General features: G+C 46.5%; 1 protein-coding gene and 1 pseudogene across 3 annotated transcripts; both read left to right on the forward strand.

The window, feature by feature from the left end:
* The first annotated feature begins 36,135 nt into the window (after positions 1–36,135).
* INTS14 (integrator complex subunit 14) lies at positions 36,136–193,226 on the forward strand. 3 transcript variants are annotated; one of them, XM_085644635.1, is made up of 12 exons: positions 36,136–36,244; positions 50,741–51,084; positions 52,151–52,258; positions 55,137–55,292; positions 76,057–76,175; positions 91,139–91,281; positions 99,332–99,424; positions 109,809–109,944; positions 129,117–129,250; positions 185,669–185,787; positions 186,420–186,485; positions 190,517–191,173. In XM_085644635.1, the coding sequence occupies exons 2-12, from the start codon at positions 50,863–50,865 to the stop codon at positions 190,766–190,768; spliced, it is 1,548 nt and encodes a 515-aa protein (XP_085500761.1). In that variant the 5' UTR covers positions 36,136–36,244; positions 50,741–50,862; the 3' UTR covers positions 190,769–191,173. The 3 variants fall into 3 exon arrangements, with proteins under 3 accessions (XP_085500761.1, XP_085500760.1, XP_085500759.1); XM_085644634.1 differs by having other exon boundaries at positions 36,153–36,477; positions 50,834–51,084; positions 190,517–193,226; XM_085644633.1 differs by lacking the exon at positions 36,136–36,244 and adding an exon at positions 36,265–36,477.
* Positions 193,227–195,638: 2,412 nt separating this feature from the next.
* Positions 195,639–195,992, forward strand: LOC146860710 (small ribosomal subunit protein eS26 pseudogene; annotated as a pseudogene).
* The last annotated feature ends 61,993 nt before the right edge of the window (positions 195,993–257,985 follow it).

The raw sequence follows: 257,985 nt of genomic DNA on the forward strand, positions 1-257,985 counted from the left end.
CAGGGATGAACTTCACATCTTCACTTTACACTGAGAGCATGCATTCCAGTAGGAATGCATGCTCCCAGTGTAAAGAATAGGCATCCTAATTCCTGGATCGGGACCGCCACTGGTTTTTCTTAAAGGAAAATAGGTGCATTTAAAAAAGAAAAAGAAAAAGTTTTATTTTCATTTTTTAAGAGGAGGCAAGATTTCGATAATTTTTCACGACATAATTTGCACACACTTTGTGTAGTAACTTGTACAAGTGAATACCGAGGATCATTTCTGATAGCTGGTTGGCAAGGGTGAAAATCTAAGATCACATAGGTTAGTGTGTTCAGGGCACAGCACAACTCTATTTATTACATATGATGATGTTTTACACATATAACTCTCACACGGGGGTCAAAAGGAAGGAAGCTCTACGAAATAGAGTAATCTATCCTATACTGCTTCCAAACAATTGTTACTCACACAAGATATAGGGTAGCAGGGTGCAACTAGGAAAAGGCTGTGACAGGGAGGGGCACAAAGCTTGTTTGGACGAAAACCCTCACTCACCCGAGGGTGACATGCTTCATCATTGGGTTCCTCCAACACACTGGGACCGCAAGGTACCCAGTGTGGGCTACAACTTCCCCGCAGGGAAGGGTCATGTGCATTGCCTACATTGGTTGGAAGCACATAGTGTTTCTTAAATACCCCTCACACACAAAAAGGGCCCTTGGTGTCATGCTTCATCTTAGGGGTCTTCGCGCCCCTCTACGGGACGCGGCGTGCTACTACCTGCGGGTACGCGGGAGCACTGATATTGTTCACTATGTGTGGTGTAGAAATGCGTGAGTGGAAGGGTCAGAAGTGAGTGAAAAGTGAATGTTAAATGTGAAATACTATGTGCTTCCAACCAATGTAGGCAATGCACATGACCCTGGATTTAAATAATCCTTTACTATAATCCCTCAAGGGTGGATCCTAGTGTTTATGATAAATTGCAAGGGGAGGTCTAATCCACCCCTGGTGTTCGGTTAGGACACCATCTCTTCACTCCCTCTTTTGTTATTTGTAGTAGGGAGATGGACCACCTCAACAGCTTTGGGTTCTCACCACTCATCTGCATCAACCATTTCAGGGGCCTGTGGTCGGTCTGAACCAAGAAGTGGGTCCCTCAGCTTCTTCAGCGCCCAGACCACAGCAAAAGCTTCCCTTTTAATTGCACTCCACCTCTGTTCCCTGGGAAGTAGCCTTCTGCTAATGAAAGCTACCGGTTGGTCCAAGCCCTCATTGTTCAATTGTGAGAGCACTGTTCCACTGAAGCATCTGTCTGCACTAAAAACTCTCTGGAGAAATTTGGCACCCGTAACACAGGTGCGGTGCACATGGCAGTCTTCAGGGCATCAAAGGTGGTCTGGCAGGCATCAATCCAGACCACCTTCTTGGGCTTCTTCTTGGACGTTAGTTCCATCAAGGGGCAACGAGGGTGCCATACCCCTTCACGAACCGTCTGTAATACCCAGTGAGTCTTAGAAAGGCCCTCACTCCTGTCTGGGTCTTGGGAGGTTCCCAAGCCAGGATGGTATCAATCTTTGCCTGTAGGGGCACCACCTGGCCGCTCCCCACCAGGTGTCCCAAGTACACCACCGACCCCTGCCCTATCCGGCACTTACTTGCCTTGATAGTTAGGCCCGCCTTTTGCAAGGCCTTCAAAACTTCACAGAGGTGTTGCAAATGTTCCTCTCACCTGGAGCTGAACACTGCAATGTCACCTAGGTAAGTGGCGCTGAATTCCTCTAGCCCATTCAGCACCTGGTTAACCAGTCTCTGGAAGGTGGCATAGGCGTACTTCTCAACTCAAAGGGCATAACCCTGAACTGGTAGTGCCCCTCTGGCATTGAGAACGCTGGCCTCTCCTTGGCCCCCTTGGTCAAGGCAATCTGTCAGTACCCTGAACTGGTAGTGCCCCTCTGGCGTTGAGAACGCTGACCTCTCCTTGGCCCCCTCGGTCAAGGCAATCTGTCAGTACCCAGATGCCAAATCAAATGCACTGAGGTACCGGGCAGCTCGTAGCCGATCCACGAGTTCATCAGCTCGGGGTATGGGGTGCGCGTCAGTCTTCGTGACTGCATTGAGCCCATGGTAGTCCACACAGAACCGAAGTTCGTGAGTGGCACCCAGCACAGCAGCTTTTGGTACAAGGACCACTGGGCTGGCCCTGGGGCTGCTGGATGGCTCAATCACCCCTAACGCCAGCATCTTGGAAACCTCGTCCTTGATGCTGGCCCTGACCTTATCAGCTACCCTGTAAAACTTTTGTTTCACAGGCAGACGGTCTCCAGTGTCCACATCATGGAAGCACCAATGGGTGACTCCTGGGGTCAGGGAGAACAGGGAGGCGAACTGACCCAATACCTCGCGACAGTCCCTCCGCAGTTCCGGGGTCAGGGTAGGTGAGTGGTACACCCCATCCACTGACCCATCCTTCTCCTTGGCTGACAAGAGGTCAGGAAGAGGTTCACTCTCCTCTTCCGCCCCGTCATCTGTAGCCAAGAGCGTGGTCACCTCAGACCTCTCAAAGTGTGGTTTGAGGTGGTTCACATGGAGGACCCGCAAAGGATTCCTAGGAGACTATATGTCCACCAGGTAGGTCACTTCGCTCCTGTGCTCCACCATCTCATAAGGCCCAGTCCACTTGTCCTGGAGCGCACACGGCTCCACTGGTGCCATCACCCACACTTTCTGACCAGGTTGAAACTCGACCAGAGTGGCATTCTGGTCGTACCACCTTTTTCATATCCTCCGGGCTCGCTTCTAGGTTCGCCTGAGCAAGCTGCCTGAAACGCCTAGTTTGGTTCCTGAAGGCCAGCATGTAGCTGTATACATCCTGGGGGGGTTTACAAGGAGCCTTCTCCCAGCCCTCCTTCACCAAACTCAAGGGTCCTCTGATCGGATGCCCATACAGGAGCTCAAAGGGAATAAACCCCAATGACTTCTGTGGCACCTCCCTGTAGACACACAGCAGGCATGGCAAGAGGACGTCCCACTTACGCCTCACGAGTTCCTCCAGACCCATAATCATGCCTTTCAAGGGCGGACGGACAGGACGTCTGAGCTCCCGGCTCCGCAGCCCGTCTGCTGTTTATATGACATCCTGATCTTTAATCCTGCCTACGGTGCGAGCAACTGTAACCACGAATGCGCTGATACTTTCCGCGTTCCTCCGATGTCCCCGCCGGCTTTTTTGGTCGAGGATTCATAGAGTTTGCCGACTTCGGACCTTGCCCACGCACCCTGGCCCGACCACCGTCACCGGACACCGCTTATCACGTACGGTGAGACGACCTGGGGCTGGACCGGCGCTTGGGGAAATGTGACCGGAGGTGGAGTGGGCGGCTTGGCGGAGCCATCTTCGCGACGGAGAGAATTCCTGTAGGATTGGGCCCGGGCTGGCGAACCTTCCTTTGTCCTGCTACCAGCGGTCAGAGCGGTATCCGTTTTAGAGCGCCCACCACCCGCATTGCAATACAGCCGAGGGCTCTCCCATCGAGTGAGCCTCGTATAGCAGCAGTAACTTTTCTTGCCTTAACTACTATTCCTCCGCCCTCTGGAGTCGCCCTCACCCCTCCGCTGTGGGCTAACTGCCAAAATGGTGGCGGTGCCGGTCTACCTCGCCGGAAAGACGGAAGCCTCCATACCCCTGACGCAAGCTTCCCTGCCTACTGTCGAGCTGGAGGGTGTCCTGGTGGCGCCTTTACATACTGCCGACATGCGGAAGCGAGGAGCTGACCTGACCTATGGTGATATCCTTCTAGCCCTGGAAGACTTGAGGGCGACATGGTGCCAACACACTCGAGAACTGGAGCGGAAGATCGATGCTGCTATGCCATCCAGGGAACTACTGCGGTTGTCTAACCCCCCAATGCCTCTCATTCCCTTCGAGGTGGATACAATGTGGCGACAGGGGGATACTGTGGAACGTCCTCTCCCTGGCTACAGTGTCGAGTGTTCTTTTAATGACAAAGTTGCAGATACAAAGCTCCCTTCCACTTTACAAGCTGAGACTCTGCCTCTGCAAGTGTTGCCACGGCTTCCTCAACATCGCCGGAGTGTGTGCCGTTCTGTGGGGAAAACTGTGTTGGTTACTATCGCTGTGGTGATGGTTTATGATTGGGAACTCTCGCTTCCTCTCCCTCTGCGTCTTCTAAGCCGGGAGCGGCCATCTTGCTCCTTTGTTCTGCCTGAGGTACACTCCCAGCGGTGGCCATGCTTGGTGGGGTCTCCGCGTTCTGGCCAGGGCTGATGTTGTCTCCCTTGATGATCCTGCCTGACCGCCTGGCATGACCCGGACTAGAATATTTGTCCATGTATTTGCTGTGCCGCATGTGTGTAATTTGCTATTGTTGATTGCGGGGGTGGATCGGTGGGGCCACTTAGGATCGGGCCAGGGCTGGGCGATTCCCTTTAGTTTGCTGTACGTATTGGCGGGCGGGTACTAGGACGGGACTGTTAATTATCGGATTTATTTGCACATTTGGAATGGAGTCTCCCCACCTGCTGCTTTGCTTGCTACTTCAGTTGTGCTGATGATACTCAGGGTGGGGGATGCTTATGGGGCTGTGGTGACCGGGAGTATGTAAAATTTCCTCCTCCTGCCTTCTCTGGGAGTCGGAGACTGGGATGCTCTTTCCCACTCTCCGGACTCTCTTCCTACTTGGGGTTCATTTGGGGCGACAGGCATGCCTATTGGGGGGGGGTGGGCCGTGGCCTTCCGCTGGTATGCAGGGTGGGGGGATGGGATGTGTTCCATGTCTTTTCTTTGTCTCTATGGCCCTCTTTCTCTTTCTTTCGCTCTTCTTCTTCGGTTTCCTTTTCTTTTATGTTTCTTTGTTTCTTCGGGGTCGGGGTTCAGTGTTAGTTGGGAGTTTATTGTGTTCTATCATTCTGTGGTATAGTGTTTGCTCTTAGTTCCCGGATGGTGGCTACCTGTTTCCTTGCAAATGCTTTCCTATGTAACGCCTCCTTCTGGGAGCTTCGTGAATGGTTATGTCTCTCCTGGTCAATGTTAGCTTCGACTCCTCTCGTAGTTCACTACATTGTACTCGACAAAATCATAAAATTAAACCTTTTCTTATCCTGACATTATTGTTCTATGTTCTACAATGTCATAGCGGCCGGCCCCGAGGGGTTGTAGGCAGACGCTGTGTAATGTGCATTTACCGCAATAAAGGTTTTAAAAAAAAAAAAAAAAAAAAAAAAAAAAAAAATCATGCCTTTCAAGGTCCGGTTAAACCTCTCAACCAGACAAGTACCCTGGTGTTGGTAAGGTGTGGTAAACTTATAAGATACACCGCACTCCTTCCACAAAGATTTCATATACCTCGATATGAAATTAGTACCCCTGTCGGACACCACCTTTCTGGGGAACCCCACACGGGAGAAAATCCCCATCAGTGCACGGCCCACCATGGGGGCTGTCACCGTCTGGAGAGGGATGGCTTCCGGGTACCAGGTGGCATGGTCCACCAAGGCCAGGATAAATCTGTTGCCCATGGCCGTCTTGGGATCCAGAGGCCCCACAATGTCAATGCCCACCCTCTCAAAGGGTGTGCTGACTACTGGGAAATGTTGGAGGGGAGCCTTCCGCTTCATTCCACTCTTACCACTCGCCTGACAAGTCTGACAGGTCCTGCAATGAGTATCAGAACTCTTGCGCATCTCGGGCCAGTAGAAGTGGGTGACAAGCTGCTCAAAGGTCTTGTCCTGCCCCAAATGTCCCGCCAAAGGTACAGCATGAGCCAACCCCAATAGGAAGGTTCTGAAGTGCTGGGGTACCACCAGCGCCCGGGCTGACCCAGACCCAGCCACCTTTGGCTCACTATACAGGAGATCGTTCTCCCAGTAAATCAAGTGTGATCCCGACTGATCACCTGCTGCCTGGTTTGCTGCCTGCTGCCGCAAACCTATAAGAGAAGGGCACTTTCATCTGCTCCTCGCAGAATTCCTCCCTGGAGGGCCCCTCTTCTTGCTGCCATTCAGTCAGCCCGTGGACCCCTGGTTCAGCCACTTGTTCCCCCATAGGCTCCATTGCATCCACCTCAAAGGGTGCCTCTTCCTGGACCGTGGGAACCGTGGGGGCTGGTTTCCCATGCCCCCTGCCTCTTCTCTTACTGGCAGGTACCTGGGCCACTGTTTCAGGCTCCAGGTTCTCTTGAACACCTTTACTGGCTACCATAGCCCGAGTGGTCACACAAACCCACTCAGGAAGACCCAACATCTCCAAATGCGCCTGGCGCTCCACCTCCTTCCAGAGGGAACTCTCCAGGTCATTACCTAGCAGACAGTCTACAGGCAAGGACGGACTTACAAAACAGCCTTCAAGGAACCTGAGACCCATCCCCATTCAAAGGGAACCAGCATCACCTTGCAGAGGCGCAATGAATTGTCTGCTGACATTACAGGGTGAAGCACATCGGGAATTACTTGCTCTTCAGACACCCACTGACACCGGACAGATGTCAAACTGGCACCGGTGTCCTTCAGAGCCTACACCCTCTGTCCATTGATGGTCACCCACTGCCTGTACTTTTTAGCGTTCTCAGGCAGAGTGATTTCCTGGACCATCTCTTGATCTCATAAGGAGACCAGAGTCATAACTGCTTGCTCTTCCCCATTCCAAGGGCTCAATTCCTCCCCCAACGCTGCAATCACTAAACCAGGTGTTGGAGCACCGGTGAGTGCAGCAGACTTTTGGGGGCATTTAGGGGAATATGACCCACTTCTTTACAGAAGTAACACGTAGGAGGACCTCGGGGCTCCTTCTTGCCCTTGAAGGCCCAGGCCCTCTTGGCCTTGGGAGACTGGGACCCTTTCTTGGGGGAACTACTTTGGGGCCCTTTAGGGGACTTCTTGTGATTACCCTTGTCCTCCCCACCTTCAGCGGGGGGCCCTGCATACTCTTGGCAGTGGTATTCCCAATCCCCTTGTGGACCCGGGTACTGGTCCAGCGGTCCGCCTCCTCAGCAAGCTTACTGGGATCAGTCAGCTTACTATCCAAGAGATGCTGGCGCAGCTCTGGAACACACAGGCTACTCAAGTGCTTCCAACTGATTAAATCGCATAGGCCTTTAAAATTATTGACCTTGCTGCCCAGCATCCAACCATCCAGTGCCCGGGTGTATTCTTTCACACATTCTACCCAAGTACGGGATTCTAGTTTCTTGGAGGTCCTGAACTTCTGCCGGTATTGTTCTGGAGTGAGCTCATACCGGAGACTTAAAGCCTCCCTCATGTTGGCATAGGTCAGGGTTCCCTCCGTCTCTAAAGGTGATAGAACGTCCCTCCGCCAAGGCCTCAAAGTGTTTCCATTGCCCACCCCTAATGCTTTTCAGGCACCTCATTCATTCTTAGTGCAATCTCATATGCCGTGAACCACGCATAAATGTCATCACCCCTCTGGTAATCTCGCACTAAATCCTTGGGAATGTACACCTTCCCTACTAGCACTGGTGGTTCGCTGCCACCAATCACACTGGACTCTGCTTGTCTACCCTTAATGTCCAGTTCCCTCATGCTTAACTCATGAGCGAAGAGAATCCGTTTCCCTTCCAACGCGAGAGCGTTCCTACTCTCCTCTGCTTGAGTTTTAAGTTTTAACACCTCCATGACCCTTTGACTTTCCTCCAACTCCTCTGGTGAAAAACTCCTCCCTGAATGGCTACTGCCAGGCCCTGTGGCTGGTCCCTCCACTGGAAAATCCTGTGGACCAAATCCATTCCCTGGGTCATCCTCATCCACCGCACCATCACCGGTCTCCTGAGCCTCTTTGGCTTCCCACCAGGCCCTCAAGGCCACCTGCAGCTCCTCCTTCTTGGCGCTACTCTTCATGGGACATCCCAAAGCTCTTGAGAATTTCCTCAACTGATCAAACTTGTTGGTAAACAGCGCCTCAATGTCAAACTCTAATTCTGCAGCCTCAGCCTCACCAGCTATCTGGTTCCTCCCCGAGACATGATGTGTGGATTAAAGGTTACTCAATAATAAAACCACCAAATCAAAAACAATATGTTGTTGTGCCGTGGTCTGCAATCAATTTATGATGAACACCAATTACTGTGAGTGATACACATACGCGTTTAATTTATATTAAGATCGAATCCTGCCGCTCTGCCGCCAAATGTTGGAAGTGGGGGTCCTTATCGCTTACCGCCGCCACCAAATACTGGAGGCGGGAGTCCCCGACCCCTCACTTCGAAGTTAGGCTAAGTAAGGATACCTTCTGAGATAGCCCTGCTCACCCCCTTAGTAGCTTGGCATGAGCAGCCAGCCGTATCTCCAAGGCACAAGTGGACAGCATGTGCAACCACACTCACAGCAACCCAATGATGTCACCACAAATAGACTCCACACGAGTTTTTATAAAATGAGTATAATCTTTATATAACAAGTTATACGATATGACCACACGATACAAAACCAACATAACAAGCACTGGCATAGCCAATAGGTCTCGCTTTTGGGACCTTATAAGTGATTAGCCATGCAACACTTGATGTTGTTTAATGAAGGATAGTGTGCTGGATAACTAAACACTTATAATGTACTAAAGGCGAGACCTATTGGCTATGAATTGGGGGGCCTTATAAGTGTTTAGGTAGAGCTATTGACTTCGCCAATGTTTCTAAGCTGTGCTGTAGAGAAGTGTGGCTGCTGTGCAGCATGTTGAGAAGTTGTAATTAAAAAGTGTAAGAAGCACTAAGTGATGCTGCGGTGGTTGAGTGATCCTGTGCTGGCCCTGAGTTATGCAGCGGTGGCGTTGAGTGATGCTGTGCTGGCCCTGAGTGATACTGTGGTGGCCCTGAGTGATGCTGTGGTGATGCTGACTGATGATGTGGTGATGTTTTTTGATGCTGTGGCACTGCAGAGTGATGCTGTGGTAGTGCATAGTGATGTTGTGGTGGTACTGAGTGATGCTGTGGTGTTCCTGTGGTTGTACTGAGTGATGCTGTGGTGAAGGTGAGTGATCCTGTGGTGGCCCTGAGTGATGCTGTGGTGTTTCTGAGTGATGATGTGGTGGTGGTGACTGATGCTGTGGTGGTGCTGCGTGATGCTGTGGTGGTGCTAAGTGACGCTGTGGTGGTACTGACTGATGCTGTGGTGGCATTGAGTGATCCTGTGCTGGCCCTGAGTGATGCTGTTGTGGCCCTGAGTGATGCTGTGGTGGTACTGACTGATGCTGTGGTGATGCTGACTGATGATGTGGAGCTGCTGAGTGATGTGGTGGTACTGAGTGATGCTGTGGTGTCCCTGAGTGATGCTGTGGTGGTGCTGAGTGATGTTGTGGTGAAGGTGAGTGATGCTGTGGTGGCCCTGATTGACGCTGTGGTGGTGCTGAATGATATTGTTGTGTCCTAGAGTGATGCTGTGGTGGTGTTGAGTGAAGCTGTGGTGGTGCTTAGTGATCCTGTGGTGGTCCTGAGTGATGCTATGGGGGTGCTGAGTGACGCTGTGGTGGTGCTGAGTGATGCTGCGGTGACATTGAGTGATCCTGTGCTGGCCCTGAGTGATGCTGTGGTGGACCTGAGTGATGTTGTGGTGATGCTGACTGATGCTGTGGTGATGCTGATTGATGATGTGACACTGCAAAGTGATGCTGTGGTGGTACTGAGTTATACTGTTGTGTTCCTGAGTGATGCTGTTGTGGTGCTGAGTGATGCTGTGGTGGTGCTGAGTGTTGCTGTGGTTGCGTAGAGGGATGCTGTTGTGGAGCTGAGTGATGCTGTTGTGGCCCTGAGTGATATTGTTGTGTGCTTGAGTGACGCTGTGGTGGTGCTGAGTGTTGCTGTAGTTGCACTGAGTGATGTTGTGGTGGCGCTGAGTGATGTTGTGGTGCCTCTGAGTGATGTTGTGGTGGTGCTGAGTGATGCGTGGTGGTGCTGAGTGATGCTGTGGTGGTGCTGAGTGATGCTGTGGTGGCGCTGAGTGATGCTGTGGTGGCGCTGAGTGATATTGTTGTGTCCCTGAGTGATGCTGTGGTGATGCTGAGTGATGCTGTGGTGGTGCTGAGTGATCCTGTGGTGTTGTTGAGTGATGTAGTGTTAGCCCTGAGTGATGATGTGGTGTCGCTGAGTGAAGCTGTGGTGGTGCTGATTGATGCTGTGGTGGCGCTGAGTGATATTGTTGTGTCCCTGAGTGATGCTGTGGTGATGCTGAGGGATCCTGTGGTGGTGCTGAGTGTTGCTGTGGTGGCGTAGAGTGATGCTGTGGTGGCGCTGAATGATGTTGTTGTGGCCCTGAGCGATATTGTTGTGGCCCTGAGCGATATTGTTGTGGCCTTGAGTGACGCTGTGGTGGTGCTGAGTGTTGCTGTTGTTGCGCTGAGTAATGTTGTGCTGGCGCTGAGTGATTCTGTGGTGGTGCTGAGTGATGCTGTGGTAGTGCTGAGTGATGCTGTGGTGGTGCTGAGTGATGCTGTGGTGGCGCTGAGTGATGCTGTGGTTGTGCTGAGTAATGCTGTGGTTACGCTGAGTGATGCTCTGGTGGCATTGAGTGATGCTGTTGTGGCGCTGAGTGATGCTGTGGTTGCGCTGAGTGATGCTGTGCTGGCTCTGATTGATGCAAGAGAACCTGATAGGCTGAACAGGTTTAGATTTTTACGGTGAAATGTATATGTCTGTAGCTAAAAGGCAATAGTTCCAGTGTCATGACATCTGTGTACCTGTTTTATTTCAGCATTAACTATTATGAGGCAGCATATGTAAGTGTAAAGTTAAAAATGTGCAGTCTGATCCAAGTAATTTGTAAACCCAGATATTAAAGTCATTAACGATAGTAGTTGGTTCTATTGACTCAAGTTTGTAAAGGGCTGTTGATAATGCCACTGACCCATCATCAAATATAGCTCAAGCTGCTAACTTGCATACAAGATTTATGCTTGTGAAAGGTCCAGTGGACTGTGGCTGAGCTAGTCATACACCTGAGACACCTGTATCTGTTCTAATGTGCCCCAACCTGAAGGTGTTTCAGATACATCAGTACGGCATGACATAATGCTATTATTTTCCAGCATGCCAGCACCTCTATGATCTCTAGTGTCCTCCAGCATCAGATAAGGACACAACTGGTGCACGTTCACATGCAGAATGTTCTACTCTGTAAAGAAGCTGTGCTGAAGGCACCTTTAGGATGCTTTAAAGCTGTATTAAAAGTACTATCATAATCATGGACTGTAAATAGAAGCAGGTTAATAAAATGATGAGAGCAAATTAGTTTATTTCTGCATTTTATGGTGTTACTGTGTGGCTCAGCATAAATTGTACACATACTATAAAACACTGTGTATTACTGACAGAGCGCGGACAGTAAGCTGGCTCTTCCCTAATTGTATGCTTTAGTGCCAGTTAAAAGGTATTTAGGGTACTTGAGGTAACAGTCCTTTGTGGCAATAGGAGCTCCTTGTGTGTGTCACAGATTTCTGCTTTGGAAAGAGTGCCCGGCCTGCAGTCTGCTAGGAGATGATAAGGGCTTTGCCGCAGGCAGTTAATTAGGGGGGATAGAAACATCAGAGTCGTGAGAGATGCTAGTCAGAGATGCATAAGCCATGATGAGAGAGTTAATGAGCCATGACGAGGCAATGAGGAAGAGATAGGAAAGGCAGATGGCGGCTGTGCCGTGCATGTGCTCGTAACCGCAAGCTTAAGGCCACAAGCAAAAGCTTGTGGTCGGATTTCTAAAGCCCCACTCACTAAATGTCTTGCCAGACCAGCGCATGCGCTGGCTCAGGCGAGACCTAAAAATGGGTAGTATTCTTTCAGGTGGGTTGGTAGGTACTAATCCTAACCACCGTTTCTAACCAACAGTTAAGCTCACTTCTAACCGTTTCCAAAAGGTTAGGCCAGTCGTATTGCTAGAATCACACACGTTGCAAAAGAAAACAAATACTGCAATGCGTAACGATATTCTTTTGTACTGAGCAACAGAGAAACAATGCCATATGTAGCGCCACAGTCATGTACTTTGTAAATGAAGGAATAATGCAATGCGTATAACTACCAGCATGCCCTGTACCAGGAAGAAACAAAGCAATGCGTCACGCTACAATCCTGTACGGTGCAATGAAGAAATAATGCACTGCGCCACGTTATAATCAGATACTGTGCAATGAAGAGATAATGCAATGCGCCACGTTACAATCAGGTAATCTGCAAGGGAAAAAAAACGCAGTGCATAGCGCACCAAGCATGGAGTTCGTCAGGCACAAATGAGGTCAGGCGTCATACGACAGTTCGATAGTTCATTAGCAGCAATAATGCAAAGTGTAATACAACAGTTTTAAGTGCTCCGTTTACAGTGCCCCCGTTATGGATCAAATGATGACACAAAAGTACTGCTTCTCACTCCAGCCCCAGTACTGACCCTCCTTGGGTCAGCAAGGGCCGAGATCCGAGCCGAAGCAACAGTCTCGCACAGCTGACAGAAGCGAGAGGCCGAGAAGTGTCCCTCCATGCCCGCACCCCACCCCAGGTGGTGATCCACGTTACCTGGGGTGGCGTGACACCACTCTCCTCTCTGACTTCAGCGAGTTGGGCCTTGATCCAGAATTCCGTCACGGGGTGCGGCGGACTCGTGCCGGTGGCTCAGCTCCTCCAGGGCTGCCGGTCCGGGCCGCTGCTGGTTTTACTCCGAGGGCCCAATGACTTACCACTCCTTCTGGCGGTCTCAGTGAACACCGAGACCCGCCCTCAGCACTGTGGAGACTTTACTTCAAATTTGGTGCACACCCTACCCAGGCACTCCTCACCAGTGCCTCAGGTTGCACCTCGACATGCACACCGCGCGTCCGAGACTCGCCTCTTCTCTGGTGCTCACGATGACCAGGCGCTCTTCACCAATGCCCCGGCTGCACTACGACACGCACTCTGTGCATCCGAGTCTCACCTCTTCTCCCGGTGCACACGATGACCAGGCGTTCCTCACCAATGCCCTGGCTGCACCACGACACGCATGCTGCGTGTCCAAGACTCACTTCTTCCTTCGGTGCACATGATGTCTAGGCGCTCTTCACCAATGCCCTGGCTGCACCGCGACACGCACTCTGCGCGTCCGAGTCTCACTTCTTCCTTTGGTGCACACGATGTCCAGGCGCTCCTCTCCAACGCCCTGGCTGCACTGAGACACGCACTCTGCGCGTCCTAGACTCACTTCTTCTTTTGGCACACATAACGACCAGGCGCTCCTCACCAACGCTTTGGCCTGCACCACGACACGCACCCAGCGCGTCCGAGTCTCACTTCGTCTCCCCGTGCACACAACGACCAGGCGCTCCTCACCAATGCCTTGGCCTGCACCACGACACACACCCAGCATGTCTGAGACTCAGCTTACTTCTGCGTGCCCACGATCACAAGGCACAACTTCTGAGGGTCTCAAGCTGCAAAAGCACGCGCACACCGCGTTGCTTGGGACTTCTCTGGAAACGTTTATGATCCTGTATTTCCAAACAGGGAGCCAGCTCACCTGGGGCCCTTGGGGTTACAAGACACAGCACAAAGCACAGTCTTCTTCAAGCAGGGGGACCCAGCGCCTCCAAGCACAGTCCCAACACACTCTCCCTTAGTTAGAACAGCAAACTGCAGACCAGCTCCAGATCACGAAGCAAGGATTGGTCTTTCCACCGCAGTCTCTTCAGTTGTTCCTTCTTTAGCAGAAGTTCCTCTTGACCATAGAATGGGTCCAAGTCTTTTCAGTCTCAATCCATTTCTGTTTCATTCCAACTTTAAGGGGTTTCAGCTCTCATAGTTATACCCCTTAATGTTTTTGAAGTTCTTTTGTGCTCAGGGGTCCCTGACCCCTCCCTTAATCAGTTCTGGGTGTCTCCCTCCCAGTGTCTTCTCTCTCCCTTTAAAACTGGGGGTCTGGATCCTTAATCACTCAGCAGGAGATGGCTCAATTGCTTTATAGCACCAGCCCAGGCCTTTTCACCTCCCGGGCTTCTCCTGCCCCTACTCTCCAGATGCAGGACAGCCTGTTGCCATCTCAACCCCTCCCTGGGTCAAGACCTCTCCCAGCTCCTCTCACCTTTCAGATCCAGACTGACAATCCACATTTCAGCAGAGACACACAGAAATGCCAAAGCACAAAACTCAGCCACTTTCTAAAAGAGTGGTTTCTTAACACACAGTGACAAAACCACCTTCACAGAAAGATGTGTTATGACACTGTGAGTTCATACATACTAAACTTCACCTCTCCATTATAAACTTACAGGAAACTAGGCTAACAAACACAATACCCAGCCTCCCCCATTCTGTCCTATTTGCAGGTTGGCCTATCAGCAGTGAAAAACAAAATGGAGTGTTTTTCACTTTCAGGACATAACTCACCTTAGTATATGTCCTGCCTTTTACCTGCACTGCACCCTGCACAGGGATTACCCGGGACCTACCACAGGGGTGTCCAATGTGTATGTAAAAGGGAAAGTCAGGCCTGACAAGTGGTTGCACTTGTCAGGACAACATGCTAACTTAGCAAACTGCACGCAGGCCCTACACTGCAGGCCTGAGTTCCCTTCTCAGCGCACCTTTGCATTACTAGCCCTGGCACACACTGTGCACATCACTAGGGACTTTACTAGTAAGGCAAACATACCAATCATGGCCAACCAATTACCTTTACATTTTACATAGGGAACACTTGTATTTATGTATTTATTTATTTGAAAAGTTTTATAAAGTGTGAACAAGACCCAGATGGGTATCAGAGCGCTGTACAAAGAGAAAACTAATGTTGAGGTGAAGAAAACAGTATAAGTACAGTACAATAAAGCAGCATGAGAAGAACCTAAGGCATAAGAATAAATGTGGGTGCTAGGGGAGGAAGAGGTAGCAAGTGAACAACATATAGAATCCCAACTGGATGGGCCGTACAGTTTCATCATCGAACTACATCCAGAGAGCGACGTCATACAGTTTAAATCCCAAGAACAATGATTATCCAGCACATATTCTAAACACAAAGTGAAAATAACTGTCAAGCATATGTTTCGACCCATAACGTAAAAATGATTGTGAGGCACGAAAGGGAAGTGTCTAGCAGATGACTATTGAGAGGCTATTGATGATTAAGTTCTTCCAACCATAGCCATTTGGCCTGTTTTTTGAAGGAAGCAGTCGAGGGGTTAGCTCTGATCTCCGTTGGGAGGGTATTCCAAATTCTTGAAGCCAGCCCTGAGAAGGTGCGATTGTAAGTTCTTTTTTTGTTGAACTTCGGTGGTTTCAGTAGTAGGGTATTGCCTGGATCCTGAGAGCTCGAGTTTTTTCGCCAGGTTAATGGGGCTATTGAAGTGTATAGCTTTATGTGTCAGGCAGGCTATCTTGAAACGGATCCTTGCTTCAATGGGAAGCCAATTAAGCTGGATTAAGTCAGGTGTAATGTGATCATGCTTTCTGGCGCCTGTGATAAGTCTGGCCGAGGCATTCAGAGTAGCTCTTAGCGGCGCTAGCCTAGATTTAGGAAGCTCCGCTAGGGTCACCAGACGGTATTCTACTTGTGAGATAACTAAGGACTGGACTGCTGACTGGATGTCCTCCGGAGGAAGGATGGGTTTGATTTTCCTAAGAGTGTTGAGCTGATGATTGGCACTCTTAACGGTGACACAGATGTGGCCTTGCATGTTTAGAAATTTGTCAAGGGTGACACCAAAAGAGCATGCGGAGTCCACCATATGCGGGGTGCAGTTGAGTGCGGAGATTTGTTTGATCCAGTTTTGCGTGGGGGCCTCATGGTTGCAGGGGGTAATCAGGAGAAATTCTGTTTTGAGGTAGTTAAGTAGCAGATGGTTATGTGTTAGCCATTGTTTAGTTTTTTTAAGCGCTCCATTAAGAGTTTTCATGTCATCTGGAGAAGAGATCTTCAGATACAGTTGAGTGTCATCCGCGTACATGTGGTACTGAATGTTTGAATTGTTCAGAGTGGTAGTTAGAGGCTTCATGAATAGGTTGAAGAGCATGGGCGAGAGTGCAGATCCTTGAGGCACCCCAATTGAGAACCCATTGCTGGCAGCCAAAGATTGGTTGACTTTGATTCTTTGTGTTCGGTTATGCAGGAAAGAGGAGAACCAGTGTAGGACAGGACCAGATAACCCCATCCTATACTGAAGAAGGTTAATCAGGTTATCATGTTTGATAGTGTCAAAAGCAGAGGACAAGTCCAAAAGAATAAGCAGACGTATCTTGGTCAAGAGCCCTCAAGGCATCATCAACAATGTGAGTTATAGCTGTTTCAGTGCTATGACCTGCTCTAAAGCCTGATTGGTGATGGTCTAGGAGCTGTAATTTCTCTATGTGTTCGCAGAGCTGAGTGTGAACGCATTTCTTGAGCAATTTCGCTAAGGACATGATGTTGGTGATTGGCCGGTAGTTATTGGGATCTGTTAGGTCTGCATTGGGCTTCTTGGGGATGGGGGTGACTTGCTCCATTTTAAGACAGTCGGGAATCCTCCCCTGAAGGAGAGATTGTTGGATGATCCTGCACCAGAGAGGCAGAATAGCCATGTTGAGGTCTTTGAGCAATTTGGCAGGATGTGGATCCTTGAACTGGTTGGATGGTTTAAGAGAGGCCAGGGAATGTGCCAGCTCCTCCCAATCCGGACGCCGGAACGTCTGCCAGCAGGCGCTGCTTTCGGGTGTGTACTCTGAGGGGTAAAGCGGAGCACACGCTATCGTGGGTACAGTCAGACCCAGCAAGTTCATAGCCAACTGGTTAGCAGCGGCACGTTTTAGCTCATGCTCAATACTTCTAGACTTTTCAGAAAAGTGCGTTCAGAAGTCCTCCCCACTGGGTCCAGCGGATTTGATTAGAGGAAGCGGATTAGCCTGTTGTGTGATGATATCAAACAGTTTCTTGGGACGGTTTTTAGCGCTGTCAAGCTAAACTCTGAAATGATTTTATTTAGCAAAGCGAATGAGTTTGTTATAAGCGCTTCTCATCTTCCTTAACAGTTTGAGACTAGAGGTGGATGGGGCATTTCTCCACCGTCTCTCAGAGAGCCTGAGTTTGCAACGTTCATCGTTAAGGGCACCATTGAACCAATGTTTGGATTGTTTGCAAGGAATCCTTTTGAGTTGCTTTGGAGCTACAGAATCCAGAATATTTGACATGGCGTTGCAGTAATGATCTGTCAACGGTTCCAGAAGATTCTTGCACAAGTTGGATACGTTAGAGATGTTGATGTCTCTCAGATTATGAGTCAGTTGCTTGTTTTTGAGCAGTTGTTCTTGTCTAAACAATACTTTTTCCTGAATGTCAAAGGAGATTTGGTGATGATCCGACCAGTCTCATGTTACTATGTCATCCAGTTGAATGATGAGATCTCCAGCAATGATGAGGTCAAGGGTGGCGCCCTTGCCGTGGGTGGGTCCGTTGCAGGCCTGTATATAGTTGAGGTCGGAGACGAAAGACTTTAAAGGAGCAAACTAATGGATCATTAGAGTCATTCCAGTGAAGGTTGAAGTCACTGAGGAAGATATGGGTAGGAAGGAGGGCTGAGCTGGCAGAGATGGATTCCATCAACTGTTCTATGAAAAGTAGGTTGTCCCCAGGTGGATGATAGATCGAGTGAAGTACACACACAATCTTGCCCTTGTTCCAAATTTAAGTGACTAGTAGCTCACAGGAGGACATCAGGTCCTTATGAGTCTGCTTCAAAATGAAGCTGGACTGATGGATGCAGGCAATGCCCCCCCCCCCCCAGTTTTAATTGCCCTATCGCATCTGATAATGTCATAACCAGGCGGAATTAAAATGTCAAGTATTGGGGAGGAGGAGCCATGTTTCAGTAAGAATCAGGAGGTCTAATTCTTGTGATATGATGAATTCGGAAATGTCTGCAGCGTGCTTCATTGCTGATCTGCAGTTTAGAAGCATCGATTTGATATGGGAGTTTGTAGTTGTTTCCACTAGGTTCGACGTTGCGATCTGAAGTAAGTTATCCTTATTCAAGGATCTTAAGTTAACGCTAGGTTCTCTATCCGGATCAGATGCGATAGTGGGAATGATGCTAGGAGAGACCGCATAGTCCTCATATGATAGTAAGAGTGTAAGCGTGTCTTCCTCCGACAACTGAGGTTGGAATCTCAGGGGTCTAGAATGGAGGTTGGGAAGAGGACAAGAGGGCCGGCGTGGGTTACTCGGGCAAGTATCAGAGTACCTTTTCTTTCCACCCCTTAAAGTAGTTGCTGGGAGCGTGGGAAGAACAGACCCAGGTGGAGGATGTGGATTGTACAACTTTTCCTTCATAAATGAGCATTGTAGGATGGTTTGGAGGTTATCCTTTACCGCAAGGAGGTCCAGCTTCAGTTCAGCCAGTTGTTTCTCAATCCGACGAAGGCTGTCACCGTCAGGTAACCGCCCAGAATAAGAAGCCGGGAGAGGCCTTTTCTCCACACATCGTTTGCACGGGGAGATGGACCCCTGCTTGAGCTCAGTTATGTGTTCCAAGGGTGGCGTGGGATTGGCACAGATGGAGTCAGGGAACTGAGCAGTAGGTTGAGGAGAAGACCTTTGAGAATGTACTTTGACACTGATCAGCAGTGGCAAAGTACCCAAAGCATCTAGATTGCAAAGGAGGCAAAGACAAAAAGTCAGGGGTAATGACGCCAAGATATGCTAGGTCTAACACACACTATTTCTGAAAAAGGCATATCTCTCAAGAAGAATTTATTAAAATCAATCCGAAGCATGCAAAAGCCTGGTTGTAAAGAATAACTCAAATCATTTGCTGATCTTGTGCTTCCTTTGCGAGCTTTACTTAAAAAAGGGGGTACATTTGAATGGGCAAAAGAACATACATGTTCTTTTAACATGCTCAAAGAGGCATATCATTGATTCTAAGCCACTGTCATCCTTTTCAAAAAGTGCTGCAAATGTGGTTACATTAAATGCCAGTGCTACTGGTTTAGGAGCTGTTTTTAGTCAAATTAAAGAAGAAAACACAACTGCTTTTGCATCTAGACCATTATCTGTGGCTGAGTCCAGGTATTCCACCATAGAATGGAAAGCACTGCGATATGCATGGTCTGTAGAACAGTTTAATATTTACTTTTGGAGCAAACGTTTCCACTTAAGGACTGATCACAAACCATTGATTTCTCTATTATCCAAACATGGTTTGGGTAAAGCCTCTTCTAGGTTGGCGAGGTTACTTGCCAAATTGTATGAGTACAATTTTATGGTGAGATATATACCAGGAATACAAAATGTGAGAGCTGACTGTTTATCTAAGTTGTAGGGTGACGTTCAGTGTTCTAATGGATCACAGTCCCAGTAAGAGTGTGTTGTGGCATGTTTTGAGGATGTTGTACTAGCTGTTGGGCAAGTTGTTTCAGTAGATGAGTAGTTCAATTCTGTCTCTGTAGATGAAGTACTGAAGGGACCTATAGAGTACATTTTGAACAGATGGCCATTGGAGAAGCATTTATCTAAAGAACTTCAGATATTTTGGAAAGCCAGGGATGAATTGTTTTTGGAAAATGATGTGCTTGTGAAGGGTGATTATTATGTTCCACCCACTGCTATTAGAAATAAACTTATTTCAATTGCTCATTTAGGTCATCTGGGGTAAACTAGTACCATTAAGAAAGTTGGAGAATAATTTAGATGGCCATACATAGATTCAAAGTCTTAAAATGGTTCCCTTTGGGTAAGTCACATCCCAAACATACGTATCTCCACATCCAATCTCAAACCGAATTACTCCTTAGCCTCAACCCTGATTATATTCAGAGTACCATAAAATAGCCTATATTTAAAAATCTTTTTACTGTTCATAAATAAACATAGGATCAGCGCTGTAATTTAAAAACAGATTCCATACAACAGAGACAAACAACAATTCATTGAACTCTATATTCGGCTGTAACACTGGATAAAAACACCACTAATATTCATTATTATAAAATCTGTTTATTGGCATTTAACAAGGTTTACAGCACACATTGAAGCCAGAGCAACTTACATCAATAGTGATATAATTGGTATTTACCCAGGCAGGTGTACATTAAAGTGGTAGAAGGTGGGCATATTTCCGGGTCTCATATCAGCATTAGAGGCGCCTCAACTGCGGGGGGACCATGAAGTCCCTGTCAATTTCTTGCCATTGAGAGCCCCCCCCACCCCCCCATGGAAACCTCTTAACAATCTGCCCACTTTTCCCATGCGCCTTTCCATAAACAGTTTGCAAACCAAGACATAATGGGGTAGAACGTCAGATACCCAATCGAAACAACAACCCCAGCAACACCCGGCTTGTGGTCTAGCGTCACCTAATTCTGTTCCCTGATCCGTCCCCCCCATCTCGATGCCCCTTATACAAACTGCTTTATTGGCATTGTCATATTTACTTTGCGCCCCACCTGGACATCTAGGCCCTCGCTGCAGTACTGCATACCTCACTCCTGGTTTGGCTAGTGCCTGGCCACTCTAGGGAGGTGCCCACACCGCGCTCGTGACAGATCCCCTCATGCTCCCCATCTAGTCGCATCTAGTCGCACCATGGCCTGCAATAGTGCCACCCACTGATTCGCTATGGGCGTCTTCCTGAGGCCTAGTGTGTCTTCCCTTGAAAGAGCCGTGCCCTCCGCCCTAGCCCACACCAGGAATGAGCCCCGCCATGCTCGCGCATGAGGTAGGTCAGCTGCTTCCCAGCGTTTAGTGAGCAGCCGCTTCTCACCACCAACCACAGATCAATAAACCGAAAGGTGACCGTCGTGGAGGGAGTTCTGTAGAAGAGATGCAGCAGGGAGACAGGCCATTCGAACGGGATGTTGTGGCCTGTGCATGTATGGAGTGCCTCTTGCACCACCCGCCAGTACGAGCACAGTGCGGGACAGCTCCATAACATATGAACCAGTCCGGCATCCAGCTCCGCACAGCGGGGGCAACCCGCGTCCTCACGATGGAAGTATCTGTTGATGGATTTGGGCGTGAGGTACGCTCTATGCAGAATAAAAAATTGTATTTGGCGGAAGCGCATGTTCCGGGGAATCTTCGTCGGGCCCGGCAGCACTCTGTCCCATTCTTTATCAGTCATGGGTCAGGCCAGATCCGCCTCCCATTTACGGTGCAGCGGGGCCAGGCTAATCCCTGCATGCATACGCAGAGAGGCCGCAAACCATCGAACCAAATGCCTCCCTCGTCCCATCACATGAAGGCATTGCATCATATGATGCTGCTCTGGTTCCTCCCGGAGATCTCCCCATCGGCTCACTAGTGTCGCCACCAGAGACCGGTGGCGAAGGAAGTGGCCATGTGATAGCCCTGTCTCCTCCGCGAGAGAGGCAAACGGGAGGAGAACACCTTCCCGGTAAAGGTCCCCCGACGTTTGTATATCTGCCGCGGTCCAGTCCGCCAGTTCCGAGGCACTAAGCACCCCCTGACCGCTAGGGGAGCCCTCAATCGGCATGGCCGGGGCATAAGGAGTCCGGGCCCGAGTGAGGTAGAGAGCACGACGGTAGCATTTGTAGGCCACCACCACAAGGAGGGGTACAGGTCTTGACACTTTCGCGGCCGGATGGAATAGTTTGCGGAGATCGGCTAGGGAGAGGGGGGGTGCCGCAGTCGCCGTATCATCCCGCCCTCTATCCGCTAACCACCGGGCTATCCACTGTAGCTGCGCAGCTAGGTAATAATGCTCAAAACACCGGCATCGCAAGGCCTCCCTGGTCAGTGGGGAGGTACGGCTTGGGCAGCACGACTCTGTGACGGGCATTACCCCATATGAAGTCTCGAAGGGACCGTGCAAGGGCTGCAAAGAAAGAGGCCGGGATATAGGTGGGCAAGTTAGCGAAGTAGTACAGGAGCCGGGGTAAAATCACCATTTTGGCTAAGGCAATTCGCCCCGTGACCGCCAGGGGGAGGATGTCCCAAAACCACATCTGAGTCCTGACCGCTGTCACGGCTCTGCCCAAATTGCCCTCCACGAGGTCTGCCGGTTGCGGGTATATCTGGATACCCAGATAACGGAAGGTGTCCAGCTGCCATTTGACCAGCACGCCCCCGAGATGGTAGGTTGGATCCTGTTTGTCGGCTCGGAACGCGTAGAGGCAGGACTTAGCAGCATTCACCCGGAGGCCTGAAAGGGCGGCAAAGTCGAACGGAATGCGCTCCAGTTCGACCGGGATGTGTGCCACGTCCCTGACGAAGACCAGTAGGTCGTCCGCATAAAGCGATACCTGGTGCGTCGCATCCCCCAGGGGGATTCCATCAGCCAGCACCTTGCGGAGCATGGCGGCAAGGGGCTCTATCGCCAGCGCAAACAGGAGGGGTGAGAGCGGGCACCCCTGCCTGGTGCCACGACAGATCGGAATAGCGTCGGAGATATATGGCCCAGTTCTCACCCTCACCATGGGGTCCTTGTACAGAAGGGCCGCCATCTGGAGAAACCCGAGGCCCAGCCCGTAGTGCGACAGCGCCGCTACTAAATACCCCCACTCTAGGCAATCGAAGGCCTTTTCAAGATCTAGGACCAGGCAGCCTACCCTAGGCCATTGCTGCACACTGTCATTGGCCACCCGGAAAAAACGCCGCAGATTGAGGGAGGTGCTACGCTTGGGCACAAAACCGTTTTGGTCCCCATGTACCAGCACCGACACCATTGGGGTCAGCCGCTCCGCCAGCACCTTAGCCAAGATTTTGTAATCAGCATTAAGTAGAGCAAGGGGGCGATATGACCCCAGATTGGTGGGGTCCCGTCCAGGCTTGAGCAGTGATACCAAGTAGGCTTCTCGCATGGAGACGGGCAAGGTGCACTCCTCAAGGGCCGCGATATAGAGAGCGTGCAACCTGGGCACAAGTGACTCCCGATAGGCCTTGTAGTACTCTGCTGGGAGCGCATCCAGCCCCGGCGCCCTCCCAGAAGCCAGAAAGGCCACCGCATCTCCAATCTCCTCCTCGGTGAGGGGGCACTCAAGCAATTCCTGATGTTCCTTTGGGACTGTGGGTAGACAGGCAGCCTCCAGAAACCTATCAAGGTCCTGCGCCTGCCGGCGCCCTGTCGAATGATGTAGGGCCGCGTAATGTTCCGTCATTACCTGATGTATCTCCCACTGTGTGTGCACGAGCGACCCGTCAGACCTACGAATAGCGTCTATCGGCATGTGAGCAGCTGCCCATCTGAGCAGCCAGGCCAGTAACCGCCCCGCCCTGTTGGACGTGGCGTGGAATCGAGCTGAATGAGCCGCATAATTATGACAGCGCAAGTGCTCTAGCAACTCAGCGTGGCGTGCCCGAAGCCGCACCAGTCGGACCGAGTCACGACCCCCACCTTCGCCATGACGCTCGCACGAGAGAAGGCGCGATTCCAGGCTGGCGAGCGACAGTGCGAGCCGCTTACGAATATTCCACGTCACGCCCAGACTGTGTCCCCTGATAGTGGATTTATGAGCGTCCCACTCCGCTAGCTTGCTGCTCGCCGTCCCCTCATTTAGGTCAAAGAATTGCTCGATCGCTGTGCCTAAAGAGGCGCGAAATTCAGCATCCTCCAAAGCCACCGGCTGGAGTCGCCACGGGGGGCCGACTGGGATCCCACGCGAAACGCAGCCTAAGAGGGTTGTGGTCGGAATGAGTCCGACCCAGATATTCTGCCTGGTCCAACAGGGGAGTCAAAGAGTGGTCGATACGAACGTGAAGGTCATGTACCACCGAATAATATGAGTAGAAGCGATCGTCGGGATGCAGGGTGCGCCACAGATCGTGACAACCAGTCGGTGAGGGTCTGCGCATTCGAGACCGCCTGCGTGCTGCGGAGGGGCGGAAAGGACCTATCTAGACGCGTATCAAGGACAGAGTTAAAGTCCCCACCCAGTAGCCAGGGAAGACCCGCATATGGTGCCAGCACCGTGGACAAGTGGGCCAAAAACGACGGCTGCTCGACATTCGGGGCATATACGGATCCTAGTAATATGTGTTGACCGTTAAGTCTCCCACGAGCCAATGTGTATCGCCCTGCCGTGTCAACTACTACCTCTGTGCATGTAAACGGAGTGCCCGCCCTCAGCCTGATCAGTGTGCCACGGGCATGCGCGGATTATGTGGTCCCGAAGAGCTGGCCCCTCCAGCGAGCACGCAGCCGGTCGAGCTCAGGCTGCGTCATGTGAGTCTCTTGTAGAAGGGCTATGGCCGCCCTATGCCGCTGCAGATAAGCAAAAATGGAGTATCGACGCACAGGCGTGTGCATGCCCCGTATATTCCATGTAATTACGTCAGTGGTAGCCATCTAGAGCGGTTGAGGTCTACAGTGGCCACGGGGCCAGGGTCGGGTCGGGTCGGTCGGAGGGGGGAACATAGACTCTGAGTGTCATGCCGGTGTGCTGCAACCAAAACCCCAACAAAGGAACACTTGCGTACTGCTGAGTACATGTAATGAAAAGCAATAACAATTTAACTTCCAGGGCAAACCCCCAAATGGGCATTCGTCCAAACTGTAAGCTAAGCGCTTATTGAGTTAAACTGGGCCAGGTAATGGCTAACGGGTGCGCGGTGTAGCTGCAGCTAACGCAAACTGCACTTTCCCTGCGTTTCTCCTACGTACGCCATGTGTGCCTCCTATGATGCAAATGGTGCTAAGCATGTGCGAGTAGTCCTACCGCGCCTACCTACACCGCCCGCCGCCGACCTCCCACAGTGCTTGAACCCTTCCCCCTTGAGCAGGGACTCTCCGTCACCCCATCCACCTAACTTGAGCCAGCAGACTTGTGCATGCCAGTATTCGGCACTGCACCACATCATACAGGGGAATAGGAAAAGACCCCCCCCAACAGTCATCACGACATCCTGTCCCAGTCATGTCGGCCCGCACTTCGGTGGATGCCGCCGTCTCAATGCACTGGGCTCACACAATGTGGTTGGCAGTCTGGGGTGTCACCAGTGGTAGAACTTGATCTTCTGAAAGCATGGTGGACGGGGAAGACGACCTACTAGTCTCAGGCTCACTATGCTCGTGGACAAACGCTGCACCTTGGCTGCTCGTGGACCCCAGGTTTGCCACCGCTTCCAGGGCTCCCTGATGCTCCAGCCGCATCCTTTCAGGACTGGGTGCCACGGCGGGGCTCGACCCCGTTGCCCTGCGGGCCTCCCTCCGTCGCCTCGGTCTCCTCTCCTGGCGTCCACCAACTCCCGGATCCGGGGGTCTCCGACCTCCGCTCAGCTCTGCTTCCTCCAGCCAGTCCCAGACATCAGATGGGGTGTCGAAGAATCGGGTCCCCTCCTTCGTGATCACCCTGAGGCGCGACGGGAACAGCAGGGAATATGGGATCTCCAGGTCGCGCAACTGGCGCTTCACTGCCAGGTAGTTGCTCCTCCGCTTTTGGATTGTAGCCGTGTAATCTGGGAAAAACATCACCTGTCTACCTCCCACTGTGATGGTGTCCAGCTTCCTGGCCTCACGAAGCACCACGTCCCTATCTCGATAGTTGAGGAGTATGAAGAGAAAAGGGCGCGGCCGTGCCCCGGGCTGAGGCCTCCGCACCGGGACCCTGTGTGCCCGCTCCACTACAAACTGCTGAGAGAGCACCCCAGGGGGGAGGATGTCGCGGAGCCACCCCTCAACAAACTGTTCCGGGTTCCGTCCCTCCTCACCCTCCGGCAGGCCCACCACTCGAACATTATTGCGCCGAGAGCGCCCTTCCGCGTCCTCGGCACGGTCCTCCAAGGCATGGACACGGTCGATCAGATCCTGCAGGGCCACGGTGTGATTACGCACCACAGTTTGGACATCCTGGAGCGCTTGGCGCTGCTGGGTAATAGAGTCCGCCAACTTACGATGGGCTGCGTGGAGGAGGGTGAAGTCCACCGTGACTTTGTCAATCCGGGACTCCAGGGAGGTCCTAGTCTGCTCTAATGTAGTTCCCAACCGTTCCACCGCCGCCAATACTGTGTCCATTTTCGCCTCAAGTGCTGTCGCCGGAAGCTCCATATCTCCATCATGACGCCCTGATGTGGGGCCAGCCTCTCTGCCTGTGACCGGCCCACGGACGGCTTATTCCGCAGCCGGCCCATGGCCAATTGCTGTGCTGAAGGCATTCGCCGGCAACCCCGGCCCCTGACGGACAGTCTAGACTCCCACTCCTGCCTCACCGGAGTGTGAGAGAGGGAACACCACGTTCTCCTCGTTGGCGCGGGGGAAGGAAAGGAGGGAGGGGGGCAAAGATCCTCTCGGGAACGGCATAGTCACCGTCTATCCGATGCCCGCTGCCCGGTATCCCTAGGCTCCGGGGGCCGCCGAGACCGCTTCACACTGTCCTCACAATATGTTAGTGCCCCCTATCTGGCATCGCTCCTCCACCACAGCGTCTGTGACCTGCGTCGACCAGGCCTGACGCTATGCCACCTCCGCTGCCGTCATCCGCTGCTCCTGGGCCACTAGCAAATGGGCCACCCTTCCGCTGCCACCGGTTTTGTATGTACAGTGGTGCAAACCGGACAGGACCCCAATTTTTCAGCTAAGGCCGAGCCCTCCACACTATTGTCGCCAGCCTGGACGCCCCCTGTGCGCATAGGATATGCTAGGGCATAAGTCCCTCCACAATATACCAGCGTCGCGGGAGCTCACACCGGGTCCAGTCCCTTTCCTCGTTGTGGAGTCGGAGCAGCCCCACTCCCCCTTCTCAGCCGTTCACCTCACAGACTAAGTTTAACAGCCGGGTCACCAGCTACAAGCCCTGCAGGTCCCGGACCTCAGCGTCGTGTCCACCAGGAGCGGGTCGACCCATTACTCCCTGATCATCCACATCAGCCACCGCCGGGTCCACCACTCTGCTACAGCCTTCAGAGAGGCCCACCTCGCTCCCAGGCCTCCCCGCCGCGCCCCTCGACCTCGTTAGCGTGCTGAGGTCAGGTCCGCACGACTCACCCGGGCAGCTCCAGTGGATGGTCAGTCAGGTCACATAGCGAAGTCCTCGAAGCCGGGATCTTGCACAGGACTCCGGGAACTGCACCACAGACTCACTCCGTAGCGGCGCCCTGTCAGCGCGGGTTCCACCAGGTCACCAGCAGGCTTTAGTCACCCTCATGCGTGCGCCGCCTTTGTCGCCTCACCAGCCCGGCAGGCTGAATCCCCGCTGCATCAGCCAGTCACCGGGTCTGCCGCTGTTCACCTTCCGTGCCCGAGCGGCCGGCCGACGTCCCGCCTCTTCTGCGTGAAGCACGGCCCGTGCGGCCCAGTTGCCTCGTGGGGAGCCACGGGCTAGAGTAGCCCCCGCGGCCGGCCGAGGTCTACAGCCCGCTCCGCTCCTCCCGCCGGCTCCAGACTCAGCACGGCTCAGCTGGGGCTGCGGGCTATCGCCGGCTCTGAATTCTTCCGTGAGGCTGCGGGAGGTCTGCTGTCCGCGGCTGGCGGCGTCAGCGATGTCCACTCGCACTGCAGGCAGGATATATCATAGGATGATGGCACCAGATGGCAGGAGCTTCACGCTCTGGCGTCCATCTTGCCAGCGCGCCACCTAGCGCCCCAAAACACCACTAATATTCACAACAGAATCTACAGTGTGGCACTTGGTATCCTGAAAGCTGATGCAAGACCCTTGTTTGTCTGTGTGACCGCCACATTTTTAAGCCATATGTGGGGAATCAGAAGGAAGGCACGACTGAAACCATCCACCTTGACAACCTGTCCTAATGCGATTCCCTAACTTTGATCAGGAATTGGTAATCTCTATTGATTTAAAGTACATAAGGCACAAACAGATAAAAGTTGAAAGCTTGGGGCACAACAATCTACTGTCTTATATGCAATTAGCATTATTTCTCTGTATATGCACGTTGGCACTTTCAAGGAGTGATGGGAAGTTATAGAAGGAAGTCATGAATGTCATTAGTTATCCTGATAAATTGTTTTATTCCGTCTTTTTTCAATCCTGGCTAGTGAACAGTTGTCTGGATTGTTCCTAGTATATTTTGTATTGCCTTATACCATTAGAAGGGCTGAGGTTCAAGAACACATTGCTTTCTTTTATTTTTTTAACCAAAGGCTTTTAAATGGATATAGTTTTCTATTTTTTTTATATAAACTGTACCTGTGTACCAATGAGATTTGTAATAATATATGTATGTCTTGGTATTTTATGTTCAGTGTGACCGAAATAAAGTTCATTATTATTATTATCACCACTAATTTTCATAACAGATTCATTAAAACATCATTTCAAATTCCCTATAACATAGTAAAACCCTTATCAGGAGAAAAAAATTAGATACAAAGAAGAAAAAGAGAGAGAAGAAGGGCATATACGACAATCAGTTTATATTTCTCGTTCATTGACCAATCGGTTATCCAGATCACAATTAGCAAATGTTTCCTAATTTGTTTCAACCATGCCAGTATGTCCACCCAATTTAGTTGTTCCAAGCGTCGACCTACAGTATTCCGCTTCCACATCAGAATAAAGAAATTCTTCTAAGAGAATATGCTGGCGTTCCCCTTTCTCCTCTATGAAAACCTTGGGAGTCCGCCTTAAATGGTCCGCCTATATTGGTCGTCCCTCTGCACAGTGATGTAGCCTATCGATAGTGATATATTCAACACGTTTTTCTATTATTGTCTCAGTTAGTTAGACCCACTGCAAAGTTCCAGGTATAATTAGCAGTTTTCGAGCAACAATAATAGTGTCAAGATAACTGTGGTGATTAATGTACCTGCTGGAGAGAGATGAGAGTTTTATCCAATGGCAGCTTTGACATATCTAATGTAGCACAGAGGGTTAATAGGCCTACTGCAAGGAACGTGTACCATGCATTTTAAAAAACAGTATTTTATGTGCATAGGTCAGTGGGTTATTGCTTTTGTCAGAGATTCTTTTGTTACTGTGCAGTTCATAAGTGACAATTGTAATCTAGCACAGTGACCTATTAACTGTCATCAAAGAGCTGCTTTCAAACTGCAAGGTACAAGTTAGTAACTTATCTTTTTTCCCAGTCTTTCGTTATCCTGATGCTGCTAAAAAGGTTTATTTGGGTGGAAATACACTTTTACTGTTAAAGTCAATGCTAACCACTGTGTTATGTTCTGAAACCTGAGTTTATTCTTCTCCAGATCAAGCACTCTACAAATTCCTACCAGTATGAATGACATGTGAATCCTGCACCTAATAGTCCCCTTTGCCTTATGTAACATTTTATATACACTGATTTACACGTATATTTCATTGTCTCTATATGTGTGTGATGTAAAGTGCTCTGACATCCTACAATGGTATGAGAGATGCTATATAACAAATTAAATTCACGTGACAGAGGGGCTCTGGAGAGATGAGAGATACTATTGGAGGTTGATAATAAGGTAATCATTAAGAACCCCAACAAAGATTGTCATATCCTGGTGCATAGTAAGGTCGTCATTTAAATTTACTTAAAAGCAAATACAATTCAATATATAATGATTAAGGCTGTTTTCCATTTTTACAGATTTTTGCAAATAAATACAAACAGCACACCATTTATTTTCATGTCTGTATTTATTTTTAAATGTGGATAAAAACAGAAATTGGGTGCTTTTTGAGTGATTCTAAATACAGTTTGCGATGACTGCCAGGCCAATAACTGTGGATTGATAGGTAAGGGGATTAAAAAAAGAAAAGAATTTTAGTAAAGAGGCTTAAACAGCAGTAGATATGCAGAAAGCTGATACAGAAATGAGTATATTTTCATATAAGTGCATTTATTTATCTTTAGCGGGTGTTCATATCACTGAAGCCTGACAGGCATTGAAACATGACTGCATATTTATTGGTTAAATAAATGTGGAAATATACCAGTTTCAGCTATATTTTTCTCACAAAATTGATAAAAGATATGGATAAATACAGATAAAGTTGCCAAAAAATAAATATGGATAAATACAGACGGAAATGTCCAAAAAATAAATACCATAAAACCGGAGGTCCTAATAATGATAAATGTGTTGTAGAATGCACTATTATTTCCTACATTTTCTTGGGGGGCGAGCCTCCCAAAGCCCGCTTTATAGTGGTCAGGCTCACTCTCTGCACTTGGTGTGCACTGTATGGGGCCTTGTCTGAAAACATTTGCCAGGGCTGCTTTGGGTTTCCAGCCTGGCCCCGGCAAGAGCAGGAGCCTCGTACTGCAATATAGAACCAACCATTTAAAAGCTAGTCACAGAGATGCAGCACCAACCTTCCCGTTAAAATTGTTTGTTTTTTGCAAATTCCTTCAATATAAAATACTAAAATCTTTAGTAAATTGAGTATTTGTTTTGTGTGCACCTGTGTTTATTTTTTTCAAATAACTGTTTTAATGTTTGAAATTTAAATCATACAAATTGCGTGGGGGTCCCCGGCTTCCAATGGTGACTCAATGGGGGTCCTTGGGAGTCAACAGTTTGGGAGCCACTGGGCTAAGGCATTGTGACGCAATATGGAACCCTGTAACTGTATTTATAACACGTCATGGAATGTTCATGCATTCCTCCACCAGCTGTGCCACTAGTCGGCTGTGTTTCTTGATATCTGCCTGTGGGCCTTAATACTTTATACTTAATTAAATATATATACTTTAATTCTGGAATCCTCATTTTTACACCGACACTTCATATTGGCGATGAGGGTAACAGCGTTTTGAAGAGTGCCAGAAGGCTTTGCAGGAGTCGTTTTCAAGAATTTCAAGACTTCATTCTTCGTTGATAAGGCGAGTTACTACACGTTGTATTTCATTGTGTATGTGTCTAATTTCGAACCATTTTCATGCTCTTTGCGTAATTTCTTTCGTTGTAGCTCACCTTGAAATGCCGTTGGCAGTTGGGTGCTTCAGTTAACGGCTGTACTTGCTTTCGAGCTGCAACTAACAAGGTGATGACATCCTCCTCCTCAGAGTCTGAGCACGTACGCGGGTAACGTGATGTGATGTGCGTGACTCCATTTTGAAATCAGGTAACTTTAATGTGAGTCTAACATAGTTTTGCCTGACGCGCTTTACCGATCGACTCTAGGATCGGTTAAGTGTTCAAGACTGAGGTACTGAGAAATTACTTTTCTAATTAAATTGCGTATTTATTCAATGCGATTTTCGTACGTTATACAGTTAATTCCTAGTGAAAACTTGAAAGTTTTGGATGTATTTTCATTCAACCTTACAGTAAACTTTCTTCAAAGTGGCAAATATATTTCATCAAATTTTGTAAGAATTCGTTTTAAACGTTCAAAATTGCTCTTTCAGTAAAACAGGAGGAGGGCGTTTGTACAGGAAGTACTATGTCTAATAATTCCAACATAAGTGCACCAACAACATTTTTACCAGAACCTGGCAAACCATCTATGAAATGGAAAAACTGGCTGCGCTCTTTTGAAAACTATCTTGTGGCCATAGATGGTAAAAAATATGAACCTGAAAGAAAGAAGGCGATTATATTTGGGTTACTGGGTGTTGCTGGACAAGAGATTTTCGATAGTTTACCTGAATATGAGGTACCTCCTGGGCAATTTATACCTATGGACGAATATCAGGAAGCTGTCAAAAGATTAGTAAAGCAATTTGGCAAAGAACCAAAATGTATGATTGGTAGACACTGTTTTGCTATGCGAAAGCAAATGGAGACTGAGACTGTAGAGGAGTACATTGCGTGTTTAAGAGTTTTAGCCACAAAATGCGATTTTAATGAAATGGTTGATGTTTATATTCGTGATCAGTTTGTGTTTTATTGTTATGAGAAGAAAATACAGGAAAGACTGTTAGCCTGCAGAAATCCTACTTTACAGGAGGTGATAGACATTGCAAAGGGTATAGAACGCTCTCTAGAAAGTTGAAAAGAGCTTTCAGCAGATAAAATTCAAAGGCTAATATTTTTTCTGTACAGGATAAAAAGAGATTTGTTACAACAAATGAGAAAAGAAACAAACCGAGTGGTTTTAAAGAATCTCAAACCTTTGTTTGTTTCAGGTGTGGATCCAAATTTCATAAGGCTGGCCATTCTGGATATCCTGCACTTGGTAAGAAATGCACTAAATGTTTTAAAATAGGGCATTTTGCAGGGGTCTGTAAAAACTTTAAACCAACTTGTTTCCAGAAAATTAATGTTAGTAATGTGGATGACTTTGATGTAAAGATGTGCTCTAATATTGTTTTGCCCATTGATGATCCATGTTCTACAATTAAAGGACCACTGGGAGTGGCATATATAGGTAAAGTGGAATTGAAAATAATGGCTGACTCTGGATCACCCATTACTATTGTATCTGATAAAAAGTATGAAGAAAACTGGTCACATATAAATTTATTAGCATCAGATGCCAACCCAAAAGCTTTTGGAGACTTCGATCTAAACATGTTAGGTTATTTTCAGGACATGTTGAATATCAAAGGAAGGTCCATCTCAACCAAACTTTCGTTGCAGAACGTGGAAGGAACATAGTAGGTTGGAAGGATTTGGCACGCTTAGGTACTATCTTGAAACCAGGCGCTGATGATCACTTGGTGATTTTGTCATTGCATCTGTCCATGCTTCTTCTTCTTCTTCCTCTCCTCTTAATAGTTTAGATTTAGTTCTTCAAAAGTATGATTCAATTTTTGAAGATCGTATTGGATGTGTGAAAGGATTTGAACATTCTATCAAATTGAAGAAAAATACCATTCAAGTAAAACACAAGGTAAGGGCAGTTCCGCTGTCTGTTAGGAGTGATTTGCAAAAATTACTCAACAAATTGGTTGAAGAAGAGGTGATCGAACAAACTAATTCTGCTGAATGAGTTTCTGAAATTGTCATTATTAAAAAGAAAAATGGCGATATTCGTTTGTGTGCCGACTTGAAGTAATTGAATAGAAATATTTTGGTGGATGCCATCCCTTACCGAAGATTCAGGAGATTCTAGCAGCTACCTCTGGAGCAAAGTATTTTTCTTTAATTGACCTGAAGTTGGCCTACCACCAAGTTAAACTTGCTGATGATTCAAAAGATTAAACCACTTTCATAACACCTTTAGGAGCGTATAGATTTGTCAGACTTCCATTTGGTTTAGCCTTATCAGATAGTGTTTTTCAGAAGTTGATGGAGCGTATTCTCAAAGGTGTTGAAGGTGTTGAGAAGTTTCAAGACAATATCCTTATACATGCAGGTAAAGTAGAGTAACATAATGCAATTCTTGATACTGTGCTCCAAAAATTAAGTGAGAGAGGTATGACTGTTGCTAAGGATAGATGTAAATTCCTTTTAAAAGAAATTCAGTATTTAGGTCACATTTTGAGTGGAGAAGGAATCAAACCTAAACTTGATTTAGTTAAAGCTATTGCAGGCGCACCAAGACCTGAAGACAAAGATTCTCTGAGGTCCTTCTTAGGTCTCAGTGAATATTATTCACGTTTCATTGAAAACTATGCAGATAAGGTTGAACCTTTGCGATTTTGTTACGTAAAGGTGAAAAATATACCTGGGCCAATGACCAAGATGCAGCATTTTCTGAGATTAAACTTGCAATCATTAATGCTCCTATGTTGAATCCATATGATGCTGAAGGTTTTAACATCATTACAGTTAATGTCAGCTCTGTTGGAATTGGTGCTATATTCACACAAAAAGTTAGAGGGTCTGTACATACTGTTGCTTTCATTTCCAGGTGATCGCATGATTCTGAGTTTCATTACAGCACCATAGAGAGGGAAGCATTGGACTGTGTGTGGGCCATGGAGAAACTTAAAATGTATCTTTGGGGCAAGAAATTTGAGTTAATAACGGATCACAAACCATTGACCTAAATGATGGATGGTTGTGGTAGAGGTAATGGTAAAGCCTCTGCAAGGTTAGTAAGGTTATTAGCAAGACTGCAGGAATACAATTTTGAAATTAATCATATATCAGGTAAAGATAATGTCCGAGCTGATTGTTTATCAAGATTACCATTGTTGTGTTCAGAGCCAAAAGTTTGAAGAAGATACAGAGTGTGTTGTTGCATCTGTTGATGTTTTCAAAAATACTGAACAAGTTTGCAGTCAATCAGAATGGTTGAATTTATGCAACAGTGACCCTATTCTTCACAAGGTTAAAGACTTTATCATGGGAAATGGGCCTCCTGTGAGAAATCTTACTTCTGATCTCAAAACTTATTTCCAAGTCGCTGACAAACTCAGTATTGTGAACTGTTTTCTTGTCCGCGGAGATCTGTTAATTCCACCTACCAAGTTGAGAAAATCTTTGATCGGATTGGCTCACAGAAGCCATCCCGGTTCTACCTTAACAAAACCAATGTTAAAAATGTACTATTGTTGGCCAGGATTGGATTCTGATGTTAATTTGTTTGTGGACAATTGTGTGCTTTGCTTAAAATCAGACAAGCATTGGAAACCTAGAGTAAATGAAATGCAATTGGTACCTATTCCTGATATATCCTGGAACAAAATTGCAATAGATTTTGCAGGTCCCTTCAATATTTTGGAAAGTGACTGTAGGTATATGATAGTAGTCAGTGATTACTATAGTAAATGGATATATTTTGCATGTGTACCATCCATAGACACCACTTATGTTATCGAATTTTTGGAGAAGTGTTTTTCTACAGAAGGACTACCTAACATTTTAGTTTCTGATAATGGTAAACAACTCACCTCTGAGAAGATGGTTTCCTTTTTGAAATGTAATGGCATCAAACAGGAGAAAACACCTCTTTATTCTCCTAAATTCAATGGACAGGTTGAGAGAGTCAACAGATTTTTAAAAGAAGGCGTTCAGCTGGCTATTACGTCTGGATTTCCAGTTAAAGAATTCATACAGGAAAGAGTGAACTCGTACAACAACACTACCAACAATGTGACAGGACATTCTCCATTTTTTCTGATGAGAGGGAGGAAAGAAAACACCTTACTTACCCCAAAGTTTGCCATTAACATGAAAGGAAAATCCAGTTTTATGGAGATTAATGATAATCATCTAAAAGTAAAAGAAAGAATCCAAGAGTATCAACTTCAGTCGAAGATTTACCATGATAAAGTACATAGGGCAACTATCAAGGAGGTTAACACAGGTGATTGGGTTATGTTAAGAAGCCCTACAAGGTTAAAAAAGGAGAGTCTAAGTTTTCAGAACCATGTGAAGTTATTGAAGTGGCTTGTGGTTCTGTTTGTTTAGGTAAGCATGGGTGGAGGAGTAAAAGTGAATTAATTAAGCTAAAACCTGGGCAAAAAGATCTCGTTGGTTATTCTAGGGAGAATGGTTTAGATTCTATGAAAAATTATTTGTGGTTTGAACCCGAGTATGAAGAGAACCATTAAAGTCACATATTTCTTCGCGTAATTTGGAATCTGTACCTTGTAACTTTTCTACTAATTGTGATACATTTGTTCCTAGTCATGCTGTAGTTGAGAATGAATTTGAGAATAGCACAAGCCACAATGTTGATGACTAAAGTTGAATCCATTTATCCAATTCAGAGTCAAATGTTGCCAGAGACAATGTTGAGTCTAATTGCAATTTGTATGATGGTACATGCACTAGTTCATGAAGGTTGTCTAGATTTCCCAATATGTACCGAGAATATGTTATCTATTAATATGCTTTTTGTGTTTGTAAAAAGGGAGATGTTGTACATGTCCTAGGACTCAGTAAAGCTTGACAGTTTGTATAGTTAGCTTGCACCTCAGTTACCACTTGTTGGCTAAGGTATTGTGACGCAATATAGAACCCTGTGTAACTGTATTTATAACATGTTATGGAATGTTCATGCATTCCTCCACCAGCTGTGTTTCTTGTTATCTGCCTGTGGGCCTTAATACTTTATACTTAATTAAATATATATACTTTAATTCTGTAATCCTCATTTTTACGCTGACACTTCACAACGGACCCCTTCTTTCTTAAATTATCCTGTATGTATGCTCCATTAAAGACTTACTTCACATCTACAACTGTGGTCATTTTCGACTTACCATAATATGTACAATGTACACAGTACATTAATTGCTCTAGGGGCTGTGCGAGGTGAAGGATATAGGTGAATGTTTCGGAAGTGCCCCGGACAGGTATTATAGGGGTATACTTGCAGCGAAGCACAGGCTGTCTCGTAGATTCCTGTTGAGCCTGTTTCAGCTGTAGCCAATAGAGGCAGTCGTTATTTCGACCAATCAGATCCCGTGCTGCTCTGCGGGCGCACGTGAAAGCAAAAACTGGAAACTCATTTAATTTTCCGAAAAGATTTACAATGTCGGCTCATTCTACAGCGCCGGTCCTGCAAAAATGTAAACATAGCTGTAGGCTCTCGTCGTTGTTCAGAGGATTTGCTTGTTTTAGGTGAGATTTTACGGGAGGTTGGGCTTCTTTTCCTGTCTGGCTCAACAGCTTTTACAATGCGCATGCTGTCGGCTTACTTGGGGCGGCAGGGAACCAGTGAGAAGGAGAGCGGACAGCCTGGAACATCAATGTCAGAGAGTGAAGATCGCGCTGGGGACCTGTCCACTATCCGCTTCCCGGGGACTGAGCAACTGCCGGAGACGGAGGAACCTGGCCCGCCGGCACTAGCCATAGTAAGGGCTTGGATGTTTACCCCCTTGAGAAAGAAATATATTACGTGCTCGAAATACACTGGGGAGTTTTATAAAAGATATCTATCTGATTGATGCTCAGGGAAATGGAACAGCTTATTGTACAGAAATGCGTTTGCCATACAAATTTAGAGAGCACTATAAAGGAACTTTGAATCGTACCTTTTAGTCTATAAAATCCTTTCAAAACAAAAATGAAAACCTTTGAGGCCAATAGCGTGATGCCAGGCCGTTCTATCCACCAGTGGGTTGCGTACATGGAAATAGGAAAGTGGCTTGTTTAAGACCAGTAGCATGTGACCAGTGGTAAGCTACATTAAAAAAAATGTTACATCGAATTGACTAAAATACAGGTAACCTGGGGCTTGCTACAAAGAAGTGAAGGGCTTTTACAAAATCATACTGCGCGCATTACAGAGACGCCAAGCACGAAATCAAGACGTTATGTGAACTCACATGCTATCCTTGATACTGTAAACTTATAACCCCTTCCTGCTTGTAACAGCCCTCTAATGTCTGTCTTAAAATGATTCCTCCTATCAAATGTCTTTTCTGTTTAGTTTACTCACCAGCCAGCTCTGCTGCTTACATACCTATTGCAAAACTTACATTATGCACCCTACCCACTCCTATAACATCGTGTTGCCTTACTACATTCAGTTCTACTAATTTAAAATTGTTCTTTTCTCTCTCGCTTAACACTAATCATTCACTCTCTATGTCCTACTTAACCAGCAGACTGAACAAATCCACGAACACCTTGACTAATGCAACTAATAGATCACATTAAGAAAACACGACTAACAAAGTATTAACTTCAAACACACGTGAACACATTAAACTAAAACAATTCGCTCACTGCAAATTTCTGGAATCCAAGAGTAGCGTTCTACTCACTGAGCCAATCTCTTCAACACCACATCAGGGCTTGTAAGAGCTATATAAATGCAAGCAAAATACAAAACAGAGTTTATAGAACGATAGCTAGCTTGAATAGCTGTGTGTTGAAGCCAGGGATATTGTTTAGAGGGTACGTGAAAATGATTAAAAAAAATTGAAAAGTGGTGCTGAGTAGTGCTATTAACGGACGGTGCGCTGGGAGGGGAATTCCTGTTCACATTGTAGAAAAAAATACAAAGTGATTTAAGGTATTAGTAAAGCACTTATAATATAGAGTATGGCATGCTTTACATGCTATGGTCAGTACCTGCAGTGTATTCACTAAGGGTTTGTTAAGCGCAGCTACTCATCAGAAAGGGTCTCAAGGCGCTGTGGGGTGCATAGCTCCTGGATGATCACGGAGATTCGTTGAAGAGCAGGGTCTTAAGGTCCTTCAAGAACTTTGGGAGTGTTGGTGTCTGTAGGAGGTGGAGAGGGAGGGTGTTCCATGCCTTGGCCGCGAGGAAGCAGAAGGAACAACCTCCTGTTCTGGTCTTCTTGGTGCACGGTAGCAAGGGAAAGCTAGGCTGAGCGGTGGGATCTTTGGGGTGCGTGGAACGAGAGGCGTTGGTTCAGGTAGGCAGGTCCGGTGTTGTGGAGGGCTTGTGGGGGGGCGGGGGGTGTGAGCAGCTTGAAGTTGATTCTCTTCTCGACGGGGAGCCAGTGTAGTGTCCGCAGGTGTTGGGTGATGTGGCAGTGGCGCGGTATGTTGAGGACTTGTCTGGTGGAGGTGTTCTGGAGTTTGCGGGTGAGGTTCTTGTTGACCTCGGCGTAGAGTTTGTTGCTGTAGTCCAGACTGCTGCTGATGAGGGCATGGGTGACGGTTTTCCTGTGTTCAAGGGGAATCCAGTTGAAGGTTGTTCGTAGGATACTGAGGGTGTGGAAACAAGGGGAAGTGGCAGCATGGATTTGGCGGTCCATTTCGACTTTGGAGTCCAGGATGATTCTGAGTTTGCATGCATGGTCAATGGGGGAGGGTGGGCTCCCGAGGGCGGGAGGCCCACCAGGTGTCGTTCCAGGCGTCAGGTGTAGGCCCATGATGAGTACTTCGGTTTTGTCTGAGTTTAGTTGTAGTTGGCTCTTCTTCATCCACCTGGCGACTGCTTCCATTCCTTCCTGGAAGTTATGTTTGGAGATGTTGAGTTTGTTGGATAGGGAGAGGATGAGTTGGGTGTCGTCTGCGGATGATACGACGTTGAGTCTGTGCTATCTGACGATGGGTGTGAGCGGGGCAATGTAAATGTTGAACAGGGTGGGTCTGATAGGATCCTTGGGGAACTCCGCAGGTGGTTGGTGTGGGGTCTGAGAGGAGGGGTGGGAGACTCACCTGCTGCGTTCTGCCGGATAGGAATGAGCGGATCCAGTCGAAGGCCTTGTTCCGGATCCCTGCGTCGTGAAGTCTGTGGGCTAGGGTGCGGTGTGAGACTGTGTCAAAGGCTGAGGAGAGGTCCAGGAGGATGAGGGCCACAGCATCTCCTATGTTGAGGAGGGAGTGGATGTTGTGTGTGGCAGCGAGAAGGGCGGTTTCAGTGCTGTGGTTTTGCCTGAAGCTTGATTGGGAGCAGTTGAGGATGTTGTTTTCTTCTATGAAGGAGGCGAGCTGACTGTTCAATGAGTTCGACATGTATGGGAGTAAGGAGATCGGTCTGAAGTTCTTGAGGTCTGTGGGTTCTGCCGAGGGTATTTTCAGGAGAGGGTTGATCTGGGTGTGTTTCCAGTCGTTTGGGAAGGAGGCGGTCTCGAAGGAGCGGTTGATGATTTGTCGAAGCTCGGGTGTGATGATGTCTGCGGCTCTGCGGTAGATGTGGAGCAAGTGGCCCGTGGTGGCCCCTGAGTGGGTTGAATTCATAGTCTTGAGGGTGTCTTCAATGGTGAGGGCAGTCCGGATATCAAGTGTCGGCTGTGTGGTGTATGGAACAGTGGGAGTGTAGGTTGTCGTCGTCAAAGTTGTCATATATGGTCTTGATTTTGTGATGGCAGAAGGCGCTGCGCTGTCGTAGAGATCCTGGGAGGGTGGGATGTCCGATGTCTCACTGTTGGGTTGGGCGAACTCTTTGATGATGCAAAAGAGTTTCTTGCTGTTGTGTGCGTGGGCAGAGATTCTGTCTTGGAGTGCTTTCTTCCTAGAGTATCTGATGAGCTTGTGGTGGGCGGTGGTGGCTGCTTTGAAGTTGTTGAGGTCTGCTGTGGTTTTGGAGCTCCACCATAACGTTTTGAGGTGTCTACAGTTTGGTCCAGATTCACAGTCGGTGGAGAAAAAGCTGTCTCTCTTGGTGTGTGGATTGGACATTATCTTGAGGAGGCGATGGTGTTGGCGCAGTCGGTGATCCAGTTGTGTAGGGTACGGGCGGCGGTGGTTGGGTCGTCGTTCGTGGCGGTGGTAGCGGAGCTGCTGAGGGGGCGGTGAGCTGGTCGTCGGAGATCTTGTTCCAATTCCTTCGCTGGAGCTGGTGTGGGCGTTTGGGGTGACGTTTATTTTGAAGGTGAAATGGATGCAGCGATGGTCCGTCCATGGGAGTTTGGAGGTCTGGCTGAAGGTGATGAAGTTTCCTGCTGTGAAGATGGGGTTGAGGGTGTGTCCTGCTGAGTGCGTGGGTTCTGGTACTATCTGTTTGAGTCTGATGTTGAGTAGGTTGTCCCGGAGGGAGGTGGAGTTGTGGTCTTGGAGGTTGTCGAGGTGGAAGTTGAGGTCTCCCATCAAGGTGTAGTTGGTGAAAGTGATAGCTTGCGGGGTGTTGATGTCAAAGAAAGGTGCATGAGGTATTTCCTATAACACAGAAAATCCCTTGCTCTCTCGAACAATTCCAGGCAATAAGTAAAAAGGCATTCCTGGACCTATTGTCCAAGGTAAAATCTGGATCACCCTGGGACTGCTGTCCACCTCACATTTTAAAAGAAGCTTTCACTGCCCTCCCTGGGCCATCCTTCTCCCTCTTGAATGAGTCACTATCTCAGGGATGTGTCCCAAGGGCCTTTAAAGAGGCAATTCTTATCCCCCTCTTGAAGAAACCAGGGGCTGATCCCCAGATTCGGACAAATTATCGTCCAATCTCCTTGCTCCCATACTTGGCCAAGGTATTGTAAGCTCACATGTCTAAATGCTTCTCCGCTTTCATTGAACAGTCCGAATATCTTGACCCTCATCAAGCATGGTTCCGCCCTGCACACTCAACAGAGGCTGTGATATTGACAGTGCTACACTCTCTCCAGGAGAAGGCCGACAGAGGCTCCCCGCAGGCTTTGGTACTGCTGGATCTCTCTGCAGCTTTTGACACGGTCGACCATGACATCTTGGTCGACCGTGTCAGGGATGCAGGTATCGGCTCTCAGCTGGATTAGTTCATTGCTGGAAGACCGCTCCCAGTCGGTCCGCTTAGCACAGTTCACGGCACCAAAGATAAGTACCACATGTGGAGTCCTGTAGTGCTCTTCACTATCCCCTCATCTGTTTAACCTCTACCTCCTCCCTTTGATCTGGTCCTTGAAAGAGAGAAAGGTGTGCACCTTCAACTATGCAGATGACCTTTAACTAATGTTCACCATCGGCAACTCTTCTGAATCAGTCTTCGAATTTCAGATTACTATGCTGTACATCTGCCGCTGTATGGACGGCAACCATCTAAAACTCAACCCAGACGAGACTGAACTGGTCCTAACGGGGGACACCCATAATCCAACTGAACTGAGGTCCTCCCCCACCCCATCCCCCCTTCTAAAAGTCTTGGGGTAACAATTAATAGTGACCTTAAAATGAAGGCTCAAATTGGTTCAGTAATTTCAATTTGCTTCTTCCAGTTAAGGAAGATAAGAAAGATCAGCAGATTTCTCACTCAGGAAGCACTGATAGATTGTTCTAGCAATGGTCATGTGAGACTATGCCAACACTCTATACTTTGGCATCCCACTATATTTAACCAAACAATTACAACTGGTGCAGAACCAGGCGGCTAGACTGATCTTTCAGCAAACTTGGTGGCAACATGTCGCCCCTCTCATGAGGAGGCTGAACTGGCTCCCCATCCTACAGCGATGTGCCTTTATGGTAGGCTGCTTTATTTTTAAATCCTTGAATGGCAGGAGCCCCAAATTCATCGATAGCCTTATTCAAAGGCACATACCCTCGCGCAACCTGTGCTCTGCCCATATGCACCTCCTGACAATACCCTCCTTCAAGCTGAGGCGTCATGGCGGCTGTAGGTTTGCAATACTGGCACCCAGATACTGGAATTCCCTTCCCTCCGAAATTAGATCCTGCACCGACCTCCTGAGCTTCAGGAAACGTCTCAAGACTTGGCTGTTTAGACAAGCATACGAGTAATTCAACAGGGTTTCGGCACCTCCTAGAGCAGCGCCATGAAACCGATTAGTGAACATGCGCTTTACAAGATTTTTTTTAACATAACCGGGTCCGGAGGGGGTCTGTAGATAAGGGTGCCTCGGAGGGGGGTGGTCGGGTTGGTCTGTATCTTGAAGTGGAGGAGTTCCATCAGTTCTGTGGGACCGTCGGTGTAGGTGTTCAGTTGGAGGTTGGGCTTGTGAGCGATGGCGATGCCTCCTCCGGGGCGGTTGAGGCGCTCCTTCCGGGTGATCTTGTAGCCTTCGGGGATGGCGATCGTAATGTCAAGTCCTGAGATGGCGTTCGTTCAGGTTTCTGTAATGAAGGTGACGTCCGGGGTGGTGCTGTTGAGGAGGTCCCAGATTTCCGCGGCGTGTCTGCGGAGGAAGCGGACGTTGGGGAGGATGCATTGCAGGGTTTGGGGTGCGGTGGAGTTGTTGCTGGAGGTGGGTCCTTGTATTCTCCGAAGGAGAACGTGTGACGGCAGGTGAAAGGTCCATGGGTGTCAATAGGTGAAGAAAGCTTGCAGTTGTTGTTCTTGCTGGTGTTGAGTGCGTAGAGATCCGAGAAGCAGTAGCACAGGCAGGTCGGAGGACCAGGGTCCCTGGTGCTGGTCGGGTCGCAACGGGTGCAGACGGGCTTACCTTTGGCGTGCCAGCGGTGCGACCGCATTGCGGCCGCTATTAAGCAGGGGTCGGGACAGCTGGGAGGCGGGAGCACGCAGGAGGGGGAGGGTCCGCAGGAGCAGCAGCGACGGGAGAAAACGGGGCAAAAATAAGGATAAGAGGCTAAAAAGGAGGAAAAATAAGGGAAACTGGCAACAGAGGGAGGGGGAAAAAATGGAAACAGGCAAACTGAGGAAGCAGGCAAAAAAGGAGACAGGAGCGGAGTGCGGCTCAGGGGCATCGAACAGCGGTCAGAGGTGGTGCAAGGGGCAGAGGCACTCATGACGGAGCTGCGCAAGGGGAGAGCAGTTTCCTGATCAGAAGGTCCGTATTGCTACTGTGTGCCCTGCTGTAGGGTATTTATATTCGACATAGAACAATAGGACATAAGAGCTGTATTCAGATCAGTAGTATTAAAAAGATACATAGTTCAGTCAGTTATGAAAAGTGTTTCATATTATATTGCTCTGTATGAACAATACAAGTTTTAAGTACTATGCGCAATATGTTGGTATCAGTACTGTGCAAGGTACTCCATGGTATTAGTACTGAATTCTGCTTTTGCGTATGCTTTTGTGTCTAGAATTGCAGTACACGACTACTGCTGTATGTGGTGTTGGTTATCAGTAATGTTTTTTTTTTTCTTTTCACAATAGATTTTTATTACGTTTTTTATGTACCAATAGGGCGAAGCCCAGCATGAATAAGACATACAAAATGCAAAAGGTATAGTACGTATGTAATAGCCACATGGCCTGCAAAATAAACAACCCAACAAAATACAAACTGCACCAAACACCTTTGTGCATTATTACACATACAATACATATCCTTGTCCAGTCACAGAAACCACACACTACACAGGGGAGTTGCGAACCACCTATCGTTCAATGGGGTCATGGGAGGCAGGTTATGATAATGGGGGAGATCTATACCTCTGTATGTGGCTCAACGGGCCCAATCATCCCGTGCTTCTGAGGGCACCCCCTACCTGAAACACCAACAGTTCAGCCGTCATACACCTGTCCAAGGCCTTTTTCCAATTGCACACACTGGGCGGAAAGGGGTCTTTCCAGTGCTGCGCTATGTCACGTTTGGCTACGGTAAGGCCAAGAAATAACAGGTGCTGTTCATAGCGGTTCCCGCCAGTGTCGTCTGTGCCATGTAAGAGTACCAGTCTAGGATCCAGTGGGACAGTCCACGCCAGGACCCGACCTAGACAGGACACCACACTGGTCCAGAACGACTGTATCTCCCTACAACTCCACACTGTATGCAAGAAGGAGCCCTCCTCTGAGCTACAGCAGAGGCACATAGGGGACTGAATCGCACCCATTTTCCACAGCCTATAGCGAGTGTAATACACCCGGTGGAGGTACTTGAACTGAATGAGCCTATATCTTGCAGACACCGCCGAGTAACGAGGACTAGCCAAGGCTTTGGCCCAGTTTTCATCTGTGAGGGCTGGTAGATCAGCCTCCCATGCTGTTCTAGTTTTAAGGATCGTTGTCCTAGTGTGAGTATTAAGTGTCTGATATGTTCGCCTAATTTTGTGGTCCCCAATGTCCCCCATCAGTAGGCGCCCCTCTAGCGGATGGAATTCAGGCATAGCCTCCAGACGACGTAGCTGGGGAGCAAGGGCATGCTGCAGTTGTAGATAACGATGAAACTGTGATTTATGAAGGCCAAAATCCGACTTCAACCCCTGAAATGATTTGAGGGTGGTGCCCCTCATGACATCCCCAAGCATGGAGATCCCGATGAGGTCCCATTTGCGGAAACCGCAGAGCACTGCGACAGGCGGAGAAAGGTGCCGTGCCATAGGGGAGTGGAGCGGGTAAGTACCCCACCAGCCCATGGATCAAACCGTCCGCCGCCAGATTCGTATGACCGTCTCGCATGCCGGTGGCAGGGTGGCCAGGAACGTATTACTATACAGGCGATGTATTAAAGGGGTTCCGGACAAAGCGATCCGTTCGACTGCGTAGGCAAAGGCCAACTGTGACCCATACCACCACTCGTTGATCACCAAGAGCTGTGAGGCGGAATAATATTCCTGGACATCTGCCGCAGCAATGCCCCCGCAGTAGGTAGATTGCTTACACGAGGATAGCACCACACGAATCGCTCCTCCCTGTCAGAGCAATCTGTTCAAAAGAGCGTTAATCTGTGTGAACCATGACGGAGGGATGGGGGTACGGAAAGTTTTGAAGCCGGTATAGAAGGCGCGGTAGGGACACCATCTTGAAATTAGCGGACCTACCATAAAGAGACAAAGGGAGCTGGGACCAGACCGTCTCCTCATTACGGATAGCTGGGAGCAACGGGGCAATATTATGCGTCCAAGAGACTATAGGACATGGCGAGATGAATACCCCCAAATATTTGAAGCCAGTATCTGCGATGCGCAGTTCCGAGGCCCAAGCCTGGTTCCGCTGGTCCCCGCAAATGGGAAAAAGAGTGGATTTGGATGGGTTGGTACACCGCCCAGTGGTTTCGCCAAAAACCCGAAGAATTTGAAGGACTCGTGGTCCCGAGAACCATGGATCAGTCATAAAAAAAAAAAAAAAAAAAAAAAAAAAAGGGCGCCATCCGCATACAGTGCTATTCTATCGCATTGCTCCTGTGTCCAGTCCATCCCCTGAATCGCCGGGTCCTGACACATCCATGCCGCCAGTTGCTCTATTGCAAGGGTAAACCGAAGAGGGGACAGAGGGCAGCCCTGCCTCGTGCCATGGCGGATGGGAAAGTGAGCAGAGCATTGTCCTGCGGCACGAACCGATACAGTGAGGTCCGTATACAGCAGCATCGTATAGGCTAAAACCGAGGGCCCAGATTCACGGCCTCCAATAGTTTGAAGGGGTAAGTCCAATCGGTAATGCTTTTTGTGCTTTATGTTGTTAATAATACACATGGTCCTGGCCTGAGTTCATGCTACATGCAGTGGTTCTTGGTTATCAATACGGCCTGCAGTACATTCAGTCCTGCTCAGTGCCCTTCAGGGTATGAACAATGAATACTCTTTGCGCCTCACAGCCCTGCTCTAGAGCCAGTAATCCTTGACACAGCTAATCAATACTGGCAATTTTTTGCCGCAAAGTAATTGACCATTTTTGATGGAGTTGTTTCAAAACTTCCATAACACATTTTTATTCCGTTACAAATTGCTTTGGGAGCTTGAGTGGTCTTCACTATCAGGGAAGTTACAGGGTGTTCCATAATAGTTGATTTCCCATTTAGACCTCTATGGGACTATATATGGCTCTTGTAATACAAAAATGGCAAAAGAGAACAACAACAAGTTTTCAACACCTTGACAGCTTTTTCCAATCCGTGTATGCATTTGGAATGGTAAAACTGTATTTTGCAAAAGTACACAAACGTAGCACTCTTGTCATATAAGGTTATTTACAGTGATTTACTTGACTTATAATTGTCACTACAGTACAGTAGCAGCACTCCTTAAAACAAACTGCATGTATATTTCCATTATAAAACCATGAAAATTCACAGAAAACTTCCAGGATGGGATGTTAAAATTAGAAAAGCACACAAGTCCTGAAACTCAAAGTCCATAATTTACTGGAATTCCTTTTTTACTTCAAATGTAGATTTATGAAAAGCATTTGAATTATGCTGTGTGGAGTTCACCCATTGGGGGCCTATCTGTATTTTTTTACTTTCTTTTGTAGAGTTAGAAAGACATATGAAACTTAATATTATGTATGTATGTATTGTTGTAGCATATAGACATATGCAGGTGCTTCATAGGGCTAGACAACTTAGATCTTTGAAAATAACCTATATGCTACCATGTAAACAACCAGATCCTTAACATGTTCCTAAATCTGAAATAATTGTTCTGTTAGCAAAGATTAAGAGGACGGGAATTCCAGAGGAGAGGTGCTTGAATTTGGATAACTCCTCTTCAAGTCAAGTTTTGTGTGTTTTTGAAGTGGGCAAATGTGCAGGAAGCAGTTGTCTGAACCAAGGTTTCAGATGGGCATAAAGTTGTGAAGTGTATTGATAACGAAATCTGGTCCAGTCAAGGGGCTGCTTGTTTACAGCGCACAAGCCTTTGATATGATAGGAATGCCTCATGTGAAGCTGCATGAGCATTAAACCTTTTTGTTTGTCAGTAGACTTAATGGAAGTATTCTCTAAGGACTGGCTCAGCATGGCCTTTTGAAGTCCAAGGTAATCTATATTATTTGGGATTATTGCTCCTCCTCCTACATTTGCTTTATTTTCAAGAAAGACAGAATACTTTGTAGGATTTATAGTTATGACCTCCCCAACTTGAGAGGTAAGGCACAGATTTTCATCAACCACAATGCCCAAATTCCTGGATCAGTGGAGGGCACAGCCCGAGGATTTCTGGTCGTAAATCTGGGGTTCACTGATCTTTGGTATGGCATATAGCAACCTCTATCGTAATGCCATTAACTTTCAGAAAGTTCAAAGAAATCTAATTGGCATTTGCATACATACAGGAGTTAAGCATGACTTATGTTGTAGCATTGTACATCAATGAGTTAAAAAAAAAAACACGATATATAATCTGCATATGTTAAAAAATGCAAATCAAAGTTCGAGAGAAGTTTAGCTAATTGAGTGACATCGAAGCTAAACAAATGGTGCAATATAGCCATGCTGAACCCATGGGAGCTACCACAGGATTCGGGGGACTGAGCAGAGTGTATTGAATGTGAATTGCTGGAGGCTATGATGTGTGAAAGGAGAGAGGCAGTTCAGAACTCTTGCGCTACCTCTTATGTCAGTCAAGTTGTTTAGCAGTACGAGACAACTGCCTCATCTGCTACCTGGTGAAGTCCTTTGTTCAAGGTTAGCAGAACAGGTTTTGGAAATCTGCCCAGACTAAAGCTTGCAATTAATCCTCCAGAAAGGCCTTCAGTTGTTGTTGACTCCAGCTGTTTGCCAAAGTACAGTAGCTTGCAAATTTGATGGACATTACATACCTCTGCCAGGATAAATGCACTTTTTAAAGTCTCGGCTCTAGACGGCATATGCGCTGTCTCAAATAGACCTGTATACTTTGTGAGCTTCAGCCTGCCCATAGGCCTCCATTTGCTGACTCCATTGTCGCTCTCCTATTCTTTCTCCTAGTTTATCAATGCATGTCATTGCAGGAGAGACAGAAACTTCACATAATGCCACTCCACGGTACATAATTCCACTCCAAACCATACAATTACACTCCACGCAACACATTTCTACTCCAGATAATTCCACTACACATAATTCCACTCCAACCTACATAATTACATTTCACGCCACATATTTACACTCCACATATATTCACTCAATGCCAAAACAGATCATTATACTCCACGAAATCCATCTTTGCAGCATGCCACAACTCCACACCATGCCAACAATTCCACACCTCACAATTCACCGCCACGTAATCCCACACCACGCAACATAATTGCACTCCACTTACCACTCATCGCCACATAATTCTACTCCACTTAATTACGCTCTACTCAATACCACATAAATGCATACCCGATAAATCTACTCTGCCACGTAACAATCCACATAAATACACTCCACATCATGCCACAAAATTCAGCACCACGCCACATAATTCCACTCCTCTACATGATACCCCACAAAACCCTATACCACTCCACATAATTACACTTCGTGACACAGCCCCACTCCACATAATTCCAGTACACTCTAGACTATATAATTGCTATGCACATAATTCCACTTCACATAACTCCACTCAACACCACACAATTACACGCCACACAATTCCACAAACAATTTTAATCCAACCCATATAATTCCACTGCACACCACATACATCTACTCCACCCCATAACACATGGCTAAAAGACATTGTAATTGACAACGCCAATAGCTCCCGGATTGCCAAAACCTAGTGGCTTTGCCAATGCTTGTGTCAAGTGTGGATGGATTACTTACTTATGTTATCCCAGAGCCTGGCTCAAACTCATTTATGTTATTTAGAAGAGTAACCGTGGAGCCAATAATTCCTGCAATTTCCAATACAATAAGCTAATGCCCAGGCATAGAAGTATCTACAGAATTTGTAATAGCATTGTATTGGTTTCAGAACAAGCTCTGGGTACCTGGTGGTGGGCCGAAGAGTTCTCTATCCACCAGGGACTCAAGCTTGAGATAGTGGGTGGCAAAACAGATTTTTTTTTTTGTAGAGCCCAAGGCATAGCATTTGGTGCAAGAGCGATGCGAGCTTCCTCATCTGGAAAAACAAAATATAAGGTTTATCTCCGTTTGTATGTAGGGTACCTTCTGGGTAAGCCCTAACACTGCTATAACATTTAATAATGCTTTAGAATCCAGGTTAATATCTAATTCCACGATAGTGCTAAAATCGCGTAGACTATCGGGCACGAAGAAGATGGCTAGCATTTAAAGAATTTCTCCATTTTACCCTGGAAAATGGGACACACTGGTAATTGTTATTAAGTTAGTTGGGGAGATCTCGTACTTAATTGTCATTACTTTAAAGGATCTACCCTCTAATACTAGCAGGGTTTGGACCTTAATGGAATCATTGGTGACTGAACCCCGACTGCCCCTCAGGCAGGGATAGTCTGTCCCGCCTGCCTTGCCAGTGCCATTGTAGGACCATTACCATCCTTTGGCCAGGACTCCTTTATTGCTAGAAAGTATAATTTATGTGAGTATAGTTCAAAATACACCTGAGGCGTGCTTGGATGGTGATCCTTAATGTGGAACCCCTCAGAAGACAATCAAACTTCTTGTTTTACTTATACTCCGATGACACCCAGCTATACATGAAAATGTCCTCTCCTCAAGCTAGAGCATCTCTTGCGAAAACTCTAGACTATCTATAGACGGTACCTCATCGCAGGGTGATTCCTCAAACAAATGTCATTCGATCTACTCTTGTGTCCCCTCCCCCCCCCCCCCCCCCCCCAACATACACTGTACCATCCAATTACAAGCTTGGCTGAATAAAAGGATGCGACTGGACCACAGAACGTCCGTTGTAAATGGTGCAAATCCTTGTGATTTACCCCAAATAAAAAACAGTCTGCTTGCATTCATATATGGATTAGCAAAAGGGGCACATTTCCAAATCAGACTATTCTGGGGCATTAAGCCCCTTCTCTAAATTGAACATTTTAAACCGTTGTTCAATTTCTGGTATTGCCAAGAATCTATTACGCCAACACCTTGCTGTCCGATGTATTTGAAATACACCTGACATGTTTTAACAGCTGCCATCAGTACTATACCCTGACCAGTATGTAACCATCTCAGGTGGATCCTGCACACTGAAGTGGTGAATTTCTTTGTCTGGAAACCCATTCGTTCAAAACTAGAACTATCAAACAAAATGTGCCTTCCTTCTAATCTTGTAATTCGTCATACAGCAACAGTAATATATTTTTTTTCTCCCCTCTGTAGCCATATTTTTCCCAATAAAGCAAACTTGAGTTATGTTTTAATTGTCATTGTGTTTACACTGTACAGTTAAACATTTTTGTTCACCCTTACCTGTTCTATGTAAATCGCTGTGCTACTCTAGTGAGCCTGATTCACACTACATTAGCAGGACAACTATAATAAATAAAGCTCCTTAAAGAAATGTATAAAGTTTCTCTTAGAAATGTTTGAGGGTAGGCGTAGTTCTCATGTCAGTAGGGTTGTTTGATGATGAAGAAAGCCTACTTTCTTATCTTGAACTTCTTGCATTCCGTTCAATATTTATCTTGTGCCATGGCTCCTTCAATGGTGCTGTCTACCTAGTTTAGATGGTTGTTTGGCCACGAAAGCTGATTCTGAAATTGATTTTAAAGATTATGATGGCCTGAAGAGGCAGCCAATGTAATTTCTTCAGTGTGTAGGTGACATGGTTATACTTCTTCAAGCCCTTAGTAAGATGAGCCACAGCATGTTGGATGCCCGGTATGTTAGAGTGGTGTTAGGATGACTGTCTCGCAGTGTTGCTTCCACTGAGACCCTTTCTTGCTTACTGGCACTTACGAATAAGCAATTCTCCCTAGTAAATATCTGTTGCTCTGAACAGTACAATATCAGGCCATGCTTAGGAATGTTTAATATTTGTAACCTTTAGTTTGTTCTTGTCATTTTTTTCTATACGATTCTTTAATATTTTAAAATAACTTCTATATAAAGTGCTCAGGGTTTTAGGTCTAAATTACAGAAATGTTGAAATTGAGAAAATTATTCATAGTCGAATAATTCTGTTCTTGGTCTCTTGTGACGATAACATTAAATAAATATTTATGTTGCATAGGTGGAGATGGACATGAAAATTGGACACAGCCATTTGGAGAGCTCTACATTGGAAGCATCAGACTAGCTTTAAAAATTGTTTTCTGTTGTGCAGCTTTAACACATCTTACCAAAGAACCCACGATGCCGACTGTTGTAGTGATGGACGTGTCCCTGTCGATGACCCGGCCAGTGTCCATTGAGGGTTCAGAGGAGTACCAGAGGAAACACCTGGCAGCCCACGGACTCACCATGCTCTTTGAGCACATGGCTACTAATTATAAACTTGAATTCACAGCTCTGGTAGTATTTTCCTCACTTTGGGAACTGATGATCCCTTTCACCAGAGATTACAACACCCTGCAGGTACGAAAAGCAAAGCACGCATTCAAACTGATTGTGCAGTCTCATTTCAAAGCCATTCGTTTGAGTGGAGACCAAAATAAGCTCTTGCTAAGTTCTGTTTTGCTAATCATACGTTAGTTTTTTGATTCCATGTTCCCGCCTTGTGTGTTTGTGTCTTGCTCTGTGCCTTCACTAGGTTTTAATAATAGGGCTAGCAAGTCAATGGCTCCAAAGTTTGTATTTGATTTTGTGCTAAATTCATTTGTTACTGTTAAAACAAATCCCGGAAAGATAGCACAGAAAGATCCACAGTGTACAGATTTGAGGAGGCTTTAACCCAATTGACAGTCCTCTTTTTAATAAAAGTCCTATAATTTATGTATGCAGCAGTGGTCGCCGTGGAGTTTGTGATCAGATTAACGGATGTGTGTGATAGCTGCAACGTTTGAGCTTCAGCACTCTAGATTAATAGAAGAATGAACTTTAATAAGATATATTTGCACATTTCTGTATCGGCATTGTCACTTTCAGCTTACTTTTCTGCAGGACAGTACTTCAGAGTAGTACCTTAGCGCTAGTGTTATGGTAGGGGGACTTCAACAAGTGCCCTTCCCAAGCTTTTTGAATTTTTTGAGGTGCCAGGGAAAAATAGGATATTAAAACGTTTTTGGAAATCCTCTGCATCAATACCGTGTTGATGTCACAGGTTGCCCTGTTGGTGCCAAGAGCGAGTAATCTGCAAGATGTGGTCACAGGTAGGTTTACCCCCGTGAGATTTACATGCCTGGCTGTGATAGCACTGAGCTGGCGTAAGAGTATCGGTGACATGTCATCATTGTTCTTTAATAAGTTGGCAGGAGCTTCCCCTCACTGTACATTCGAAATCAATATACTTCCTTGTGGAATGAGTATTACCCCTTGTCGGTGCATTGCTGTAATGGAACCCTTCTTATGTGTAAGTACAGGAATGATGTACAGATTACCAGGATGTCATCCAGTGGACTCGAGTACTATTTATATTGTATTTTGCAGCTTCATTGTAAACGTCTGGTTCATGCTAATGAGTACATCTGTTTTTAACATCCAGGAAGCCTTAAACAACATGGAAGACTATGATAAAACCTGCCTGGAGGCAGCCCTGGCAGGAGTCTGCAACGTGGTACAGCAGGAGTGGGGAGGCGTAGTCCCTTGTCAGGTAAAATTCCAGTAACTGCAGACGATTCATTTTTAGGTCGAGCCTAGCGTTGCAGCGCATGCGTTGCTCGCTCTGTGAGGCATGCTGTAGTAGGATATGTTTTAGAAGTGGAGTGGAAGCCCCGCCCATATTTTTCATTGGCTGGTGGCATTGTCTTTGGTAAACACTGACTTCCCATTTGTTATTAGGCTTGTTAGTCCCTCCCGAGTACCACCCTGTCTCCTGTTGTTACCTCCCATGAGGACTGGCTATTTTAGTAGTGCCCTAACTCTCGAGCTTTCATTATCAATCCTGAGAACTACTTACTTTATTATTGTACACCGCCCTTACAGGACAGCAATGGCGGCTGCTACCTAAGACACTTTGTACTCGGATTTCTCTGAGAAGCGACTTCAGCGTTACTGATGGCTGCTAGCATTTCTCCGAGATTCTGTTTCTTTATTTTTAATAAAGAGAACCAGGCAGGAGATAATAATTACTGCCTACAGCAAGGCTCAAACCCTGTTCTCCTGCTCCAAAGTCAGCAGCCTTGGATGATAAGCCACCTCCTCAGTTAAGAGTTTTTTTTTTTGGGTGGTGGGGGGGGGGGGTTTATTATGGTTTCCCTCACTGAGTCACAGGTGCAGATACTCGATTTGGACGCTAGGGCTCCGCTCCACCAATGTTTTTGCTCTATGTGCAATACACATGAATAATTAAATAATCACATTGCACACTGTGTATTATGATTATTTAATTATCAGTGAGGATGGCACCTACAGCATGAAAAAACTTTGAAGATCCAACTTCGTATTACACGTGCCTGTCCTTTCTGTTAGCTTCATATTCTGACTCTCGTGTTATGCGAGGGTCAGGCAGCCATGCAGGCACTATCACTAGCACATGGTGCGCTTGTGCCAGTCATTGTCGAGACCAAAGGGTTTATTTCATTTCAGCCCGGACTTGCTTCATCTGGGCACTTTGGGCTTCACCCCCAAATGACGCACAGGAGTGTCCCTTTTTTGAAGCCGCCCCGGGCAGCATGATTTTCAGCTCTGTAACTGCCTGGAGCTGCATGCTAATTTCCACTGCTTTACATCCCTCCCTTTCCCATGTCTTCACAGGGTGGTGGTGTGTTCCATATGATTCACAGACCAGACTTCACCCCACCATATGACGTTTTGGGAAAGGGTGGGTACATAGAAGCAGCTTGCTGTAATGTAAAAGGAGGTGATCAGGTTCGGGTAATCTGCTCTTGTTAGATCCCACCTGCAGGCGCCAGCATCAGCTCACTCCGGTAGACCCAGCTGGCCTCTTCTGCGCAGGATTCTTGCAGTCCACGCTCTTCGTTCTGTGACAGGAGGCTGTAAATGCCGTGTCCTCACACACACCAATCCCACTGTGCTTGAGTGGGATTCCGGTCTTCCCCTATCATTGCTGTGTGTCTGTAAATACAGATCACAGAGACTGTGCCACCCACAGATGCCTCCTGGCATTGCACTTCTCAAGCAGGCCCTTTCCAACTCCTGAGAAAGACGAGGGTCAGTCCAAAGATGCGAGCTTTAAAACTGGAGACACTGGTTCGAATTTTGGCATCTGCTGAACATCCTGTGATTCTGGGCAGATCAGTTAATTAAATTAAAACATTTAAATATATATATAAATCTGACCTTGTGCAACATAACAGGTGCTCAGGTAAAGCACGCCAGCACCCTTAGGCTAAGTGTGCACGATATAACTGCAAAAACGAAAATAAACAGGGGAATAATCAGCTTTTAAAAAAGACGTTGTATGTGAAAGCTACTTTACCATATCACTTGCAAAGACATTCATCAGCTCATCAGCTGCAGAGCGGTCACAAAAGCGTGGTTCTAAAGTTTAATGTTACAAATGAATGCAATAGCTACCGTGTTTAAGGAGGTCCGTGTAATGCCCATTGTCAGGGTTGCAAGAGACTGCCCTCAGTGCTATTGCTTGACTGGCCCAGGACCTGTCTCTCCTGAAAGGTAAGCTCCGAGACCTATTGCGTTGCAAATGCATGTTTAATACTTGAGTCAAGTACAACTTTAAAAGATGCAGCATTCGAGCATGTTTGTCAAGTACATTGTTCACTCTCTCACCTAATTCCGTACCCCCCATTTTGTCTGTTTTTTTGACACTTTTACAGCCAACCATTGTCGCTAGTTTTCGTGGTATTATAGCACACTTGGTAACCTGGATTTTGAGTTGGTTTGCAAAGATGTGCTGTCAGGCTAGGAGTGAGCCTTTGCTAGGTGAATGTGTCAGACTAAGTGATTAATAGGTGTGCATGGTGAGGTAATGTGGTGTGTGGTTGTGTGCTTTCAGTGGAATGTTGTGTACAGTTAGGTAATGGTGCTTATCTTTTTCCAAAAGATGTGTCTTATGGAAACCAGTTGTAGGAGTCTACATCTACAGGCATTATCCTATACTTAGGCAGTTGTCTGCACAGAGATTTGAGGAAGGGGGGAATATTTCTGACAATCCAGCTCACCAAACCATGTTTTTTGTGTCTATCAACCATTCTAAGTGGATAATCCTTTGGTTAAAATTGAAAAGGCTTGCCTTGGAAAAGCCATGTTAGGATTGATGGTCTGTGCTTCCGAGTTCTAAATTGATCACTACAATGAATCCCGAATTGATTGTTTTTTTCAGGTGACAGTTCATCTTTTTCCGGCGGAGGGTTGTGACTGACCTTGATAGCACTATAGAGATGATCTGCTTTCCTTCTTGTTATCCTGTGATCTTTGTCCTCTCTGGTCCGTTTCGGGTGGGTGAGGCAATAAAAACATTTTCTGCTGATTTCTTGGGCTGACTAGGCAAGTGTTCTATAACAAAGTACATATTTCTATGTACTCACTTATTTTTTATTTCTTTTTAGATTGTTCTTGTAACTGATGGCTGTCTGGGTATTGGACGAGGCTCCCTGCATCACTCTCTAGCCACACTCAGCCAAAGAACAGACAGCAACAGGTTCCCGCTGCCATTCCCTTTCCCATCCAAGTTGTACATCATGTGCATGGCCAACCTTGAAGAGGTGACATTGAAACACTACTTTGAATGTTACAAAAATCACTGACTCAACCAGGGGTTGTACATTTTCAATCGTTGCATTATATAATTAACTTGTAGAAATGTTCGCACCAGTATGTCATTAACTAGTTGATGTTCTTTTACAATCATGAGTTTCATGTTCGGTTTTGAGTATCAGGAAGTATTTTTGAGATTTAGCGCAGAGTGGGCATATGTCCTAGTCAGTGCCATTGTAAAAACTCATAAGAAAAAACAGAATAACCCTGAAGTTGTATTTGAAAGGCATTTACTTTATTCAAACGTTCATATATTGTTATGGATATAGCGGATTAACATTCTATTTTGTACTTGTTTTCAAAATGCAAAAATATTTTCCTTAGTGCAAAAGGAATGAGAATAATTTGGTTATTTTAATTGTAATCAATCTTATTAAGAAAGATCTCAATGTGATATGTTACATGCAGTATGGGAATTTTACAAAACTCTTTAGTGATATAGTATGATTCAATTAAACCAAACATGAAATAATACAATATTAAAATAGCTACTGTTCTAGAAGGCTCATCTGTTTCAGACATCAAATGGGGTTCAGTCTTTGGATTTGCTTGTTTTCCCCATTATTAAGCTAGGCAGATTAGTATTTAAGGAGTAAGTGGGGCAATTATAATAAGTCTAGTTTAAAAAAAAATTTTTTTTATTGTTTGAGAGAAACAGTACATGTCACAATTATTCTGTATTCAATTACATCATTCAACACAGAAGGAGATGAAGTACATTTCCTACAGGGGCTTTCACCCAGATGCAACCGCTTATAAGTGTCAGTTCCATTGCCGCTCTTTTAGCTCCATCTCAGCGGTGGGAGAGGTACACAGAACCCTCCGGTAAGTGTTCCATTTGCCCCACTTTTTGTCCCATTTCTTGGGACAACCTCTAGATTTGAAAACTTATTTTTCAGCGAGCATGCATTTATCCATCTCTTTAGCCCACCCACCTCGGTCGAAATAGTTGGATGAGGCCAAGTCTAAGAGGGATAGCTGCCTCCCGCGGGGACATTAGTGCGGTTTGCCAATCTTTGTCCTCCAGTGGTCCTACGTCATCTTGCCACTTTATGCGGAGGCTCTGGAGTGGGTCGGGTAGGTTGTTAACTTTCGATAAGTCAGCAATGTGGCTTTCTTAGGCAGGGGTTTAGAAAGTAGTCTGTCCTCAAGGGGGTATGACTCCGGTAGATCCCCAGTTCCAGGAAGTTCAGCCCTCAGGGGATGACGGTAGATCCCCAGTTCCAGGAAGTTCAGCCCTCAGGGGATGACTGATTTGTAGGTATCGGAAAACCTCCCCCTGGGCCAGATCATACTCCTTTTTCAGTTCTGAGAATTGTATCATTCTCCCTTTTTTCCATAGGTGACCAATGGTGGAGATACCTATGGTGTCCCATTTATCAAACCCCGGAGGATTACATAGTGTCCCGAGTCACTGAGCCGACCCCAACGGGGTGACCTGAGTCAGGGTGCCAAGCCAACCAAGTTTTTTTTTTATTAGCTTGGCGCCAGCTATCAATGGTTTGGGCTGTGGGGCCAAAATATCGGCCTCTCTTGACCATGGAATATAGAGCCCCTAGGTATCCCCCTCTCCCCATCTGGTACTTATCTAAGTGATAGGCTGGCTCTCGGGGGGCGATATATCCAATAGTTTACCACCACCAATTGTGAAGCCCAGTAATAAAGGCGCACATCGGGGAGTGCGATATTCCCATCATACCAACTTATGGTTAATTTATGCAGGGCGATGCGGGCTCCCTCCCATCCCACAGCAAAGTCCTGAATTCACTCTCAATGTGTCTGAATTATGATTCTGGTATTTTGTTTGTGCAGTTTTGGAGTATGTAGAGGAACCAGGGGAGCGCCAACATTTTGAAGAGAGCGGCTCGGCCCAGTAGGGAGAGTGGCATAGTCCTCCAATGCCTGACGACGTTCTGCAACCTGCTCAGGGGCACCACCAGATTTTTAGTCTAGAAGATATTGGGATCCGGGGTTACATAGATACCTATGTAGCAGAACCTCTCCTCCGCCACCTCCACCTCACATCCCGGTGGGAGCCTCGGGACTGGCCTATGAATTGCGAAGATCACTGATTTCGACCAATTAATAGAGTATCCTGAATATTTACTAAAGTTTGTGAAGATATTTAAAATTCTATGTAGTGACTGTTGGTGATGCAAGATAAAACAGGATATCGTCATCATAAAGGAATATCCTGTCCCTCTGCCCATTTCATCCCTCTTATTAGTTTATCCCCTCTGACCCACGTCGCCAGCGGCTCCAGCATGAATGAGAAAATCAATGGAGACAGAGGGCATCCCTGTCTGGTGCCCCTCTTCAATGGAAATATTCTTGATGTGCGGTTATTAACTTTAATTTGGCCTTTAAGATCTGTATATAGGAGCCTGATCCAGCCCAGGAATTTCGGGCCAAACCCTAGGCGCCTTAGCACCTCAAAGAGGTAGGGCCACTCGATCGAGTCAAACACCTTTTTGGCATCCAAGGACAGTATAATAGGGTCTTCTTCTATGACTTGTTTGCGGCCCAACACGTTATGGAGTCGGCGGATATTTAGGGCCGTATTTCGGCCAGGCATAAAGCCGTACTGAGCCGTGTGTACGAGTGAAGTAATAATAGGGGCGAGTCGGGAAACCAATAGTTTCGCTAGGATTTTAGCTTTGGCGTTAAGTCCAGTTTTGATACCGTTCATGTGTCCCACACATCATACTCCAAATGTTTTTTCTATTACTTTTTTACCCTACAATGGAATTGTCAGCACGTTTGACCCCAGAAATAATTCAGAAGAGCCGCATCAGGAAATTGACTGACTAAGCTGAAATGTTCTGCGCAAAAAGACAATTTAAAATCCTTTTGTGTGAGAATGAATAATAGTTTAGGGACAATGTTCCCAATGTTTTTTTACACTTGCACATACCTCACAGTTTTCCTTGAACTGTAAAATGTCATGCTACTGTTCTTTTCTTATAAACCTGAATTTCCTGCACTTCCTATATTCCATTATCCATCATTTAAAAAAAAAGAAATAATATATATATATTATTGTTTTATTACAAGTCACAACAGTGGTACACAGTAGGAATTTTCAAAGAAACATGTCCACCTCCAAAAGACCTCTGAGTAATAAAATGCACTGTTAGAAAACATACAAAACTGCAACTTTTACAGTGCAATCATCAAATCTTTTAATTATATTTCAACCGGCAATGGACGACCTAGGTGATAGATATTTGGAGAGTATTCATGGCATGGCAATGCCGAGACAATGGAACAGATCTATTTGCAAGGATGGCTGTAACATTTGCATCGAGGGTAGATTGTATTTATTCACCCTCACGGTGTCCCCCCAGGCCCCCACTTGGGGTGTCGAGCATGAGGGAGAAGGAAGCTAATTGTGTACTGGGAGGAACAAGGGGTCTCAATAGGATATGCAGAATCATGTGCCTGTTCACCCACACCAAAACCACTTTTTCCTCACATATGTCTGTTGCATAGGTCTTGAGGAGTCTCCCAGTCCAGGCAGCCCCGGAGCAACAAATAAACCTTGTTTATCCTTAATGCGCCAGTCCACACCATGCTGGGGAGCAGTCAGTGGGTGTATAAGTTGGACTCAAGGGGGTTGGTTATAATTTTCTGCTTCTATTTTCTGAATATAATCTTCCCAACATCCGCTGTCCGCTATGTCCCTGCCTCTAAGACACCCCAGTTAGCATTACTTACTCTGCACGTCAGGAGCATCCCCCGCCATCTTTTTGTGTCTGGGACTGTGGGTGTTTCAACATCCTAGCAATTTGGTGCTTAAAAAGCATGAAAGCGAGTCAACTGGCTTTTTCTTTATTTGTCTTCTTTCACTTTATGGTGAATCCTCAGCACACAATCTACACACGATCCACAATTGCAGCTGTGATTTCCGTTACCTCCTCCCAGGAGCACTGCAATGCTGTACACTCCCAGATCATATGATAAAAGCTGGCATCAAGTGTCCTGCATGTGTGACATTCTGAGGACGCGGCTGGGGAACATGTGCTTGATGCTGTGTATGGTGAGGTATGTTTGGAGTATAAAGTTAAACTGCGTGAAATGGAATCGCGAGTTGCGGGACTTCCCCTTATCATGTTGGAGTGCCTGGAACCATTGTTTGTCAGTGAGTGTGGCAGGGCTGTATTCCACTTGTCCCTAGCTCTATTCATCGCCTCTTGAGCAGTGGACTGTGCTGCATTGTAAAGGACAGCGATGGCATGCCTTGTGTCCCTATAGGATAGTAGGACATGCATCGACGATTACTGGGGCGGTTCCGCCCCACCTGTCCCCCAAGTATTATGTGCCACGTGTTGGATTGCATGTTAAGCTCCCCCCCCCCCCCCAATGATTTTTAGGTCTCGCCTACGCAGCGTGCATGCGCTGCATAGGAGACCTTAAGCCGTCGTGCAGCTCTTTTTCAAAGCACAAACTCGTGCTTGTGGCGGCATACGCTTTGCGGGAGTGCGCAGCTGTGCGTCACAAGCATGAGTATGTGCTTTTAAAAAAAGCAGACTGCTCTCCCTAGCACGCGCACGCACACCACTCGCAGGCTCACCTCCTGCTCCACCTCTCACAATTAACTTTAGCGGCCGCGGGCCGCGTTTGTATTTCAGTGCTTGTTGAAATCTCTCTCAATCTTTCCTTTTACTGCTTTTCCGAGAAAGGAACCTCTTCAGTGCAGCACACACGATTAGTCGATCCCGAGTTAAATCGCGTCCACAGACAAGATTCGGACAAACAAGTTGGGATTAGCGGGGCTGTGCGCGGATTTGGCGGGACGCCCCTTACTTGTCCATCTTTTCACATCCGCCATTGAGGGAAAAGAATAGCTGGCTGCCCTCACAAGCGCCCGTGTTAGCCTGCACTTGTGTTACCTTGCTGTACCAGCTCTGAAGTGTGTGAAGAAAGTGCACTGCGGCTGCACATTTTGCATCTGTTGTACTTGAGAAAACCGTTTTACCTATACAGACGCCTAAAATATAAGCTTCGTTCAATGTATGTTCTGTATGTTATTCAGTTCCTTGTCCAATACCCACCCCGTTCACTCTCGTTGTCCTTTTGCTTTTAACTTATGTGGTTAGATTTTAAACCTTATAAATCTTTTCTGTAAGGTAAACAATTGTTTTCTTTCTGTGCTATCTATCCTGACTTTTCCCGCACACCTTACCCCCTATGCCATCGAGACCTTGTTTTTCAACTTCCCATGTCAGTTCAGTACCGTGTCAGATCTTCCTCCCGCCTGTAAATAAGCAACAGTTATGCAAACAATTATCTTTCAGTTATTTGTGCCTCAATCTCTCTGCTCTAATCTGTTTCCAGCCTTTGCAGTGCATGTCGGAGACCCAGCCTGCCGTCGAGGTTGAGATTCCCTGTAAAGGTTATGGGCATAGATGGGAAACACTTTAATGTTCTTTAAGTGCAGCTACCTTGGCTTCTCCTACCTTCAGCTGATGAAAAAAGTCAAGCCAGGGCATAAATGTCCTACAGGGGCATCTTTTCTTCCTTGTGCATGTCTGCCTTGTGCACTTCTGTTTACTTAAGTTTCTTTCTTAGATTTCAAGTGCAACTTTGGAATTCTTTTAAGCCTATCTCTTTGTCCGAGTGCAAACAGTGTTTAAAAGAGAAAAATAGATGGTGTGATCACTGGATTCTTGTGCCCTCTGTGTAATACCACAGTCTCCACTTACAAGGTCTCCTTCCAGCTTCTTTATTTGTTGTCACAATTTCCATATTCAAAAGTTTGAGGTGAACCATCATGGAAAATGTGGAGTAAGCCATGCTGTTATCATTTTATGCTGCTCTTAAATAATATGAGAATGTGGGCCGTAATCAGAGGGCGTGTTATTGCTACAGATGTATACCTCAAATAACCTAACCAAACATGTAGCATCCTCATTTTGCTAGGTCTCATGAATAACATATTTTTAATATATATATATATATATAGGTTTCACCAGACCCGTCCGTTATTGTGACCATATTCTTCAAAATCCGGTTATTGACTACAAACATGTCACAAGAGTGAAAAGCAAAACCTGTTTGCCACTGCTGTGACATAACCATGTTCACATGCCAAGCTGCATTTAGCAGATCTGCAATAAAAAAGGAAAAGCAAAGACCTTTCTTAATTTAATGTGACAAACAAATAAAGTAGTACACCCTTGTGAGAAACCACATAGATCCAAATAGACGTGTCATTCCTTATTTACAAGAATTGTACTACGTTGAATTACAAAATGATAGTGTATGTGTATGGAACCGATATACATAACATTATAGATAGGAAGCTCTGAATAAATGGGATGTCTCATTGTGTAACAGATCTCATTCAGAACCCCTAGCAAAAACATCCCTGTCACCCTTCTATAATTGTCTTTTTTCTGTGCTTGCAATATTGGCACACCTGAAACAACTCGCTTTTTTAAAATATTTGTATATCTTCGTTTGATTGGAATTACTATGTTTTGTCAACGCCAGAGGCTTGTGATGTCACCTCAAAGTGCCTTCTATATTTTGTGTGTGTGTTTAGATTTAATGTGTGCACACATCCCATAACAGCGGTGAGATTGGGCTCTGGCCAGATGACACACTTTTTAGCTATGTGTCTAAAGATGGGACTCCACAGCTCTCCGATGCCTCCACCTCCTTGAGATTTTTTTCCCAACAGCAGGGGCCAGTGTCTTACTCGCATGCTGAGCAAGCACCCTTAGTTCAAGTTCTTTAATATACGCATTTTCAGTTGAATTTCCATGTTAAGTTATGATGGGAAGTTCGCCTAGTTAGGATTGAGCCTCCGCTCATTTATTCTGTTCAGAGTTTTTGAGCATTAACTTTTAAATCTGTAGCCAATCCACGAGGCATGGTGAATGGCCTTAAATGTTGCCATCCTAGCATCGTAGCTGAGCACAGTGCAGATTGCCTACAGCATTGTAGAATATCTCACTTACTTGGGCAGTCCCTGACCCTAGTATTACATACACAAAAGACATCATGGCCGCCTTATTGCGGCAGGACATGGAGGACCATCAGCAATGGAGGGATGCTACCACATGAACCAGAACAAGCATTGGCATAACCAATAAGTCTCACCTTTGGGACCTTATAAGTGTTTAGTTATCCAGCAGAATATCCTTGGTGCAACAACATCAAGTGTTGCATGGCTAAACACCTATAAGGTCCCAAAGGCAAGACCTATTGGCTATGCCAATGCTTATTATCTCAGCTGCCATCCATTGCGCCAAGTTGAAGTGGTGGGCCACTTCCTGGAGGTCCGGCATTTGCCATATCTGGATAAGTGGGGAATAGGGTGATTGAAGACCCTTCCCCCTCACATATCTGTTCTAACACAAGCGGGCGGCCTTCATTTGAAGCGACTCCCCTTTCATTCGGGCCCCGTATGTCAAGAACATCCATGTGTGTATATATATATACATATATATGGACCCCTCCAAGGATCCTGGTAATGGCCGCCTTCTCCAAACAGGCCTCCGTGCTCAGCCACCTCATGGCTATTGCAGCTGTGCTGCTGCATAATACCACTCAGTTGGGGGCACCAATTCCTCCCTCCAGTTGCGGTCACTGGAGCACCAAAAGCGACCCACGCCTTCTGCCCACCCCCATACGGATACCAGCAGGAGGATCTGGGGAGGTACAGTAGTAGGGCCGCAAAAAATACAACCACAGAGGCAGTCCCAGCATCTTAAAAATCCCCACATGCCTTATCGGGGACAGTGGCAGAGATGTTCAAAAAGGAAGTGACTTGCGAACCACGGCTAGAGCCTTACCCTTCCTGAGGTTGGCTAGATCATGATATATATATGCCCGCCCAGGTACTTAAATGTAGTGTAACCCCATTGCAGTCTGCAGCTCGTGATGGTTCCCTGTTCCGGTTCAGGGACTAGAGCCAGTAGGTACAGGCACAACTTGGCCCAATTCACCTTAAGGCCAGACACCTCACCAAATTCCTCTAGCAGTGACATCAATGCGGGGAGCGTAATGTGTATCCCGCAAATTTATCAGTGCATCATCTCATTAGAGGGATACAAAATGATTCACCCGCTGTTCCAATATCCCCCCATTGTTGTGCTTGCTGCCACACGCAACAGGCCATAGATTTAATGGCCAGGGTAAATATCAATGGTGACAGGGGGCATCCCTGCCTGGTGCCTCTTTGAATGTCAAAGCTATCGGAAATCGTGAGGCCTGTGCGTACCGTCGCTATCCGGTTTTTATACAGCTCTGCCCTTTACCCTTACCCTCCAAGGCAGCCAGTCGGTGATCCCACCCTGGGGTATCGAAGGCCTTCTTGATATCCAATGACGCCGCAGCCTGTCCCTGAGCCCCGGGTGGAGTGATCTCCATCATACACAGCAGCCTGCGAATATTTATTAAGGAGTATCCACAGGGTAAGAAGCCTGATTGATCCGCATGCACCAGCAGCCTAATGACAAGGAGCAGCATGTTAGACATTACCTTCTCCAGCAGTTTATAATCGAGACTTAGGAGAGACAACGGGCAATAAGAACAAACATTTAGGGGTCTCGTCCGGGCTTGAGAAGAACCACAGTCAGTGCTTCTCGATGGGAGCGCGGCAGCTGCCTCAACTGTTTGGCTTTATTAAAGATCTCCAGGAGTTTTGGGGAAAGGTGCGTGCTAAAAGCTGCATAATATTCGATCGGGAGCTGTAGGAAGCTTGCTCTGTGCACAATATACCTCATTTTGGTATAGTATATACAGAGTCCAATAGAACACCAGAGGTAGGCAGAGGTAAAAGTAGATAGCACCTTACTCTCTATTTGTGGTAGTGTGGGTGAGCAGTGAGCCTTTCAGAGGGTAGTGTTAAGGATTTGTTGTACACACTCAGGCAGCAAATGATGTCACACACTCTAAAAGACTGAACTCAGACCAATTTGTTTTTATAAAAAATATTTTTTAGTTATATTTATTTTCTAGAACCAAGCAAGCCTGGCACAGTTTAGTCTAAGTGATACTTTCCAAGGCAAATTGAACAATACAAGCAAGCTGAATGAAAAGGTATGTAATAGTTTTGAATACAGTGAAAACTTCTGTTCGAATACTTTTCAGATTACTTTATGGATTACTATTTCTACTCCGTGTGATATGCCTAGATATCACAATGGGACATTTCCTAGAGAAAAGGTAAGTAAAGCCGTGTTTAGATAATTGCAGTTTTTCCGGTGCTCACACAAAACCAGTTCCACACTTAGAACAATTTTCAAGGAAAAAAAAAGTCAAATGTATTCCCACCGAGAAAAATGAAGGTATCGGTTTGTAGGTAAGAACTTGTTTGTGGGAGTTGGTATTCTGGGGTTAGAACCAGGGTTCACCAAGGGTCAAGGATGCACACTTGAAACACTCTCAGCGGCACCAGGGCGGCCGGGTGCAGAGGCCCAATGTTATCCAGTGGGGGATAAGGGGCCCTCGGTTGGTGGCTGCTCACGAGCAGGCCACAAGGTTTGTGGGAGCAAAGCCCCTGGTGTTAGGCTTGGGGCAAAGGGGGATCCTAGTTAGCACCCAAAGTACACCTGCGGGGGCGGCTGTGTGCAGGTTGCTGTTTTGCCATCGGGTTCCCTGTTGTTTTCAATTGGGATTCTCCGGTTACAACAAAGACTGCAGGCTCGGGAATGAAGATCTTCTGGAGGTGACCACCAGTTGGAGAGGTAAGTTGGGATGCCTGGGGATGCTGGAACACCATCGGTATGGCCACCCAAGGCTGTGGGACGGCAGGTGCAGGGGCGTCTTTAGGCGTTGGGTTTTCTTACCAGCTCCGGTCGCGGTTCGGGGGGATCCTCCAGAAAGAGGCTTCTCTGGGAGAGTCGAGCCAGGACAGAAATCTCAGGTCAGGTGGTGTTGGGCCACTTGAACTCGGGCCGTGGGCGTCGGGTGCAGGCTTGCGATTTTGGCTGGGGCCAGATTCTGTTGGTGAGCAAATCCGGTCCTCACAGAAGACAAAGTCTTTGGCTTTGAAGGCAGGGCAGGTCCTTCGGATTCTTGAGGCTGCTGGCTGCAGGACACACCCGGATTTCACTGGAGCATGTTCGTGGTGGGGACCGGCAGTTAGGGCTGGGGCCAAGTCAGTGGGCGTCCTCTTAGTTTCAGCACCGCTTCTTTGGTCCTTCTTCTCTTCTTCTTGTCTGAGGAGGAAAGGTTCAGGCCTGCCCCTAAATACTAGGTTTAGGGGTGTTATAGGTAGGTAAAGGTTGGGACCAATGAGTTCCTTCCTTGGGGTGGGTACACCCCCTATTATGCCACCCTCTAGTGGGAGGAGGGCATATGCCTCACTCTGGTTGGCTGGGTCCCCCATCTGCAAGATGGTGGGGACTTAGAGATGTGCTTTACCTCGCCTTCCCCACCTGAGGGGTGGGGTTGGCAAAGGTGGACACACCTCCCTCCCTCACTTGAATTTCCCACCGATTCTCCCACCCAAAGTGGTGGTCAGAAGCGGTGAGGCCAGTTGCTGGAAGCAGCAAAGGTTTGGGGAAGCTAACAAAGGCGGCAAGCCTTTGAAACTTTGGCACCTTGTCCCAGGATGTGCATTGTTTCAGACCCCCGAGAGCAGCAGTCTCGCGACCCAGGGGTCCAGAAACATGTCTGTGGTGGCAGCTGGCGAGCATCCACTCAACCTGGACACTAGTGTTAGGTCATTTTTCAGGGGGCATCTCTAAGATGTCCTCTGAGTGCATTTTTCATTAAATCCCACAGTGATATCAATGTGGGTTTAATGTGATGAGAGATTTGATACCAAACTTCCCATGTTTCAGTAAAACCATCATGGTGCTGTGGAGTTCATAGTGACAAATCCCAGCACCAAATACGTTTAATGACAGTTCTGCACTTACAATGTCTAAGAATTGGCTTAGACACTGTAGGGGTACAGGGCTCATGCACCTGTACCCTCACCACTGGTATAGTGCACCTAGCTTGAGGGGTGGCTGACCTATGCCAGGGCAGTGAGTTGTAGGAATGGCATACAGGGATGTGTGCCATGTTGACTCTTCACTTTGTTCTTCACCAAAACACGCTGCCGGCGATGGCAGTGTGTGTGTGTAAAGGTACAGGGCCTCTAAGGGTGGCACAATAAGTGCTGCAGCCCTTACAGGTCTTCCCTGGCCACAGTGTCCTTGGTACCTGTGGTACCATTTATAAGGGACTGACATGTGGACAAAGAGTGCCAATTGGGTTTTGTTTTTAATGCAGTTTAGGTAAAGAACATAGTCCCTGGGTACCTGTTTGGCAGGAGCCCAGGGCACACTCAGTCAAAGTACATCAGCAGTTTAGCAAAAAAGTGGGGGCAACCATGCAAAAAGAGGGCACTTTCTTACAGGAGCCCATATATTCCCAGGGTTTTGTTCCTGACAATTTGGCCTATAGCCATCAGAATCTCCTCCGGCTGAAGGGGGCCTCAAATCAGCATGCAGCAGGGGCATTAAGTGGGGAAAAAGCAGATCTTTCAAAAAGCCCTGTATACATGCTAGAGCGGGAACATTCACTGCTGTATACAGAGAGCGATAATACTCCATACTAGCAGCATTAATGGCAGCTTGTGTATTTAACACCGCGCCATCTGTCAGTTGAATGGCCCCTATCGGTGGGCAATGTTGATCTTCCCATACCAGTTGTTCCCCTTCTGCATGCAAGAGGGCAAGGTGACGTCTATAGTCTGGTTTCCCCAATCGCAACTCCAATTCTCTGTTGTCCTTACGTAAAGAACCCAGGCGTTCTAAGACAGTAGGTCTGTGGGCCACTTCAGTTTCTAGTGTTTGCATCTCTTGTTCAAGTGTGAGCATCTCTTCGGTCAAAACCCTGCAGATCCCCCACGTCACTGTCATGCTCCAGTGCTCAAGTCAATACAGTATCCTAATTTGATTCAAAATAATCAGTGATCTGTGTCGACAGAGCCTTCCGATAGGGATAGTCTAAGAGGGCCTCCGTTTGGAGCCTCCAGGTGGGTGTCCTAGGGCTTGGTCTTCCCCCATTGGAGTGTCGCCAGCAGCAGGCAGTAATCACACAGTGTGCGTGCCAGATACTCCGCTTCCATAATCCGCCCGCCCAGTGAGTCATTGCAGAGGAAGAGGTCCAGTCTAGTATGGATGGCGTGGACCTGGGAATAAATGAAATACTCGCTTTCATTGGGGTGGTTCAGGTGTCACACGTCATGTAGGAGATTGCAAACCATTCATTTCTGAAAGTGCTGTGGTGCTCGAACACCAGTGGCCCAGCGGAGGGGAGGGACAGAACAGTCTCTTTCCACATCCGGTGCCAGAGTCAGGGTATCGAAGAAGGGCTACTGATTAAAGTTTGGGGCCTAAACGCCCACCACCGTGAGTGGCATACCATCTAGGTGACTTTCTAGAATCACATATATACCCTCATCATCAATCTTCTGGAAATCTACCATGTTCGGAAACCCTGGGGCTATCCATACCAGCACCCTGCCTTGCATAACTTGAGGAAAGAGTGCCATATTCTTGCCTCCTCTACTTCGCTTGCACTTTGCCTAATTCCTCTTGTGTGAGATTGTTTTTTTTAGTATTGTGTTGTGTGCATGGCAACGCTTCATATATGTATGTATTTTATATCGCTTGGCCGGGCCGGCCATATCTCTCACATTCCATGTCATTAGCTTATATCTGGGGATAGTTGAAGTGCCTATGTGTTATTGTGTGTGTAAGCAGCACCATCCTGTCCCCCGTGGCATCTATGCCTGGACCAGATATGGGGAGCAGTGAGCAGCCACCCAATGTACATGAGTAGGCCATGTCCAGCAGTGCCCGCCCACCCACCCTCCAAGTGCGAACAGGTGATTCCACATGTGAACAGGAAGTTAAAAGAAACAAACTTAAAGTGAGGGTGAAAGAAAAAGAAATATCATAATCCCATCCCCACCAACGCCAGTAAGACTGCGTGTCCCCCCCCCCCTGCATTATGTAAGCGATTGACTACAGCAAGAACAAGAAAATTAACCATACAACAAAGTCCGCATTGAAAGCCTCCGGGGCATGGCACACATAGGGCTGCAGTTCTCCGGGTGTGGTGCCTGCAGTATCCGGCCTAGACCCAAAAGGAGCAGCAGACAACTCAGGACGATTCAGCCACTAATAGGGGTCCCTAGAATCTCCTAGTTCTTCATAGTATCTCATCTGCCAGTCTGGGCATTAGTTCCGGACTCCTGATCGATGCCTCCTGGAGCTACTCTCATTTGAGTTTGTGTCCATTTGCTGCATTTGTCGCAGCAGTTCAAAGGGGTTTTTACCAAGATGGTATGCCTCCACCACTGCTCACGCCTGTTCCTTGGCGACCTGCTTCAAAGTGGGATATTTTCCAAGTCTCTTCCACCACTTGCATCGCGGTTGAGGTGTTAGTTATTAACCAGATGGTTGGTCGCCACTAGTGACTTTCACTAGTCCCTTGGCATGAAGCACATCCTCAGGTGAACAGAAAAAAGTGAGTGGAGCTATGGTAAACATATTTTAATCGACACATGGGGCCTGCACATTGATGCTCTCCCGCTCCCCCCCCCCCCAGTTGAGAATACCACGTGTTCCCAAATACTACGTACGATCCTTGGAGTCCCGCTATAACCGTGGACAGACTGCAATGGGATTCACCAGTTTTTAGGCGCTGTTACCCCATAACTGACCAATGTGTTGCATTGTTACCGGATCACTACACTGCCGCTCTGTTTGTTAATCAAGCTCATACTATAGCGAACAAACACAGTAAGCAATGCTTCACCACCAGTGCCAGTATTAGCCAGCATGCTTCTATATAATAAATCACAATACTTTTGTGCTCATAAGAATTCTTGCTTGCTAGTTTGTGGTGCAACTCTTGTGTACCATAGCCTCCTGACACACTGAGACAGGGTGTGTTCTGTGTTACCATACACAACGCCTACTTGATCCTACTTGATTCTGCACGTATCACTTCCCCTGTGACTTGGCCGTTGATAAAACATGTCCTTACAGTTGAGGTTTTTCCTGACCACACATGACCGGGAATAGGAGGTCGCCAGTGAGCATGTGGTTGTGTATACTCATGCATTTAATGTTGTGTCCATTGTTTCCTCTCCCTTGTTTTATCCTAGTACATGAGGAACCCCTCGTTTATTACCTACCGGGTACTGTGATGCCTGGCTAGTTCATAACCCTGGGTAAGTCCCTTTCTCTCTCTGCTACTTCCATGTGTGCCACATTAGGTGAAATTCAATGCTTGCTCACCTGATGTATTCACCGTGTGGCACCCTGGTTTTTAATGGTTTTTTAACTGTTCGATGTTCACCATGACTTGCTGAGAGACAGCTTTACACACAGAATATGAGAGAATTCACTTATTGCAACTGTACTACATTGACCCATGTGATGCATTCTCTCTCCACAGGTAGTTCCAGCACTACCAGGTATCAGACGATTTAGTCCTATGGTTGATGTGAGTGTGTAGCCACAACACCATTTGAGTTTTAGTTGTAGATAGTTCACCCCTCTTGGTCCTTACGAATCGCCTGCAGATTACTCATTTTGGCGAGAAACATGTTGACCTACCACTTATAAGCGCCCCACAATCTGAGACATTACCTCAGCCTTGCGCCTTATAGTTTTGTTTTTACGTAGGGTAGGAGACCCCTTGATTAAAGTTGTTTTCTTAGGTACTCCCAACCCTATTTTACATTCACTTCCAACATTAATACACATCTACACACACAAGGCCCCCCACCCGCACTTCACCTAACGGCTGTTGTAAAAAGATCTCCGATAAAGTGCCCCTACTATAGGGAGCCTGTCTGATATTGCACAGCCGACCCGACGAGGAGCAGCCCGATGATGAAGCATGACACCCAACAGGGTGTGTGAGGGCATTATAATCCAATACAATGGATTCCTAACTTTGAACCTCAGCGGTCAGGTTGGTTCATAATTCCCTGTATTTTGTCACTAATTTCAAATGAACAGCATAACCTTCTTGTTTAAATTGTTGTTGCACTGCCACTGTGAAGTCAGAGTAAGCTGGAATATTTTCACTCTTGTACCTCCCAGGGACTTTGGATCGAAACAGTTGCAGTATCAAATCTCCGTCCCTATAATTCAGAAAACCTGCAATAACAGGACATGGGCGAGCTCCTGGAGCTGGTGGTCTACCTGGTATACAATGTGCCCACTCTGCGGAGAAGAGTTTTGGGACTCTACAATCCAGTACAGTTTTAATAAGCCCCTCAACGAAAAATAGTTCCACATTCGGCCCTTCGGAGCGTTCGGGCAAACCAAGAAAGTGTACATTGTTCTGACTTGAGCAGCTCTCGCCGTTTTCTGGTAGTCGATGGAGAGAGTTGACCTCCATTGGCTTAACCGCGGTATAGGTGTTGCGTTGTTGTTGCACCTCCACTGTGAGGTCAGGGACTTTAGGGTCTGCAGCGTGAGTTGCATGGAGGTCAAAGACAATTCGGCCTCATCCACTCTCTCCGCTAGCTTTCAGTGATTCGCTCAGAGCAGGTTGACATCGAGTGAGATGGTGTCACTCTCTGCATCCATAATGGTTTTTGTGTTGAGGATGGTTGAAACCCCATTTCAAATTGAGTGGAATGGCTGCGGAGGGTTGCGCCTATGTGGCCCTGAGCACCCAGGTTCTGATCAGGGGAAATTGCTAGGCTCACTAGGATCTGACCCTTGGCAGTTTTGAGCCTTACCATCATGTCGCCCTCAGTGGTCAGAGTCTGCGCGGGGGTGGGCTATGATCTCTCTCGAAGTGGGTCTAGTAAGCCTCTGGTTATCCTCAAGTCACCCAGCAAGCACAGCTCGGCAATAAAGTGGAACGGACTGATTCAGAACCCCCCCTCCCCCCAAGGTCTCTAACCCGCTTGCAGGTCAACAGCACAAGCACGTGGCCTGGTTACACGGCAGTGAGAAAGCGGCCGGCCGTGCAGAGCAGGGATATAGTCCCAGATAATAAAGCTGGGCCTCACCAACAGGGCCCCAGGAGTCCATGGGCCAGTCCCTGTGTCCACTTATCTGGGGGAAGTGAGGATCGCACCAGATAAGGCCATCCTTGTCACCCCTCTAATGGTAATGCATGAAACAGCCTGTATGGGCTTACTTCCAGGTTCTCTTGGTGCAGCAGTCCACGGCTGGAGAAAGACAGGCCCGAGGACTTCCCTCCAAGGCCCCAACGATTGGGGGCAGTACTAGAAGGGCAGGCATGGTCAGGATGCTGTTGACGCCCTATCGTTGCAGGGCCCCTGTCACTGGGGTGTCCCCAGGGCAGTCAGTCGGAGTGCGAGTCTCTGACCGGCTCCTTCGTCCTCCCCACGGCCAATGCTACGTTGTCTGGTTTACTGGCTTCCATGCACCTCTCGGGTCATTGCAGTGCTGAAGCGGACCATCCCTCTGCTCGGAGGCAGCCCAGTACCACCATGGTCCAATCGCCCCTCGTCCCCACAGCACGCCGAAGGTTCAGGAGACTCATGAGTGGGGGCGCACGCGGCACTAGCCCCGGTTGTCACCCTTTCGACTTGAGGGCACGGCGGGGCTCCAGGGCAGCCAGTCACAATATGGGACTCTTCCACCCCACCCCCCCCCCCTCTCCGGCTCCTTCGTCCTCCTTGCGACCAATGCCGTGGCACAGTGCTTACTGTCTCCCCCGCACCACACAGGCCGCTGTAGTGCTCCAGGGAGCCTCCCCTCTGGAACAACCCAGCACTGTGGTGGTCCTATCGCTCTTTGGCCCCAAGCCACACTGAGGATTCAGGAGTCCCGCAGGGGGGAGCACCCGGCTCAAGTCCTTGACGCTGAAGCAGTGCAGCCTGGGGACCCACTTCAGCCCGCCTCCTCCCAGACAGGCCGCCTGTTCCAGCCACGAGGGCCCATGGCCCCTGGAGTCCGCTTACAGCCTTGTCCCTCGTTCCCTTTTTTAGGTCGTATGCTGTATTTGAGTATTGACTTGGAGGCCTACCCACTCTCCGCCCATTTTTTCCATTGGCTTGTGTCATGGTCCTTCGTAAATGCTGGCTTCTGATTCATTAATAGGCTTGTTAGTCCCTCCTTAGTAACCTCCCATGAGGACTGGCCCTTTTCCTTCTGTTACACGGTATGTTTTATTTGGTCTGTAAGTGCTATTTTCTTTAATGAGTTTCCCCTACTGCAGGCACAGCATGCTTTCCTGCAATGTTCAGCGGGCTTTCACTTCCCAAGCAGCTCGGGACAATGGCAGCCGCTTCTTTGAAATTAAATAGGTGTTGCATTTACAAGAGTTTGAGCTATTGGCATTGTTAAATGACAATGCCTTTTATTTATGTGTGAATTATCAAAACGGATAAATCAAAGGCATTGTCATTTACAATGTCAGTAGCTTAAACTCTCGCAAATGCGAGACCTATTGCATTGCAAATGCTTGCTTCCATTTGTTTTACTTTCCTCAACAGTATGCTCAGTATGGGGGCAACTCCAGGAACTTCCCCCAATTTGTGATGGGCGATTTCAGGCCAAATCAGACGGATGATGAAGGATGTTTGATTGGCCCTAGATGGAGCTCACAGGAGCACGTCTGATGCAGTTGCCATCTTGGCCACGCCCCCACCTAATCCATCATTTGATGCATGATTTGCAGATTTTATAACGCATTTGTCTGTAGCAGAACAAAATTAACATTTAAATGCAACACTGGGTGCTGTTCCTCAAGTGACACTTTTTAAAAGGTAACTGATCAGCTCTCAGTCTTCAATTGCTATATTCAGTCATTTAAAGAGGTGAACTTTTACTGAGGTTTATGGAAACATAAAAAATTGATGGACTAAGGGAAGTACCTTGTCTGCTTCAGGCAAAAAAAAATGCACTTCAATGTAATTGTTCCTTTCATGGTTTGAACAAATTCATGTTTATGTGAAGTTGCTGTTCCGAAGGCAGCAGTCACTGCAAGAGGACCCTCAAATTTAAGAAGAATACCAGAGATGTTGTATCCCATTATTTTTATGTGTGTCGTGACATCTAAAGTGTCTCATAGCTGAACAGGTGCATAATAAGTAATGTCTAATGTGGGAATCTTACTCCAGAATTTCTAGCAAGAACAAAAGTTGATTTTTCATTAAAAAGTAAACTGAGTAAACCATTTAAAATGCATGAATTGGATTTGCCTACTCCTATTGACGCCGATGCTATGCAACAGGTGTACACCTGAAATGTATGTAATTAGAATATATAGTTGCACGTAAGTTCCAAAACTAGTAGGATACATACACACACAGCTCGGAGATGTGCAAACATTAGTAAAATGTTGGAATGTGTTGGTGCACACCTGCACTAAATTAAATTTACTCTTATTTTGTGAATTCAGCCATACCCATTTGTATTATTTCGCTTAGTAATGCTTTAGTGTAAAACAATATTTTAATGCCACTTCTTTAATTGTTATACCTATTCTTTTGTGCATCCACTGGGATATTGTAGCACAAAATCCCATTTAGATTGTCTCTACAAGTCCTCCCAAAGCCAAATGATTTAGGTCCTTCTGACTGGTCTGGAGACTAATTGATAGATTTCAGAAAAACGAATCCTTGAGACATTTAGCATTGGGAAACCAAAAAGAATGTCTAGGCCTAATTATTCTACTGTACATGCATACGAACTGTTCTCTTCTTTTCTGCTTCCTGATGCAGCTCAATATTTCAAATCTTGTAATATTCCAAAATCTAAATAAAGCAAGCCAGACAAAAAGAGCAACTTGCAGGTTATGTCATGTCTAAGCATGCACGTTTGAACCAACGACTGTAGTGAAGATTTTTGATTCCAAATCAGCCTGCTTCCCCACTCTGTTTTTGGGATTTTTTTAAAAGCTAAAAACAAAAGTGTTCCTGGATTTTTGCTAGTAAGTCCACCAGTCTTTTAGACCTTGCAAAGATTTTTTTTTTAATGTTGTCTTGGTAATAGCCTGGTATAACACTCCTCCCTGAATATCACACTTCAGTGAGGTTAATAACCCCTCTGCCATTAAATCAACGGGACTTAGGTACATGTTGCTCGCAAACAGCTATAATTGGGGATATGCTCGAGTCCCAGTACTCTCTTCGAGCAACAACTTTTCATGCTCGAGTTCTGATTGGCACAATTGTATAATAAGCCTTGTGCAGGGCAAACAGTGGTAGAACTATTGTTTGTTCTTAATAGACAAAAGCAGCCAGCCTCTTCATTATAAACGTTGCCATAGGAACTGCTTTAACCATATGGACCCCAGGTACGGTCAGATGTTAAATATATATATATATTTATTTTCATGAACTATTTTGAGTTTAGTGTCTGCTGTAAGCCATATGATGTTAATGATATTTCATTAATGCAGTGGCTATTTTATCCTAATTTTACACTAATCTACTTCTAGAACTTCTCTTTTTGATCATAATCACATCAAAGAAGGTTAAGTCTAAGCCCAAGATCAAAAGCTTGCACCCGGGATTGTTCCTGTCTAATTTGTCAAACGTTACCTATTAGTCACTGAGCATCAAGACTACAGCCTGTCAACATTTGAAATTTCTGGGCAACGTGGGACTAATATAAAACTGTGATTAGGTCAGCGCCGGACTTGGGAACCCATGGCAAAAAATGCTCAAATCAGCTCGCCTTTCTGGAATCGCTCTTCATATCCATCCATCCATTCATTCTCCCTCTCTTTCTCTCTCCTCACTCTCAGATTGCCTCCCTATGCAAATAACCTCCGGGAGATGGGGAAAGTGACAGTGGCACCAGGAACCGCCTGGGGCTTTTAACGCTGGCCACAAAGGGCTCCAGCCTACCGGGAAAATACCAGGTGGAATAAAAGGCCCGTCCAGCCCTGGATTAGGTGTAATGAGGTAGACTTGACTAGCAGATTAAAATTTGCTTGTCCTGATTCACTGATCTGTCTGTACCAAGATTATTACTGCCAAGATTTTGCTCGTGACATTGGGCAGTGCAATAAAACTAGACAATGGAAAATCTCCCATGGCCATTTTAATTAATGTGTAAAAAAAAAAAAAAAAAATTCTGTGAAAAGGCATTTCCTGTGATGCCTTACATTTCACCATGCACAGGAGGCAAATGAATACGATTTGGATGTAGTAACATTCCTAGAATTAAAAAAATAAAATAAACACATACACATTTTATTATAGTATTGCAGTAGTTTATATATTGTAATAAGCTATGTGCACAGTGGCAAGCTGTAATTCATTTAAGTCTATGGAAATCCATGTGCTAAAACCCAAACTGATGCAATAATTATATCAACTCCACACCGTTGTCCTCAACTGATTTTTCAATGAGCAGTACTGTTCAATAAGCCATCTATTTACCCACTCACGGCTTGTAGGTCTGATCCACAGTTGAGATTGCAAAGAGAAGGTATAGAACAAGAATTGGCATTAATAGACTTCTCCTTTGATGCACTTTCTTCCTGTCTGTCTCTCTGTATCCCCTCCCCCTCTCTAGATTTCTCCTGGTCTTACTCGGCTCTTCCCACCCCCTGGCACTTTCAGCAAGCTGTCTTCTAGAAGGAGTTCTAAAGCAGTCATAAGCCAATAGTTTTTATTGAGTTGCTATCCAAGAATTCCAATTTGGGTATCTTACTTTCAACAGTGTTATGAATATGCTTTAAGTATTTTAATACCTCTTCTGTGTACTTTAAGGTTTGTAACCTGTGCTTTTGGTTCACCTGCAGCTCCAGAGCACTGATGCCTTGGACTGTCTGGAACGTCTCATAGACTTGAACAATGGGGAAGGTCAGATTTTCACCATCGATGGACCACTGTGTTTGAAAAATGTGCAGTCCATGTTTGGGTGAGTACCTTCCAGTGTTTCTGTTAGACGCTGTTTCAACGTGACTGTGAAGGATGGCCCTCACAAACTGCATTACTCGTGGAGTACTCTTTTAAAATGGCTACTCCGTGTTAAATCTCTTACTGTTGGTATTTTAACTATGCATGGCACTAAAACAGGGTTTGATTGTGAAATGAGAAATCTATTGATAAGTGCTGTTAAATGTTAGGCTGTGAACCTATGACTTGGCAAGATCTCCTGCTCCTCTGAGTCTTTTCTTAATAATTAAGCATACAGTTTGGGTTTGGTGTCTATTTTAATTTTCTGATTTTTGTAGATCCGTTAAGATGGGAATGAATATTGTTCTTTAGTCACGGCAGGTTAGGGTAAGGTTCTGCATTGCTAGCAACAGGATATGGCTTCCAAGCTGTTGGTGTTCACGTTTATGTTGCTTTTTTCCAACAATCCTGGATACATGCCCATCACTCCCTTGTGTTCAGAGGTATTTCCTATAGAAGAGGCATGATTTGCAGGTATAAGGAGTACTCTTCTGCTCCTGGATACATTTATTATTAGGGCTGTGGGAAGGATTGTAACAGGTTTTATCTCATCTAGAAAAGAGGATTTAATTCAGGTGTTATGTTATGCTACATACTCTTAGTATAGTGCAACGAATCACCCTCGAAGGGGTATCTTTGTGCTGCAGCGCAACCTAAGTAAAGGGAGGGAAGAAAGGTAAAATAAATTTTAAAAGAGCCAGGTTTTGAGAAGCGGTTTGAAGCGGGTGAAATTGGGACAAGCACGGATGTGTAAGGGTAATCTGTTCCAATGATGTGGGCCAAGATGGGAGAAATATTGACAGACATATTTTGGCTACACGAATACCGTGGGAGCAGAGCAATAGTTGGTCTTTTGATCTCAGATTTCTCGTGGGGAGATAGGGGGTGAAGTTTGTTTTAAAGATATACAGGGTCCTTGCCCGATAGGGATTTGTGTACCAGGCAGAGGAGCTTGAAGATGGCACGTTTCCTGATTGGTAGCCAATGAAGAGATTTTAAAGTGGACTCTGAGGGAGATCGGGGGGTACGTTTTGCAGACTAGGGGTACAGCAGTGTTTTGAATCACCTGAAGCTTTGATAATGACAAGAGCCTGGGTGAGAGTTCTTCTGGTGTGAAGAGGTTACCACTGAAATGCTTTTCGAAGTATGCGCATTATTCCAAAACAGGTGCCGCATGTAGAGCCTACCTGCTGTCTCATTGTGAGGTTATCGTCTATTAATATGCCTAGATTCTTTACCATCTTTTCAAGTTGTGGTGTGGTACTGAGTACGGACGACCACCAGTCGTCCGACCAGCGTGCATGGGCCTTGCCGAACAGTAGAATCTCAGTTTTGTTGCTGTTAAGTTGCAAGCAATTTTGGGACATTGAGGATGCCACTTTCTTCATACATTCTCTGAATTGGAATTTTGTGGATTCTGGGTTTGGCCCCATGGAGATGAATAATTGTGTGTCGTCTGCATATGAGATGACATCCAGGCTGCAGGGTCTTCCCACCTGAGCTAGTAGGGCAATATATATATTTAAAAGCCTGGGGTTCAGTGAAGAGCCCTGTGGTACCCCTTTGTCTATTGACATAACTGGGTACGATTGCTGAGGAAGTCCTGAAACATCTTGGGGCCTCCCCACCGACACCATTCTCTGAAAGTCTCTGGGCCGTGTGGAATGTGAGATGGTGTTGAAAGCTCCGGATATGTCGAATGACACCAGCATTGCTGGAAAACCATCATCAAGGCCATCAATGCGATTTCTGTACTGTGTGAGGCTCTGAAGCCTGAATGGGAGGGGTCTGGAATGGCATCTATTTCTAAGTAGTGGGAGAGTTGTTGGTTTACTAAGCTTTCTAATCTTTTGCTTAGATAGGGGAGAAGTGATATGGGCCTATAGTTTGAGTTTCAGACAGTCCGTGTTGGATGTTTTCAAGATGGGCATAACTTGTGCCGTTTTCCAAGCGAGAAAGTGATTAAAGGAAAGTTAACTGTGCTTTGATGGTAGGAAACCGCATGGGTGCAAGTGTCACCAAAATATGGACGGGGAGAGGTCAGAGGGGAAGCCTGATTTAATTTTGTTCATCGTATTCAGAGCTTTTTCCAATGTGATGGGTTCCAACGTGATTGGTTTGAAGTGCTCCAGAGAGATGGAGAGATTTATTAAGGGGGGTGTGAAATGGCGGATACGGTTAGTGAAGGGCTGTGAGAGCTTTTTATAGATGGTTGCAACTTTTGTCTTCAAAATGGTCTACCAGGATGTCGCAAAGTTCCTGGGAGGCGGGGATTGAAGATATACAGGTCGTGGACTCATTCAAGCATTTAAAACTTTAACTAGTTCTTTTGCTGAATTCCAGTCGTTGTCAATTCTATTGATAATACGTAACTTCCTGACTGCTATGAGCTTTTATGATCGCTGTGTAGTGCTGATTTATAGGTGGTTTTGTCAAAGAGGGATTTGTAGGTGTGCCACCTTCTCTCCAGTTTCCTATAGGCTATTTTCTCCTGTTTTAGATCTTCAGAAAACCAAGGGGAATGCTCTTGGTGGAGTTGAAGCAGTTAAGCTTGAAGGGAGCAACTGCGTTTCGTGTCTGAGAGATTGTCTCCTGGAAGTTTGTGATGGCATTATTTATGTCAGAGGATTTAATGACATAATGGGTTGGAAAGAGGGAAGGGAATTGTATTTTTAAAACAAGGAGCTCACCTGTTTAAGCGCTCACACCACGCGCTGACACAGCCCTCCTTCCTCTTCCCTGAGACAGCGGTCCGCGCTGAGACAGGGAACGCCCAAGGCCTAAGCCACGCCCACTGCGAGGCCACGCCCACCCCCAAGGACTACAAAAACGCTTGATTACGAAGCGCCCTTCATTATTTGTAATTATCCTCTGAGGCGGAAGCCGGAGGACTGTGCTCATGACATTGAATTTTAAAACTTGTCACTCTGTTTAATTTGTATTTTTAAAACAAGGAGCTCACCTGTTTAAGCGCTCACACCACGCGCTGACACAGCCCTCCTTCCTCTTCCCTGAGACAGCGGTCCGCGCTGAGACAGGGAACGCCCAAGGCCTAAGCCACGCCCACTGCGAGGCCACGCCCACCCCTAAGGACTACAAATGTGCCGGCCATACCAGCGCAGCAGACGAGCGCCGTTTGCGCGCCTAAGGCAAGCCCGTCTGCGCCCGTCCGCGCACGACCGGGCCTAGGGCCAGAACCCCTGCCTAAAACATTCTACACTAAAGTAAGCTACTCACGTAGAGAGCTACTAAGTCTCAGACCCTCATCCACTTCCTGCGATTACTTGCATGATCTAAATGGACCTTTCACTCGCTGCCCACTATGTAAGCCAGCCCAGCTCACATTACCTACGAAACCTCACAAGCCCGCCGCCCTCAACCTCGCCTCACTAAACTGTCGCTCACTCCCTAAACATGCGACACAGGTGAACCACCTCATAGAAGACCTGGAGATAGATATCCTTTTTCTCACGGAAACATGGCTTGCCCCACACTCACAATCAGATATGGCACTAGCAACTCCACCGGGATACCTGATTCAGTCCCTCCCCCGCCCTTTAGGAAGAGGCGGTGGTGTCGCCATCATCCACCGAGACTATCTCCACTGTAAAACCAGTGACGCGCAGATTTTGGACTCAGAAAGTCTCCACTTTACCATTAAAATAAACCCAACCAACTCCCTTACGGGAATACTTGTGTACCGCCCTCCTGGCCTCCCAGGTTCCTTCATTGGTTCCCTCCTAGATTCAGTCACAACTCAGGCTCACTCCCTATCACATTTTATGATAGTAGGTGACCTGAACATCCATCTTGAAGACCCGGCAGACCCTGTAGCTAACGATCTGATCTTAGATCTGGCGACACTTGACATCCGCCTACTCAACTCCGGAGCCACCCATATCAAGGGTCATCTACTGGACCCTGTTTTCACTAGTTCGCCATCAATACTACCGAAGGAGGCCCTTCCCCTGCCCTGGACAGACCACTTTTTAGTCTCCTGCCAACTTCCTGGAATTTTCAGGAAACCCCAAACTCCGCCCACCTATAGCAGAGACAGGACCTGGTCTAGACTCCCCACGGAAGAATGGGCCAAAACCCTAGAAAGGACGACCCCGGCACACGCGGAAGACCCGGTTACTGCCGACAAACAATACAGAGAATGGATTACCTCCTCCCTGGACTCAGTACTCCCATTCAGAACTAGGGAAAACAAAAACGGTAAACCTGGGTCAGCCCCATGGTATACTACGGATCTCCGAATACTCCGCAAAAACTGTAAAAAAGCCGAACGGCTTTGGAGAAGAAATTGGCAGCACGCCAATAAAGAGGCATACCAGATCACAGTCAGACATTACAAAGAGGCCATCAGACAAGCCAAAGCCTCACACTATGACACAAGGATACAAGAATCATCCAATTCAGCCAGGGAATCCTTCTTAATTGTAAAGGAACTGCTCAAAGTCCCCATTTCTACCACCTCCACCACCCCTAAAGTTGACCGTTGCAATGAACTAGCTAACTACTTTAACGATAAAATCATAAGAATCCTGGCGTCTCTCCCACCCCCCGACCCCACCAGTCACATGGAAAGCCGATTATCTCTCGACCAGGCCAAAAGCAATCCGCGCCCCGCACTGCCGACATTTCGGCCAGTAACTTGCTTAGAGGTGGAAAGAACACTGATGAAAATGAAAAGCGGTTCACCTCTGGACCCAGCACCGATCAGGTTCCTTAAAACCGTAGCCTCGGTCATCGTGCCCACCGTCACAGAACTTATTAACAGTTCGCTCGCCCACGGATCTGTCCCTGATAGCTGGAAGAGTGCTGCTGTAAAAGCACTTAAAAAAAAAACCCCAGCTAGATCCAGCAGACTTGGCGAATTATCGACCAATATCACTGCTCCCGGGTATCAGCAAAGTAGCTGAGAAACTGGTAAATGCTCAATTATCTCAGTTCTTTGAGACTAACAAAATACTCAGGCAATCTCAAACTGGATTTCGCCCGGACCATGGCACAGACACCGCACTCCTCGCCGTCATTGAAGAAGCAAGGCGCATACTAGATTCAGGAGGATCAGTGGCAGTGATCCTCCTGGATCTAAGCGCAGCATTCGACACAGTCAACCATCGTGTGCTTCTTCATAGACTGGCGGATGCAGGATTAACCGGGACGGCACACAGTTGGATTGAGTCATTCCTGACAGGGCGCACATTGCAAGTATGGGACAACAATCACCACTCATCCATCCTTCCTCTCACAAGCGGTGTCCCTCAGGGCTCCTCCCTGAGTCCAACGCTTTTCAACGCGTATATGGCCCCCCTTGAGGACGTGGTGACACCATTTAATATAAAAATGGTAAATTATGCTGACGACACTCAGCTGGTCGTCTCCCTGTCCCAACTGATAGACCACCCAGAAAACCTAACCAATTGTCTTACAGGGATTCATAACTGGATAAATAATTCATCATTAAAACTCAATGGGTCAAAGACGGAGGTCATGCTCCTAGGGAAACAATGGACGACCATCCCCCCAGCACTCTGGCCTGACGTATTCGGGGAAATCCCATCCCCAAAGCGTGAAATCAAAACACTCGGCGTGTGGCTCGAACCCGAGTTGTCTATGAAGACACAAGCAGCGAAAACTTCAGGCACCTGCTTCGGGCTCCTACGCACAACCCGCAAGATTCTCCCCCTACTGCCACCTAACTCTAGGAAACTACTCATCCAGGGACTGGTACTGTCCCGCCTGGACTATAGTAATATGGTCTACCTAGGAGCTCCTGAGGCCACCCTAACAAAACTTCAGCGGACACAGAACGCAGCGGCACGCCTTCTCACCAACCTCCCCTCCAGAGTGTCCGCCAAGCCGGCCCTCAAAGCTCTGCACTGGCTCCCTGTGCGCCAAAGGGTGCAATTCAAAGCGATGTGCACAACACATAAGCTGATCAACGGTACTGGCCCCGAGATTCTCAGAAAAATAATTACCCCCTACACAACAACCAGATCTCTACGATCTCAGAATGAGAACCTGGCCAGCATACCTAGATTTAAAAAGACTCGCACAGGAGGACGACAATTCTCCGTACAGGCGGCTGCTGGATGGAACGCCCTTCCACGAACCCTCAGACTTGAACCTAATTACCGGGCTTTCCGCAAGAAACTTAAAACACACCTATTCCCTCAATAGTGTTCCCATACGAGTACCTCTCCCCTCCCCCCCCCCCCCCCCCCTTCCCCTCAACAGGATTGCAAATTCACAGCGCGGGGATGCCCTTGGGTCACCAGGCGCTTTAGAAATCGCTATTAAATTAAATTAAATTAATTAATGAGGAATTGGCGGTTTTCTTCCGTGACCATATCTTTTTAAGGGATTAGTTCTTCCCACCGGACTATGCCTCTTTGATAGGGCTCTGAACGCTTTTAATATATTGGTCTGACCAGATTAGAGGAGAGGGGGAATCCACCTGAAGGTCCAGGGCATTGGTGAAAATTAGATCTAAAGTATGCCCGGCAGTGTGTGTAGGGCCAATCATTTTCTGAGCGAGCCCTAATCTCTCCAAATCGGAGAGCATAGTTTTGTTTCTTGATCTGAAACTAGTTTCGTGTGCAAGTTGAAATCTCCTACTAGAAGGAATTGTTTGGAAGCATCTACGTGGGGGGACAGACAATCAGCCATAATTTAACAGACGTCTTTTTTTTTTGTTTTGCACTGGGGGTGGGCGGCAATATACTAAGGCACCCTTCCATGATTCTACAGTCTGAGTTTCCAGGTTAAAGATGCAGAGCTCTACCCAGTCTTAACGAAGAGTATCTATTGAAGTGACTTTAACTGGGTCGCGGAAAGCAATAGCAACTCCACCCCCTTTTTTATTCTCCCTATCTAGTTTTATCAAACTGTAATTTGCAGGAATGGCTGTAGAGATACTGGGTGAGGCAGACGGATAAGCCAGGTTTCGGTGAGAAAGCAAATGTCCGGTTGGTGGGTTGTAATGAGGTCCCATAATTCAATAGCGTGTTTAAGGAGGAAGCATTTGCACTGGCAGAAAATTGCAATATGGGCCTTTAAGCGAGGGATGAATGTTATATGTATCAGTTCCCTCCTTCCCCACAAAATAGACTCTACTTTTATGGTTAATAAAAAAAGCATAACAAAAATGACCCTAATATTTTACTCCCTCAATATGGGCATGATGCTGCCCACTTAACCTTCACATCCTGTTAACTAGGGATTGAAAGCATTACTAAGCTAGAATCAACTCACCTGGTGACCTTGTGGTTATTCTCTTTGTTCATCAGCTCTCTCCTCTATTTCTAGAGACAACCTTACATAGAAAAGTGACTGATTGTTCAAGCTTACATTGGGAGCTAAAGTCTTGATTAAAAGCATACAGGGTTCTGACCACTACGTCATACTAAAACCACTACTTATTTGGTTAAAAAAAGTATAGGGCACCTGGACCATTAGATATTAGGATGCTTTACATTTAAATATGAGCTATAAGTGCTGCTTTATAGTGAAACTTTTCACAGAAAACATTTTGGGTGGAGAGATGAGCTATGATGTTTGGAGTGGTAGACAGAAGGTTAGATTCGCAGTTCAGCCGGGTGGCGAGAAAAGAAGTTTGGGAGTATTTAACGAAGGGCCGGGGTAGAAGTTTGCTTTAAGTATTTGAGATGGAGTAGTTCCAGATGCATAAAATAGAGATTAAATCAAGGACAAAATGGTAACATTAAAATTGTCTGAACAGGCTCCTGTAGGTGATGACAGAAGTTAACTTTCATTGGCTAGGTGGTAGAGTTTAATGCTGTGTTAATCGTTCCATCAAAGGATTTTCAGTGGGCTAATGTGGTCTTCGAAGTGAGTATTTCCTGGAAAAGCTTTTCTCTACTTCTCAGTTCCCTTGAGTCACCAGAGATTGACAGAATATTGGGTAGGTAGGGCACACTTTGCTCTTAGATGGCGGTGTGTACCAAGCAGCTCAATTTTAATTAAATTATGTCTTGGATTGGGAGCCAACCTAGGTCTTTGACAGTGGTGGTAATGTGATCATATTTTTTTGCAAAGTTCCTTAGTCGTGCCGCTGAGTGAAGGATGGTTTTGAGAGGTATTTCGTATGATTGGGGCACTGCAACAAACATGGCATTTCCAAAGTCCAGCCTAATCATGAAAAGCGAGTGAACAAATTTTTTTAGATTTTCCGATGGAGTGAGGTGGCTGATATTTCTTTAGTGAATGGAGATGAAAATTGGCTGCTTTTGCCATTTTGTTGATATGAAGTATGCACATGAGAGCAGAATATTGAGTGAAGATCGAGAATTAAGCTGAGCAGTAGGAGATGGTGAGGAACATTCTAGATTCTGTTACTTTATTAGTTAATGGTCAATTTGTCTTTCTGATTGGTGTATTTGAGAAGGAATTCTTTATTTTGAGGATTCAGCAAAAGAACGATTTTCAGTATCCATGAATGAAGTAGGTAGGGATACGCAGTCTCAGGATGGCTGTGTCTTCTGTCATTGATGTCTTTGGATATATTTGTGTGACCCATATGTATTTTTGCATGAGACACCAAAATCTTTCAAGATAAGACTTCAAGTCTCCATATAAAGATTGTATAGCGTTGGAGCCGATATTAATCCCTATGAGACTCTACATACTACTTTTTGCTGGGTCCTTCTTTTTACCGATTGATGTCTACTTGATAGGTAGGATGAGAGCTGGTTCCGAACCTTTCCTCGCATTTGGATTTTGTTTTTAAAGATAGGTGCCATCTGACAAATTTTCTGTGAGTTTGAGACTGCGCCTTAATCCAATGAGAAATTAATCCCTTTTGCAATGTTGAATCACAGTGCGCACTCAGCTTGTGGCCCTTGATTGCAGTGCATACACTACACACTACTGTCAAAAGGCCCAAACATGTTAAATCAGAGGCAACAGGAAACCACTACAAGTACACAGCAGTGAAGGCTAGTGAAAAGTATGCAAGTGCGAACAGGATAAAAACAATATTTTTGAGAAGCCTAAGCAACCCTAAATAGCTGAACACATAGCAAGATGAGCACTACACAGCTAAATATTACTGTACGTTAGGAAAGACACAGACAGAATCTAAGAATTAACAATGCTTTCCAGGCTAAGCATTAGTGTGCTATTAAATATTCACAACATTCATTGAAAATAATGTAATGCCACTGCATACCTGGAAACCACAAAATCATGCTTCTCCATGGCCGTAAAAATACTGAGCTGTACCCACCCATTGCTTACCATCAAATGGCTCCATTGTCACTCTTATTTGCTGGCTCCTGATTGGTCAATGCATGCCAGTTTACCTTTCTCTTAGTTTGCTTCTCCTTTCAATGGATCATGGACCAAGTACTGAATCCTTGTTATTTTGATTAATTTCTTTCCACTGCTTGCGCCTGATTTAACTTTGGGGAGAAATTGCCAAAACTCATTGCTACACTTGGGGGTGGGTGGGGAGAGGGATATGTCTATTCGAAATCAGGGGATAAAGAATTCAAAGGCTACTGGCCCGGCTCAATGGCCTGCTGATCCGCTTTTGAAACGAATATAAAAAAAGTGGCTAACACATGGCATGAGCTTTGAGAGGCAGATAATCAGTTGCTCCAGAACTAAGGCTTCTTGAAGGACTAAACTGCTTTAAACAACTTCCTCGAAATGTTATCTGCTAAAGAGAGACCACCACAAACATTGCCACACTTGGCCTTCTATACAACGAGCTTTCATTAGCTTCTTTGCCATTCTCTAGAGCTAAGGGACACTTCCAAATGGTAGTATTTCCACCATCTCCGCTACTGTTGGCAGGTGTGGAGCTGTTCTGTTTTCACTGCTTCAGCAGATCAGGCATTATGTGGCCTGCAAACCTTAGCTTGAGCCGGTTTGAGAGGGGCCTCAAAAGAGCTCTACACTTATAGTGAAGTTCTAGGGTCTCGTGAGCAGCCGTAAGATTAATCTTGCCCAAGGCCACTGAGGAATAATTAGGCTGGGTGAAGCTAATCTGGTGGGTGTATGATTACAAATGAGGTTGGAGAAATGTCTATGATCTTGACCTGTTTAGGAGGGGTAGAGAATCCAGCCTTGTTTTTGTAGTGTATGGCCCTTTTGATGAGTGAATTCTTCAAAAAGCAGATTCATAATAAAGTACTCAATGACACTTATGCAATCCATTGGCAGTGTCTTGAACTAAGCAATTGATTCTAGAAGAAGATTAAAACCCGAACAGTAATAGTTTTTGCCAAAGTGAATCTGGCCTGGCCCCAAAACTTCTAGCAGTTGGTTGAAAAAAGAAACCGCATGCTCATGACCAAGGTAAGCAATAATTATTGTGACGGTAAACAGTGACCGTAGTAGTTCTGGGAAATGCTCATTCAGTGAGGTTTCAGTAATGCAACCAATCTGGTTGTTAAAGAATATACAGTAAATATTTACTTTCAGCAAACTATCCCTAACACAATACATCCTTCATTCGGGCTAGGTTTATGCTTGTTTTCATACTATTACTCTCATTTTCTACCCTAGGTATATTCAAACTGATTTATTGTCTTTTTCATGTACTACAGACGACATTTTGAATGATTTTCTGTCCGTTCCTTGAGCAGACATTTTCATGTCAATCTCCTGATCCTCTTAGTTTGAGCACAACTCACAGTTCTAGAATTAAAGTTGACTTGCCTCTTGTGCACTACTGGAATTTACCTGCCTGTATCTTACTGCCTCCTCTGCTTGTTCTCAGTAAAGGTATTTCCGTGTAGCAGAATTGTCATTACATGATCTATGACCAGAAAGATATGGCAAATGCCACAAATAACTAGTGAAAGGTAAAGCCATACATAATTTTAGAAGTGCCTTACTCAGAATAGTTAATTCAAAGAGGATGCAATACCATCTACTGATTGTACGATCAGCAATGTACAGGTATCTAGTTTGTTGCAGTTCTGGAGCAATGTATGTAGCGTATGTATCATCATTTACTGAAGCAGTAACAGAGCACTTAACAAAGCAAAGATTCCTCTGGCTATGGAGACTAAACTCTTCCATGCAACACAGTGTCCTAGAGATAAGATGAAGACTGTATAGCAAGGTGGGTAGGAGAAATGAGACTGGGGATTATAAATTCACTTCTTCCTTAGGCCTGTACAATCTGAGGTTTCAGTCTCAGAAAAGTAGTAGTGCTTCATAATATAGGCCCAAAAAAGGAATACGCACATATACCCAATTCAGAAATTAAGGGCCCTTTTGCTGTGACAGATTTCAGTATTTGTTAGTGGTTCTATCCTTGTGCATCTCATAAAATACATCTAAAAGAAGGCTTCTTCTATTCCTGTAAGTCACCTGGACACAGAAGACCGGACGATGCCTAAAGATTCATGGCCGCCAAAGAAAAAAGTGTTCAGTCATAACTTGTGTCTTGTGTAACATACCTTTCTGTAGCTTCCTGAAAAGCATGCCTTACGACCCCTCTCCCCCACCCAACAAAAGTATTTTAGGATTCAGGGTACAACATGCTTGTTAAATAAAAGATCACTTTGAGAAAATGTTTTGATCTATTCAGGGCTCATAAAGTTTAGAAATTCTGAATATTATTAGCATAAAAAAAGGAAGGTAATTCTCTCTAGCTTTTATGTTTTTTTTTTTTTTTTATTGAACCTTCTGGTTCATGGTTGTCATGTCCAAACTCTTCCTGGCTATTCAGAACTCTGGCTGGCTACAACTCCCAACTGATTCTTTCGCAATCCTGTGAGTCTACATTTTCCTCAATTTTGATGTTTCCGAACATTTTGTCCCAATTTCTTACTTTTGTGTAGGTGCCTTAATTGTTGCTAATACATGTGCCTTTTTTTATTTAAAGTTTTTTGAAAAATCTGAAACTCTTGCTCTGTGAGTTGCAAAATTGTTTTATTCAGCCCATTGTGCTTTAAGCCAGCTAACATTGGACAGAGGATACAGAGATTGCATTGTGGCTGAAATGCAAGTAAATGGTTGTTCGCGGATGTAAACGTCTGTGCTTTCTAGGTTTATTTCTGCTGAGATAGATCACCACCTGGCATCCAAGCCCTTAAATCCGATTTCTTCTGCATTTACATCGAGTGGTGCTATGCCAGTGTACTCACCGTGTTCTAAGCAAGTGTACTTGATTATAGAATTTCCACACCATAGTGTGAAATTGTGCTCCACAATATTTGGCTACTTTCTTCTTTTGCCCAGTTTTCCTTCGAGTTTCTGCCAGTGATATATGCAGTCCAGGCATCCCCTCTTACATTTGGGATTAGACTCCCAGCTGATGGGACCTTGATCCTTTCATCCTCCTAGAGATCATCTGGAGGGTCAAGTCTTTAAAATCTTTTCAGGCAAGACTTACTCCCCAGGCAGCAATATCAAGCCCAGCTTGGATCTTAATTTGTAAGACTGTTTAGACTTGGAATAGCTTTACTAATTAATATCCTCATTCCCTCCTAATGTGGTGTTCATGTGAACACAAGGCAAACCTTCAGCAAGTTATTTCGAAGGGGTTCAGCACTGCCAGAGTGTGTCTGTGGAGTAAATATAAATCTGCTGTTTATTTTGTCATGGATTACTGAGTATTGCTAAGGGTATTTTCAAGGTTGCGAGTCTCTGATTGCAGATCATCCCTTTGATGTTTCTACTTTGCCCTTATGACTGTTCGCTTCTTTTAAGGGTTTAAGATTTGTGCAAGCAAATAAAGTCTCCGCTTAAACATACACAAGATGATGATACTGGATGACTCTAATCTTGTGAATCTGTTCTCATCGGGTGGCACTAACCATAGAAAATCCAGAGAGCCCGGCAAAATCAGGCTAGTATATTGCCTTGGGTGTCACCGAGGAGAGCAGTGAGGAAGAGCTGAGAAGACATGACAGAGATGTACAACAGGCTGGATTCTGGCCCTCTGTAATATGAAGACCGAATTAAAAGTGGAGTTGGGGAGAGATCTGCAAGGTGCATTTGGAGTTTGGGGGCATTGGACCTGTGGGGCCTGCAGAACACCACACAGTGCCACAGCAGAAGTGCATTGGCTGCATAGACAAGAGTGAGGGAGGGGTGGGATCTCTGAATGAAAATATGTTTGAAGACTGTGCCTAATCTGCGTTTACTTCCTTGGCGGTCAAGGTGGACTATCTAGAGAGTGAGGTGAGAGCCTAGCAATTGAGAGTGATGGGATGCCTAGTTATACAAAGATGAACTGAGGTATAATGTATTTTTCTAAGTGCTTTTAAGTGGGGGAGAGCCGTGAGACGTTCCAGTGACTGTATCACAAGTTTCCAAAACCCTAATAAAAGGCCCATCGGAAAAGGATACCAGGATGGGCGTGGTCATTGTGGAAAGTGGTGAACCCAAACAGGGATGAGTTGCTAACTAAAGTTGCAGTGAAGAAGACAAAACTGATCTTTGTTTTAAATAAAGTTGCCATTGCTCCCAACCTGAGGTGCTTCACCTTAATGTGAAGGATTAACTGCAAGCAATTGAAAAGCGAGTTGTTCTCCCAGGGACTGGATACATCCCTGTTGCTTCTTGCTAGAATGCCGGTGAAAGTGGAGGCGATACCTTTGGTGATTTTTCTCTGCCAGCAGCGGCAAGAGATTTCATGGCTTTTCATTAGAATAGAAGCAAGCTGGAAGTGGAGAGGATGAAATGACTAGAGCAGTTTCCAGATTGTTGCAGTTTTAGTGGTCAAAACTGTTGGATGTGTATGTGGCTCAGTGAGTTAAGGGGTAAGGTTTATACTTCTTTCTAGTTTGGGAAACATTTCTGTTGATCAGTTAGAGTGAAAACACTGTGCAACTGTATTTCAATGCCCTCCCAACCTTTTCCACTCGTCTCCTATGGTGTGTGCCAAATTGTTTGACTCCGATATTTTGTTTGAGAAGATAGACGTTTTGCATTATGTAGTAGTCTGTGCCTTAAGCTTTTGTAAGGTACATACATCATTTGTTGCACTACTTTTATAATGCGAACATTTATTTCTTCGTTAAAAATTATTCACCTCTAGAATTGACTTAGATGCACTTATATTTTCACTGAGGCTTTATGAAACTAAACATCTTTGCTCTGATTCCTCCAGTTTCTCTTTCCTCCTGAAGAGGACTTTCTTTGGATCCAACCCGCAGTATTTTCACTGAGATTATTATTATTTTTTAATCTGATTCGGTTTGTTGTTTAAAGTGCTTCTGTTGGCACTAGAGATGATTTTTGGGAAGCTGTGCTAAGTAATGCACTTCTTCACTTGGAGCTGGCTGGGATGTTGAAATAACTCCGCTAATAGCCAAGGGCAATCACTGCTTTCAAAGTATTAAAGGCTACCATCTGGGCTTCTGTGCATGCAGTCAATTGTAGGTTGGCGAGTACAAAGGTGAATGCCAGGTTTTGTAGAGCAAACCCCTTTAGTCTGTATTCATAGTATAGGAGCCTTAAAAACTAATCTGGATAATACCATAGTTTGTGACTCCCACAATGTTAATTCATGTGACGGAAACACTGAAGAATATGGAAGAGTTACTCTGTCTTTGAGAAGCTGCAAAAAATCTATGGTCCCCAGAGTGCCTATAGTATCACTGATAAAAAGAAAATGAGGAATTAAAAAAAAAAAAAAAAAAAAAAACTTGATTATTTTCTTGTGCTTGGGGTTTGTGGGGAGTGCTGTACAAAGTATTTCTTTATGAGCTACAGGAACCCTACCTTCCTTAGTGCAGTTTCTAAAGAGAGCTGAACATTCTAAATTTTCTAATTAGCAAAACATGTTCATGCAGAAATGTTCTGGGGCTTTCTAGGTCTTCATTTTTCTGGGTCTTTCAATAACTCCCAATTGAACTAGTTCGGAGAAGATGTTATTTGTTTTCTTTTGTCTGTTGTGAAAACTTACAGTTTCTGTCTGGTTGCACCTAGAAAATTGATCGACCTGGCATACACTCCGTTCCATGCTGTTCTCCGTTGTGGTCACTTATCATCTGATGTACAAGTCTTTCCCAGGCCTGAGACAGTCACTGTGGACGAAGAAATAGACCCGATCCCCAAATCAATCAACACAGGTAATAAGGAATAGAGTTTATGAAGAAGCTGCTGAACAGCCTTCTCTGTGAACCGAAGTCCATGTATATAAATACAATACATGGGATTCTGCAATCCTTGTATAAAAGCCTGTCTCTAATTTATTATTGTATCGGCTCCTTGTGACGCACCCAGTTGTTGATTATAAAGAAAAGGCGTCAGAATTCAGCTGTAGTAAGATATTGCAGTCGAGTCCTGACATCACAATGCCTGCTGCCTGAGCCAGCAGCCGAGGTAAAAGGCAGGTCAGGACTCAGAGCAGCTGTTTAAAGCAACCAAAATTGAACACTGCTTTTCTTTCTTCTTCTCTTTCTCTAGCTTACAATGACTAGCGGAAATAACTTTTTTTGCATTCCTTAGATAATTATTGATAAATTAGAATGTTTCTACACATTCTGAGCAACTGCATATTTTTATTTTTATTTTTTTACTAACTTGTTGTGAATTATTTCTATTTTTCTTGCAACATATACCGATTAGCTTGTTGATGTATTTAATTTTGCACTAGACCGGCTAGTTGATTGCTTCATGTTTTCAAACATGAGATAATCTACTTTCTCACAGTATCTAAAAGCAAAACCTTTCAAATTTAGAATTGTAATGTGCAAAACAACATTAGCTCTGCACCATTTCCATTACTAAGGATATCGCATGTCAATAGTGTCCTTCATCCAAAGAATGTTTTCTTCATTAAGAAGAGGTGAGGGCGGTTGATAAAAATCACTTGCTTCTAACTTGCTCAGGAAAATGCCTTTTCTCACAAAAGGTTTCTGTCTCCTTCCATACAAAGAAAACATTCAAGAGTTGCCTGATAGAGAGGTTTCGTTTTCCTACACAGAAGATTGTTTATGCTGGGAGATGTTTAACTTGAGTTTCTGTTTGATCAATTAAAAAAGCCTAGAATATGTGTAAAAAGCTAACATACGTTGACCTTTGACATAATTTGGCCAAACCTGAATTACACACGGCCAGTTTGGTTTACATAATTTGGCACATCACGAATGCTAAGCTTCGATCTTCAATTTTTAAACTGAGTGCTTTTCATCGGATTTCCTTTTTAGGTCTCGACTGAGCCAGTGCATGCGCTGCTCGGCAAGGCTTCTAGTAGGGACTTCCAGATAACGCATCTTTTCCTCGTGTTTTTTTCCTTTTCGGGCTGCATTTGAATGGCCATTTGCGTAAGGCTTTCACTAAAGAAAGCAGCAAGTGGCCAAAGGCTTGGGTATGTCCCGCCTTATCTCTAAATGCCCCCTCCCATGGCCTAGGGGTCTCGGGAGCGCGCAGGGTGCCATCTGTTCTGGCAGCTGCATTCCTTACAGTGCGCACTCCCGGGCTTGTCTAATGAGCTTTCGCTGCACGCGCTGGTACACACACCTCTGATAACAGCTGCTGTATTTGAAGCAGCACCAGCTCTTCTCACATTCTAAGCAGGCTTCCCACCTCCTCCCTCGGAACAGGAAACGGACACACAGCCCCACTTCGCTGAGGTCACCCTGCTTTCTCTACTCAGAGGACAGCAGCCACTCCTTGTTTCTCACCGCTCCAGCAGAGTTCACGCCTCAGTGCACGGGATTTACAGGACCTGGGTGTGTGGTCTATCTAGTCTCCTACAGAGTTATTTATGAGTTGCTTCCAGCAGTACTACTCCCTTTTGACCTGTTCCTTCTGTTCTGATGACCAGTGATCACTTCAGGGGAGGATCGTGCGCCAAGTTTGATACTGTACAATCGGCTAGTTTCTTGTCAATCTTTCCCCTGGCACAGTATTTCAGCAAGCAAAAGACACGGGCACCAGTAGACAGGAGGTGGCATAAGCAAATACATTGTAGATGTCACTCACAGCCTGATGCCTGGTTAGCTTTGCATAATGTTCTGAGGTCTGTGATGCCGCTCGTTTGCAGCGCCTCTCCAACCTCCTAAGATGAATGGAGTTCACTATAAAATAAGACTTAATGTTGACGTTGGGATGTCTGAACCTCATGTGATCATCAGCCTCTGACATACGGTTGAAATCAATGCCTAATTTGTAATATTAAATAATAAAAAATAAAGTCTGAAAATGAAGTTTTAGTTCCTAACACGGAGTGCTGGGATCCACTACTTGCAGCAACTGGCACACATTAATGTTATCATGCCCCTTTACCCATGTACACTTAAAAATAGGAGGGAAAATGTAACTTGCAACAAAACAAATATGCCACTTTTTTCTGCCAACTGCTGGGACAGCAGGGGCAACCTTGTTTTCTCACCTCCAAAAAGGACTTGTTGCCAGATTTGCTGGCGTTGTCGTCAGTACCCATTCAGATTTATTGAACTGGTGTGGTGGTTTCCATCTGCAGCACTGTGCTGCGGGCCAGGCTGTGGCGGGAGAGGAAATCTGGGGATGCGGGTGGCAAAGATGCCAAACTCCACAAGTGATTTGGCGGGGTTTATCTCTAGCCATTGAAAGCTCTTTTCAGTCCCCCCACAGCCTTTTTCTTTAACCCTTTCCATGCGCCCGTCGCGAGCACTACCTCCGTAGTGCTGCGCATGTCTGTTGGCCGACGCGGCCCAGCCCGCGCAATCAATCACCCGCACCGCGGCGGATTTTACGCCGCGGTCAACGGGTTAATTTGTATATCTTGCTTTGACACTCACTGCAGGAGGTTTAGCATGAGATAGTACTGGGTTGAGTGGCGTAAATCTCATATCTATGTCTGCAGTATAGATGGGCTCCTAGCACAGATGCACTGAATATAGATTTTCATATTGGTATGTGCTGCGGTTAACCAGCTTTTATGCTACATAATTACACTGCACTCAATGCAGCATACACTCCAAATACCACTCAGTGCCACATAATTACACGTCACATTATTACACTCTACTGAATGCAATATACACTCCACACAATACCACTCAGTGCCACATAATTATATGCTACATAATTACACTGCACCCAATGCAACATACACTCCAAATAATACCACTCGGTGCCACATAATTGCACGTCACATAATTACACTCTACTGAATGCAATATACACTCTACACAATACCACTCAGTGCCACATAATATATGCTACATAATTACACTGCACTCAATGCAACATCCACTCCAAATAATACTACTTAGTGCCACATAATTACAGGCCACATAATTACACTCTACTCAATGCAACATAAATACACTCAACATAATACCACTCAGTACCACATAATTACATGTCACATAATTACACTACATTCAATGCAACATAAATACACTCCACATAATACCACACAGTGCCACATAATTATATGCTACATAATTACACTGCATTCAATGCAACATACACTCCAAATAATACCACTCAGTGCCACATAATTACACTCTACTGAATACAACATACACTCCCCATAATACCACTCAGTGTCACATACTTACACGCCACATAATTACTCTACTCAATGCAACATAAATACACTCCACATAATACCACTCAGTGTGACCTAGTTACACGCCACATAATTACACTCTACTCAGTGCAACAAATACACCCCACATACCACTCAGTACCACATAATTACAAGCCACAAACTTATACTCTACTCAATGCAACATAAATACACTCCACATATTACCACTCAGTGCCACATAATTGCACGCCACATAATAACACTCTACTCCATGCAACATAAATACACTCCACATACTACTGAGTACCACATAATTACACGTCACATAATTACACTCTAGTCAATGCAATATAAGTACACTCCATATAATACCACTGTGGCACATAATTAGACGCCACATAATTACACTCTACTCAATGCAACATAAATACACTCCACAAAATACCACTCAGTGCCACATAATTACATGCCACATAATTGCACTCTACTCAGTGCAACATAAATACACTCCACATAAATGCACTCTGTACCACATACCACCAATCAACATAAATGCACTCCACACCATGACACAATTTCACTAAACATAATTTCACTCAACACCACAGTTCCAGGCCACACCATCCAACTCCACACATTTCCAATACACACCACATAATTACACACTAAACAACATATTACAACTCCATAATCCACAATGTACCTCCAATCCACACCATATAATGTCACCACCTGAGCACCAAACATCATTCACCACCACCATTTTGCATCAGCGCACCACCTATGCATCACGTCAGTCTGCCCTTGGAATCTGGCATCTGTTGATTCTCCCCTAGTGTGCGTCCGCTGCTCGTGTTCTAATTAAATTACTGTTTTCCAACCTCCACTCCCCCATTATTTATGTTCCGCTCCCCCATAACAATTAAATTTATAACAAGCTAGCATGAGAACAGGCAGGAAGAAGTTGCCAGCAGTGCAAGTACAAAAAAACTAGAAGACATTTTTTATGTTGCAATCTTTTTTTAATCAGGTTTTTCAGTTGTATATAATGTCGTCTTCATTTGTATAAAGTTAACTAAAATGCTTAACACTTTTTATTATAATAATGCACAGCAGCCACAATGCTCTACAAAATAGCCACAAGTTCTGGCTAAGCACATAAGGTCCCAAAGGCGAGACCTATTGGCTATGCCAATGCTTGTTTATAACTTATGTTTCCCAGAGAGAAGCAGGTTCCGATACAGCAGTTCATAAAAAAAAAAAATTCTTACCAAGTTAGGTTTCACTCCAATTACTGATTTACTTGACTCTATCACTATACATATTTTGGCTCAAACTGACATTTTAGGGCTTGTTCCAAGGTGCTGAGATGGAGTGCTATAGACAGGACACATGGCATGTGCAGCTTAAGTGGGAAGGCATTCTAGATAATGGATGCTCTCCTGAGAGAAATAGTGCAATCACCAATTATTTATTAACCTCCTGATTTCGAAGTAGAGTAGATTTCAGCACCCATAGTGTTCAGTTGTGGGGATGTGAGAAAGTGCCATCTTTCTTGCATGGTATGCCCCCATTTTATGCTGAATTGCTGAATGTACCTTAACACACACACACTGCCCTTGCAGGCTGAGTGTCTGGGTACAAGACAAAACAGTCGATATGGCACACATCCCTGTGTGCCATGCCCACCACCTACACTGCCCTGGCATACATCAGCCACCCCTCTAGCTGGGTGCCCTATGCCAGTGGTGTGGGCACAGGAGCATGAGCCCTGTGCCCCTACAGTGCCCAGGTCCATTCCTGGGCACTGTAAGTGCAGTGCTGCCATTTAAGAGTGCATGGTGCTAAGAGCTCGTCAAACACTAACTCCACAGCACCATAATGGCAACACTGAAGACTGAGAAGTTTGGTATCAAACTTCTCAGCACATTAAACCCGCAATGATGCCATTGTAGGATTTAATGTACCAAGCACCCCAGAGTGCATCTTAGAGATGCCCCCTGAAACCTAACCTACAATCCACGTCTGGTCTGGGAGGCTGCCTAGGCTGCCACACAGCAGACATGTTGCTGGACCCCTGGGTTGGAGAGCCCCTGCTCTCCTGGGCCTCAACAATGCACATCCTGGGCGAGGTGCTAGATCTCCTTCCCAGGATGGGCAGGGGGAAGCTTCAAAGGCATGCCGCCTCTGTGAGCTTCCCCAGGCCATTGGCAGCCCCACTCTGGCAGGAAACCTGTCCGGAAACCCCAAATAAGGACAGGGGATGTGCCAGCCTGCCAACCCCACCCCTCAGGTGGGGGAGGCGAGGTGAAGCACATCTCCGGGCTCTCACCATCTTGAAGATGGGAAGCCCTGCCCAATCAGGACTAGGCTACTGTCCCCCTCCCACAGGAGAGAGGCAGGATAGGGGGTGTACCCACCCCAGGACAGGGACCCACTGGTCCCTGCCCTTCACCTACCTGTAACGCCCCTAAATCTAGTATTTAGGGGCACCCTGAACCTTCCTTCCCCATATTCCAGATTCCGAAATACAAAGAAGAGCAAGAAGAAAGAAGAACTGCCCTGCAGCTGCTAAGAAAAGGAAGACACCAACTGCTTTGGCCCCAGCCCTACTGGCCTGTCGACCCTCGAATCTGCTCCTACCCGGCATCTCTTGTGGCCAGCAACCTCACAAACCCCGGAGGACCTGGCTACCTTTTGGCTGTAAGCACCTGGGACTCCCATGAGTAGAGGCTCTACTCAAAATCTGCTTCTAATCCCTGGCATCAGCCCAGAACCGCGAACCCTGCACACTCTGCACCCGCCAAGCCTGGCCTGTGCTGGAGTGAATAAAGACCACGAGGACGTCCCCACGGCGACTGACCCAGAGTCCGGCACCCAAGGACTTCCCTCTGCTCCTGACGACGCCTGCAGCCTCAGAACCAGGTACCCCCCCAACCGCGATCAACAGAGGGTAAGATTTCCCGACACCAAAAGGCACCCCTGCACCCGGCGCCCCACGGCCCCCTGTGCCCAACTTCTGGGTACCTACCTATCCTCCAACTACCCAACTTACCTCTCGAAGTGGTGGTGGCACCTGAAGAATCTTCGTCCCCAAGCTTGCAGTCTTTATCTAAACCGGAGCTTTCCCATTGAAATCAATTGAGCGCCCGAAGGCTCAAAAGCACCCTGCACCAAGCCGCCCTGGCAGTGTAACCTTTGCACCTATCTACTTCCCCATTTGCCCTGAGCAAGTAACCAGGAGCCCAGCTCCCACAGCCGCGTGGCCTGCTAGTCAGCAGCCACCAACCAAGGTCCCCCTGCCTCCCATAGGATAACATTGGGCCTAACTCACTCTGCACCCGCCTGCCCCTGTGCCGCTGAGGGTGTAACAACTGTACCTACCTGACCCTGGGAGACCCCTGAGTCTGTGCCCAGAACCTTAACTTTACCAGTCGAGTACTTACCTGAAAGCCGATAACTCCATTTTCTCCATAGGGTAACATTGGCTTGTGTTTCCTGAAATTTCTTCTAAGTGTGGACTTTTCAAAACTTAAAACATTCACCAAAAATCAGCCGAGTAACGAAAACGAAAATACTCACCTGCTATTAGGTGAGCTCCCAGTGCTGGATCTTGGTGCCCAGCACTGACCCTTAAAAATATTCACAACCGTACTTACCAGTAACCCAATTTTCTTCGATAGGAAACCATTGACTGTTTTTCTGTGAAATTTCTTCTAAGTGTCGACTTCTGCATACTTTAAATATCGTATAAATTGTGAAAACGTAATTACTTACCTGTTTTGGATAAAGGTCCCAGTACTGAGTCTAGGCACCCAGTACTGGATTACAAAAGTAACGAGAACATACTATACCTGCAACTTGAATTTTCTTCCATAGGGAATCATTGACTGTTTTTTATGAAGTATTTTCTTAAGTGTCAACTTTTAAAATAGCAAAATATTGTCTAAAAATCATAACAGTAACTAAGTCGACTTTTATCACTTGTTTCTAAGTACTGACCCAGGACTGAATCTATGATCCAGTCCTGGAATCCCAAAAGTAATCCTAAAAGTAATCTATTGCAAATAACTTGAAACTTCCATTGAACTCAATGCATTATTGTGTTTAAAACTGTGTTGCCTATTGCAACCACTTGTAACTTTCTACAAAAGCCAATTGCATATTGCAAAAGTATTTATATAAAGCATCTCATTCTGAGAAAGTATATTTTAATACCTATTGTTGATTCTAAAATAAAACCAGCATATATTTTTTTTATATATAATCCATTGGCCTAGAGTTCAGTTATTGAGTGTGTGAGACCATTTGCTGACTGAGTGTGTGCAACAAATGCTTTACACGGTCCTCTGATACTGCCTTACTGCTCGACCAAGCTACCAATTTAGAGAGTAAGGTTATATCTAACTTTAGCCTCTGCCAAACCTCTGGGGACTGTGGACTCTGTACACCCTGTACCTATTTGGGAACAGTATATACAGAGCCACTTTCTCACAGGGGCCTTGTATGTTTGACGCTTTCACAAATTTTATTCTAGCTTCTGTTAGTAATGATGTGGCCATAACATTTGATTTTCCTAAACAGTAGAATGGTATGTGTATTTTTTATTTCCATAGCTACTCTTAATTGAAAACCATATATTTTTTATTTCACAGAGCTCGACATAGTTGGGTTTATTGACATCTCTGATATTGCAAGCCCTCCTGTCTTGTCTAGACATTTGGTTTTGCCGATCGCAGTTAACAAAGGTAAGTCCTTTGCTAATAACGTTGGTTTCCAACCTGTGAGTGAGTGCATCTTTTGCTGCTTGGGTTTAGGAATGAATGTACTAGCTTCATTCATATTTATTTTAGTTTGGATTGCACACCAAGGCCATTGTTCCAACTATCTGCGAGAACACAGAGCTTGCGATCACCCTCAGTTTCTGATGCAGGTTCTGATTCAGTCCTCTACATCCGCAGTCATCCTTGTAACAAATCCTGGTATACCCAATGTCCAGACACACAACCATTCATTTTTATAGTCTGTGTGGTGTCCAAGGCAAATATTTTATTGATTTTTGGGGCAGTGCATAATTTGAAACAGATATTGTCTACGTTTTTCCTAACTTTTACTGTACAAGTGGGAGCGGCAAGGTCTAATCAGAACAAGCAAACACTATTCTAAAGGTTGTTTAAATAGTAAAGCCAGAGAGTTGTGCAGCTATTTGCCAGAGAGCAGATGTAAGAGTGCTTTCGATTGTTCCTACCCTACACTATCCCAAACAAATCTTTTTTTCTGATGTAATTTTTATTGTACCTTGGAGAACCTAAATTGATGATCTGTCCATTCATCCTGATTTGGTAGGTGGATTAAAAAATACCTTGTGCGCTGTTAGTAGCGGGATCTCGGCCGAGAATGTCGCTAAAATTGCTGGACCAGTGCAAGCTTGTACTTGTTTATGCCAGTAGGCTGACAGCGCAGGATGTCCAGCTCCTTGCACACTTAATATCTTGGCCTTGAAAGTGTGGGATTACAAAGCTGTTATTTCTGGTGGAGAATTGGAGCCTGGAATATTTATTATCCTCCCTCTACCACACATCAGCGGGGAGTGGGGCTGCCAGCCGGGAATGATTTATTCCTGGGTGTAACGGGCAGATGGGAGTGGCCCTGGTAGAGACTTCTACCTGTTTGTCCTGCTTTCCTCTCCCTGTAGGTCCGCTGGATGTAGAGTCAATTGGAGGCACCAATGTTGTGTAGAGGCCTTATTTATTAGATCATCGTATTCATCATAATTTTGTTGTGTAGAGGCCTCATTTATTAGAGAATCAAATTAATCATAATTTATTAGTTTGCCACTACTGCAAACATCTCTATAAGGTGCTGTGGAATGAGGATTTGACTTAACATACGGCGTGAAAGGCTGCCGGTGTCCCAAAAATACATATACCTGCTGTAGTAGTTTGAACTGGCATTTGCTTACTGAGGGCCCCTTGGAAAAGTTGCACAATTTGAATACAAGTGTGTGTTCTGGATTGGACTCCTGTATTTTCTTTATTTATGGTGTTCTATCTGCAGTGCCTGGAGTGGAGGCTTCCTCTTAATCTGGGGTGTCAAATGTTCACTTTGTTGGGGGTGGGGGGGTTGATCGTATCTAAATGCATTCTCTTCTACTGTTGTGGAGGGTGTATATTTCTGTAGTGAGAAGAGTCAGTTTTTATTGTTGTGTTAGATCTCAATGGGGTATCGTACCCCTTTGTTTCCCAGCCCCAGAAATCTAGCTGGGGCATTCTCCGTGGATCAATACCTCATCCTGTCTTTCCAGCCTATACATGCAACCCCTGGCCAGTGGTAACATTTTATATTCATGCAAACGACACTTGTTGACTTTCGGCTTTTCAAAACAAACCTAACGACCCAGCTACTCTTAACAACAGCCTGACCCTCAGTCGTCAGTCATCTTAAAAATGTTTTAAACTTAATTTTTCCAAAATAGCGCTTTTACCACTGGGGGAGCAAAGGTTGTGAACCCTCCAATTTTGTGAATAGTCTAGGAATCTACTTCTAGACAGAACTTTCTGTAGATAGCCCGGGCTCCAAAGATTCCAGATCTGTTACTTCAAGATGAAAATTCTGAGGAGCACCCTGCCATTTATCGTCGTTCCCCCCCCCCCCCCCCCCCCCCCCCATTGGCACCTGTCAGGATGATGCTTTAAATTTGCTCATGTCTGAATTACTTCAATTATAGAACGGCTATGCATCTCGCTGCCCATGCTAAATTGTAACATTGTTAAATTGCAAGCACATGTTTGAAGTCTTGAACACTTTACCCTTTAGTCTTGAACACTTTACCCTAGCATGAAATCTTTGTCTTGGCTCCCCATTAAAGATAACACATGTATGACAATGACACATAAGGGCGTTTAGGCAAGTATCTCATAGTTTGGAGCGACCAAATTCAACTGGCATAAGCCAGGAGTCAGATCACGATCAGTTCACCTGTACCTTCTTCAAGTTTTGAACACAGGGACAGTAAATTATGTAGCTAGGGCTTTTTTCCATTGCTAGCAAAAAAATGGAATCTTCTCCTGTAAGGACTTTGAGCTGAGTCCTGCTTGACAAAATTCAGGAAAAGCCTCAAAAGTTTTTTTTTTTCCACAAATGATCTTCGTTACATGACATGCTGAATATTTAGGATGCTAGAATATTTTTCTTCTAGGTTTTTTGAGGGATTCTTCATTCTCTGTATCTGACTTTGTGTAAATGCCTATAGAGCCAAGAAGCCTTGACTACATTGTGCTGAATAAACATAGTTAATATAATTAAAATATAAGAGCACGTAGGGTCCCCACTGTATGAATGTCTAGTGCACTTTTTCCAAGGAAATTCTCAACGCACAATCTTATCCAGACGTTTACATTTTTAGAGGTGCATGAGCCATCCTGTGAATTTTCTAATTTTCGGTTGCCGTGCATACACAAACTGCAAGAATGAATCAAATTGCAGGGCTAGGAAAAACCATCTCCCAGAGGTGAAAGTAAGGTATATCCTTCGTTTTCACGTGAAATTGAAGTTGATCATTTGAAACAAATCCTGGCTCTTAGACAACATGCATGATGCTTGGGAGTGGGCTGACAAACCGGAAGTGATGTTAATAGAACACCTAGTTGTGGGGCAAATATTTCACAGTATTGACTATGCGAGAGTTGAGCTGAGATGAGTTGAATTGATTGCCTTTTTACGTTTCAACACCAAGTTTGGAATGGAGCCTTCGCTAACCAGCAAGAATCCATCATCTGATAGACAATATTAGTAACTTCAGTTTACTTCTCAAGACTCCGTGTGGGTACAGTAGTGTAGTTGCTCTCATAACATTTAGCTTCAGAAATCGGTATCGTTATTAGAAGCAGAAGTGGTATTGTCTGCCAGACGAGAATTTTAAGCGGAGCCTGAAGGCATGATTCATATACAGTTGTGTAGTGTATACATGATGTAAAAGTCAGTTGTTTTTAAACTGCATGCAAATAAGATTGTAACTGTATTTGTCTATGAAAAACAAAACTTCTAAGTCAAATAAAAATGAAACCATGGGAAATTCACTTGTTTCCCCCACCCCTCAATATTCACTGAATATATTGCATTGTTCCATTTTATTCTGCTGACTAGTGAAGATTGTATTTTGGTCTATGATGCTTTATTTATTTTAATTAAATTACTTCTAGATTAACTGTTCATTATTCTGTCTATTACTGTAGGGCAGGAATTTCTCTTTCATTGTGTTTAATTTCATGTCTTTCTTTTCTTGCTTATCTGGCTTGGGCTTTATCTGCAGAGCAGGAGGGTTTATGCACCGTCTAGCTATCACTGTATTTTAGTTGATACTCACTTAACCTGCATTCTTTATGGATGCCTGCATTCTCAGTCTGTCCGAGTATGGCTCAGTCAGTATAGGCCATACTCAGAAACAGTGATAATTTCCATTCAATCTAGGCAGACAGATCTGTTCTAGAGACCACATTTAGTTGAGAGGCTGCAGGACTGCATTTGGTACCTATTTTCTGAATGAGAAAAGTAGGGCTTATGTTCTTACTACTTTAGCCGCTCTGACCATACTTGTCAACCTATGCATGTTGTGAAATTTGGCCTTTGTTTTCAAAACCCTTGTTTCATGAAGCAATTCTCAGTAAGTAGTCTTGCAGCACCAGACGTAGTCTTTGAGCTCTCCTAACAGGAAAGGACCACCAGAAAACAAAACACTTTCTGTTCAATATGACAAGGTTGCATTGGTGGACCTCTGCAAAATTTCCCAGAAGAGTTCTGCCAGGCTGTTGTTGCCACAGATGTCACCTATGGTTAATTGATTGTCCAATAAACCATAAGCCTATTCTTTTAATATACTTTTTTTTTAGCAAGGTGCTCAGACTAGTTCAGAATCCTTCACTAGAAATTATGACCACCCTTGATTGGAGGGTTAGTAGAAGAAACTGACTTCACTCAATGTTAAGCTCACACCCTTTTTAAAAAAAGCTCAGAAAAGATGTAGTTAAACATGAAATCGACTAGCAATCTCCTCATTCAAGCAGTAAGCATAGAATAGAGAGCAGTCACTCTAGGCATAAATTTGTTGGCCCGGCTGTGGCTGAATCAGCAACTCTGCCCTCTTAATAAACCACCCCTCAACCCCCACCTCCCCGTCCCCCCAAAACTGGTTTTGGATACTTGTTGAGAGATGCTTTTAGGGAAAAAAACATGGCAAAATGTCAACCAGATCAATCCGGCGTGCTCGAACTGACGTCTCTTGCATTATACCAGACAGAGTGGTGCCATCTCCACTTGATTCTTATTTGTTCTCCTCTTGATCTTCATTTCTCCACCCTACCTTTTGTTTAGTCAGTTTTTCTGTGCTCATCTTCCATACTTTCTCCCTCAATTTCTCCCTTCTTTTTCCTCCTTCATTTTTTCTACCCATTTTCGTATCTTCTTCCTTTACTATCATTCCTGTCCCACCATTCTTCCTTGATTTTCCAGTTTGCTCCCTTCAGCCCTCTTTCGATCCCAACCTGTTTTTCTTTTTACCTTATCCCAGTCCTCTTCCAATCATTTTTCCACCCCCTTATTTTTAATTCTTTCAACATATTATAATGTAAGATATTTAGTATGTACTATTCCCTTTCATCTATGCCTCATTTTGGTAGTCTGTCATTGGGATTAAACCCTGAACCAAAGTGTAGAATGCCTCATTAAAACAGGCTGATAAAACCCTTATTTGGGGGAATAGTTCTAATAATCAAATAACCTTTTCTACTAAAACCCACTGACTTTTGTGGAAAAGTTATTCTGGATCCGGTTAGCGAGCGAGAGGGAGAGAGCGAGAGGGAGAGTGAGTGTGTGTGAGTGTGTGTGAGTGTGTGTGAGTGTGTGTGAGTGTGTGTGACTGAGACTGTTTTAAAAAAATAGTTACAATTTCCAACAAAAACTGAGAAATTGTGAGGAAAAATAAATAAAGGTTTTAATCTTTCCACGGTCTACAGTGACCCAAATGGAAAGGAGGAGAGGTTCACAGTTGAAGAGAAAAAGAGCATTCAACAGATTTTTGACCAGTCTGCCTGGGATCCTGCCAATCAGGACCCCAGTCACTGTGCTTCCTTCCTAAATTTGACATGGTAAGTACTTTGGTACCTCTACAATTGGCTACTGGTGTAACCCTATAACTCTCTAGTATATGGTACTAAGGTACCCAGGGCATAGGTACACCAGGGGTCTCCCATGGGCTGCAGCATGTATTGTGCCACCAATGAGAGACCACTCCAAACTGTGACTACAGGCCTGCCATTGCAGCCTGTGTAAGCTGGTGCTAGCACCACTTCTGACAGATATTAGTTTTCTTATATCTGAGTTCACTGCACTTAAAACCTGTAAGTCACCCCTAAGGCAGGCCTTTCAATCCTGAAGGCAGTGTGCTGGGTTATAAGAGTGTGGGCACCCTTGCATGAGTAGGACACCCCTACAAACACCCCTACAAACACCGGAGTCGATTCTCCAGGCTTTGTAAGTGCGGTCAGCCATTTTGATACATATAGTGGCCATCTGTCACTACACGATGGCTAAATATATAGTGGCTGTGCTGATCCTGGGCATGTATGGTATCAAATATGTTAGAATCATACCCAACATCGTTACCGGTGTTGGAGGTATGATTCCATGCACTGGGGGGGGGGGCTCCTCTGGGAAGCCCCCAGTACTCCTGGTAACAGCCTTCCACGGTCTACCAGCAAGCTAGTGCTGCCGCCGACCCCAGACACGATTCTGTCCTCCTCCTGCTACTGTGCTCGAGCAGGGGAAGGTAGAACAGTAGGTTTCCTGTCACAGGGAAGTGTTATCACCTCCCAGACAGGACTTAGTATATTGGGCTGGGGTGGGCATGCTTGCCAGCTCCACCAGACTGCTTTGAAGGGCACATTTGGTGCCTTCTTTGCATACTCCAGTTCTAACCAATTCTGGGTGCCCTTGGTTCCCACTCTGGCGCGAAACTGGACCAAGGACATGGGAGTATCCTCCCCTCTGACCAGTCCCTCCTCCAGGGGGGACCCCTGAGTTGCCCTAACCCCTTTCCTATGGTATTTAAGGGCTTACCTGTGTGTGGGTCCTCAGATTTGTCGTGGGACAAGACTCAAGCCAGAAACGACGTCACTCTTCGACCGTCTGAAAGCTTGGACTTCGCCTGGAATCGAGACTGCATCAAGGAAGACTCCTGCTTCTCCTGGTCTCGCTATTCTGCAAGTTTTCTTCATCGTCTGTGCTTCTTCCAGGATTTTCACTAGACCTGTGGGCATCAAGGACACCTAAAGTAAGCTCTCTTGGAGTGAAGGAGTCACTCCCCTGCATCTGCAGGCACCACAACAAAGCTGAAGGGTCTGCTGCTCTTGACGTCCCAAGGACTTCGAAAGGCTCAGCAACACAGGTGGTGGTTCTGCAACTCCTTCGAGGCCTGACCTGTCCTCTCTGCAATTTTGAGGCTAGTATCCCTCGTCGGACCTGGTGGGACAGAACCTCTGCGCACCTCGTCGACTTGTTGTTGCCAAGGCTTGTTGGCTCTGCCCTCCAGAGATCTTCGGGCTACAAAAAGCTCCAGTCTGCAGCATCTCTCCCTGCCAAGTACAGTGTCCTCGCCGCATCCTCAGCAATGTGGGCCGTCCTTCTTGGTAAGCTGCTCGAAGTCCTCTTGTGACTCCTGTGCCATTGGCCTTTGGGTCCTCTTGAGGGTCGTCTTCTGCTCCAGTGGGCTCCCCTGCTTGATCGGGGCCTGCTCTGACTCCACTGTTTGTGGTGAGTTCCTTGGACCTTGCTGGTCCCAACAATGCTCCATCTTTGCTTTTTACGCTTGTTTCAGCTGCCAAGGCTTTTTGGTACTTCCACCGGACACCGACCCGCTAGTTTTCGACTCCCGATGTAGGACAGCTTGTGCATGGCTCCTGGTCTTCCTCAGCCTCGCCTGGTCCTCACAGCTGCAGTGACAAGTCCCTGTTGACTCTCTTCAACTGTTCGTCATAGGTGGGCATTGCTTTTCCGTGCCTTGTGGTCACCTCCGAGTGGCATTGAGAATGTCCCCTCTGCTTACAGGTTCTTCACTTCAAGAATCCACCCTTGGATTCCACCGGACTGTTGCACAGCCTTCTCCAGTGGCATCTTTCTTGAAGTCCTCCATTGTGGTCTACGGCGGATTCTGACGTCCCTTCGCAACTATGCACCCCGCTTCCCTGGTGTAGGTGTCTTGGCTCGTGGGATATCCACGGGTGGGGTGACTCTCCAACCTTCTGTCTTTCACATGTTTCCTTCAGGATCCACTGGGAAGGGTCCTTCTTCTCCAAAACTGCAACAGTGACTTTCTGATTGACTTCTATCGGACACGCAGCTGTGTTTCCACTCTGCACACAGACTCTGTGAGGTTACTGGGTACTTACCTTGGGTGGTTCCTTGTGTCCCCAGCTCCACTGAGTCTCCTGGTCCAAGTCCCAACTCCGGTTGCAGTACGCATTCCAATTTTGTTAATATGGTTTGGTCTTCCCCTGGAGACCACTGTATTTTGCCATTTACCTTATTGCAATTAAAGCATTATTGTGTATTTGTGTTTTTATCTCTGGGTAGGAGATATACCAATGTGTAAGTGAGTGTAATGTAATAAATAGACATATTTTTAAATATACACTGTGTGGTTCTTTTTAGTTTTACCTACTCTAAATGATTAGAACTGGTAAAACAAGCTGAGTAACACTCCTTCTGGACTAAGCCTGAAAGCTGCTCTCCACAGCTACCACTTGGAGAGCTTTCAGAAGGTTATCAAAGACCACATAAATCACCATAAGGGTTGTCTGGATTAGTGAAGGGTGCTTCGCTTAAGTAAGCGCGCACCATCTACTAAGCCAGCCTCCTGCAGAGACCGTGAAGCTTTCTGAAGTGTGGTGTGATGTGGGTGCGGCATGGGAGGTAGACTTCGAGTCTTGCAGCAGTGTTCTGGATGTTCTGAAGTCTGTGTAGGAGTTGTTTGGAGAGTCTGGTGTAGAGAGCGTTGCCGTATTCCAGCCTGCTGGTGATGAGTGCTTGCGTGATGGTGCATCTGGTCTTCTGAGGCAACCATTTGAAACTTTTTCGCAGCATATGGAAGCAGGAAGTGCACACTGCATTGACTTATGACGTCATGTTGAGCTTGTCGTCTAGAATGATCCCCAGATTCCTTGCATGGTCTGGGGGTTTGTGTGTTGGTCCTTGTAGGAAAGTAGCCCTTTTTGACATGGTCACCCCCACTTTTTGCCTGATATTTGATGTGATTTTGACTGGAAGTGCACTGGGTTCCTGCTAACCAGGTCCCCAGTGCCATATATTTTTCCCCAAACTGGGAAATTGTTCCCCAATTGGCAATGCCTTTCACCCTCCATGTAAGGCCCTAGTAAGTGGTACCCCTGGTACCTAGTGTAAAGGGGTCAAATAGGGTCCTTAAGGGCTGCAGCACAAATTGTTCCACCGCTCACCAAACACATACAGACTGCCACTGCAGGCTACGTGTCTTGATGCAGACAAAAGTGAAACACAACATGGAGTATAGGTAAGCCACTCTTACTGAATGTCTTACAGCCCTAGGGCAGGGTGCACTATACTACATGTGAGGCCATAACTGCATGAGAAGATATACACCTGTATGGTCAGCCCTGTTGTGCTAGTACAAGTGAACAGGAGAGCCATTACGAGTACATGCGCTGGACACTGGTGAAAACAGTTCCCCAGCTACATGATGGCTTCACTGAAAATAGGGTTGTTTGGTATCAAACATCTCGTATTAATGGACATGAACCCACACTGTGTGCATGTATTAATAAATCCAAAACTGGCATCAGAGGGCACCTTAGAGGTGCCCCTTGAAAACCTACCAACCACTGGTGTAGTAACTGACTGGTTTACACCAGCTTGCTACCAGAGACATCTTTGTGACCACCAAGGGTGAGGGCTTCTGCTCTCAGGAGGTCAGAAACCATGCTTGGGTAAAGGCTCTGTGCGCAGGCTCCCTCTACTGCGATTGCTCCCAGTGAGAAAAACCCAATACTTAAGGACACTTCTGCATCCGTCACCCGTGGAGAAGAGGACCAAAGGTGTCGCTTAGCATCGTGAGGCCTGAGCCCCTCTGTGGTTCAGCCCGACTGGCCTCCCAGGTAAAACCTGCAGCCTCTTTTCACAAAGCCCGATCCCCGTTAACTTCCATTGGGCTACAGATGCTGTTTTTCACCGCTGCACCCGGCTGCCCTAGTGCCGCTGGTGATGTCTTGCTAGTGCTGCCTTGGACCTTGCCCTCCACTCAACTGAAGTCTCTGGGATTGGTCTCATAAGTCACTGTGCTGTACCTGACTGCGGTACTTGCTTTTCCTCCCGTAGAATAACATTGCAGGTTCTTAAAATTGCACTGTCTACTTTACAAACACCAAAGTATTTCTCTTCAAAAATGCACTTACCTGATCGTATTGATTCTGGTGCCTAAATATATATATAAAGATACGTGTTATTTTTATAAATTGGTGTGTATCTCCTTATTGAGTCGTGTGCATAATTTATTGACTATTATGTGTATTTGCAGGTGTCTTGCACTCCTCTGAAAAGCCTACGACTGCTCGACTACACTACCCCTTAGAAGAGCACCTTGGGATTGCTAGAACAGCCCCTGTCCACAAATAAGGGAATCACTGGACTTCTTGCACGATATATCTTATTTTGATATATCCTATAAAGAGACAACTTCCTACAGTCTTCTCTCTGACAGCCACCAGGTGGAGTCCCATGGGGAGGTCTTGTTGCCGAAGACCAGTACTTCCATCTTGTCGGAGTTGAGCGTCAGGCAGTTGTTTCGCATCCACTCTGCTACCATAGTGAAGTTGGTTCTGGTGGTAGTTGTCTTGTCCGGCAGGGAGAGGATGATGTGGTTCTTTCTGAATCCTGATTGAGTGTTGCCAGAAGATGGTGGAGTCTGAGTTTGGGTGTAAGTTGCTTGTTAATGTTGATAAATTGGGTCTTTACTGTTGTATTTTGCCTGTTTTTCCTCTTTAGTTTGTTGATTTCATGGTCTTCAAATGCTGAAGAATTTTTTTTGAATGCAACTTTCTTTTTCTTTAGAGGGTGATGAAGTTAATGCTGGCATCACAGACGAGACCGAGGATGAAAATCAGTTAGCTGGCAAAATGCCCAACTTCTGTGTGTTACTGCATGGTAGCCTGAAAGTGGAAGGGATGGTTGCCATTGTCCAGCTGGGGTAAGAATGATTTCCAGACCCTCAAAGGATTTTGGTGGTTATTAGAACCTACCTTTAAATTTCTCTGTGAGGCTGTTTCCTATTTTCATCTCAGTCATTCAGTGTATTTAACCATCACCTGTCAATCTCTTACCTATTGTTTTTGGATACTAAAAGGTCTGTGTTCAGTAACGATTGATGGACTTTCATTTGTCTCCTATTGAAATTGACATGGCTGAGCAAGTTCAGAAAAGCATTTGATAGGGGTAAAAGGAAGTGAAATTAGAGATTTCCAGCTATTGTCAAGAATTGTCAATTCTAACCAGGACACAGAGGTGAGGATCATGGTTCTCTTTTTACTGCAATTTCAAAGCAGCCAATTAAAACAGTAAACCGCAAAAATGACATTTCCAGTGATAACACATGTCAAACCCCAGTCTGCCAATCTACATGGACTGCAGCAAACTAACTGGGATTGACACCATTTTACTAATTCTTTATTTGCGCAGTGTAGACCCTTAATAAACTCAACCAACGTCACTCAGCCTCCCACCTCCTCGCTATACAAATTATTCCGCACATTGTTTGGGAATCTAATCCTGCCTTTGTTCATTTCCTGAAAAAGAAAGTGTCACGTAACCTCCTTTTCAATATACATAGCAACATTTCTAACAAGGGCAGGTAAACATTGGTTCCCATACAACCGTACTTTATATACTTAATGCACAGTTGTTAGTTTCCTTATACATTTGGGTGGGATATTCCTCCTTCTGTATCCTTAATAGAACTGAAAATTCTTGCGGCAGTAGCTAGAATTCTTTTTATTCTCTTTCTGGACTGGAGGCTTGAATCAAAATTTGTTTAATGCTTGTCCATCACAATCTAACCAATAATCTTAATCGGTTTACAAAAGAATCTTTTGAAGTTTGAGTCCAAAAACCAATCAGTGGCCTTCATAATCTCCTCTAATCTAGAACCCAGCATCCTAGCTGCCATAGCACCTCTGGCTGAATGAGCTGCACACGTATTCACATCAGTAATCGCTTCATGCATAGACCATTTTACCCACCTGACCTGTGTTGCTGATGTCACCGGTCTACAAGGTGTTGTAGAGCAATAAGCAACTGCCCTTGACAATCAGCTTCAATCTCTCTGGTGCAATCCTCGTATGCCTTTAAACCTTGCACCACACACAATCTGAGATTATCTGGGAAGCTAGGGTATGATACACATTTAGAATAAGTATTAGCATGCCTAGAAATATAAAGTGAAACTCCCTGTGGAGGAAAAGAAATTCCACCAGCTAGATCCAAATCAACCCTTATCTGGCACTCGTACGCACAAGATTAAATATACCAACATTGTTAATTTTACTGATAGTTGTTTCCTGGACAAGATAATCTGATCCCTCTCATTAACTTGCCCAGCAAAGTGTGTTTGCCGATTGGTTTACTCTCAATTGGTATATGACTAGCTGAAATGCAGATCTGAACCAATCTGTAAACAAGACCAGCCAAAGCCAGTTGGGATAAGAAGTTTACCACAAATTGTAACCCTGCACCCCACAGGCTTGTTGCGCCAACACTCCTATCACTTCTAGAAAGCAGAAATATCACTAATGGTAGACCGTGCCTGTTTGATAAAGAATTCAGCTTGTTACGATAATCCAGGCATTCGCCAATTACCCCTTACGCCCTCTAGGCCATGAAGTGTAACTGCTCTACCAGAACATATCTGGGAAAGAGTGAAGTCTCAGCGATGAATAACACTGCATCTCTAGAATAACTGGGAACCACAGCTCTCCACAAGGGAGTCCTCAGAATCATATCTTCTCTCTGCCTCCTTGCTTGGGCTTCCACCTAAGAAATGGTCATAAATTGGGGTAATGCATAGTAGAGAGTCCTACTCCAATCTTGTAGTATGCATCAACCCTCAAGCTGAAATGTGTGTCCAGTTGTCTGTTCAGTGAGGAAGCACACAGATCGCCCCCACTCCAGCCCCCATATCCTGCCCCCCGTCTGCACCACATTTGATTTTACTGAAGATGCTCTGCTACCACTAAAATCCTGTGTTGTAGGCAAAAGTGCCAAACATCCTTGCTCCTTCCAGTTTCTTTATATAACAGACTGACAAAACATTGACCATCTGGTGAAGAATGCAACTATTTTCTTTCAGAGGGGGTAAAGTTTTTATGGGAAAGTATCCCGCTAATAACTACAAGCAATGGATGGACATGGATGTTCAACTCTATTTTGGACCATCAACAGACTGTGGAGATTGAGCCACAACTGGGTTCCCAGTCCCGTTTGCAGAGATCTCACTCAATGACCACCTCTAACCGGGAACCAAATATGGCCCTGCTGTTCCAGGCTTCCGTGTGCTTTAGTCACCAGGAGAGTTCCACTGTGGCACAGATTTATTTTGTCCCTACACAATAGACCCCTTGCGGTGATGTTGGATCTTTAACCTCTGTAGCGCACTGTAGTGAAGGGGACCTCACTTCCTGTAACAGGTGTACTGTCCCAGACAGTTCATCAACTTTGACTTGCGCCACGATGATTTGATTATCTAGATAGACAGCTGAACTCCTTTGGCTCTCAGATTCTCCTCTGTCGGGTTCATAATTTTGGTAAAACAACAAAGGGCTGACAACAGCCTGAACGTAGAGGTCTAACCCACCGTCATTTTTGAGATTCAACCAACCATCTAGTCGTTTTCCTGAATATCTCTGAGACAATGGTTTACTTTACGTCCATCTTGAAATGTCTGTAGAGGACCCAACCATTGAAATGGCTCACATTTTAGTACTAACCTGTCACCCCTGCCTTTTTTTGCTCACCAGAACAATATTGCTGCAAGATCCTCTGCAGTGGAGCTTTGCAAAGTGTATCGCTTCCTTCTGCAGTAATTCTTGAATAACTGCGTCAATAAAATTCAGCTCTTGACGTGAAAAATTCAGTGGTTTGAGAGGAGTCTGTGGGAACAGGGGAACTATAAAAGTCTTTCTTAAATCCCTGAACAGTTTTTATCACCCATGCTGCTTGTGTCACTTGATACCAGTTATGAAGAAAATACTGTATTCATCCCACAAAAATACTTGGTAAAATTGTACTATCTTTTACATATAACATTGGTATCTGCACTGCACTGGTAACCTGCTCTGTAAATGCCTCCGCCGTATCTGCCCCGGCTATTTCTTGCTCTGGACGGGAAAAAGGTTCTACTGGGGTTGTCAAACATTCATCACCTCTTCTGCGATTTAAAAACCCTCTCTCTGGGACTTGTCCATTCCAACATTCCCTGTATCATTCAACAATTCCAAACAGGACCGTTTGAAACACCTTCTTAGAGACCTGAGCCCTAGCCAAGGCCATAAAGGTATTGACAAACATCCCCAAGTCCCTTATAAATGAGTCGCAAAATGATGTCCTCGGGTGCTGCTTTGACTGACCCCAGCTGGATAATTCTGGATCAATACGCATAAGGATTGATCTGTGTCTTTCTGCTGGTACCACAATAATTTCTGGTCCCCTGTAGGAAACTGGTTTTTTGTTGCAGTACCCTTTCCCCACTTTTTTCCTGATATTTGATGCAACTTTGACTAAAGTGTACTGGGTTCTTGCCAACCAGGCCCCCAATAGCAGTGTTTTTTCCCATAACTTCAATTGTTCCCCCATTTGGCAATGCCTTTAGCACCCTCTGAGTCCCTCGTAAATGGTAACCCTGGTACCTAGGGCCTAAGGTACTAAAGAGGGTACCCCAAGGGCTGCATCATGAATTGTGCCACCCAAAGGGATCCCTCACAAACCTCATGCAGGGCTGCTATCGCAGGCCGCTTATTTTGGTGCAGACAAAACTGAAAACACGACCTGACGCACATCACTGTGTGCCAGGCCCCCTAACACTGCATGTGGTACTTGTAAGTCACCCCTACAGCAGGCCATACACCCCTAAGGCAGCATGCTTGATATTACATATTAGGGCATACTTGCATGAGCAGATATGCCCCTGTGCTGGTCAGTTCCATTACTGCCAATGCAAGTGGACAGGGAAGCCATTTTAGAACATGTGCTGGACACTGTTGAAAACGAGTTCCCCAGCTACATGATGGTTTCATTGAAAATAGGGATGTTTGGTATCAAACCTCTCGTATTGATGAACCCACACTGATTCCAGTGTTGGATTTACCAATACAAGCACACAGAGGGCACCTTAGAGATGCCTGCTGAGGACCTACCAGGCTCTTGTGTGCTTGCTGACTGGTTTCTACTAACCTGCCACCTGAGACACTGTTCTGACCTATTAGGGTGAGAGCCCTTTCCTCTCAGGAGACCCAGAACAAAAGCCTGTCCGGGAAGAGGGTGCCTACCCCCTCCCACAGGATGACTTGCTGCTGCTTTTGAAATGCAAATCTGGCTCCCCTCACAGGAGAGGAAGCTGACCCCCCTTATGTCAAGAGCCCCTTTGGCACCTGGACAGGCGGAAACATTAGCTAATCAGGTAGGTGTGCCTCCCCCAGGCTAGTAAAACCCCTAAGGTGGGCTAAACTGATGTGGACAGGACTTTTCAGGAGTAGACCTCTTTGTGATGGCATACTTAAGAACTCTGGGACAGGGTTATGCCCACTTCCCACAGGAAGGGGTCATATCGGGGGGCGTAGTGACCCCGAGGGTAAGTAGCCCATTGGCTACTACCCTACACTCCACTCACGCCTCAAAATTGAGTATTTAGGAGAGCCCCTGGCACCAGACTACCAGATCCTGCCGACCTGAATGACGAGAAGAGTCGCAATGCTGTTTTGCACCTCTGCACCCAGCCGCCCTAGTGCCTCTGGTGGTGTTCTGCTGGTGCTGCCTTGTACATTGCCCACCACTCACCTTAACTCCTGGAGAAGGGTCCTGTACTTCACTGTACTATACCTGGATGCCGCATTGACTTTTCCTCCCATAGGATAAGATTGCAGCCTCCAGAAATTGCACTAAGTGTTGACTGTTTGAACTAAAAAGACTTCATATTTAAAAACTAACTTACCTGAACGATTTTCGTCTGATGCCTAAACATATATATTTTTTCTAAAGTGGTGTGACTCTCCTCCTTGAGTTGTGTGTCTCATTTATTGACCATTGTATGTATTTTCAGATGTCTTGCACTCCTCTGTGAGAAGCCTAAGGCTGCTTGACCACACTTCGCCCTAGCAGAGCACCTTGGGATTGCCATGGCATGCCTGTGCCCACTCATAAGGTAACCCCTGGACTCTTTACACGATATATCTTATTTTGATATATCATATAAAGACCCAGCTTCCTACACCCACCAACTGGCAATTTGCTCGTTGAGCCTAACCAGCTTGTTCTTCAGAATCTCTCGGGTCTGTGATTCTTTGACATAAACAGCCATGCCTATGATCTTGGAAAGGGCCCTGAGAAATACAATAATTTGCCCTGACAGGCTTTTCATGACTTGCCTATGCCCCTCTTAGGGTCGCTGGAGAATGTAGTGAGGAAAGTGGTCATATTTGGATAAACCTGCAGGGTTTCAGCCACTTTCACAATAGAGCAGGTCGATGGCATTCTGCTCATTAAGCAGTTACACACATCTGTAGCAAACCCCTATGGACCAGTGTTTGAATATACACCACAACTGCTGGAAAAGAAACCCAATTAGAGGACCCTGAGGGGTACAGTGTCATCTGGATCGAACAATAGGATCCCTGAACGATCTCCAGTAGTCCCTGAAGTTGAGCTTGCACGACTTTCAGCCTTTTTGCATTTATTGGGTATTTGGAGGAATTGCACCTGTGACCCTCCTGACCGATCTGAAAGGTCAAACATTTTTGTCTGAATCGTCTATATCTTTGGCCAATGTTGAGAGCCACCAGCTGATGTGTCCAAGGCGCTATATTCATGATCATCATGAACCATTCATTTCTCAAAGGCTGATAAATGCGGCCAGTTTTCCAGATTTTGCCTTGCCGGTTCTTGCTTCTAGCTTGTTTGATTGTACAGCGGGGTTTGATGATGTGTCCTGTCTGGGCATGTGTTGCCCATACTTTTTCAGTTGTCTGGACAACGAATTGCAGTGGTACTACTCGGTGGCGGCTGGCGAAATTTGAAAGTGGTGGATCAGACAGAATCAGCATGTGTTGCAACAGGTCAGCGACTCAAATCTTAGGGGGTTCAAAATGGTGGCATTCCAACTTGATCTACAGTTTGATAAGTTATAACTGATGATTGGCATCAGTGCTGCCTTTCACCTGATGACAAAATGTCATTAACGGGGTTAAACCTGATAATGCAGAATCTCAGCCAGAGGGCAAGTGAACACCTGTGATAAAATTATGGCCGAAGTAGAGTGTTGCACAACATTTTTCACTCAGTAAGCCTCAGTCACTCACCCCAAGTCATCCCAGATGCCACCATTACCTAAGGTGCGACCCAGACACAATAATCCATACCTACTTCCATTCCCCCATTACCTATACCCACTCAATGTTCAAAGTCAAAAATCCACTCACCGCATCCATGCCATCTCAAATCTCAGCCTGTTTACATTCTCCTCAAGGTTTGTGGGAGATGTGTTCTATTGAAGACATCCTCTAATCACAGGAACTACATCCTCCAGTCATAGAAACGGCAAGTCAAGAAAGAGAAATCATGCACTTTGTGCTCCCCACCACGTTCTTGAAACTTCCACTACAGCCACTGTAACCGTTTTATTAGCCTCTGGCTTTAGACCGTAAGAGTTAGTTCTGCTCGCTGATCCCCATCATCGGGATTTAGAGTTAGGAATAAATTAGAAGGGAATCTGGGATTTTGGTATTGTCCCAAAATTACTACTCGGGCGTGAAATCAGAGGTGGTGATAAATATTCAGAACTGCACCTTAGATATATATTTGAAGTCTACGTCTTGTCACTAATAATAAATGATAAGTGACAAATGTATACATTTAGAACAAATTAATCCATGCAGTAAATTTAATAGAAATAATGGTATAACTTAACAGCTTCATGGAGAACTGAAAAACTGCCTTGATATCTTTGAATTTCAATCAAACAAAACTTCAATTGAAACATTCTGCTGATTATTCCACTTCAGTGCAACAACTTAATAATGTGATACAAATAGGAAAGTTAAATATTGCTAACCCTTACCAAATGTAGAATATGAATGAGGCTGCCACTGTTTTCTGAAGACAGACATTCGTTACTAACATAGTTCATTTAAAATAACATTTTAAAAAAACTAGAATCGAGCATTTTGCTTCAAAGCTTAAGTGGTGAAAGAGCGTAGATACACACTCTGTGGATGAAGAGGCTACTGTGTAGACCTTTATGGAGGTTTGGTTCAAAATCTCCTATATATTTATGCCTGTCCACGCCACCCAAATGCACCCAGTGATGAGCAAACTGAGGATTTTTTATTTTGAGTGAAGTGGGAGAACTAACATCACACCGGGCTTCAGGATGCATCGCCTTGTAAGATTGAATTTCATCTGCAGCATTCCACATCACTGCTGTGGTACTGATCTTATAAAAGTAAAGACTATAAAAAGGTATGCCCTACATGAGAATGCATCCTCCTATAATCTGAGTCCGTTAACAAGGCAGGCACTTAAGGAAGTGGAAGATTGCACAGAGTGTAAAGCACCACAAATAGGGGAGGAGCTCCATAGTCCTAGAGCAGAAGCAGCCACTGCTACTACAAGAGCATTATTTACAAATTGTTGCACTAAATTATCCAATGCCTCCACCAGTTCTTCCCCCATATATTATTGATCATTGTAACACTACCTACTGCTTCAAAACTAAGGGCTCTGATTGTGTCATATCGCGCGCCACTTGTCACATCAGAAAAACACCTTCTGGATATAAGGGGCAATTCAGTTGGGGATTGCTCGGGGGAGCTGCCCCAAATGTATCAGTTTTACAATCACAGAGGTGGAGAGTCTTAAGCAACAGCGCTCCTCAGGCAAGCCTGTAGTTTGGTCATTCCAGCCCCAACAGACTCTACTGTTGGCGTGATCAAGGAAGCCTTTTGTGCTCCAAATAGCCCCGAAGCATACCACACCTGTATGGAATTCTTTATAATTTTGTATATGTTGCTTAAAGTTTTCCTTTAACTCTACACAGAAGTATGAGCCTCCGGGGAGCCGGTCTTGTATAATTGCTGCCATGAGCAAGCAGTGTAGTTCCCTCTGCACTCCAAATCAATGCAGGACTGAGAAGCAGGACCTTGTGGTTATAGAAACAGAAATAGAATTGTGCTCGCTTGGTACCAGGCAGCCTGGCAAACACTAACAGCCTAAACTTAAGGAAAATCAAAACACAAAATGCAAGACCGCAAAGGCCCACAAATCCTCACCAAGGAAGGGGTAAACTACCAAACCCGAAGAAGGCACCAAAGGGTAGCCCTCTCATAAAATATTGTTAATATACAGCAACAATAATAATGTCAAATATACTGGGAGATAATATCTGGGCTGCGGCAGCAAAGAAAGAGGCAGTAAAATGGCATTGTCCCAGTTTGGTTGTTGAGCCTATGGTGATTGGTGGACAGGACTATTAAATATGTATTGTTATCATGGGAAATGGAGATTGTTTTGGTTTACTGTTTTAATTGGCTGCTGTGAGATTGTGGTAAAGATAAAAGAAGCATAATGAAAAATTTCCTAGCTATCCTAACAGTAAGTTTCAATTCTGTTAAGGACATGGAGGCGAGGATTAGGCTTTATCTTCCTTTACTTTATTCAATAGCAGCCTTTAAACAATCAATGGTTTTAACAACAAACTACATTTCCCATGAGTCTGGGGGCGGTAAAACCATTCTTCCAATCAGGATGCTGCACGTTCCTATAACCATCTGTGGAGACTCTCAATGCCCTTCTTCCTGTGAACACAGCTGTCGTTTTTATAGGAGGGCCTTTAGCCATCGGTCTGCTCCTTTTCAAGCACACTCGTGCTTGTGCTAGCATCCACCTTGCGGGATTGAGCAGCGGCGCGCGTGGTAATCAAAAACAAATGGCTCTTGCGCCTCCGCTGCTCGCTCCCGCAAGGCGGATGCCAGCACAAGCACAAGTGCATTTGCCTGCTCTTTCGTGGCCGCGAAATTCTTTCCGCCTTTCTTTTGCGATCTTCTTTTGCAGATCGCGGCGTGTTTCTAGAAGTTCTTCGCACACCGCAGCGTGCTCCTTCATGCTCTTCTTTTTTTTTTTAATCCCCCCCCCCCCCCCCCCCCCCCCCTCCCGCTTTGCATTTGGTGTCCCCCGCAACTTGGTATTTCTTTCCGCATTACTTTTGCAGAGCGCGGCGTGGTCCTAGAAGTTCTTTTTCTTCCCCCTCCCACTTTGCATTAAGACCCTCCCACGGTATTTCTTTTGCACACCACAGCATGCTCCTTGAAGCTCTTTCTTCCTCCCCTCCTGTTTCGAATTAGGAGCCCCTCCCAACTCGGCATGCATGCTTTCATTTTACAAATGTCAGACTGCAACAAAGGCAGGAAGGCATGGAAACCTGCCCCTGGACACGGCCATTGTAGGTACACTGCCTTTGGAGCGGGGAGCAGTACACGTTTCCCTCCATATGTGTGATTTAGCTTTAGCAATGGCAGAGTGCCACAAACATTTGCACGCCGCAGCATGCTCCTTGAAGTTAGTTTTCTTCCCCCCTCCCGCTTCGCATTAGGAGCCCCCCCACTCGGTATGCGTGCCTTCACTTTAGCAATGGCAGAGTGCAACAAAAGCAGGAAGGTGTGGAAACCTACCCCTGGGCATGGACATCGCAGGTAAACTGCCTCAGGAGCAGTACACGATTCCCTCCCCTCCACTGGGTATGCACACTTTCACTTTAGAAATTGCAGAGTGCAATAAACTTTAGTTTGCCGCAGTGTGCTCCATTTTTCACCCCCCCTTCGCATTAAGAGACCCCCTTGTTATTTCTTTTGCACGCTGCAGCGTGCTCCTTGAAGCTCTTTTTCTTCCCTGCTCCAACTTCGCATTAAGAGCTGATTCCCACACCCTCGGTATATGCGTGCTTTCACTTTACAAATGACAGAGTGCAACAAAGGCAGGAAGGTGTGGAAACCTGCCCCTGAGCACGGACATCGCAAGGAAACTGCCTCTAAAAGCGGGGAGCAGTATACGTTTCCCAAAGCCTTAACCGAAATAACCGTATCTGCACAATCAGCCCTAGACTTTCAAGAGAGCGCTTCGTTGTGATGTGTGCTTACACAGCATCACGCCAAGCTGCCCATTGTCTGCTTCTTTATTGCACAGTAACCGCAGCTGTTAATGCCCCTTACACCTCACATCCTTAAAGTTCTGCGATATCCTGTACTTGCCAAATTGTTTGGACTGTGTTTTTTTTTGTTGTTTTTTTGTGTGCATTTTACAGGCAGTTGTGGTTGTTAGTAATTTACACCCGTATCAATTAGTCATTCATCTTTTTTTCACGTTGTAAGTGTGTTCCATTCGTTAAATCACCATAAGCTACATTAATCTTTTTTGCGAAGTCTATCGCTTGTTTTTTCTTCTTTTGTTTGTCTTGCCTGCGTCCTGCCACCCATCACCAGTTGTCTGCAGCCATAAATGAATACCCCAGGCGTCTGCACATCACTGTCAAATAACTAGGCATACGCCTACCTCCTGTGGTCTCTTCCTGAGCTCCCATTTATTTAGGAGTACTACGCCAAGCGAAAGCTCGTGACTTCAGTGGAAATACTTGCTCTAACTACGGCCTTAAGTGTTGCAGCTGACCCCACCCCCCCATGCCTTCTTCCTTATGCGTGGTAACCTTACAGAATGTTCATGGCTTGTATAGGTGTTCTGTGTGTGCCTATGTGGCTTTGTGGGTGCCCAGCTGTGTTTTGTCAGTGTATGTCTTTAGTCCTTGTTGTAGATGCGTTTATATAATGGTGTCTGTGTGCGTGCACCATAGCTAATAGTTCTTGCTTTAATGTGCTGATGCGGGAAGACACAGGCATGCACAAATGAGGTATCCTTTCTTAGCACATTAAACCCAGACTTATTAGCTTTGCCAATACAGTTATTCATAGTGGCTTTCATTCGCCACTTGCGATTGATTCAGTTCTTCCGTGTCCTCTCTGATCTGTGTACACACAGATCCTGGATTCATAACAAGACTGCGTGTGGGTCTTTTTGATGCAACTACATGCCCCCCCACCGCTTTTTGTGTGATTCATGCTACTTCACACAAAGGCAGTGGCCAAATTGAGTTCTTGGTGTGTTGACTGTAAGCTGGCTGGAATGTGTAACTTGGTCATTATTTGCTAAACTTGAATGTGGAGGCACCCACATGGACTATGGCACTTTGGAATGTAATTTATTCAGGTTGGTTTTGCAGCACGTGGCTTGACAAATTTGTATAGCTGGGGGTTAGTTATTCAGTGTTAACGTTTAGAAGGTATTCAGTAGAATGTCACGGACTTCTTAGTCACCAAGAAGCGTGTGTTAGTGCTTGTTGTTGAAGTTGGTTTCATCAAGCTGTTATATCGCGCTCTGACTAGGGACTCCCACTCCTTGTCGTTGGTAAACCCTTGCATAAATCGCTACCTCTCACAAGCCACAACAGAATTAAAAAAGAGTCCGTAGATCTGACTTGTGAAGAAGATGCCATGCACATGTATCCAAAGGCTACCCTGCACGCAACTTTGTATTTGTACAGGCTTAGTGCACGCTCCATGCACTGAATTAGATTGCAAAACTATCAATGGTGAAAGGGTGGGAATAAACGTTTTGAACGTGAAGTCTTTAAATATGTTCATGTTGCAGTGCATTGGTGTGTGGTAGGGTAAGTATGCATAGGTTAGTGCAAATGTCACAAGCAGTGTAAAGGCTGGAGAAACCGTTACTACACGTACTGGTAGCATAATATCTTGTAATATTTTCCATAGTATGACTTAGGAATTGTTTTATTGCTATTATATGCGTAGTCTTGTATGGGTGCAGGCATAACCGTTATTCCTCTGATCAGTTTTCTTTCTAGTTGGGGAGAAAGTGGGGGTGGAGGGAGAGTTTCCCCAAAGTTCTGCATGAGCTAGTACCCAGTTGTGGTTGTAATGGTGCCTCTTCAACCTCCCTGCTAAGAATATCGGAGCAGATTTTCTACAGCCAACCTTCAGACAAGAAGCCTCTTCATTTGGCACAGTATCTGTGAGACCTGGGGACTCACTAAGTAAAGTGCTTAATGAAAAGGAGCAGGTTATCCGCTTAAAGAACTTCTCGTTCTTCCCCAAAACATTGCGTCCTTGCCTATCCATTCGGCCATGGTCTCAATAGCCTGAACAACAAGCATTGGCATAGCCAATAGGTCTCGCCTTTGGGACCTTATAAGTGTTCAGCCATGCAACAGTTGATTTTGTTGCACCAAGGATATTGTGCTGGATAACTAAACACTTATAAGGTCCCAAAGGCGAGACCTATTGGCTATGCTAATGCTTGTTGAACTTTACTCCTGTTTAGAAGATTCCATCCCTGAGAAAAATGAGACGGTGTGAAAATCTATTGACCGATGTTCCGACAATCTTAAAATAGCATAGTGGAGAAATCTAGCAAACCATGTGCATAGAACAGGCAAAATCAAACAACATATACAATGAATATACCGTTCCATGGGCGAAATACGTCTAAGGTGTATATCACCCTGGGTGGGTCTTCTAACCATAATATAAGTGAGGGTGGGCTAATCCTCGCCTCTGTGTCCTTAATAGAATTGAAACTTTCCGTTACGATAGCTAAGACATTTTTTTATTCTATGTCCGTACCCGGAGGTGAAGATTAGGCTAGTTTAAAGCTTTTCCACATCTAATGTTGCCAGATTCACGACTGGTTTAAAGTAAAACCTTTTAAAAGTGGAATCAGAGGCCCAAGGTGCTGCATTGAAAATGTCCTTCAGATTAGCTCCCAAAGAAAAAGCCTAAGATGCCATAGCTTCCCTCACTGAGTGAGAGGAATCGATACCAGCCTCCTTCATTGTCCATCTCACCCATCTGGTAATAGTAGGGGAAGAAACTGCTATGAGGTTTGATGAGCGCAATCAACAGCTGCCTCTCCCCATGAGGACGAACTCCTCTGTCATAATTTGATAAGCATTTGTTTCTTTAACTACACAAAGCTTTGGAACATCTGGAACAGCTGGGAATGACACAATCTTTGAATTACATTTTGTTCTTTGTGCAATATGAAAGGTGACCCCCATCCGGGGTGAATACTCTACCTGTTGCGTCAAAAGCTCGTACATCTGAAACCCTTCAGCATGAGATCAAGCACAATAAGGTTGCCGACAACTGTTTCCTGAAGAGGAAACTATTAGGCCATGCTTTGAAAAGTTCCAGAACCTTATTTAAGTCCCACAGGACAAAATATCTGGGCTCTAGAGGCCCGATAACCTAATACCCCTAGAGAGTTTGCAAATCGAGGGATACTCCCCAACCGGGTGACCATTCACCGGCATATGTCCCACAGAAATAGCTGAACAGATGTATTTATTGATCTGCAGACTAAACCCTCCGAAGCCAGGGCCTCCAGGAAGTTTTGACATGAACAGCATCCATCCCCAAGGGATCCACCTGCCGTTGGACACACAAAGCCAACCATCTAGACCAAGCAGAATGATATCTCTTATTAGAACTGTCTTACCATACTTTGGTGAGCAAAGAGGCAGCGTCGCATGAAATGCCTGGGACTTTCCAGTGTTCACTGTAACCCTCCAGTCCATGAGACGAAGAGATCCAGCTAGGACCAGGTGGTGAGGATTGCCCAGAGGATCCCAGAGGAGAGCCGGAAACAGGGGTAGAGGTATTGGAGAATCCCAAGAAAGTTCCATCAGAGCTTGAAACCAGACTTGAGACCTCCAGATTGGGGTGATCACAGTCAAATCTGCCCGTTGTCTTTTCCCTGGTGTGGATACCCTCATTATCATTGCAAATGGAGGAAATGCATACCCCGCCTCTGAGGCAGCGTCTTCGACTTTGTTCCCCCCAGGTGGTTGACGTAAAGCAGTGCCGCCTCACTGTCCATTTTGAGAAGGACTGAGGGCTGGGCATTTCTCCTGGTCCAACATTTGACAACAAAAGAACCGCCATTAGTTCAAAGCAGTTTATATGGAGGGTTTGGTCTGCGACAGACCATTTTCCATCTGTGGCAAATTCTCCGCGACCAGCTCCCCAAGCCGCTGGCATCTGCTTCTATCACTAGAGCGGGTTGGGAGCCGAAAATTGCTTGGCTATTCCAGAATTCCACTAATGCAACTCCTCCTACTCTTCCAGCCAGAGGGGAACCAATTGGGAGTAGGTAAGGCCTTACGAAGATGGGTATTTTTCAGGCGCTTAAGTCCTGATACTGGAGGGGGCCTGGAAAAATGGCCTCTATGGAGGATGCAAGAAGTCCTACAATACGCACCAGCTGACATAGAGAAATCTGTGGTCTGGCCAGTGTTCTCCTGAGCTTGTGTCTCATCCTGGATAACTTTTGGGCAGGAAGACTGAGGGTAGCCTTTGTCGAATATATTACGAAACCCAGAAATTCTATGGATTGGGACAGGGAAAGTGAAGACTTTTTCTTGTTGATTACAAATCCTAGAGACACTAGAAGATTTACCCTCATCTGCAGATGCTTTCCCAGGCGTACTGGCAATTGGTTCAAGATCAGGATATCGTCCAGGTAGACGATCAAGTGCACACCTCGAGCTCTCAAGTGTTCGATTGCCGGCTTAAACACCTTGGCAAAACACCATGGAGCTGAGGATAGACCAAAACTAAGGGAGGCAAATTCTAAAACTTGCGCTCCCCATTAGAATTGTAAAAAACGTCTGTAAGGGGGAAAGATGCATACCGTCAGATAGACATCCTTCAGACCCAGACAGACTATCCAATCGGATATTTGCAAAAGATCCCCAAGAAGATGGATTCCCTCCATTTTGAAGTGTCGGTTAACGAACCACTCATTGAACTCTCTTAAATTGATAACAAGACGCTGACCGACAGCCGACTTTTCCACCAGGAAAAGATTGCTGAGAAATACGTTGGCGTGAAACCTATTTTCAAGAGTTGGACGGTTTGCCGCTCCACCAATTCAGACTGTTCTCATGCTAAAAATCAGGGGTCGCAGCTTATGTGGTTGGAAGGGAACACCATTGAATTCTATTTGGAAACCTTGCACAGTTTGGAGGACCCACGCATCTGAAGAGAGAGCCTCCCAGTACGGCAGTATGTGCACCAAAAGTCCCCCTAGTATTCGCCCCTCTGAGCATTGCAAACTCCATCTTAGGAATTATTGTAGGTACCATTACATCTGGTGCCACCGCTGGCACCCCGACAACGGGGGTAGGATCTCGTAGGATAGAAGTTCCCGAACTTCGACGAATCCTGCCACTGTCCACTGTCCACTGCGGGAGTCCATTCCTAAGGTGGAGGATTGATGGTAAACGCGGCCGGTCGAGCGCCCCTGCCACAATGGGCACTGGCAAAAACACTGGGAGTGAATATACGTTTTATTGATGTCTGGGCCTTGTCTAATGAATTGAAAGTATTAAGAAGCTTGCCCAATTCTCGATTAAACGGTTCCCCAAAGAAGTTGCCCTGGGACACAGGAATAGCTTCAGATTTAGATAGCTCCCCCAGCTTCGGATCGATTTTGATTAGGAGCGACCTGCGCCTCTCAGTTGAGTTCTCACAATTGGCGTTTCCAAATAAAAGTATTGCTCGCTGCGCCCAGCTGGATAAGGTCTATAGGGAAACTTAAGAGCCAGATGCCTTAGCATCATCTGCCATTTGTCCATATATTTAGCCAGAGGGCCTGCCACATCGAGAAGCTTGCCTAGGCAAGAACACCAGGTCCTATCAATACCTTTCTTGCGGTCACTGACAAACTTTGCCAGGAAAGTAGCCACTTTTGTATCTATTTCGGGCATTAGGGCCACTTTACCCTCCAAAGATGGTCTAGGACATTTATTAAGGAGAGAACTCCTCACCCCTTTATCAAGGAGTTTCCTTAACCTGCCCGCAATGTAAGTGGCTACTGTTGGCACTGGACACCATTCCACAGAACGCAGATTCAACAGTTTGTCTGGATCCAACAATGCAGAGTCAGGTGCCCGAGGAAGAGTGTCGGGAGTGGGTTCTGTGGATGGAAAGGGAGTGCTTCCCGGGCGCCGTGGCCTGCTAAGGTCCCCATCCCAGTCAGAGGTGTTGGGAGAGTCATCCCAATCTCTTGGATCAGCGGGGGAGGAGGCAGCTATGAATTCCCCGGGGTACCTGAGAATCCGAGTGAGGGGCTGAGATTCCATAAAGGCTTGTTTTAGGCGTGCGGAAGCATCAAGATAGACCCCGGGGTCGTCGTAACGTTTGTGCTTACCATCTGGGTCGGATGCTGCCACCTGCCCTGGAGGTAGGGGGGCCTGCGGCCCAGAAGAGTCTTCCCAATGCCAGAGGAGTTTTTGGCACTGTGCCTGTAACTGCAAAATTTTCATTCTCCAAGGGCGCTATTACTTGTGAGATCGCATTAAGAATTTAGGCATCCATGACCCTACAAAACTGCTGATCGCTGGGGAGGTATATAACCTCCTTCTCCTCCTCCTCCATATACTCTTCGGAATCCTCAAAAGGTTCCGTAAGGATGCAAGGTCCTCTGTTACAGGGGTAGTAGAGATGTAGTGCAAGCCGCAATGTGTGAATTCTCCCAAGGGAAAGAGCTGATTATATGTATCTTATCGGCCCTGGAGGCCTTGGGACAACACCCAAATGTATAGTGGGCTTTTAAAACCATCTGGGGCATGTACCACTAAACACCTCTAATGAGGCGAGTATTACCCGCACTGCGAGTGTTATTCTTCAGGCGGTGCCTCTGAAATTAGCCTGCCGATATTAATATAAATATACAAGCCTTCCCCTGTGACAGACTTTCGGTCGGACACGCTTCGCTTTCAATTTAAACTGATGAGTGCAATTGCTGCGCCGCCCGCTAGGAGGTAGGGGTGCACTGGGTGAGCTGCACAATCGCGCACGGGCCCCCTGGCGGATGGATGACCGCACCGCGCTCCAGGGATAAGCGACCACGTGGGAACGGTGGAAACTCTCCTGCAGCTGCACTGCAAATCAACAGGAGAAGTTAAATAAACGCCTCACACTGTCTAATTGTTAAAAATATACACTCTCACAATACACACAACGGCTTAAAAAACCCTTGCGGGGCTACTTAAATCGCCTGCTAAGTAATAAATTACCACAAAAGTCTAAGAGAGCGAAAGGTACTTAGCTGTAGGCTACTTTAGCAGCGCAGAAAAGGGGGATAGAGTCTCCACGATGGTTATAGGAACGTGCAGCATCCTGATTGGAAGAACTGTTATACTTTTTTCCCCCAAGGACTCGTAGGAAATGTAGGTTGTTAAAACCATTGCTTGTTTAAAGGCTGCTGGTGAATAAAGTGAAGATGGATAAAGCCCGACATAATCACCCTGGATTATTTTTTCTGTGAGGATGCAATTGGCCAACTGGCTGAATGTTTCAGTGTATCTACGAGTGCCAAATAGCTTTTACTATTTTCACCTGGCACGCTTTCTAGTGAAAACGCACCTCACTAAGCCTTCCTGGGTGAACATAATTATAGGGACTGATAACATACTTTTTAAAATCTTTATTAGAATACAGAGTGTATATATTACAGCAGTAGGGTATCTCAACAAAGTAATACATTAGAGACAACGGTGTAGTGCATGTTTTCTGTTCATGGCGGTCTTTAGGTCTCGTTGGTTTCGCCTGTGATTTAGTGCGGTGTAGTGTACCCCTTGTCTGAGTCTAGACGCAGTGTGTGTCGGTCGCTAAAGGTCCACAGAGGCAGTATCTCACCTCCTACTGTCTGTAAAATGTGTCATGATGTGGAGTGTGGCAGTGCGACGTGGGAGAGGATGATGGAATTGATACTGTGAGGTCGGGTTAAAGGAGGAGGGAGGTCCTGTAAGCTAGGCTCAGTGTGGTGTTCCATCTACATTGCGCGGGAGGGGGCGGTCACTGCTTAGGGCATCTCTGCTGATGGAGGAGATTTTAGTCCCTCACAGTGGCCTGTCATTAGTCTTCGCCACCAGTTTTTACAGGTAGGTGCGCAATCCCGATGCAGTGTCTCCCCTTGTCGGCTTGATGGTGACTGCCAGGCCGTGACCTCAGTGGTCACCCATTTGAATGGGTCTCTCAGACAAAGTTGTGTAGTGGGGGCGTCTAGTGATTTCCAAGCCATTGCTGTATGCCATTTTGCAGGTAGGTATGTTAGGTCGATACATTTTGTGGCATAATATTTCTTGCATGTATACTTTCTGACTCCTAGCATACACTGTAAGGAGGTCAGGGGGTAGGGTCCGTCCTGTGAGTTCTGACAGTGATAGCACCGCTTTCCAATATTATACGATCACTGGACCGGCCCATACTATTTGATGATCTGCCTCGGACAATGTGGGCACTTGGGGATAGTCTCGGGGAATATGCGCTGAATGTGTATATGTGTGATGTATGTCATATGTAAATTGTTAAACTGAGTGTACTTTAATTGGGGATTCTTAGAACCTTTACTGACCTATTCCAATGCAGTAGACCACTGTTTGTCTGTGAGGACTGACCCACAGTGTTGGACCATTTAACTTTAAGGGCAGGAAAGTTTGTGGTGCAGGAGTCCAGAAGGGTTCTGTAATGCTCTGTGATCGCTTGTCTGTTGTTGCCTGCCTTAATAGTGGTTGTAAGGGTGGGTATGCTCCTGGTACAGTTTGTTCTGGTCACCACAGTGTGCCTGTCATGTTTGACATTGCGTTATTAGTAAGGAATTGACCCTCCTCTGTGCCCTGTTGGCCTCTGAGCTCCTGGAATGTCAGCAAGGTTTTGTGTGTGTCACACAGCGAAGTCAACCACATTCTCGCATTATTTTAGGCACAGTATGAGCCTGATTGTCAGTCCATATGGCTGCATATGAATAGTTTGGAAATGGTGGTGGATTACTGGAATTTGTGGGCCAGAAGTAGGTTAATTTTGTAATTAGCATTAAGATAACCTTTTGCTGTAAAGATCCCAAAGTTTGATAATTTCAGCTTTTTGAATTTACTTTCACACTGTTCGACTTGACTGCCTGCAGGGTGTTTGGGAAGGGGTCTGACAGCATTTAGCAAATAGCATTATCAGCCCAAAAAATTGTCTCTTCTAGGCCTGAGTGGTACGGGATGCTGTATTCTCAAGCGGACAGTAAGAAGAAATCAAACTTGATGATGTCCCTCTTCGATGTACATCCAGAACCTCTGCCGTGGCTGGGAAAGATGTGGCAGTTGGGACCAATTTCAGGTAATGAAATGTGACTGACTGTCATGTATCACTTTTGAGGGCATATGAGTTGAGACAGCAATGCAAAGATAGTGGTTGAATGAAGATGGACTGGGCCGTATATACCTGACAAGATTTGTTATTTGAAGGTCTCCACAATGTTAAATGACAGTTGATAAATGTTCTAGTCTCCACAAGTCAGTGAGACTAAGGCAGAAGCATTACTATAAAGCCTGCTACGTATCTCCCCGCTAGATTAATGATGGATTCGTCAAGGACTGAAGGAAAAAAATGGAAATCTCAAAGCAGTCTATTCTATTTGAGTTATTTGGATAGGACAGTGTGAAAACAGGGTGAACTTGGAAATACAATTTCTAAAAATGGCCCCAAGTTATATTGTAACGTTTGTAAACTTCAAGTAACTTACGAGCTTTTCATCTTTTTCTGCAAACATGATTCCTTAATATCCTAAATGCAAAATGCTCATTTCTAACCTTGATTGCAAAGCTCCCCTTGACATTACAGGCTTGAGCTGGTGCTGTGTTGAGACTGAAAATAAGACTACACACAAGCTAATATTATAGCTTGAAATGAAATATAATGTGCATTAAATAAATTATTGAATTATTGCATGTTTTCATCCTTATCGTCTCCATGTAAAGGCTGTTCTGCACCTGCTATTGATTGGTTCACATCTTCAGCACTTACCCACTCCAATCCATTTGTAAGCTCATACAACTGCTAGACATTCTCCAGTTGCAACATTCTCCAGTTGGAAGAATAGTGTAGCCTTCCTTTGGGGTCTTGCATCTGTCCGAAGTAACTGGGGATTCATTGTTGGGAATGTTATTTGCAACTGGTGTTCAAGGGCCACACTATTACTATAGGACAGCCCCCCTTGTCACCATCTCCTCCCTCTTTCTCAACCCTATGGGTTTAGGGCAGTGTCAGATTTACCTCGTTCAATTAATGAATGCGGTGTAGCAGCTCCTCACTTTGGATGTCACCTTGCTTCCCCTGGGTAATTGCACAAGGGTGGCCATGTGGCTAGTTGGTAGTCTCCATTCAATGAGATGTTTGCTAATAGGTCTGTCCAGTCAACTGGGCCTTGGTTCTATTCCTGTGGTTCATGTCAGTCGTCTTGGTAGGCATAGTTCTGCTTCACTGGGGCTGAAGGTACATAAGGTAGATCAACCCTATAATAGACGCTGGATATGGGTATTAATGTTGAAGAGAAGGGGTTCCACATGGAAACCTTTTCAGGATTTGTTTAACATAGCTTTGATTCACTCTGTTGGAAGCAACAGAGACGCATACAATAAATGGTGACCAGGCCTGTGTTGTCAGCAATCATAAATGCTTATTTTATTCCTTCATACAGGAGGGAATTTAGTTTATTGACCCTTAAATAGCAACATTTTTAAAGTGCCACAGAGCGCTGTGATGTTGGGTGAGCGTGTATATAACATTTAAAAGAAAGACACATTTATCAGAAGTCAAAGAGTCTGAATGAAAAGTCCAGCAGTCACAGGCTGTGGCCTTTATAGTGTCAACATTTCGACCTCCTATATTAGAAATGTGTTAGAATTTAAGGATATTTTGCAAATTGTTAAACACATGGATTTTTAAGCAGGCTTATGAGAGCAAGGAATTTTTAATCTATATCTCAGCTGAAGGTCTGTTATTTATAGATGCCATGAAACCACTTGTGAACATGCACTCTATAAGACGGAATAACGCAACAAATGGAAATGGGCGTTCTCTGGTTACTAGAACATAATTAAAGGAACAGGCTATGTGCCTGAAAGATAAACCACAACAAGCTAAAATAACGTTGTTGTTTGTGACATGTGTAGCTGTAAATACACATGTTGTGCATATTCCTGACATCTAGTGTTGGGCTCGGACATGTGCAACTTGTCTTTCTTTGAAGAAGTCTTCGAATTGTGAGGTATACTGACATCTACTATTGGTAATGTATACGGGCATCGGCTCCATTGTTAGATTGTTTTCTTTCCACCGTTGGGTTCGGGCATTCGTGTATAGAGCTCCAGATTGTTGCCTTTGAAATTCTCCATACCCGTTGAAAAAATTAAACAATATTCTGCAAGATCTTCTGTGTCTTCGCGACCTCTGTGGGGCTTGACAACCAGGGCCTATAACCTCTCTGCTCAGTCCTTGATAATGCAGTTATCGTAATGGAAATGACCCCCCTTCCAGTATTGCCCACAGTGTTGAGCAAAGTACAGCTGAACAGACCTCCATCAGCTTTGCAACCTCTTTCTGTCTTTGGAGTGCAACAAGGCCTCCTGCGCGGCCGGTCTTGCCTTCTGCTCTAGGAAAACCTTGAAGTACAGACTCAATCAGCGCCTTGCTCATCACACCACGGTGTAGTGAGAACTGGATGATACCCTCAACCTCTTCAGTGAACTTGCTGTTGAGGCGGAACGACTTGGACTGTCCAAAGAGCAGGCCATCCATTTTAGCCCTGAGGCCAGCTCACAGTCACACTCTGAGCCGGAGGAACCTCAGCTCATCGAAGTCCATCCAAAGAAGACATCTACCATGAGTACCTCCTCCACCCCCACTCCAACACCTCTCTTAGGCTGAGCACCGCCCCCAAGGGTATCGGGCCCAGAAGCAAAATGCTAAGCTCCTAGCTCGCCACTGCCATAGGACCATGGTCAGCATCTACAGAAGGCTTCAGATCCCATCCCGATCCAACCTTTGGCACCAAAACAGCAGCCAGAGACCTTGTCATCCAGCGCAGACGACAACCTGAATGCCGATCGCTCCCTCTGCGTTGAACCCAGAGTCTGCTCCAAAGACTCTTTCGGCACTAAAAAAAACATTGGTTCTGGTGGGGCAAAAAGCTTTCTTGGTGCTAAAAAAGCAGATGATGAATGCACCATACTTCGGACATCCAGGAGCAGTTGATTTGGCAGCGCTTGCAGCAAGAGCTCAACACCAAGCGAAAGCGGATCCTAATCCATTCACAGGCTGGCAGGACCTCACGCAGCTTTCCCCCAAGGCTCAAGGCAACATTTATCACAAAAAACAGCTGACTTTTATTGTAAGCTTTCAGCTTAGACCACCAACCTCTGACCAAAGCCAAGAAGCTCCAGAATTGGGGCACTAGCCCATTTCAAGCCAGACCCCAACATCGTCCTCCTGCTCCTCCCCCCTCCACCACTTCATACTTCTCCTCCTCCTCCACCACAGGGTAACCTCCCTCACCTGGGGATTTCCCACACTCCTCACTTGAAGGTGGTCAGCCCTTCCTATCCCTAGGACCCTACTAGCCTGCTTTCTACCCCCAGCCACATGATGACCCCTGGAATGACTATGGTGTAGATTCACCTGAAGACAGTGACCCGGGCCTCTACCTTGCTGAGCCATCCTCCTAAACGGCCCCACCTCATACCATGAGGTCCTTCATCGGGCTGCTGTCCACCAGACAGACTTAAAATAAATCGAAGAGGATACGGATTTCCGCGTGGTAACCCTCTCCTCCACGCAGCACTCCCTCCAGTTTCAACCCATGCTCAAGGCCTTGTTAAAACACCGTTCCTGACCTATTCAAGGAGCCGGTAAAAGCCAGATTGTAAAAAAAGTACAATGCTTCCCAATCAGTTCCTCCTTAAATCAGGGGGTCACCTCCTCCAGACTCTCTGGTAGTCCACACAGCCCGTAAGCATGCCAAAGCTCAGGGCAGGAAGATTGATATGGCCGGTAAATCTATTGCATCTCAATCTGCCACACACTGGCAAATCCTCCACTTCATCAGCCTGCATTCCAGGTATGACAGGTATGACTGGGCCCCCTGGGAGGAACTCCTCCAACACCTTCAGGAACAGTACCGGAAACAAGGCAGCAACCTTATTCCCAAATGGAAAATAATATATCAAACGCCAATATTGGGTGTACACTAGATGCCGCAGACGTGCAGCACGTGGGATCAAGTCAATTGTACTTATTCAACGTCATGCCTGGTTGCATTTCTCTGGCTTCAAGGCAGAAGTGCAACAGCACCTGCTGAACTTGCCCTTCAATGGGGAGCACCTTTTCAGACTGCAGGTTGACCAGATGCTCAAACATCAAAAAGGAAACTGACACAGCCAAGGCCATGGGTGCTCTCCAGACACAGTCTCCACGCGGTTCCTTTTGCAGGTCGCACTTTTGAGTAGGTGCCAAGTCCACGTCCCAAGGCCTGTACCTCCTTTCAGAGGCAGCAGACTCAGCAAACCACTTCACAGAGCTTTTTCAGAAGCAGTTAGAGGTAGAAGGAAGGGCAGTCATCCCTGCAAACCAGTGACTCATTTACATTCCCGTACCCGTCCCAAACCCCTCTCCCACCCTTCCACCCCTCTCCTCAAATCACAAAACCCTTGTTGGGGAACGACTAAAGGGATTTCTCCCACGTGGGCAGAAATCACCTCAGACCAGTGGGTCCTCACCATCATAGGCCAGGGTTACTGCTTGGACCTCATCACAAACCAACCAAACGTCCCACTCCTCAAACACACCCTCTCCCAGGAACACCAACTCCTCCATCAAGAGAAAGTCACTTGTTCACAGGGAGGCCATAGAACCTGTGCCGCTCCACCAATGTGACAAAGGAGGGCCCTTTTTGTACTTTCTCCTCCCAAAGAAGGACCGGTCCCGCAGGTCCATACCCGACCTCAGGCCCCTCAGCAAATACATCCTGCCAGAGCTCCTTCACATGGTGATGCTTCAAGATGTCATCCATCTACTGTAGCAAGGCAACTTCATGATCACCCTCGACATGAAGAACGCCTACTTTCTCATCCCGATCCAGCCTGCACACTGCTGATACCTCCGGTTCATGGTAAGTGGCCAGCATTAATAATTCAAAATGCTGCCATTTTGGGTCACCACTGCCCCCAGGGTGTTCACAAAGTGTCTTGCTGTGGTAGCTGCTCGTCTGAGGAGCACCAACGTATGGTTGTCCAATACGATGATGTGGTTGATGTGTGTGAAGACTGGTAAGTCTCTACAGCAGCGGTCTTCAAACTGTGGGGGGCAAACACGTCTGCAATTACATGCAAAGGAATATGGCCTGGAAGTGCAGCGATGTTTACTTTCTGCATTTCCAGGCTGTCTTGATTTACTCGGAGTGCCGTGGGGCCAGGGGGCAGTGAGTTTACTGGCAGGGTCAAAGATGTTGCTTTAAAGGCAAGCATTTGCAATGCAATAGGTCTTGCATTTGCGAGATTTTGAGCTATTGGCATTGTAAATGACACTGCCTTTTATTTTGGCGTTTAAAAAACCTACAATAATAAAAGGCATTGTCATTTACAATCTAACAACTCACTAAAGATATGTTCTGCTAGTAATGGGGTTAGTGTGATGTGTATGTGGGAAAGGTATCTCCTTGATGGACGAGAACCCTCTCTCACCCAAGGCTTCATCATTGGGCTCCCTCCGCACATCGGGCCAGATGGTCCCAGATGTGGACTACGACTCCCCACCTAGTGTGGTGGTGTGGGGATTAGCTGAGATGTTTAATGGCAAAAAGGGATGCCACAAAGTGATTCCGGTGAGTGAGGGACAGAGTGCAGTGAAAAGTGCAGGAAAACTTAAAACTATCTCAAGGGCTCAAATAATTTTATTCAGTAGTGTCCTTGGATAGGATTAAAAAAGCAGAGGACGGGGGGTTCAAAACTAATATACCCCCTCAAAGGTCAACATGTTTTTGCCTTTCGTAGACTCCAAAAGGAGTTCTTAGGCATTCATCAGGACCGAAATACAAGTCACTCTGTATGGGTGTATACCACACTCGTATGTAATGTAATAAGATGGCTACACTGGCCATCTCCATCTGTGGAGGGAGACAGACTTGTATTCTCTCTAGCCATAAGGTACCCTTTAGCCACTTCGTCTCCCTGAACACAGTCCTCATCCGAGCGTACTGTGAAGTAAGGGTCCTGGCGAGAGTCAGGATGAATGCCTAAGAACTCCTTTTGGAGTCTACGAAAGGTAGAAACATGTTAACCTTTGAGGGGGTATATTTGTTTTGAACCCCCCGTCCTCTGCTTTTTTAATCCTATCCAAGGACACTACTGAATAAAATTATTTGAGCCCTTGAGATAGTTTTAACTTTTCCTGCACTTTTAACTGCACTCTCTCCCTCAATCATCGGAATCACTTTGTGGCATCCCTTTTTGCCTTAAAACACCTCAGCTCCTTCCCACACCACCACACTTGGTGGGGAGTCGTAGCCCACATCTCGGACCATCTGGCCCCGATGTGCAGAGGGAGCCCAATGATGAAGTATGTCACCCTTGGGTCAGTGAGGGTTCTCTTCCATCAAGGAGATACCTTTCCCACATACACATCACACTAACCCCATTACTAGCAGAACATATCTTTAGTGAGTTGTTAGATTTAGATAGGGAGAGATATGTTCTTTGTTGATCTCCCTTGGATCCTACGTGTGGTATTATTATTGTAATTTACAATACCAATAGGTCAAAGTTTTGAAAATGCGAGACTTATTGCATTGCAAATGCCAGTTTAAGAATGGGCTAGATGTGCATTTTTATAGCTGCCCGTACCATTTGTGCCAAAACGTGTTTTGTTCAATATATGCACAATTCTAGAAAAGAGTAAACATACACCTTTTAGCCAGATGTCTTTGAGGGGCTATTGAGCTAGTTTAAACTACCGCTCCTCCCCACTGATGCCACAGGGTGTACATGGCTCTGCATGCCTAACTCCTTCCACGAACCATACTTTTGTGATCGTAGGTTTTGCTGCTGTGGGGTGGAAGGGAAGGCTTCCTACATCCATTAGGGCAAAAAGCAAATAACGTTAACACACCACTCATACTTCTGTGTTTTTGACTATTGAGATGGACGTGGATTTAATATGGCTGGAATTGGGGTGGAAAGCTAAGGAGGGACTAACAAGGCGATTAAAGAATCAGGAGCCAGCATTTACAAAGGACAAGGACACAAGCCAATGAAAAATATGAGCGGAGATTGGGCGAAGGTTCAAACCCCTAACTCAATACAGGATGGCTTGCAGAGCAGCGCATGCGCTGCCTAGGCTCGACCTAAACAAAAAAAAAAGTTTAAGTGCCTTGTCTTTTCACAGTCATGTAAGTGTGTATAAAATAATGCACAACAGCTTAATTGAAAAATAAATGCAAGTTAAACTAACCGGTGATCAATGTACGCTTTTAGGTTGTGAAACCTCAGCTAGCAACTACCATCACTGAAGATGTCTATGTGTGTTAAAGCTGAGTGACACAGAATTGAACCCTAGTTGGTGCACAGTTACCATGGTAGTTACAGGGCCACTGGAATGATGCAATTTTGCGGTTTGGGTGTTTTGCGCATAGTTCTTGATTTCCCACATTTGCCACATAATCCATCATCTGCTGCATAATTTGCAGATTTTAACACAAAACATTGTTTCTAGCTCAAACGGTTCAAAAGTTACTAAAATGCAGCAACACGTGGCCCCGCAGTGGAAGGCCCTTTCTAAAGTTTGACTGGTCACCATTCTGTTGCTTATTGCTATATGTGGGTGTTAAACTGGTACTTAGGAGGGGCAATATATGTCCGCACAGTGTTAAGTGTAAAAATGACAAAATAATGAAGTAATGCTATCACAAAATATGCATCATTGTGCAGCATAATTCGCCTTTGCTTGCTGCATAATTTAGTCAACCCTGCTGCATAATTTGGCCTTCTCCTGCCACATAAGTCCAGTGACCCTGTTTATAGTGCTATATGGTCCCAGCCTGTGGCAGAAAGCACTGTGAATATTTAAGTTGTTATTTTAAAATAGTATTTACATAGTCTAAGCGAGGCTGCTGCAAACTGATGCAGTCACTGAGATAAAACAAGTTCTTACAAAATATAATCTAACTGTATGTAATGCAGACACTGTTGTGTCTCCACTATTCCAGATCTCAGCTGATAACACCCCTACATTAATTCTCAAAAAGAATAAATCTTTGCCACCACAAAGCTTAAAGCAGAGCCACTTGAATAATTCTGCAGGAGTGAACCACATTATGCGGCAGGGTTGGCTAAATTATGCAGCAAGAAAAGGTAAATTATGCTGCACAAAGCGCCACATTTTGTGGTTAGCATTACTCCATTATTTTGTCATTTTAACTCATGGTAACTCTGTCAGGGGAAATATTTAACCTCATTAGTACCAGTTTAACACCCAAATACAGCAGTAAGCAACTACAAGATTACCAGTCAATCTTTGCAAAGGTCCTTCCACTGCTCCAGTACACTTTGCCACATTTTTAGAAACTTTTGTTCAGTTTGAGCTAGAATCAAGTTTATTTTTGTTGCTGAAATCTGCAGATTATGCAGCAGATTATGGATTATGTAGCAAATTATGTGGAAAACGCTGCTACTGCTGCAGAAACTCATAATTTCAGTGTCCCTGGCTTTAAGTGACTCAATCAATTAACAGCTGGTAAGAAGGCTGGTTTATTTTTAAACTTTCTGCACTACCACCACACCCTTCGCTTTCAGGTAGAGGCACCTCAAAGTCACCATTAACCATTCAGGGGCCGATTTTTTTTTTTTTTTTTTGTGGAAGCTGAGTTCATGGGGTGGCTGGTAGATGACCATCAGGGTTGCATTCAGATGCAGAGCCCTAATCCTCTCGACCCCTGGAGACCTAGGAAAGTAGCGAGATTCATAGATATTGTCAAAGAGAAGGCCCAGAAAAGGGAGCACTTTATGGGGACTCATTCATTTTTATGTTTACAAATGGCCAAAGTCAGCTTCTTCAGAGAGATACCACAAAGAAGAGGACAATATAATTGTTCATTTTTTTTTTTTTTAAAGGGCCATTTATTATGGAAGTGGGTACTGCTGCCAGGTGTGTAATTGGCCACTGCTGGTTACCATTAAGGAAGCAGATGCAGCAGGACTGGGGCCCAGGGGTTTGAGGGGCCCACTGCATCACAATTATGACTGTCTACCTTTAAAAAGGGGCGTGGGAGCTTATTTTCCTTTCTAGCATTAGGACCGAGATGATAGTCTGTCATGGTGGGGAAGAGGTCAAAGATGCAGAGAAGATAGCCTGCTACTCAGGAGTGTGGTTATCATTAGTACTCGCGTGTAGTTGCCTTGGGGTCCAAGAGTGTGAGGGGCATATGCAGTGGCGTAACGAAACCTAAGGGGACCCCCCTGCAAATTTCACAGAGGGGGCCCCCCCTCACGCCCTGGACCCAGTCAGTAGGTTTAAGGACAGGGATTTCACCGCCCGTGCACAGTGCAGGAGGGGGCACCCTGGATCCCGGGTGCCCTCCACACCATGGGTGCTGCAGGGGCTATTGTTACACCAATAGCTACACACCAAAGATTTAAGTGGCTTGTGGGAAAGGTTATGGTGTTACCATGTATTACATGGAATAAAGTGCGAGCTGTCGTAGATGATAATGCTGTTGTAAGTCACCTTCGGCCTCGTTCCGCTATATCATGGGTACTCACAAACTTTCTGTCGGGGGCCAAAATTACAGTGTGGTTTGTGACTGAGGGCCGCAACGGTAGGGGTGGGGTCACTGGGGGGCGGGGCCAGCGTAAAAGAAATCAAACCCGTTTCAAAACATTAGACAATGCTGTATTCAAAAATAGATTTAACTACAAAGAGCACTTTTTGATAATACATTTTTATTAGCAGACAATAGCAATCTTAGGAGGCATTGCATAGCTTCATACACACTTTGACCCCAATTCCATCACAGTCTCTCTCTCTCTCTCTCTCTCTCTCAATCTCTCTGTCAGTAGGTCTTTTTCTGTCAGTCTGTTACGCCCCTGGGCTCACAATACCCCAATTATGAGGAGGAGTATGTTTCAGAAAGCCTGGTTTTTTTGGGTACATTTGCTGTTTTATAAGTCTCATAGTTAGTGCGGTTTATGAGCTAAAGAAAAAGTACTCCTGAAATCGTCTTATAAGCCCTGCAGGCAGCCAAGTCCCTCCCGCTCCCCCAATTCTTTCCTTAAAGTTTTGGAGGGGGGTCCCGACCTCAAAATATTTTGCTTTGGTGGGGGGGGGGGGCTCGGAGGAAAGAAGTTTGAAGACCTTTGCTCTACAGCATCGTAGTTAAAGAAATATGGAATCGATCAAAGTCTTTTGGCCATCAAAATGTCGGGATCCATGTCCGGGTTACACAGCAGTTATGCAGCGTTTCTATAATTGCTGTGCAGCCCGGACGTGGATCACCAAGTTTTTTGTGTTTACACTTGTATGTAAGTGTTTTGAAGCAATCATATCAGCTTTTACAAAACCTAAAATATTTGTGTGTTCCCCAGTCCAATGTGTACTGGAAAAGTCTGGATGCATCAAGCCGTAGAACAGTTTAACCTGCTCGGCGTAATCTGGAATGTATGTTCTGCCAAATATTAGGAATCCCAGTATGGATTGTAGTCTTTTCAACATAGTTGGAGGTTGAAGTAACGCACACTTCTCTAAGAAGTGTGTCGCCAGGATTTTGCCTTCACTTGACAGCTCATAGCCCAGAAAAATGGCATTGAGGTGGGCATTTTTTTTTTAAATTACATTTATAGCCCATGCGAGCAAACCCCAGAATTACGCGGTTCTATCCTTGTCAAGTGTTCCAAGAGGTCATCATCCGTCAAATATGTCATTGACATAGGACAAAGCCTGGTCATCGACATTTTGAAGTATCTGTTACTCTGGCTGAAAACAGCCTGGGGCTATTCTTATACCCCAGCAGCAACTGATAGACTTGCCTCTGAGAACCTAGCGCCGAGAATGCGGTCCGATATCTGCATCCAGGCGCTATATTTTGGCAGATGAATCCATTTGAGATATCAAGTGTGGTTTTATATTTCTTACGCGCTATGTTGTTCATTAGTGCGGCACTATGTGCATTTTGTACTGCAAATGTGTGAGTAGCTGTGTTTAAGCATCTGTAGTTTATTACTAGACGATATGAATGATCAGGTTTCATCACAGGAAACAAGTGATGAGGTGAAACTTTATATTACACCTTGGTATTCAAGTTGTTGGAGGATTTCCCTGACTTGTTTTTTAGCTTCATGCTTAATAGGAGATTGTATTGGAGTTTGTGGGGTTGTCCTCAGTGGTATTTCATGGTAAGGGGAACCATCATCCCAACCCCACATGGTTGCGGTATAACACAGGCGCTAGTGTCAGCGCCCAGTCCTTTGTTCTATGAGTGTTTAACTGATTCTGGAATGAGGTTGGAAAAAGCAGGTAAAATTACCGTTTCTCTGTTTAAGCATTCCATTACGAAATCAGGTGGCCTATCCTTTTCAGCCAAAAGAATATTGCAACCTTGAGTTAAGTCTTCCCAAAAGAGAACATTGATGTTTCTGGGCACGTCCCCCTCCAATTGGAGTTCTATTTCGTGTAAAAGATGTGGGACACTTACCCTAGTATCCGGTGTTTCCACCGTGATATAATCACTCAGTGCTACTCCCACCAAACGACCCATCAGGTTCTGGTGAACTATTGTGACTTCTGATGTGCTGTCCACAATGGTCACTGCCCATTTCCTGCTCAGAAGCAGTTTCCTCAATAACCGGGGCCTGCCTGACCTTCAGTCCGGCTACCTTCTTCTTTTTGAATTGAGGCTTGGCAGGTTTAGGTTTATCTTCCTGTTTAATGATGTAGTCAGACGAGCGTTGTGATTCCTTTGGTTTCACGTGCTCCTCTGATCTGCGTGCTGACTGTCTACCTCTCTCCCAACGTTTATCGGATGACTCCTGAAAGGAACGAGACAAACTTGTACCAGTATCCTGTTAGCTATTAGGCAGTCTAATATTGTCGTTAAGCAGATTCTAGCGCTTTTCAGTGGTTTCCTGTGTAGGAGACACACCCTGTGATTTTGTTTTGTCTTTTTTTTCCCCCACTTCTTTGTTGAAGACTCGGGTGCTTGCTTGGATTTATCCCTTTCAGAATTACTCGTTAATTGCAGTTTGCCAGGTCTGCCTCCCAAATTATCTCTACCCAGCGTAGCATAGGTTTCTTTGATAATTGTAGATAATTTGCACTTGTGTGGTGCTGGAGCTAAATCCCTTAAGTGCTGGCATATAGCTAACGCTGTTGTTTCCCCCTTTATGTTACTCAACATAATGGCGAATACTGTGGCGAAATTGCCCATCAGCTTCTTTCCCAAGTCTAGGGCAGGTGCTGCCCTATACTTATTCTGAATGTGTTTTAGCACTTCAGGCAAAACAGCCAATGAAGAGGTGCCGTGTGTTCTGGTATATACTGTAGCAAAGACTGTACCCCAAGTTGTGCAGTCTTCCACAGGAGGAACCGTCCACATCGGCTAGCAAATTGTTAATATTCAGTTTTTCCATTTTTTTGTGCAGTCCAGAATCGAATCTCCTCCTGTTTGACGGGAACTTTGCACATGACAGCATTTAGTGTTTGTGGGCCTCCTGCAGCTTGAGTGGTCTGCACATGATTAAGTGTTAGTGTTCGAGTAACAAACTGTGTAAGACCTCTGTATAATGTCCACGCCTGTGCTGCTGATAAATTATCAGCATTAGGATGCAGTATGTATCCGGTTCAGACTGGCCTTGTAGCTCCCTCATTGCTAAGGGGACCTAGTCTAACGTTTTCAGTTGTCTGCGGTAGGGCGTCATTAAACCAATTGATATGTTCATGGTATGTTAGAGGTATCTCTATTTCTTTGTATGGTGCATACATTTCTGGTATCTCACCCTCTTTGTAGATGTGAAATAACCGTGTTGTGTTGTCTGCAGCCAGGAATGTAACCCAAGAATAGAACACCTCTGTCCTATATGCTTCATGAGCCTCAACCACGATGGTGACATCTCCACCCGCAGGTGCGAAACCATGTTGTAGCAATTTCTGAGTAACTGCATGTCTGCAGTTATCAGTGATGTTAAGTCCTCTATCTTCAGACATTATTCTAAATGAATTCTAGAGAAGGTAACACAATGGGAATGGATCCTTTGAAGAGTTCAAGCTTGCAAAACTTACAGCCAATACATAGAGTTTTCGTACTCCGCTGAGGAGGATAGTCCCGACCACAGACGTCTCTGGTTAGGAGGTAAGTAGAGGTCTCTGAGAATGCACAAGAGACCTACTCAGGCAATCTCCACCTCCCTCACCTTCCCCTTCCCCCCCCATTATCTAGAACCATTTCACTCATGCTCTTTCTCTGAGAAATAAACAAAGAATACACAGAGGGGTATTTTCAATAGTTATCGAACCATAGTGATTCTTGTATAGAATATATATGCAGCAATGATCAACAGACAGAAGCAGATAAAAGTGATTAGCAGTATAAGGACAGTGAACAGTTCAGTCTTGCTAAAACACTGTATATATGCAAGTATATAAAACAGTATCTAGATAACGTACTCCTACTATGCGTTCCCTAATCTAGATGTCTAGGGTATATGTGTTCTGCCAACTATCCCCCCCATCGGAAGATCCAACCCCCATTACCTGAAGGGAAAATATGTAGGTCCCCGTCTTGGTCACAGGTTGGACATCGCTCCTCGCAGAGGTATCAGCAAGCAGCTGGGCTGAAGTTTCAGCATGTAGTGACCTCGCAATGAAAGCAAGTGCTCCTCTGTCTAAACCCGGAAATGCTAGTTTATTTATAACAAAAAGCATCCTTGCCCTGAGCCGAGACCTTAGTCAAGCTGTCATTGTTTATGTTCAATAGATAGCTGCGTCGCTGCATGGACAAACAACGATCACATTTGCACAATGTATGCTCAGACCCTGTACGGATGTTCAAGGTGTCGTGATTGTGTTCTTACGAAGTGGAATTTGTAAGTAAATGTAGTTTGGGCCTCACTTGTGTGGGAGGCCCAAGTACCCGCGGCAGGCAAGGGCCCAAAACCTAGTGAGGCGACATCAAAATGGCCTATCCCAAATGTCGCCTCACTACGTTTTGGGCCCTTGCCTGCCGCGGGTACTTGGGCCTCCCACACAAGTGAGGCACCATTTTTACCGGGAGACCTGGGGGAACGCTGGGTGGTGGTAAATTTGTGTGAGCCCGGTGATGCCACAACTTTCCCACCCCAAAATGTGTGAAAAAAGTGATTTTTTTTCAGCAAAAATGTAGGTTTGCAGGGGATTCTGGGTAAGGAAACGTTGGGGGATCCACGCAAGCCATACCTCCCTGGAAGCCGCCGGGTGTCTAGTTTTCAGAAATGCGTGGGTTTGGTAGGTTTCCCTAGATGGCCGCCGAGCACCGGGCCAAAAACCTAAGTGACCCCCCTTGCAAAACCAGGTGGTTTTGCGATAGGCCATTTTGATGTCGCCTCACTGCGTTTTGGGCCCTTGCCTGCCGCGGGTACTTGGGCCTCCCACACAAGTGCGGCGCCATTTTTACCGGGAGACCTGGGGGAATGCTGGGTGGTGGTAAATTTGTGTGAGCCCGGTGATGCCACAACTTTCCCACCCCAAAATGTGTGAAAAAAGTGATTTTATTCAGCAAAAATGTAGGTTTGCAGGGGATTCTGGGTAAGGAAACGTTGGGGGATCCACGCAAGCCATACCTCCCTGGAAGCCGCCGGGTGTCTAGTTTTCAGAAATGCGTGGGTTTGGTAGGTTTCCCTAGATGGCCGCCGAGCACCGGGTCAAAAACCAAAGTGACCCCCTTGCAAAACCAGGTGGTTTTGCGATAGGCCATTTTGATGTCGCCTCACTACGTTTTGGGCCCTTGCCTACCGCGGGTACTTGGGCCTCCCACACAAGTGAGGCACCATTTTTACCGGGAGACCTGGGGGAACGCTGGGTGGTGGTAAATTTGTGTGAGCCGGGTGATGCCACAACTTTTCCACCCCAAAATGTGTGAAAAAAGTGAATTTTTCAACAAAAATGTAGGTTTGCAGGGGATTCTGGGTAAGGAAACGTTGGGGGATCCACGCAAGCCATACCTCCCTGGAAGCCGCCGGGTGTCTAGTTTTCAGAAATGTGTGGGTTTGGTAGGTTTCCCTAGATGGCCGCCGAGCACCGGGCCAAAAACCTAAGTGACCCCCCTTGCAAAACCAGGTGGTTTTGCGATAGGCCATTTTGATGTCGCCTCACTGCGTTTTGGGCCCTTGCCTGCCGCGGGTACTTGGGCCTCCCACACAAGTGCGGCGCCATTTTTACCGGGAGACCTGGGGGAATGCTGGGTGGTGGTAAATTTGTGTGAGCCCGGTGATGCCACAACTTTCCCACCCCAAAATGTGTGAAAAAAGTGATTTTATTCAGCAAAAATGTAGGTTTGCAGGGGATTCTGGGTAAGGAAACGTTGGGGGATCCACGCAAGCCATACCTCCCTGGAAGCCGCCGGGTGTCTAGTTTTCAGAAATGCGTGGGTTTGGTAGGTTTCCCTAGATGGCCGCCGAGCACCGGGTCAAAAACCAAAGTGACCCCCTTGCAAAACCAGGTGGTTTTGCGATAGGCCATTTTGATGTCGCCTCACTACGTTTTGGGCCCTTGCCTACCGCGGGTACTTGGGCCTCCCACACAAGTGAGGCACCATTTTTACCGGGAGACCTGGGGGAACGCTGGGTGGTGGTAAATTTGTGTGAGCCGGGTGATGCCACAACTTTTCCACCCCAAAATGTGTGAAAAAAGTGAATTTTTCAACAAAAATTGAGGTTTGCAGGGGATTATGGGTAAGGAAACGTTGGGGGATCCACGCAAGCCATACCTCCCTGGAAGCCGCCGGGTGTCTAGTTTTCAGAAATGTGTGGGTTTGGTAGGTTTCCCTAGATGGCCGCCGAGCACCGGGCCAAAAACCAAAGTGACCCCCCTTGCAAAACCAGATTAACTATTGTTCCTACAGCGTGAGAATTTTGGAATAATATTGCAAAGAAAATGTGGCAGACATTTTGAGGTTTACAGGACACTGGGGTTAAAAAAATGTTTTGAATTCACAAGAGAGACATCACCATGAACTCCCATGGGTTTTCGACAATATCTACAGTTGGTGGGTTATTCTTGCATGGAAAGGGTACCTTGGCAGAGAAACTAAAGACAAAGATTCCTGCACAACCATCTATTCCTCAAACACACACACACATACTGGTTGGATTTGGCACGAGGGCGAGTCATGGTTCAGTGTATTAAATTTTATTAACAAGAGATTTCACAAAAATGAAATGCACTGTCAATAATTAAATTCACAAAAAACCAAACCAATGACTCGCAGCTCGTGAGCTGTAAAGCCACGTCAAGGCACCAACCACTTTACAGGCCATTCACACACCTTTCATACGTGATACAAACAAGACCATTCGCACCACCAGGCACAAAAGCAACACATTTCATAATTCACCAAAAAGGGACAAGGTACACCCTGCTTCAGAAAGACAAATATTACTGCACAGCCATCTAATCCGCAAGCACACACACATACTGGTTGGATTTGGCACGAGGGTGAGTGATGGTTCAGTAGATACAATTGTATTAGCAAGTGATTTCACAGAAATGAAATGCACTGGCAATAATTGAAAGGGCGAGAAACTGAACCATTGACTCACAGCTCGTGAGCTGTAAAGCCACGACAAGGCACCAACCTCTTTACAGGCCATTCATACACCTTTCATACGTGAGAGACATACAAAACCATTCACACCGCCAGCCGCGGGCCCATCACATAACAAAACTCACACTAGCACACAGCGCCATTCAAGGGCCCATCACTTTCACACGCCCACAATCCAGACACAGCAACTACACAGGCTGATGGATTGCGTGGAGTGGCACTCAGCTAGCAGTGTGTGTAGTGACCAGCAGAAAGTCACTACTCACACACAGCCAGCCAAGCTCCAGTCCACACACATCGCTAGCCAAGCGCCAGTCCAGGCACACCGCTAGCCAATCGCCAGTCCAGGCACACCGCTAGCCAATCGCCAGTCCAGGCACACCGCTAGCCAATCGCCAGTCCAGGCACACCGCCAGCCAATCGCCAGTCCAGGCACACCGGCAGCCAATCGCCAATCCACCCACACCGCCAGCCAAGCTCCAGTCCACGGACACCACCAGCCAAGCTCCAGTCCACGGACACCACCAGCCAAGCACCAGTCCGCACACACCACCAGTCCACACACACCGCTAGCCAAGCGCCAGTCCACGCACACCGCTAGCCAATCGCCAGTCCAGGCACACCGCCAGCCAATCGCCAGTCCAGGCACACCGCCAGCCAATCGCCAGTCCAGGCACACCGCCAGCCAATCGCCAGTCCAGGCACACCGGCAGCCAATCGCCAATCCACCCACACCGCCAGCCAAGCTCCAGTCCACGGACACCACCAGCCAAGCACCAGTCCGCACACACCACCAGTCCACGCACACCGCCAGCCAAGCACCATTCCACGCACACCGCCAGCCAAGCTCCAGTCCACGCACACCACCAGCCAAGCTCCAGTCCACGGACACCACCAGCCAAACACCAGTCCGCACACACCACCAGTCCACGCACACCGGCAGCCAAGCTCCAGTCCACGCACACCACCAGCCACGCACCAGTCCATGCACACCGCCAGTCCATGCACACCGCCAGTCCACGCACACCGCCAGCCAAGCACCATTCCACGCACACCACCAACCAAGTGCCAGTCCACACACACCAACAGCCAAGCGCAAGCCTACACACACCGCCATCACATTTAGGATTTTTTAAAAAAAAAATAAAAACACAAACAAATTGCAAATAGGTACAAATCTTCTAACAGAAAATCAGCAACTAAATACATTGCACTAACACCAACCTTGAAACAGAATCAAATTACCCAAAGAATACAGACCTGGCAGTTCACTTTACCACTCATGAATGCTCCCAAAAATTCTTTTGCGTGTGGTACGCTCTGAAACAAGCAGGGAGACACAGTGCAGGATGAGAAGGACAGTCGGGGCATTACATACGACTCCTTCCGCGATCCTCTTTGCCAACAGACTCTACATCTACTACTGGGAAAATCTTTTGCGGGTGTGGGAGGAATGTGATCTGGAAAGTGGCGTTCTTTCAATCTAGCTACATCCTCCACCACTCCAACTCTAGGAACACTTGCCTGTTCCACTACAACAATGCTGCCTATTACAGACTCCTGAAACTTAGCAAAAGTCATCTTTGACTCAGGGCAAGAATCCTGGAACACAACAAAAGCATTAAACATTGCTAAGTGGAAAAGATGGATAGCCAACTTCTTGTACCAAATGTAAGCCTTACGAAGAGCAGTGTAAGGTTCCAACCTCTGATCTACTCTGTCAACACCACCCACGTGCCTATTATAGTCTAAAATGCACACAGGTTTGCGCGCTTCAGCGACCTGACCCCAAACAGTCACAGGTGCAGTGCTTTCATCATGGACGGTAGTCAGCATGTAGACATCTCTCCTGTCTGTAAACTTCACAGCAAGAAGCTCCTGGCAACGCAACGCACTGCACTGTCCCCGCGCAAGCTTTTGACAAACAAGTTCTTTCGGGAAACCTTTACGGTTAGAGCGGATTGTGCCACAAGCAAGAGTGTCCACTTTGGCCAATTTCCTGAACAACCGCACATCAGTGTAGAAGTTATCTACATATAAATGGTGGCCTTTGTTAAAAAATCCTCTTCCAAGTTCCCAAACAATTTTCTCAGTCTCTCCAAAAGTGGACGGACAACCAGGGAGGTTAAACCTAGATTCCTTACCGGTGTACACCCTGAAATTAGAGACATATCCAGTCCTACTGTCACACAGCATATACAGCTTTATTCCATAGCGTGCCCTCTTACTAGGAATGTATTGCCTAAAAACCAAGCGGCCCTTGAACAACACCAAAGACTCATCCACTGCAATTTCTTTCCCAGGGGCATTAATCTCAGAAAATCGATCAACAAAGTGATCAAGGACAGGCCTAATCTTAAAAAGACGGCCACAGTCAGGGTGATCTCATGGCAACGCTAAACCATTATCAACAAAATGCATCATCCGAAGCAGAAGCAAATACCTGTCACGACTCATGACTGCCGGAAAAATAGACGTTGCCATCAAGGGACTGCTAGACCAATATGAAGACATTGATGGCTTCCTTAGCAAGCCCATCAAAAACGTTAAACCCAAGAACTTCTTCATCTCTTCAACATTTGTGGGAGTCCACCGGGTAGCTCTAGAGTGTGGCTTAAGACTGGCACTGTTGTCCCTCAAAAACTGTTCGGCATACAAATTAGTCTGCTCAACAATCTCTGCAAAAAACACATCGTCCATAAACAACTGAAAAAAATTGACCGGCAAAAAGTTCTCAGTATTCACTCTAGACCCTGGAACACCAGTAAACTCTGGCAATGCCGGCTGCACCATGCCAGGGGCAACCCAGAGGTCATCACTTTCAAAGGGAAGCCTTGCAGCCCCAGCCTGCAGCCCAGATGCCTCTTGCCGCACTACACCAACGGGAAGCCTTGCAGCCGTAGGCTGCAGCCCAGAAGCCTCTTGCTGCACTATCGGCACATCAGTCTCCTCCTCTAACACAGGCACTTCATCCGCACTAAGAGTATCTTCATCATCCGATGACTCCATACGGAGAGACAACTCACTGCCAGAATCGTCCCCTGCCTCCTCTCCCTCAGATGCAGAGTCAGTCTCTGAACCAATATCAGAGGAAGACTCAAACAGCAAACCAACAACCTGCTGAGCAGTAATCCTGCGGCTAGCCATTATACTTACTAAGATTGAAGACTGCACAAACAAGTCAACAACAACCAACAATGTGCAAACCAAGTAAGTAAAGAAATGTGTACCTTTATCACAATGATCAATGTACTCAAAAACTATAGAATTCAATTACAAGAGACAGCTACACTCACCAGAACCTACTTTGCAGTGACACAGCAAAAACCAACGATATCCAACTAGAAAGAAGAAAAAAAAAAAAGATTACTCACAAGACAACAAAATACACATCGAGCACAAATGCAGACAGTTTTTGCCAAGGGGTCGCTTCCTAAATAAAAAAGAAGACATCCCTGGTGTCTAGTGGGCTTTTCTGCCCCCTCCCCTGGGAGCAGAAACGGACAGAAAGACGACCGATCTGCCCCCAGGGGGGGGCAGAAAAGTCTTCTAAATAATTAGGCCGCAAAGGAAGCGACCCTTGCCCAAGGGGTCGCTTCCTACATAAAGAAAAAGAAATCCCTGGTGTCTAATGGGCTTTTCTGCCCCCCCCCCGGGAGCAGAAACGGGCAGAAAGACGACCGATCTGCCCCCAGGGGGGGCAGAAAAGTCTTCAAATTATTATGCCCGCCTAGGAAGCGACCCTTGCCCAAGGGGTCGCTTCCTACATAAAGAAAAAGACATCCCTGGTGTCTAGTGGGCTTTTCTGCCCCCCCTGGGGGCAGACACGGCCAGGAAGACGACCGATCTGCCCCCAGGGGGGGGCAGAAAAGTCTTCGAAATATTTTGCCACCCTAGGAAGCGACCCTTGCCCAAGGGGTCACTTCCTACATAACATAAAAGACATCCCTGGGGTCTAGTGGGCTTTTCTGCCCCCCCTGGGGGCAGAAACGGGCAGAAAGACGACCGATCTGCCCCCAGGGGGGGGCAGAAAAGTCTTCGAATATTGTGGCACCCCTAGGAAGCGACCCTTGCCCAAGGGGTCGCTTCCTACATAACATAACAGACATCCCTGGTGTCTAGTGGGCTTTTCTGCCCCCCCTGGGGGCAGAAACGGGCAGAAAGATGACCGATCTGCCCCCAGGGGGGGCAGAAAAGACTTCCAACAATTTGGCACCCCTAGGAAGCGACCCTTGCCTAAGGGGTCGCTTCCTAAATAAAAAAAAACACATCCCTGGTGTCTAGTGGGGCATCCCTGCTCCGCGATCGTGGAGCAGGAATGCCCTGTATTGAGACATCAGGGGAGAGGAAATACTCTTTCCTCTCCCCCGATGCCTCAATACTAAAAATCTCGCCCCCGCGGCCCCCACCGGACAAGCAAACCTACCTCTACCCCCTTGGACGTGCTGGAAGAAATGGATTCCAGCGCGTCCAACGCTTCCTGATGACGCCGGCGCGCGCTGTGCGCGCTGACGTCATGGGGAAGCGTGGGGGGGCTCGGGGGTGGCAGCGGAAGCTCTTCCGCTGCCATCCCCCTCTGTGGGGGCACGATCGATGCCCCAGGGGGGGAGCGCCAGCGCTTCCCCCGGGGGCTGTGCTCATGACGGAGCGGTTCCGTCATAAGCACAGCCCAACCGATGCTCATGACGGAACCGCTCCGTCATGAGCATCGAAGGGGTTAAATGCGGAATCTCTTGGAAGGACATTTTAGAAGAAATACTTCTTACCCATGCTAATGTTTTTTCCCTGACTGACACTGGTCCTTCTTCCTCCACCTTACAGATGAGAATTTTCCATGCACTTTCATTTGGTTACGTTTTTGTCTATCTCTTCACCTTCTCACTTTGCTCTGGTTGGAGGAATTGAGGTACAACTGATGCCATAGTCAAAAACATAATCTTTATGTAGGCAGATGATCATTCATAGGTTGACCTTTGTGTGGCTTCATGCCCAGTGTCACACTGGTATCACTTGACAGTGAGCAGCATAACATATACAATAAAATTCCAGACAAATATTTACCTATTGTACGTTATTTTAGGTCCTTTACAAATGACTTCCTTAGCCCACACCCAATATGTCCTTCAGTATATTTGGTTGGGTCTAGAAAAGAAACAGTTGGGGGCTGCCTGCTGCTATCTTGACTAAGTCAAGCCTTCCTGTGTGAGGATTCAGAATGGGAAGCCTCTGAAAGGAGTTGGGTGCGAGGAGGCCACCTCATACTAATGCCTAGAACAGCTTTTGGCTGGCTGGTATAGATTTTTCAGAACTATCATCTTGCTTGTATGTAATTCTGGAGAGAAGGTTTCCCCACAAACCTCTTTCCTCAAATTTGTCCAAACAAATGGTATGCCCCAGATGTCAAAATCATTTGTGCTGTAAGCCTTTCATGTAAAAAAAAAACACAGAATCCCCTCTCCCCCTGCAGTCACTCTATTGAAGGATCACATTCATTCCTTTATTTCTGATCATTGGGCAAACCATGTATACATATGATGTTTGTGAGTATAACCCCTCACACCACACCATCACTCTCCTTTCCTCTATCCCTCATCCATCTTTCTTTATTCATATCAGTACCGTACCCATATGCAAGCAGATCTATCCCGGCTATCTGTTACCAAGCATGTCTGTGCCTACCAATACACAAATCGCTTACACCCTACTAACACTGCCTGTACTCCGGTTATGTCACTTCCGTAGTACATATAGCTGTATTCTACACCTCTACCTATGCCCTGGTAACCCTACCTCACATGTTTGAGTAAAGTGGTTTTTCTTTTGAAAATTCGCCATAATGGAGTTTCACCAGCCTGCAGTCATCATGCTGGTTTTATAATTATTTTGTTTTTCTCTGATAAAAGCTATAATTAGAATCTGAGATTTTAACAACATAAGCGCAGTTAAATAAAATAAAGGAACCAGGGAGGATGGAGGTGCGCTGTTGATTTAGCTCAGAGCTGTTCTTGGCTTTTGCTTTCTTGTTTTGTGACACCAGCATTAAAACACTCTAACAATTAACAGTTGCAGTGCTTTGAATTAACAATGGTTGTAGATAAGTTTGTGCTGTTACTTATTATGTGGTAGGTTGGACAGTTTCCAATTAAAGAACATTGTCAAATATAATGAGAAAACTAAACTGCTAATTCACAGGTTTGATTCCCTGTGCATCCCTCACCTTTCATCCCTGAGGTCTATCCGATGAGTACCACTGTTACGTTGTCATTTATTTATCGTAATATAATTTATGTAGCACACATTTGCAAAGCTTCATGGTGCTGAAGAGGAGAAACAGCGTAACCAACCAACTACACATACATGTAGCAGTAATATGATACTATCACTGTCTCTTATTCAAGGGAGAGGTCTGCATCCATTCAAACATCCACATTTCAAATCTCCTTGGCTGGCGGGGGTGACTTACTTCTTATAAGAAACCAGATCACCTTCTCCCATATGGTCCTATCTAAGATCGTGAGAAACCGCTAAATTGTATGCGGCCTTAGCTTTAAAAAAATCCCTAGACAATCGGCCAACTGGAGAAACAGAGTGTGTTTAAGGTGGCATGGCCTTTGGTCTCCATTCATGGACAATGTTTTGTCAGTCCAAGGATTAGCTGGTTCTGTCCGTACATATAGAAATCGTGGCTCTCACAAAATGGAGAATAATATCAAGTGGCCTTGTTTATTGATTGAGCAGGGACAATGTTTAATCTTTTGGGGAATACCATGGTTAATCTCTCTGGGCTTCTGAAGTAGCATGACAATCATTTGGAACCAGTTTGCTAGATTAACTTTAAGTAAACCAGAGAGCTGCAGACCAGTGGCAGTAAGTAGTATTTAAATGGATAAATGCAGGATCTCCAAATGACGCTCAGCTGACAGTGCAACACAATATCTTAGGTCAAGAATTTCAAGAGTGGTGCGCACAAGGGAGTACTGTTTATACCCTACACTCCTAATCAGACATCCTAAAGAGAGAAGTCCTATACAAAGTCATACCTTAGGCACACACTACATACAAATTATATATCAAAGGTTTTTTTAAGGATCAAATAATAAGCACAGCCGTGCTTATATAAGGTTAGTGTGCCACTCAGATAAGGTTCCTTGCCGTGTTAGTATTTCACCAATGCAGAGATTCATTATCTGTAGATTGAGGTAAGAATCCGATGTATTTAATTTCAATCTTAACACGTATTTTCGTCGGATTTAGCGACTTTATCAGGGCCTCAAAAATTATTAATAAAGATTATCAGGGAAAGTACTCCCGATATATGTCAAACAATTTTAGGCAACTACATTTCCACCACCAGCTACTGTGAAGTTGTTGTTATCACATGCGTGCATATTACTTATACATACCTTAGTACATGTTAGCATGAGTGCAACATGATTGGTGATCTATGTTCTAGAACTTTATCTATCAGCATATCTTTAATGATTGTATTGGTGCGGACAGAGATTTCAGTCAAGTAAAGGTTTAGAATGAGATCATAAAGCTGTTCTTAACAAGTGACACTGCGTCATGAAGCTGTCCTTAACAAATTATACTGCGTCTTTAGGAATTTGGACAATGTTTGAGAGCGATCATTATATCTGATATCGCCTATACAAAAATCTGTTACAAATAGAAGTAAAGGTAAAGAAATGTGCACCACGCGAGGTCATGATAATTTGAGATGGCATCCCTAAGGAAAGTCATGTGTAATACTATCCTAAAAAAAGGCGCCGCCGTCACATCAGAAGTGCTGGCCGCGGAACGAACGGGTGACTGGATGCGTCTTTAAAATCCAAAAAACAGAAGCGTGAGCTCGTGGGGTTCATCTACGCCTGTTACGTTGTGAAGCGCATTTCTGAAGAAGAAGACAGTTTTGACTTCATAGGTGGATTTGATTCCTATGGCTACCAAGGCCCGCAGAAGACATCCCATTTACAGCTGCAACCTATGTATATGACACTACATGATAGGTGTCCTCTGACCCGCCGGCAACTGCTGAGGTCTGACTCCTACAATTGTAGTTGGCTACCTTTAATATATGGAGCTGACTCGCCCTCCTTCATGTTGCACAACCCACTGCTAACCATAGGTAGAAAGGTTGGATGAGATCCATATCTGGGACTCACCTTTGGCACTTTCGCGCCCCCTCACCCAAGTCGGGAGGCGCAGCTAATCTGACGTACTCTAACCTGGTTCGTCACAACATAGGTCCTGAAGAAGTGTCGCCTGATTTTGGAGCCCTTAAGACACGAAAAATGTCGACCTGATTTACACCAAGCAGCCACCAAGGTACCTTAAGCCCTACAGGTGGTTCCACTGTTTTTATTTAGACCCAGATCTAAGACGGAATAAAGACTTTCTATAGACCTGGAGCCTTTTTTAAAATCACCTATCCACATTACAATACACATAGCACTGACTGCCCACATACATACCTCACATACGGCGTCTCTACAGATCAAAAGAACTCCGCCAAAGTAGCCACCAGGCCCGTCGGACATTGCAGCGCCGGTCCGACGAGGAGCGCCCTATGATGAAGCATGACACCCCTAAAAAGGTGTGTGAGGGCAACATGATCTGAAATTCAGATCTCCCAGCGACTAAGATCCCGTGGCATGCAGTGATAGTGTCCTTGTACATGCCACGTATGCTATACAAGAGGAACTGGTTACCCTTTAATTGTCTAGCGTAATACCTTATAACCCCATGCAATAGTAGTCGTGGGATTGCTAGTTGCTCCATACCTTAAGGATCAAATAGTAAGCACAGCCATGCTTAACCCCTTCCGTGCTCCCGTCTTCCAACGGCCGTCGCGAGCACTACCTGGCTAGGGCTGCACACGTCCATTGGCCGACGTGCCCCGTCCACTCTTTCAAACCGCGGCCGAATTCGTGCCGTGGTTAAATAATGTCCGTATGCCACCTAAATATCCAAAAGAAAGGGCCATGTCAATTTGGTCAAGCGGGATCACAAAAATTGGCCTCACAATATAAAGCGATCACTCACCCAGATAAGTTTCCTCGCTGTGCTAGTATTTCACCAATGCAGTGAATCATCAACTGTAGATTCAGGTAAGAATCTGTAGAAAACCCAGATGTACATAAACATTAATTAGGTTGTGGCTGGCACCCTATGTTTGCCCTATCTTCCTATGTCTTATTGTGGCAGTATTGGCAAAATATTTTTGACTCACCCGATGTATTTAATTTCAGTATTTAGCTCCCAGTAAGTAAAGTATTCAATTTGTGGTCACTAGACGCCAGTGTACAGCCCTTGTAAGGTGTAAAATTAAAGTATAGCAATAAAAACGAAAAGTCTAAAGAATGGGAAGGGAGAGTGTGAGAGCCTTTCTCGTGCTTACCTCTGCGGCGTTTCTTGTTGCATAATGGATGGCGTTCTGCGTGCGCCATGTTGGATCGCGGTTATAATCAAACGAAAATCCTAACGTTAAAAGAGACGCCATTTTGCCGTGGATAGTGGAGTCCGGGCATATGGATGCATCGGCAAAACCAGTACGCGGTTAAATTAAAAATTCACGGTGTATTTGCCAAATTTGCAAAATTAGGTTCTTATGTAAACCCATCGGATCGACGTATAGACGTAAGTGGAATTTATTTGATGTACTCAAATAAATGGAAGCGACTCGGTAACTTGTACATAACATAGTACATGTATGAATGTATCTCCTAAGCAAGTAAATAATTTTTACTGTCACGCCCCTGAAGTTAAAATTGGTGAATGAGAGTGTTGATACGGCAAAGATAACGTCATACCAAAGCCTGATAGACGCTGGAATCAGTTCTAATTCTAAGTATACTAGTCCTGCCGCAAGTATTAACCCATATGTCAATGTATCTATAACTATCACCCACATTTAATAGGTAGTAAGGAAAAATCAATTGGGTATATATGTTAATGTAAAGTTAACACTACATATCATAACGTGGCTGGTAAGTTCCAGATACTGTAGTAAGGGGATATATAATTCAATTCCAAAATAATGGGTTCCAGATTCAATGAATAATCGCTTCCAAGGTAGTATATGTGTAGAGTATTCACTGTGCACATGTATCCAAGAACTAGTGACCTCGCAAAGGTAACACAATCCGAGTACTTGCAGATAAAATGTTTTATTGAGGCATCTCATAAACTTAACAAATGTTAACATATAGTTAGACTTTTAGCAATGAAAATCGTTTTCCACGGACCTCGCAATATCCACATAGCCTCTCTACGTCTGAAATTGAGTTCCCTATTCCACCCTCTGGCATCTCTGGTAACGTGATCTATGCCACAGAATGTTAAGCTCCTATGTTCCTTTTGTGCTGGGCATTCCATGCCTTATGGGATAAATGACAACCTGAGCCCTGGAGAGCGATTGGCCCTTAGAACACTCCAAAACAACTAAACAATTACTCTCAAAGAGATCGACAAGGGGTGGGAGCGTTGTGTTAATGGATACAAGTGATTATGAGTCAGAGATGCTATCACAACATAACAATGTGACATGTTATGAAAGGTTGGGGAGTAACCCGGTCTTTGCACTAATAACTGATTAATCAAAACCTAAAGTAATGGCATGATAGCTGTTTATTGAATGAGGATGAATTTTTGTTTCTACGTACGGATCAACCTAGGTACCCATGCATATACACACTTCCGAAAGATGCATAAAAACCTGCCATTCCCTCCATGAAGACCAATTATTTCCAGCTTTGGGGGCACCACAGAATGTATATCCGAATATTTAGATGTATTCTTGCAGCCTCTCGTTAAGATCTTGCCTTCCCATGTACAGGATACTAAGCACATACTCAACCTATTAGCAGACATAACTTGGGAACCAGGCATGACATTAGTGACCCTAGATGTTGCACCACTTTATACTAGTATTGAACATTATCATGGACTGGCAGCCTAGTGGCAGACACTTAACCAACGATCAGCCAGCCTTTGGGAACATACAGACATGCTATTGCAGATGACGGAGCTCATCCTTAAAAACAAAATTTGTTTTTGTTCAAGGATGTGTGGTATTGACAACTGAAGTGGACCGCGATGGGTTCCAGATTTGCTCCCTCATACGCTTGCCTTTTCATGGGGTGGTTGGGGAGAGAGCTGATCTGGGGTCCTAAAGGTACAACTTGGAATAATCACATGTTCTTTTGGGGTCGTTACATAGACGACTGTCTAAAGATTTGAACTGGTAGTGTGGAATGAATAGAGAACTTTTACAGCTATCACAACAGTAAAGAGTATAACATCAGGTTTACACACTAACACAGCAGAGATAGTATTATCTTCCTCGATGTTGAGTTGTACATTGCCAATAAAATAAATTGTAAACTTTCTTCCAAACCCACATCTTGCAACTCGGTACTACACGCCTCGAGTGCTCATCACAAATGCCAAATAAATGCTCTCCCTTATTTGGACATAATAGCTAGACGAAATTGCAGTGATGACCAGGAATGTGAGACATGCAAAAACAACAGTTGATGGACAGAATGCAGAACAATGTCATACATTCACCCCAGTACAGAGATCTGGGCCTAAATCCATAGTTTTTTTGCTCACCATGCCGTTCCAGTTTGAACCCAGCCATATGCAAATCAGTCTTGACCCTGTGCCTCATGGGAACAGTCCAGCCCGAACTGAGACAGCGCTTAATGATATCGAAATGAGGTTCCTCCAAAGAGGCTACAATCATCAGGTGGTGAGTGCCGCCAGAAACCAAATTGCTAAGACGAGTCGACCAGGGACACTTATTATGAAACCACGGGAAGGACCTAACAAGGTCAGACTGATTACTGAGACTCTCCTCTAAATTTAGGAAGTATCTACAAAAACACTGGCATTTACTAACCACGGACCGGCTTCTTAGAGGCCACGTCTCTGAGAGACCAGACATTACCTTTCGGAGGGGGCGTACAATTAGAAATCTCCTCAGCCCTAGTTACCACGAACATAAAGAGAACTGTACATATGCCTGGTTTCTACAATTGTGGACATTGCGGAATGTGTAGATGGGCAATGCAAAAAACTAAGCAATTTACTATTAAGAATGTGGGGATATTTGACATACTACAAAACATTACATGTAACACCAAATATGTTGTGTACCTCATTTTTTGCAAGTGTGATCAAACATATGTGGGCAGTACGATTAGATGTCTTAAAGATAGGGTGGGTGAGCACATGAGAGCAGTCAAATCTAATGATGCACGATACAGATGGTTCCTGCTCGCTCCTGCAAGGGAAACTGGCGCAGGCCCATCCTCTCTCCCCTCTCCCTGCTGCCTCCTCCTCTCCTTGTCTTTTTTTTTTTTTACTTTCAGCGCAAGGCGTGCGCGCTTCCGCTTTTAGTGAAGTCAATCACTGGGTGTTCACTCTTTTCACAACCTGAGAACACTGCTCAAACTAGCAGTTCTTAACCTTTTAGCTCTATGGACCCCTACGGAATCAAAATGTACAAAAATCGAACATTTAATAAGTTGGAGGCATTCAAAATGTGGGCTTTTACTTCTAAAAGTAGAGGCAATGTTAGCATTTCACTTTAGCTCCAAATGCTTGCTCTTGTTTTGTTCACACGTATATGTGCTTTAATCGAGGCCATAAATTGTTCATACCAAATGCTGTTTACTATACATGCGCTGCTTCCACAAATTAAGCCAAGGATAACCTCTTCATTTTGAACCCTGGGTTGCAGATTCTATGTCAGGACCGGAGGCGAGGATTATGCTTTTCTTTCTACGCTTTATTCACAGCAGCCATTCAAAGAACACAAAACTACTATTCCCATGAACCAACGGGAATAGAAAGAAAACAATAGAGAGTCCCAAGATAGACAGTCCTTCTGCAATGCACCAATCACAGGGCCCTCAGGAGCATGTAGTCCTCTGTCCCTTTCCACTGATCCTCTTTCTTCGCTGCTGCAGCCAAAGATGTGTGTTTTGCCTTGTTCTCTCATCTAATTGTATTTTTTACAGTTTCATGGGTTGAATCACACTGGCGGTATAGCGCGCTGCCTGGTGGATTATTCTTTGGTGTTAGTGCGCTGTGTTTCCCTAAGCTGGCGATGTGTGTTGCATTGCGCGTTACCTGATATGCTTGGTTGGCCTGATTTAGTTCTGGGGCTGCTGCGTGACGCGCGCGTGTTTTGTCTCTGATTTACCAATCTTCCCGTTTTGCGAGGTGATCGCTACTCGGTCCCTCGCTCGGCCGTGGGAGCGTCGCACTACCTAACGGCTGGGTATTTGTGGTGCTCGCAGGCTCGCGGTGACTACCTCCCACCGCTAGAGGGCGCATACGCGCGTCCTCTCGTTCGTCCGCGTCTCCGAGCATTCCGCGCATTGCTCACGGAGACGCGGACGATCATTGGAGCCTCGCCTGCCATTACGCCCTCGTGGTCGGTATAAACTGCCTTTTAGGCAGCATATATTTGAATTACGCCCAGCGAACGCTTGCTTTTCAGGTGAGTCTGTATCTGCCATTAGGCTTTATTTCACTGCTGGAAAAAAAAAAGGGGGGCCTGTATTTAGATAACTTAGTTTCAACGCTCCTGGGGAGTCTAGTATTGGGACAGTTCTTGCTGGCAGGCCGCCCCCCTTATTCTACTGCACCAGGGCTGTGTGTCCCAGGGTGTTTGGCCCAGTCTAAACGCGGGCATAGCTCGCCCCTCAGGCTGTCACCCAGCCTCTTATTACGTTGTTGAGGCGACCCCTCACTAGCTACCCACCTACCTGTGCGGTGCTCTGCTTCCTGTTAGAATGGAGGAATATCAGGAGGAGCCCTATCAGGATGACCAGTGGGAGGAGGACCCCCTTACGTCTCTTCAGTGGGACGATGACTTTTATAGTGCGGTTGATGATTCCATCTATAGGGCAGTGGAGCAGGCCATGGCTCCTTTAGAGGACCGCCTGTCTCGACGTATCGAGCAGGCTTGCGCTCAGTTATCCAAAGCTTCTCAGGCCCTCCCTGCTTCCACGCCCGGCGACAGTGTTATTCCCGCCGATCCCCAGATCCCACCTGCGAAGCGGCCTAGGGATTCTGGGGTGGATTTAGATGCCTTCGCCCGCCTTAAGCAGGCGTTTTTGGCGAGCAAGCCTGTTCAAGGGCCTTCATCTCCCCCGGGAGACGGGGATGCAGGGGATGCGGACGAGGAACCTGGCCCTTCCCGTCCTTGGCGACCCTCCCGTCCTGAGCCTCCTTCGGACCCGCAAAACCTCTGCGCGGACATGCTTGATCCCGATGATGTCCTTCATCCCCGGTCTTCCGACTGGGCCCCCTCTGAAAAAGTAGCCCAGTATGTCGCCAGTAGAATCCGCCAGCCGTTGGAGGCCACAGCCTGGAGCTGTCTGCGGGCGGAGTGCCCCCGCCCTACTTTGGAGGGAAAGGTGGCAGCTACCCCAGAGATTGATCCGCGCATGGCCACCTTTCTCCAAAAGTTTGGGAAGGACCCTAATAGAGGAATCGACAGATCCTGGCGGGCTTGTCAGGATAAGCTCCTCGATATCCTCGGCCCCATAACTAAAATCCTAGACATGGCCGAGGAAGCTAAGCAGTCGGGGTCTCCTATTTCCCCGGAAACGCTCTCCGCTTGGGCGCAGCGGGTGGTAGTTTTCCTTGGGAATGCCAACTGCGCGCTTTCTACTGAAAGGCGCAGGAGTTTACTTATCAAAGTGGACCCCAAACTTGGGGATCTAGCCGGTTCGGAAGCTAGGTCCGTAGCCCAAGGAGGTCTTTTCGGGGAGCCCTTTATCAAAGAATTGGGCAAGTTCGTTAACACCTTCACGTCATTGGACAAGGCCCAATCTTCAATCCGCAAAGTTTTCCATCCACGAGTTTTCAGGGGGGCCGGACGAGGTAGGGGCCACTCGCTGGCCAAATCAGTGCAGAGGGCAAGGCTCCGGAAATGGTCAATACCAGGATCAAGCCAGATTCGGCAATTTATATCCCACCAGAGGACGTCGTGGGAAAGGCAGAGGCGGAAGAGGCGGTGGAGCCTCTGTTGTATCCGGTGAGTGTTCTTCCTGTCTAAGGGTGGGGGGCCGTCTGGCGCAGTTTTTCCAGGCCTGGACTTTTGTCACCGGAGACGCCTGGGTCCTGCAGACCGTGAAAGGGTTTCATATAGAATTTCACGGGAATCCTTCGCAACCCCTCCCTCCACGCCCTCTAGTCTTCTCGGCATCCGACGCCGTTCTGGTCGACCGGGAGGTATCCTCTTTTCTCGACAAAGGGGCAATTGTGGAGTCCGTTCCACATCCCAGGGGTTTTCTAAGCAACCTCTTTCTGGTGGACAAGGCGGATGGTACACAGCGTCCGGTCATCAACCTTCGGGAGTTCAATGGGTAGCTGGTGTACCGCCATTTCAAGATGGAGGGGATCCATCTCCTTCGCGACCTCCTCCGACCCGGCGATTGGATGGCGCGCCTCGACTTGAAGGACGCTTATTTGACCATTCCCATCTTTTCCCCGCACAGGCGGTGCCTTCAATTCCCTTGGCGGGGCAAGGTATACGAGTTTACCACCCTGCCCTTCGGCCTCTCCTCCGCGCCCTGGTGCTTCACCAAGGTGCTGCGGCCGGTAATCGAACGTCTGCGGGCGTCGGGTATGCGTCTAATCGTCTACCTGGACGATATCCTTTTGATGGCGCAATGTCCTCGAGCCCTGTCGTCGCAGCTGCAGACGGCTATCAACCTCCTTCAGAGCTTGGGTTTCGTGGTCAACGAGACGAGGTCCACGTTAGTGCCCGCTCAGAAGGTGGTGTTCCTGGGGTTTGTCATAGACTCCGTGGAATCAACCCTCAGTCTCCCTTCACGGAAAATGACAAAGATCTGCCACGAGATCCGGAGAGCTCTTGCTCAATCCCGCCTGTCTCTCCGTCAGCTTGCCAGGATCGTGGGGCTTCTCTCGGCTTCCATCCAAGCAATTTTTCCGGGCCCTCTGCATTACAGGGCCCTCCAACGCCTCAAAGCTCGTCACCTGCGCAAAGGTCTTTCTTAATCGCAGAAAGTCGCCCTCTCCACGGACGCCAGGGAGGAGCTCCAATGGTGGTTGACCAACATGGAGGCGTGGAACGGGCGGGCGATCTTTGGGTCCGCGCCCGATATTGTCATAGAGTCCGACGCCAGCAGATCCGGTTGGGGCGCGCGGTGTGGAGATTTCACTACAGGAGGTGTGTGGTCTCCGCAGGAGCAGCAACTTCATATCAGTTGTCTGGAGCTGTTGGCGGGCTCGTTGGCCATCAAATGTTGGACCAAGGACTCGGTCCGGTCCTGCGTTCTCCTCCGAATGGACAACATTTCGGCAGTCCGGTATATAAATCACGTGGGGGGCACGCGTTTGCGCGCTCTGGCGGCAAATTTTTGGCAGTATTGCCTCGATCATCATGTCTCCGTTATGGCGGAATATCTTACGGGTCTCGACAATCAAGTGGCGGATTTCCACTCACGGCACTCCCACGACATGAGCCTTTGGAAGCTTCACCCGGGGGTTTTCGCCGACCTTCAGAATGCCTGGGGCCCCTTCTCGACAGACCTCTTTGCTTCCAGGCTGGACTTTCAGCTACCCTGGTTCTTCAGTTGGAGACCGGACCCGTTGGCGGCAACGGATGCCTTCCTGCAGGATTGGAGGGAAGAGGCAGGGTATGCCTTCCCGCCATTCGCAATGTTGATGAGGGTCTCTGCCCAGGTGCGCCGCCAGCAGGCAAGCATAACGTTGATTTCACCAATCTGGAGGTCTCAAGTCTGGTTTCCGGTTCTTCTGGAACTTTCTTGGGATTTTCCAATCCCACTCCCCCGCTTTCCGACTCTTCTGCTCAGTCCGGACGGACTTCCCCATCCTCTCGTCACCCAGGGTTCTCTGGCCCTGATGGCGTGGAGAATTACAGGGGACGATGGGCGGTCCCAGGCCTTTCGGCAGTGGCTGAGAGACTCATGTCCAAGGCCTGGGCCAATAGTACCCTCAAGCGGTACCGCTCCACGTGGAGACAATGCGTTCGCTGGTGTCTGCGACGGAGTCTCAATCCCGTGGCAGCTGATGTAACGGACATACTGAATTTCTTGGCAGCCTTGGTGGAGGAGGGTCTGGCTTATAGGACCATTAACACCTTCCGGTCTGCCATTTCGTCTGGTCACTCCATGGTGGATGGCTCTCCGGTGGGCGAACACCCCTTGGTTTGTCGACTTCTGCGAGGTATTAGACTTTCCTTGCCTTCCGAGCCTCGCTATTCCCAGTTGTGGGACGTCAACCAGGTTCTCAACCTGTTTTTGTCGTGGCAACCCAACCGTTTTCTCTCAAGGAAGGAACTCTCGGCCAAGCTGGCCATGCTCCTCTGCCTCATATCTTGCAGGCGCGTCTTGGATGTGCGAGCACTGGAAGTGTCAGGACGAATCTACTCTCCGTCCGGGGTGACCTGCACGATCCGGCGTAGAACGAAGTGTGGGACGACTTCAATTTCTTATCCCGCTTTCCCGGATTCCCCTAAGTTGTACGTTGTCGCTTGTCTCAAGGCGTACGAAGAGATCTCTGAGGAATTCCGGCCTCCGGGTGAGCAACAGTTACTCATTGCATTGAAAAAGCCTCATAGGGCTGTGTCCTCTCCCACGATTGCCCGCTGAGTTCGGTGGGTAATGCAGGAGGCCGGAATTGATCTGCGGAGCTTTGGTGCCCATTCGGCCAGAGGAGCCATGGCTTCTAAAGCATTCGCCCTGGGAGCTCGCTTGGAGGACATTCTGAATGCAGCAGATTGGTCTTCCGAATCCACCTTTAAACGGTTTTACTTTAAGCCGGTGCTGAACATGGCACACTTGGTGGTAAGCAAGCTTTAAACAAGCATAATCCTCGCCTCTGGTCCTGACATAGAATGAAAAATTTCCTAGCTATCGTAACGGAAAGTTTCAATTCTATTAAGGACTCGGAGGCGAGGATTATCCCACCCAGGGTACCTGTTTCAGGTCTGTCTCCCACCCTCGTATTTGGGTAATAATGAATTTTATCTTTGATAAGGCTATGATATGACTTTGGACTTGCTCTCGATTTGTTCCTGTGATGCAGTCTTTCTTCCCTAATAGGGTTAAACCTTAACCATTGCTGTTGCTTACATTGTGCTTTGCTTCTTCATGCGACGCCGGCAAACAAGACTCCTGAAAATTTGGATTGGCTGGCTAGAGCGACGAAAGAGGAACAGTGGAAAGGGACAGAGGACTACATGCTCCTGAGGGCCCTGTGATTGGTGCATTGCAGAAGGACTGTCTATCTTGGGACTCTCTATTGTTTTCTTTCTATTCCCGTTGGTTCATGGGAATAGTAGTTTTGTGTTCTTTGAATGGCTGCTGTGAATAAAGCATAGAAAGAAAAGCATAATCCTCGCCTCCGAGTCCTTAATAGAATTGAAACTTTCTGTTACGATAGCTAGGACATTTTTCATTCCTTTACATTAACATGGCGTTTTAAAATGTGTATATGTATTTATACACACTTTATTAATCTGGTAATAATATTTAATTTTCTCATCAGTCCCAGACCCTCCCCGAGTAGGCGTCCTTGGCCCCGTGGTGTTCCAGGGCCCTGGTTAAGAAACACTGGCTGAATCGATACAAACAAAAACATGTTCAAGAATTTACCAAGTTTTCGTCCTTTTAAGCACATTTCGGCGATAATAATTCCAAACACCATCTGATCTCTAGTTTATTTTACTTATAGGTAGAAGACATTGTGAGCCTGCGTACAAGGATTTAAATGAACAGTGAAAAAAGTACGCAATTTAAATACAAGTTTATAGTAACAGTGCAGCTTCACTCAAAAGCACACACAGACTCTTAAAGATACTTAAAAACATAACTTCTAGGAGTATGAGCAAATACGAGGCAGACTTCAGTTTTTCAGGTGCATACCATTTTTGCATAGAGCAACTCTTAAGAAAACAGCAGAGACAATCCAACAACATTACTATATCAAGGGTATATGCGTCACATACTATTCACAGGGAGAACAAATAACATGTCCTACTCTAATCTCATTTAATAATTACAATTCACACTGAACGAGATGCCTAGCAAAACCCCTCGGGTGTAGAACAGAATAAAGTTACCTACAAGGTGAAGAGATTCTGCAATAATGCATCTTTAAAGTGACCCTAACTGATACTCTTCGAACTACAAATCAAGAGAATACAAATCCTAAAGTCACTTTACAACAGCGTTAAATCTGAAATTTTTCACCTTTTGTATACTTTCAGGTGAGGTGATACAAGATTCATGATTTAAATCTCACACATTCACATGTGTAAAAAAAAAAACATTCTGCATGGCTCTTACTATCCCAAGCTCAGTTAGTCCCAAAAACTCGTCAATGGTTTAATCTATTAACTTTCTTCAATCTTCTTTTAGACACAAAACAGGTACACTGGTGAGCAACTGGTGTGCATACTTCACTTCCACACACTGGGCAGGTATCAGACTAGGCACAGTACTACAAGAGACATCCACATGGAAAGTCAGTTGTGCAATATTTCCACATACAGAAAGGGTACCATATTGGTTTGTAGAGCTGCGGAAGGGTGATGGGATAGATAAAGTGCACGTTTTAAGAGCTAGACTATGCAGATGACTGCACTTTCCACTCAGAAGAAAACCCAATGACACCATTCCTTACTTGAAAACAAGTGGACATTGCAGCTAAAAATGGACTTTGTCCATTTATATTACTGTACATACACACAGCCCCTCTTTTCCTCAACTGACTTTTCAGCCCGCCCCTCTTTTCCTCAACTGACTTTTCAGCCCACATTTCAGTGAGTTGTACATTGGATGGCAGGGTCACTTTCTTTGGAAACAAAGCTTACACCCAGAACGAACAAATACATTATTATTAAAATGAGGTGTGACCAAAAAAAAGAAATTGGTTTGACTCACTTCTGGTATCATCATTGTTTCACATCAGAAGGAAGGTGGTTTGATGAACACCTTGTTAGTCAGACACTGTCTTTCCAACCCACAAGAACACAACATAAGACCTGCAGCACTTCATGAACTACAAAAGCCAGGTCACCCAAAATACAAATATTAATCAGCATTAATCCAACCACTTGCTAAAGCTGCTCATGACAAGATATTACCTGCAAAGGACACCACATTCATCTCAGCACCAGGGAAGAAAAGGCCACATGGCTAGAAGTGAAGAGGTGCCCAACAAACAAACTCTAAAAAAAAAAGTTCTGACTTTTGGGTCATTTTAGGTCATGCTTTTCGCCATTTCTCTCATGACACACTCCCTTTTGGAGGCTGGGAATCTGGGCTAAAATTCTAAATGGTAAGGAAGGAGAGGGGATGGCAAAGCACCTACACCAAGCATTAAACGCTTATTTTGGCATGGTTTGGTACTGCAGGTAAATAAAAGCAGAATGCTAAAGAAGGTAATTAGCTGAGCCTAAGTGTGCACGACTACAGAATTATCATTAGTTACTATGTCAAGAGTATGATAAATTACCAACGCTCATTTCTCCTCACTTCAGGGATATCTGACTTTGTATCACATGTGGCACCAATCAGGAACGTATAGTCAAATGTACCGCAATACTACGAAATGTATATGAAAAATGCCTTCACGGATACCATAGTAAAATGAAATCCTATTTTCTAAAAATGTAAACATCACACTCATGAGCCTTCAAGTCTGAGAAGCAATAACTTGCTCCAAATTGAGACATCTTATAAAGGCTCCACTGTCGTCAGTTTATTTTTCTGCACCTTTAATCCAGGCCAGTAAACCAAATTCAGTCACTGGGCACAAACCATACGTTTAAGGATTAAAAGGAGGCCAGTAAGATTAATTAGTTGCAAACACTGCAATGCTAGAGGTTAAATATATAGGTTACATTGGGCACATATAAAGAGTTCAAAGCTTGGGGGAAACGACATTGTAAATGGGTTTAGGAAACCTCAAAGAGAAAACTACAATCACTCACTACTAGAAGTGCCATGACAAGTCTTAAGAGCACAAGTTATCTGCCACTGAAAAATAAAAATTGTAACTGAACTGACCAGGGTGCAATGCCCTTCACTAGCACAAAAGAAACGAGAGCTCAGGTCCTACAGCATGTTGAAGTCCTACGAAAAGAATGCAGATAGCATTGTAGTCCATCTGAACTAAGTAGGCTATAAACCTGGGAATTCTTTTCAACTACAAGTGGGAACAAGCAATAGGTCTCGCCTTTGGGACCTTATAAGTGTTTAGCCATGCAGCAGTTGATGTTGCACCAAGGATATTTGCTGCATAACTAAATACTTATAAGGTCCCAAAAGCAAGACCTATTGGCTATGCCAATGCTTGTTCTTCCTGCTGACAGCGCAACATATCTGCATCCTGCCAGTGCTCGCGGTTCCACATCCCCAGCGTTCCAGTGTGTTCTAATCCTTCGTGTGTGGGCCCTATGCTTCAGAAAGTGACCCCCGGGCAAGTCGTACGCAGTTTGCAATTATTCAAATGAAAGTAACGTGGAATCTTGGTACATGTCCCCCATCTCTCTTAGTCCTGCCTCAACCCAGTCCTCCAGCCCTGCCGAGTGCTCACCCTGTGGAAGATAGCGTAGCATTGTCATAGGTATGTCAGGGGAGTAGGGGGATGCAGTGCCCACTTTCCTCAAGTATCTAGCCCAGCAGCGCCGCAGCGCCCTAGTTTCGGCAGTGTTTGCGGATGTATTCCGACGCACTCGCAGCAGGATTTTCGCTAGAGTTGTCGTGTCTGGTGCAGTTGGGCATTGTTCCCTTTCCGGGTTACGATCCGCTGCCAACCATTGGATCACCCAATATAGTTGTGCAGCTAAGTAGTAACTCTCGAAATCAGGCACCGCTAGCCCGCCCTCCGTTGTGGGGCGTGGCAGTGAGGCCAACACCACTCTCCTTCGTACTGCACCCCAAAGGAATGACGTGAACATTGAGTCAAGCTCTTTGTACATCGCTCCCGGGATCCACACCGGGACAGTCCCGAAGTAGTATAGTAGGCGCAGCAACGTTACCATTTTCAGGACGGCTACCCTTCCTGCTACTAACAGCGGCAGCGTTCCCCGAAAGTCCATTGCTATTTTCGCCTTACCCGCATTACCTTCCAGTAATTCCGTCGCTCCATGATATATTTTAACACCAAGGGACTGTAGTCAGCTAGGTTCCCACCACAAGTGTTCTAGATCAAGCAGCGGGGGGTATCCGGCGCCATTGGGTATAAGCAAGATTTATGCCAATTGACTTTAAGGCCAGACACGGAGCATAATCAGGCCAGCATGTCACGCGCTCAGCGCAGTTCGTCCATCGTGTTGCGTAAGAATAGCAAGAGGTCGGCAGCATACAATGCTGAAGTGTTGCTCTGTTCCAGTCTCCAGGCCCTCATAGTCCCGCCCGCTCCTGGCTCTGCTCGCCAGCGGTTCCATATCCAGTGCAAACAGGAGCAGGGAGAGGGGACATCCTTGCCTCGTACCTCTCTCCACCCTCTGTCTAGGCAAGATAGTCCTCCCAGTGCACACTCTGTAGTACTGGGTTTTTCAGAACCAACCCAGCGGTGCCAGGGGACACACCCGAAGACTTCGAGTTCTTCCTGTTTTGGACCACAGAAACACAGAGTCTTCTAGGTGAAGTCAAAGATCGTATTTATTGGCTGCAGACCAATCACAGGTATCCGAGAAGTACAACACGATGTATGTTCTCAGGAGACTGCTCCCAATCAAAAACCAGTCTTTTCTTATATACATAATATTACGCTCTGGGCGACACCGCCCCTCTTTTACAAGTGGTCGTTCACATGTTTTCGCTTCAAAGAAAGAGCACAGTCATGATGATAATCCCACATTTCAGCTCGGTCAGCACATAATTATTTACCCAGCGAGGCTCAGAACCCTCATCAGATATCAGCAGACCCCAATAAAACGGACACCTCTTCCTCCTAAAACAAGCCATAAAGTAGGAAACCGAGTCAGGTGTGAAAGGGATTAGTCAGAAGTCGCGTGGGATACACGACTTTATGATGTGTCGGGCCCTGATGCTCATCCCATAAGGCCGCAGTAAAAGGAACCGGCCGGACAGGATTGACCTCGGGCAGCGGAGTCAGTTTGCATATGTCACAAAGAAGTCAAAGAAAGATTGCGTGTCCTTTAGGCCTAGGCATGGCCTCAAAGCGTCGCCTATGTGAGGGCAACCACAAAATGGTTACCTTTTTAAAATGGAACCCGAGGGTTCGACATGTTGTATCGTATACACGGTGAATTCATTGGTGACATATGACGAAAACACTCATACATACCGCATTAGTCATTTGCGGTTCGCTGATACCAAAATCGGCAAGGTAGGACCATGCTACCAACATGATTTCCGAAATTTACAGTACCACAGACCCTCCTTTTGCCCTTACATAGGCAATAACTATACTCGTACTAATCTGAGTCCAGGTCTATATTCATAAAGTCATGAAGATGTTGCTGTAGCATCATCCTATTGCTTAGTTCGTCCCTTGATACATGTCTCCTTACACAGGATGTAACACAGAGGCTACACATTACAGGAGCACACTGTACACATAGACAGAACAGGAAAAGAATGGCTAAGATCGTCCCAGTGACTATTAGAATCTTCCATCCCCAGGCTGATATCAGTCCCCAGAACCACCCCGTCATCGACCAATCTCCTTTATCCACATGGATGGATTCGGAAATCTTATGCAGTTTGGAGATGGCTTGATAGACTGTCGGAGCGGTATCTGGTATGAAAATACAACAGCTTGATTGGATAACCTTACATACCCCACCACGGTCTGCAAGTATGACATCTAGAACCATACGGTTCTGCAACGTCATGAGGCGATCCGCTTGGAGTTCAGCTGTCAAGTTACCAAGGGCACCAGCCGTTACATTAACAGTGGTTTCAACTACACGAGTCAGTTGTCTTAGGTTCCTACTATTGACCATTGGTCCCCAAAACGGCAGGAAACCCAGGAAAAAGTCTCCCGCTTCCTGACCGGTAGTATCCTCCTTACTAACAACGCCTCTCACAACTCTGGTCTTGTGATAATCAGAGGCGGCAGTAAATGTCGGCAGTAGAAAATTTGCAACATAACACGTGCCCGAGAAATCAGGGGGCAACCATGTATATGCTCGATCATTACAAACAAAGTATGTACCCTTGGCAGCCAAAAACGCAGGGGAAAACTGTGATGGGAAAATGTACGTTTCAGCACAGTCACTCTTCCCTAATTGAGCTCTTGGATTCTGACCATTACCTTGTAAACAGAACCGACCCATGTGGGTACGACCCAAATCGGGGATGAACTTTTACGCTGTTTCTCGCCCAGACTAATGCTATACCCCGTCGCGTTCCAACCCACATAAGCTCGCAACTCATCCTTGGGAATAGATGAATATGCATCGATATCAATACTCATATCAGCAACTCCTCTCATCAAAGCTTTATTGTTTGTGCTAGATCCAGTGGAACGCGGTGGTCGTGGGTAATAGGTCTTAAGTGCAAAAAGAAACATAGTCTGGAATGCCCATGATGACCCATTGTAGCTAAACGGCAGCACTAGATACGGGATACCCTTATCAATGGTATGCGGCATCAAACCACACACCCAGCAATTTGTTGTGTTCATAACTAGTTGGTGTTGGTGCAGGAGTTGAATAAACAAATTGTTTGCAAACTCAGAACGTCTAGCTTGTTCGTGTTCAGGCAGAGGGTGGCAAGAGTGTGAGGAAACAGTAGGAGGAGGTATGGGCTGTATAGTGGGTGCAAACGGCACTTGAAAAGACAATAATACATAACCTACAGAAAACATCATAATGCTAAATAGGACAAACAGACATAATATTACAAAACGTTTGCTATTCATTGCTTTACATATTCTGCTCTTAAAATTTATTTCCTCAGCGGGTCTCTTCATCTTGAAAAACACCATCCTCTAACCGTGCTGTTCGCGGCGGATGAGTGTCTTCTGCTAAGAAGTACACCTGTCAGTCCAGGGAACGCCCTTAGACCAACCAGACCGTTGACCTAACGTCTCCGGCTTGTACCCCAAAGTCTTGGCACCGCGACCCTGCAGCTGAACCCGGATGGTGGTTCGAAAAAGCAAAAATAAGAAAGTTTTTCAGATGGAAGAGAGAGCTGCACTTCTCAAAAAATATCAAAGAAAAAGAATTTTTATTTGTCCATAGTTCTCGGCCTCAGATTGTAGCGACTTCATGTAGGTACTGTTTGGTCTTGAAACAAGAGTTCAGGCTCTGTAGTGTCCAATCGAATTGACAGTGGCACAGTTTCTTGCAAGATGTCATCGCTTTCCTTCTGAGAAAGCGTTCCTTTTACTCGTGCATCGCTAAACGGCAGACAACGAGGCACAGTCTCAGTCTCTGAATCAGCGATCCCTTTCTGGACCCACTGGTCGTAAGGCTAAGGCAAAGGGACCCTCTTACAGTGAACGCCGTGTATCCAGTTCTTTTTCCCTTTTACTCTAACAGCTGATCTCGTGGAAAGAAGAACGAGATGGTGGCCGGTCCAACGGGGCTCGTCATTCTTTGTCCTTTTGAAGTTTTTGACCAGCACCCATGATCCACGATTGATAGGATGTCCTGGGGCTTCAGAGACCTGAGGCTGAGTATCATGCACCTGTTGGTGTAAAACACGCAATTTAGCCGTCAATTCATACAAATAATCAAGCAGTACGGGGTGTTCGATCTCACTGAATTTTGTAGGTCTTGGCACTCCCCATATATTGGCCGGGCGGCCAAACACGATTTCGTAGCGACTAAGTCCCACTCGTGAATGCACAGTCGTTCTTGTTGATAGGAGTGCTAAGGGCAGAGCGTCAGGCCATTTAAGACCAGAACTCGCTTGAATCTTGGCCAATTTAATTTTAATGGGCCATTATAGCACTCTACTAATCCAGCTGATTGGGAGTGATTCTGCTTTATGCCTAGTCCCTCACATACATTCTTCATCACTCGTCCCACAAATTCACTCCCATTATCACTCCATACCATTCTTGGCATTCCAAACCTAGGGAAGAAAAGAATTCTTTGATAAGGGCTTTAGCTGTGGATAAGGCAGTGTTGTCTTTTAGGGGATATGCTTCTATCCACCTTGAAAAAGCGCAGACAACAACAAGTACATATTTCAAATTGTTGTACCTTTCCATGTGGATGAAATCTAGCTGCAAAACCTCAAACGGATACGTTGGAGGCGCAAAATGACCAGCTGGAGTTGGGGTTCCCCTACCAGGATTGTATTTCAAACATACCATGCAATTTTTGACCACATTCTCTGCACACTTGGGAATTCCAGCATTCTGCCATACTGGAGCCAACAACTTACAAATCCCTTTCACACTGATATGCGCCATTCCATGTGCCATCGTGACCACTGGAAGCACATATGCATCAGGTAACAACCATCACCGGTGTTCTGACAAATCAATCCAACAACCATTTTCATCCAATTTACCCTTACTTTCTTTCCACATGCTCAATTCTTTCTCTGTGGCTTCAGCTTGAAGGGACTTCACACTCTCTATCGTGTCTTCACACATTCCAACATCACCAACCCATCTTGCAGGGCCTGCAACATACATTCGATTCGTCACATCTTTTGCTGTTTCTTTCGTGATTTCGTCAGCAAACGCATTACCACGACCAACATCATCAATAACCTTCTTGTGTGCACTGCATTTCACAATCGCAACTTGTAATGGCAAGGTCAACGACTCAAGGAGATCATTCACCAACTGACCATTCTGAATCTTAGTTCCATGCGAAGTCAGGAACCCACGTTCTTTCCACTAGCGCCCAAAACTATGGGCCACGCCAAAGGCATACTGGCTGTCAGTATATAAAGTTCACTTTCATTCCTTTCGACAACACGCATGCTCTTGTAAGTGCAATTAATTCTGCTGCTTGAGCCGAATTATGTGGTATACGTGCAGTTTCAACAATCGTGTGCAAAGTCGTGACAGCATATGCTGCAGTCGTATCACCATTCGGAAGCTTGAAGCGCGAACCATCCACCCATAAGGTACCATCACACTCAACCAGGGGAGTATCTTTAAGATCCACTCTCCCTTTTGTTTCTTCTTCTGTTCTGAACAGACAATCATGCTGTTCAATCTCATCTGTGTCTTGTGAAATCGGTAATAAAGTAGCTGGATTCAACGTATTGCACCTCTTTATGTGCACATGACTCGCTAGCAGTGTCAACTCGTACCCTGACATTCGAGCACTAGTTAAGTGCTGTGTCTTGGTCCTGTTTAATAACGTGTCCACTGCGTGTGGCACCATCACAATCAACGTGTTGTTCATTACTAACCCAGCAGACTGTCGAATAGAAACAGCTGCTGCCGCTGTGGCTCTCAAACAACTTGGCAATGCCTTGGCTACTGGATCCAAAGTCGACGAAAAATACGCGCATGGACGCTGTCTGTCTCCAAAAGACTGTGTCAGCACTGACAACGCACAACCTTCTTTCTCGTGAACATACAATGTAAAAGGTTTACTGTAGTCGGGGGTACCCAATACAGGGGCCGAACATAATGCCTTACGTAATTCCGAAAAACTTTTCTGACACTCTTCAGACCATGGGACGGGATTCGGTGCATCTATGCATGTTAATGCTATCAAAGGTTTTGCCAGCAAAGAAAAACTCGGGATCCACTGCCTACAGTATGAAGTAATACCCAAGAAAGCACGCACTTCTCTCTGTGTTCTTGGCACGCTCAATTGTGCAATGGCCTGAATTCTTTCTGGGGTCAGTTTCCTTCCCTCCTTCGACAAGAGATGACCTAAGTAGGTCACTTCTTGTCGACAATATTGCAGTTTTGAGAGAGATACTTTGTGATGAAAGGCAGACAAATGACGCAACAATGACGATGTAGCTTCTTTACAAATCTCCTCAGTATACGCGGCGATTAGTAAATCGTCAACATACTGAATAAGGGTAGCACCACTAGGTAAGACAATTGTATCAAGCTGCGCCTTTAAAGCCTGACTGTATATTGATGGACTTTCACAGTAGCCCTGCGGAGCGCGTTTAAAGCGGAAGATGCGACCTCCTAAACTAAAACCAAAAATATCCCTGCTTTCCTCTGCAATCGGAATGCTAAAGAAAGCATTCTTTAAATCAATCACTGAGAACCAAGCAGCGGAAGCTGGGATCATAGTTAACAAGGCAGTTATATCAGGGACAACCGGAAACTGTGGCACAACTATCTTATTGACCTCTCTAAGATCGATCACAAATCTGTAAACAGGTGGCTGAGAAGGGTCAGTACGTTTTAAAACAGGCAGAACCGGACTATTGCAAACGTTGCCTCTTGTCTCTTCAATTACATCCTTTTCAATCAGGTCATAGATGATCGCTAACAACGCTTTCTCACCTTCATTAGAGATCTTGTACTGGGGAATGCGTGGCAATTTAACATTGGCTTTCAAAGTGACCACATATGGCGATATTTCCAAGAGACCCACATCATTAGGACCAGTAGCCCAAAGGACATCCGGAAGAGACGACAATTCAGCTGGCAGTTTATTCTTCGACAAATACATTAGAGAAATCACTTCCCTACCCAGTTGTACTCCCGAGGGGGAACAATATAATGTTGCATGTAATCTCTTTAACAAATCTAATCCTAACAGGTTTTCACCACAACCTGTCGTTAGGATAAGGGGTGCTTTCAGCTCACCAGGTCCAACAGAAAGGGGCATAGGACTAGAGATAGGGTTCCTAACCGGGGCACCAGAAAAACCTACTGAAACATTCATTTCGCCAGACAAAGGCGCGCCAGGGAGTTTTGAGTGCATAATTGAACTCTTTGCAGCACCAGTATCCAATAGAAAAGGCTCTGTCACACCCGCTGTAGTCACCTTAACATACGGTCCACTCTGATCCACTGGCACTGTAACAACTCCCTCTTTGTCTACGGCTGTCCTAGTAATCATTACCTTCCGCATTTCCATCTTCTGCATAATAGTCGTTATTATAGTACTGAGCTGTCCCACTAGTTACATTGGCCTGCTGATCAAAACTGTTCATTGTATTTTGAGGCGGAAGAGGACGCGCGTTCTGGGGAACATTCCCACGTCGGCTAACTCTAGGAGCTTGCTGACCACCTCTACCTCTCGCGCCATAAGCATTATTTGTGCGCTGCAACAATATAGGACAACTATACTTAAAATGACCTTCTTGTTTGCAATACGAACACTGATTGGGACCCACATGAACACGCGGTTGGGAGTACCCGAACCTTTGCGAGTTACTCTGAAACTGTTGGGGTTGTTGATAGTTACTCTGACCTTGCTTATAGTTATTCTGATCTCCACGTGGCGGGTAAGCCTGCTGTAAAAGAACCTTCGTCTTTAATTCTTTTGTTTTCTTGTCTGCTCTATCCTTCTCATCTTTATCCCTATTTTCGTAATACTGTGCAGTAGCCAGTATTTGCGCTGATGAGGAAACCGCCCAAGAACTCTCTGAATCTTTTCATTTCTTACACAACTCGGGAAGCAAATTATGCACAAATTTATCAACAAATAACCGTTGACCACCTTCCGTACTCATGTTTTGACCACTGTGGTCGACAAATGTTTCTTCAAACCTGGTGAAGAGATCAGACACTGTTTCGTCTTTCTTTTGTTGGCATGCGGATAATTTATCCCAATTCACACGCATCGCTGGCATTAAAGTCTTCATGTAGGTAATAATTCTACCAGGGAGTTCTGCTACTAGGGGCTCAGGTTTCGCACCACCAAATTGTCTAGTGTCTCTAGCAGTGATATTAGCCCATGTGTCACCTAATTCTGCAGCATGATCTGCATTACGAATCAACCCTCACAAAGGCTGCGGAACGACATTCCCGAACAACATATCTATGTCAGCTAGGTTCATGACACATGATTCTGCAGTCTGTGATAACTCCTTATAATATCCTACGGGGTTTTTACGGGGGTCAGGCAATGTCTGCTTAAGGGCTAAAACTTCTGATCGCTTCCAAGGAACATGTACCCAGACACGCTGGAAATGAGCTGGCATAGCAGCAATACCGTTGACGGCGTCAGCCGCAACCGCGTCCTTCCATACCGGAGGGACTTCTCTCATAGGGTATTGTCTAACCTTCCTATCAGAGGAGTCACGTTTAAACAGTGACTGAGAAGGATCCTCGATCCTGAAAGACAATGTCGCCACTGCTTTCCCAACATCGGGACCCACAATCGTACCTTTTCCAAATTCAAACCGTACATGACACAATTCCTGCGGGCTTAAGTCCAAACCATGATCTTCCAATTCCTCACAGAGGAATTCACACATTTTCTCAAAAACGTATCTCTGTTTTGGTGCTTCCCATTGATGAAAAACATTTACAACAGACTCTACATCATATCTTGAAGGAAAAACAATCCATTTATATGCCATGCGGTCTAATACTTCTTTCTCTTCAGAACCTGGCAGCTGACTACGCAACTGCGTACGTTGTGAACCAGGGGGTCGTACTAGATGACCCAAAGAGAGGCGATATAAAACTAGTGACCGCACTAGCTATTCCTTGTCGTGTAGAAGGAGAGGTTGAGGCAAGAACAGGGGGAAAGACAGAGGGAAGAAAAACGGGTGCAGATACAGGTACAGGGGTCGTATCAGGGAGAGCGTCAAGGGAGGCAGCTGATGTACTAGGTAAAGTCGCAGGAAGCGCAGAAGAGATAGGCAGCGAAACCGGCGGCCCTTGAGAGGGCTGCGCCGTAGGCATAGGAGCCGGCTGAGGAGGAGCTGGCGGCTGCGGGAAAGCTTGCGGCAAGTTAACTAGAGGCTGTACATTTAAAGGCTGCGGAGGCGCTGTAGCATACGGGGGTGGCGAACTCAGCAAATGTGACATTAGGGGATCTTTCTCCTTTTCTTCTGACGCACCTTGCTGAAGGGGGGGCAAAACTGGGTAGCATTTATCAATCACTAATTTACGTTGCCTGTGCAGCTGCTCATTCATCTGTTCTTCTTCATGATCTTTGAACTGCAAGGCTGCTTGCATTATCGACATACCTTTCTCTCTTTTATTTTTCTTGGCTAATTTAATTTCTTTTTGCTTGGCTTCCTTTCGCCATAGGCGGAAAGAATCAAACATCGCCAGCCGGGCTTTCTTTTTAAATAATTTAACCTCTAAGTTATCTAGGATTTCTGTGTCGAAACTACCATTTTGGGGCCATTTTAAAACACCATCCTTCCTGGTGTATCGGATCCATACTTCATTATACGCAATGGGGCCCACGCCATGTTTCACATAAAGCTCATACGTTGGAGTTCCAATTGGAGGAACCGGACACGAATCCTCTAATCGGGAGTCCCTATTACAACCCAAACAAAGCAAATTTCCAAATCTACTAAAACCAGGCATCGTCGCTCACTAGTCTAGTTTCAAACTTCAAAGGATTATGGAATACGATAGTCTCGTGAATACACGAGTCCTTCGGCTTTGGCACTTGCAAGTTCCAAATCAAAGCGATCCCGAAGGGATACCAAACCAAACTAAGGACTGGGAGACGCTCCACTTATACTCAACTGAGGTATCGCTGAGGTATCGATGACGTCACCAGAAGACTCGTTAAATCGTTTCGCTCTACCAAATCATCAAGGGTCCAAGACAGGGCGATAGTCAGGGCAGCAGTCCTTTGTAGCCGTCGGGACGCGGAGAACCTCGCAGTAAAGACTTTCGGACCACGTCGACATGCAGGGGTCGATGAAGTGGCGGCCTTCCTCCAGAATTTTCACACGAAGCTCCTCACGAACCTCTGGCTTGGACCGGTACCGCTGAAATCGACCCGAGTTGGGCGCCAAATGAAGTACTGGGTTTTTCAGAACCATCCCAGCGGTGCCAGGGGACACACCTGAAGACTTCGAGTTCTTCCTGTTTTGGACCACAGAAACACAGAGTCTTCTAGGTGAAGTCAAAGATCGTATTTATTGGCTGCAGACCAATCACAGGTATCCGAGAAGTACAACACGATGTATGTTCTCAGGAGACTGCTCCCAACCAAAAACCAGTCTTTTCTTATATACAGAATATTACGCTCTGGGCGACACCGCCCCTCTTTTACAAGTGGTCGTTCACATGTTTTCGCTTCAAAGAAAGAGCACAGTCATGATGATAATCCCACATTTCAGCTCGATCAGCACATAATTATTTACCCAGCGAGGCTCAGAACCCTCATCAGATATCAGCAGACCCCAATAAAACGGACACCTCTTCCTCATAAAACAAGCCATAAAGTAGGAAACAGAGTCAGGTGTGAAAGGGATTAGTCAGAAGTCGCGTGGGATACACGACTTTATGATGTGTCGGGCCCTGATGCTAATCCCATAAGGCCGCAGTAAAAGGAACCGGCCGGACAGGATTGACCTCGGGCAGCGGAGTCAGTTTGCATAGGTCACAAAGAAGTCAAAGAAAGATTGCGTGTCCTTTAGGCCTAGGCATGGCCTCAAAGCATCGCCTATGTGAGGGCAACCACAAAATGGTTACCCTTTTAAAATGGAACCCGAGGGTTCGACATGTTGTATCGTATACACGGTGAATTCATCGGTGACATATGACGAAAACACTCATACATACCGCATTAGTCATTTGCGGTTCGCTGATACCAAAATCGGCAGGGTAGGACCATGCTACCAACATGATTTCCGAAATTTACAGTACCACAACTCGGGCCGTAAGGGATGCTTATAGCAGCTTCACTCATGCCAGAAATCCCTCCCCCATACCCATCCTGGCCAGGACTTCATATAGGTACGACCACTCCAGGCTGTCAAATGCCTTCTCTATGTCGACTGCGAATGCTGCCGCCTCTCGCTTGTCGTACCCCTCAGAATCCATCACGGCCAGGAGTTGTCTAATATTTATGGCCGTATTCCGCCCCGGAATAAACCCCGCCTGGTCCGCGTGGACCAGGTTGGACATGTGAGGGAGTAAGCGCGTCGCAAGAATTGTACTCAGGGTTTTATAATCCATGTTTAACATGGATAGCGGCCTGTAAGCCGTGTAGTCGTATAATTCCTTCCCAGGCTTGGGTACTGGGACAATAAGGGCCTCCCTGGCAACTCTCCGAGTTCTCTGGCCCTCTTGGTACATTGTAACCAGGCGGGGGTGGGGGCAGCTCTTCGCGTACATTGGATAGAATTCGGCCGGTAGTCCGTCTGTGCCCGGGGTTTTGTTTCACGTCATGCCCTTGATGGCAACCCGCACCCTCCCGCTGTGTGATGTCTGCTCTTCCGGGCTCAGGCTCGTCGGCCGCAAGTCGGCCAGGAATTCCCGTGCGTCCGTAGGCCCGCCTTTGCACGTCTTCCTGTATAGTTTGGCATAGTAGCAGGCAAAGACCTCATTGATCTTTTCTTGTGTGAAGTGTCTAACCCCCCCCACTCATCCTCTATCTCCACCAGGGGGGACCTCTATGCACCGGGTTTGTCAGCCATGCCAGGAGCGACCCTGACTTGTCCCTCTCAGCATGCGTACTCTCCCAAGTATTTCTTGTAATCGAAGCTTCTAAGCCCACCGTCTGCTTCGCCACTTCTTCCTTAGCATTTAAGAGTGCCTGTTGAAGCTCCAGGTGCCCTGGCCTTCTGCATTCTACCTCTCTGAGAGCTGTCTCTGCATCCTCTACTTCTCTCAAGATGACGCGCCTGACACCGGTGGCACGTGTAATGCATTGGCCCCTCAGGACCACTTTAAAAGTGTCCCACTCTGTGTTCAGCAATGCGGCCGTTCCCGCATTAGTTTAGAAATAGTGCGCTATTTCGCCCCTAATCTCTTCCCGGAAGACCTGGTCTTCCAGGGTGTCCGGGCAAAGTCTCCACGTAGGAATCGTTGTTGCCGGGTGGGCCCATTTCAGGGACAGAATTAGCGGATTATGATCTGAGATGGTTCTTGCAAGGTATTCCGCAGCAATGACATGACGCTGAGCATCTACTGAGCATAGGAAGGCATCTAGCCACGCATGCACCTCATGGACCACTGAGAAGTAAGAGTAGTCCCTTTCCTGTGGGTATAGTGTTCTCCATTCATCTATCAGGCCCCAGCTCTATCTCCATGTAGTGAATGCATTAGAGGCGCGCGCCGCTTGAGTGTTTCGTAATGGGGGGTGGAAATCTGTCCAAAAGTGTGTCATCTACGCTGTTAAAGTCGCCTCCCACTATAACAGTACCTGGGAAATATTGTGCTAGTCTGTGACTCAATGTTGTGAAAAAGGCCGGCTGCTCTACATTAGGGGCGTAGACACGGATTATAATAATCTCTCGACCCTCTAGTCTTTCCTTTATGGCTACATATCGACCCTCGGGATATACCATGGAGCTCTTCAGTTGATAGGGGACTCCCGATTGAACCCATATTAGTGCCACCGCGCGTAGGCCGAGTAAATGGTGTAAAAGAGCTACCCCTTCCACTGTCTCTGTGGTGCCTGTCCCTCCTTCTGCGTTAGGTGCGTTTCTTGCAGAAGAGCTATCTGGGCTCCCCGCCCTCTAATGTATGAGAGGACCTTGTGGCGTTTTGACATTGTATGCATTCCCCTAATATTCCAGGTCATGCACTTGTATTGCTGTTTGTCAGCCATTATCGGGTATTACTGTGCCTCGTTCGTCTCTCTGGCAGTGCCCCCTGTGCCCCCCCCCCTCTCAAACCCGTGTGGTGCATTGTATGCTACAACTCAAGGTGTCTCCCGCCCACCCCCTCTCCCCCCATTTCAACATTAATCATTGTCCCAACTCCCACTTCCCAGGACAAGCAGGAAAAAAAAACCATCCAAACTAGTTTGAAATGTCTACAAGTGACTGCTTGCAGTTTGATCAGTCAGTCCCAGGGGAAGGCCACTCGCCAGTGTTCTCCCAGTCTCTGCGGCCGCCATCTCCCTCCGTAATGTCAGAGGTCCTCCCCGCAGCATTCCCACCTTATCAACCCCTGTACCTTATTGCAGAGGCAGGAGCGCCTTGCAGCAGTTCAGATCTGTCCATCTCGGTCCACCGCTTTTATCCACTAAACAATGTCATATGCCGTCTGCAGGGTGACGTCCGGGAGTATCAAACTCTGCGCCTCAGAGTCGCTGGACCCATTCTCTGAGCCGGATTCTGCTGCAGTCTCACTGCCCTCCTGGGGGACCTGGCTCCTCACATTTCCACTGATCAGCGCTAAAACTTGCTTCGCGCTCTGCTGTTTAAGCTGCGTCTCCTCCTGCGAAGGTGCCAGTCTCTGTCCCGGTCCGCCGGTTCCTGGACCGGTTTTCTCGTCGCCTTCTCTTCTCAGGGTCCCTTGGCAGCTCTGCTCCTCCATGCCGGTCCAGCCATCCAACGCCTCCTGGGGGGTTCTGAAGAACTCCGTACCCCCGTCCATGGTGACAAACAGCGTGGCCGGATACTGCATCATGTATTTGTAGTTCAGTTGCCGCAGCCTCTGCTTCACGTCCCGGTAGGATCCCCTATGCCTTTGCACTTCTCGGTAGAAGTCAGGGAAGATGCGCACCATGGAGTTATTTACTTGTATGTCTCCTCTGAGGCGCGCCTCGGTAAGGATATGATCTCTGTCCTTATAGTGAAGGAGTTTCGCTATCACCACCCGCGGTGGTGCTCCCGGTAGAGGCAGCTTTGCAGGGACACGGTGTGCCCTTTCTAGGGCAAAGAAATTTGATAAGCCGTTCGGCGCTACTTCTTCTCTGAGCCACTTTTCCAGGTGGTCTGTCATGCTGCGGCCTTCATTTTTCTCAGGTAGGCCTATGATTATCAGGTTGCTTCGGCGTCTTCGGTCCTGCCCTCCAGCACTCGCACTTTAGTTTCCAGCGTGGTCATTCGTTGCTTCATTATTGTGAGAGCCGGCAGTGCTTCAGCTAGTTCCCCCTCATTTGCCTTGACCTGGTCTGCCAGCTTTTTGTGGTCTTCTCGAAGCAATCCCATGTCAAGGCTCAATGAGTCAATTTTACCTTCCAGTCGATCACTGGAGGAGGTAATAGCTTGCAGTATATCCTGCAGCGTGGGGTCTCCAGGATGCTTTCTCTGCGTCGAGGCCCTCTCTTTCTCATCTGAGGGCTTACCTGTCGGGGTCTCTTCCTTGTCTTTCTTTTTGAGGGGCTTCCCCATGGCGCCTTCTCGCTCTATGGCGCTCCTGGCGGTGCGCGTACTCATGGGACGCTTCAGGCTACTCCTGCCATCCTTGGAGGTCGTCTGTTTCGGCAGGCGCTCGTCGGTCCAATGCTTCCTCCAACTCAGACCCAGGGCAGGCACATCCGTTTCTGCGTTAGCTGCCTGCTGCTGTCTCACCGTCCCCGCCAGCGCACCCACATGAGCAATACAGGTCTGGTTGCACCCCTCTCTGGGCCTGCCTGGGGACTCTGGATCTCGCTGCTCCTTGGCCCAATGCATTACCTCGGCCCTGCTTCAGCTGGGCGCAGATGCCTCCGAATCTGTGTTCTCCCAAGGCGCCTCCCGGGGCTACGTGTGGTGGGGAGATCTCCCTGCCGTTCTATGAATGAGGGCCCAGCAGTGGTAGCTCTAGAGCCCGCTTTCCCATTGCAGAAGCATTTCAGGCTCCTTCAGGCTCCTTCACTCAGACCTCCTCTGTTCCTAGGGGTCCCCAGGGCCTCCCGGCTTATAGGGCGCGTAAGCCTTGTCCTCGCTGGCTTCAGGTCCGCCGCCTCAGTCACCTTCGCCGTGTCATTGCACTGGTGTTTCCTGCTTGGGGTGTTTGTCGATAACCCTAAGCCCGGGCTCACTGCATTCCACCTCAGAGCCCAGGGGGGTGCAGGGGGCCTCTCCACCTCCCGCCCTCACAAGGACAGTCTCAGTCTCTGCTGGCCGCTCCAGTGCTGGTATAAACTTTGTTCTATACCTTGCTATAAACTGTGCTCCTCACAGGGCTCTGACAGCAGTCACCTGGGGTCCCACAGTTGCCTCTGCCTCCTATGTCTGCCCCATGCAGCTGCCAGGTTCGTCTTGCTGGGCCTCAGGGGTCCCGATCCTCTCACTGCCTCACTCCCCTGAGAGTACTTCAAGGGGCCTCCAGGCTCTGCACTCTGAACTTGTGCAGGGGAGCGAGGGGAAGGCACTCCAGGCCCCTCTCCACCTCATGCAGGCAAGCGCATGGAATCCTGCACTTGCCCCAGCTCCCGCAGTGCCCCACGTGTGCCGTCACCTCGCTACCACTCCGCCCGCTACGCTCGCACCGCACAGCTCCCCTGGGGGCAGTCGGGTATCGCCGCCCCTCCGGTGATTGTCCAGCTTAGCCCCCAGATCTGCCACACGGGGCCTCGGAGCACCAAGCTCCTCCCCACCGCCCTCCTTGCAAGGCTTACTTTAAGGGGCTCCGTGCCCGGCATTTCAGTCCTGCACAGTGGGCGGGGAGGGGCCCTCCAGGTCCCGAGCAGGGTCGCGCCGGCAGATCAGCGCAGGTTCTAGCCCCCGCTGCACTTGGCGGGCGCCGCCATGTTACCGCTGCTCCCAACCGCAACCGCCGTGTCCAGCTCCTCCGCTCTCAGCCCCATGGGGCCTCCTGGTTGATTGCTCAGCTCGGCGCAAGAGGCGGGGAGGGCGGCACTTCAGGCTCCCTCCGTCCCCTTCAAATACATTGAGAGGGCCGATGCTTGTCCCGGTCGCCTCACTGTACGTTGGGCGCCGCCATCTGGCGTGAACACGTGGCTCGCTCTCCGTTTCCAAAGTTCTTGCACTTGGGCTGCTGGACAGGCTCACCTTTCCTCTAGGACACCTCTCACCGTTCTCACGGCTGCGGAGGTGTGCTGTAGGGCCTCGTGACCCAATGAGGGCTTCAGGATGGCAGTCGATGGCGGCCGGCCGACTGGAGCTCACGAGCCTTGCTGCTCACTCCATCGGCGCTAGGCCACTCCTCTCTTCGGCAATTAAAACCGCGATCCAACATGGCGCGCACTCAGAACGCCATCGGTTACGCCACAAACGCCGTAGTGGTAAGTTCGAGAACGGCTTACACTCTGCCTTCCCTCTCTATAGACTTTTTGTTGTATTTGATATACTTTAATTTTATACCTTACAGGGGCTGTACACGGACCTGGGGGCATATGTATCAAAATCTCCATTTGCGAATCTCAAATAGCGATTTTTTGAGAATCTCTATTTGAGAATTGCAAAACGGGATGTATTTAAAAATTCGCACATATTTTGCGAATTCTTAATATTCCTTAATTGCGATTAGCAAAATAAGAAATCGCAATTAAGGAATACCTTCCCATTCATTCCTATGGGCCAGGAGGCCCATAACAATGAATGGGAAGTCATTCTCAAATTGCGAATCGCAATTTGCTAATCGCAAATTGAGAATAACTGTCATGATGACACCCTGATGCACCCCTGAAATTAGCATGTGTGCGCATAGGGCATGTATGTGCGCCACATGGCACTTTGAAAACTGCCAAAAAGTGCATTTTTCAAAGAAATCGTAAATTACCACCAACTTGAAGTTGGTGGTAATTTGCGATTTCTTAAGGAGAAATCGCACAACTTGGGTGCGTGTTACACAGCATTTAAGGAATCACAATTTGCGATTCCTTAAATGCTTACGCAAAGTTAAGAAATCGCAAAATTTGCGATTTCCTTAATGAGGCGATGCTAAAATGGCTCATACATCTCATTTTGCGATTTTGTATTCGCAAACGCTGTTTTTTTGCGAATCGCAGCGTTTGCGAATACAAAATCGTTTGATACATATGCCCCCTGGTGTCTATTGACCACAAACTGAATACTTTACTTACTGGGAGCTAAATACTGAAATTAAATACATCAGTTGATTCAAATATATTTAGCTAATACTGCCACAATGAGACATAGGAAGATGGGGAAAACGTAGGGTGCCAGCCACAACCTAATTAATGGTTATATATATCTGGGTTTTCTACAGATTCTTACCTGAATCTACAGTTAATGATTCCCTGCATTGGTGAAATACTAGCACGGCGAAAAAACTTATCTGGGTGAGTGATCGCTTTATATGGCGAGACCATTATTGTGATCCCGCTTGACACAAATTGACATGTCCCTTTCATTTGGATATTTAGGTGGCATACTGACCTTATTTAAACACGACTGTGCTTACTATTTGATCCTTAAAAACAACTACAGGTATGGAGCAACTAGCCATCCCATGACTACTAATGCATGGGGTTAGAAGGTATTGCACATGACTTTCCTTAGGGATGCCATCTCAAATTATCGTGACCTAGGGTGGTGCGCTTTTCTTTTACTTCTATTTGTAACAGATTTTTGTATAGGCTATATCAGATATAATGATCACTCTCAAACATTGTCCAAATGCCTAAAGACACAATATCACTTGTTAAGGACAGCTTCATGACGCAGCCTTTTGTTAAGAACAGCTTTATGATCTTATTCTCAACCTTTACTTGACTAAAATCTGTCTCTGTCCGCACCAATACAATCAATAAAGACATGCTACTGATAGATAAAGTTCTAAAACATAGAACACCAATTTTGTTGCACTGCTCACGTGTACTAAGGTATGTACATGTAATAAGCACACATGTGATGACAACTTCACGGTAGCTGGTGGTGAAAATGTAGTTGCCTAAATATGTTTGGCATATAGCGGAAGTATTATTTAAATGTTACTTTACTAAACACATCCTTACAAAGTATTCTTTCCTTTAAAAGACCATGTAGGCTTGGAAGACCTGTAAAATAATTTGTGTCAATCCGTAATTTTCTAGTCCTCAGACACAAGTGCAAGAGTCCCAGTAATCCGGACTATTAATTATTTTCAGCAGTAAGCACGTTTCTTGTACATTGATGCAAGAGTTTCTTTTGACTGTAGTAAAGGACAATGGTCAAGTTCTTTAATTGCATTCATTTCTGCTCTTCTAGATGCCAAAGAGAATCCTTATGGGGATGATGACAACAAGAGTCCCTTTCCACTACAGCCCAACGCCAAGCGAAGTTATGCTCAGAATGTGACTGTTTGGATCAAGCCAAGTGGCCTACAGGTAAGCACTGCCCATGATCTTCATAGGTCAAAGTCAGCCTCTGATTGTTGGTACACCTCTCCATGAGCAATATATTTTCCCACCATGTAGCTGTCAAGTCCAGGCAGATAGGGTGAGATTGAGGTGAAGGCACCTGATCTCTCATTATAGATGCTTGATTATTAGACTAGTGTAATGTTGTGTCTTGGCCCAGTGCTGTGCACAGAAATATACAAGATCCAGTAATTTACCAAGTGCACTGACTTAATTTCCCTTCAGGAGGCTGAGCGTATATTGCCCTTTTGTTATCTCCTGTTTAGGGTATATCGTTGGCACTAATGCTTGCTAACGCCTAAGATTGCAGAGAAGCTTAATTACGTATTGGAAAGTAATTTCTGCCTCCTCACCTGCAGGTCTGGCCACAACTAGCAACTAGCATCCCTTCAGTGTCCGAGTGAGAGTACTGTTGAGTGTAGCAATAGTTGCAACTAATTATTGCTACCGCCAAACGCTGGACTAGGTTGTAATTGTAGGCCATAGAAATACAGCCATACAGTTTTGTTGATTGGCACACAGCTGTCCCAGTTATCTTTCTCCATTTCTCTAAAAAATCATGTTTCAGTATAATCACCAGGCCTTTCTTCCTCCTGTAGACAGATGTACAGAAAATTTTAAGAAATGCAAGAAAACTTCCAGAGAAGACACAGACGTTCTACAAGGTATGTAATGGGAATGGTTGCTGAAGTGTTCTGGCAGTCTGAAGTAGGGCCCCATAGTTTGTAGTGGGAGTGTCCAGGTATTACAGATTACTTTCAGGGACCACTCTCAGCCTTTATGGCCATCTCACTGACTGAATAACTCGCAAGGCTATCACATTACTAAGCCCATCTTGATACTCCTGGATTAGAAGCGTAATTTTACTTTGTGCAGAAATGCTAGCCAGCGATGGCACAAAACCATAGGAATATTTGGAGATTATTTTGATCTTGTTAAAGCTGATATGAAGAACAAAGCTGACCAGTCTACAGTCAGGTTACAGGTTCTGGGAGTTGGGGAAGGCAGTACCATGTGACTTGTTGTGGAAGAGCATGGGCCTGTCAAACTCACAGAACTCGGGGAGAGTTTCCTTGTGTTACTGGGAGAGAAGAAGGCTGCTATGGATATTCTTGTGGCAAGTATGATCTGTAAAGATGTTGATTCTCTGGATAGGTCACAGGTCAAGAGAAGGCTCAATTTTCTGTGACGTGTAATACATCTGGTTATTTAACACCTAATGCTTTCTATGTGTACCAACCCTTTGTGGAATTCTGTTTTTGCTTACTGGATTGATCATTGCCCATGTGGGTGGATCAAGCTCTTTGTATTATAGGAGGCCAAGAAATCTGCAACAATATGTTAGTGCAGTATATTCTCTGTGCTGCTCCCCTACAATTACTTCTTATTGAAAGGTTGACTTGATAAGATATCACCGTTCCATTGATGGTCCCGGTTCTTCACTGAAGCTTTGTAGTTTCAGTGACTGTCAGGCCGGTCCTGGTTGGCACTAGTGTTCTAATGCTTGGTGAGTTTCTGTCGGCCGCGAAGCACTTCATGAAGGGCAATGTTTTTTTTTTAGTTCAGTCCAGTGAAAAATAATTCCAGATTTGTCCCATCTTTGTTGGGGCGGAAATTGGACTTGAAACTATCTTGGGCCCTTCCCGGTGTAACTCTTCGAAACGCAGATTGCAAGACGTCCAATGCTACTAAGTCCAGTGGGGCTCAACAGAGCCCTGCTTCTGTTCAGCTGTTGGTTTTTGACATTTTAGTTAGGAAGATGATCAGTGAAGAGCATTTTCACACACTCTTTACCTGTCAGTGTAGGGAAGAGAAAATGTAGGAGTATTGGCTGGCAGTTATGTATTCCCCAGGCTCAGGGTAGAAATCACAAGTAGTTCATTACTTGGCCATACTGTCCGTTGGTCGTGGCTCCAGGTGGAGCGAATAACCATCCTAGAGACAAAAGGCAGGATTTGTTAATAGGAGATAGTTGTTAGCCTAGTAATTCCATGATGCCTCTTCCCCATCTGCTGCTGCCCGCAGTTCCTCGAACAATATTCCATTTTCTCTGCTCTCCGCCATGAAACAGACACTCCTCTACCGTGCAGGACCAGGGCGGTTGAATAATGTTTGGTAGGAATGTGATGAACCTAAAACGTATTACTTGATGGCCAGTTGACAGCTGCCCCTGTATGTCCCAGCAACATAGTTCGACCATTTGAGCCCAGTTGCTGCATATTCGCAGATCATGCATGACTGCTGCTCCTTGACTACACTCTGGGTCCTCACACTAGTACTTGTTTGGCTCGGACATGGGCCAGGTTTCCTCCTCCTACCATACTGTTGGCTGCGGCCATGTATTCTGGTCTGCTCCCTCCAGTAACAATGTTGCTGATACCTTATACACCACACCTCTATCATCACCGCCTTCACACTGGCCCTGTAGCTTGACAAGATTGATGTGCATCTACCCCATCCCGCCTCATTTTCCCAGTGAGGGCCAGAGATAACTGCACTGTCCCCACAATTGTGCCTCCCATGGGGAATTTTCTGGTCTGCTTTGCTGAAGAAAGTGCTTATTCACCTTTAGTCTGTGGCTTCACTGCCTGTTAGCCATCATTTATGTGGTATGTAGACTGTAGAGGAGTATGATGACAGTATGCAAGAGTGGTGTGAATGTCCCCAAGTGTTGGCAGCTTCCAACTGATCCCATAACTCAAGAGACCCCCATGCAGCTCCCGCTTCTCTCTCACGTGTCTCGTCAGTTTGTACATATTTGGTCTGCCATTGGCTGATGTAGTCAATGGCTGCAACTGGTGCTAAATTTCACTCATTTTGGTACATGGTGCTTTTTCTTCTTTCGCCTCCTTTACCTTGGAGTCAAAGATACCAGCCCCATGCATCCCATTCCAGGTGGTGTCCTTCCTTCCTGTTGCTCTTGACAAATGGCAAGATGTAAACTCACAACCTCAGCAGATGGAATGCAGATTATCTTGAGATCTGAAAAGAATTAATGTCCATATGGTTTTGCCAGTAAAACTGTAATGCATATTCTTCAAGCTGGCTGGCCATGCTTTGTCAAGATTAGTAGGTCAACAAAAATTTCTGGATTGAAAGTAAGCGACTGCTGTATTTAATGATGCTGTATGAAACAGTTCTGTATTGTACTTGTATATATTCCTTCATACCCCTATTGGAGCACCAAAGCACAATGATGCACAGATAGCCCACTGCTTCACAGAGTTTGACATAGTGCGTGATGAGTAGTGGCTTGCTCTTATCGTGTTGCTGTGCTTATGCAATGAATGGAGTGAAGGGGAATAAGAGATTGATGCACATGTGAATGTGCCTACCATCCTCGGTGTTTAGTTAAATACATAAGACAATGTAATATTTGTGGTGAGTCACTTGCATCTCATCATAAATGTCCCAAGGCTATATGACAAATAAAATCACTGACACATAATTTGTTGAACGATATACATTACATAACTAATAACCATAGAGTTAGTTAAGGGAAAGTATATGGTATGTGTGTGTGTGTGTGTGGGGAGGTCCATACTTCTGCTCTCTGCTCTTAGTCAAGCAGATGCGTATGAGAAGATTGCAGTGATCAACCAATATTGTTGCACTCTAATATCACACAGTGAAGAAGCACTATAGAAAAATGCCGTAAATAAAAATAAATATGGGACTGCTCTCATATTCACAGTAGTGCACGCTTCTGTAGTGAGCTTTTGTTGGCATATGGTAGTACGCAGGGGCGGCTCCTCAGTTATGGCTGAGGATCGTTGCCCCACTGAAAAAATTATAATAAAACCACTTATTATTTTATTTTTCAATACTGCTATCCGAGGTTAGGGCGGGGCCATCCTGCCGAGCACTTGTAAGTGTGCATGTCTGTTTGACCGCCCGGCCAAACAGACATGCGCACTCGTGTTGCAACAGCCGGGTTGGAGAAAAGCCCCAGGCACCCTGGGCCTGAGCAAGCATTACATTCAACCCCACCCCCTATTCGCATTGCCTCGCCACCCCAAAATCAGAGCAGCCACCACTGGTAGTACGTGCACAGAACCAGTCAGTAAGCTCTCTTCCCATGTGGTGTAACACAAAGATGACTCTTGTTCTTCCGAATGCTTGAATGGTGTTCACAACAAAGGCTTAGTATCCCTGCCATACTCTGGTTCATACTGTGCCGTGCCATTAAATGCTGAGGATCAGACTTGGCACCTGTATCTTCCATGACACCCACCCACCACGTGTTTCTGAATTGGGTAAATGAGTTTTCGAGCACAGCCTCCTCATCTGTTCCATTGATAAAGAAGAATGCATGATGTGGGACGTCAGTGTTTTTGAAATGGCACTGCATGGAGATTAGCAAAATGGCACACAGTTGAGTGGTCATTAAGTAATTGCTATCAGGATTGGAGTGAGCGAGCAAGGGAGATCTTTCAAAAACCAAAACTGTGAATAGTTAGTGGACTAAAAATGTAAGTGGATGTTATGATGCTGTAGCCATAAGTGACTCCCCATTTAGACCAAGCAATAGTGGTGAGGTGACTTCGAAGCCACCATAATTTGAACAAGAGATTGGGTTTGTCAGGAGTTTTGTGATTTTACATCAGGGTTGTTAACATCATGGTTGACTAGAGTGCACTCTGATACATCTGATGCACATGCTAACAGTTGCTCCCATCTTGCTCTCTCTATGCAGGAACTGAATCGCATGCGGAAGGCGGCCCTAGCGTTCGGGTTTCTGGACCTTTTGAAAGGTGTGGCAGATATGCTGGAAAGAGAGTGCACGCTCCTGCCTGAAACTGCCCACCCCGATGCTGCATTCCAACTCACTCATGCTGCTCAACAGCTGAAAATCACCAGCACTGGGACTTCGGAGTATGCCTCCTACGACCAAAATATCACTCCCCTACAGACGGACTTCTCTGGCAGCAGTGCCGAAAGGATGTGAATTGAACCGTTAGAACATCCATATGGAGCCACATTGAAGAAGCCTGCAGATTCCTTGTAGACTCTTGCCAGCATGGAAAACTCCTACATTAAGGGCCACCATGTAGACACAGCTAGAAAAGTTGCACATGAAGTCTTATTTGGCAAGTCAGCTGCACCTTTAGGAGCAATGAGGAAATCCTGTGTATTTAGAGTGTGTGAACTGAAAAGCTTCATGGATCTGCTTGGATTAATTCTTCCCACCACATTGTACAATAGTTTGTTGAAATGAGACCTTTTTCTACAAGAACTGTTTTAGCCATGGCTCAGAAGATGTTCGTCCTTTGACTAGCACCGGACTTTTAAAGTGAATATTTTCACTTTCAGTTTATTTGCAATGTTTTCAAATTAAAGGGGTTTTGTAGTACTGGATTTGTATACCACAAATTAAATGTGATGCTAGACGCGTCTCGCCTAAAAAACAACAATGGCTAAAGATATAGCTGATGGCAAACAACCTCAAACTGATGTCTTTTAGTGCTGTGATATATGGCGGCATCAAGTTATATTTTACCGTTGAGTAGCATTTTCTCGTAATGCAGGTGGAATCCATTGTCTATTTGTCGGTAACTACTGTTCAGTTTCAGTTCAGGTTGAGAGACATTGTAGAGTCCTTGGATCCACACATGGCATCCTCTGGTAACAGCTCCGAATGGGAGTACATACTCCGCTAGTCTCCATAAAGGTGTTCTTTTATCACTAAAAAGTAGCTCTGGTTGTCAGATCAAGCAGGAAATGTTTGGGGTGCTGTTTCTTCATAATTGTATAACTGAATGCCTTTGACATCATTCCCTTTCTGTCAGGCACACAGAAGTATCTCTTTCTGTTTTAAAGCAGTATTCCTCTCTGTGAAGTTTATCTGGTGAAATCTAAGTCGGATTTTTGGAGCCTCCTTTTTAAATCCCCCCCCTAAGCTTTGCATCTAATTGAAAGCTGTCTTTAGGGAGACTTTTTCTGTTTGCTGGTCAACTGTTTTTCACATCTACAAGAAGTTGCGCAGCTTGTCATTTCTTTGAGTTGTCTTTCATGTAGATATTGACCTATAAGCTTAGATTTGTTGCTGCTTGCCATAACATTCACTGTCCCAAAATCTGCATGCCATTGTTGGTAAGATAATACATTTTCAACGTATTGCCATCCATTTTTAGGTCTCGCCTAGTGTCACAGCGCATGTGCTGCTCGCTCTGCGAGATCTATTGTTATCGGGTTGCTTTTGGAAGTGGGGTGGAACCTCCACCCATGCTTTTGATTGGTGCGTGTCACAATTTATGCTGAACGCTCGCTTTTCATTGCAAGTGAGGCTTGTTTGTTCCCTCCCTGTCTCCTTTTCGGCTCGCCCACCCGGACTGGATATTTTGCTTGCGCACAGCGTCTCTTCCGCCTTGTTTTTATTAGGCATCCTGCTTTTCATTTTCTTTATCCACCATTGGCTGTGCATGCGGAAGGGCTGGGGCAACCGGTGACAGCGGCGGGTGGTTTCATCGTGCAGAGGGGCCTCCTTACATAAAGCCAGCATTTTGTCCAAGGTATTGGACCGCGGTATATTACTTAAGCACCAGTCCATTTCAAACAAGGTAGTGCTATTTTTAGGCACAGGGAGAGGGAGTGATTTGCACAGATTCACAGGATGTTGAGCCCACGCCGGGACTCAAACCTTCATTTCCTTCGCTGCGCTTTGTTTTATTACCTACACCTACCCCAAGTTGCGCTGTTCCTTTACTTTTAAATCTACTTTACCGGGAAGCATGAGGCATTGTAGCCCCTCATACTCCCACTTCCTAGGCATGGAGGGGGCTTCAGAGGGCTCTAGGGTAAGGGGGGAGGGGCTGCATGCCTTTCTTATTTTCTACATGAGCCGCTTTCATGTAGCTCCCCCACCTGTCACCGTCATGTGTCCTCACTGCGTGTTAGTGTTGGTTTATGTGTTTTTATTCAATGCAGCCCTGCCCCACCCCGTATCAACACAGGGGGGAGAATGTAATGCTTACCCACCAACCAGCTTTCTTTCGTTTCTTATCTAGTCCTGCCAGACTTCCGACTCACCCCATGACATCAGTTACATTTTCCACCTACCATTAAACCCCACGAAAAATACAATACCGTGCAGAATTCTGTTCGTTAAAAAACGGACCCTCCGTTAGTCCCCATTCTGCGGGAATTAACTTGTAACTGCATTTACTTGTGAATGATTTTGGCACTATACCAGTGTTCACGGGTACAGTGCCAGCACCGTCACCGTCTAAAGAGGAGCTTACTGGGAAGGAAGGCAGTGCTCTTCTGCAGCCCCTTCACTAATTAGCATTTTTCTTCCTTTCGCTGCATTGTCTACCAGAGTTTTGGACTTCTTCTCAGTGATAGTGTCCCTGTGAAGTCAATGTCTGGATCCACATCATCAAAACCAATAAATACTTTGGAGCACATTTGGGCCTAGGTTTATTTTTCTCCATCTCTCTCCTCCACACTACGCCCCGCGAAGGGTTTGAATAAGCATGGTTTCTGTTGAGGAAGGCTACATGAGCACTCTCTGGAACACCCGATCCCCTCAACACATGTGCACATCTCCTGGAAGTCTGCTGCTTCAATTCAGGCCAACACTCCCTGCCATACATTCCTTGCCCCTCACCTCCGAAAGAATTTAAGATGGCATGTTTGACCTCCGACCTTGCTTATCCATCCCAGTCCCCATGTGTTCTTAAATTCAGATTCCATGCCCCTGAACATCAACCGATTGGGCAAATAGTTGCCATAATATTGAGAATTTTTGGAATGGCAGCGGAAGGGAAATTAGAGAATGCAGGATATAATAAACACAGGAGAAGGTGATAATGCAGACACAAAGTTGAGATGATATATACTACACTGGTCAGTAAAGAATATAAGTCCAGCATAATCCTGGAGTAGAGGAGAGTGTCTGAGCAGAAAACAAAAGTTGAATGATTGAAAATTCTGCCGGTCAGGGCATAGGAGAAAATCCGAGAGAACACCATCCGATTAATTCCAAAGGTGTAATACTCAAAGAGATCAGGCATAGAAGGGTGTGTGTGCAAAAGAGCAAAACTCCACACTAGTGACACCATAGCCATGGATTTTACATGTAGTAGACGGGATACAAATCCTTTCCCAAATATCCAGTCTGGGTATTATTGTAAGGCCCTTCAGGTCCGGAACGGTTCATATAGACAGACAAGATAAATCAATAGTAAACAAAGGCATAGTAGAGGTATAGTATGAGTTGTTGAAAGGAACAGTGCAATATTATGCCACATTAGTCTTCATGCAGCTAACAGTACATTTCGGGGTATTTGTTGAGGCCGTTCTTTACTGTATGAAATTTTATGACCAGTTCACTTTCCCTTCTGCGAAGTCTCAGTTCACAGTTACAACCATGTAGGGATTTTCTGATGATTCCTGCAAAGGTGAAAGTTTTATTATGGGGGTGTGAGTTGTTGAATTGTTCTGTCGGGGGATATCCTGTCGGGGAATTTGTTAATGTTACGATAATGTTTCTGGTGCACAACGGTCTGATGATGCTGCCATTTATGGTTTGTTGCAGGGTCTGATAATATATATAACAAATTTGCTGTTGAAATCTACCCTTTAGGGATTTTGATGAGCTGGCCAGTATTAAGTGTACGTTTTTGTGTCCCAAGGACGGACAACCTCTGGGACATTCACCCCTTTTAATCCCTCAGAAGAGGAACAATGCAGTGTTGTATTTTATTGATGGAGTGATACAGGGAAGCGGCGGTGGAGTGGAATTGGGTTCTGGATCAAAAATAACATTGTAAAGCAAAGGGTTTGGTTGCTTTGTGTGCAGTCTGTACACAAGGCACTAGTAAACTGCTCTGCACCCTATAGTGGAAAAAAATAATGTAAGATGGGGTCTGTATTGTGATGTATTGCAGATTTCACGAGTCATTCAGACACCCCTGAAAACAAAACAAAAACTTTAAAAAAAAAGTTTTTTTAAAACCCAACCAATGTAATGTTCCGAATTCAACACAAGATGGGAGAGGATTGCACAGCACGTGAAACTACAACTCTTTAAGGTCAAACTGATTGTTACTGGTAAGTTACCTTTATTTCTTTCCTTAAATGTCACGTTCCACTAGAATACTCAGAGTAAATGCTAAACCAGCTAAAATGTTGAGCCAAGTGAATTCTTTGCTTAATACAGAACTTGGCAGTCATTGACCTGAGATTATCGGTTTGCACAAGACCATAAATTATTTGCAAAAGTAGACTGCAAGTAATTATTTTTCTGATGTCTCAAGGCCCTTTAATTAAATAATCTATTAGATTAATTGAATTTACCATCATTTTACTACTCAGCTGATGTACCATTTTCAGTAGGCTGATTTGAGGTTGTTGGGTGATTGTAGTCATTCCTCTTCATCTTTTCACCTTCACAATTTGCTGTATTTATGGTCCCAAATACGACCTGTCTAGGGTTTCCAGAAATAAAGTCTTGGTTTGGTCTAGTATAGATAATCTCTGGCTATTTTGTGGGCTCTTAATTGCAATTTGAATCTCTAAATTGACCATGAATAAAACATATTGCACAAGGATGTGTCAGGAGTTGAACTCCCTTAATGCGCTCATGAAAAATCTAAGTGTCATGGGTGTGTGGCTCCCCCGAGAGAAACAATCGGAATACAATTTGATTATTCAAACATCATTCATCCCATAGTTATCTTTGATCATGGGAAATCTTTCCTAAAGCTTCCCAAAAGATGATGATGCATCTACTTGATGTTTTCTTCTATATCTCAAAGAGGATACTAGGACTTGTTCTGGATTGCATTACAACTGACTCAGTCCTTGGATCCAAGATGGCTAGGAAGCAAAAGAACAAGGTATGTGCCAAGAAAGAGAGTGGTCATTTTCAGCCCATCCGCTACACAAACTGTGCTCACTGTGTACCCAAGAATAAAGCAATCAAGACGTTTATCATCAGGAACATTGTTGAGGCAGCAACTCTAAGGGACATCTCTGAAGCCAGTGTCTTAGAATCACACATGCTGCCCAAACTGTATGTGAAGCTGCACTAATACGTCAGTTGTGCCATCCACAGCAAGGTCGTCAGGAACTGCTCCTGTGAGGCCTGCGAGGACCATACCCTACCACCCAGGTTTAGGCCTGCAGGCCAGCCTCCGGGTGGTCCACTGAAGCCCATGCGAGAATGATAGCTCTGTACAGATTTCCAAAATATGAAGAACACCAGATGACTCTTAGACGATGACCATCAGAGCTGTTGCCAGCCTTAAAAAGTGCCAAAAACACAGATATGACATTGCACTGGTGTGGAATGTTGGATAAGCAAGCTTCTGCTTTGTTGATCTACAGTGGTTGCTCATGGCTAAACTGTGTCGCAGCAGCCTCTTATTTGAAAAAGTCAAACAAGCTATGCCTTCAAGATATGAGATAAATACATTTGGCAATCGTATTAGGCCAACTATAGCACTACCGCTAAGAAAAGTAGCTGCTTAAACATTTGTAATATTCAAGGTCATGAAACCTTAGCCAGCCCTTGTAAGGTTTCAGCAAACTTTATACAGCATCTGAACAAATGTATATGTCCCCGGCTGTATCCACTTAAACCAGAGGTTCTGGGCCTTCTTGGTAAGAGTACTCTTAAGGTTTCCTCAACCCAGGCATCTGAGATGTTTGCAAAGTTTAGACAATATTTGGTCTGCAGTATGCCTCACAGTTGTCCACTGAAACCAGTGGCACTGAGTCTTCTTGGTCGACCTTTCTAAGGTCGACCCAGCCAAGCCAGAGAGTTTGATCATCCTTTTGAAATCAGAGGAACTTTGTAGGATGACAAAGGTGCTTTCAAATGGTAAGATGGAAAATGGAGAATGAACCACCTAGAACACAAAACAAAAGACATACTAGATGGCCCTAAGATGCTACCACTAACAAACCAAAGAAATAAAGAAGGCCCTAGCACAGAGAACAGCTTCAACAGTGGCAAATAAGCCCTAGTGATCATCAAGGACTTGACTTCACCAGCTGCCATCACAAACCACATTACCCCCTCGCAAAAACTGGAACAACCTTTTGAAATTCTTCAGCAACAAAAAGAAATCCATCTACAACTTCGACCCTCCCCCTCAGCAAAATTCCTGCACCCTCAACCTCAGCCTACCAACAAACACCCACGGAAAAAACCCTGACTCCCTGGGAAACTTTCACAGTGGAAGAAACAGCCAACGTGAGGATCATCCACTCCTGGGCACCAATGGACCCCTGCCCACACCACATCTACAATATGGGCACCGCCACTATCAGCGAAGTCCTCACCCGCATCCTGAACAGCTCCATCACATACGAGACATTCCTGGATGCCTGGAAACACGCAATGGTAAACTCATTGCTGAAGAAACCCTCTGCTTACCCCATGCAACTAGTGAACTACTGCCCGATATCCCTTCTACTCTACATGGCAAAGGTTATGGAAAAAGCCATAAGCAAGCAACACTTTCACTACCTCAACGGACACCATGCAATCAGGTTTCCGGTCTAATCACAGCACCAAACTGCCCTCATTGCAACGACTGACTACATCATGCTGATCCTCGACCATGGAGACTCAGCTGCCCTGATACTGCTTGAACTTTCGACACTGTCTCCCACTCTACCCTGATAAGAATCCTACACGATACAGACATCCAACGACTTGCTCTCAGGTAGATCTGTTTCTTCCTCACAGGAAGAACAGAGTCAACCTATCACCCTACACATCGGAGGCCAAGAACCTTATATGCGGAATTCAACAAGGATCATCTTTCAGTCCAATGTTATTCAACATATACATGACCCCTCGGGCGGACCTCATCAGATTATATAACATAAACATATTCTCCTATGCAGACGACACCCAAATGATACTCTCCCTTTCAGGCAAGACCCCTACTACTAAAAACACCTTCCCCACCTACATTACTGTGGTAACCACACAAATGAAATCCAACAGCCTCAAACTAAACACACACACAACCGAAGTGGTGCTCTTCGGAAGGTAAGTCTCTGCTTGGGGTGCCACCTGATGACCAACTGACTCAGCCCCTCGCCCACTCCCACTACCCACACAAAGTTTGGAGTCATCCTTGCAGACAAGCTCCACATGACAACCTAACTAAGCGCAGTGATATCCACTGGCTTCCACATCCTTGGGATGCTGTGAAAGATCGTCAGATGGCTACCAGAGAACAACAGGAAAATGGTTACACAGGCCTCGATTACCATCAGAGTCAACTACGGCAACACACTACGCAGGAATCACAAAGAGGCTCCTGAATAGGCTCCAAACCATTCAAAAACGCTGCAGCAAGACTCGTCCTCAACTTAACCTCATTGCACTCGCGTCACTCCAAATCTCTGAGCACTGGCTCTTAATCCACAAACGTTCCCAGTTCGAACTGCTCACACAGAAATACAAAGCAAACACAAGGAGATGTTTGACGGAGTGCTGAAACTTTTCAGACACTTACCCCCAGTCACAGATCTGGGTTGAATCCGGTTTCAGGGTAACACCCCTCATCAGCCAGGCTAGCTTGAATCCAGTGGCAAAGTGAGCAAGGGACCCACGTGTGGGCATACCCTGCCAACTTAGGGCGAACAAAGCAAACACAAGGAGATGATGGACAGAGTGCTGAAACTTTTCAGACACTCACCCCCAGTCACAGAGCTGGGTTGAATCCATCATCATTCTTTAGCTCCCTTTGCCACCTCAGTTCAGACCCAACTATATGCAAATCACTCTCGATCCTGTGCCTCATGGGTGCAGTCCAGCTCGAACTGCCAAGCCAGGTCTTCCCTGAACCGGAAACAAGCATCCTGGGACCAGTTTCAGGGTAACACCCCTCATCAGCCAGGCTAGCTTGAATCTAGTGGCAAAGTGAGCAAGGGACCCACCTTCTCCTATATTTCCCCCAGAGCATGGAATGACCTGCCTTACCACATCAGAGAGAATAACATCACCTAGAAGACTGCTGCCTTGCCCACCTGCAATGTGTGTGGATACCCTCACGGGGGATTAACGCACTATACAGATACACTTAACATAAGACCACAGGGCATGATGTACAAGCAGTTTTCTTAAATATCTGCCCCTATGTTGTTGAATGTTTTTAATGATGCGCCTAGGGGAACAAAGGTACTTTGTTCATGGGATAGACTCAGAATAATTGCTAGTCTTAAATATTAACTCCACTCAAGCTCTTATAGACCACTTTCATTGCAGAGTGATGAGGCCAATGTTTATTCTTGATTATTAGCTATTTGACTGTCCTTTACTGTAACCATTTTAGTCTTCCCTTGGAAATGTTGTGTTGTACCTCATGTCTGGAACTTATGACTGATTGAGAGACTTTCTTCACAGTTCGGTCAGAATTCAAAATGCAAACTCTTAAGTTCGCAAAACACAGGTCCTGACTATTGGTGACAATCATTTTCAAGATCCATGTATATTAAGCAGTTGTAATCTAGCGACTGCTTTAGCTGTCTATTGACCAGACCTATTCCTTCCAAAATACCTAGAGTGAACCAGGGCCGGACGGGGAACCAAAAGCTGCCCTGGAAAATGTTGTCCGACTAGCCCCCATACGTTGCATAGCGAGTTCAGTGAGCAAGCCTGGATACTACACATGGGGGACTTGGGGGTTCTCCCCCAAGAAACTTTTGGGGGAAATGGATGGTGCATTCCACAATTCATTTTTCATTACATTTTCAATTGTATTAGCTTTTAAACCATAGTAAATGATAACCTTACTGGGCATCAGGCTATAACAGTCTTTGTTGGGGCCCTTCAATGATTTCCTCACTATCAGCCTCCCAACAGCACCTTTCATCTCTCCATAGCCCCTCTCTCATATGTATTTCAATGTTTCATAGCAACTCATTCCAGTGTAAGGTGTTAAAGCACTTTACTTTATACACACACACACATACAGAGACTATGAATCATGTGTGTAAATCAGTGCATAGAAAATGTTACATAAGGCAGAGGACTACAGATTGTAAAATTCACGTCATCCATAAGGGTAGATATTTTTAAAGACTGCTTATTCTAGGGGAGGGGGGGGGGTGTGGCCTGCAGCTGACAAAGATGGCCGCAGCTTTGAGGAGCTTTGGACCCCCGGCAGCTAATTTCAACATCCGAGCAGTCATCCGTGCCCAAAACTCGGCGTAATCGATGGTAGAGGTGCCGGAAACTCTTGTGGTGCATGTCGGAACCACTACGGGGCGAAGAATCGGTGGCCGCGCACTCCTCCGACAGCGGCGCGCGGCCTATGACCACGAGGCGACCGGGGCCTCGATTACCACCTGTGCCCGGCGGCCGCCTCCAGCGCTTGCGATCCCGGGAGGCCACGGGACGTGCTGCGCTGTGGGCCGTTTTTGGACTTGGGGACTCCCTCTGGCAACTGAGGCCCAGCAATCCAGTCATCTACTGATGCGGTGGGCCGACCGCCAGAGCCAGCCTTGATTTGCTGCAGAAGGTGCTCATTGCATGACACCAGGTGGGCCACCGCGGTGCAAGCTTTGGACGACTCCCGGCTGGGGTCTGGGGCAGGGGTCTCCCCGGCGTGCAGAGAGCGGTGGTCACTGCGGCCTATTGAGCACAAAGAGGCCGCGGGGGCCCATGGTGAGAATCACCCCGGCCCATAGGCTTACCTACCGGAGCACTGGGACCTGGCGGCGAGCTGCACAGTGAAGCCCGCATTCAGAAGCTGCCCCCCAACAGGGTATAATAATGGACCACGGACACCCGCTCAGAGGCGTACAACGCACCGGCTCCCCACGGATGAGGGAGGACTCCGTCCTTACTGTAACCACCATTACTGAGGGCCTGAAGCCCAAGATTTAGAATTTGCCCAGGGGGACGAATTTTGAGCAGGGAAGAGGAATAGATACTCTGTTTGCCAACGACGACGACGCAACAGCAGCTGGCTGGTGGGAAACCCGATAGGCCGTGTGCACGGTGAGGCGGCACAGGCAGGCGGCGGTGAGTACCATCGGCTAGTAGCTAGCGGCCCGGCTCATTCCAAAAGAGTAAGGTGCAATGGGGGGGTCGTGGCTAACGAGTGACCCACCAAAATAAACTTGAAAAATATGCCTATTCCAAACCGGATCAAAATCAACACGACCGTATAGAAGCCGATGCTGCGGCCAGCAAGGGCCCCTCCACAGGAAAGGAGCACACCAGCAGATATCATGTCCATGCTCAATAAGGTGCATACATCATTGGAATCCTGCATAGACACTGTTACCACTGAACTCTCCCTAATCCGCGCCGATTTTAGAAACCTCAGCTCTCGAGTAACCGAGGTGGAAACCACAGCCACTGAGCTGAACTTGGACACAGCTGCCTTAAAGAAACAAATTAAACAGCTAGAAATGGAAAGTAGGGCCATGGAGGCGAAACTGGATGACTACAAAGGTCGCTCCTGTCGCAACAACGTTCGTATAGTGGGTGTGCCGGAAGGAGAGGGGGACCCTGCGATTGACCTTTTTGTAGAGGACTTGGTCAAGCATCACCTGCAACCCAGAGGGCTCTCCAACTATTTCTCAGTTGAGCGGGTCCCTGGGGTCCCAGCCTCGGCTGGTGCGTGCCCTCAGCCCACACTGGTGTGTATCTTCAACTTTCGAGACCGCGCGTGACATCATCCTCCAAGCAGCCAGAGCGCCCCCCCGATCCGCTACCTGCAAAGCACGATCTCCTTCTTCCCGAACTATACGGCGGCTGTGGCCAAACAGCGATGAAATTTCATCGCTGTAAAAACAAGAACTTAGGAAACGTGAACTCAAATATTCAATGTTGTTTCCCACGAAGCTCAGAGTGGAGGCGAACGGGAAGACATGGTTCTTCCCCACACCGGAGGAGGTACAGGACTGACTTGAGGGTTAGTGACAGGTTCCACCTCGTGGCCAGCCGGGGGCAAAACATCAGGATCACAATCTCCGGGAACGTCTGAGCAGACATCGGCGTCGGAAGCCCAGAAAAACGAGGACTAACGTGACCTTATGGATATTGTTCTCACCTAATATGGCATGTTCCGAATCACTTCATTAGCCATGATAAATTGTGAAGTAGTGACTCAATTGGCTGCACTATTGGTACCTGGTTAGATAGGACTACAGATTCATGTGGTGCCCTGCTGCAGCAGTGGGGCCTGTGGACCTGATCGTGGCTGGCCGACCTGCGGACCCGTACTGATGGACAAACTTCGTAATTTTGCCAGGGTGTACTATACCTGCTGACTGGGTAAACGCATCTATCAGATAGCCCCGGGGGGGCCACCAAAGGAGCTCTTCCCCCCCCCACAAAGGTACCGGGTAATGGGATTTAGGCGCTCTACAAAGTTGGGGTGGCGGGTAGTTCTGAATCTGTCTTGCAGGGAGGGGGGAGGAACTAAGGGTTTCTTGGGGTAACTTTTGTTTTAATTGTAATGTTTGTTATTTGTTTAATCGTTACAACAAACAAATGATGGACGGAATGCTGACAATGCAGACATTCTCCCCCAGTCAAGAGATCTGGGTTAAATCCATCGTTCTTTTGCCCACTACGCCACCCCAGTTTAGACATGGCCATATGCAAATCAGTCTTGATCCTGTGCCTCATGGGAACAGTCCAGCCCGAACTGCCAAGCCATGTCTTCCCTGGACCGGAATCAAGCATCCTAGGACCGGTTTCTGGCTATCAGCCGTCATCAGCCAGGATAGCTTGACTCCAGTGGCGTAGTGAGCACGGGTCCCACGTCTGGGAATACCCATCCCACTTAGGGCGAAAAGCGTTACAACAAACAAATGATGGACGGAATGCTGACAATGCAGACATTCTCCCCCAGTCAAGAGATCTGGGTTAAATCCATCGTTCTTTTGCCCACTACGCCACCCCAGTTTAGACATGGCCATATGCAAATCAGTCTTGACCCTGTGCCTCATGGGAACAGTCCAGCCCGAACTGCCAAGCCATGTCTTCCCTGCACCGGAATCAAGCATCCTAGGACCGGTTTCTGGCTATCAGCCGTCATCAGCCAGGATAGCTTGACTCCAGTGGCGTAGTGAGCACGGGTCCCACGTCTGGGAATACCCATCCCACTTAGGGCGAAAAGCGTTACAACAAACAAATGATGGACGGAATGCTGACAATGCAGACATTCTCCCCCAGTCAAGAGATCTGGGTTAAATCCATCGTTCTTTTGCCCACTACGCCACCCCAGTTTAGACATGGCCATATGCAAATCAGTCTTGACCCTGTGCCTCATGGGAACAGTCCAGCCCGAACTGCTAAGCCATGTCTTCCCTGGACCGGAATCAAGCATCCTAGGACCGGTTTCTGGCTATCAGCCGTCATCAGCCAGGATAGCTTGACTCCAGTGGCGTAGTGAGCACGGGTTCCACGTCTGGGAATACCCATCCCACTTAGGGCGAAAAGCGTTACAACAAACAAATGATGGACGGAATGCTGACAATGCAGACATTCTCCCCCAGTCAAGAGATCTGGATTTAATCCATCGTTCTTTTGCCCACTACGCCACTCCAGTTTAGACATGGCCATATGCAAATCAGTCTTGACCCTGTGCCTCATGGGAACAGTCCAGCCCGAACTGCCAAGCCATGTCTTCCCTGGACCGGAATCAAGCATCCTAGGACCGGTTTCTGGCTATCAGCCGTCATCAGCCAGGATAGCTTGACTCCAGTGGCGTAGTGAGCACGGGTCCCACGTCTGGGAATACCCATCCCACTTAGGGCAAAAAGCGTTACAACAAACAAATGATGGACGGAATGCTGACAATGCAGACATTCTCCCCCAGTCAAGAGATCTGGGTTAAATCCATCGTTCTTTTGCCCACTACGCCACCCCAGTTTAAACATGGCCATATGCAAATCAGTCTTTTTTTTTTTTTTTTAACTTTATTTTTGTGCAGGTATGAAAAAAAAGTACAGATGTGGCACATCCAGACCATCATGTCAGACTTTCATAGTGTTATAGGTTCACAGCCGTTGTGCCCGCCACCCTGCGGCCGGGTCGCGACACCTAGGTACTTCCAATAGAGTGCACATGTGTCCAATGTTACACGTTTCACATGGAACCCCGCAATCCTGCTTTTGTGTTTTTTCTCCCACAACGTCCCCCCCCCACCCCCACCGAACTAATAGCACGTCCCCCTCCAGGGTTGACAGGCAGCTCCCAAGTCCATCCAACTATGTGTCACCAGTCCTCCGGTGCCATTCGTGCATCGTGCATTCGCGCTTGTCCCCCCTCCCATAACACAATATAGCATACCGCATGTACGGAATCTCTAAATGAATCCCTGTCACTTTCTTGTACGGGTACTCATCGTTATCAGGTGGTCCCTCCCGCCCGGCCCCGCCATCTACCCCTCTATGTGTGTCCTCCTATGTGTCCCACCTCTAGGCCATGGTATTGTCTCCATTTGCTCCATATCTTTCGGAATTTTTTGGGACAGCCTCTCGCTTTGTATGTCACTCGTTCTGCTGCCATATAGAGGTCCAGACCTCTTCTCCATTCCTCTATCTCAGGCCGCTCCGCCACCCCCCAATATTTTGCAATGTCCCTTTTCGCTACCACCAGCGACAACACCAAGAAAATGATATGTGGGCGCGGCAGGTCTACTTCGGTCACCAGTCCCAGTAACGCCAGTTTCGGGTCTAGTGTTAGCTCCATTCCCAACACCTCCCCCAGTTCTGTGAAGATGTGAGACCAATACATTTGAATTTTCTCACAGGACCATATAGTGTGATAGAAATCTCCCTGTTCAGTATTGCATCGAAGACACGTGGCGTCTGCTATCCTACCCATCTTGTGGAGACGCCTCCGGTCGAACTATGTCCTGTGTAATATATTTAATTGAATCAGCCTCAGCCGTGACTTAATGGCGACTTCTCGGGGGTGCATCAATATCAGCTCCCAGTCTAAGTCCTCTAGCCGCCCTACTTCCGCCTCCCATGTACCTCTGAGTTTCGCCAGATTTCCCAACATGTTGTTTGTGAGGGTTTTGTATGTAAGCGAGACTGCCTGGTGTACCATCTGCTCCTGTAGGAGTCTCCCTTCCAAAGGTGAATATTCCGGTATGCCCTGTAGTGATATCTGCTGTGCCTTCCAAGCATGTACTAGCTGCAGGTGCTTATATCGTTGTGTGTGGTGTAATCCGAACTCTGCCTGCAGCATCGCGAACGTCTTCAGCTCACCCTTACTAATCACGTCCCCAATGGTGGAGATCCCTATGTCATCCCACCTCTGGAAGCCTTTCAGTTTGTGTAGTTCCTTAAACCATTTGCAATGCCACAGTGGTGTCTGACGTGTCTGCTTCCCCTCCCAGCCCGTGGATCTAGAAGCTCGGGACCATGCTCTAATCGTAATCAAAGTCGCTGGCAAGAGCGTTCTCTCCGCCTTTCCCCCGTACAGATAGTGAAGTATATTGTGTGAGGATAATTTATACCTCTCTAAAGCATATGTTGGGTGGTCCGCTGGTGCGTGCAGCCAGTCATTAATGGGGGTCAGGTGTTCCGCCCAATAATATGCCTCCAGGTTCGGTAATGAAATCCCTCCACTATATTGATGTCGCTGGAGTGTCTGGAGCGCAATGCGTGGTTGTTTGCCCAGCCATATGAATGACCGCAGGTCAGCGTGTATTCTAGTAATAGTGTTAGTCGGAAGCGGATAGTATTCATTTTGAAGTGCGTAGAGAAATTTGGGTAGGGTAATCATCTTATACATCGCCGCCCTCCCCAGTAGGGTGAGCGGCAACTGTCTCCATCTTGTCATATCTTCTACTGCCTCCTTCAGTATTCGTTCCACATTTCTCTGGAACGAGAGCCTTTTGTCTAAGGTGACATATACCCCGAGGTACTGGAACCCCTCAGTGGTGGTGAGTAGACGGTCCGGTAGCGTTACTCCCTGTATTGCTCCCCGTGGCGTATACAAGACTGATTTATGCCAGTTGATGGTGTGGCCTGCCATTCCCCCAAAGTCTTCCAGCTCTCTGAACAACTGCCCTACGGATACCTCGGGGTTCGTGATATACAACAGTACATCGTCTGCGTATAACGAAACCTTTTCCTGAGTATCCCCCGACTCGGTACACCTGAAGCCATGGATCTCTGGGTTCTGCCGAATTTTGGCCGCCAGTATTTCTATGGTGAGAGTGAAAAGGAGAGGTGACAGCGGGCATCCTTGTCTGGTGCCCCGCTCCACCCGGAATTCGCGTGATAAGCACCCATTCACTCGTACCCTTGCCTTCGGCGCCGCGTATAGCAGCCCTATCCATTTCTGAAAAAGGGGGCCAAAGCCAAACCGACGCAACACTGCCATGAGAAAGGGCCAATGTACCGCATCGAACGCTTTTTCCGCGTCCAAGGACAGGAACCAGTGCGGCTCCGTTCTACCTTGTATTTCTTGGAGCCAGTTGTGGGTCCGTCGGAGGTTGAGTTTCGTCGCCCTATCCGGCAAAAATCCGGATTGGTCTGTGTGGATAAGGTCCGGGACCACCGTCCGCAGGCGCGCCGCTAGAATTGTTGCCAGTACTTTGACCTCCATATTTAGGAGGGAGATGGGGCGGTACGAGGCACAATCCTCCCTCGGCTTGCCCTGTTTGTGTATCGGCACTATGGTTGCTAATGCTAGATCTCGTGGGAGTCTCCCTAGTCCGTATGCTTCTACATACAGCGCCAACAGGTGGGGCGTCAATAGGTCAGCCGTCTTTTTAAAGAATTCCGCCGGGAACCCGTTTGGCCCCGGTGTCCTCCCCGTTTTTAATTTATTGATGGCTGTGTAGATCTCCTCCAATGTGATCCTCGCCTCCAAAGGGGCGCGGAGTTCCTCATCCAATACTGGGATAGCCAGATTTTCCATATAAAGTAAGGCCTCGTCCACTGACCCGAGGTCCCGGCCCCTATAGAAGTTCTCATAGTGCCGCGCGAAGGCTTCTGCTATGCCCCTGTCGGTAGTTTCCAGGCCTCCCCCATCGTCCCTGATTCGATCCACCCACCTCGCGGCTTGTTCTTTCCTGCTAAGCCAAGCCAGGAGCTTGCCTGACTTGTCGCCTACATCATACAGGCGGTGCAACGTTGCTAGGGCTTGCGTCTTTGCCTCATTAGAGACCAGTTCCCTATACTCCTTCTGTTTGTCTTGCAGTTGTCGCAGTATACCTTCCCTTCGGTTCACAAGGTATTGTCTTTCTAGGGTCAGGATTTCGAGTTCTAACGCTGCTGCCTCCCTGTGCTGTTTGTTGCGCTCATCCCGTAGTCTCCCTCTAAGTCTATCTCGCACCACAGGCTTCATAGCTTCCCAGAAGATAATGTTAGATTCCACTGAGCCCTTGTTTTCCGCCACATACACTTTTATGTCTGCCCTCAGTCCCCGTACTATTTCAGGGGATTGAATATCCCAGGCTGCCAAGCGCCATTCCGTCTCGCGCCTTTCGGTGTTCTTCCCTAAGAGCGCATATAGGGGGGAGTGGTCTGAAATTCCCCTTGCCTTGTACGTGAATTCATCGCCTTCCGACAGATACTGTCTTGCAATAAAAATATAGTCCAGCCTGGAGAAGGTTTTGTGGGCCCCTGAGTAAAAGGAGAACGTCTCTTGCGTCGGGTGTCGCCATCGCCATGCGTCAGTGAGTCCCATCTCCGTCACGTATTTCGCAAGAGCTGTTTGTGTCCCCCCTCTGCGTGGTGCCCCCGAGCGGTCTAATTCTTCCGACATGACATCATTGAAGTCCCCCCCCACTATTTGCATCGTATCCGCCGTTTCCAGTAAGATGGACGCTACCTCCCTGAGTGGGCGGGGTTGGAGTTTCGGTGGGGCATATACTGAGATGACTGTAATGCGTTGTCTGTTCCACACTCCCTGTACTCCCACATATGTACCCTGTGGATCGCTCCACGTGCGCGCTACGGTGAAGGGGTGTGTTTTGTTAACTAGTATTGCGGCCCCCCTGGCGCCTGACGTGTAGCCCGCATGATTCAAGAGTTTGTATCTCCCCCTCGCTATAAATGTACATTTTCCCGCCCTAAGGTGCGTTTCTTGCAGGAGGATGAGGTCCGGTGCGGTCCTTTTTATGTATGAATTCACTAATCCCCTCTTTATTTTGGAGCCCAGACCATTAACATTCCACGTCATAATGGAGATCCCCTTGTGTAGACCGTCCGTGTTTGTTAGTGTACCTGCCATACTGTGTAGGTCTTCTGGAGGTCGCTAGGCGACCATAGCGGCTGTGAGTGACAGTGTTGACTCCCCTTTCTCAGATTGTGCCTCTTTGTGCTATCCCTTGTCCAACTCTCTTCCCTACTTCCCCAACTTGTTGAAATTCCCCTGTGCCCTCTCCCGCCCCCCACCCCACCTCTCTCCCCTTCCAGACTCGTCCCCATTACGGTCCAAGCTGGTAGTAGAAGTCGGTCTGTCACCCCCCCCCCACTCCCTCCCTCTACAGAACTGTTGTCGCTAACACGTAAACCGTACCTGAAAACACAAAGAGCTTTAACAGAAGGAACCAGACAAAAAAAGAGAAAGAAACAACAACTAAAAGGGTGTTGGCCACTTGCGTGTCCTGGCCGTGTCCCGGCCGACAGTCCAATCATCTCCGTCTTCCAGGTTCACGAATGGGAGTCTTGCGTTGTCGGTACTGTGCTACAGTGTTTGTCGGATACGTCCTGTTCCAACAGCCGGATCTCTGTTTCCAGTGGGTGTAAGGAGCGTCGGTCAGTGTCCGACACCTCGCCCTCCACATCCGAGTCCCTGAGGTGTTCTCCATCTCCTTCCGAGCCCGCCGGGTCCCGTGACCCTTCCTGTGCTCTGTGTGCCGTCCTCGACGTCCCGGGTGATTCCGATCTCCCCCTCCTGGATCCTGCCGATGTGCGTGAATGGTATGGGGTGCCTGTGTATTTCGAGTAGAGTCTCCTGGATCTCCTCCTCTGCTGTTTCGGCGTGCCCCACCGCGTCTTATCCTGTGCCGCCCTCACCAGCTTCTCTCTCCCTGCCGTTTCCCGACTATTGAGGATCGGTCTCTCCTCCAGCCAGTGCCATGCATCCTCCGGATGGCTGAAGAAGTGTGCCTTATCCATGTAGATGACTTTGAGTTTTGCTGGGAAGAGCAGCATATACGTAATGTTCAGTGATCTCAATTTCACTTTCACCAAGTCAAAGGAGTGCCGCTGCTTCTGGACCTCCTGACTATAGTCCGGAAAAATCATTATGTTGGTGTTTTCAACTCGTAGTTCGCCCATTTTCCTCGCTTCCCGCAATATTAAGTCTCTGTCAGCGAAGTTGAGGAATCGTGCGATCACTGGCCGGGGTCTCGCGCCCTCCGGAGGTTTCGCCAGGAGCGCCCTGTGCGCTCTTTCGACCACGAAGCAAGAGGAAAAACGGGCTCCAGGGAAGGTGTCCGTGAGCCACTTGTGCAGGAAGGCTGCCATATTGTTTCCCTCGATTCCTTCCCTAAATCCCACGAATCGGAGGTTGTTCCTTCTCGCCCTATTTTCGGCGTCATCCACCTTCCAGAGCAGCTGTCTGTGCGACGCCTGGAGCTCCGCCATTTCTCTTCGAAGGGTGGTTATCGAGTCCTCAGCCTCTCCGATGCGTGTTTCCGTCTCAGACACTCTGGCGGAGAGGTTCTTGAGATCTTGGCGCAGGAGTGTGACCTCAGCGCCTACTTCCCCAATTTTGCCTTCCAACGCGGATCGGGATTCCTGGATATCCGATCTCGACGCCTGGATTGCCGCCATTAACCTGTCCGTGTCAGTGGCCCCCTCTGCCGCCGCGCCCGTGTTGTCTTTGGATGACCTCGGCGCCGCGAAGAGATCCAGAGTGCCTTGTTTGGGGGGCTTGGGTGGGAGGTCCCTCTTCCCCATCCTGACTGGTTCCGTGGTGAGCCCAGCTGTGAGGGATCTGGGCAGAGTGGGTTAGCGGCCTCCTCGTTGTCTGCCCCACCAGGATCCAGAGCGTGCCGGCACTGCCCGTCGTGAGTCAAATCTCCAGTACCAACCCTGTACGAGGCCGCCCCCCCGTATCACCTCACTCTGATCGGCCAAGGTGGTGTACTGGGGTTAGTGCTCCACTTCCTCCCCGTCTATCTGGTAGCGGGTAGTCCGGCCGTGGGTCTCCAAGTGACCCTCCGCTCTGCCTGGCCCACTACGTCTCGGTGCTGCACAGTGCGGTGTGCGGCGTCGCCCCTCCGCGTTAGCTGTGGTGGGCCCGCCCTGTGCAGAGGCACGTCCAGCGAGATTCCGACTGGCCCCCAGTCTGCGCCGCCGCTGGTTGTAATCTCAGCCCTCCCTCCGGGCCCTTCGACAGTGCAGCGGGGATGTTACCCTCTCCCCTGCTATCCAACCTTGCGCTGCACTACTCCTGCTCCTTCACATGGCCAGCCCTCTCATTGCCACTGGTCTCATCAATGGTGCTTCCTCGGGGCGGTCCGGGGGCGCCTCTCTCAGGTTCGCGTGGCTGTCAGTGCGTGGCGGTCGCCAGTGTAGCCTGCGCGCCCACCTCCGTGGGTTGGCAGTGAGGGCGTGAGGAGCGGGGGGGGGTGGAGGGTTATCCGCCACCGGGACCCCTTGTTTCAGGTCAGATGCCACCACCACCGGCTGCTGTGTATTTGGGCGCACAGGGCCTCCCTCTCCCGCTCCGCTCACTCACCGGGTGCATCCGAGGTCTCGGCCGCCATCTTGGTAAAGGTGGGCGCTCGGCGTCCGCTGCTCCCCCGCTCTCGCCGTGACCCGCGTACCTCCTCCGTGACTTCGCTGTGGCCGGTAGGGGCAGGGAGGTCCCGTCACCCGCCGTGGAGACCGCAGGGCTTTCCTCCGGATATGCAAATCAGTCTTGACCCTGTGCCTCATGGGAACAGTCCATCCCGAAATGCCAAGCCATGTCTTCCCTGCACCGGAATCAAGCATCCTAGGACCGGTTTCTGGCTATCAGCCGTCATCAGCCAGGATAGCTTGACTCCAGTGGCGTAGTGAGCACGGGTCCCACGTCTGAGAATACCCATCCCACTTAGGGCGAAAAGCATTACAACAAACAAATGATGGACGGAATGCTGACAATGCAGACATTCTCCCCCAGTCAAGAGATCTGGGTTAAATCCATCGTTCTTTTGCCCACTATGCCACCCCAGTTTAGACATGGCCATATGCAAATCAGTCTTGACCCTGTGCCTCATGGGAACAGTCCAGCCCGAACTGCCAAGCCATGTCTTCCCTGGACCGGAATCAAGCATCCTAGGACCGGTTTCTGGCTATCAGCCGTCATCAGCCAGGATAGTTTGACTCCAGTGGCGTAGTGAGCACGGGTCCCATGTCTGGGAATACCCATCCCACTTAGGGCGAAAAGCGTTACAACAAACAAATGATGGACGGAATGCTGACAATGCAGACATTCTCCCCCAGTCAAGAGATCTGGGTTAAATCCATCGTTCTTTTGCCCACTACGCCACCCCAGTTTAGACATGGCCATATGCAAATCAGTCTTGACCCTGTGCCTCATGGGAACAGTCCAGCCCGAACTGCCAAGCCATGTCTTCCCTGGACCGGAATCAAGCATCCTAGGACCGGTTTCTGGCTATCAGCCGTCATCAGCCAGGATAGCTTGACTCCAGTGGCGCAGTGAGCACGGGTCCCACGTCTGGGAATACCCATCCCACTTAGGGCGAAAAGCGTTACAACAAACAAATGATGGACGGAATGCTGACAATGCAGACATTCTCCCCCAGTCAAGAGATCTGGGTTAAATCCATCGTTCTTTTGCCCACTACGCCACCCCAGTTTAGACATGGCCATATGCAAATCAGTCTTGACCCTGTGCCTCATGGGAACAGTCCAGCCCGAACTGCCAAGCCATGTCTTCCCTGGACCGGAATCAAGCATCCTAGGACCGGTTTCTGGCTATCAGCCGTCATCAGCCAGGATAGCTTGACTCCAGTGGCGTAGTGAGCACGGGTCCCACGTTTGGGAATACCCATCCCACTTAGGGCGAAAAGCGTTACAACAAACAAATGATGGACGGAATGCTGACAATGCAGACATTCTCCCCCAGTCAAGAGATCTGGGTTAAATCCATCGTTCTTTTGCCCACTACGCCACCCCAGTTTAGACATGGCCATATGCAAATCAGTCTTGACCCTGTGCCTCATGGGAACAGTCCAGCCGTAACTGCCAAGCCATGTCTTCCCTGGACCGGAATCAAGCATCCTAGGACCGGTTTCTGGCTATCAGCCGTCATCAGCCAGGATAGCTTGACTCCAGTGGCGTAGTGAGCACGGGTCCCACGTTTGGGAATACCCATCCCACTTAGGGCGAAAAGCGTTACAACAAACAAATGATGGACGGAATGCTGACAATGCAGACATTCTCCCCCAGTCAAGAGATCTGGGTTAAATCCATCGTTCTTTTGCCCACTATGCCACCCCAGTTTAGACATGGCCATATGCAAATCAGTCTTGACCCTGTGCCTCATGGGAACAGTCCAGCCCGAACTGCCAAGCCATGTCTTCCCTGGACCGGAATCAAGCATCCTAGGACCGGTTTCTGGCTATCAGCCGTCATCAGCCAGGATAGTTTGACTCCAGTGGCGTAGTGAGCACGGGTCCCATGTCTGGGAATACCCATCCCACTTAGGGCGAAAAGCGTTACAACAAACAAATGATGGACGGAATGCTGACAATGCAGACATTCTCCCCCAGTCAAGAGATCTGGGTTAAATCCATCGTTCTTTTGCCCACTACGCCACCCCAGTTTAGACATGGCCATATGCAAATCAGTCTTGACCCTGTGCCTCATGGGAACAGTCCAGCCCGAACTGCCAAGCCATGTCTTCCCTGGACCGGAATCAAGCATCCTAGGACCGGTTTCTGGCTATCAGCCGTCATCAGCCAGGATAGCTTGACTCCAGTGGCGCAGTGAGCACGGGTCCCACGTCTGGGAATACCCATCCCACTTAGGGCGAAAAGCGTTACAACAAACAAATGATGGACGGAATGCTGACAATGCAGACATTCTCCCCCAGTCAAGAGATCTGGGTTAAATCCATCGTTCTTTTGCCCACTACGCCACCCCAGTTTAGACATGGCCATATGCAAATCAGTCTTGACCCTGTGCCTCATGGGAACAGTCCAGCCCGAACTGCCAAGCCATGTCTTCCCTGGACCGGAATCAAGCATCCTAGGACCGGTTTCTGGCTATCAGCCGTCATCAGCCAGGATAGCTTGACTCCAGTGGCGTAGTGAGCACGGGTCCCACGTTTGGGAATACCCATCCCACTTAGGGCGAAAAGCGTTACAACAAACAAATGATGGACGGAATGCTGACAATGCAGACATTCTCCCCCAGTCAAGAGATCTGGGTTAAATCCATCGTTCTTTTGCCCACTACGCCACCCCAGTTTAGACATGGCCATATGCAAATCAGTCTTGACCCTGTGCCTCATGGGAACAGTCCAGCCGTAACTGCCAAGCCATGTCTTCCCTGGACCGGAATCAAGCATCCTAGGACCGGTTTCTGGCTATCAGCCGTCATCAGCCAGGATAGCTTGACTCCAGTGGCGTAGTGAGCACGGGTCCCACGTTTGGGAATACCCATCCCACTTAGGGCGAAAAGCGTTACAACAAACAAATGATGGACGGAATGCTGACAATGCAGACATTCTCCCCCAGTCAAGAGATCTGGGTTAAATCCATCGTTCTTTTGCTCACTACGCCACCCCAGTTTAGACATGGCCATATGCAAATCAGTCTTGACCCTGTGCCTCATGGGAACAGTCCAGCCCGAACTGCCAAGCCATGTCTTCCCTGCACCGGAATCAAGCATCCTAGGACCGGTTTCTGGCTATCAGCCATCATCAACCAGGATAGCTTGACTCCAGTGGCGTAGTGAGCACGGGTCCCACGTCTGGGAATACCCATCCCACTTAGTACTGGGGTGAATGTATGACATTGTTCTGCATTCTATCCATCAATTGTTGTTTTTGCATTTGTCACCCCGAGTGGGACTGGTATGCTCAGACGTGAGTCCCGTGCTCTCCATGCCACTGGAATCAAGCTATCCTGGCTGACGAGGGCTGAAAGCCCGAAACCGGTCCTAGGATGCTTGTTTCCAGTCCAGGGAGGACCTGGCTTGGCAGTTCGGGCTGGACTGTTCCCATGGGGCACAGGGTCAAGACTGATTTGCATATGGCTGGGTTCAAACTGGAATGGCATGGTGAGCAAAAAAAGGATGGATTTAGGCCCAGATCTCTGTACTGGGGTGAATGTATGACATTGTTCTGCATTCTGTCCATCAATTGTTGTTTTTGCATTTGTCACCCCGAGTGGGACTGGTATGCTCAGACGTGAGTCCCGTGCTCTCCATGCCACTGGAATCAAGCTATCCTGGCTGACGAGGGCTGAAAGCCCGAAACCGGTCCTAGGATGCTTGTTTCCAGTCCAGGGAGGACCTGGCTTGGCAGTTCGGGCTGGACTGTTCCCATGGGGCACAGGGTCAAGACTGATTTGCATATGGCTGGGTTCAAACTGGAATGGCATGGTGAGCAAAAAAAAGGATGGATTTAGGCCCAGATCTCTGTACTGGGGTGAATGTATGACATTGTTCTGCATTCTGTCCATCAATTGTTGTTTTTGCATTTGTTATTTGTTTAATGGCACAACTTATATTCATACACACTGTTCAGGTACGATTGTAGAGATCTCCGTGACATGCAGCGCGCATCCCCAATGATGTCCATGACAGGACTGCCTGGCCCCTCTGCCGTAGCGGCACCGTGCCCACAGCATTTGACTATAATCTCCTGGAATGTCAGTGGTTTCCGGGATAAGCTCAAGCGAGGACTGGTCCTGCAATACTTAAAGCGTAAGGCACCAGCGATAGCCCTGATACAAGAGACCCACTTGATTGGGGCAACGTGTAAAGCTCTTGACAGATGGGGCTTCAAACTGGCGGCACATTCAGAATTTACGTCCGGTTCCCGGGGGGTGGGGATCCTCATTAGAAAACAGCACCCGATTATTATAAACCACACATACACAGACGATCAGGGCCGTTTCACGACCCTGTAATGCCAATGGGAAGGTCGGGTTCTCAATGTAGTTTCGGTATACATTCCCCCCACGCTCCACTCACTGGCGTTTCCGGCGCTCAGCACGTTCCTGCTTCAGCTCCCGCAGGGTAATTTTATCATAGGCGGTGACCTCAATGCGACACTGGATGATACTCTAGACCGCACACTCCCTTGACAACAGCATCAAGCACACACTAACTTAGCGGATTTTCCAGACACCCTGGGTCTGGTAGATATTTGGCGATTCCGTTTTCCACTGGCACAACAGTACACGTACCACTCAGGAGCGCATAGCAGCCTGTCTGAAATAAATCACATATTGATACCGGCGGGGGAAGTCGGGAACTTCCTTAACATTGCGCACTTACCGAGGGACATCTCGGACCATTCCCCTGTCTGCATTCTGTAGACGTGGCACACTACAACACAGCAACAAATGTTCCCTATCTACCCAGGATACCTTAAGAATGCAAAAATTGGGAAGAGGATGACTGACGCTACCAAGCTCTACTTTAGCGAGAACACGACCTTGGTCACCTCCCCACTCGTCCTGTGGGAAGCCTGCAAAAAGGTGCTCCGCGGACAAGCAATCTCCCTTCTAGCAAATCATAAGAAGGAAAAAGCCCAGACAGTGACGACACTTGAGCGGGAGACAGATGACCTGGAGAAGGCCCATGGACAGGACCCCTCTGATGTGACCGCTCATACACTGCTTCTCAAAATGCAGGAATACAGGGACTACTTATGGGAGGAAGCGAAGATGCAAATCTCCGCGACTCAGCACACTGTATACGAAGTCGGCGATAAGGCCGGCAAGCTTCTGGCATGGCTTGACAAAAGGGACAAGGCTAACAGGTGGATCGCCGAACTACAGCTCCTCATGGGAAAAGCTGTAACGAACCCACAAGACATAGTAGATCTCCTAGCGCATCAGTATGAACAGGTTTACACCTCAGCGCTTACCATAACGCAGGCGGACGCGGATGACTTCCTCCGCAAAATCCAACTTCCCAAACTCATGGAGGTGGAGTCTCAATTATTAGAAGTAGAACTCTCCACGGAAGAGATAGCGATTGCTATAGGGAATCTCCAGTCGGGGAAGGCCCTGGGCCCTAACGGTATCCCCATAGAGTGGTACAACCGAAATGCAACAGTACTCACGCCCCATCTCGTGGCAATGTACGAGGCTGCTCTGGATGGAGGGAACTCCATCGAGACCAACAAATAGCGATGATAGTGGCCATTCATAAGCCCGGCAAACCGGCTCTGGAGTGCCCCTCCTACAGGCCCATATCCCTGATTAATGCAGAGGCCAAAATCTTGGCTAAATCTCTTGCCAATCGACTCATGCCGCACCTAGCCACATTGATACACCCAGATCAATCAGGGTTCATGCCAGGTAGGAATACAGTTCTTAATTGGAGGCGCCTCCATAGCGTACTGGTACGCAAACACACCATACAAGAGGACGCCATCGTGGTATCCCTGGATGCCCGAATGGCCTTTGACACGGTTGAGTGACCTTTCCTATTTGCCGTCCTCGTGAAAATGGGATTCAGGCCTAAATTCTGCGCCTGGGTGAGGCTGCTCTACACTGCTCCTCTTGCACAAGTTGTAGCTAGCGGAAGTATATCCAGAGAGCTCCCACTCCATCGAGGCACCAGGCAGGGCTGCCTGCTGTCGCCCCTCCTTTTTGCCCTCATCTTGGTGCCCCTAGCGGCCTGGGTGCGACAAGACCCTGTCATTCGCGGGCTCCGCTGGACGGAGAGCTGCGAGGACCGAATATCCTTATATGCTGATGATGTCGTTCTTTACCCGGCTTCTCCCAAACGTTCTCTCACGTGTCTATTGGACATTTGTGACTCATATGGCAGACACTCTGGGTACACAATCAATTGGACCAAATCGGTGATGTATGTCCTGAAGGGATCTCCGCCGGCACTGCCAGCTAGATGTCCTATAACGCTGGCTGGGGATACTTTTAAATATATGGGAATCCACATCACCCATGACCCGGGGGTCTTTATGACACTGAACCTCCAAGCTCCCCTCCGCCGACTACAAAGGGACACAAAATACTGGCAATCACTCCCTCTTAACACTTTTAGGAAAGGCGGCCCTTTTTAAGATGATGGCACTGCCGAGGTTCCTGTATGCCCTGCAAAACACCCCTTTCTTGGTCCCCCAGTCCTACTTCCAGACAGTAGAAGCAGAAGTCACAAAACTGTGGAATAATAAGCCAGCGCGCATAGCTTTGACAAAGCTGTTCCGCACGTGGTACGTTGGCGGTATTGCTCTCCCAAGTATCCAAGTACATTACTGGGCGTCCCAATTGACTGTCATCAATCACTAGCTCCATGTCCCACACACAGATCCGGCCTATGGCCTCGACAGATTAGAACTGGGCGAGGAGGGATTGTATCAAGCACTCTATAACAAGACGTGAGCCCTGACAGATCCAACAAACCACGTACTCCAAGTATGGAACATAGTGCGCAGAAAGCTGAAATGGCATATTAAGATCACGCAAGCAACACCCCTCTGGGTCACGGATAAACTAGGTAGGCTGGGTAGGAGCAAAGTCTTCAAACACTGGGACAACATAGGGATATCTAAGGTAGAGCACTCTGGGTGCGAGGGAAGATGGTCCCCTTTGAGCAGCTTCAGAAACAATATGAGATGGCACCAACGGAACAGTTCCGTTATCACCAGATCAAACACGCACTAGAGGCAGCGATTCCCCCTGGCACTACTCCGCCCGAGGCCTCTCCGTTAGAGGCTAGGCTACTAGCGGATCATATGACAACAAGGGCAATCTCCATGACATACCGTAAGATTATCAACATGCCTGACCCTATGCAAAGGCTCCGACACGAATGGGGGAGGAGGTAGGAGAACTAGATGACACTGATTGGCAGCAAGCGCTTGCATCACCCTGAGAGGTAGCAATCACGTCCAAGCTGCGACTAGTACAGCTCAAAATACTCCACAGAATATATTATACTAGAATCACACTCTATAAAATAGTAAGAGCTCCTACCCAGCTTTGCCTACGACAATGTGGGGCGATTGGTACCTTCTTCAATACATTCTGGGAGTGTCCCGCAATACAGTCGTACTGGAAATCTGTGATGAACACCATTACAAGAGTTAGGGGGAAACCAGTCCCTCCTGAATCCAAACGCTGCATTCTAAATATTTGGGAAGCAACAGATCTTAGCTGTATAGTGTAGGTGTGGGCAACACTGGGGATGATGCTGGCTAAGAGAAACATCTGAAAGAGACACGTTAGTGATAGATTCTGTACCTTAGAAATAACCCCAGGCTTCAGACTGGATCTGGAAAGTTTGGCTAGCTGTACCCCTGCACGTCAGTAAGTGGCGTTGTGCTGCTCCGCGTCCGTCGCTGGCGTCGTAAGCACCAAGATGATGTCACGGAGACTACTTAGGCGCCACCCATGCGCGCTGACGTCAGTTCTTTTTCCGCGGCAGCATCCGCAGATCCGGTTAGTGTACATACTTTGTCACTTTTTGACTACCCTTTTTGAGACTTTTTGTCTCCCTTTCTCCCTGGTGCATGGAGAGATGACTGGATTTAAGTCTTGTGGGACCTGCCGTCGCAATATGTTGGTGGCGGACCCCCACGATGTTTGCCTCTACTGCCTGGAGACCGACCACGACTCTCGGTCTTTCCGGGACTGTCGGGCCATGGCCCGAAGGCCTTGCGGGAGCGGCGCTGCACCATTCCAGTTCCAGGAACCGTTCCCGGGAACACTCGCGGGGCCGCAGTCGTCACTCCTCGGGCTCCAAGTCTTCGACCTCGGATTCGGGTAAGAGACAACACAAAAAGAAGTCGAAGAAGCGAGTTCGCTCTCTGACGTTCCCCCGTCAGTCCTCGGATGTGGACGAGGGGGACAGTGGTTCTGCCCCTGCGCCACCTTACCCGGGTCCGTCGGCGACTCCCAAACAGGTGCAAGAATTTCTTGCTACCATGGCCTGCCTCTTTAGGCCTCGGACTCCTGCCGGCACACCTTCGGGCCCTGCGGTCCTGTGTCCGGATCCTGTGGGGTCGCCGGCAGATCCAGCTTCGGTACCACAGGATCCTGCGCCGTTGGCTCCGGCCCCGGCGCCACAAGGTCCAGCGCTGCTGGTTCTGGCCCCAGCGCCACCCTCGGCTCCGCCCCCCGGCGCCGCAGTGGGTGCCGTTTGTTCCGCCCCTGCCCCGGTTCCAGTACAATTTTGTTCCTACCTGGGATCCGCATTGAGACGTGGCGCCGGCTCGCCCCGGCCGGCGCCATTTCCGACGCCGTATGTTCCAGCTCCAGCTCTGCCGCCGCAGCCTGTTCCCCATGCCACAGAGGTGGAGGACGACTGGGAGGGGTCAGTGCCACTGAGCAGGACTAAGTGGACGACTTGGAGGATGCCGGCGACCTCGATGTCTCTTCTGACCCGGGGTTTGCCTCTCCCGCGCCTACCATGGAGGAGGGCACCTCCTACACGATGGTGCTCTGTCGGGCAGCTGAGGTCCTCAACCTCGATCTTTCTACAGTGGCCCTCAAAACTAATCTCCTCACTGAGGTGCTCCAGACGGCGTACACTTCGGAGCCCCTGCTCCCTTTTAACGACGCCCTCACTGACGTCTTGTTGGGCACTTGGTCGCGGCCAGCCACAGGGGCCCGTGTGGATAAGAATGTCGCAGGCGTCATCGCCTGGTGCCTCCGCTTTTCTGACCACTCATCCTATGCCTGAGAGCCTGGTCATCCAAGCCTCGACGTCACAGAGTGCCTTTCCCACGGCTACACCGGATAAGGACTCTAAGATGCTGGAGCAGTTCGGTAAGCGGTTGTTCTCTTCGGACAGCCTGGGGCTGCGGTCAGTGAACACAGCCTGCTTATTGGGCCACTATTCCCACGCGGTGTGGGATACAGTTGCGCAGGTGTTGCCTCAGTGTCCTGAGGAGACCCACGCTGTGCTGTCCCAATCTGTTGTTGTGGGTAAGGATGCGGCTAAGTTCGCCATTCGGTGTGGTTTGGACACCGCGGACTCACTGGGCAGGGCGATTTCTACAACTGTGGCGCTTCGTCACCACGCCTGGTTGAGATCTACCGGGTTCTCGCCAGATGTCCAGAACTCGCTCATGAACATGCCCTTTGATTGCACTCGCCTGTTTGGCGATAAGGCCGACAGTGCACTGGAGCGTTTTAAGGACTCGCGGGCCACGGCCAAGTCCTTGGGTCTTTCCGCCAAAAGCCCGGCCACTCCTGGTTTTCGTTCCTTTCGTGGCCACGGCAAAGGCACCCATTCACGTTCCTTCAGCAAGCCTGTGCAGAACCAGCCTCAGCGTGGACGCGGTTTCCGCAGGGGAGGCTCTGGGAATCAGCGTGGGGGTCAGTCCACCGCTGCCCCCCCTGCTTCAACCTCCAAACCTTCCTAATCCGAGCTTTGTGGAGCACCCCACGCCAGTGGGTGGCAGGATCCGCCACCACCTCCCCCACTGGCGCGATATCACATCGGACAAGTGGGTGTTGCAGATCATCTGCAGAGGTTACTCCCTTCCCTTTCAGTCCTCCTCTCCAGCCATGCCACCTCGGTGCCACCGCATGTCGGGGGATCACTTGGTACTTCTCCAGCAGGAAGTCACGGCCCTCTTGGCCAAGGGGGCCATCGAGTGCGTTCCTGGGCTGGAAGTAGGGAGTGGTTGTTATTCCCACTACTTTCTGGTCCCCAAGAAGGACAAAGGGGCCTGCGCCGCATTTTGGACCTCAGGAACGTCAAGCGCTGACTCCAGAAGTTCAAAATGCTGACTCTGGCTCAGATCTTGGCTGCCCTCGACCCTGGAGACTGGGTAGTAGCGTTGGACTTGCAGGACGCATATTTTCACATCCCCAACCTGCCGACCCACTGGCGTTACCTGCGGTTCACGGTACGCCCGGAGCATTTTCAGTTTGCCATGCTCCCCTTCGGCCTTACCAGCGCCCCTCGGGTGTTCACGAAAGTGATGGTGGTCGCAGCTCATCTGCGCAGGTCAGGGGTGTCAGTCTTCCCCTACCTCGACGACTGGTTGTTGAAGGCGGGCTCACCCCAGGCAGTCGTCTCCCACCTTCAGACTACGGCCGACCTCCTGCATTTGCTGGGGTTCTCCATCAACGTGCCGAAGTCGCACCTGAGTCCCTCTCAGAAGCTCCCCTTCCTCGGAGCGGTTCTGGATTCGACGCTGTCTCGTGTTTATCCTCCCGAGCAGCGAGTCCGGGACATTCAGGCTATGATTCCGATCTTTCAGCCTCTGTCCCGGGTTTCAGTCAGGATGACCCTCTGGCTTCTGGGCCTGATAACCTCCTGCATTTTGCTGGTGACACATGCCAGATGGCATATGCGGGCTCTGCAGTGGGACCTGAAGTTCCAATGGGCGCAGCATCAGGGAACCCTGTCCGATCATGTCCAGATCTCGTAGGGCACTGCACAGCAGTTGCAGTGGTGGCTCACAAATTGCAATTGGGTCAATGGCAGATCCCTCTCCCTTCCCCAACCGGAGCACACAGTGGTGACGGATGCGTCCATCATGGGATGGGGAGGCCACTTGGAAGAGGCGGAGATCAGAGGCCTCTGGTCTCCGGCGGAGTCCCGGCTCCATAACAATCTGTTGGAGCTTCGGGCGATCCGACTTGCACTGAAGGCATTCCTTCCCTCTGTCCGGGGCAGTGTGGTGCAGGTGTTTACGGACAACACCACCGCCATGTGGTATTCCAACAAACAGGGCGGGGTGGGGTCCTGGACCCTATGTCAGGAGGCTCTGCTCCTCTGGACATGGCTGGAACATCAAGGCGTCACCTTAATGGTTCAACACCTGGCAGGTTCTCTGAACGCCTGGGCGGACAAACTCACGAATGGCATCTTCACTCGGCAGTGGTGCAAGGTCTCTTTCAGCAGTGGGGAGAGCCTTGGTTAGATCTATTCGCCACCGAAGAGAACGCGTAATATCTTCAGTACTGCGCCTTGGAATTTCCAAGGCGGCATTCGCTAGGCTACGCTTTTCGTCTCGAGTGGAGTTGCAGTCTATTGTACGCCTTTCTGCCTATACCTCTTCTGCCCAGAGTGCTGAAGAAGATTTGGCCCGACTGGGCCCAAGTCATCCTTGTGGCTCCGGATTGGGCACGAATATACTGGTGTTCCGAGCTACTCAGCATGGCGACCGATCCCCCGATCCGACTGCCTCTTCGGGAGGACCTTCTGTCGCAGCAGCAGGGAACGGTCCTCCACCCGAACCTGTCCAGCCTCGACAGTTGACAACCTGTCCAGCCGCGACAGTTGACAACTTTTGATCTTCCTCACGAAGTTTGTGATGTCATTCTGGCTGCCAGGCATCCCTCCACTAAAACGGTATATGCCTTCCGGTGGAACAAGTTTGTGGCATGGTGCACAGCTAGGGCTGTGGATCCCCTTTCTGCCCCTCTTTCCGAAGTCCTTCTGTTCCTTCTTTCTTTGGCCCAGCAGGGCCCTGCTCTGGGCACTATCAAAGGTTATCTTTCGGCCATCTCCGCCTTTTTACGGCTTCCAGATCAGCCTTCTCTTTTTAAGTCCCTGGTTGTTAACCGTTTCCTAAAAGGCATCACGCACACGTTTCCTCCCGTGCCGTTCATAATGCCTCAGTGGGACTTAAACCTTGTCTTGACATATCTGATGTGCGTTCCCTTCGAGCCCCTTCATACCTGTCCTTTGCGTCTTCTCACTCTCAAGACTGCTTTCCTGGTAGCTATCACCTCTGCCAGACGAGTGAGTGAGCTCTAGGCTCTTTCTTCCAAACCTCCTTTCCTTTCTGTTCATCCGGACAAGGTGGTTTTACGGACCTCTCCTTCTTTTTTGCCAAAGGTTGTCACGCCCTTCCACATCGGGCAGACCATCACTTTGCCCACCTTCTTTCCGCCTCCGCCTCTGCATGCTTCGAAAGAGGTAGAGAGGCTCCACCGTCTGGACCCAAAACGTGCGCTCTCGTTCTACCTGCAAAAGAGCAAAACACTGTACTGGGGTGAATGTATGACATTGTTCTGCATTCTGTCCATCAATTGTTGTTTTTGCATTTGTCATCCCGAGGTGGACGGGTATGCTCAGACATGAGTCCCGTTCTCTCCATGCCACTGGAATCAAGCTATCCTGGCTGAAGAGGGGTGAAACCCTGAAACCGGTCCTAGGATGCTTGGTTCTAGTCCAGGGAGGACCTGGCTTGGCAGTTCGGGCTGGACTGTTCCCATGAGGCACAGGGTCAAGACTGATTTGCATATGGCTGGGTTCAAACTGGAATGGCATGGTGAGCAAAAAAACGATGAATTTAGTCCCAGATCTCTGTACTGGGGTGAATGTATGACATTGTTCTGCATTCTGTCCATCAACTGTTGTTTTTGCACTCGTTTTACCTGCAGCGCACAACACAGTTCCGGGTGGATAACCAGCTCTTTGTTGGCTACGTGGGCGCCAAAAGAGGTCGGGCTGTGCACAAGCGGACCATCTCTCGGTGGGTCTTTCTCTGCATCAAGGCCTGTTACTCGTTGGCTAAGAAGGAGCCTCCTGTGGGGCTGCGTGCCCATTCTTCCAGGGCGACGGCAGCCACTACTGCCTTGGGACGCGGTGTCCCCTTGCAGGACATTTGTCAGGCAGCTACGTGGGCCTTGCTGCACACGTTTACCAAGCATTATTGCCTTGACAGGTGGGGGGGTGGGGGGGGAACGACAACGCCTATGCACACGGAATGGTGTAAAGATATGGACAGGGTCCTGGTGGCAGAAAAAACTGTATATGTGCGGAGGGTCTGTCCGAAAAAGTGGATTAAACTGTGGGGTGGATGGAACACATACAGAGGGGGACTGTGTGAATTACCAACACTGCCTCCTGAACCGGAACTCTCTTAATGTAAAGGACGCTGAAGTATGTGCTGACGGGCACTCAGGCGCAACGAGTGTATGCAGGTATGATGATCCTGGCAAACAAGCTGTACTGTATATGATGATACGTATTATGATGAACCTGAATGATGTAACTGTGCCATATATGTTTAATAAACAGATTTTTTTTTTCAGAATGCTTATTCTGGAGATGCACAAACTCAGGATTCAGAACATAACACAATGGTTAGGGTGAACCTTAATAATAAGTATTTCTTTCTACCCAAACAATCCTTTTTTTAGCAACATCAGGATAATGAAAGTCTGGGAAAAAAACATAACTTCTTAACCTGTACTTTGCAGTTTGGATGTAGCTCTTTAACGGCAGTTCATAGTTCACTTTGCTAGTTTATAATTGTAACTTATGAACTACACAATAACAAAAGAGTCTCTGTGACAAAAGTAGTAACCCGCTAAGCAATGCACACAAAATACTCTTCTTTGATATGCATGGTAAGTTCTTTGCAGCAGACGTATTAACCGTCTGCGCTACCTTAGATGAGTCAAAACTGCCACTAGACAAAACTCCCATCTCTCTCCAGAAGGTACATTAAACATCAGCGTTATCCTTCCATTACCCTGTCGGATAAACAATGGCAACAATGTCTTGCCCACCCCAAAAGTATCTCGACTAACGCCAGGGTGAAATCCACTCAATGGAACTACCTTCACCATACATATCTCACCCCACACAGACTGGCACGCATGTACCCTATTGCCATGGACGTCTGTCCTAGATTGCAACATCTAGAAGCTGCTTTCACTCACATGGTCTGGACTTGCACCACCATTCGAGTATTCTGGCTAGAGGTAGCTGCTGTGCTTACAGCGGCGACAGATGCGTGGGTGGAGGTAGAACCCCTCCACTTCCTATTGGGAGTAACGAGACGTAACTCAACTCGCAAGAGTGTGAATAAATTTCTGGATCTCATTCTGGGTCTGGCTAAATGGAGGATTGCTATGGCCTGGAAGGCGCAGGCGGGCCCCGGGTCGGCTGTGTGGCTGCTGGATCTGCGGAGGGCATTGGTCTCTGAATGCATAAATCAACGCGAGGCTGAGGCGCGGGCGCCGCTCCCCCCTGGCAGACTCCTGTGCAATGGCAGGATTTCTTAACGGTGATTGAGGCTAGGGCTGCTACCGGCGTTCCTCCCCCCTGAATTCTCTCCTGCATTCTTGGGGATTCGAGGTTGGTCATTCCCCGTTGGCCTCCATGTCCTCTCGGTCGCCTTCCCAGCCCCGGCGCGTCCACTTCCCCCCTCCTCCTCCTCCTCGTCCATTTATTCTTACGTTTCCTCCCAAGGTGCACGACACCACAGTACTCATCCCATCATGTCCCCAAGAATATATCCACGTCATTATCTATCTGTTCTCTTATCCAGGTCACTTGTGAATTTCTTTTTCCTTTCTTTCTTTTTTCGTGTGTTGGATTTATTTGTGTTCAAATTCATACTGTCTCATTCAGAGGTATGCGGTATATAACGGGACTGGATATGCGGAGCGATGCCATGTTCTCCTTTCGACAATTTTGTTGTAAATTGCCCATGTTTGGTTGTGCGGCGCTGCGGAGTGAAGCACTGAGCCGCCCAGCCCAGTAGCCATGGAAATGCTAATTGATTGAGTTTCCTTCTGCCCCTACCTAAGCCATTCGATTTCTAGCTAATTTGTATTGTCGATAGAATACCCTGATTATTATGCAAATGCTCTGGACGTTGTTTTGTCAAAATCAATAAAAATCATTTATTAAAAAAAAAAAAACACCAGCTTTATCCTGACACTTTTATTGTTGCCCGAAAATGGCTAGATATACAAGAACCTTGCAGGGCTTTTAAAACTGCTACAAAACCGGCCCCCACTAACAAAACCGGTCCCAACTAATAAAACCGGTCCCCCACCCTTACAGCCTCCCGGGTAAATGCCCGATACGGCCAGCCCCGCCTTAGAGTGAACTTTGTGTCAGCCCTTAGCTCATAACTGGATGCCTTTGTTGACTTTCTCACTTCCCAATTTGTGATTCAGTGGCTTCTGTTCTTGTGTTTGTTCCACCCAGTAACATTCTGGATGCCTTTGTTGACTTTCTCACTTCTCAATTTGTGATTCAGTGGCTTTCTGGCCTGTTCTTGTGTTTGTTCCACCCAGTAACATTTCAATCTTGCATTGTTCTGCTTGGATAAGAGGTGTCCTTCTGCTACATACTGTGTTTGTTTTGTTTTTGTTTTATTGAAATGCTGCCAGTGCATGAGCATCTCATAGCCCCTCGCCTCCGGCACCCTCTGGTCCACTGCTCTGACGAGCTGGTTCCATTTGCAACAGTTAAGGCCAGCGTTAGATAATCACCCCTCACCCCTCATCCAACATTAAAACTTTGATCTAACAGCACTGTCCTGCTGGCTTACCCTAATACCTTGCAGCCCTTATGCTACCCATTTTCAGTACTTTTGGAAACCTTTTTTCTGGAAAAAGATTTGTTTGAAATAGTTTTGCATTCCTTAATTAAATCAGATACATGTGTTTCGTGCTCTGATGTTTCATTAGGTCGCAGCATAGCAGACAGTCCAGCTGTCTGGTTTCATAAAGACATATTGCTAAGTCGCAGCCTACCAGACAGCGCAGCTGTCTTTTTTTGCGAAAGACATCTTGGGGACATCCAGAAAGTTGACCTAGGAATGCATTCTGCCCATTTCTTGCCATTGGCTTTGTGGTTTGTAACTCATGTTTTCTTGCTTTCCATTTGCTGGCCTTATCTGTTTTAGGCTGTACAGCTGAGTTTGTACCTTCCCTTGCCCAAACCTTATTTACAATGCTTCCGAGTGCTCTCTTTCTGTAAACAGGCCTGTAAATCTTGTTCTTATCTCGTCACATTTGATGTTCATTGAAAGACCGATGTCAAATATTAAGCACTTTCTTCCAAGGGCACCTGTTTACTTTTCTTTCTCTGACTTCAATGTAAGAGGATATATGTGACAATCTTGCTGGATACTGGGGGTAGGAAAGAGTTTCCTAGCACACATCAACATTTAAATGAACTGTGTAAGTATTTCGGAATATATCAGAATTAAGAACACAAATTAAGCCCATTTTTGTTATTTCTGAAGTGTGTTGGAAACAAATACTTTAATATGATCAAAACAAATCATTACTCAAGGTGATGCAATTTCCACAGATTTTCGTCTGTGCACTGTACAGTTTTATTAATAAAACTGTATGTCTGTGCAAATTTAATGGTAATTTCAATTGAAAATGTGTTGTCTGTAATGCCAGTGTGTTACCACACCATGAATTACTCCACTATATCCCACTCCACTCTGCACTACTCTACACCACTGCACTCTACGCCCCTCTACTCTACCCTGTACCGCTCCACTCTTTACCACACTACTCTTTGCCACTGCACTCTACACCACTGCAGTCAAGGCCATTCCAATCAACTCTGCACAACTCCACTGTATGCTACTGCGCTCTGCCAATGGACTCTACATGAACGCAATTTACTTTGTAACACTCAACTTTATGCTCCTGCACTCTATGCCAATCCACTGTATGCCACTCTACTCTACTCTGCACCACTCCGCATACTTTACTGCATGCCATTACACGTTATGATACTCTACACAACTGCACTCTCCCCTGCACCTCTCCATTCTACGCCACTTCACTCTACTCTGAAACAATCTTCACTACGCCGCTCTACTCTATGCCACTACACTCTATGCCACTACACTCTTAACCACTGCACCCTACTGTGCATTACTGTAATCTGCGCCACTGCTCTTTACGCTAATCTACTCCACTCTGTACCACTACACTCTGACACTCTACTTTGTAAGACTGCTCGCTCCACCACTGAACTCTACGCTACTATACTCTGCACTACTCCACTCTATGCCACTATTACTCTTCTCTGCACCATTCTATGCTACTCTACACCACTCTACGCCCCTGCACTCTACACTCTATGCCACTTGACTCTACGCCACTGCCCTTTCCATCACTCAGTTCTGCACCACTCTATTCCACTCTACGACACTGTACTCTATGCCACTCTACTATACTCTGCGCAACGCCACGGCACTCTACTATGCACCACTCTAAACTACGCCATTGCATTCTACGATGCTGTATTGTATTCTGCTGAGTCAATGCCACTGCACTCTATGCCACTATACTCTGCAACACTCTATGCCAATGCACTCTACACCAGTCCACTCCATTCCACTCCAATATGTCACAACACGACTCCACACTATGCCACTCTAATACACTACAGTCTCTGCCACTCCACAGCACTGTACTCTACTCTTCGCCATTCCACTCTACAAAACTCCACCCCACTCTCTTCTGCACCACTAACTTTTAGCCATGCTGAATAGCAGCCATGATGGTGTACAACATGGCTAAAACACATTGGCAAAGCCAATAGCTCTTGCATAGGCGAGACCTATTGGCTTTGCCAATGCATGTTTTGTTAAAGCCAACCCGAAGCACCTTTTAGAGCACGCGTGCACGTGATTCAAACTCTTAGTTGCAGTTAACGAGACCTCTCCGTCGCTTGTGCAACCCATGGGTGCTGTTCACAGGGAGATCACGTGTGCACACCCGGCCAGCAGCGGAGCAGCGGCTGCCACCAGCAGCTCCAGTGCTCGCCCCCCTCGTTCCGCCTCCCCGCCTCACTGGTGGTGGAGGTATAGCTGGAACGCTGCTTTCAGCTTTCCATGGGTGCCCCTCCCCTTTGAGCTAACGCCAGCCGGGTGCAGTGGCCGCAATCGGCTGCCAATTCCTCCATACACCAAAGCACTTGTTTTGTGTGTTTATTAATGTCGATAGCATGGACATCGCCAGAAGGCGTTAGAGCGCCAAGAAGTATTGTGTCACATGAGAATGAATAAGCTACAAATGCTTTACATAGAAGTAATTTGCATGACAATAAATGAGGTAAAGAGAATACAAGGATAAACGAGCCGTCTACAGATAAGAATGAAAACAAGCATTGGCATAGCCAATAGGTCTCGCCGTTGGGACCTTGTAAGTGTTTAGCCATGCAACAGTTGTTGTTGCACCAAAGAAATTGTGCTGCATAAATAAATACTTATAAGGTCCCAAAAGCGAGACCTATTGGCTATGCCAATGCTTGTTCTTTGTAAAGAAATAGATGCTTGTTTCTATTTCTTTACTTTTGCTATAATCGCGGCACCGGCGCTTTATTTTTAACATTAAAAGTAAAGCGCCGGAGCCGCGATTATACCAAAGGTAAAGAAATAGAAACAAGCATCTATTTCTTTACCTTTGGTATAATCGCAGCACCGGCGCTTTATTTTTAACACTAAAAGTAAAGCGCCGGTGCCCGATTATAGCAAAAGCGCCTTCATGAAGTACAGTACCCGTGACAGAGACATATGGCGGCTGCGCGCGTTCACGCGCACATTCACGCAGGCTTTAGGCCAGCGGCTGCAGCACTTTGAAAATCCCCTTACAAAAATTCGAGCAACAGCGCATGCGCTGTTCTAGGCTCGACCTAACAAAAACCATCACTTGCTTGAGACAGTTGGTGAACCACAACAGGGATCTGTAGAGCAACCGGAAGTAGTGGGTGGAAAATGCATATATATTCATCGTCAAAGGTCACTTTCTGTTCTCTTTTATCGCATTTATCCGAAGTTGTGATATGCATATTGGAAATAGGTCTATCTTTGAGAAAAACATGACATGTTTACTTGTCTTCTGCTGTCTTGTGTTGATCTGCTTTCACGTGTTGTTTGTGTGCTTGTTCCACATTCTTTTTGGCCGTGGTGTATGGCTTAGTGCAATAGTTTTCTGATTCCTTTGGAAAATCACCAGTCTTGCAATGTTTGTTGTGTTTTGTGTACCTGTGATTCAAGTTGGGCTGACTTACCTTGTCGCCTACTGTTTGTACTGAAATGGCAATGAGCCACACCTGAAAGATCTTCCCTTCTTGTACTGGTGACAGGAGTTTTGAAAGGTTTTTTTCCGCTAAAGACCTCATGGAGAGCCCACTCCAGTTATAAAATCCATGACTCTGGCAAGGAGCAGCCCGGTGAAGCATCTCGCCTTGCGTGGACGAGAGCATTCCATCCTTTTTAGAAAGTAAACTGCTGGGTCATATTGGGCAGGTCTGGCAGCTTCCAGTGGCACCCCTCCTGTTGTGTAAAGCACCAGCCAATCACAGTGGAACTTCCATTAGACCCTGGGGTTCATGGTGGGGGATGGTCACTAAGGGTGTGTATAAATATTCTCTACCACCTGGAGATCTACTTAATGTAAAGTTTGCACTTACCTGAGGGTAAAAATCTCTTCTGTTCACAAGATAATTGTACTGAATAATGATACGCTTCCCTCTAAATCTGAGCATCATTTGAACAATGGAATCCTCTGCCAATAGGCCTCATAGGGAGATGCAATTTGTTAAAATTATGATATCGCCTAGGTTTTTAGTTTTGTTCAGGGTGATACATTTGTATCTACCACTATCTTTTTTTCAAAAAGTAGAATGCTTGTGAAATGAATTTGTGGCACCACGTGCCTCATACAAATCTCCTTGGAGAAAGACAGTTGGGCACTTCCCATTTTAAGGTTTTATTATTAGGGAGCCTTCTCTGAATGCCTTTTCAAAGCTCTCTTTCACAGCGATGCATGGTCTATTGGCTTACTCTACTGATTTTGAGGTTAGAACAGGTTTTATAGATCCCACTTACTTCAAGCGTAGTAGATTTAAGACCTAGTATGTATTATGGACTACCTTCTAATGACATGTTTGAATATACACAAATGAGACCCTTCTTTTCCAACAAAGTCATAGAGCCTGGGGTGCTTGCAAATATACCCTGTGTGAAATTGCTGCCAGGGGTAGGATTGGTAAACTACAGAAGCTACTAAGTAGCTCCCAGATAATCTGAACAGCCTAGCACAAAATTGGTCCAGCAGGTTATCTACGCAAAGCAACATCTTTCAAAATGCAGAAACGACCAGATTAAAATAACAAGCATGTGCAATGCAATAGGTCTCACATTTACGAGAGTTTAAACTATTGTCATTTACAATGGCAACAGCTCAAACTCTTGTAAAGGCGAGACCTATTTCACTTCAAGGAAGCGTCCGCCATTGTCCGGGGCTTGAAAATGAAAGCACGCATGGCGAGGAAAGCATGTCGTGCCTGCAGTAGGAGAAACCCTATACAGAAAATAGTGCGCACAGACTAAATAAGACATACTGTGTCGCAGCAGAAGTAAAATCCAGTATTTGTAAATGAAATCCAGTATTTCTAAAGCGCACAATTACCTCAGGGTGTCAAGGTGCTGGAGGCCGTCCCGGAGATTAAGTGAGCTATTGCCCAGAGTCACATGGTGCTGGGCTAACCTGCCGCCAGCGATCGAACTGTAAACCCTGTTGTCCGGAGTCAGGCACCCTGGCCGCTGCACCACACCTTTTCCACAATTAAAAGTAAAATGTAAAAGGTCCAGTCATTATGGGAGGTTACAATGAAGACAAGGCAGTTCTAAGGAGGGACTAACAAGCCTAATAACCACTCGCAAGCCAGCGTTTACGGAAGGACAATGACACAAGCCAATGACAAATATGGGCGGGGAGGAGGCGGGGCTTCAAAGCCATACTTCAATATTGCATGCCTTGCAGCAGCGCATGCACTGCCCAGGCTCGACCTAAAAACTGTGTTCATGTGACAAAAAGACTACGGCAGTACAAAATGATGCTGAACGTTTATTAATAAAAGTCCATGGGCACCAATCAGTCTGGAGCGACTTGGCCTCACTCCATTGGCTGTCATCCTGACTCTGCTTGTTTTCTGTGTGGAGAACTCATGGCAGATACTGTTCATATTTTAGTTACTTTAACCCGATTAACATAATACCGGAAACGGTCATTTGCCAAGATATCTAGAATTATCCATAAAAGTGTCTACCCAACCCCGGACCTAATAATAAGCTGATATTGTCTTTTTAATGATGATCTCAGCCAGACTGCGTACAGCCCGGCTCTGGCTGAACCTGACCCCACCACCCATCCCCTCCAACTAGTTGATGGAGCCAGTTTTCGGATTTAAGTGGGGTTTAACTAATTAAGAACAACCCGGAAAAGAAAATGTTAAAGCAAAGTTGGGCTTTTAAGAATTAACTATAAGCTATTATTTAAATATCAGTCTAGTTGGCCATACATATATCTTAAACATGTGGCCAAAATATGCATGACCCCTTTTCTCTTTTTATATTTTCTTTTTGTGCCTAAAATAATTATACTAGACGCAATACTTGTTACCATGCTAAAGCGATGTCTATTATAACACAAACCTCTTTCTGTGTTTTCTTTTCTCTAAATAATGTAATGAACAAAAAGAAAGGTGGATTTGTGCACATAATGTCACATGCAAAAATTATTTTCTTTCATTTGTGTCAAGTTTGGTGATCCGCCTATCCGGAGTGGATGTAGAGGTGGTTCACTTTTTGGGAAGTGTATGACTTGCATGTTTGTGTTCTGTTGTTTTGAGCAAAGTGAGCTTCCATGTCTTTAATGTGTGTATGTTCCACATTTATTTTGCCTGTCAAATAGTTAACATTACACTCCTGTAGGTGGCAGTGGTACGTGTAACAATATTTTTCTGATTATTTTTTGAATGTTTGCTGAATTTTGTGTCTATGAATCCTGTAGTGTTCCCTTACCTCATGGCCTACTTTATTTTTTTTTAACCAGGGCGGAGTTTTGCCACATGTGAGAAATTCTCCCTTTTTGTAATTACAACAGGTGTATTGAACTTAATGTATTCGAGCTAATGGTGAACATGCATGAGACAAAATCTATATCTCTGAGAAGGACCAGCCCGATGATGGTCGTTTTGGGTACGACCGTGTAATTTGAGATAGTATTTTGCCTAAGTGTTCTGTCAGATTATGGTTATGTTGTTTATAGAGGGATGTTGTGCTGTCATGTTTTCTTTGTGTGCCAGTTTGTGAAGGCTGGTATTACCCATCTGCAAGTCATGGTGTTGGTGAGTAGGGGACTTGCATTCGTTATGGTTAGCAGATTGGGAAAATACGGCCTGGTACCCTTCTATAGGATATTTTGTGGCTGTGCATTGGATGTACATTATGGTGGGGGATGTGAGTACCATGTGATGTTTGTTTTGAAAATTTGGTGGAAGTGGAGTATCCTGGCAATTTGATGGGTGAATATGGTGGTTGTTTAATGATCTGGTTTCTGGAGTTGTGCGTACGATGAACCCTTGTAACCTGGTTTCCTATGTTGTGAACATGGTGAAGTGCAGGACCCTGTAGTCTTTTTATTTGGTTTACACACACACCCTTTTAAATTGTCAAATGTACAACCCAAAAGTTACAAATGAATCTTTTCAAAGGTACTGTAGATTTTCTGAAGAGTTTGTTTACTGCAACAAATAAGATTGTCCTTCTTAATAAAAGATGACAGAGAGGCCTTTTTCACAGACTGCATTTTGTAGTTTTGCCATAGCACTACTCGTGTACTACAAAATGCTATTCACTAAGCTACGTGTGGAGGTCCACCCCTCTGGCTTTCCTGTCTCTCCATCTTCACACAGCAGAGATCTCTCCACACACATGCCTACCTGTTAGGAGTACATGTGGGAGGGGCAGAGCGACTGGCTGTCCATGTTGTAATTTGAATATATAACCCAATGTCTGGTATACTGCCCAGAAAGGTGGCACCACTGGCAATCTGTTGACTGTCTTAGAGTAATTACTTTGAAATGAATGGAGATTGGACTGGTTTTGGAGGGTGATATAGGTTTAAGTTGAAAGTCCCTACGGTAGTCTGTAGTGGGTTTTAGTCTGTCTGGTGGATGAATGAGTGAAACAGGATGAGTCCCTTCAAATGAGGATTACTTGGCAGGGATGCCCACCAAATGGCACAATCAGTGCCTTACAAGGGAGAATGATACATGTGAACTGGTGCCACACAAATGAGAGGCGTCCTGTTGAAGTGACTGGACAGAGTTAAAAATGTTGGAGGGTGTTGCAGCATTGCAAAGGAAATAACCGAATGTATGTTTATGGTGTTATGTTGTTTTTGGACTAGCAAATCATTGAAACAAGTCTGTCAGTCACCGAAAATGTATGAACTGTTAGTTAGGCATTTTGAGTATGCATATGTGACACCCTAGGTATACTATCAAAGGAGATGTGCATGGTCATGCCGTAGCCTCATGTATTGTAGCCCTTCCTACCCCTGTTGGGATGCTGGATAGAGGTGGGTACCACACCATTGTAGGAGTACGATGGATGGAAAAGTGTGCTTGTTATGTGGTTGTGGAGGAATGAGCGGACATAATGCTTTCGTGGCTTAGATATGGTGATTTTCCATATGGTCACTTTTTATTTTAACAGAACAAATAAGTAAATCTTTTTTTCCTCAGACATAAAAAAAGAAAAATGATTCTCCAACAGCGTTTCAGTGCTGGAAATACTGCGTGTGGTGTTAATGATCTGCTTCTCCCCTTTATATTCCAGAGCCTTCATAGCCACAGGTGTTCCCTCAAGAGAATGGGAAAATTACCCCGGTGAGTACAGGTTTCACTACTTCTTTCCTATCTCCTTCCCCTCACTGGTTGATTGTCTCCTATCAGTCTCTTCTAATTCTATGGGTAATCGCTGCCAGGGACTCTAACCGACATGAAGGGAAAAGCACACACAAATATCCAGAGAAAAGAGTGTGCTTAGATAGTGGTGAGGAAAGTAATTTTCCTCTTTATCCTAAAGTTCGTGCCCCAGTTCCAGAAACTACACATAAGCTCTTCTTCTGATTTTTTTCTGCGATACCATAACAAAGAAACAACAACAAATAATTTTAACCCTGTGTTTTACACTTAGCACCGTTAGTTAGCCCCTCTTATGCAGGCAACAAAGGGAAAAGGAACATAGAGAGGGAGAGGACAACTACCAAGTGAATTGTCTATCAATGCAGTGTTGTTGGATGGCGCCTAGGACTCACCTGGTTATGCCACAGCCTTGGATGTGGCAGGAACAATAGTACTGGCCACCATGAGTTTTACTCTATCTAATCCTCTGTGTTTTCGGCAAATTCCTATCACTTCCTGGTCTGTTGAGTCAGTCTAATTCGAAAAAGAACAGTTGCCCCAAATCCTCTGTTAACTGTTCAAAAAACAAAACAAATCCCACTTGAGCATTCAAAGAAATATGGGAGGGTTGCTCCACAAGTAGTAATTCAACCCACAAATTGTTCAAGAAGAAGTCAGATATTTCATGTATGAAGTCCAAGACAAATAGTCAATACTTCAAATATACAGATATTCATGTGCAGTAAGAATGATATTATTTATTTCCGTCTTTTAATGTGAAGATGAAAGACAAACACAGCCAACGAGTTTCGTCCTGAAAACATTGGGACTTCTTCAGAGCATATTATTATGATCCATTCAAGCATCCTTATAGATAATTGTCTTTCATTCTTGACCTTAATTCATATCAGGAGTCCCTTGCTAAATACCATCTCTGCATCCTTAGGTGACGCGTGTAGCCCTGGTTGTCAAATGATCAATAATGTGCCCTGCAGATGTTTTTGCACCAAGCCCCACTGGTATGATGTGTTCCCTCACACCCAATATGCATGTGTTTTTGGTTCCAAGCCAGTGTTGCTTTGCGAATGCTTCTGTCTGATTTTGCATGCCTTCCAATCTCTCTTCCCAATTTTACAACTTGCTTTGATTGCTTTCTGTTGTCATTCTTTTCAACTGAAGGGTACTTCATGGGTTATTTAGGGGTGCTTATTTTGTTTCTTTGCACCATTGCATACATGGATTGTGGGGGCAAGATGTTACATTTTCTACAGTTTTTTTGTATTTGTCTATTTTCTAAATTTTCTTTTCTCTTTGTTTCAGTTTGCTTGGCATAGTGAGTGTTTAGTGTGTTGGTTAGGGTGTAGTGGATTTTGAATTTATAAATCTTTGTTGTTACTTTTGTCTTCTGTTTACTGCTTTCTTCTTTTCTACTTTCGCTTGCTATTTTTATATTATGCATGGTCAGGGCCACTGGAATTATGTGAGTGAGGTGGACCAAATGTTGTGGCGTGGTTAACTAAATTATGTATCAAGAAAAGGCAATTATTTGGCTCATTTTGTGATAGAATTGCTTCATTATTTTGTCATTTTTAGGTCTCGCGACCTGCGTTGCACTGCGCAGCAGTGCTCGCGCAGGCGAGAGTCCTTTTGTGTGGGGTTTAGAAATCAACTTTGGAATTTCACACGCTTGTGTGTGCGATTCCTTTTCAGGTCTCCCATTGGCCTTTGCGAGCGTATTTTTCCGGAACACTGCACGCAATTGGCCTGAGGCGCGCACATAGCTCCTCCCATGGCCTATTGGTGTCTATTACGCGCACCAAGCGCGTAATAGAAAGCAATAGGCCATGGGTGGAGCTAGGATCGTGCCCTGACATAGGCACGCGGCGCGCGCAATTTGTTTGTTTTTATTTTCGGTATAATCGGGGCACTCACGCTTTTCTTTAGATGTTATAAGTAAAGCACGGGTGCCGCGATGATACTAAAGGTAACTAAGTATAAATAAAATCTTTTTCTTTACTTTTAGTTAATTGCGGCTCCCGTGCTTTACTGATAACATTAAAGTAAAGCGCGGCTGCTGGATTATACAAAAGGTAATGAAATAACCTTTTTTCAATTTCTTCACGTTTGGTATAAATGCGGAACCCACGGTTTACTTTTAATGTTATACGTATAGCGCGACTGCTGCGTTTATACCCAAAAGTAAAGGGATAGAAAAAAAATCTATTTCTTTACTTGTGGTCTAATCGCGGTACCCGTGCTTTACTTATAACATTGAAAGTAAAGCGCGGGTGCCGTGATTGTACTGATGGTGAAAAAATAGCTTTTTTTTTTCTATTCCTTTACTTTTGGTATAATCGCGGCACCTTCGCTTTACTTATAACATTACAAGTAAAGCGCGGGTGTTGCAATTATACCAAAAATAAAGAAATAGGAAAAAAAAGCAATTTTTTACGTTTGGTCTAATCGCGGCACCTGTGCGTTACTTTTCATGTTATAAGTAAAGCGCAGGTTCCGCGAGTATACCGATAGATAGAGATGTACAGGGAGTAATGTATGCAGATAAAGGTACATATAGGACGTTTTAATAGAGATGCCCAGAGAGAGATGCAGAGATAGAAGCACAAAACAAATGCGCATATAAAGATGCACAAATGAAAATGCACTGACAGGCATTCACATGAAGAGATGCACAGACAGAGCTGCATGAACAGATGCACAGAGTAACTGTTATGAACTGACAGAGTTACAAATATATAAAAGTAAAGCCTTATATACACATACAGATAAACAAACGCACATGTAAAGACAAGCTTGTGTATACAAAACTAGTGATGTGTACACATCTACACGACTATATCACAGAAATCTTAGAAAATATCACACCTGAATAAAATGTATTCATACAAAGCTATAACCTTATATTTTATAATGTGTGCAATTAACCTATTACAGTGAAATTATACAAAGTTTAAGCTTTTCCTATAATAATAAATATATTTTACACTAATTGTTTATTTTTTTTACAAACATGTCATTCATATAACACATACAATGTCAAGACAAACCAACGCACACATATATTACATACATACTAATATTGCATACATAAGATTCTTACAAACATTTGCAAACCTGATAAATTTTTCACATTTGCAATACTGCTTTTTCTAACATTATCACATACCTATCATTTAATACATCTACACATTATACATGCATTGCTTTAATTATACTTGCACATCTGTAACAAAAAATAATAACATTATCATTTTCAAAGCCAACAGCTCAAACTTAAATAATGCAAGACCTATTGCATTGAAAATGCTTGTTATTTATGGTATCAATATCTGGGCAAAGATGTTACCTTATTAGTACCAGTTTCAGATCTAAAGACACCAATAAGCAAATGAAACGTGACCAGACAACCTTGGTAAAGAGCCTTCCAACACGTTTAGCCTCGTTTTTTGTAATGTTTGATATGTTAGAGCTAGATAAGATTTTATTTGTTAAAATTTGCAAATTATGAAGAGGAAGGATTACGTGACCACCTTTTGGTCGAAAAGGCGGAGGGGGGGCTTCTAAGTGTATAACATTTTGCAGACCACTCCGTATTAAAATTTGTGATTTTGTTTTTATATCTGCTCAAAGTGCGTTAAAGCCTTAGCGTTTTTGTACACGATATTTAAATGCATACCCATTACACTATCTCATGTTGTACCTTGCACGTTTTGCTCAGTTATCCTAATAAGCATAGCCTCATTCTGAAGTTGGCACTGGACAGGAAGGACTGTAGAAATTAGAGGAGTCAGTTATTTTACTCAAGAAAGCTGTATCTAACTCCCAAAGTCCTCTTGCATTGTTCTCATGAGAAGAGCCTGACATCTGCTCATTAGTGCCTGTCTTTCTTCCATTTTTTTGCATTGAGAAAAAGTTTATAAATGTAGCCGCAAAATGTATAGATTTTAGCAGTCCATGCTCCAGCTGACCAAGGGGGTGAAGCTGTGGTCCATTGGTTATGGAATTTTGCCCTTTGCGTTTTTTGATGCTTACAGGCTAATTTGCATTAAACATGTGCTAGACTTCTATGAGCTCTCACGAGTATCTTTTCAGGCATCAATGTTCTTAATCTTATGTTCCTCATGACAAAGAAGAAGGAAAACTGGATATATTTGGAAAAAGTACTATATTTCAGTGTTAGAGCCTTTCAAGATGGGATGGTTGGCAGGGGCATAAAATGTAGTTGTCTCTCTTGTATAAATCGGAACAAGTAAGAATCTATTTTGTGACACATACATCAATTCACACCATTCATAACTATATCTCTTTTTTTTTTAAAAAAAAATAGGTAATTTGATCTTTTATCGATTAATGTGTCTCCACACTCTTTAAACACTGACCACTGTATTATGTAAAATTGTACATTTATATATGAAGATTTAAAACACATTTTTGGGAAAACATACATTAAAAAACTTCACATTTTAAAATCACTGGTATATTTGATATATTTAAGGATATTGTCATTCATAACCATTTGTAGAGGATTATCACTTGTAGATGGATTTGAGATGAATTGTTACTTATAATAGCATGTGAAGTTTTTTTAATGCAATGTTATTTCCCCCCCAAAATGTTTAAAATCTTCATATATAAATGTACAATAAACTGAACATTTTTACATAGTTCAGTGGTCGGTGTTTAGATAGTGTGGAGACACATTAATAGATAAAATATCAAATTTCCTCTTTTTTATAAAAAAAATAAGAGATATAGTTACAAATGGTGGGAATTGATGTACGTGTAACAAAAGGGATTATTACTTGTTCTGATTAACGTTGAGACCCTGTCCCATTTTGGAATAGAAGGGTACCTCTTCTAATGGTGGAGTTTGATACAACTCGCTTGCATAAAGTCATGCAGGGGGAGGCTGCACCCGGTGCTATGCTGAGGCAGATAAATCCAATCAAGCAGTCAAGTATTGTATGGATATTATCAGCTGCTTGGACTCTTCTGGGATTACCGAAATATCACTGTCTCTACTTCTCTAGCAGCATTACATTGGCTGCCAGTACACAAAAGGACACAGTTCAAGGCGCTATGTATAGCACAGTGGGCGTTGAACAGGATGGGACCACAACATTTGCAACATCTCATACGTCCCTATTGTCCTGGCAGACCATTGCGTTCTGCGGTTCAAGTTTCATTCACTGTCTCCAAAATCAACAAAGCCAGGAGTGGAGGGCGTTCCTTCTCGTATCTGGTCCCTAAACTATGGAACACCTTACCAGGAGCACTCAAGAAGAACAAGGATGAACTGAGTTTCCGGAAGCAGCTTAAGGCATTTCTCTTCATCTAACATGTATAGTGTTGAGCCTGAGGACACCCAAGAGCGCTTGGAGGCCCGTTGGATAGCCAAGCGCTATAGAAGTGCAGAAAGTAGAATAGAATGTATGTATTTATATTTGATTTATAAGCATATTTATTTTAAGATGTTATATAGCGCAGCCTGTACTAACTATAGGAAATATCTGCTCAAACAGGAAAGTATGAGACATGATTAAAACAACCCATACTTACGATAAGCAGAATTACTAAAAACAAAACATGTGAATACAATTGAAAGGTAACCAAGAAGGCACATAAACAGGGCAACGAAGTAGAGTTGTCAGCCATAGGATAGGGTTAACTGTTATAATGGCAGGCACACATCCTAAAGTTTTGGAGGATTTCACTGAAACCAGTTAAATGGCAAAGTGACTGTGGAACAAAAGTCTTTTCGTCTTTTGGGTGACCCTTTTAGGGGATGGTGACAACTCCTCAAAAGTCATGTACTGCGGTACATGGATATGGGGTGGGCATGGCCTACAACAGAAAATGGGTACATTTGGCCACTAGCATGGACAGGAATATGAGGAGATGAGGTGTTTAACCTATGCCATGAACTGTCCCTACAACCAAAAGGGATGCTTGATAGGGGGAAGGTGGATGCCACCTGTTGCAGTGTAACCATATGCCAGGCAGATGCCTCCGAAAGATAGTGTGGTTAAAGGGCATGAGTGTAAAGCTGAAGTTCAAACCCCACAAAACAAATCATACTGAAGGAACAAAGTGCAGGGGCACATCACTAGGTGGATGAGGGAGAGCTGCAGGTCTTTTTGGGCCAACACTTTGTTTACTTTTCTCACTGGAACATCTTTGCACAAATGCCAAAGATTTATTTTGCATGGAGTCCTGCCTTAAGTACACAGGTTCTCAGGTTTTAAATCAGGTCAGAAGAGTGTGCAGGTGGGCCAAATATTTTTATGAGCAATTAGTTGTCAGTGAAACGTCAAAATGGTATCGAAAGCCAGGATAGTCAGCTCTGTCTATCCATGCCCTGAGCTCCCACCTCTCTGACCCAACCCCTGGTACTCTCACCCCCCCCCCAAAAAAAAATGGTATATCCTGGATTACAGTTTCCATACTTTTACATCAGGGGTCTCAAACCTTTTCTGTAAGAAGAGCTACTTATGTTCATTGAAAATACCCTGCGTTACTAATGTTATCAGTGTTGTAATAATAAACACACCAGACAATATTACAGTAGTGGCACCTTATGCAAGATTACCTTTATAGGTGGGTTCAAAATGAAGTGGTGCTGTGTTATCCAGCAGTACAATGTTTTGAAAATCTGGGTAAGGCAAGTGGCACTGCCAGGGTTAGAAACTTTCAAATTGAGCTAAATGTCATCAGCATAGAAGTGGCAGGAGATGTTGGGATGTTTTAGAGGAGAGCCGAGAGCCTCCACGCATAACTTAGAGAATCAGTGATAGAATTGATACGTGTGATACTCCATGTAGGAGGAGTGAAGTCTTGTAGAGGGAATCCAAATGGATTGTAGCATCTAAGCATAAGAGACTATTTCACTAAATGCTTCAAACCCTGTTCTGCAATACATGTGTATTGGTCGAATCGTTGTAGTAGCTTGATACATTGAAATCCTAGGCTCAACAGCCTTTTCATCTGGCTCAAAGATTTACTAAGAACTTTTGTTTACATTGTCTAGTCAGTGGTGCAGAGGTACCAGAGAGGATGCTAGATTGTATCACGCTTGCTATCGGACATTTGCCCTCGATTCTCAGCAGCACTGGATGCTTGGAGCGACAATGCAATGAGCTTGTAAAGGTGATTCGGATTCCCAAAAATTATGCCAAAACTCCTGCCACCCGGGCCGAAACCCACCATCCAAAATGAGAAGGGACCACATCCAAGTAAAAGGATGATGTTTTGGGGGTGCCAAGGAGCTGGGCCCTTAATGGTAAGAGTCTTGGTGACCTGGTAATGGGGCTACATGTGGTCTGTAATTGTGTTGAGGGCCATGGAGAAAAACTCGGGTGGCTAAGTGAGAAATCAAAGTCAAGGTTACACCTAAAGACCACTGGTGCCTGATATGGCTAACACCAAAAGTATATCCTACTCGGGTTAAAACTTCAGGGGGCTGCTGTCTTGAAAGTGGCTGACTGCAGTCGAGATTTCTAGTTGGTGTGCATCAGAACCACCAGCTCTCTAGGAGAGAATGATAAACTGAGATTGTGTGTGTTTGTGAGTGTGTCCGTGTGTGCATGTCCGTGTCTGTGTGTACATGTCCAAAATCAACCTGAAAACTATCCAGAACTGTAAGGGGGCTAAGAATGGTTCACGACTCTAAGAACTGGTCTATTGACCACACCCAACACCACACTGGCACTCCTCAAATGCTTGTGGCGTCGAAGGAAACGTTATCCATAGCTAGATGGAAACTGATTAATATGTGCTAGCACAGGATCCTGGACGGCACAAGGACGGTAATAGACGAAGCAGGTTCACCAATCTTGTAACCCTGAATTCCACTCTGCAGGCCCTCAGCCTTGTTGATGTTGCATCAACTCTTGACTCAGTCAACTGGGCTGTAAAGTCCTTGTGGCTTACTTCTACAAGACCACCAACAGGGATGCCTCGGTTTGGTGGGCCTTCCTTCTGGATCTTCCCAGTCCGGGGACTGCTCATCTCCACCTTGGATAGTACAGCTTCCTCCTCATCTCTGTCACATGAACAGATCTTTTTTTTCAAATCTTAGAGCTGATCGTTGCCTTAAGGGGATAAAGCCACAGGTAGAGTTTGCCCTTGCCAAATGTTTCTTTGGGCTGGTGCAGTCGGAGTATGCCTGCTGGCTCAAGAAGGTAGTATATATCCTTCTTTGTGAACACTAGTGGGAAGCCAAGGGAGATACCTTTCAAATAAAAACACTACTCCGGTTCTGAAAGAGAGCACCTTTTCAGGCTTCCTTCCTTTTTCCTGTCTCTTCTGGAAGGGAAAAGATGGACTGGCATGACATGGTCAAGCCATATCTTCTGTCTTGATGAAAACCAGACTTGCTCTGCCAAGGTCTCTAGTTTGCCAAGCACAGTAGACTTAAAATAAGGGAAGCTCAGGTACTGTAGCAAAGGAGATGTGCTGGCTGACCGAATTTTGATGTATATTCCACCAGATCTGTAATTGGCTAACTTCACTGTGAGTGACGACATTCTGCTCTTTTACAGGAGCACATCTGCCCAAAAAGTAGTTCAAATCAGTGCTCAATGCCACGATGGGAATGTATGTTTTTGAGACTCTAAAATAATTTTTCTTTTAGCAATATATATATATATATATATATATATATATATATATATATATATATATATATAAATACATGTGTGTGTTTTAACAAGCGAACTGCAGCTTCTCTGACAAATGTTTTACAAAATCAACTACAAAGCAATGCATGCATTGTCCAAGTCAAAAGGCTGGCTGTCAACGCCAGACCTATTGCCTTTACCAATGCTTGTTTTTATTTATGTTACTTGTATTCTAACAAGAACTTGCTATTGCGCCTTAAGCCCTGTAGATGGCCGTGAAAGACTGCTTAAAGTGACTGTTGCGTGTACACACAATTCTGAGACCTGTTTATTTCCTCAACATCTGGAACGGGTGCGTTGGGCAGTCTACGAAGTCAGATCAAATGGAGAACAGAAACACTCAGCAGAGGGCGATGGTGGAAATGAGACACAGGAAAGGAGGCTAAAAACAGCAATGGAAGCAACTTAACACTCGCCTCGTGTTGCGTCGAGTGATTGTATCAAGGAGTTCAGAGTCGGACTGGGGCAAAAAATAGTCCCTGGCACCAAAACAAAAGTAGCCCCATTAGTGAAAAATATAGTTTTAAAAAGTTACCCATATCTACAAATTTGGGCAGTTTTGCACTTGCAAAGCTGAATGTGTGTTTTGAAAGGTATAGGAGATTGCATGCATTTGTGCTGGCTGCAGACAATGTTTGTGGTAATATCATGAAAATCAACAGTAAAAGCTGGCTCAGCAGGACAAAAAACAGGCCCACATGCAGTAAGACAAAACGTCCCGCACACTGACCTGTCAAACCAGCCCTTCGGGCACCGCCTGATTGCCCTATAGGCCAGTCCAACTCTCAAGAAGTTGGGACCTTCCCCTAAAGGGGATTCGGTTGTAGGGGGGACTTATAAAATATGAGGCAGTTCATTTTCGAGTGCCCTTACAGGCATTTCTGAAGAGAAACACGTGATATTCCAAACCGGTTTGGATCTGTGACTGCACCCAGAAGCCTCTATGTGTGCAACAAATCCAGTAAGTGCTTGTTAGCAAGAAAATTGCTGCTTCTTCAAGTCTGTTTTCAGACCAGGATGGGCTGAGGAAGCAGTAGATCCCCGACTCTGGGCCAGTTGGTTGCTTCCATGTGTCCCATGTGACCAGATTACTCTTGATGGGGAGGATGACACCAGATTGTGAATACATTCATTGGCATTTAAATGGCTGGCTCAGAAGGATGGAAGGCATGGTCAGCCTTATCAAGATTCACACCTGTAATATGCGGGTCAAAGCTCTCTCAGCAGTAAGTATTGAACTCACTAGCATGATGCTTGGATTTTTGGAATCCCTACTGGTTCAGTGATGTAACATTGATAGCAGCACCAACACCACAAGTGTGAAAATTGTTCCAGCACCACTGCCTACGTGGACCACAGGAGCTCTTACGGCACTTAGAGCTTGCTGTTAGCTCCGCCCAATTCCCTCAGCTGCAGAAGTCAAACTGAGCAGCAGAAACTACTGACGCACCTGTGGGGGCACTGCAAAGGCCTCATTGTGCGCACACTGAACTGCTGAGTAGTGCGCATGCTCGCTTTTGTAAATACAGAGTGTGCTGTTTGGCCCTGGCTGCCTGATGCTAGCAGAGGTCAAAGAGGTAGTTATGCCATGCTGATGGGGGGCATCTGAAGGCAAGATGACCACAGTAATCACTACGTTCAGCCTGATGGGTGGAGGGCAGACAATGGCAGTTCAGTAAAAGAACATAGACTTACTTAGGACAGAGTGCTGGAACTGGGAAAATTAATGATTTGAGTGTTCTTTGTTTCAATTTATGCTACAAAATGCACAGATAACTTTAAACAACTACTTGGGGTCCCTAACATGGACGTCATTTGGTCAGGGATCGCAGCTGCAACCTCTAGCTTGCCCCCTGCTACTCCTGGCACTTGCTTTACGACCCCTGGCCTCAGAGGAGGCAAACATGTTGCCCCTCAGCAGCCACTGGTTGCAAAGGAAGTGCGAGGAGTGGTAGGGAGCAATCTATTGGCTGCAGCTGCGACCACTGACCACCCCCAAATGACATCCATGGTTCCTAATGCGCAATTCTTCCTTTTTAAAACTAGAAGTAGGAATAGTTATCCTTCTCAGACCAATGGAAATCAGCCAGAATCTCAGAAAACAAGATGTTGATACTCAGAGAGATAGAGATGCTGAGAGAGGGGAGGGGGAACTTGAGTAACTGTTATACGTAGTATTGTACAAGAAGTGGGAGAGCTAACAAATTAACAGGGAGAGCTGAGTTAAGGGTCGGTCTTGGCTCTTAGAGTCTGTCTCAGCTATAAGAGCCCAGGCACAAGCTGAGCCATTGGAACATTTATATATAAATATAATGAAGTATCTTCAAAGTTCAATAAATTATAATTTTTTAACAAGTTCTTCACGTTATTACATCAGATTATATCACGGCATTGAGACGAGTTTGTTAAAAGTGATATCTGATAGAGACTTTTAGCAGCAGATTCCATACCATAGAATTATCCATAGGCGTCAGACTGTATTCGGAAGTATTCAGTGAGCAGTAGCCCTGCGTGCTGGTAGGTGTTATTGTTCGGCTCCGCGTGGCATCATTGGAGTTGTCCGCCCCAGAAATGACATTTGCGGAACCTATATCGGCGGAACACAGACGTACTCACACCAGTTTGCTTCATTCCGTGCCAGCCAGCACAGATCCGGGCAGAGCTACCCCGTAGTTACTTTTTTACTAGGTTTTTTCAACATTTTGTCAAAGTCTTTTTTGAGGTTTACCTCCTGGTGTGGCAGGGAGGTCTTCGAAGAAGGCGGCCTTCAAGCCCTGCAATGCCTGTCACCGACAGATGCCGGTGACAGATCTGCCCCTTGTATGCCTCTGGTGCCTCAAGCAGGACCACAACCCGATGACCTGCCCGACTGTCGTGCCATGCACCGGAAGGCATTGTGGGAGCGATACCTCAAACTTATTATGGCTCGACATGCAATGCTGCAGAGTGAGGCCTCAGTTAAGAGGAAGGTCCAGGGAGTGGTCGCTGAGCCCGAGGTCGTCGACGCACTCCAAATCGTCGAGCGATTCGGGTAAGTTGAAGTCCCTCTAGAAGAAGTCAAAGTGTGCTTTGACTTCACCTCCTCTGTAGGCTGACAAGACGAGGGAGTGTCACCACTCAAGGCTTGGCTCTGCAGTTGAGCCAGCGCCTGGGTCAGCTCCGCGTCTCCTCGACTTCCAGGAGCCCGAGCGACCCCCGCTCAATTGAAATAATTGTATTAGGCATGCACCTCAAATTTGGGTGGCGCGTTCCGTCTGGTGCTCCTTTGGGCCCTGCGGGTTCGGGAGTGGCCCCTACTGGATCCACACCGGCGGCTCCTGTGCCAGTCTGGCTCTGATGCTGCTGGGCCTCATGGCCTCCTGTATCCTGCTTTTGACACATGTCTGTTGGCATATGTGGGCTCGGCATTCAATCTTGAAGTTCCAGTGGGCGCAGCGTCAGGGGAATCTCTCCGACATGGTCCAGATCTTAAAGGGAACTGCAAAGGACCTGCAATGGTGGCTTACAAACCACAATTGGGTCAGCGGCAGACTCCTCTCCCTACCAGATAAGTCACTCGTGGGATGGGAAGGACATCTAAGACAGGTGGAGCTCAGAGAATTCTGTTCTCTGTCGGAATCTGGACTCTACATGAACCTGTTGGAGCTCCAAGTGATCTGACTGACATTGAAAGCTTTTCTACCCTCCATCCAGGGAAGGCTAGTGCAAGAGTTCACGGACAACACCATCGCCATGTGGTACTGCAACAAGCAGGGCTGGATGGGGTCATGGACCCTTTGTCTTGAGGCCCTGCGTCTCTGGACCTGGCTGGAACAGCAGTGTATATCCCTGATTGTTCAACATCTGGCAGGTTCTCTGAACACCAGAGCGGAATAACTCAGCCAGAGATGCCCAGCAGATAACAAATGGCATCTCCATCTGGAGGGGGTGCAAGGTCTCTTTCAGCAATGGGAGAGCCTTGGTTAGATCTGTTCACCATCGGCGAGAATGCGTAATATCAGCAGTTCTCCACACTGGAGTTTCTAAGGCAGCTTTAGATCGTTGATACTTTTCATCTCGAGTGGAGCTCAGGCCTACTGTACGCCTTTTCGCGTATACCACTCCTGCCCCGAGTTCTCAAGAAGATCAGGGACGACCGGGCCTTGTGGCACGGGATTGGGCACGGAGAGTCTGGTATCCCAAGATGTTTAGCATTGCCATCAGTCCTCTGATCAGACTGCCCCTTCAGGAGGATCTTCTGTCGCAGCAGCAAGGGATGATTCTTCAACCAAACCTGTCAACGTTCTGACTTCTTGCATGAAGAAATAGCTGTGGCAATTGACAGCTTTCGACCTTTCTCAGGTTCTCCTGTTCATTCTTTCTCTTGCCCAACAGGCAACAGGGCTCTGCTCTGGGCACTGTGAAGGGATACCTTTCTGCAATCTCTGCATTTCTTGGATTGCCTGACCAACCTTTTCTTTTCCAATACCCTACTGTGCATAGGTTTTTGAAAGGTTTGCAACATATGTTTCCTCCCATTCTATTCGTTATGCCCCAGTGGGATCTTAATCTCATCCTCACTTTCCTTATGTGCTCTCCCTTTGAGCCTCTGCACAATTGTTCACTCAGGCTCCTTACCATCAAGATGGCCTTTCTTGTGACAATAATATCTGTCCAAGCCTCCTTATGTTAACATCTACCCAAACAAAAACTTGTGCTTTGTACGAGAGCTTCCTTTCTTCCAAAAGTGGTCACTCCATTTCCTGTAGGCCAAACCATCACTCTGCCTACTTTTTACGCTCTGCCTCATCCCTCCAAGGAAGAGGAGCGACTTCACTTTTTGTACCCAAAAAGTGCATTGTTGTTCTACCTTGACCGCACAAAAGAGTTTCGGGTGGACGACCAACTCTTTGTGGGGTATGTTGGAACAAAGAAAGGATGGGCAGTGCAGTGCAGAAGAAGACCATCTTACAATGGATCGTGCTTTGCATCAAATTCTGGTATGCATTGGCTTATAAGCAACCCCCAGAGGGTTTGCGTGCTCATTCCACCAGAGCTAAAGCTGCAACCACTGCATTAGTTCATGGAGTCCCGGTCCTGGACATCTGCCAGGCAGGAACGTGGACTTCCCTGCACACATTCAACAAACACTACTGTCTGTACAGTCGGTCCGTAGGAATGGGCACCTTGCCCATTTGGTCCTGCAGGACTTCCTTGTGTGAAATTGGTTGATAGACCCACCTCCACGGAGGTATTGCTTGGGTATCTATTTTAAGGTAAGAAATCTGTGGCTAGAGGACTCTTTCAGATGAATAAGTTACTTACGCTTGGTAATGCCATATCTGGTACAGACTCTATGTTGCCGCGGATTCCTTACCAACCCACCCATCCTTCCTGCTCTGCAAACAGATTTCCAGGAACAGGGCTTTTCCCTTTCAGGATCCTAGTTTTTCACACCAGTGGTCAGTGTACTTTATGTCTCCGCGCTCCTGCCGTGGAAAGTCATGAAAAGTAACTTACGTCAGCGCACCTAGGTGATGCCAATATAGGCACCGTGAACATATTTTCTTGCGCTGGTGATGCCACTCAGAGCCGAATGACGCCACTTACTGGTGGTCAGGGGTACTGCTCACAAAATATTTCTGGATCCTGTCTGATGCCTGGGGATAAATCTAAAGTAAGGAATCTGTGGCTAGATAGAGTGTCTACCAGATAAGCCATTACCAAATGTAAATAACTTGCTCTTTAAACATGAACCTCAAAACATTCTTGGCCCACTCCCACTACTACTATAATAACATCAGTGAACTAAGAGGCAAGTCATTTGTCACGTGCACCCTGTATGTGACCTATATTCTTATTTTCCATGAAAGAACATTACAGTCCATCCAGTCAATTACTAGAGAGGTGTTTGCCCAGCACACATGCGCACATATTTCAAGGTTTATTCATTTGTAGTAGTGAAAAGCATAGGTGGCATGATAAAATAAATTAACTGACTAGGATCACACAGTTTTGCAAAGTGGCTAAGCCAGGAATGATCCCAGGTTTTCTGGTCTCACATTGTGTAACTCAGCCACTACATTGGTATCTCTTTCTCAACCCTGTTTAACTTCAACATTTAAAGTTTTGTCTTTCATTCTTGGTGCTTGAGATGAGAGCGTGGGTACCAAGCAAAACCAAACAAAAGATCTGCTCATTTTGGGCACAAGGGCTCAAGAGGAACTTGAGCTGAACCAGAGGCTAGCATCTTGCCTGAGCCTTCAGTGGCTCATCCACCTCTATGCTTTGCTCTGAGTATGCTGTAGCTCAAATATGTTTAGGGGCTGCTGCCAGTGTCATACCTATTTTATAGGTGAGGATATCTTAGCTTGCACCACTGCTGATGATCATCTTGTATCTCTGCTGCGTTAGGGGAACATACACTGCTGCCAATTTTGCACATTGTGTGGGACTGTAGCTACAGATACTGTCCATGTTCTGTGTATGGAGGTATGCTTGCATTGTTTTCTGAGCAGAACTCTATAGGATATTTGTGTGGGAGGAAAGCATGAACTCCTGCCTGGTGCAGAACCTAGTTTGTGTGCTGAAATCTTACTGTGCGTGTGAGTCAAGCATGCACTCATACATCCCAGTGCTGTTCCTTACACTTGTGCCAAATCTGAAATGCTGCTTATTTGTTGTATCTAAAGGAGGGCTTGAATTGTGCTGCCCAGTGCCACACTTGTTCCATGTCTGAAAAGGAAGCTTGCAGAAGCCCTGCAATACCACACTTGTTTCATATATTTGAAGGAATCTTGCAGTGGCCCTGCAGTGTCACACTTGTTCCATGTCTTTGAACGAAGCTTTCAATGGCCCTGCATTACCACATTTGTTCTATGTCTTTGAAGAAAGTGTGCTCGGACTGTCCCTGCAGTAGCATACTTATTTCAATTCTTTGAAAGAAACTTGCACTGGCTGGCACAGCAGTACCACACTCCCTCCATGCCTTTAAAGGAAACTAGTACTGGTCCTGCAGAACCACACTTGTCCATGTCTTTAAGGGACGTTTGTGATGCTCTTTACCAGTGCTGTATGTCTGTGCTTCTTCTCATTGTGCTCTGCCTAGTTCTTCGTGTTACAGTTCTGAACAAAAGACTGTTTTAGCTGTCTCACCGACCTCATGTTTTCTAGCAAATAATACATAATCTTGTTTAGGGAAAATGGGCTTTAGGTGAGCCCACTTCAGTAATGCATCAGACAGAGTGTCATTCACACATTAGCTTAACCCTATAAAACAACATACATATAATTGGGCAGTGGATCATCCCTCTTCAGCCATTGGCTTTGTTGCTAATCTTTGGCTCTGCCTATTAGACAGCCGCTGATCTTTAGGATGTCAAGCAGTCTGAGTAACTGTATTTTGCTTGCTCTGTTTGACCCCAGGGAATATTTCCTTTAGTTCATCCCCCAGCTGCTCATCTGCAAATGCAGACTAGTGCTAATTGAGTAATGAGTTTACCAGAGGAGCGAGGCATCACTGCTAGAAACTTGAAAATCCTGCCACCATCTTGAAATTGTATTCTGCATACTCTGTTATTTTTTACTGTTCCAAGATGGCAGCTTTACTTTTAATTTTTTTATTGAAGCACAACTTTGTCCTATATTTGAAGGATTGGTCAATCTTTCACTTAGCTCAGGTACTGTACCAAGAGACTGGAAACGAGCTTTGGTCAGACCCATTAGGAAAAACACTTCTATTCCATGGACTGACCTAACCAACCTTAGGCCTATATCCCTATTACCATTCTTAGGGAAACTGGCTGAGAAACATGTCAATCACCACTTGTCCAATTACATCGAACTTGTGGGGGCCTTGGACTATTCTCAGTCAGGGTTTAGGCCCAAACACAGTACGGAGTCTACTCTTCTGTCTGTCACAGATGACCTACAGATGTATCAGGACAGGGGCTTTTCAGTAATCCTTGTGCTCTTAGATCTTTCAGCAGCGTTCGATACCGTTTCACATACCATTCTTATTGAACGGTTATCGAACGCTGGCATCAAGGATAGGGCCATCGAATGGCTGGAAAGCTTTCTCCTTAATCGTTCCCAGAGGGTTATTATGGACTCCTACCGCTCAGCGGAGATTGAGATTTCTAAGGGGGTGCCCCAGGGCTCCTGTTTGAGCCCAACCCTTTTTAATATATATGTAGCACCATTGGCTAGATTGATGAGAAGATATGGTTTCATTCCAGTGTCGTACGCTGATGACACCCAGCTTCTCTTTCCTTTCAAAACCCTCTCCGCTGAGATGAAGAATTCCTTTTCTGCTGGCATGAAGGCAGTGGCTCGCTGGATGTCTTCCAACTTTCTCCAGTGTAATGTCAGTAAAACGGAAGTAATGTTGTTTGGTGAGGCAAAAATGTTGTGGACCCCTGACTGGTGGCCGCCTGATCTGGGAATTGTTCCTGAACCTAAACAGGTTGTGAAGAACCTTGGGATTCGTCTGGATCAGGACTTGCTTTTCAAACAACATGTCAACTACACTTCAGGAATCTGCTTTTACACTATTAGTTTGTTACGGAAAATCTTTCCCCTCTTGCCAGATTCCTGTAAGAGAACCTTGGTCCAGACCTTGGTTTTAAGTAGGATTGACTACTGCAATGGCCTGCTTCTTTCTGCCAACGAAAGTGTTTTGAATAAACTGCAGGTCATTCAGAACACGGCAGCTCGCCTGGTCCTTAATGTCCCCCCCAGAACTGCTTCCAAACCCCTCCTGGATCAGCTACACTGGCTGTCGATCCGTCAGAGGATAAAATTTAAGATATGTTGCCTTATCCACAAATGCATAAATGGTCAAGGGCCCGTCTATTTACAAAATAAATTTGTTCCCTACATTCCGCTCCGATCACTAAGATCTAGTAATAACCTCCTCTTGGTGATCCCTCGTGCAAAAAAAGCCCGACATGGGAATAAAGCTTTATCTATTACTGGCCCCACATTGTGGAATAAACTTCCTTTATCATTAAGACAATGCAAGGAACATCTTACCTACAGGAAACTCCTTAAAACTGTGCTGTTTAAGAATGAGATCTAGCCTCCCCATCATCTTGTCCTTGGTTTACCGATTACCGAAAAGCGCAGAGATACTCCATTGGAGTCGATTCTAGCGCTATATAAACCAATAAATAAATAAATAAATAAATAAATGTCCTCCACATTTAGTTGCCATATTCTTTCTTTCTTTCCTTCCTTTTTTCATATACTTACAGTACAAAGACAACCACCACCTTGTTGTTAGAAGAAAAGTGGGACTGTTTTTTGATGCCAAGACTATACCTTGCAAATGTTCACTAAGATCAGAATCCCATAGTTTGCAGTGCTGGTCCAAGTGTAGCGTAGCTTATGGGAGATTAGGTAATGGTATTTAGGCAAACTATTGAGCTTAAAATATACAGATTTGGCAGTACACAAATGATATATTGTTGTATCTTGAAATCCCTACCCAGGTTGCGGGATATCTTCGGTATATGGCAGATACTCAGGCTTTATGATCACCTGAGGTAAGTCTCTGCTTTTCCCGATGGCTAGTTGGGCACTAAACGGACACCTGCCACTGCTGCTTAGGGTGGAGCCCTGAAAATTCAAGTGTTTGGGTATTCGTTGACCAGGGGAGCTGAGGCTCATTAAGAGGCGAACCTGGGCTCGATGGTGAAGGCACTGGAACACACTACCGTTCTCCATCCTGGGCAGAGCGGCGAGGTTTAAAATGATTTCATGCCTAGGCTCCTCTGCGTTGCACAACAGCTCATACCTTATTTTTGGACGCCTTCTTTACCAGCACAGAATTCCCTGCTTAGAATGTTGTTATGGGTTGGGGGACAGCCCCTTATTGCAATGTCTGTGATGCAGCGATCCAAATTTGAGGGGTGTTTAGCGCTGTCAACTGTCCGGAAACATTATGAGGCATCACAGGTTGGTGTGGTGAATTACTGGGCTTGTGCGATCTGGGGCGACCTGGCTTTCTGGAGGGATAGACGGGGAATGGGTGTTAAAAGTTACATGCATCCATTGTATGGTGGGAAGATGGGTCCCACCGTCTGACCAGCCACATTGACAGTGGTGTCAGTTTGGCTCAGACTGAATAGAGAAATAAAGTGGAGTGAACGGTTGACCCCAGAGCCCCGCTATGGAAAGGGACCAGACTGGGGCCTGTTCGGAAACTGAAGGGCTTCCAGAGGTGGGATGACATCGGCCTTTCGACTCTGGCTGATGTGTCTTAGGCAAATGCGATTGCCCCATTCGAACACCTACAGAGGGAGTATTAGATGTTCAGGACGCAGTGGCTTCAGTATAGCCAGCTGAGGCACGCCCTCCAGAGTAGTTTTCCCAGCGAGGAGGAGACACAAGAGGATTCGACATTGGAAAGGAGGTGGATTGGATGGGCACCTTACAACAATGGCCATCTTGCTAATGTATGGGACAATGCTAAGGAATACACAAGGTGTGCAGGGACAACTGAGGGATCTCTGGGCACAGGACTTGGGTGAGCTAGATGATAAAGACTGGCAGTCGGGCCCTGGGCTTCCCTGTGGAAGCGGCAATTAAGGAGAGTTATCACTTAACTCACCTGAAGAGCTTTCATAGGACGAATCACATAAGGACAAAATGGGGAAGGTGGAAGACGTAGGATGCCTTAGACATTGTGGGATGGAAGGCTCACTTATGCATACTTTGTATAACTTTCCGAAACTGAGAACCTTTGGGAGGTTGTTGCAGGCTCTCTCGAGGAGGCAATTGGGACCTGCATAGAGCTACAACCCCAACTCGCTCTGTCTGGGATATGGGCCCCCCTGACATGACACACTATGCGAAACTCCTGGCTAACATAGGTTGTATGGTGGCTAAGAGAGATATTGATAAAAAAATAAGAGAGTGAGATGGCCACCAGGGTGCGGGACTGGGAAACGGGTATGGATAGTTGCATGCTGCTGGAGATGAAAGTCCACACGGACAGGGGCTGCCCACACAAGTTTGATAAGATATGGTGTGGTTGGAGAACAGGAATTGGAGCTGGAGGGGATGATGGTGTGCTTAGTGCTTCCTAGGTGGGGACAGGGCAGATATTTGGGCTGCTCAGCTACTAGGAGGTGGTGAGGATCACAAACACATCATTGGGTCTGTTGAAGCTGGAATTTTTGCTCCTTGACTGAGGGCCTACATTGGACACTGATACAATGCATGATCAATGGGGTTCGCTGTGGGGGAAAGGTGGGATTGAGCCAGGGACTAGGGAATCTGTGAAGAATATATCATTGTGTTGTATGGTTATAATTGTTGCTTCCGAAAAAACATAACATTTGTTTTGAAAAACAATATACAGAAATATCGGAAACAAAATATCGTGATTCTAAAATGTTGTTGTCAAGAATATCAGTTTTTTGAGGTAAGTAATATCTTTTTAAAAGAATATGTCCAGTGGGGAAGCCACTTGAAATTTACGTAACATGTGGAGGATGTGGAAGCATGAGGAGATGACAGCATTGACCAGGGGCTTCATGGTGAATTTGGTGTCCGGGATGAGGCCTAGGTTCCTAGCATGGTCAGTTGGGGTGGGTGTGGGTCCAAGTTCAGTGGGCCAGCAGGTGGAGTCCCGGAGAGAGCTCTTATTCCTGAAGATCAGCTCTTCAGTTTTGTCAGTCTTGAGCTTGAGGCAATTTTATTTCAGCCAATTGGCCATGCTATTCATGCTTAGTTTGAAGTTGTTTTGGTGATGACAGTGTCATCTGAGGGAACAAATTCGCTCGGTGTCATCAGCATAGGAGATAATGTTGATTCCATAGGATTTAATGATGATAGCCAGAGGGTTCACGTACATGTTGAAAAAAAATGTGGAGGTGAGTGATGATCCAAGTGGGGCTCCGCAGATGAGGTCCCTGGGTTCTGATGTGAACAGCCTGAGTCTGACTCGTTGTGTTCTTACAGAGAGGAAGGAAGCTATCCATTTGAGTGCAGGTCCTTGTATTCCCGCTGTGTATAGTCTGGCGATGTGTTTGTGGTGGGAGACAGTGTTGAAAGCGGCAGAGAGTTTGATTGGGATGAGGGTCGTAGTCTGTCCGCGGTCAAGGATGGTGCGTATGTCATCTGTGGCAGCAATGAGGGCTGTTTCGGTGCTGTGTTCGTGTCAGAATCCTTACTGTGAGTCGTCCAGCAGTTTGTGGCATGTTAGGTGGTCACAGAGTTGTCTGTTGATGTCTTCTCAGTGACTTTGGCTGGGAAGGGGAGCAGTGAGATGGGTCGTTAGTTGCTGAGTACTCCAGTATCGGTGAGGGTTTTTTGAGGAGGGTAGTGACTTAGGCGTGTATCCAATTAGCTGAGAAGGTGGCTATCTTAATGAAGGTGTTGATGATGGAAGTGAGTGCAGCGCTAATCCTGGCTCTTCCCAGGTCATATATATGCTGGAGGCAAGAGTCTGTGGGCACCCCTAAGTTTACTTTATTTATTATTGGTGCAGCATCCTCAATGGATAGAGGGTTCCATGCTGTCAGTTAATAGTCTTTGGTTGATGAGGTTAGCAGGCTGGGAAGGCTGGCTGGGGTTCGAAGTTGCTGTAGATCTTGGTGGAGATCATTGTGAATTTTTTGTAGAAAAAGTCGGAGAGGTTGTTGCAGAGTTCTTGTGTTGGTTGGGGCTGTTTGGATGGTGAATTACTTGATGATGGTGAAATGTTCCTTGCAGTTGTTGGAGCTAGATTCGATTCTCGAGGTAGGGCTGTTTTCTTAGTCTACTTCACTCAATGGTGATGGTGTCTAAGTGTGGCCTTGCAAGTGTGTTTATTTAGGTGGTTCCTCGGGTGGTTCTTCATTTCCTTTCAAATTGTTTGCAAACTCTCTTGGGTTCTCTGACATCAGCATTGTACTAGCTAGCTTATTTGTTGAATATTTTGGGAGTGGTGTTTTTCAGGGGTGCCAGGGTATTGGCGCAGGTGGTGATCCAGTTGTTGAAGTTATTTGTGTCATTGATGAAGTTGTTAGTGGGGTCTGGGTAGTTTAGCTAGAGGGCTTTGAGCCATTCCGTTTCTGTAGCTGTGGCTTGGGGTGTTGCTATCCTCCGTAGGAGTGGTTGGTGGCCCTGTTATGTGAAAGTGGATGACCGAGTGGCCCGTCCATGTGAGTGGAGTGGTGTGGCTGACTTAAACATTGTTGCTGGAGGAGACGATGGGATTCAAGGTGTGTCTGGTGATGTGAGCAGGGCCTTGTATGAGCTGGGGGGGACAATGTTCTGTAGACTTTCTAGCAAGTCCGTGGAGTTGGAGTCCATGGGGCCTTCGAGATGGAAGTTGAGATGGCCTGAGAGTATGATGTTTTTGGTGCCCATGGCAAGGGGTGTGGTGAGGTCAGTGAGGAGGTTGCTGAAGTGGGTGCGAGGTCATGGGGGCTGGTAGGTGAGGATGCCATCAATAGTGGTTTTACTGTCTGTCTGCAGCTTGAAGTGTATGTGTTCCATACAAGCGACTTCTGGGTCAGCGTAAGAGGTACACTTGATGGTGGCTATATGGGTGATGACAAGTCCTCCTCCTAGTTTATGGGGTAGGTCCTGGTGGAGAATTTTGAATCTAGTGGGAATGGCTATGGCGATGTCAGGCACTGAAGTGGGGTTGAGCCAGGTTTCGGTGAGGAAGAAGAGGTCTGGTGCATTGGAGTCAATGAGATCCCAAATCTCTGTGGAGTGCTTACCGATTGAGCATGTGTTATAGAGCATGCATGCGACTGAGTGCTGTTGTGTGGGGTAGGCGTGATGTGCTGTGTGAGTGCAGGTCTTGAGTTATGACTCGGTGAGGTGTGCGGTGTGTGTGGGCAGTAGGGGTGGATGGGTGAAGGCATGTGAAGAGCCAATGTGAGTCCCGAAAGGGGCCCACCATGGACTGAGGTGTGGCTCTGCAGCAGTGTTTCAATCAATCAATCAGTCAATCAGTCAATCAATCAATCATCTTATAAAGCACAACTACTCACCTGTGAGGGTTTCAAGGGCCCTAAGGTGGGACTGGGGGGGGGGGGCGTTCTGCGGTTCAGTTGAAGAGCCAGGTCTTGAGATCCTTTATTAATTGCGGCAGCGATGGGGATTGCCTGAGGCAGGGAGTTCCAGGTCTTCGCAGCGAGGTAGGAGAAGGATCTTCCTCTAGCCATGGTCTTGCGGATCCATGGGATGGTGGCCAGGGGCAGTTGCGTGGAGGGAAAATGTCTGGTGGGGGTGTAGAAGGAGAGGTAGTGGCTGAGGTATGCAGGTCCAACTTTGTGGAGGGCTTTGTAGGCAGGCGAGGGGAGTTTGAAGGTGATTCTTTTGTTGACAGGTTATGTTATGTTATGTTATGTTAATAAGAGCTTATAAGGTGCACGGTCACCAAAAGGTTTCATGGCGCTAATTGTTGAATGTGTCACTGCGGGGAGAGCTATGCGTAGGTTTGCGCAAACAACCAGGTATTGAGAGCCTTTCTAAACCCCATCAAGTTGTCCTGCATCCTGATGTCCAACGGCAGAGAGTTCCAGAAACTCGGGGCAAGGTAGGAGAACCTGCACCCTCCCTGGCGTTTGAGTTTGATGACTGGGATGGTTAGTAACCTGAGATGGGCAGACCGTAGGTTACGGCGTGGGACATGTTTTTCAATCAGACGGCTGATAAATTTGGGACTCCTGCAGTGCAAGGCCTTGAAAAGTAAGCATCTGGTCTTGAAAGCTGCACATTGGGCGATGGGTAGCCAGTGCAGTTTGGCTAGCAGGGGGCTGGCAGCCTGCCATTTAGGTAGCTTAAATTTCAGTCTTGCTGCCTGGTTCTGTACTATTTGTAGGCGTTTGAGTAGGAACATAGGCAGACCGAGATAGATGGAGTTAGAGAAGTCGAGACGGTGATATTACGAGGGCTATCACTGCCTGAATGAGGGGCTAGTGAG

This window comes from Triturus cristatus, chromosome 3_1, assembly GCF_964204655.1.
Source record: "Triturus cristatus chromosome 3_1, aTriCri1.1, whole genome shotgun sequence".
NCBI classification, from domain to species: Eukaryota; Metazoa; Chordata; class Amphibia; order Caudata; family Salamandridae; genus Triturus; species Triturus cristatus.

Excerpts from the sequence above, each read along its gene's own strand:
- INTS14 (XM_085644635.1), top strand. The coding sequence starts at position 50,863 with ATGCCGACTGTTGTAGTGATGGACGTGTCCCTGTCGATGACCCGGCCA. Across the intron at positions 76,176-91,138 it reads AATGTGCAGTCCATGTTTGG|AAAATTGATCGACCTGGCAT; the intron begins GTGAGTACCTTC and ends GGTTGCACCTAG. Across the intron at positions 99,425-109,808 it reads GCCGATCGCAGTTAACAAAG|AGGGTGATGAAGTTAATGCT; the intron begins GTAAGTCCTTTG and ends CTTTTTCTTTAG.